This window comes from Anastrepha ludens, chromosome 3, assembly GCF_028408465.1.
Source record: "Anastrepha ludens isolate Willacy chromosome 3, idAnaLude1.1, whole genome shotgun sequence".
Taxonomy (NCBI): Eukaryota; Metazoa; Arthropoda; class Insecta; order Diptera; family Tephritidae; genus Anastrepha; species Anastrepha ludens.
This window is the reverse complement of record NC_071499.1, coordinates 76,312,830-76,601,187: the sequence shown is the minus strand read 5'-3', so window position 1 is coordinate 76,601,187 and position 288,358 is coordinate 76,312,830. Positions and strand designations below refer to the sequence as shown.

The following is a 288,358-nucleotide window of genomic DNA, read 5'->3' as shown; positions in this document are numbered from 1 at the left end:
ATATTTATATCGGATCTAAGTGAGGTAGCGTAAAGACATGCGCGATGTGCGGACAGACATGGCTAAATCGACTCCCCTCTCATTTTGAGCACTTTGGTATATCTATTTCGATTTCTTTAAGATGTATGTATGTACATGCGTTATGTTAATAAGATTTTAATACCAAATACGGTCACGTATAATTGTTGTGAATGATATAGGGAGAGTAATAGAATAAAGGGTGGTTAAATTTCAAGGGCCGATGTTGAAAGTGAACCACACCTAAACATCAACAACACCGTTGGACTTCTTTCTGTGGGGTTATTCGAAAGAAAAGGTATATGTCGATAAGCCAGCAAGAGCTAAAGGATGAGATAATTTGGCACATTAACGGCATAGAACCTCAATTATGCCTCAGCGTCATCGAAAATTTGGACCATCGAATGGAGGTGTGCCGCCGAGATTTGTTCCTTACATAATTGAGCCATACTAGTAATATATTATCATAATGAAGAGAAATAACAATAATTTCCTAAAAAAATTGTATTTTATTGAAAATCCATACCGGCCCTTGAAACTTAACCACCCTTTACAATGAGGCCATTGAAAAACTTCGCCTTTCTGTTTGAACACCCAAATCTTTCACTGTACAAGAAGCGGCTTGGTGACGATGGAAATACCCTCACAATAAAAATTATAATAATCCACTGAATCGCCCACAATGATATTTAAGTAGGATTGCCGAACACTGCTAGTGTTTTTCAAGCAGAAGTCTTTGCGATCTTGCAGGCATGCAAAATGCTTAAGGAACGCGGGAGCGAGGGAGATATTAACATTTTCTCCGATAGTCAAGCCGCGATTAAGGCTCTGACAACGCCATGGTGCAGATCAAAATTAGTAAACTCCTGTAAAGAGGAGATCAAATCACTTTGGTGTGCAGGTAACATTTCTCTGATCTAAGTTCCATGTCATAGGAACATAGAGGGAAATGAAATTGCTGATGAGCTTGCCAGGAAGGGGACTGGACTGGCCTCAGAGATCTCCTACCCGGTCATCGGCAAACCCCTAGCAGTTATTAAAGCGGAACTGCACACATTATTTCTCAGGAAAGCGCAGAAAAGATGGAGCTCCAATACGATATACGAAGAACTCAGAAAGTTCTTTGGACTCCTCGCCATTCAATTTCCAAACTCGTAGCTGTGTGTACCGGCCACTATACGATCGACAAACACGCGGAAAAGCTAGGGTTACCATTTAACCCCCATTGCAGAAGCTGTGGGGACCTTTCAGAGAAGGAGACCGTTGAGCATTTTCTCTGTACAGGTCCGGGCTTGGCAGCTAGAAGACTAAGGTCACTGGGAGCTCCTTTCATCGACAGCCTGGGGCAGTGCGCCAACCTAAATCCAATCAATCTTCTCCATTATATCAACAGCTCTGGTTGGCTTTAGATATCTGCCTGTTGGAGGTCTCATAATGGTATTGAAACAAATATATAACTTTTTTTTTTGATAGTTTCGCAATTGTATTTAAGGGGTTATATACCTTGTGGTCCGGTGAAATTAGCGAAAGTTGGGTTTTTTTTAAAGATATGTAGCAATAATTTTATTGTATAAAAGTTTTTATTATTGGATATTACAATGTTTAAAGAAAAAAAAAAGGCTTTGTTTGTGTAAAAATATTTAAAAATGGCGGAGTTATGGCGTTTTCCCCCAAGACCCTTTTTTTGGAAGAGGCTTGCGGTGGACGCGATTCAAGTCCACCAAGTCAACTAAAATCAAAAAATCGAAAAGATTTCATTAGTATAGGGTTATATCTTCTTAGTGAACGATCAATATATTAAATATTTTGATTTTTGTGAAAATAGGAACATGTTTTTAAAAAACTCCACTTCTACAGTCCTAAAATTGGCATTAAAAAATTCATATCTGCAAAATAAAAATTTATACATAAAAAGTTGATCGTTCACTAAGAGGCGACATCAATTACGAACAATTTAAAAAAAAAATTATAAAAATCGGTTGAATACTTTTTTTGCAATCGCGTCCACCGCAAAAGCATTTTTGGAAAAACACGTTTTTGAGATAATCGCGTTTAAAGTTTCAAGCGCCGCATGAGGCCGTACGCTCAGGACGTGACGACGCACAATTTAAAACGCTGTAACTTTCGATCTATTGCTCAGATCTCTATGAAATTTTTGGAAAATGTTCTCAAGGGATTGTACTTTACGATAAAGAAATAAAATTTATTTTGATTTTTTTGAAAAACACAAGGTATATAACCCCTTAATTTGAAAAATTCATATTTATTCACAAAAATGAAAATATGCTTGCATTTCCGATCAATATAATATTTCGTATGCGGATTCCATTTTAGGGGGTATTCTAGTGTAGAATTTTGTGAAAATGGAATTTTTTTTTGGAATATTTTCAAAGTTTAGATATTTAAGAATATGTCCTTAAGAAGATTTTTTAAAATTCCTGTTATTTCGTAAGTTGTAGACTTTTTGGTGACATGTCATCGGTTCCGATCCGACCGCTTGAACTCAACAAAACGCGTTTTTCCCAAAACAACTTTTTTTAAGCTGGCGTTAAAGATATCTCGACCAATTATATGGACCGACTTACTTCAAACTTGGAGAGGATGTTCTTTATACATGCCTTCATCGGATGACCCTAGCTCGAAACTATAACTTTTCATTTAGTAGTAGTAGGCGGAATCGATATCAGGAGCTTCTTACAGAACATTGATTGAAAATTTTTTGCGGCTAATGGCGGATCAGTATCCTAATTTGTGGTTTCATGAAGATGGAGCACCTGCGCATACTGCTAGGCAAGCTATGGATCTGCTGCGTGAAATTTTTGGCGAACGTCTGATTTCCAAAAATTCAGATCTCCCTTGGCCACCTCGTTCGCCAGATTTTACTGCGCCCGACTTCTTTTTATGGGGATATTTAAAAGACAAAGTGTATCTTAATAAACCAGAGACTATTAGACAGCTGAAGCAAAATACTGAGCCTTCAACCAGAAAGATTATGTGGTGTAATGGAAAACGCGTTAAAAAGAGCCAATCTTTGTATCGAGAAAAATGGTGGACATTTGTCTGATGTAATATTTCATACATAATTTCCATAAAATATATTCAATGTATAAAAACAATTAACCAAAATAAATGATTATTACAAAAGTTCTTTGTGTTTAACATTAGTAGGTCTTATTTGGCCCACCCTGTATAATAATTAAGAATCCGTTTGGTTTTTATTTTTCAGATCACCAGGAGGGTTGGAATCATGCACGCCAAAACAGCCTCTTTTTTTGGACCCCCCACTTTGGCTGCGCATAATTTCCTTTTGGTTAGTTTTTAATGTAATAATAATAATTAATAACCGATAAGCAAATGGATAGTAAACGTTTTTTTTTTTTTTGTTTCCTTTGTACAGCACTTCAAAAACCGGGCGAAACTCATTCCTCTACACTAGAATACTCCCTTAACCCTTTCGCTACATCTTTTTATTGCGCCATCCAAAAAATCCAAATCTTTGTCTGAGTATTTATTTTAGGACCAATCACAATACAAATAAATTTTTTTTTTATTGGGAGGTTGAATTAGTTTTAAAGGTGACACACAGATGGCGCTATTTATCACTTTATCGCGTTGGCAATACTGAATATATATTCATGACAAAGCCTCATCCCTAGGCTTTGTTTATCAGTATCTGTCATTTCGCTGAAGTATAAACAACGCAGTGTTTTCGTGCTCCGAGTATGTCAACTTTCGTGCCGTCGAAACGCAATTTGCGGAAAGCTTTGCTTTTCTGCTTCAATTTGAAAAAAAAATACAGCCCAAGCCCGTGAATTGCTGCAGGAGGCCTACCCAGACCATACTCCGTCGATTTCAACATGTGAGTACTGGTTTCGACGATTCAAAAGTGGTGATTTTCACACCGAAGACAAGGAGCGTCTTGGCCAGCCCAAAAAGTTCGAGGACGCGGAATTGGGGAAATTGGTATACGAGGACTCGTGCCAAACCCAAGAAGAGCTTGCTGAATCATTGGGCGTTGATAAATCAACCGTTTGCAAGCGTCTAAAAGCGATGGGAATGATCCAAAAGCAGGGACATTGGGTCCCGTACGAGTTGAAGCTGCGCGACGTCGAACGGCGACTTTTTACGTGCGAATTGCTGATCGAGCGACAAAATCGGAAGGGTTTTTTGCATCGGGTGGTGACTGGCGACGAAAAATGGATCCACTACGATAACCCAAAACGCAAAAAATCATGGGGTTTGCCCGGCCACGCATCAACGTCGACGGCCAAGCAGAATATTCACGGCAAGAAAATCATGCTCTGCATTTGGTGGGATCAGGTCGGCGTCGTATATTTTGAGCTGCTCCAACCGGGCGAAACAATCACGGGGATCGTTACCGACTGCAATTGATGCGTTTAAGCCGGGCATTGAAAGAAAAACGGCCGGAAACGGTAAAAAGGCACGACAAGGTTATTTTGCAACATGACAACGCTCGGCCGCATGTTGCTCAACCTGTCAAAAAATACCTTGGAACGCTTGGCTGGGAAGTGTTATCCCACCCGCCGTATAGTCCAGACATAGCTCCCTCCGATTATCATTTGTTCCGGCATATGAGTCTCGATTTGGCGGACCAGCGGTTCTCCTCGTACGAGGCTACCAAAATATGGGTTGAGTCATGGATAGCCAAGCAGCGGCCAGAATTTTGGAGAAACGGCATCCGGAAATTGCCCGAAAGATGGGCGAAAGTTGTAGCTAGCGATGGCCAATACTTCGAATAAAATATTTTGTACCGTTTTTTCACAATAAAGCCCCAAATCTTCAAAAAAAACCTTTAAAACTAATTCAACCTCCCGGTATTTTTTTTGTTAAGCGTTTTTTTTTAATGTTGCCATATGGCAACAAATGTTTTGTATTGGTTTCAATCGCAAATAAACTTCTTCTGCAATCTAATGCAAGTTAACACCTTACGAGAAACTTGTTGCCATAGTTTTAAAAATTAGCACAGCCTTTAAAGCTGCGAGCGAAAAAATATTTATATGCCAAATGACAGATTGAACATTTTTCTATATACTTTATTCAAAAATTGTTGACAACATTTGCCCAAAATGCCTCAAAAATCTAAAAATGCAAAATACAAATTTCAGAATGAAGTGCTATATGCCAGAAGGCTTTCTTTAAAAATGTTGTATTACCGATATATAATGGGCGGTTATTATTTATTTTAATTCTGTTTAACCATTAAACTTCAATTTTTGAAAATATGTAACAAAAAAGTTGGTATTTTTTACAAGAGAGTGTTGACGGTCTTTTAAAGTTTACTGTTGTCATATGGCAACAATATCGCGAAAGGGTTAATTAAAACAGAAACGGAGAAAATTGTAGGTGCCAAAAGCACGCTTTGCGCGACTTCTTAATAATAGATTTCTGTTCATGAAAACTTTGTAAAATATTGTATTTGAATTTGCATCTTTTTTTTTGTAATTTACCATACAATTTACTAAACAAGTTTTTTAACATTCCAATGCCTAGCTATTAAGCTATTAATTTTATTCTTGAATCGACTGTGTTTGTGGGTTCTTGTCTATACTAAGCAAAGCTAGAAGGCAAAGCTAGAAGGCAAAGCTAAGAAGGCAGTTTAATCATAAAGGCTTACATTTCCTTTCTTATTTCTCTTACACCAGCGCGCACGCGGAACCGGGATAAATTTAGATACATAGAATATACTTTCCCTTCCTTCTCATATACACCTCGTTGCAAAATTATAAGCACACCAGTAGCTTTTAGAAAAATGTAGTTCATACTACAACAAAAAGCATGTAACGGAAAGTTTCAAACATTTAACAAAATTTTTCAAAATCTGCATTAACATACTCTGGGAATGTTTATGCTGCTACGACAACAACAACAACGGTAGAGCTAAATAGAAGGCCTTTATTGAAAAGTTGCCTATAAAAAATGGGCCGACGTACTACGATTGAACAGTGAGATCTGGTCATTAAGCATTTTTCAGAGCGGAAAGTCGCAGCGAAAAATTTTGGAAATAGCTTGTTTGAGTAGTGCTACAGTACAAAGTATCATGAAAATCGGGTGCAAAATAAAGTCCGATGTGCCCCAAATAAAATTTTTGGCGAACGTGATGAGCGTTTCATTGTTCGAAAAATAAAAAAAAAACCCAATGCTATCGGCTCCAAAATTGCTAAACGAAATTCAGCAGGAAGTTGGGTCGAAACAGTATGACGGGTACTACGTGAAAAGGACTTTAATGGTCGAGTAGCACGAAAGAAGCCATTTAGAAAGAAAAAAAAAATCAATTGAGCCGAGTTGCCTTCGCCAGAGAGCTCGAAATTAAAGATTTTGATTTCTGGAAAACGGTAATATTTTCTAACGGCTCAGATGGTATGTCCTACATCTGGCGGAAATCTAGCACAGCAAGCGACATAAAACCGGCAGTGAAACATGGTGATGGCAGTGCAATGGTATGGGCATATACATATGTCAGCAGCCGGAGTAGGAAATTTAGTTTTTATCGAAGGTATTATGGACAAAAGAATATACCTCAACATTCTAAAAGTGCTCCGAAACTTGGAATACCTCAAGATTCCCGTTCCTACCAAGAGAATGACCCTAAACATAAGGTAGTAGCCCGGTGTGCGGGTTCAAAATATCGATTTTTTTTTTTTACATTTTTCGGAAGAAAAACATCTTAAAAATCTATATATATAAATGTGAAAATCTGTCCCTATGTTCGCTTATAACTCGAGAATGGCTGAACGGATTTATCTTATCTTGGTCTTGAATTATTCGTGGAGGTCTAGGGAAGGTTTAAAAGGTGAGAAAAATTCGAATAATTGCCGGGAAAATGGTCAAAACGTGGACCCGGGTAACCTTCGGATGTGTATATACAATATGGGTATCAAATGAAAGCTGTTGGTGAATGCTTTAGTTCAGAGTATTTTTCATGCTGCTCCGTGACTAGGGTCTCGAGATAGAGACCAAAACGTGGACCCTAGAATGTGTTTGTACAATATGAATATCAAATTGAAGCTGTTGGTGAATGCTTTAGTACAGAGTATTTTTCATGCCGCCCCGAGACTGGGGTCTCGAGATATAGGTAAAAACGTGGGCCCGGGTAACCTTCGGATGTGTATATACAATATGGGTATCAAATGGAAGCTGTTGGTGAATGCTTTAGTTCAGAGTATTTTTCATGCGGCTCCGTGACTAGGGTCCCGAGATAGAGACCAACACGTGGACCCTAGAATGTGTTTGTACAATATGGATATCAATTGAAAGCTGTTGGTGAATGCTTTAGTACAGAGTATTTCTCATGCCGCTCCGTGACTGGGGTCTCGAGATATAGGTCAAAACGTGGGCCCGGGTAACTTTTGGTTGTGGATGTGCAATATGGACATCAAATGAAAGCTGTCGATAAGTGCTTTAATGTGGGGTAATTTTCATACCTATTGATGACTAGGGTCTCGAAATATATGCCAAAACGTGGACCCGCCGTGTCTTTAAACCGAATTAAACCAAACTTACACACATTGTTAAGTAGGTATTGAAGATGGTTTCCGTATAGTTTGAATACCTATTGGTAGATAGGGTCTCGAGATATAGGTCAAAACGTGGACCCGGGTAACCTTCGGACGTATATGTACAATATGGGTAGCAAATGGAAGCTGTTGATGATTTCTATACTATAGAGTATTTTGCATACCGTTCCGTGACTAGGGCCTCGAGATAGAGACCAAAACGTGGAGCCTAGAATGTGTTTGTACAATATGGATATCAAATGGAAGTTGTTAGTGAATGCTTTAGTTCACAGTATTTTTCATGCCGCTCCGTGACTAGGGCCTCGAGATAGAGACCAAAACGTGGAGCCTAGAATGTGTTTGTACAATATGGATATCAAATTGAAGCTGTTGGTGAATGCTTTAGTTCAGAGTATTTTCCATGCCGCTCCGTGACTAGGGCCTCGAGATAGAGACCAACACGTGGACCTTAGAATGTGTTTGTACAATATGGATATCAATTGGAAGCTGTTGGTGAATGCTTTAGTGCAGTGTATTTTTCATGCCGCTCCGTGACTAGGGTCTCGAGATATAGGTCAAAACGTGGACCCGGGTATCCTTCGGATGTGTATGTACAATATGGGTATCAAATGGAAGCTGTTAGTGAATGCTTTAGTTCAGAGTATTTTTCATGCCGCTCCGTGACTAGGGTCTCGAGATAGAGACCAAAACATGGAGCCTAGAATGTGTTTGTACAATATGGATATCAAATGGAAGCTGTTGGTGAATACTTTAGTTCAGAGTATTTTTCATGCCGCTCCGTGGCTAGGGTCTCGAGATAGAGACCAAAACGTGGTATTGAATAAATAAATAAATAGTATGAGAATAAAGAAATAAATAATATGAAAACCATATCTTTTCTGTTCTAAACCATATCTATTCTATTTTAGTGTGCCCAGCGAAGCGGGCCGGGTTTGCTAGTATACTATAAAAATTTCAGACAGAAATTTTAATTATTTTTAAAATTATAGCTAAAATAGGAGAGCGCGCCGTAGTGTGTATGAAAGCGTGTGACACGCCAGCAGCAGCTGCTCTGAAACTTTAAACGCGTTTTTCTCAAAACCATGTTTTCGAAATTTCGGGGAATCACTGACTCAAAACTATTCAACCGATTTTGCTAAAAATTTAACCCGTTATTCTAGACAGACATATCTAGATCCCGGACCTTTAAAACATTTAATTTTTTAATAATAAACTATTTAATTTAAACAACTTATAAAGAAAAAAAATTAGACTTTGAGAACTTTTTTCACAAGTCCACCATTTTGTTTTTGTTTTTTTATTTTTACGTATATTTTAGGTTCGGGACCTAAAATACAGTCTAAAGAATAATAATCTCTTTGAATTTTTTATATCAGATGACTTTGGAAGGCTGTGTGTTTCCCCGAACCAACTCATCTTTTTTTAAGGCCTCCACTTTGACGTCAAAAGTTTTAAACAAATTAATATAAAATTAACTTTAAAACTTTTTTTTTATACTTCAAAACACCAATAAAAATATGTAAAAACTTTAAAACGATCGCGTTTTATTTTCTTTTTAAAAAACATTCATGAAAAAACGTCGAAATTTCGGTCATTACACCGGACTACTACCATAAGGCAATCGTGCAGACATGGCGCATATGGAACTGTCCACATTTAATGCAACCACCGGCTCAATCACCCGCCATGAATTGGAAACAAAAGACCGCAAACATACAAACACATAAGCAATAGAGATCAGATAAAAACCGAACTTTTGGAGGAGTGGAACAAAATCAGACCGAAAGTAACGAAAAAGTTAGTGCAGTCAATGCCAGAAAGGTTTAAAGCTGTTAATAAAGCCAAAGGATACCACACAAAGTACTGAATTATTTTTAAATCATTAGTTTAACTTAAATTTAAGAAAAAATGAATACTGCATGAAATTAGCTGTGACATAAAATTTTGAACTGTTCTGTGTTTTTGTTTTTTATATTTTTTATTTAAAGCTTACAAAAATATATGAAGTACCTTTTTTATACTGCAATTGCGTATAAATTATTTGATATTTAAATTTTTTCAAAAAAAGTTTTAGCTTTCAAAATACAGCATTCGAAGTAGTAGTAGTTCGCCTGCATGAAATAAGCTAAGAGCCACTGTATATCTATAAAATATTGTAAAGTCTACCAGAGAATATAAAACTCAGTCGGATATGGTGTGATGGACCAACATCACAGGTCAAGAAAGTATCAAACTGCTTGAGGAAATAAATGAGAATCATTTAATATGAAACTATTTGCGATAGGCGGAGCTTTAAAACGATTTGTTCGGAATTGGGTATTAGAAAGAGAAGCAATGCTGTTCAACTCTGAACAATTCGCTGAGACAGTAAAGGTTCGTTCCTGTTGTTGTTGTTGTTGTTGTAGCAGCATAATCCTTGGCGGATATAAATCCGGGTTGTTCCGGTAACGTAGAACCGACTGTCGTGGGAACGGAAAAGGCTCATCTATTAAAGTAGTCAATGCTCACCGGATGCAATTAATTACGTAGAATCAGCTGCCATGGGAATGACAATAATTTACTAGAGTCTAAGCCCCCTCCCAGGTGAATCAGGGGACACTCCCTTAACTACACCGGCGAGATCGAGCACAAAATATAGCTGCAACTACTGGACTGCAAAGTATATAGATAGACGCTAAATGCCATTCATCGGAGGACTCTCGCCACCTTCCTAAGCTCCTGACCCTCGAATGCCTCATAGAAGATTATCGACCACCTATTGCAGACGAAGAGCTTCGAAGGCCCGCATAACTTTGACTCAATTACGATCTGGATATTGTAGTTGGTTACACTGCTGCTTATCCAGAATCGACCCCGACATACTCAATATATGTCACGGGCATCACACCCCTTTCCCCCTGGACCCAACCTGTCGAAACAGCACGCTCCTTGGGCCTACCGTTAAATGGGTAAGACGATGACGATCGGTGACTACTCTGCACTGGCAGGGCCTAGTAAACTGCTACAACAACAACAACAATGACATTCCTCTAACCGCAATGATGAAATAATTCTCCCCTTTCTTTGCTCTTCAAACATACTAAAATATCAAATACGGATTTATGTGTTTAATTTCGCGGGTTCTATGATGGAAAGTCCCCGAAGATCTTTATCCGAAATATGCAATGCGAATCACCATTATTTTTTACTACGTTTTGGATACTTATTTTATTTTGATAAACAATTTTAAATGAATTTAATCAAAAACCAATGTAAGCCCTTTTTGCATCTTTAAGGGGGAAGCCTGGTTTATAAGGTCAAAAAAATCTTTTTTTTTTTTCGTTTTAAGCAATTCCTAATATATTTCAGAATATTCACACAAAGTTACAAAGGTAGGCGAGGGTTAGGTAGTTACGCTGTGACCGGACTGCTATAGTACAAACTTTATCATTTTTTCTCGACTTTTCATTTTTATGATTTCTTTGAATTGGCGTACATGAATGAAAAAACTAATGAACCTTTTGAAATGAATCATAGCTTGTTGCCTTCAGTATTAAATTCTCTTCTAATTGAACTACCAAAATAGATAAAAAAAAAATTCAAGATTTTTATACCAAGTTGAAGTGAATTTTTTTTATAGAAAGGCATTTTTTTCTTTAAAACCTGCAAAAAGTTGAAATTTTGGAATTTCTCTGTTTTCTTAATTCATCTAGAATAAAAAATCATGATAATTAGAAATCCATTTGAATTTTTTGCTTTAGATAATAATTACGAGTTGTATCTTGTACGCCAGTTGGAAACTCCAGCGTTGCAGCGCTCTATTAATTTCTATGTTAAACATTTTTTTCAACTTATTTTAACCAGTACAAAAATTGTTTATACTTTTTAAATGTTCATTAAAAGATAGAAAAAACTTTGCAGTGCTAAATTAATTTTTTCCTTAAAAAAAAATCGCAAAGAGATGGAATTTTTAAACCTCATAAACCAGGCTCCCCCCTTAAGAGTAGAATTCGTAAAAATAAAATTAGTTGAACCCTAAACAATTTTTCTCATTGCAACGCGAGTTACCATGGAATCGCCCATATGTACGAGCATATATATGTAAGAGTAAAATAGCAAATATGACAGTAAAAGTAATTGTTGTTAGTTACGTTAACGCTTAAGTATATATGTACAAGCACACACCGAAGCTTTCAATAAAATGCATTAATTACAAGATTTCCTATCCCAATGCATACTAGAACATATTTAAATGGGTATAGCTGTTTTAAATTTTCATCTCTTATGCAAGTCGGAATAATTTTTCATGATTTCATCATGTGCGCCTTTAAGTGGCACTTAAGTAAAATGATAAACTTTACGAAGAGATCTTCTGTAGATCTGTAGAGTTGACAAAAAAAGTCCAAAATAAAAGTCATATTTACGGTGTATGAAAAAAATATTTTTTTAATTAAATTAACTTTTTTAATTATTTTTTTAATTAATAATAATAATTTAGAGATGTACGTATGAGTAATTAATATCGGAATAGTGGAAATAATGGAGATTTACTAAGTATTTTTTAAGACTCTATACTTGTATGTGTAATTTTATTACATATGATTTGAATATTAAATAGAGACGAGTATAATATATTTATAAACTTAACACAATAGGCAATCTATTGCAAACTAACATATTTAGTCTTTGTCTTGGAAAGGATCCTTTTGTATATACTTTGTAAGACTTTGGTCATCCTTCTCTTGTACTTGTGATAGTTCGGAGAAGCCTTCCTCATCCACAAAGCATATTTCATGACCATCCGGATCAGCTAAGATGATAACACGTACTGTCGCCTTGCCCGGCGTGTCCAGTGTAATCAATGGCGTCAGTATAGTACCTTTGGCTTCCTGGATAATCGCATCAATAGCTGGTTGAACATTTAATGGCACTGCGAACGCAATACGTCCATACGCTTTAGCGCGATTAATAGGTTCAGTAAGTTGCTTTAAACGTAAAGATGCTTGATTTTCACCATATGATAGCGTGATTGTGTTCGAGGTTTCCTCAACTACGTTCATTTTCAATAATTCATGCCAGTAGTGTTTTGATGCTGCCAAATTGCTTGAGTGCAATGTGGCACTTAGCACAGGATCAGCATTCTGTGGTTGTGGCTCTTCAATTATAAAGAATTTAAAGCCATCTGGTGATGTGAGCACATGTAGATCCTCTTCCTCTGTAATTGGATAGTTTTGGGAGCGCGCACGTTCAAGCGCTTCCTTCGATTTAATAGTAATGCCGCCGAAGTCATTACCTGATTAATAAAAACAAAAATTGTGTAAATACGATTCTAAATTCATTTTAATTATATCGACAGCTATACGCAAAATGTGCGTCAGCTAAAAATGTAAGTTTTTTTGATGATTAAAAATAATAAAATGGCATTACTCATGTATTTTTTGCTTGTTATAATTGCAATTAATGGCGTTACTATTTTAAATATTTCAACAGAAATAAAGACTTTGTCACGTTTACTAGCGGTTGCTTGTGAAACTCAGTTTGCACATGCAGTGCTTTCTAAAATACATAGATTTAAAATCCTTACCCAACTCATAGCTTTTTACACCATAGTTATAGGTGAGTTCAATTACGAAATGTGATGACTCCGGACCATACCCAATCATAGTTTTGCTCCATCGGTTATCGTAAGGTCTAAATGTGTCATTTTTTGTGTTAATTAGTTTTCGAGTAAAAGCTAAGTAATCTAATAGAATAAATTACCCATTGCATTGCGCTTCACAGCCTTCTTTAAATTCTTCATGACGCAGCACCTTCAATGGAAAAATACAATAAAAATTATTTTAGGATTTTAGGGTGCTGACGAATGAAGTTTATAAAATTCAAGTGGCACTCCTTATTGAACGAGGGCGTATCACTATTTTATTATGTATATTTTAATGAGGCACGAACCAAACACGCCGTCGATCACTTTCAGTTATGAGTGTATACAGGAATGTGGTGAAAAACCCTTTTATTTTAAATACCTTCATGCCAAGTATATCCCGGAAGAAGAAAGCATTTTTACCACGATTTCCTATTTTCAGCACATAATGTAGTGCGCGACCTGGAATTTCAACGTTCGTCATAATGTTTTGAACAAAATATTCACGATTCGGAACAATACGCGCTTTGCACACTTGTGTAATAACGTGACGCTTAAGATGAAAAGCCGACAGTAAACTGCGCCTTAGTAGCACTTGGGATAAAATATATATGGGTATATCGTTCGTGGCGAATTAAAAACAATTAAAACAAAACAGAGAAAATTACAAACTTGTTAATTTACTTGCTGATATATATTGTAATTTATCAAGAACCGGTTTTGCTTAACGAAGTGAAACGAGCAAAAGAACGATACAATTAGTTCTATAAAAAATTATGTACTGTCACTTCATTTTAAACTTTTCCGCTTTCTGTTGACATAAGAAGCGAAACAGCTGATGAGCGATTAAACAATGTTGCCACTATGCTACCATCGCTAGTTTATTCCACATTCAGTTATGCTATACACACATAGGGCGCGGCACGGCCACAACGACAACGACTTCACTTTTCGCCGCCAACGTCTTAAATATTTATCAAGGGTAGCGACTTTAGATGTTATTCGTACGGTATTTGTTATTGAAGAATAAAAATTAATTGTATGGAATTCTGTGTAGCAGGTAACTGTCTGATATTTAAAAGACATAAGGCGGCAAATCATAAATATTTATAGATCCTCTTAATGTTATTATGGTAACTGAGTGAGTATAAATAAAATATTCGTCGTCTCTTTCCCTCTTGCACTGTTTTATAAGTGAAAATGTTCAAATGATGATACACATAAATTTGGGTAGAAAAGCGTTTCCTCAATAAGTTTCAAATAAGTTTTCATGAATTGGTGTCCATCTCAAAATTCCTAAATATGATGGACTTTCTGTTAGGCACATCTTACAGGGTAGATTATATCAACTTTACATACATATACAGTGCCTCACAGCTTATTTGATGCAGGTAATATTTCTTTTGGAAAGAATAAAATGATTCGATGTTTATTAAATTTAATAAAAGAATGTATAGGAATTGTAATGAAATATCTATGTGCCTATGTACCACTGCAGAAAGAACAATAACAAAAACAAAGCTTGCTGGAAAAAGTAGAGAAACAAATAGTTTTCTCAGCAAAATATGCTCACAGCTTAAATGATGCAGTGTATTTTATATTTTCTCTGAAAACGTAATAACGATGAAATGTATTTTTTTCTGTTTAGCTTAGTGTCTTAAATCATTCTCAAAAATGTTTCTAAAGAAAATTTGAAAAAGGGAAGACGTTATTCGTATTAAAAATAGGGCAAAATCTAACGAAAAATTGCAGAAATTGTTGCTATTAGTTCCTCAACTGTCCAGCACATTATAGAAAGGTTTCACCACGAAAGAGAGATAGAAGATAAGAGCACATCTGCGCCAAATAAAAAATTTAATGATGCAGATAAGAGGTGGATTGCTCGCAAAGTTAAAGAAAAACCCGATTTAAGCGCTCAAAATTAACGAACGAAGTCGAAAAATACTTAGGAAAGATCTGTAACCCTGAAACTGTTCGTAGAGTTCTGCGCGAAGAAAATTTTCATGGAAGGACTGAACGAAAAAAGCCGTTGATAAATGCTCGTAATAGAAAACAAAGAATAGAGTTTTGCAGATAACTTTTGAACAAAGACATTTCGTTCTGGAAGCCCGTTGCTTTTGCGGATGAAAGCAAATTTAACCTTTTCAGGTTTGATGAGAAATCCTGTGTTCAGAGAAAACCAAACACCGCGCTTCAACCATGTAATTTGCGCTCTACAGTTAAACACGGTGGGGGCAGTGTGTTGGTATGGGGTTGCATGTCCTATTCAGACGTCGGAAATTTAACATTTATCGAAGGAAACATGAATAAAGAGATGTAGCTGGATCTACTAAAAGATAATTTAGTACAAAGTGCGCATAAAATGAGCATTGGGGACTCGTTTAGGTTCTACCAAGACAACGATCCCAAGCATGCGTTTGGTATTGTAAAAACTTGGCTTATCTGGAACTGCCCGCGTGTAGTACAGACACCTGCACAGAGTCCAAATCTCAACGTTATTGAGAATTTGTGGTCAGTGCTGGAAAATAAAGTCAGAAACCACAATATTTCTAATGCTTCTGATCTGAAACGGGCACTACAGGAAGAATGGGATGAAATTAGTTCCGATTGTACAGCAAAACTTATAGAATATACAGGGTTTTTCAGTAGAGCGCTTCAACTTTTGAACAAATTTTTTTTTATTATCGAGTTTGAACATATACATTTAAGTATGAAATTCGATTTCTTTTGCGTGACCACCGCGTGCACGTTTTACGAAGTCCAATCGTTGAACCCAATTTTCGACCACTCTTTTGCATAAATCGGCCGAAATTCCAGCAATTTCGCGTTCAATATTGGCTCTGAGCTCACAAATCGTCGCCGGCTTGTTACTGTAGACCAATGACTTCACATAACCCCAAAACGGGACGGCTTGTTAAATGGACCGTAAAATGGCCGTAATGCTCTTAAAGTAGCAGCAACAGAACGATTATTTTCATAAAAAATTTGCACGATTTGCAATCGTTGCTCAAGTGTGTAGCGTTCCATGCTGAAATGTATACTAATGGAGTTTACAAATGACAAGCGAAAAATAAAAAATATTGCGTCGTTCGCCCTCCCTATCGGAAAAAATTTGAAGCGCACCTATTGAACAACCCTGTATGAATTCTCGATTAAAAGCTGTTCTAAATCAATAGGGATACCCCACTAAGTATTAGTAGTAATCATGAAATCGAAATATTAATGTGTTTATGTTTTTTGAATACTTTTAATTTAGTGCATCATTTAAGCTGTGATCTCAAAACTGTATCTGAATTATTTTAATTGACCATATCTTTCTAATGAAGAAACATTTTTTTGTTATTAAATAAAACATGTTATTATTAAAAATAAAAAAAAAATTAAGATTTTTTCCAGTAATGGAAATACGATAGAATATATTTTATATTTTAATAATTTTTTTGGTTGCATCAAATAAGCCGTGAGTCACTGTATCTAATTCAACAAAAATTGGGACGATATAAAAAAGAGTTTGAAACTGATTTGACTTGGCCTGCTAATAAAGGAGATTAGAAAATAAAGAGAACTAAAGTAGAAGAAAGTTGATGCTAGAGTAAAGGTGTTAAGCTATTTTAACTTTTAATGAAAAGTCAATTGTCTTTTTATTTGCTTTTAGTTTTGGTATTTATCTGTATAAGTACAGTTAAAGAACCTGGCAATAATTGAACTAGTAAGTTAGATATTTAAAACTATTTTAAAGACGATTTTTTCGTAAGCTTCTTTGTAATAAAATATATGGTTATTATTCACTTCTCAGTACATCACTAGCCTAAGACCCTCTACGGACGCTTCTCAGTAATGTAATGTGCAAGGTATTCGTCACCTCGCTCAGCGGTACAAAAATTTACCAAAGATTTCGCTTTGAAGCCTTTGAGAAAGGAAGTGATTGATAACTTCCTTTTCGATTCCAGTTTCACTTCTGAGGTAAGTGAGTTTTCTGCTGGGCAAATGGATTGAACTCAACCCTTTACATATTACCGAAATGCACACATACTAATGCGGTTTAAAGGGGCAGCCTGAAAGTATGCAACTGATATAAATGTTTGTTTCTTCTGATGCTACGCAAATTCAACTTGTAAATTCCTCGATCAAAATACATGGCTGTGTTCGTGCAATTTGTATGAGCGAGCCACATGCATGAATTTGATAGCTGTTTGACGAAATACCAAAGAAATTTTGCTATTCGTCAAATTTTATGATCGTTTGGAGTATCGTATAAGGAGATGTTTGCACAAATTACGCGCTTACCGATATTTGAAAAGTGCTTATTGTAACTATTATTAAACTTTTAAAATCGAGACTTATTGATACATTCTATGAATCTAGCAAAATTATTTTCTACTTTTTTTAGTCCATTTTTCTTTTTATTTTAGTCCATTTATAGAAACCGCGAGGAACGAGAAGAAGAGGCAGACCATTGATGACTTGGGAAAGGACTATGCGCAATGAAATTGGAAAATCGTTCAATGAACTGAGATTCATGTCTAGAAATATAAATGTTCAGAAAACTTTTGTTGAATCCCTAAGCTCCTAAGGGAGAATGGAATAATAATAATAATAATAATAGAAACGGGACTCATATATTCAAGTTTTTTATGCTGGCCTACCTGGAAAGTGCTCCTAGATACTTACATTATTATTTAAGTCATTCGGTTGTATGTCATGATGTCGAAAACTTAACCGTTTTCGAGATATTAGATTTTTAAGATTATTTAAAACAACTATGTTTTTTTTTGCTTGCCCGTCCACCCGAATTTTTCTGCTTTTATTAAAAGTATATTTAATTAACCCTTCGCCGACACACTATTTTTTCCGGCACGTTCGTCACACTGGGTATTTAAAGTCCGACTCATGTTTTTTATTAATATTTGGTTACTCAAAATTTTGGAAAAATTATATTACACTTATTGATGTCTCAAAAGTTAAGTACAACCGCGGTTAAGGGGTTATATACCTTGAGTTGGACTAAAAAAAACGAAAAATTTTTTATGGTATATTCTAAAAGTACATCATCTTAAAAATATAAATTCAAAAAAATCATAAAGATCGGAGCACTAGAACGAAAGTTACAGACCGTGAAAGCGCGCGACCTTATCCATAAATGAAGTGCACGCAAAACTTTAGACACGATTATCTCGAAGTCGTGTTTTTTGAAAATTACCGTCGCGGTGATCATTATTTATCAAAAACTATTTGCCCGATTTGCATAAACTTTTTTGTAATTATTCGAAGTTACAACCTCATGAATCTGAACGGTTTACTTTTTATAAATATTTGCATAGTTCGTTGGAATTAAGCTTTTTTGAAGTGAAAACTTCTTTAGAATCGTTGGGAGTGATTTGAGGCTCGATGAAACGAAAAAGTGACACTACGAAGCGTTATATGATGATATACGTATGTATATGTGTGTGGCTGCGTATTGCTGAGCCCCGCTAGTATAGTGAGTATTGTAGTACAGTAGGTTCTGTTTTTATGCGGTAGATACGTTCCGCAAGAAACAGCATAAAAAAAGCTACTAGTCCTATAGTAAAACTATAGATACGTTTCAAAAGTGCTAAAACCGCATAAATCTGAAATAATGTTATAAAATCGCATAAAAAAGGGCACTAGTCTCATATTATAACTATAGATACGTTCCATAGACCGCATGAATCTGAAATAATTAAATAAAATCGCGTAAACAAAATATTGTATTTTTGAAAATTATATCTTTATTTAAGAAACGTCAGAATCGAAAAATAAATTTAAGTCAGAAATAGAATCAGACAATACCCACATGTTGCGCGTTCGTTTAGGATTTGGCGTAAAATCACTTTCGTCACTTGAGGAAATGTACACGTCTGATCTAGATAGTTATGCAGGCGGTTCCATACTTGTAGGGTTAGCATTTCTGATGTAATCTGTGATGAGTTTTTGCTTAGCTGGTTTAGAATCTTGTTTATACATATGTACAATTCCCGATAGGTCGACATGCGCTTTGTAATGTAAAAAAAAAACCGCACTATTTCAAAACCGCATAAAAAAACGCCGCATAAAAACAGAACCTACTGTATATATACCTACTACCCTGCCTATTACTTGCTTTGGTGTTTAGTTCAAGCGTCATACGTATGTACATATGTATGTTTGTATGTATGCTAGTACGTATGTGTGCGCGCCTGCGTATTACGAAGCCACGGTGAGCGAGAAGGCATTATGTAGATATACCTATACTACACTACCTAATATAATACTTGCTTAGACCAAGCGTCCTACGAATGTTTGTGTGTATGTAAGTACGTCTGTGTAATATACGCGTTACGACGCTCATAATAGCAACCGCGTGTGCTTTATTGCGTCCGTATTTTTATATTTCACCGAATCAATCAATAAATAGCATCACGGAATTCATTCACGAAAATTTACTAAAGTATACACCAGAAGTATCGCGGATACTTAGAAAAGATTACGATAAAGTTCCAATGATTTTAAGTGGCGATTTTAACGTAAATTTTGCATTGGACACAGCGGTTCCTTTAATTGACTTTCTCAATACAACATTCAATTTAAAAATGTGTAACAATCGCACTGAATCGACAACACGATCAAAAACAACAATTGACGCGGTATTTCAAAGATACGTTGACAACATCGAAACCAAAGCATTTGACTGGTATTTATTTAAATTTTTCAACCCCTCAAAAATCGTTCTTTTTGTACAAAGAAAAAAAATTTTTTTTTGGGTAAATAAACCATTAAGATTCATTAAAAAAACATTTTTCTACAATAATCATTAAATTTTTTGATTTCAGTTGAGCTGCTCATGCGCTACCGTGATCATCGCAAGCCTCTTCTTAAAAACGGCGTTTCGGGGGAGGGGCGATATCAACAATAAAAAATAACATTTTTTAAAATAAAAACACCAAAATGTATTCTTCGAGAGTTACCCTTCAATGTGATATATGCCTCATTTGAATAAAAGTTCTAAAACATAGTTAAAAAATACTATGACAATGGTCCATTTTTTCGGGCTCACAAGGTATGTAACCCCTTAAGCTCTTTGTTTAAATAATATTCGGATATAAATAAAAATTAAGAGTCATTTCGTGAAAAGGTTCAAATTTCTTTATAAGTGTGACCTTTTATCATAAATTGATACAAAAATTAATTCTTGTGAATTATGCGCTTTAAGGAAACTGGCAAAGAAATTTTGCATTCATCAAAAAAATATAATTTTTTCGATACCTTAAATGCGGTAAAATTCGAGATAATAACATAAGAGAAAAGGCATGAATAATTGAATTTTCATTATGAACACATGCGAGTTCGTCGGCTGTTCGTTCCGCCATTTTTCACAAGGCCACACTAAAATAATATTTATTTATCATAAGCGAAAAAAAAACAAATTTATTAACACTAAACCTACCATGGACGGGTCAAATGACCCATTTTAAACTTTTTGTCAGAAGTTCTTAGAAATAACATTATTAAATGGTCGTTTGCCTTCACGACTTTTATTAAAAAATACATCGAATGTATTTTTCAAGATTTATTCTTCTCTTGCTAATTGTTTTACCGAGAAATATGTATATGTGATCTTAATAATATATATAATATTTTTAAGACGGGTCATTTGACCCACTTTGGTAGGAATAGGAATACATAAAATATCGGTAGGTTTAGTGTTAAATATAAACAACTTTTCTTTACGTACCAAAACACTGGAGTCAACTGCATACTGGGTACTAAAAGTCCGGGAGCGCACTTTATTCGTGTCACACACAATACTGAAATAACGGAAAAATAACAAACTTGGAGACACATACCCTCGCTATTGTAAGTTTTTTTAGGTGGTTCCCCCCAGGTCATTTGCCCCCTCCAATTCGAAAATATGCTTCATTGAAATTTTCGGCCAGCCCTAAAAGATCCAGTGTGCCGGTGGAGGGTTAATAAAAATCATCAATGAAATTTTAACCAAGCCCTTGGTAGTTAAACATCGCTGTTCGATAAAGTTTCAAATTTACGTTTTTACTAAATGTTTTCTATTTTACTGCATCAACAAAAAATTTTCCACGAAAACTATTCTGCAAATTATTTAAAAAACTAGTACGACGTTTTAGCTATCCAAAAAGGTAAAATACTTAAATTAAAGAACTAACCCCTAGGCGAAAAAAAAGAAAAACAATTTTTTTTAAATACATGACAAAAACAGAAATCTTTACTTTTTGAACCTTTCTTATTCATTATAACTCGTTATCGATATGGACCACCCCTATTTGTGAAAAAATTCTCATTTAAATTTTAACCGATTATTTAAATTATGCCGGTGATATCTTCAATCCAAAATATATCCAATCTTTGCCGAAAATGATGATCTTCAGAATATCCCTTCACTTTCTTTCCTCTTTCATAAATTGTCAAAATGACAGCAGTATTGGGAAAACATTGCTAATTTTAGTATTTATTTTATATTAAAAAATTTATATTCAAATTAAAGAAATTAAAAAAAGTATACGTTTTCTTTAAGCTGATTAAAATGTTCTAATAAGACTTAATTAGAGCTAGTATAAATTCCCAGCTATGTGGATAAGGTTGATAGTGTATGTGAGGGTTGAGTTTACCACACAAGTGAAAAACAAGAATGATAGATTTGTTCATGATGATTTATCAGGTTTGCTGTTGTTGTTGTTGTTGCAGCATAAACATTTCCCATACTTACATACGGGGAATGCTGCTGGAGTGACAGTCCTTGGCTGGATATAAATCCGGGTCGTTTCGGTAACGTAGAACCGACTGTCGTGGATATCAGGTTTGCTCTTTAACTATGGTGAAAAAGAAAATTGTGAGGAGAACTTCGACTGCCACGTCACTTGAGAGTTTCAGCCGAATTCTGCATGATCATTTCACATGCATTCGCACACTCGTCCAATCAGTCGTTGTTCAGATGGCAACGAAGTGTCATTGGTTAATTTATTTGTATATAACCCAAGTATGTCCCAGGCGACGTCAGCCCATCAGCTGATTTTGTCAAATCCGTTCAGAGATGAATAACAGTCTGCTAAAGAGCACACCTCTAAAAATCGTTACGCCATGATAAAGAACTCAACTAAGGCCAGGCGAAGATGGAATGAAAGCCTACGCAAGCAGGAAAGTTGAAAAGAGGAACTTTATAGCATTTATATGCATGTATGTAGGTCGGTACCAAGAATAATAGAAATAAGATTGCGCCCATCAGAGAGAGTGTGACGTCACATTTGCTGAGTTGTGCAGTGTTGCCAATGATTTGCTTTTCGCAAGAAATGTAGTGCTTTTTTATAAGCAAAATGCGAAAATTTGTTTGTTTGGTTCTTGTTTCTTGCTTTAATTTAAAGCTACGAAAACTGTAAGTTTAAAAAAGCTGTATTATTAAATAAAAGAAGGTTAGAAAAGATCACTCTAAGAAGATTTTAAATTTACTATATTAAAAGTGTACTAAAAAAATCCTCAATATCGGGTAATATCGTAAAAATGATGTCAAAGTTGAAAAAATGGAGAAAAAAAAATTCCAAAAACTTATAACTACAGTCTCGTCAGTTTTCAATTTAAAAAATTTATGAACACACTGTCAAAACGGCTTGTTTTTGTTCTTTCGAACTAAAAAAAAATTATAAATCGGATGGAAATTGGCAAGGTTAGGATTGATTGTTCACATCAACCTACTGAAAAACGGAGTTTTGGCCATAAAATGAGATTTTGGGGGTGTATTGGAAATTTGTCCTATACCAATTTTTTTTGGTTTTTATATACCTACAAGTTGTGCTAGATCTCCATAAAAGTATATTTAGTGTTTTTTTTTTTGTTACACAGTGTATTCAATGAAAGTGAAGTTAAAATTTGCAAATTAATTTCCAGTTAGAACAGGTATGTGTTGATAAATTTTTATAAATATACAATGTCAAATTTAACATCAATACGAAGAAATTAAATATAAGTATATTGGTAATATGAAAGATATAGATATCTTACACAGTTCACAGGTACTGTTGAGGAAAAACTGCTGTGCCTTACTAAACCCGATTTCACATCACTAATTTGAGTATTTGTAAGTATAATTTTATAATAGTTATTGTATTGGGTGACCATAAAAAATATTGTTGATTTCCAATTTGGTATTACTATTTGTTATACAGGGTGGGCCATATAGCGTTTGCTTTTTGAACCACCTATTTTTTGGAGAATGGTAGCACAAATGACATGTCAAATGTGTTCATAATTTACTTAAAGGTTTGACATTTACGAAATGGGACGCTATACGCTTGAACAAAATTGGGAAATATTGAAAACCTATTTCCAAAGTGGTGAGTCTTCTTCTTCTCTTCTGATTTTCACATCGGTGGCTACGCCAATAAGTAAAATTGTCGGATTTGGGGATCAGAAATTCCACACGTTACTGTAGAGAAGCAAATGCATCCACAACGAGTCTCTGTTTGGTGCGGTTTTTGGTCTGGCGGCATCATCGGGCAATTTTTTTCGAAAATGAGCGAGGAGCCGCGGTTACAGTAAATGGCGAGCGTTACCGTAACATGCTCAACGAGTTGTTTCCAAAAATTGAAGAGGATGACATGGACGACATTTGGTTTCAACAGGACGGTGCAACTTGTCACACTGCCAAAGTTACACTCGAACTTTTGGCTATCGTTTCTGAAAACCGAATAATCAGCCGATATTCCGATAACAATTGGCCGCCTCGGAGCTGCGATTTAAGCCCGTTGGACTATTTTTTGTGGGGAGCTGTTAAGGACAAATCCTATGCGAACCATCCAGAGACGATTGATGCTTTAAAACACGAAATCAAAGTTGCCATTCATGAAATTGGAGCCCAAACAATCGAAAATATGCTTAAAAATTGGGTTGATCGAATGGCCTACTGTAAAGCCAGTCGTGGCAGTCATTTGAACGATATTATTTTTCATTCATAAATGGCAATCTTCAATCTTCAAAATAAAAAAAAAAAAATACCAGTCTAACGGTTAGAAGCGATAGAAGTGAAACCTTCCGTAAAACAAACTGAGAGAGAATGAGACGAAAGCAGCGTTAGGAGCGGGATATATATAGGTTCATTATAATATTGCTATAAAGTTCATATTTTATTTTCTTCATTTTATTATTATTCATCCTCAATGTTTTCAATTTCAACAAATGATACGAGTGGCTTATGATAGCTAAAATATGATACAAATGCTTTGGTTTCGATGTTGTCAACATATCTTTGAAATACCGCTCCAATTGTTGTTTTTGATCGTGTTGTCGATTCAGTGCGATTGTTACACATTTTTAAATTGAATGTTGTATTGAGAAAGTCAATTAAAGGAACCGCTGTGTCCAATGCAAAATTTACGTTAAAATCGCCACTTAAAATCATTGGAACTTTATCGTAATCTTTTCTAAGTATCGGCGATACTTCTGGTGTATACTTTATTAAATTTGAATTTGAATTTGAATGAATTCCGTGATGCTATTTATTGATTGATTCGGTGAAATATAAATTGCCACAATTAGAACTGTTTTTCCATTGCTCAATCTGGTTTCGCATGCACATATTTCTCCCACTTTAGATTGCTGAACAGACAGTGATTCTAATTGCTGTGCATTCAGATCTATCTGTGGAGTTACAATACGAGCACCGTCATTTTGATTGTGGTATATTGCAACACTGCCTGCAATTGAGGTAAATATTTAAAAATGAAAATATTTACGAATATAAAAATACGGACGCAATACAGCACACGCGGTTGCTATTATGAGCGTCGTAACGCGTATATTACACAGACGTATATTACTAACAAACACACAAACATTCGTAGGACGCTTGGTCTAAGCAAGTATTAGGTAGTGTAGTATACATACTACAATACTCACTATACTAGCGTGGCTCAGCAGTACGCAGCCACACACATATACGTATATCAACATATAACGCTTCGTAGTGTCGCTTTTTCGTTTTATCGAGTCTCAAATCACTCCCAACGGTTCTAAAGAAGTTTTCACTTCAAAAACGTTTGAAAAAGTATTTATTAGTTTTTTCTTTATAGCCGATTCAAAAGCAAATTTTACATGGCCCACCCTATAGACTTCAATATGCCAAAACGCCTGCTGAACGTGCACGAGAATTAACAGAGCTCGGAAAAAATTGTCGAATCAAGCAGCGCCAGGACAAACAGCAGCACAACGCAATCCAGAAATTAAGAAGTTTCACTTCAAATATGCGCACATAGTGCGGCTGACCACGTTTTTTGTTGTTGTGCAAAAGTCCAGCAGGTCTGGTACTTTACTAACACAAGTTGACCAGTAAGTGGGCTCCCCTGTGCTTATAAAGTCTCAGTTCAATTATCTGATTGCGTCAAGTAGACCTTTCCCTTTGGTATTGTGGTCAGTCTTGAGCTCCATGTTATCTTCTTTGTACTATAAATTTGTTGCCAAGTAACTTTAGGAATCGACGTAATGTTTTATTTTATTATTCAATTTTCGTGAACAATATGCAGCTGAAATAGTCAATAAGCCATGAACGTCATTAATTTGAATTGTTGTTGCTTTTAGATGGTCCATTTTGAATTGCTCCATTTCGTTATATATGTATTATTGTATAATATAATATTTTGCCTTAATAATAATAACTGTGCCTCCGTGTGCTTTATTGTCAAGATGATTGGTACAAAAAATTTTATATCCTGGAATTCTTATAAAGGATTTATCGCTAAAATGTGTTTGCATTCGTCATTAGTATGTCAGTGCTGTTTTGTCTGATGAAGTTTTGAGTTTCCAGTATATGTTGGCTTAGTCCGTTTGCATTCCTTAAGGCTATTGTCAAGTTATTTTCTTTGATCATCCATTTTGGTGACGAGAAGTGTTATGATGTTCATCATGTTGGACATTTGATTGATTAGCTGGGTTATCATTGTTTTCAATTCCTGTATATCATCGTTTGGAGGCATAGTATTTGTTTTATTTATTCAATATTGAAATAAAATATGGAAACTATGGTATGAATAAAAACACCAGAACAAAAGCGCAGCGTGCACGAAAATAAAGTCAAATAAATATGCGAGCGAATTATACTTCATGGTTTTGTTAGAGCAGTTTTGTTGGATCAGCTGTTTTATATGGTTATGGTTATGTCACCTTTAATTCAACCTTTACTTAGGAAGCCACGTTTCTCATTTTGCTCTGATTGCGATGAGCTATCGCATATGAACTGTGAATTTCATTGCATACGCAACAATTTTCGCAGATGCGTTAGATGCGATCAGCGCCCACATTTCGAGGCAGTGTATAATACCGCCTTGCCCAAGAAGTTCCCGGCACAACCGCCAGGTGACGCTCTAAGTCAACTGATTTGATTTCTGTTACTGTTGCAGCATCGGTGATTAATATTTCTACCACAACTGTATCGCCTTCGCTTGACATTTATAAAAGTTACGTCATCTTGAGTAAATCTATGTACCTCAGCACGTGCTTTCGATTTTTTATAAATTTAAAATTGGATTTGAATTTGTAACAATGAATCTGTATTAAATTTTGCGTTAAAAATGGCTTGAATGGTGCGACAACTGTTGGAGCGAAAAAATGTTGAGGAACTGTTTGGGTAATGAGACTCTATAAAACAGCCGTTTACAAGTGGCAGGAACTCTTCAGAAGAGATCGTGAGTTCATCTAGGACGACGGACGCAGTGATAGGTCGCCGATATCGAAAACCGATGAAAGCATCATTGAAGTGAAAAAAATTGATCAATAACCGAAATTTAGCTATCCGAGAGCTGAAAGAGGACTTGAACATTGAATATAGATCCGTTCAGGATTGTAGTGGGTTTAGGGCTTTGATTAGGGTTTATGCCATGTTGCTGCAAAGTTGGTCCCAAAGCCCTGAATTTCATGATATTATTTCGAAGGCTGAATCTGAACATTCATTAAACGCGTCATTGCTGGAGACGAAACGTACAAGTGCGACACGCAATCTAGATATCATCAGACAACAGGCGGGTGAGCGGAAAGCTCCGAATGAACAAAGACCGAAAAATTAGGTAGTTCTTAGTCAAAAAAGCAAGCGATGCTCGCAGTTTTTCGGTATTACAACGGTTTTGTACACTGCGAATTTTTGCCAGAAGGCCAGACAGTTAATAAGGACTATTGTTTGGGCGTTTTAAGACGTTTGCGTAAAGCAATTCGCTAAAAAAGAAATAATTTGTGGAAAAAAACTCGTGGATTTTGCACCATTATAACGCCTTCCGTGAATTTTTGGCCAAGAACGAAACGAATACCATGCAGCAGCCATCGAATTCACCTGATTTGGTTTGATCGAAACAAAAAAAAAAGCACTACGGGGGACGCATCGCATTTTAACAGCCGAAAGGAAGTAATGGAGAAATCGAAGACGGTTCAGATGGCTATATCGAAAATCGAATTCCAGAAATGTTGCGAAAGTTGGATCCAAGTGTGGTGCATTGAAGCGGAGTACTTTGAGAAATAAACTTGTATTTTGAATTTTCTGAAAATATTCCGGGAACTTTCTGATCAATGTGATATGCATTATTCTATCTAAATCTATCACTTTGACGAATTCTACTCTGGTTTACTTGTACTCTGACAATATCATATACTATCCTTGCTGGACGTCAACTGAATGAATTTGCTCTTAGTACTCTGTTCCTCATACAATTTTTAATATTATCCAAATTTTAGTGGTTTTTTACTCGACTAGTCGAGCATCTTTATCATAACCTTCTTTTAAAAATGTATAGGAGAAAAACAATTTTTTTTTCATAAAATATTAATTTTATTTTATTTTTAAGAATATGTCAAAAAAACGTAGAACGTAAATTTAAGTATTTCTTATAAAGGGTGGTTAAATTTCAAGGGCCGATGTTGAATGTGAACCACACTTAAACGTCAAGTTTTTTCTGCATTTCATATGACATTTTTCAATTTCAGACTAATTCAATTTGAACCATGGAAAGATACACAATAAAGCAACGCGTTAAAGTTATTCAGGCTTATTGTGAACCCGGGGGTTCAAATCAAAATGCATATCGTGAAGAAAATCATCTTCAGTGATGAGGCACAATTTCACCTCAGTGGATTCGTCAATAAGGCGAATTGCCGCATTTGGGCGAATGATAATCCAAGAGTGATTGCCGAAAAACCAATGCACCCACAAAGAGTGACTGTTTGGTGCGGTTTATGGGCCGGCCCCATCATTGGGCCTTTTTTTCCAAAATGAGACCGGTCAGGTAGTTACTTTGAATAGCGTTCGGTATCGTGAGATGATAACGAACTTTTTATGGCCCAAATTGGAAGATATGGATGTGGACGATATATGGTTTCAACAGGACGGTGCCACTTGTCACACAGCTAACGAAACAATGGCTCTTCTGCGCGAAAAATTTGATGGCCGGATAATCTCACGTCGCGGCGATGTCAATCGGCCGCCAAGATCATGTGATTTGATACCGTTGCACTTCTTTCATTGGGGTTATTTGAAAGAAAAGACGTACGTTGATAAGCCAGCAACAATTGAAGAGCTAAAGGATGAGATAATTCGGCACATTAACGGCATAGAACCTCAATTATGCCTCAGCGTCATCGAAAATTTGGACCATCGGCAATCATTTGGCCGATATTTTGTTCCATACGTATTATTATAATAAAGAGAAATGAGAATAATTTCCTAAAAAAATTGTATTTTATTAAAAATCAACACCGGCCCTTGGAACGTAACCACCCTTTATTATAGATCGTCAACCGTGAGAAGAGAGTCTTTGCGTTCGAGCGCTCGGGGAGGTATAGTTACGTTGTATTCAAACTTGAGACGCGTTTTTCTCAAAACTATATTTTTCGAATTGGCGTACACGATAACTCGAAAAGTTATTGACCGAGCTCCCTGAAATTTTGACATATCTTTTTTATGATATTACTTTCTATGTGAATTTACAATTTCGAAAATTTTTCGAAAGAATAATTTTTTGGAAGCAAAAATAGTAGGAAAATTCGCCCTAAAATTCATTTTTTTTTTGAAGCATTTTATTCCGCGAATTTTTTTCCCATCTGTTTATAATTCATATAGAAATTATGACATTAATAAACAAAAAAATTTTTGGTTTTTTTGTATTCAGGTCACTGACGCTGATGTTACAATGCCCGTCGATTGAGAAGCCCCGCTGCGACCTTCCTGAAAGAATTGAGTGTACATCTGCCCTTTTAAATGATTAAAATAAAAAAAAAAATTATATTATTTTAAATTAAAATAAAAAAAAAAAAATTGTATTATTTTAATATATAAATAAACTGTATGCCAATTTTGAAAAAAATATATTGATTTCTTCAATTTAAATAATTTTAATGAAAATCAGGGAAAATATGGCCGTTGACAGGTATCTGTCCCCTTAAGTAATTCCGCACAGTCATGACGGCGTAATAAAAATAATACAATAAGAAAATTTCCGGGAGTTTGTTCACCATTCACCAATACTGTTGCGGTACAGACATAGTGCGAATTTGATGTTCGCAAAAAGGTATGTTTCAGAAGCCCATGCAAAGTAAATATTCATTAGAAATTGTTTACTTTTAAGGTGTTTATATACAAAATTTGTAATTGTTTCAAAAGCGTTTAGAACAGTTGGGTACACAAAGAACGTCAATACGATTTGAATTTAGTTTAATTGATGGGGAGCAAATAATGCGAAATTCATGGACGCTTTAAAAATACCATTTTGCTAAAACTTTGTTGTTATATTATGTACGAAATTTTTGCAAAAATGGCAAAAATTCTTATGAAATGTTAAATTTTTGTAAAGTTCTCGAAAGTTGGTTTTATATTTTTTATATCTTTAACTTAACAATTTTTTCGGATAGACTGCCCTCGACTCTAAATATTGGCCATTAGTCGGTAGCAAACTTCTGTGGAAGCAAATTTATCGCAAAAAACGCTTTGAATAACGCAAAAAAACATGGCGATGCTTTTTTGTGGGATATCCTGATATCGATTCTCTGCTAGGTTGACGATGTTGATGAGGCTGATGTTATGCCAAAGAAATCTAGAATCTAAAATCAAGTAAAGACCATAAGGCGATTATCGTTCGAGCTAGTTGGTAGTTGGGGATAAAAACTACTTCTTTTCCAAATAAAAAAAAACTTTTGGTGACTTAGACGGGTCAGTTGCCACTGGGGGATTCTTTTTTATCTCATATCTATTTTGAACAATAATCCAGAATAAGCAACATATTTATAGTAGTACCACCCCTTATTCTTGGAAAAGTGCATATGTACATACATATATAGGAGAGTGCATCAATACGAAACTGAAAGATGAACACCCTACTTGGAAGAAAGCGTTTAACATAGCCTGAAAAAGCTCAAAACTCGCGTTGATTTTTGACAATTTTTTTGCTGGCGTTTTTGTGCTTTTTCTTCATATGAAACCAATATCGCGTACTTGTTATAGAACGCAAATGAATAACACCATCAATAAAAGAAATTATCAAATATCAACGGGAATTTTCAGCCTTTTAAACTGAGCTTTATAAAAGATAATCAATTGTTTTACGGGCTGTATGGCAACTAGCGTTGTCTTGTTGGAACCAAATATTGTGCAGATTACGGGTTTCAATTTGAGGTATCAAAAAGTCGTTTATTATGGCGCAATAGCGTTCACCATTCACCGTTACATTGGTGCCAGCTTCGTCTTTGAAGGCATATAAGCCGATGATACCTCCAGCCCATAGACCGCAGCAAACGTTTTTAAGCCAAAAATGGACCTCATCGCTCATTTTCACAGAGCGTCGATTTTCGTAATACAAATGTACGATTTGTAAACGCTGTTGAGGCGTAAGTCCTTCCGTGATGAGATGTGAATGAATATTCAAAAAAAAATATGCATTTAATTTGATAGTAGTCACGCTTGATCTGTCAAAAAACCCCTATTGGAAAAAGTACCACCAATCTGATCACCCTTTACATACTAATAGGCTTGCAAAACAGCGTACTAAAAATTCTTACAAAAAGTGAAATTTCAATAACAATTTTTTAAATATTTTTAGAATCCATTTTGTAAAAAGTTAGAAACATTGAGTTATATGGTTTTTGTTATGGTATGAATTATATTTTAAATTGTATAAAAATTGTTTACTTAATAAAAATATTTATTTAATTGTTTTAGTGCTGAAAACTTTGCAATATGTAGCGGTGATATTAATTAATGTATTAATGCAAACACAGGTGCATGTAAAACAAAAATACTTTTTCGTATTAAAATTAAAAAATATAGATAAAACAAAAAGATGTATTTAAAGTTAATATGTATGCATTAAAAAAATTACAAATAGCAAAAAAAAAATGTAATGTATCATCGACGAAAAATTCCAAAACAAATTTATTTTTGCAAAATTGCTGGGGAGAAATTCACATTCCATGCTTCATGAGATGCCATCGTGGTGTCATTTAAATTTTCTGGCCTCAATGGATACCTGAGATTGGTGCTATTCTACGTCTGTTGGCTGCGAATGGTGTACATATGTACAAACAACAGGTGATTCGCGTCTTCGTTTTCCTGACATCCTGATCGTAGTGGAGAGTCGCACATCCGAAAGTGGTGTAGGTACTATACTTACTGAAGCAACCGTGAGATTAGGGTGTATGACCATTATTAAAATTGAAGTTGTTGTTCAATATATGTCCACATTTTTTAACCAGCTCTGGAGACTCAGCTTATACATCTACATGTGTACATATAATTTCACTTTCAAATACAAAATATTGTACAGAATTTTTGTACCACTGCCTACTAGCAACTCCGGCACGAACGAGTGAAATGGAGTTTTATTTTAAGTGAGAAAAATTGCACGTGATTGTGAATGTTTTTATTTTCTTTTATACATATGTAGTCACTTTATTCTTGCAAATGAAAAATAATTTTTTTCGGAACTACTACTTAAAGTGTCAGAATTATAATCAATATTGTTTGTCGCACGGCGGCCGCCGTAGCCAAATGGGTTGGTGCGAGATTACCATTCGGAATTCCCAGAGAGAACGTTGGTTCGGAGTCGGCTTGAAACTGTAGGTCCCTCCAATTGTGGAACAACATCAAGACGCACAACATAAATAGGAGGAGAAGCTCGGCCAAACACCCAAAAAGGGTCTACGCGCGAATTATATATATATATATATATATAATATATACCGTTTTTCGCAACATCTTCTAACACTTGGAAATCAATCACGTCTTTACTATGGTTTAAACGTAACAGTACAGATACCGAAGGAATTTTAACTTCAGATAGCAACTGCCAACGCCAAGGCCATAATCATGTTAGAAATATTTGGATCCGTAGCGCAGCTTACGAACTTGTGAGACAAATGGATGGACAAAGCGAATGGCTTTGTAACGGAGTCCACGACCCTTCAAGACCCAAAACAAACATTATTTTGAAAGTCCTACAGATAGTGAAAAAATTTAAAAACGTTAATTTAATTCAATTTGTTTTGCCTGTGTCTTGAATTTTTTGCTTTTTTCCCATGTTATTCTTTGCCTGCCCAAATGTTCTAACTGTATAAAACAATAATTTAATAACAGTAAAAAATTGTTCAAATACGAAATGTCGATCAAATATTCACTATAATTACGTACCACCATCTCACACCATTGTTGACCTTAAATCCCATTTCCACAGCACCAATCGGAGGGGGAATCTCAACCAAAAAACCTAACACGCGCGCTTCTCTAACACACACACAAAATAAGAGAATTGTATTAAAGCGTTTGGATCAATTTCAGTATAAAAACCTTAGCAAATCGCACTGAGAGTACAGTCGAAATTTGTCTAGATTTCATACACATTCGACGAGCAGCATGAAAACTCTACGTTTAATTTTGTTGACTGTTTTCGTTGTGACGGTCGTATCGTTGCTCACAGCGGAGGCCCAGACCACAAATTCAACATCCAACTCAACAGACACTACCTCGAACTCAACATCAACGTCAACGTCTAACAGTACCATCACTGTATTAAGGCAGCGTTTGGCAAGATTACGCGCAGTATTGAGGAAGAGAAAGCTGGCTGCTGAAGCAGCTGCAAAAAAACGACGTGCAAATAGGAAGAAGCGAAGGCGCCAAGAAACATTAAGTAAAATAGCTGCAAATAGACGCCGAAGGCGGGAGAATCAAGCGAGACGACGAAGACGTAGCGGTTGAATATATTCCCAATTGGTTTCAACTAAATATTCGGCATCTGGCTACACATTAATACATTCCTGATTTGACAACAACAATAATAATGAGAAAGATCATTTTTCTTCGAAAAGAATATTCATATTAAAAGCTTTTAAATATGATTGAAATTGTCTTATATTTTCTTCTAGTCCATAACAAATTTTGAGTTTTTGAAGTGAAACTTCTTAGGCGTGGATGGACGAGCGAGAATGGAGAGTAAAATTTCAAAGCCATGCAACGTTTTTAACATTTTCGTTCAGCGAGAGAGAAAAAAGATATAACGTAGAGGAAAAGGAGAGAGAGAGCTATACCTTACAGATATCTTAGATACACTTTAGGCTATTTTTCCTGAGTTTTTCCTTGTGGTTGCTAATTTCTAGTGAGAAATAACACTGCCTACTTTTTGGCGCTTGTTTGTTGGTGCAAACTTGTAGGAAATATATTTTTGGTGCCTACTGTTTGGGGCGTTTTTTGGTCCTAATTTTTTTGCCTTTTTTTTGGTGCCTTCTTTTTGGCGCTTATTTCCGTTTCCTGGCTAGTGCTTGTGCGTACTATAAAGTGCTATCCATTCCGGCGTCGGATTTATAGGTATTGGCTTGCGGTAATTTGTGCCGTTGCTGCGGTCCTAGAATAGCTGCGTTTGTGCGGGTGATAAACGCGCGGAGTAGTGCGCGTTGTTGCCACGGTTTGTGTCCGGCGTTTACCTACACCGGTCGACCCTTCTCAATTTTTTGTAAATTTAGCCTATTTGTATTCTCTGCAAATGTTGTGAATTTATTTAGATATATATTCTTTCTCTCTCTCTCTCTCTCTCTCTCATTCTCTCTCGGGTCCCAGCCTTCTAGAAAATGACCTGTTAATACAACTATCAAAATTCTTGAATCCTCTCTGTTGAGTTTTAGCACTTTTACGGAGTGGGGATGTCATCTTAGCGGCTTTCTCTGCTGCGTGCTGTATTTGGGTCCAGAAGGTTAGTCTTGAGTCCAGTCTTATGCCTAGGTACTTTAGAAGTTTTTTTGTGGTTAGCCTATTTGAGCAAGTTTGAATGCTAACTTCTAGCGGGAAGTACTTCTTGGCTACAAGTATTAGTTCCGTTTTCTTTGTGGCTAATTTGAGTCGCCTGAATCTAGTCACGTTTGTGTCCGTATCATAATTTGGTTAAGTTTTCGTGCTGTGATGACAGCTGCGATATCGTCTGCGTATCCGATTAGAAAGGTACTATCGGGCATTTCTATATTGAATATCTCGTGACCGAGAATTGATCCTTGAGCTGGTTCAGGTGCGACGTCTATACAACAAGCACCCCATGCTGACTTAGTTTTTCGCGGGCCTAAATAAATGGCACTAGTTTTATTGCATTCACCTCTTTTCTTTTTCAATACTAACCTTAAAAATACAGCTCCTAAAATGTCATGATATTCCATTGAGTAGTTTGTGAGTGCTAAGAGTGACGCTACTTACGTAATTTTCGAAACAACGGATCAAAAAGAATTTTGTGTTTCAATTTTACACTGTTTCTTGATGGGGGAAAGGATGGCATGAAAAGTTTTATGGGAACTCCGCTCCACCGGAAACAATAATAAAACGATGGTTTGCTGACTTCACCGATGATGCACAACCCAGTGGACGTCCAAATGAGGCAGTAGCACTAGAATAATATGAATAATAGAAAGGTTAGATAGTGAAGTTGCGTGAGTTAGCTGACATCTTAAAGATATCAAAAGAACTTCTTTGCTTTATAATGCATAAGTATTTGTCTATGAGAAAGCTCTCTTAAAAGTGGGTGCCACGTTTGATCACTGTTTTGTTTCATCAAAACAACGCACTGGGTCACAAGTCAATCGAAACTATTTAGGTATACATGAATTGAACTTCGAATTGCTCCCACATCCATCGTATTCACCAGATTTGGAAAATGTTCGCCCTTAAGAAAATTCGCTCGAATGAAGATTATCGCTGAAAGTAATTTGAGGCAAAATATAAATTGTTCCACAAGAGTGATGTGGAAATGTTAGTGCGGCGCTGGAATGATTGCGTTGTTCTTGATAAAAATTACGTTGATGAATAAAGCTAATCTTCGACCAAAAAACGTCTTTTCTTTGGCCCAGGACCTTTCAACCCATGTGTTATACATATCCTTGCATAAATACTAGAAGTGCCTGTTAGTTGTAAAAATTGTGATTTACTTAAACATCAAAATAAAAGAAGCATTGAAGCGATGAAAAATTGACAGCATAAAAACAGATACATAAGAAGCTCTCTTTATTTCCATTTATTTACTATTATTGCTGATTTATGAGTGTTCGTTACGGGTCCTGCCCTGTATGATGTATGGGAAAATTAAATAACGTATGCTTGAAGTAGATTTGCCAAGCCGCTTGTGGGGTGCATCTCATCCTTAATTTCACTCTTTTGAAATAGTAAACTGGTAACATACACTGCAAGTGAAGAGGAGCAAAACGAATGTTTTCAGATTTTACAAATATTATGAATAAATTGGAGTTAAAAACTTTGCAAGACGTCATGTTTTCAAAGGAACTGTACAAAGTAATTTAGGGTGCAAACACAAATAAATATAATAAAACATGAGATAACCTAGAGCGACGATACGACTCATCCATAGCCAAGACACAATCCACCCTAGCGGCGAATAGTTTAGCGACGTTATTTACCATACTACACTCATGAGCAATAATATGCAATGGCGGGGAATAGCACCGGCGGCAGCGCAAACTAGGATAGCTGTCTCCATTGTGGGGTGCCTCACGTGATTTAACTTTCACTTATATTAAACAGTCGCTTGTGTCAATTAGCTAACAACATCGTCTAATTATATGGGAAAAATGTGAAGCACAGTGACTTCTTTTGTATTTTATTCTTATTTTTCAAAGTACGAGGTGTGTTCAAAAATAAAGGCGAATTTTCATTTTTCTCAAAAAAAATGTATTTATTCATTAATTTCTGTTTTATCTCCTTCAAAGTAGTCCCTCTCAGATATAATACACTTGTGCCAGCGTTTGTTCCAATCCTCGAAGCAGTTTTGACATGCACTTTTTTTTTCTCTTCTCAATCGTCGCACAATCCCGTCCTTTCATGCGATTCTACAATCTTGGGAACAGGAAAAAGTCGCAAGGGGCTAAAACTGGTGAATACGGTGGCTGAGGCATGAAACGGTCTTGTTTTTGGCCAAATAATCTCTCACAAGACGAGTAACCAGGTGCATTTTCATGATGCAAAAGCCATGAATTTGTTTTCCACAATTCCGGCCGTTTTTTTCGCATTGCTTCACGCAAACGGCGCAAGGTAATACTCCTTATTTACTGTACGACCTTGTGGTAGGAACTCCTAATGCACTACACCATGGTAATTGAAGAAAACAGTGAACAAAACCTTGACGTTTGCTCGAACTTGGCGAGCTTTTTTGGTCTTGGCTCTCCTGGACTCTTCCATTCGGACGATTAGGCGTGGATTTCGATATCATAACCACATAACTAAGCAAATCTGGATCATCGTGGACGTCATTCAACAATTCCTGAGCGATGCACATGCGACGTTGTGTTTGGTCAAAATTCAGTAATCTTGGAACAAACTTCGCTGCCACACGCTTCATGCCCAAAATTTCCGAAAAGAGCCAAGCGATATGTCGACATCTTCAGCAACTTCTCGAATTGTGATTCGACCATTTCCCATAACAATTTTCTTCACTTTTTCAACATTTTCATCGGTTGTTGATTTGCTGGGGCGTCCGGAGCGAGTGTCGTCATTCACATCTTCTTGTCCTTCTGTGAAAGGCTTGTACCACTTGTAAACATTTTTTTGACTCAGAGTACTCCCACCGTATGCCACTGACAAACTTTTCAAGTGTTTTTTAGCACTTAACTCCATTTTTTACACAAAATTTGATGCAACTTCTTTGATCTACTTTTTTTCGATAGCAGAAAATCGCCGAACACGCAAAACACTTGTCTTATTTATGTCTCTCACAAGCAATCTAAACAGGCTATATTGCTAAAATCGTGAACATATCACCGAGACGTAGCACGCGAAATTCGAAAGTCCACCTTATTTTTTGAACACACCTCGTATTCTGATTTCTCTCACTTCTTATAGCTTAAAATTTAAGTTTTGATCTTGAGTCACCAGTGCCAGTGACAAGGTTGTATCTAAATTCATTTTACTCTCCAGCCAAGAGTTAACTATCAAATTAATAACTACAGCCCAATCGTGATAGTCCGACACATTCGGGGCCGACTCGTTGTCGGATTATCAAATATTCCGGACTACCGAAGGTTCCATTTAATGACACGAAAAGACAGAAAAAAATTACATCAACACCGTCAGAAATCGCGAGAGAACTGGCGTCGTTCAAATTTAATGACAAATACGTTGTGACCGGGAAACAAAACACAATCCCCCTCTGCTGCTCTGCTACGACAGATCAAAATAAAATAATGCCAATTGCATCCATAGACGTTATGAGGTTGTCGGATTACCGAACGTGTCGGATTAAGAAATGTCGGACTATCACGATTGTACTGTACTAAATTGCAGAAAAATGACACTTAACTAAATAACAAAAGGGTCTTAGAGGTGTTAGGCAGTTATTGCGCCAACAACCTTGCCGCACGAATTGGGCAAATTCATCCGAAACGAGGACAGAAGGACCCACTTCATTCCAAACCCTTCAGGCCAATTTGTTCCACCAATTTACATTAAAAATAATGGGAAAGAAAGTAGACAACTACATCAGGCCCGAGATCCTAGCAAAAAATCAAAAATTATATATATTAGCAGAAATGGCGAGGAAGCCCATTATAGTACGAGTATAAATGTCAGGTAAATATGTTGCAATATTATGATCAGACCTATGATTTTCTACGGGTCGGTAGTCTGCAAGAATTGCACGGCGATGCAATCCGTAATAAATACACTAACAAGGTTACGCGCCATCAACCCTCTTCAATTTCATATCCAATCTCAAGCGAGGCGGCTATCCTAAGGACAACCAAAGCTCAGGCGTTCATCAAAGTCGTAGGAAGTTTGATATTCTTGCTGAGCCTCTGAGATCTCAATGCCTTGGAATATGATGCAACCAATATTTAGCTTTGCCAAACGCTTCAAGAATCGAGAATTTTTCTAAAAATGCGAAAACATAAGAATAAAACACAAAATCATCTGCTCATACAATTTATGCAGAAGCATCCGGATCCGGATCCAAAAAGTGATAAGGACACTAAATATAGCCTTTGGCATCAATTAGCAGAATCGCTCAATAAGATCAAGGAGGGGCGCTAATTGTGACTCATCGCCGTGGAAAAACTGCAACTTATTAGCACCAACGAAAGTGACATTGATGCAATGTGATCCACAATTAAAGCTTATGTTAAAGAAAGTGCTGCTGCTACCGTGGACACAAAACATAGCCCCAGAAATGGAGAATGGTTCGATGAGGAATGTAGAGAAGCGATCGCACAAAAAACATTGCTAGGGAACGGATGATGTCACGTAACACAAGACGAAACCTAATGGAATACCACCAAAAAAGAAAAATAGCAAAAAAGCGTATGGAAAAGAAGAAAAGAGAGTCACTTAAAAAACAAATACAGCAAATAAAGACAAGTGGTCCCGCGAGAATATTCTACTCTAAAATAAAACACCGAAGATCAGACGCCTAGACTAAACACATGTAAAGATGCATAGGGTAACCTTATTTCAGAAGAAGGAAAAGTTCTCACAAGATGGAAAAACTACTTTCAAGAACTTCTAAATAATAAAAACGATGACATTAATAGCAACAGCACTCAATCTAACGCAATTCAATTTGCAGAAATTTTGGTCGAACCACCCACAATTGATGAAATTAGCCTTGCGATAAAAAAGCTAAAAAATGGCAAAGCAAGTGGAGAAGATGGCATAACTGCCGAGCTCATCAAAAATAGATCAACCACCACAGATAGAATGTTTACGCGGAACAAATATTAGGCGAGTACCAATGGGGTTTTAGGAATGGAAGGTCGACGACCGACTAAAGCTTTGTATTTTGCCAAATATTTGAAAAGTTTCATAAGTATAAAATCAACCTACATGTCCTCTTTATAGATTTTCTGAAAGTGTTCGATAGTATTGAAATAGGCAAAATTGAATACGTGCTACGCATACAAGGTATACCGAAAAAATAAGCTTTGCTAGTAAGTCTAACCCTCGCTGAGACCTATTCGAAAGTGCTTATACAAAGCAAAGCATCTGTTCAGTGTTGAATCAGGAGTAAAGCAGGGAGATGCGCTGTCTACGCTTGTCTTCAATCTGATGCTAGACCATATATAATAATTAAAGAGGTTCATCCATCAGGCACTATATTCAACAAAGCTTCGCAAATATGTGGCTTTGCTTGACTTGGTCAACTTCGCGAGAAATATAAATGTTCTCAGAGAAGTATTTCAAGCACTCCGATCAAAAGAAAAATATTTCGGTTCAAAAATCAACGAAAACAAAACGAAGTATCTCGCTAGCCTTAACACGTTGAGAAAAGCACCAGATCTTACAATTGGCGATCACAAACTTGAAAACGGGGATGTGATTAAATACCTCGGACTGCTTCTCAGTAGAACAGATGATACAACGATTGCTATTCAAGACCGTGTACAGGCTGCAAACAGAACATATTTTGCCCACGTTAAACTATTAAAAAGAAAGCTCTTGAGTAGGAAAACGAAAATCAAAATATACATATAAACCACTCATTCGACCAGTGACAACGTACGGATGCGAAGCGTGTATATTGAAAGCGAATACAATTAAACAATCTGGAAAGAAGAATACTGGGTCCAGTACGAGAAGAACATGGAGTATATCGCATCAGATACAACAGCAAGATAGAGGAATTCCTACAAATGTTGTACGGTTTGCCAAATCGCAACGCATCCGATGGCTAGGGTACGTTTGCAGAATGCAAGATGAAAGAATACCTCGCAAAGTTCTAGATGCGCGCATGCTTGGCGAAAAGCGAAGAGGATGGCCGCGGAAACGGGGGTTAGACGACCTCAGAAGCATAGGAGTGACCAACTATCGTAGTCTGGCTATGGATCGAGATGCATGGAGAAGAATTGTGGAGGAAGCTAAGGCTCACAACGAGCTGTGATGGTGTGAATGATGATGAAAAGCTTCAAGATTGAACTGAGCTATAAAAAAAAACTTTTATAGGGTTATCTAAAACCAACCCAGAACATAATAGCAAGTGTCTGCGGACTGGGAAAAAGATGCCCCGAATCGCTAGAATATGAGTACATACATACCTTCTGCTCAATTATGAACGAGACGTTATCAATAAAACGGTCCGCGGATGACATATGGCAAAAATAAATTTTTTGTTTTTTGGTAGGACTGTTATAAGCTTACATGGCAAATTTCAGCGTGATATGTCACATAGTTTGTTTTCTGTGCTAATGTAAACAAGTCAAGCTCGAGTGTGTTCTTCGAATTTAACGATGGAAATTCAAGTTGAACAAAGAATTTGTTTGAAATTTTGTTATTCCAACAAAATTTCGGCTTCAGACGCCTTAAAAATATTGCAGACAACCTATGGGGAATCTGCTCTATCGCGTGCACGTGTTTTCCAGTGGTACAAATCGTTCAAAGAGGGCCGTACATCGGTTGAAAACTTGCCTCATGAACGTCGTCCAGCAACATCAGTAAACGACGAAAACATCGGAAAAGCAAAGGAAATTGTGCTTGAAAATTGCACAAATCGCAAAATCGGTTAACGCTGAATATTATTTAGACGTTTTAAAGCGTTTGCGCGAGAACATTCGTCTTAAAAGGAAGGAATTGTGGGACAACAAGTCATGGTTCTTGCATCACGATAATGCACCAGCTCACACATCACGTCTTGTTCGCGATTATTTGAACAAAAATAATGTTAATATCGATTCGCAAGCACCGTATTCGCCTGATATGGCTCCATGTGACTTTTTCCTGTTTCCCAAGCTCAAGTTGCCGCTCCGTGGAAGACATTTTGAGACAATTGAAGTCATAAAAGAGAATTCGAAGAACACACTCGAGCTTGACTTGTTTACAGTAGCACAGAAAACAAACTATGTGACATATCACGCTGAAATTTGCCATGTAAGCTTATAACAGTCCTACCAAAAAACAAAAAATTTATTTTTGCCATATGTCATCCGCGGACCGTCTTATTGATAACTTCTCGTTCATATTTGAGCAGAAGGTACATATGTATATGTATTTCAAGCCGGAAGTCTACGCTCACTTGAACCTTGCATGCAACTAAAACAACAGAAGCGTACCCAGACAGCAATCAAGACTATCAATTATTTCTAGGCTATATCGAAACTGGTGCTGGAATGTTTGGATAAGCTGAATATAAAGGGTGGTTAAGTTTCAAGGGCTGATATTGAATATGAACCACACCTAAACGTCAATGACATCGTTGGACTTCTTTCTTTGGGGTTATTTGAAAGAAAAGGTGTACGTCAATAAGCCAGCAACAATTCAAGAGCTAAAGGATAATACAGCACATTAACGGCATAGAAATTTGGACCATCGGATGGAGGTGTGCCGTCGAGGCCGCGGCGGCGATTTAGCCGATATTTTGTTCCATACGTAATTCAGTTATACCAATATTATCATAATAAAAAGAAATGGTAATAATTTCGTAAAAAAATGTATTTTATTCAAAATCAACACCGACCCTTGAAACTTAACTACCCTTGAGATAAGGAACTATTTGCATTTGGTGGTCTTTGGAGGTGTCCCACCGAGGCCGCGGCGGCCATTTGGTCGGTATAAAAATTACTGGAAACAAAATGACAGATAAATTAAACAAGAAAGGACAACATCTCTTCTCTTATTCAGAAATATAGAGAATATCATATCGGAACAACCTACCGGGCTTATCGCAGTTAAAATCACTCATAGAGAGCTTTTACGTAAACTGATGTAAAGTTTTGTGGAATTAAGTAAGAATAGGTTTAGAATCATTACAGAAATTCTAACAGTGCATTTTAGACCGTATCATTATCTTGTCAACCTGGTAATACATACAGGTTCTGTAGAGTGGAAGATGAAACTTTATCTGCTTAAAGAAACAAAGTTCTATATTGCGTTTTAAATTTGCACTCAAAAATAAATTTTAGAGACTATGTTTTAACCTGTCTGCGTGCCGTCAAAACAAATGGCATAGTTTTTCTTGCTTATCAGCATTTTCCAAAAAAGAAAAAATAAATGATGAGTTTCCCATTCACGATTTGTGCCTCAACGGCTTTTTATACGCAGTGAATTTATATATTTATAAAAGAATTAGAAGTGCACTGAACCTGATCCGTGTTGTGTTCTGCTAATTATTCTTCTTTTCCACGAAAATACCGACCGAGTCGACACCTCCTGGCTCAGAAGCGTCAGGGCATTTAACTTTCATATGTTAGTAAAAAATGATTACAACTCTGTAGAGCGTTAGGTGCATGCTACATGAAGCATTAATCCTGACTCTATTGTCGCTTTTTGCAAGAGGGCTGGAAGTTTTGAAATTTTTTTTTGGAAAAAATTTTAATATTTTTCTTTGGCAAAGCGTAAGTATTCATTCGATAGAACTCTTTCTGCTCTCCAAAACTATGTTATTTGTATTTTTGAAATATTTAATTTCTTATTAGTTTTGAGGCTTAGAAATGATATACCCAGGAGGGTTAAAAGCAGCCGAAGAAGCCCTGGGCATTTGTGACGTGTATGGAGAAGGTGTCATAGGCTAGCCTACAGCACATATAGTAAATGGTTTGCAAAGTTCAAAAATGGCACTTTGACGTCAATGACACGTCCCGCAGCGGAAGGTCTTCTGAATTCGATGTAGAACGTCTCAAATCACTTTTGAAGGAGAACGATAGCCATACCAGTTGGGAATTGACGGAAAAAGTTAACTGCGATCGTAAAACGATTCTCACTCACCTTTATTTAATGAGATTTCCCGAAAAATTGGGAGCCTGGCAGCCTGCGCACCTCACGAGCTTAACGAAAAACAAAGAAACAAGAAGGAGAGTCAAGCCGGATCTTCATTCAAAGAAGATCATGCTATGTATTTGTGTGGGACTGGGAGGGCATGGTGCACTGGAAAATGCTCGAAAAGAATACCACGGTCAACAAAGAGCTCTTCATTGCCCAGCTAGACCTCGTGAATGAGGCTATTCGACTGAATATACCTGATCGACTTGGGAAAACTATACTCCTTCACGACAATGCCAGGCCCCATGTTGCACAAGTCGTCAAAGCCGCACTTCAAGCATCCACCGTATTCTCCGGACCTTGCACGGGACCAATTACCATCTCTTCTGCTCCCTATCAAACCATATGAAGGGCGTTACCTTCGATAACAAAGAAGTGCTTAAAAACTAGCTCAAACACTTCTTTTACACCAGACCAGACGATTTTCCCAAAATCATGGGTTAAAATACGTCCGTTCATATTGGAATTCCTAATGTATGTAAGTGTGTATGTATCTGCACTATTGTTTAAGCAAGGCTAATAGATCATTGCTAGCTAAATTTTAAATACTTTCTTTCCAATTACTCAAAATATAGTGCATTGGTGCGTCTGCGAGATCCACAGCAACGTTTCCATCGCCGACATTGAACAAATAGAAGAAAAGGAAAGAAATTTAATATATTTTTTTTTTGTCGGGACAGGCTAACAAGTACAGCACTCAGACACAATTAAATCCACTGTACTGCACTCGGATACACTTTTTAATTTTCTTTAAATCTACTCGAACTCCGAACAAATCTGAGTAGATCTCGTGCTGCCAAGGAGCCAAGGTGATCGCTTCTTAACACATCAGTACCAAAGACCTCAAGCCTGATTCGAGCGAAGGCGAAGTCAGTGCTGCCAGTTTAGCAATTTAGTTGCTAGATCTGGCAACTTTTAAAAAAATTTGCAACTTTTCTTTATAAAATGCTATTAGCCACAAATCTAGCAACTTTTTCTTTTTTCTTAGCAATTTTAGCAATTTTGTTATAAAAAACGCAAATTTTATATTTTTCTTCAGAGTTTTTTCATTTTTTATACCTTTTTGTCATCAATTGCACAAATTACGATGAAAGCGGTTCGCAAAGATATCGGAACATGTATTTATTTCAGTGGTTCGTTTATATGAACAACTTTATTGTGTATGGTAACTCTTTGAATATGTTTGGTGATAGCAAAGCGATCAAAATGCCAAAAGTCTACAAGCAAAATTTTCGTGATGCCTGGCTTCAAGACGAGGAGTTTAAGCAATGGATTCGCAAGGATTGCACTGATCCAACGCGAGCATATTGTGCCTACTGCAAATCCTCAATAGGTGCAAAGCTTTTTGACATTCGCCACCACGCTGCCTCAAAAAAACATGTAGCTGTGATGGGCGCATGTACCCAGAAAAATAAGTTGCATTTCGTTCCAAAGTCGACCAAAACGCAGGAGCAGGAAGCAGCACTATGTCTGCATATTGCCAAACACTCAGCGATTGCGACAAGTGATCATTTGTCGAAGTTGTGTGTTGAGCAGTTTTCAGCTTGCAAAGCTGCTGCAAATATAAAACTAGGCAGAACGAAGTGCACCTACATCATTAAAAATGTACTGGCAATGCATTTTATTAGCGATTTAAGAAGCGACATCGGAGACTCAGGCTTTAGTCTTCTATTGGACGAGTCTACTGACATCAGCGTCGAAAAAATTCTTGGTAAGCTTTTTGTCTAAGTAAATATTAGCTTGTATATACATGTATTTATGTTAATTAATATGTAATTGTAAATATTGTTAAATCTTAAGGAGTTGCTATTTGTTACTTCAGTAAGAGTAAATGGGATGTAGTATCAACGTTTCTAGGACTCGAGCAAATCGATGCTGGAGACGCCATTTCCATAGCAGATGCTGTAAAAGGCTTGCTTTTATCAAATAATTTAAAAATATCCAATTTAATTGGCATAGGCACTGACAGCGCTAATGTAATGACTGGCTCCAAAAAGAGTGTATACACAGAGTTGAGGAAATCAGTTCCCTCTCTGAAACTTTTAAAATGTGTATGTCATTCAGTTCAACTAGCTGTTACAAAGTCGTGCACAAAAGTTTTACCGGACAACCTGGAATTTCTTGTGCATGAGACTTACTCCTGGTTTTCGAAAAGTTGTAGTCGCCAATTAAATTATAAAAAGGTGTATCAATGCATAAATAATAACAAGGTACACATACAAATATATGTATTAACCAAAAATAATCCGAATTGTGATTGTCTATAACTAATGTATTAAAAATGGATAGATACAGTAAAACTTTGTTGTTTTGTGTGTGTAATTGTTAAATGTCTGTTTTCTTTGATTTTCCTATTTTAAGCTTATCGCTTTTTTTTATTTAATACAATAGAATCCCTTAAAAATACCGAGAGTATGTGACACAAGATGGTTGTCGATAGAGAGTGCGGTTTCTCGTATCGTGGATCAGTGGACGGAGCTGAAGCTGCATTTCGAGTTAGCAGCTACTACTGAAAAGTGTCACAAAGCTCACATTCTAAACGAATTGTATAAAGACGATACAAATTATCTGTATTTGGTGTTTTTAAAGCCAATTCTAAAAGAGATGCAAAGTCTTAATAAAAACTTCCAAGCACGGAATGGAAACCCAACCCAATTACTTTCCGATGTAATTGTGGCCATAAATTCGCTTAAATCTAAAATAATACCACCAGATCATGAAATTAACATTTTAGAAGATGATTTGGAAAATGCAGCAGTGCATAATATGTATTTGGGCTATGCTTTTGAGCAAAAAATTAAAGAGGCTCAATTTCTATCACAGGAGCTGGAAATTAGAAAAATTTGCATGGAATTTGTTAAAGAATTAATAATCCAACTACGTGAAAGGTAATATGGGAATTTTGGTTTAAGTTCATATCTTACAATAATTTTTTTACAATTTCTAGGTTGCCAGATAATATAGAAATAATGCAACTGGTAAATTTATTTTCTGTACAAAACATGCTAAAAGTTTCAAAAAGTAAAGAAATTTTCAAAGTATTAGAATATTTTGAATGGACGGAAGTTATTAAGTACAAAGACGCTGGAAATAATAATCCGTTTAGCGACTTAGCGGAATTCGCCTTAAAAATTCTTTCTCTGCCGTGGTCGAATGCAGAAGTTGAGCGGATATTCTAACAAATGAACATCGTTAAGAGCAAATTACGCAACGCCATGAGCCTTAAAACATTAAATGCAATAATGTATATAAGGTAAGACTTAATTTTGAATAATTTTCACCAAAATACAAATGGAACATATTTAACTTCGAATATTATTACAGATATGGACTAGAAAGACATGGCAAATGTTGCCATAATTATGTCCTGCCAAATGAATATTTGAGTCAAATAACAAGCAGTGAAAAATATTCTGATGTATGTGAAGCTGACGAGCTAGACAATATTTTAAGTATCCTTTAGTTTAAGACTGATTTAGTTTATAAATTGATTAAGTAATGAATTTTAAATGTAAATTGTTTGGTTTTTTTTTTATTTTTAAGTGTTTTCAGTAATAATTTCTACGTTTCATTAAATAAATATGTACATTTGTTGAAAATTAAGATTTTAATGGCTTAGCAATTTTTCTAGCAATTTTCAGAAAATTTTTAGCAACTTTTAGCAATTTTTCTTCAAAAATCTAGCAATTTTAGCTTGGAAGATTCTGGCAGCACTGGGCGAAGTAGACGCACAGAAAGTGGTCCGCCGTCTCATCTTCCTCTCTACATGCTGGGCAGAGTGTACCATGCGCTTTGCCAATAGAAAGTGGCCTGTCATCAGTCCAACCAGCCTCCTACAGTCCCCTCTGCTTAGTCATAGCAGCCGATCGGACAAGACGGGTAACATTAGTTTTGTTCATCTGCAGCCCCCCTCTGCCTGCCAAGCCCGCTTGTGGGTAAGAGTAACCCGTGGCTAATCGTGGCTTTGATGGCTGCAGAAGGGAGTGGCAGAACGAGCTCCGGCCAAGAAAGTCGGTCTCAAAGCCCATTCTGGGTAAAGAGTCAGAGATCTCGTTACCCGTGATACGTATGTGTTCCGGGATCTATGCTAGCCTCAGGATATTATGTCTGCCGGCATAGTTCAACCTATTCAATCACCCTCGAAGTGGTTGAAGGGTTGTCTAAGGCCGTGAGCGCAACTTGGCTGTCGCTGCAGACACATATAGATATGCCTCTCCATCTGTTTTGCACAACAAAGTTCATCGCATCTTGAACAGCATACACAGCATTTAATACCTTACTAACAGCTAACTATTTCGAACTATTATCTACAAAATTAAATCTTGAATGAAATACAACAGGTATTTTACCGGGTTGAGTCTGACAGACCCTACTAGCCGTGCCGCGGGTTTATATGCAAAACGGTTAATCATCAAATTCATGTGAAGTCGAAGGTCAATCAAATGGAAAAAAGCCCAACAATATTAAACAATTTATTTAAATTTATTACGCTTATTTTATAAATTTTTTTGCAAGGGCACTCATTGCACCTTTTATTTACTCAAATGCTTCTAACTGTTCACTGTTAAACTAATACGTAAAAAGTTGTACAAATAACGCATTTATGTTGCGTTTTAGGTTACTAACTTTAATTAGGTCGCTTTAATCGGGTGGGTTTGTGGATGACTACAATTCATTTGGTCCCGGGTACGACGCCCATTTCGGGCATGAGACAAGAAATCATAAAAACAATAATCTCATAACGGTGGCCTCTCGGCATAGACTGTATCCTGCCATGAGAATTGGCTGTTCTATCCAGCTCAGGCCTTCCAGTATATTGAGAAGAAGTGGCTACTTTACTCTTCTAACGACTCCTGTACAAATTAATGACCCGTCAATTCTACCATCGATCAGAAATTCGCTAAACGTGTCGCCATCCATATCATCACATTGTCGACCTTAAATCAGCGACCTTTCTACAGCACCAATCACAGAGGAAACTCGGCCAAAAAAATCGACACCTAAATTAAGCGCGATAAGGTAGTATTGTGGGAAGAATATTGTAGTCTGCAATTTTCGTATAAAAACCTTAGCGGGCCGCACTGAGAGTACAGTCGAAATTTGTCTACATTACACACTATACTACTTACATTCTACTAGAAGCATGAAAACTCTACGTTTAATTTTGTTGACTGTTTTCGTTGTGACGGTCGTATCGTTGCTCACAGCAGAGGCCCAGACCACAAATTCAACATCCAACTCAACAGACACTACCTCGAACTCAACATCAACGTCAACGTCTAACAGTACCATCACTGCATTAAGGCAGCGTTTGGCAAGAATACGCGCAGTATTGAGGAAGAGAAAGCTGGCTGCTGAAGCAGCTGCAAAAAAACGACGTGCAAATAGGAAGAAGCGAAGGCGCCAAGAAACATTAAGTAAAATAGCTGCAAATAAACGCCGAAGGGAACAGCAAGGCTAAATATATTCCCAATTGGATCAAACGTAATATCCTGCATCCTGTTACTTAAACCTATACTCGTATACCAACCAACTAAGACACATTTGATTTGACAATATTAATAACGACCACAATTCTAGTGTTGGAGACAACACGCATGGAGACAATGTTCTTATCGTCTATCATTTAATTCTCTAGCCCATCTCTACAACTCTCAGTTCAAGTAGTTTTATAAAACCGTTGTTGTAATAATAATAACATGATGATAGTAACATAACTAACTTTTTTTGCCTCACCTTAATACGAAGGGAATTAAAGAAAAATGCGGCTAATCTTTGCAATTTCGCTAAATAAATTAGTTAATGGAGGAAAAAACATGAACTGTGGAGAAAATTGAGTTTCCTACCGTGACTAAGTTGTTCACTAAGAAAATTACCGCAAATCGTTAAAGCACGTACATATAACTTCTATTTATGGAGAAATTAATCACGCCAAACAATGATGTATGAGTGTTATAGTTTATTCAAGCTGGACAGGTAGTCAATTAAAGACGATCAGCACTTAGATGGGCCAATTTAAGCGACGGTCTCATGGTGCTCACACTCACCGACATAAACGTACATTCTGTGTCAGCTGACACGATCAAACTTATGAGAGTGCCATGTAAATGAAAAATCACCACCATTCCGTTACGTAGTATCGTGGATCGTGTACGTGTGTAAATGAAAAATTGTTAATATTCCGTAAAAACGTGTCAGCTGATTGTTCTCTCACCACACAGTGTTGCCAAACAGTACATTTTGAAATAATTAACAAAACAAACTTAGACAAATTTAAATTTTTATGAAAATAATTTAAAATTTGAATTTGTTGGTTTTCGGCTTTGGTTTATTATACAATGAAATATTGTAACTGAAAACGCTGAGGTGTGTAAAAGTATGCATGTAAAAATATGAATGGCAACATGGTGCTGATACAACCAAGCACAAACCGATATTGTGTAAATATGTAACAAAACGAAATAAGCTGTTGTCTACGGGCTCAAGTCTTGCTCAATTTTGTGTATCTCACGGGCAACAGACAGGGACTACACTAACGTCAGTGAGTGTGGGCACCATAAGGGTTGAAGTTTTGCTCAATTTTATGTATCTCGCGGACCAGAGACAGGTATTACGGTAACGTCGGTGAGTGTGGGTACCATCAGACATTCCTCAAAATAAGGGTTCTGGCTTGTCTTCCGAATCACTGTAGCGTATGTCAGGCTCAAATTCTTACCATCAATGAGGTTAGGAAAATGTATGGACAATGATATTGCCATCATCGGCCTTAACGACCGCGCTGTTAGTTCTGCCTTCTCTAAACTGGATAAAGCGAATGTGTCTGGTGGTGAACGAGAACAAAACGAAGTACCTTCGGTCTTCAAACAAACAGTCGGCGCATCCGCGTATCGGCACCCATGTCACTGTTGACAGTTATAATTTCGCGAGAGAGGGTAGGTATACCCCTCCTAACTTTGTTTTTTTTTTGTTGTCGGGGCAACTAGCAAGTGCAGCACTCAGACATTAATTAAGTCCATTGTACTCCACTTGGATTCCCTTTTAATTCTCTTTAAATCTAACCGATCTCCGAAGAAATCTAAGTCTCCTCCAGGATGTGCTCTCGCTCATAGAGCTGAGAGACTTGGGTAATGGTTGGGGCCTCCAGAATCCATGTCCCTGCCGTCGAAGCGGGTGGATTGCCACTTGTGTGGGCTCCACCTGGAGTAATTAATCCATCGTTTTCCATTACCTTTTCGGTTTTTGTTCGGGACTCTTCCCTAGCCAGTTTGGTTCGCGGATGGCACCCTGATTCTATGCCAAATTTGAGTCATCACCCGAGTGTTGGAACCTAACCCAGCTGGGAAGGCCACTATTATGATGCCAAGGCTTCCCTATCTACCATCTGGGACGCGCTTAATGGGAGATCAGGCAACTCCCCACGGGCCCTCCTAACTTACAAGCTGCTTGGTGAAAGTAGCATTACCACTTCAGCCAATATGAGTTGCGTTGATAGTCTGACATTTACCGCTATAAAAAACATTTGGCCATTTTACCAATGTGACTATACAGTGCACTCGCGGTAACTCGAATAGCCGCTAAGTCGAACGACGTGCTAACTCGAACACATTTTTCCCCCTATTGACTTCTTTGTAACTCGAACAATAAAAAAGCGCTATAACTCGAACAAAAAAACAAATTTATTTGTACACACATTCTTTTCAAACATGTACATTTTGTACATACATACATATGTAATAGTATATGTATATAAATTATATGTATACTAGTGTATTGTCCATATGAATATTTCGACGTTAATATCCCGTTAGTTTTCTGGGAACAACATCTTGCATTGACCAAATTGCTTTAAATTTGTCATTTGTAGTGTATCAGTGCACGTGAGTAATGGATCGTAAAAGGATGAAGTGTTTAACATTAAAAGAGAGGGCTGAAGTCCTTAACAAAATTAAACGTGGACGTAGTGTTACTTCTCTAGCGAAGGAATATGGGGTAGCCAAGCCCACCATAAGTCTTATAAAAAAGAAAGATAAGGCAATTTATGGCTTGCACTAACGCTACCGGCAACCATAAGCTTAAACTTCTCGTTATTGACAAAGCAAGAAATCCTCGTGTTTTCAAAAATTTTAACTGTCCGGTGGAGTACAAAAATTCCAAATCAGCCTGGATGACTTCGGCGATTTTCAAAGACTGCTTTCATAATTCGTTCGTGCCGCAGGTAAAATCCAGATTCATTAAAACAATTTTTTTAACCAAGTTAAATGACTTTAATATTTAGGTAAGAAAATATTTGAAAGATGGGGGACTACCTGAGAAGGCTCTTCTTCTAATTGATAATGCGCCATCACATCCCAACGGAATCGAATTAAAGTCCGAGGATGGTTTAATTTTAACTATGTTTATGCCGCCGAATGTGACACCATTGATCCAGCCAATGGACCAAAATGTAATTCGTATAACGAAACTATACTACAGAAATTTTCTACTGGCTTCCATTTTCAACAATCGATCGAAAAATCGATATCAATGACTGTTTTTTTAACATAGCACACTCAATTGATAAGTCGAACAAATTCGATAAATCGAACAGCGCCTGTTTTAATTAGTTCGAGTTATCGCGAGTGCACTGTAGGCACTCAAAGGGCTACTCAATAGCTCAAGGAAAAATTTCTCTACATTAGTTGCTTTGACCACAGGCCACAGTCTCCCAGGTCGCCATGCTCAAAGATTGAACGGGGCTCAATTCGACTATTACAGAAGCTGCAAAATTGAGGAGGAGGAATAATGTGCCGGAAATCTTCTTTGCCACTGCCCTTTTGTCATGCCAGTAGGTTTAGATACTGTGGCCCACCTTAGTACAAATGTGAGCCAGAGAATTGGATTTGTACTTAAAACAAAATGGTTTAACAAGGAGTAGCAGGTAAACTGCTACAGAGGTAAAACAATTTTTGTTTTACTTATTTAATTTTTTTATTTTTTGCACGCGTTAAAGGTATTTTTTAAATTTGCTTTACAATCCAAGGCGAATTCATTGAAGGTGATTTCGCTAGAGCAACAACTACATTTACGTGTATTTTGTATTTCAATTCCAAAAAGTTCAATTGTCAATTATAATATAAACAAATAAATAAGGCAATAAAAAAGCAGTACACTTCGTCATTAATACCAGCAAATCGCAAGAAAGACCAATCAGCTGTTATAGTAAACTCACCTTGTGACGTTTCTCGCCTTGTTACCGCGGCGAATTGAGTATCTATAGTGGCGCCATTAAAAAACAGTTACTTTATTTTTCGCGATTTTGAAAAGTCTGACGTTAGGCGCCTTACGAATACAAAATAAACAAAAGGAGGAGAAGTTACATTTTTGTTAAAATTCAGTGAATGGCATGGTAATATTGTGATTTGTGTATTGCATCATCTTTGTGTCGTAGTTATGTATTATAAGAAAAGTATTAACATCCATTGCTAATTAGCACAATTTATGTATTATAAGTTTAATTTTAGAAGTCATTATAAGTATAGCACCTTACCTATTTACCTGAGGCACTCTTACCATAGCTGTGCGCTTATATTTAAATCTGAAAGAGCTGAGTGGTACAGTGAAAGTCAAATAATAAAAACTAAACAGCAACACACCGTCATGATTATTTATAAATATCACTATGGCAGCTCAATTCTAAAGCATTTTCGGTTGAAAGAATCTTTAAACATCTTTCTTTTGATAACCAAATTCAAAATTTTTAATTGCTTTCCCATGCATATGTGTTTAAACTTTAAGTTGTGGTTAAAAACATAGATATGCTATAAACAATTTGTTTTCTCCCTATTCCTGTGGTATAATTGTAATCTTAGATGCATAATCTTATTAGAATTTTGCTTTAACTCCTTAACTAAATAATTCTTTAAAAATTTTATTTGATATTTTTATGTTAAATATTCTTTAAACCTTTCCGTAGATCATCAGCAATTTTAAGTTTAAAATATTCAGTTTGTGGATAAGTCACCAAAATTACTTCCCCAATAATTCTGTTTTATAATTATAACTTAGATTATATTTGCGAATTTCTTGTATATTTTGTAAATTTTATTTGCTGTGGTTATTTTTCAGAAACAAGTGATCAGAGCAGTTATTCTTCTTCATTTATAGTAAGAGAACCCAATTGCCAAGGTTGCAATAGATAAAAAAAATCTATACGAATTTGGGGAGAAAAATAAAAGACTACTGAAATAGTAAATCTAATAAATAAATTAATGTTTTAAACATTAAATTAAGGTATTAAAGTATTAAAGAACATTGCCGCAGTCCGTGAAAGTGTACAGCAGAACCCGAGGCAGTCTATTCCTCGCCGTCCACAAGAACTTGGCCTTTCGCAGACTTCAACTTGGCGAATTTTGCGTCGGGACTTGGGCCTACACCCGTACAAGATCCAACTGACCCAGGAGCTCAAAGTTGATGACCATAGACAACGCCGTTTGTTTGCTGACTGGGCTTCGAATCGTTTGGAAGAGAACCCCAGTTTTGGGCGAAAAATCATCTTTAGTGACGAGGCGCATTGGCGACGCCATAAAATTGGGACGACGCCAATCCACACGAGGTTCACCAGGTGATAATGCATCCTCAAAAAGTTACCGTTTGATGTGGATTTTGGGCCGGCGGCGTCATTGGTCAGTACTTTTTTGACAACGACGTTGGTGAGGCGGTCACCGTCAACAGCGAGCGCTACACAACGATGATATTGAACCATATGGACCTAGACGACATGCCGTTCCAGCAGGATGGCGCTACGTGCAACACAGCAAACGCCACGATCGACATTCTGCATCTCTACCCGCCCTTATTGAAAACCCCTTTATATCACCAACTCAATCTCAGTGTTTTTGTAAAAAAACTTCTGTCATGACCTTTGTGACGTCAGCCCGTAAACTGATTATTTCAAATTTGCTGAGAGCCGGTTAACAGTCTGATCCTGGTCACAACTCTAATAATCTTTTCAGCGTGGTTCACTGCAAGAATGATAGAAACATGATTACGCCCATCAGAGAGTGCGTGACGTCACGTTTGCCGAGTTGGGCAGTGTTGCCAAAAAATTTGCTCTTCGCAATAAATATAGTGCTGTTTTATATCCAATATGCGAAAGTTTTTAAGTCTGTTGTTTTTTTTTTTTTAATTCAAAGCTACCGAAAAACAAAAATTGTATTATTAAACAAAAGAAGGTTAAAAAAGGGCAGTCTGAGAAGATTTTAGTGTTAATGAAAATTTGTTGATTCTTATAAAATTTGATATTTTTGAAGTGCAAATTTAATTTTTTGTTCCTTTTAAGGTTATGCAAGAACATTAAATCTTCTTCTCTCAACTCTTCTTAAGATTGAAAACTGTTTTACACATTTTAAAAAGCGTTTGAATTTACTGAATGCGAATTAAAAGCATAGAGTCGTAATCGTTTCTTCTGGCCATCAATCCTTAGTGGGATATAGGGCATCAAGAGGTGTATTCATTGTAAAAATAAGCAACAAAATACCAGATAATACTGAAGAAACCATAATCACATTTTTACAAATAGAGTACCTTGTCTAGTTACATAACCTCAAATATAGCAAAAAATACGTACCCTAAACAAAAGAGTTTCTCTTACCGAAAAAAAACTCATAAATTAAATAGTAAATAACTATAACACATTTATTTAAAAATACGCACATTTCAAAGACAATTTGTCGCGCATACAAAGCTCTTTAAGTAATTAAATAAAAATTTGGTGTTTTATTTTCTTTAAATGGGCATTTTGGTGCGTTTTTATATCCAAAGCTAGGCAACACTGCAGGAGCGAGAGAGAAATTTGACTGCTGAAAGCAGAAGAACTCCAACAACAACTACAATGGCGGGCAATGCTACCAGATGTTAAAAAAAGCAAAGCTAAATAAAACTAAGTGAATTATTAAACTAATTTTTATAAAATTTATATACAAAATTATGAACATTACTTTTAATTGGAACAGAATAAAAAAATGTCATGAAGAAGGAACTAAAACCCTGAGACTAAATAACAAAAAAAATCCTAAACGACGTAACTCATTGTCGAATTCGCTGAGCGCAAAGTAACGGTACCTCGATAGGCGCCATCTCATAATTCTTTCCATCATGGGTTCACTGTACGTATATGAATAGAAGTTATGGGGATTCCATTATCAAAACTACTGAGCGTGTGCAATCTTAGCTATTTATGAAAAAAAAACAGAAAAAAAAATTAGAACGAAATATGAATGGGTTGATTTTCCCAAATAACGTAAGTAAATTTTAGTTCCAAAAGTTTTGAAGGAAAAAATTGAATATTTTTTAAACAAAACTTGTTTTAAGTATATTTTATGCCAAAAAATTAAAAAAGAAATAAGTATTTAAGGGGGTGGTAGGGTTTAGCGCTAAAAAAAAACACTTTTTTTTTGAATTTTTTACAGAAATATGGCTTAAGATACTTTAATAAAATCAGTTGCATGTTATTGTACATCTTTTCAATAAGTTTTTAAAAAATATTAATAATAAAATATTGACAAATAAGCCCATGACAGAGTTTTTTTGGAGATATGTTTTTCGAGAGGTGCTCTGCGGTGCCAATCGGCATTCGTCGTAGAATCATCTGAAACTAAAAAAGTCGAATTTTTCAGTTAAAGTATGACGTAATGCTCCCCCCCACATTAATAAATTTTTTTTTTTTTCATTTTTATAGTTTTGGTGGCAAAAAAAACGTAAAACGAGCATTTTTGGCGAAAAATTTCGCCATATTTGTAAGTGAAAAACAACCTTAAAAAAAATAAAATAAAAAAAAAACAGTGTGGGGGGGGAGGTATTTTTGATTTAGAAAACGTGTGCCAAATTTGAAAAGAATCGGTTGAATATTTTCGGAGCAGTGATTGGCACCGACTTTTAAGAAGTCGTTTCGGGAAAAACGCGTTTGAAAAAATGACTCTGAAAAATTATCGATGCTCCGCATTCGAGGTAGAGTGCCTACAAAGGCTATAACTTTGAGAGTTCTGCTCCGATCCACCTAAAATTTTGACACAACATTCTTGAAATGATTTACTATAAGATGAGTGAAGAAAAAAAATTTCGATTTTGTCCCTTAAATGTTAAAAATAACCGAAATATATATCACTCTAACAAACTCTGAATGCAAGCAATAAAATATTATGTCCCATGTCAACACAATCTGGTATCACTGTAATCCCCACGATCAACAACACACAAAGTTGACTGAATATATTTATGCGGAACAGCGCGTGTTTGTGCCTGTCTCTTTTTGTCGTGTTCGCAGTGAACGGATCGAGCGCATACCAATACGTTCCACAAATGTATCTACGATTCGTCAGCTGCACAAGTCAGAAATCTGGTTTCAGTTTGAACGCGACGAGTAATAAAACAACTTATTTTGCGGATATTGTGGTGTTTTATAGCGGGTTTGTAGTTTTGTTTCTTTATAAAATACAAATTTGTGCCAATTAGTGAATTACTAATTTGAAATTTAATTTAGAAATACGAACGCACACGAATTTAATATTGAAAATATTTTAGAAGATAATCGTGAAGTGAAAATGTTAATTGATATTTGCAGTGCGAGAAGCAGCAAAATAATTCAAGTGCAACAAAATTAAAATACACTTGCTTTGTATTTAGCAGATTGAGAAAGTTGTTATACATATGTACGTTGTGTGTTGCATTGGTAGCAGAAACCGGTGAAAATTCAAAGGTGCAAAAAAAATTTCAGTGAATGCGAAAATAATGTGAAAATTTATGTGAAAAGAGATAGTTCTAAAAACACGAGAGGAAGAAATAAGTTATAACCCATAAATAAGAAAATATAATAAAGTTTATCTGCAACTAATTCTTGAGTGGATTTGGATAATTAATTGATTGATCAAAGGTAAGTTTTTTTTTGTACTATGTTAAATTATAATTTTTAATCTATTTTATTTTATTTTTGTTATTATCGCAACCAAAATTAAATCGAATTGTAAAAAATATATTTTTTTTGTCGTACATTGGTACTGTAGTTTGTGTGGTCTTAACCCTGGACCGGTTATCCTTCTTGAAAACCAGGACATGAATTCTTATTTTCAAGCTTTCTCATATTTTCATGGTTGGTTTTATGTTTAAATAATATGTATTCCATTGTTTTTGTTTTGACTAAAAATTAACTGAACATAAAAATAAAATCCAGTATTTATTTAGCGGCAGGCTAATCAGCTACCCTGTCAGATATCAAAATAGATTAACAAAACCAACGCAAGACTGAGTCTTGTCGAGTTCCTATGCTCTCGAGAGGAGTGCACAGAAAAAAAATATATGTACAACATCCTTAGAATTTGAATTATGAAGGAGGTCAGCGTTGAGATGATGCAAGATGACGCTAATGTACAAAAAATAAAATGATGTTCCAGTGGTGAAATAGAAATAATTGCAGCATAAATAATTTAACCTCCGTTGCGCACCTTTTTTAAAACGTTTGGTTGGGCACCAGGGTCTGGTCTTTTTTCGTCCTATTCGACAAAATGTTATATCCATAAATCGATAGAAAATAAAATTTTAGCAATCTACTTGGAAGCTCAAATCGTTAGCTATAATACAAATATGTCAAATTCACTTCCAAAGTCGAAAAAGTCTGGCCAGACACGGTGCTGTACAATTTGGACCAAATCCTTTTTATTGAATATTTGAATTGCCATTAGATTAAGTTTCGATCGATTTTTTTATGGAATTATTCGGCTTAGTTTGGAAATGTTACAAACCTACCTACATACATATGTTTACTGTTATATTTGCATTGTCATCAATATCATAAAAATGTCAAGTAAGTTTCAGTATAAACACAAATCAAAACTACCTCTAGATGTATTGCATCCTCTATAGGCGCTGCACCTTAATTTCTCTTCTTACCCAGTAGCAAAAAACCAAACTACTCAAAAAATATTTCTACTCTCTGAATTGGAAATTGTTGGAAAATGTCATATGGACCAGTTGCAAAACTACTATCCATTCGGGCGACATGACCCTTTTAGCTTAGGCAGAAGGAGTCCATCAAGTTTCCTCCTTCTGGTAAAGAGGACAATACCGGTTTTGGTGGGGTTTGCCAATAGCCCATTCGCACAGCACCAAGTGTCAATCATATCCAGTATTTTCTGTACTTTTCTACAGATGTTCATAAGCGAAGGGCACGTTATCAAACAGGCAACGTCGTCCGATATGCTTGTGTGTAGACTCCAGCACCATTTAAGGTGGTGAGTAGAGGATCGATCACTATGCCACAGAGCAATGGAGACAGCACACCATCTTGGGGGTAGCCTCTATTAATCCCGGACGACACCAGCAGATCCTACTCCGCCCGCACCGTGACGATTCTTTGGGCTAGCATTGAACGAATCCAATTCACCAGCACCCGGTCTACACCATGTCGGCTGGCAGAGCTGCACATACTGTCGAAAGTGGCATCATTGCGTTGTATTGCTGTAATCTTACACGACTTCTCTCCTTTGGACCTTTCGCTGCCATACACTCTGCGCAATATCGAAACCATTCGGTTACTGATTCTCTGCAACGTGCCCAGTAAAACCGCTGCTTAATCCTCTGCAGCGTTGTTCCCCTTTTCGATTCGTACGACTTCGAGCGGATCCATGGAGAAATTTGTAATTCGTGGTCTCTTTTTAACTTAACTTAACTTATCGTTGGCCGTACAAATATTTGTGGATATGTTTTACGCGTCTGGTCACGTATCAATTCATCTTGCCTTCCTAGGACTCTGCTATAGTATGCGATCACTTTTTCTTTCGCACTTCGCGCACATTTCTTTGTCGTGCCAATCTTTTATTGCTTTTATTTTCTCCTCGTCCGTCTTGTCGCCTTATATCCCTCGATTGTCACCTTATGTTCAAGATATGTGGCTTATGTCTTGAACACACTTTTTCAGATTCAATCGTAATCCAGCGGAGGCGATGCGTTGAAGGTCCTAAAATCTCTCGCAGTATGCACAAATTATATGTACTAAGTCGTACAATAAAATGAGCATTTTTTTAACTCGCTAAAAACTTGATATATGCATGACCAATTCGTGAGCTTACTAGTCATTAACTGGTTCGATGATGATGACAGACTGACTATTGACAATTGACATTTCATATGACATCGCAATGTGAAAAATCCTAGTGGCTAGGATGTATCGCAGGATATGGCACGCGGTTTCCCACAATAAAAATTCCATCACTCAAACTAATTTTTTTATTAAGTAAATAAGTTATTCAAAACAAAATTAGAACTTTAATTTTGCGCCATCATATTCATGCTTTATACAAGCATGATCCCTTATCTTCTCTAACCCACGAAACGGCAGGATCTCGTTGACAATTGTTCATTTTACAGAAAACTAAAATAGTTGAGAATTGATTGCACTGTGGGACCAATTTTTCTGATCCTCAACGGCTTTACTTTTCGTTTGTTTTATTTTTGTGTGTTGCATTTTCAGACTTTTCAGCGCTGTTGTCGTTTTATCAATGTATTATACCTACGTATTTGTTTTGTCGCCATCGGTTCCAGGTGATGCGCAGCTATACACACATAAGGGCAAGTTTTTACATAAATGCTACGGTTTTCTTTGTGTATATGCGCTATGTGTGTGCACATGTTGATTAAGACCCAAAGAAAAGACTTCGCCGCTTTCTTATCGTAAAAATAAAGTATGTACCCACACGTAGCTCTAAACTCATGAGCATGAACATTTTGAATTAGAATATTACACAAAATTTTTTCTTTCCTTCAAATTTTTCGTAGGACGTAATATGATTTCATTTTCAAAAATTAAATATTTCTCAAGCTATTAAATATTGTTATTTATTTATTTTATTTCATCAATTAGTTTTTACACGTTATGGTTATATGCTACTAGACTAAGTCATTTTAAGTAAAAAAAAATTATAGCAGCAATTAAGAATCTTACAACTTTCTTTTACTTTCGGAGAATAGGTCTAACAGACCATCTAACTCTTTAGCGTGCCCAAAACATCTGTTGAGTGGCTCATTTCAAGAGTAGTTGGTTCTACAATGAGGAAAGCGAAATGTTTGACATGCCCTTAGATTTTGTGCCCTCTTCAACGCAGAACTATTATACTATGATTTTCTAATGAAATTTAAGTGCAAATGGGTATGCAAGTATTCTTATTGCTTCTATTAGACTGAAATAAAAAAAACAAAGAAACATAAATGGAAATAATTTTTCAGAATAGCACTGAACCTATAGTAATTTTAGAATTGAGGAGAAGCTCAGCCAGACACCCAATACAGGGTTTAAGCTCCAATTCTATATGCAGGGTGAAAATAAGTGTATACAATATTTTTTAATGAAAAAAATTTATCATTGATAGTAGTTCAAAACAAATTATCAAATTTTAATAGACAATGTTATACTCAGCCAGTTTCGAAGTGGCCACCTTTAGCACGAATACACAAGGTCAAACGTTTCAAAAAATTTTGGGCTATAGGCCGTAGTTCATGTACCGTTATGCGATCCCACTCTCAACGCAACGCTTGCTTCAGGGACTCCAAAGTTTTGTGGCCTTTTGCACAGGCCCTTGCTTCCAAAATCGACCATACGATGTAATCTAGTGGATTCAGATCCGACGAGTAGGGTGTCCATTCTTGGGAAGTAACGAAAGAGGGGAAATTGGCTTTGCACCACTCGTGGGTTGTTTTTGCTCTGTGGGCTGGACTTTGACGATGTTCAACAATGGACAAAGGTCCAGGGACTTCTGTAGATCAATTTCTGTCGTTTTGATGCTTGTGAGCTTGTTCAACGGTAAACAGCTTCTCATCCGTAAAGACGACTTTTTCCCAGCCCGTACCTGCGGCCCGACGTTGCAGCGAGCGACATCTTTCGAGTCTTACTTTCTTGTTTTCATCCGAGAGCAGCTGGCAATTTTGCAGTTTATAAGGCTTAAGTCCAAGTTCCTTTTTTGCTATAAGGCGAACTGATTCACGATTGATGCCTGTCTCACGAGCAATTTTCCTCATCGAGACCATAGAATTTCGTTGAACTCTTGTTTTGAGGATTTTTTGGTTGTTGGAAGTGTTAACAATTCGTTTTCTTCCTCTTCCAGGACGGTCAGCCTCATTACCAAGCTCCTTAAATCGTTTGATTGCACGAGAAACCAATGAACGTGCAATTCCAAACTTCCGTGCTATCTAGAAGTTGCGTGCTCCTAGCTGATGCAGGGCTATAATAGCTGAGCGACTACTTGACATTGTTATACAAAGTATTTAAAAAGGGCTGGAACAGAAACGAATACTTTTTTTGTACTTCAGAACACACGCAACAATCACAAAATAAGACCATTCGCAAAAAAAAATTTTACATTCATCTAATTGCGCCTCCTTAACTAAAAGTAAAGATTATTTTCATCTAATGAATTACTGTTAATAGATATCGTTATGAATTTTTAAACGAAGAATCTTGTGATCATTTCTACATACTTATCTGAATTTTTTGTTTTTAATTATGGCACTATTGAAGTAAATGGACGATATTCCCCTATGCCCTCTACAAATTATTGTTGAATTGTGTCTACATATATGTAACATATATTTACATACATATGTATGTGGTAACCATATGGCTCAAGGTATTTTTGTAAATAAAATATGCTTACATAGAAATACGGGCATATGAATATAGGAATTTATCTTTATTTATATGCTTGCTTCATTATATGTATATTAGGTAATATGGCATATATGTATGTATGTGTGTATATATTATGTATAGGTGTGCAAGTCTACACATGGATTTGCGGAAGAGATACTCAACGTATTGTGGTACCTTTAGGGGTTGGTGAGCCATAAATTTAGTTTCCACCTCTCATTCTCTTTAGATAAAATTCTTTAAAGGGATGCTATTAGACGTTATAAATATATGTATATGCGTATATGTAGTATATGTATATACATACATATGTGCGTATGAACTGTCGTATTTAATGTTTAGGTACCTATTTTCTTATTAAAGGTAACAAAAATGTCTTGCGTGTCTGTTTCTTGCAAATGTATGCGCAAGTGCGAATTGTCAATGGTAATCATGACGATAAATATCAGCATCTGAAACTAAAAGTGTGATCTTGTTATCCATATCGGACATATGACGCTAAATAGAAAGAAATATTTTGTGAAATAATATATGTAGTTCAGAATATTCAGAATGTAGACTCAAACAAAAATATTTACCAATGTTTTTCAGAATTACTCACTTAATATTGTTTGCTTTCACAAATTTCACAAATTTACCATTTTTTTCACACATGACATTAGTGCAAAATGTAAGCGATTTTGAGGTCAGATTCAGAAGAATGCAACTATGATATTTTAGCAGCGTTTAGTTGTTTCAGCACTGCCAAAATTAAGGCGAATACATTTATGTAAAAGAAAGAATTGAAGCCCTTAAAAAATTCAAAAAATTTATTCAATGGCGGAGCAAAGCCATCCATGCATTATTTCGCTCCCCTTAGCAAGTTAAAATACGAATCGGTTCTTTGCACCCGCAGTAAAAAGGCATACTGCTTCTTAAGAGTATTTTTGATAACATTTTTTCGACTTTACTTTAATTTATTTTCTAATGCAGTAATATAGGCAAACTCTATAATTTTTTAACTTGAATTAATCAAATTAAAAAAAAAAAAAACGAAAAAATTTAGTAAATTGGGACGAAGTCAAATTAGAATTCCATTTTTAAAGCTGAAATTTCAAATAAGATATAATACGAATATGTGTTTGAATGAAACCAAAATACAGAAGTGTAAAGCTGAAATTTTCCTAGCAATTTATCGACTAAAAAAGTATGAGTCCAATGAGAATAAGCATTCTTATTATATACCATATTTTTGCCCAAATTTTGTTGCCCATTTGGTTGTCCCAATATTATGTAAGTTATCGATACATCATTGTCGCATTCGCTTTCACTAGAACTAATATCGAAATAGTTGTTTGTAACCAGTGCTTGCAATCATGTAAGGTATGTAGGTAGGTAAGATGGCAAGAGTACCCCAGGTACACTTCAAGTAGCACTTACGTGAGTGCTCAACAGTCTCTTTCTGTGCAGGATCCCCACAGCTTCTGCAATGGGGGTTGTACGGAGCTTCCAAACTTCTCCGCATGAGTACCGATCAGCCAGTAACCAGTGAACACCGCAATGAGTTTGGAAATTGAATGGCGGGGGATTCCCATCACCTTAAGCGTTCTGTTTCTATGGTATTGAGGCCATAGTGTTTTCGAAATATCGCACGATGAGACAGACCTCCATCTGTCTTGCGCTTTTTTTCGAAAGAAATTGTGTAGTTTCCCTTTAACGACGGCCAAGGGGATACCGATGTCTGAGGAGGGGACATCTCGAACCGGTTCTGCCAACCCCTTCCTGGCAAGCTTATCGGCAATTTCATTTCCCTCTATATTCCTGTGTCCAGGAACCCAGATAAGGGAAATGTTTTCTGCACGTTCGAGACGTTTGAGATCCGCCTTACAAGAGTTCACCAGAAGAGAGCTGCAATACGGCGACGGCAGGGCCTTGATCGCAGCTTGGCTATCGGAAAAAATATTAATGTCTCCCTCCCAACAGCGATCCCGAAACATTTTGCATGCCTGCAGGATCGCGAAGACCTCTGCTTGAAAAACGCTGCTTGTTTCCGACAGTTTAAAGGAGACCGAAATGCTGGCTGATTTAGAGTAAACCCCCGCTCCCACTCCAGACTCCATTTTATATTCGTCTGTGAAGACAGAGGTACCTATATCCATACCGACTCTCCCCTCTTTCCAATCTTGCTTGCTCGGAAAGATAGAAGAAATAAAAATTTTGGCTACCCTCAGCCGTTCTGGTCATTTCAGTCTTCTCTTGTGCAGGTGTTAAATTTACCTTTTGAGGCATGTGGGAAAGACCTGAAAGTATTAATATAAAGTTATAACTTTATAAACTCATCATTGTTCGATTTGTTGGTCCAGCTCTCACAAGTAGACTCATACGGCGATCATAGTGACTTTGCACTGGTTTATCTCAATTTGGCCAAACAAAGAGAATTATCTAATCTAATTAGATTAAATTTAGTGCTAAGTTGTATTTTGTTTTTTAATTTAATAAATTTATTAAAAAAAAAAATGAAGTTTTAAACAAAACCAAAAATCCTACGACTAGATTTTTATGCTTTCAAATATTTGAATATGCGAATTTCTTTCTCATCAATCACATTTTTCTTAAGTTATATTAGTCGCTGAATTTGCAAACACATTTTCGAAAAAAAAAAACATTAAAATTTTAGTCTCAGCCATCAGGAGTGCGAAAGCCGCTCACTAATTTTTGGATACTTCGGGAACTATTCATTCGATTGACTTAAATTATTCAGGAAATATTTTAAAAACATTTTATATTACAAAAAAAAATCTTAGAAGGAAATGCAAAACATATCAAGTTTTTGACTTGACAATTTTTTCAGGGTTTGTTCAACTCAAAGACATAATACGACGCATTGCTGATGAAATTGTGTTAGGAAACGAAGCTACTGCCATCTGCCATGAGATTAACATTTATTGGATGTTGCATTTCTTATACAACCTTCATGACTGCACATTTTATTATAAAGTATTAAAAATTAGGGCATGTACTCGTACATTGTATGGAAGAAAAGGCGTAACAGCTCAACGAAAATTTTTTAAAAATCAATTATTTAGTAGTAACTTGAAACTTGCACTCTGTTGTATTAAAATTCAATATTCTATAAAACTATTTACCCAAAAAAATTTTGAAAATTCTGATTAAGAAGTTGAAAGTTTAAATGGAATTTTAGAAAATTTTGTGCAATCTTTGAAACCCTCTCCGTTATATGGTTGTAGTATAAACTATATTTTTATGAGAAATAGTGGGGCGTTTATAATTTTGCAACGCGTAATTTTGTACGAGTGTAGTGGTTAGGTCAAGTGCTCTTCTTAGGTATTTCATAAAATGTATTTAAGCCATGAACAATTTGCTTCACTTGCCGCTACTGATGTGTCCACTGCACTTCAGTTGCTTTGATAAATAAATAACCGTCTAACAGATAGTATTTAAAATTATTAAATAAAAGTACCAATAAAATACTATCACAGATTTTTTTTTATCAGTGACGGAAGCTCATTAAAAGGCGACATACTTGTACATTTTTTCCCACTGCTGTTCAATAATATTTTATATTAATCACCTATGCTTTTATCTGAAAATGCAAGAAAGGGTTAAATTTTTATGCATACCTATGAATATCGCTATGGTAATACGTGAGATTGGCCTTTTTAATACGAGTATCATACCTTCGAAGCATGACGAAAAAATGCAATTTCACGCTCAGTCAATTCATACTCGCGATCATCTCTCACATGCATCTAACATACATACCGCATCGCTTATTTATGATAAGCCGGATCGTTGGATTTTGCATATTCTGTAACTTATCATTTTGTGATTCGTTTGCTATGAAAATGTTCGTGGAATGATGCATGATCCACAATTGATTTAAAGGCCAGACCTATATTAAATATCTCCTTCTCAGATACTTGAGTATATCTTTATAAAGCCTTTTTTATTGCAATTCTTTTCATGGGATACTCTATGTACTCATAACATTTTAGTTTATTATTCGACGTATATATATACTCGTCGAAAAAAATCCACACACACCTTGGGATTATAATGGGCCATAAAACGGCAGGCTAATCATCTACTTTGTTAGAATACTTATTTTGATTACAGTAGTAAATACAAGTAGCCTTGGGCGAATGATTGTAAAGACGTTAGCATCTAATCGCATACGTTGAAGAGGCCTTGTAGAGGCTCTCTGCTCCTCCTAAAAGAACAAAAACAAAACAAAAAGCTGTATATTCAAAAATTTTCGAAAAATTCTGATTCGAAAGTTAGAAATTTTGTTGAAATTTGGCTACTTTTTCCGAATTTCGTACAATGTTTGAAACTTTGACCCAAATAGCTTTTGTTACAAATTGAACTATGTTTTTATTAAAAATTAATTAAAATTAAATTAAAAATCGAATGTCAAAATTTATAATCCCAAAGCGTCCCTCATTTTTTTTTTTCGACGGGTAATTACAAATTTTCATTTTCTCCATTACATGATTTTTAATTTGGAGCTTAGAACGTAGCTACATATCTCTCTAGATAAAATTTAAATTGTTTTTCTTTTTCATTGTTATTCATTTTAAGTTTTTTTCAAACATTGTATCGGTTTTTTTTGCTTCATGACAAATATCGATATTGATAACTATGATTTGAGAGCAGACAATGGTAAACTCTGTTTACATTTCTGTGCAGTAGTATTTTGTAAGTCATCACGAAGTATGTAACACCAGAACAATGCTTCGAAATTGTGGAAATTTACTTTGAAAAAAAAAAAAATAATAATAAATATCTGTTCGCGAAGTTCATAGAGCACTGGTGGCATCATCGGTCCTTATTTCTTTCGAAATGATAAGAGAGATGCCATTATAGGGAACGGTGAATGGCGAGCCAATTCCTGTTTCCAAAAATTCATCACCTGAACATCGATGACATTTGTTTCGAATAAGGGCACCCAACTTGTCATACAGTTCGTTTAATAATCTATTTATTGTCTTTATGTGATTCGTAGCCGCGACAGACTTATGCCGGATATCATATTCAAAAAATAAAAACTATGAAATCATCTACAAGTTATATTAATAAAAACCTCATTCCAACAATATTTCTATTTTGTATATATTATCATTTTAAGTTCTCAAGATTGTAAACAATACCTCAAACATTCAAATATCCGGCGTATGTTGCTCTGCTGTTAAGGGGTTAGGGGTAGTCAGAGGTCCGAAAATATGATGATTTTCAATAATTATTTTTTGCTAGTCAATTGCTTTATTTTACAAAAATAAAAACGTAACATTAACAAATTAAAAATTTCAAAGAAAACAAAAATAGTACTTGTGAAAGTTATCGCTGTTTGTGTTGAGCCCGTTTCTCTGGAAGTCCCTTGAGGTGATCATCACAAGCCATTGGAGATTCATTTAAAATCAATCGGACACGAGAAATTAGTTTTATTAATAAATAATCTTGTGCTTTTTTTCAAAAGTAACAATATGGTGGTTTCAGGAAATATTTTTCAGATTTTCTAGAAAAAAAATCGACAATTTATTAAAAAAAAAAATCCAAATTTTTTGAAAAACAAAATTCCTTCGATCAGGTCTGAGTTTTTATGTTTTTCAAAAACAAACGGGTTTTAAGTTACAGTGATCACCAGATCAAAAACACAATTCTGAGAAAAACGCATTTAAAGTTTTGTTACCGATTGCCGATTAGCCCGAGCGCCCTTTGTTAATTGTTGAATAACTCAAAAAGTATTTGTCGGATTCACTTCAAATTTTCACACAATATTTTTAAGAAAATGCAAAAAAATCAAATTTTTTGAAAATTCTGTCCACCCCTAACCTCTTGAAGAAAAGCATTTTATTCGAACTAAGTCGGAACCTTTGCCAGTAGATATACCTTACTCGTATGTAAAGAAATCAGATACCATTAATTTTCCATCTTTGCTTCCCCACACAAACAGCAATTTGTTTTTAAGAATGTTCTATTTTTTTTTTTTATTTTAATAGCAATAGGAAATAATCGATTTTTTTGAGAATGCAGAGTGATAGCAGACATTTCAAAGTTTTATAGCAAAATGTACTCCAATCGGATGAGTCATCTTTGATTTGTTTGAATAATTTTAGGATTCTTAACGCATTTTATCTCATAGACAGCCTATTCACAAAATGTACGGAATTTATGCAAAAAGAACTTTCTTGCAGCGGTGGACTTCAAAATACAGTAAACTTTGTGCAAATCGGAGAATTCTGTGCTTAGTTATTAGCGTACAGGTGTACAAACTTTAGGACTTCCTTTTTGTGAGTGGTAGCAGGCGAGTGTCTTACCTCGCACCGTCTGTATATCAGTAATGTATGTATGATATAGGTGCTACGATCGATAATTGTAATAAGTTTCGATCGGTAACTCAATATCGATAATCACAATTATTAACAATCTTAAAACGATCCCAGTTTGCTGCGATATGAGAGGAAACTTCGAAACCAGTGAAGCTCGTTATTTTGTATAGGTATAGGTGGATATTTCTTTACACTGCAACTCTGGCCTTACTAATGTCTCCATGACTCTTAAGCTTTAGCAATGCTTATATGCATTTTAAAATTAACGTTTTCCTTCTACAGCGATAATAGGCATTTGCCTAAAGTGATTGGTTCTGACGGCAAACTGCACTTTTCTAAGCAGATTCAATTGTATGCCTTAATTGGTTCTTTGCCATGGCTTACAATTTTTTCACTTCTGAGAGAGTGTTAATTCGTCTAAGTTCTTCAAATTTCATAGTATTGTTTAATTTTTTTCCATTCCTTCGGCACTATTTCCATTCATTCAATACTGCCCCTTTAGAAGCTTATTTTCTACAGAAACTTGCAAATTCGTAATATTTATACACACAGATGTACATAGGCAGGTATGAGCAACAAAAAACAAAACTGTGTACATACATACGAAAAGTAGGTAAATATAATTAATTAACTTACAATAATCCGGAATTATGTCATTGACACCCACACTCAACTACCGGCCTGCTTACCGGCGTAGCCACTGCTTGCCTCTCTGTATATGAAAAATGCAGATGTCCGACCAGCTGCGTGTGTACGACAGTGTGATTATCGGAATAATTTTTTTTTTTTTTATTTAACTACCTACTACTATAATGACTGTGCGCATACCTATGTATGTGCGTACGAGTGCAGCACAAGTTGAAATAATCACGTTTTGGCGTATGATCTACTAAAAAAGAAAGCAAAAAAAGCGAAAGCCGTTTTAAAATCATTCATATGCCGTTAACACACAATCGCTTGCATATACATAGTTATCATTGTATTATATCTTATAGAGTTAATGGGATATTCAAGAGTGTTTAGTAAACCCACATGCAGGGCGCCATTTCGTGGAAATTGGTGGAAACTGCAGCTTAATGCACAGAGGTGTAAATGTTGATCAGTTTCTAGCCTATCCTTTGACAAAGCCGATTAGCAGTTGATAAGAAATGTTGTGTACGAAATAAGAACAAGAGAGTGATGGAGCTATAGAAGCTATAGAGTTGTTTTGCGCCAGCAAATAAAACTGTCAAATATTAGCGCGATTTGAGCCACTTGTAATTTGTTTATTAAACCAAAACTCGATGGTCTATAGAACTGTGTATTCGAAAATGTTCGAAGAAAATCTAGAGAAATTCTTTTTGCGGGAGGATGAGCCAAATTTTCATAAAAAAATTATTAAAACTAAATTAGAAACAAATAAAGTGTTGCCAAAAAGTCTTAGTGCTACAATTATTTAAGGTAGTATATAAAAAGAAGAAGGTTCAGTTCCAGAACGGTTCTCGGCTTAAAAAATCAACACTCAAAAACAGATTCGATTACATGGATGATAGATTTACAAGGATTGGTCTTTAACTGTGGTGAAAAAGAAAATTGTGAGGCGAACTTTAGCTGCCACGTCATTTGGGATATTCGGCAGCCGAATTCTGCACAATCATTTCTCATGTATTCACACACTCCTCCAATCAGTTGTTTTTCAGATTGCAATGAAATGTCACAAGTTGATTTTTTTCGTATATCACCTACACAATCTCAGTTTTTTGTAAATACATCCCTAGTGACATCAGCCCATTAGCTGATTCTGTCATATTCGCTCAGAGCAAAGAATCGGTCTGTTAAAGGGCACACCTCTAGAAATATTTTCACCATGATTGGATTAGATTCCAATCGGCTTTTTCGGTTGTGAATTTCCTAGCCGATTTTTGCTTGCGGAACGCTACAGAAACTGCATTTCTTGATTTTATCTCACTCATTTATATAAGGAGTGTCATAATGAAAAAAAAAAAAATTGTTTTAGATGAATATGCAGGAGTGATCAGGCTGCGATATCTATTAACAGTATCTGATTAGATGAAATTAATGTCTTTACTTTTGCTTAGACAGGCATAAGTAAATCTAAAAGTTTGAAGCTGTTTTTCTTGACATTTTTGTTTTTGGCTTTGAAGAATAGTTCTAAAGTGTCTAAAAGCTTGTGTGAACAATTTATAGGTGCTGCGAGTAATTTCACCACAATTATTTTCCCTGCCATCTCTCTAGGACTAGCACGAGAGAGAAAACTGATGAGTTTCAGATGACTATTGTACAGGAAAAGATCATTAAAGAATGAAAATTGTGTTTGAATATATATAAAGGTAAGCTGTCTAAAGTTTGCGGGTTCGGACTATCATCGAACCGTGTGAAATTTTTAGAAGTACACTTCTGCTGTAAAAACCAAGTTGTTATAGAATCCAGTGGTATATCAAAGAGCTGAAAAACCTTAGAAGTCTGAGGGACAAGCTCTTCAAAAAATTTAATATGCAAACTTATTAATTCACAAACAAAGTGTCTTTATATGGAAATTATGCCACTAAATATGATTTTGAAATTAAATTCACTCCAAAGCTTTTTTGCAATATATTAAGACAAAGAACTCCAGCTCAAGTAATTCGCCAGATGTCTTTCTGCATATGTTCCCGATTTTCTCGCGAATGTTTTTAGTTCCAACTTTGAGCCCGAATTATGTGTGCACTCTCTCTAACACTCACTTATGGTGAATATGATGTTTCGAGAATGAAATCCTCTATGCTAATGAATACCCATGCAGTCGGTATTTTTTCCATTGATAGATAGATTGCTACAAAAATTAAACGAACCACCAATAATTAGCTTACATATTTAGAAAGTTATGAAAAAATAAAAATTAACGAATGACTTGAAAAGCAAATAAAGCAGCTAACGGCCAATAAAATGTTCAGTTCGGCTAAAATGCGTCAGTAATTAGACATTCGCTATTCTTTAAGATGTGTTCAACAACTTTTAGGTCAGGAAAAGATGTTCATTTATCAAAGAGGATTTTTTTTTCTAGTAGTTTTCTACAGTAAATGGCATTCCGTCCTTTTCGGCGACGAGAATAAATTCAGTGTTGGTGCTTAACCCTTTCGCGATATTATTGCCATATGGCAATAGTAAACTTTAAAAGACCGTCAACACTCTCTTGTAAAAAATATCAACCTTTTTGTTACATATTTTCAAAAATTGAAGTTTAATGGTTAAACAGAAATAAAATAAATAATAACCGCCCATTATATATCGGTAATACAACATTTTTAAAGAAAGCCTTCTGGCATATAGGGCAAATGTTTTCAACAATTTTTGAATAAAGTATATAGAAAAATGTTCAACCTGTCATTTGGCATATAAATATTTTTTTGCTAGCAGCTTTAAAAGCTGTACTAATTTTTAAAACTAAGCTTGTTGCCATATGGCAACAAATTTTTCGTAAGGTGTTAACTTGCATTAGATTGCAGAAGAAGATTATTTGCGATTGAAACGAATACACAACATTTGTTGCCATATGGCAACATTAAAAAAAAATCACTTAACAAAAAAAAAAAAAAAATTATTTGTATTGTTATTGGTCCTAAAATAAATACTCAGACAAAAATTTGGATTTTTTGGATGGCGCAATAAAAAGATGTACTGAAAGGGTTAAGGGATCCTATTTAATGGCATGGACAGTGTTTGGCTTTTGTGGAAAGTTTCCAATATGTACTGCAAACCTCAAAATATATTCAAAATACTATTGCAATGTTTTGCGCATTGTGCTAATAGATTTTGGGGACGGTCTTTAGGGTTCAGAATGAATATTTCATGCTTCCAAAGAGAGGAAATAATTTTTTTACATCAAAAGAGCATTTCGGCTCTTAACAGGCTTGCAGTAAAACCTCATATGAAGTCCGCAAAAAACAAGTGGGATATACATACATATTTTCTAAGGGAGTATGTAGCAATGCCAGCCAATTTGGAAAAATGGAATTGTTTGAAAAATTTTCATACATATTTTTATTTTTATTAAAGTCATGCTGCATAGCTTTTTTTTGAAAATATTTGGTTTTAAATGGATTTGATTATCCAGTAAAACAAAGAAATAACTCTCAATTATACAAGGTGGCGCAATTTTGTTTTGGAATAATTTTATTGCGACCAATAATTTTTTGCACCAATAAAAAAAATTGTTGAGTAATGGAAATCTTTATTTTGACCTTTACGCACTCCATTGCTTGCTTGAATGTGTATTGCAGCTAGCTAGTTCTTCTTCTTCTTAATTGGCGCGATAACAGCTTACGCGATTTTGGCCGAGTTTAACAAAGCGCGCCAGTCGTTTCTTTCTCGTGCTAACCGGCGCCAATTGGACACACCAAGTGAAGCCAAGTCCTTCTCCACCTGATCTTTCCAACGCAGAGGAGGCCTTCCTCTTCCTCTGCTACCACCAGCTGGTACCGTATCGAATACTTTCAAAGCCGGAGCGTTTGTATCCATTCGGACGACATGACCCAGCCAACGTAGCCGCTGGATCTTTATTCGCTGCGCTATGTCTATGCCGACATAAAACTCATACAGCTCATCGTTCCATGGCAACGTGCAAAGGTCCAAAAATCTTGCGCAGAATCTTTCTCTCAAACACTCCAAGCGTCGCTTCATCGGATGTTGTCATCGTCCACGCTTCTGCGCCATACGTTAGAACGGGCTTGATGAGAGTCTTGTAGAATGCTAGTTTTGTTCGTCGAGAGAGGACTTTACTACTCAGTTGCCTACTTAGTCCAAAGTAGCACTTGTTGGCAAGAGAGATTATACGTTGGATTTCAAGGCTGACATTGTTATCGGTGTTAATGCTGGTTCCTAAATGCACGAAGTATTTTCAACCTCGAAAATATAACTGTCAACAGTGACGTGGGTGCCGATCCGCGAGTGCGCCAACTGTTTGTTGGAAGACAGGAGGTACTTCGTTTTGTCCTCGTTCATCACCAGACCCATTCGCTTTGCCTCCTTATCCAGTTTGGAGAAGGCAGAACTAACAGCGCGGTTGTTAAGGCCGATGATGTCAACGATGTAGGACGGTATTTGCAAATATTATATGTAAATCTTCCGATAGAGTGATTAATTTTGCGCCACCTTGTACAAGATACGTGTATTTGTGTGATACATTTTCGGTTGCCAGGTATAACCACTTTGCTGGACTTATTGCTAATTTATGACTTTCGCAAAAAGATGTAGCAGTAGCTTATTTGCTTATACGGACATAAATGTCGCCCGTTTTGATGAAGAACGACAACTTAAAAAATCAAATATTCGAGAGAAACGGCTGCAAAGTATTCAATTTACTATGCCCCCTAAGTAAGAGTATAGCCACATTTTTTTTTCTTAGGTTAAGACTTTCTTCCAGAAAACGACCGAAAAGCACTTCTAGAGAGGTATAGGAAAAAGAACAGGATTCATAGCTAGGTTTTTAAGCTCACTAGAAGCGCATTGGTGCAAACTAGTGGACTTCCCTACTAGGCAGTTAGAAAGCTACATATTATTGCCAGCTCAACCTTTGACATTACCAATTAATCGATTTAATTAAATTTTAGAATTTAGAATTCATTAGTGTTTGTATGTATGTGTGTACGTCAAATAAGTTTTGTAAATTGTTACAGCAACAAATTGGTGGAACAAATACACTAACAAATGAAAAGTTCAACTACGTTAATGTTTTACTTTTTTATTTACAAAATTGAAATGGTGGGAATTATATATGTACATATGTGTATACATATTTCTGCCTCGTAATGTATGTATTCGATAATTATATTCAATTGTAATCTTCTAATTGAGTAAAAACTTAGGTTTACAAATTCATTAATTTTTTTGTCTATTAGTTTATTAAAAATAATTACATATTTAAGTTCTTCAGTAAATTTTATTGCAAAAATAATAAAAGCACAGGGTCTTTCAAGTAAGGGTTTTGTTTTTTGTGTAACTGGTTATTGAAATACATATGTAGAGAGGGCCTATAATCAATGGGTAATGAGAAGTAAACTAGAAAAAATTTTAATAAAAATAAATAATTTTGAGATTTATTCTAATTTATTCAATTCAAAATTTTGCGGTAGTTTGTTTTTAAGTGGAATATCTTTAGTTTCTTTTGACATTTTTATTTATTATTTTTTTACATTGTTTAAGATAAAATATATTTAAACTATTTTTTATAATATAATATATTAAATAATTTAATATATTTGTTAAGAATTTAATACATTTTTGGGGATTTGGTTTATTAATAGGACTATGAATAAGTTCGTGCGGTTTTTTTTCGAAATTTGAAACTTTATTGACGTAAAATGGTTACAAATTTAATATTCAAAATATTGTCCATCGCTTACTACTACTTTTTCCCATCTTTCTGGCAATTCACGGATTCCCTTTGTGAAAAATTCGGTCGGTTTTGCCGCAATCCACGAATCGATCCATTTTTTGACTTCATCGTAATTACGGAAGTGCTGGTCAGCCAGGCCATGTTGCATCGATCGGAAGAGATAGTAATCGGATGGCGCAAGGTCTGGACTATACGGCGGGTGGGGTAGGACATCCCATTTGAGCGTTTCTAAGTATGTTTTGACCACTTGTGCAACATGTGGCCGAGCATTGTCATGTTGCAAAATAACTTTGTCGTGTCTATCGGCGTATTGCGGCCGTTTTTCTCGCAGTGCTCGGCTCAAACGCATCAATTGTCGTCGGTAGACATCCCCCGTAATCGTTTCATTCGGTTTCAGTAGCTCATAATACACAACACCCAGCTGGTCCCACCAGATACACAGCATAACCTTCAGGCCATGAATATTCTGCGCCGACGTCGATGTTGAAGCATGGCCAGGGTATCCATACGTTGCCCGACGTTTTGGATTGTCGTAATGGACCCACTTTTCATCGCCAGTCACAATTCGATGCAAAAAACCCTTTCTTTTGTGCCGTTGAAGCAGTTGTTCGCATGCCATAAAACGGCGTTCAACGTCTCTTGGCTTCAATTCATACGGCACCCAATGGCCTACCTTTCGGATCATTCCCATGGCTTTTAAACGTTTGGAAATGGTTGATTGATCAACTCCCAAAGTTTTTGCAACCTCTTCTTGCGTTTGAGCCGGATCTTGATCGAGCAATTCCTCCAATTCGGTATCCATGAACTTTGGCGGCGCACCCTCGCGTTCTTCGTCTTCCAAGCCAAAATCACCACTTTTAAAGCGTGCAAACCACTTCTGGCACGTTCGCTCAGATAGAGCATGCTCACCATAAACTTCCACCAAGATACGATGACTTTCGGCTGCTTTTTTCTTCATATTAAAATAATGAAGAAGAATTCCCCGCAAAAACACATTATTTGGCACGAAATTCGACATTTTCAAGTGTGGTAAAAATATTGTTGTTTACGCTTCAAATAAAAAACTTATACTGACGTTTGTGCCTTACGACAGTAGCTCTCCAATGAATGTTTGGAAATGTGGATCGATGGAATAATAATCAAGTTACGCCATCTGTTGTAAAACCGCACGAACTTATTCATAGTCCATTATTATTTTTTTTTTTTTTTTTTCCATAATATTTGAAAAATACCCACCTCTCAAATTTGTTGCTTATTTTTTCATCAAAAGCTGACACTATGCTTAGCAATCCCTGAAAGTTTCATTGGGTCTGATATTCAAATATGTAAAGGAATGCCAAAGAAAAATCAGTGCAAAGTATAATACGCAATGGTACCATATGTACTCATATATTACGAAGCGTTGATCGAAGCGTCATTACGTACCTAATGTAAGCAGATAACCGTTATGAGAATCCCATTGTGAAGATTTCAGGGATTACTGAGGACAGCAGTGTTTTTAATAACAAAAACCAAATTCTAAAAGTTTTGAACAAAAATTAAATATTTTACCCAAACAAAATTTTTTAAAAAGTATGTTCTACTAAAAAAAACAAAATTTTTTTTAAATTTTTAAAAGAACCAAAGAGTTGACTTTAAAAAACTATATTATAATTTTTTTCAATTTACTTCTTTTTATACTCAAGCCTACAATTAGACTAATTTTCGGGGAAAATATGACAATGTCCAAAGTACTTGGATCACTTGACATGGAATTGCTCTAAGCTTCATTTGCTTTCTAACTTGGCCATTGTTAACTTTTAAATCTTCAATAATTTGCACTCCCAGCGACTATTATCTCTTTCCAAGCCGGAAGATATTCCTTTAAGGAAAAAATGTTGTCAAGTTCTGCGGTCAATCTAACCTAACTCGAAATAAGCGCCATAAACGAGCGTAATTATATTAAAGACTTTGAAATTTTCTTTTTTAATTTTGATGAATGTTTCCTGCCAGTTTATTGTTATGCTTTGAATAGAAACTAAACAGAAAAACAAAAATCAAATTTTTCAGCTCCAAGTTGCAGGGTTGTTTTACCCATTAGCCCAAATTTTTGGGAATCTGAAATCATAAAGAAAATATCCAATAAAAATCTAAATCAATAAAAGTGGTTGGTTGGCTTCGCTTCCGCACCATTTTGTTGCACATCCTCGTTACTAACTTGTTTACCAATTATTTGCAGCATGACTATATCCAGTCTGTGCGGTTCAGGAACCTTATCAGGTTGTTGACATCTAAGCCAGACAGCTATTCGAGACTCGAACAGCGGTTTGCCCAGGGTTAATATTCTGTCCTTCCATAGGGAAGGGCATTCACAGAGGAAATGGAAGATTATTTCCTTTTTTCGATTGTTTGCAACTATGACAGTATGTGTTGTGAGGGATGCCAATTTCGGCTGCTTGTTCTCCCATAGACCAAAAGCCGGTTATGACTGCCGTTAGTCTCCAGGCGTCTCATCATTTCATGCTTTTCAATGTTGACGATTGCTTAAGGTTGTAGGTGGGCCATAACGCTCTGCTAATTTTGCATATACTCTGATCTATACCGTATATACTAGGTTTGTCACAGTAATAGACTGGCGTGGCCATGAGTTTTTTCCTTCCAGCGTCCCACTTCATTTAACCTATTAATCTACTCATGGTTGCCATCTTCTTGATTTGTAGATCTACCGGAATAACGTGTGCCAGTGCGTTCAGAGCTTCCCTAAGATATGGCCTGAGTGCACAGGCTGATCTTTGTATTCTGCCAAGTAATTTGATGTTGTATTCTCTCTCTAGAGCTGGAGGGGTACAAACACAAAAATCACGCGAACCTTTCAAAATTATGGCAACCATTTTTTTATGACAAATTAGAATATACAAAGGTCTTTGTTAATTTCTTTTTAATTAAATATTTTCACTCCAGATTTTTCGAAACTCAATTTCTTATTGATTTACTAAGTACCTGAATATTCTAATTTGCTTGCAATCAGCTGTTTGTCTTACTGCAAATTTTCGCTTGTGAAATCTTTAAATGAAATGTCAATTTGTTCCCTCAATTTGAATTAGTCTAAAAATTCTTACTTAATAAAAATATAGTTTAAATGTATATCATTCCTACGGAAAAGACTAACTGACTATATTTTTTACATTTGTGAAAGAGATTTTTACCTTATTTGATAAAGAATTTCGTAACATTCCGAGCGTTTTTGAAGGGTATTATCAAAGTTTGTATTATATTTGCTATAAGCTGCACTTAAGAGCTGTTTGTGAAACTGGCGCTTAAGAAGCGATGTAGTTTCGGCATAAAATATTGAAATCGAGCATGACCAAATTTTTCCCATTTGTAGTGGTTGAGTAAAACTCGACTAACATTAGTTGGACTGACATTAATGAATAATCAAAAAATGGTTATCGAAAGTTACAATATCAGTCAAGGCAACAACTGCAATGGCCTATATTTTTATACGTATGTATGTATGCACGAGTGTATAGTATAAATTTACCTACCATATATGTATATATAGTACACACACACAATAAAAACAATTGGTATGACAATTGTGCACACGATTGGAACGCCTTTGTTCATCTATGATTTCAATTAAATACATACATACACACAGACGTGTGCATATAAATACATATAGAAATATATTTAGTGGAAGAATTATGATTACCCAACAGACTTTATAACAGAATTTTCCAATTAGTGAGGAACTCGTAATGCTCAAGTAAGTTATAAGAGTGCCTTTTTCTTTATAAATGTTCTTTAATGACTTATAAATAAATATTAGGATTTTGTGAAATGATCCAAGTATTTAGGTTATTCCGTAAAAAAGTGGAATGAAATGAAAATAGGTTTATTTGTAGGCTTGAGCTTAATAAGAAGTAAATAATTATATTAGGATATAAATATTTTCATTTGAAATTATTTTAGAGCGATTCCTTGTCAAGTCATGCAAGTATTTTGGAAAAAATTTTGAATACAAATTGTAATTTGAGATTTATTCAATAATAAAAATTTTGGTATGGAGTTCTTTAAGTGAAATGTCTTCGGTTTTTCTTGAATTTGTAAGTTTTTGTTTTAAGATAAATAATATACTAATGTAATAATGTAGGAGTTATAATATATAAATAAATACGCATTTAACATTTTTATTGTTAAACATTTTATTCGAAATTTTTTTGGGAATTTTTTTTGGCATGTTTGAATTTAATTTTGTTTTTATTAATAGATTAATCAGTAATCTCTGAAAGTCTTTGTAATCCCTGAAAAGTGCTAAGCAGCGAGGAAACGTGGGAAATCATGAGTGGTTTCGCGGAAAAAATTCTCCGGCTGAGAAAGCGAGACCTGGACGCAGGTACTCAAGCATAGACTTTGTAATGAGGAAGATGGAACACCACTCTGAAGTAATTCGAAAGCGGTTTCAGGGTGGGCGAGAGGCCCAAACGAGTGGGAGTCTTTTAGTCGACGGCAGCTTTGATGATGCACTAGCCACTTGAAACCTCCTTATTCGCAAAAAAAAAAAATAAAAAAATTCCTGGAAGTTTCAAGGTGTGAAACGTCCTGGGAATGAGTCAAAAATACCGATCGACTTGCAAATGATATTACGTCCGTAATACTATTAAGGCCGTAGCACTTACGAGAACATGTGCTAGTGCTTCTCTAGAGCAGTTTGTTGTACTGATTTTTTTCTAGTTCCATGTACTATTTGCATATATCTCGAAAAGTTATTGGAATCTTGCTATGTAATTTCATAGTCTCAGCTATTAATGAAACAATTGTGAGAGGGAATGTTTTTTTAATATACCAACAACAAAAAATTTTCCCAATAATTTTCGCAAAGACATTAAATGTTTTTACTCAAAATGTAAAAAAAAATATTTTCCAAAAATTTAATTTCTCAAAAAAAATTTTTTTAATTATTTTTATTTAAACTAAAAAATAAAAAAAAAATAAATGTATAAAAATGTTAAAAAACAGTGAAGATATGTGACTTTAAAAACTCTACACAAAATTTTGGACATTGAATACATCTTAAATCTATTAATTTTTTATTTAATTTGCTTTCATAACTTTGCTTTGGAAAACTTGACATGGAATCGCGTTTCTATAAGTTATTTGATTTCAACTGGAAAATTCATAATATTTAAATTTCTTTTGTTTGAAAATTATTAAATGTTGAGATATTAATATATTAAAAATTATAAATAACTGCATTAACCGAATTTATAGACAAGCCGATGATTTCCAATTGCCTTAGTCCTGAAAAATAAGTGCCCGTAATTATTGACATACTGCGTGTCGCTGAGAGCCAAAGCTAAGTATTTGACAAATACTCCACCTCAAACTGAACTGACTCCAAAATGCTTGTTGGGTTCGTTTTTAGGTAGGCGTGTATGCTCGCATGTCATATCAATAAGTAAACAAATAAAAGCCAAACACCATTAACGACCAGAATCACTTTCAAGTGCAGCGGGCTATGAATTTTTCCTCGAAATATCGTATCTTGTAATTAATGTTGTGCAGCGTTGATCGTTGAACCAGTCAATTTGTGTAAACTCTCTAATATGTAGTACGCGTACATATGGTATACACAAATGTTTGTGTGTAAATATATATCTAAATGAATAAATATAGCGAACTACAAATGCGTGCGTGGAGCAATTTCTCAGTGGGCCCTAGTTGCTCTGAGTATGTACTTCACATACTATTCTTTTTCAATGCATGAAATCGTTGCTAAATTATACAGCAAATAACTTATGAAGACAAGACGCCCGTTGCTTTAAAAAAGCCGAGTTGGAAACTTCACCACACAAAAAATATATTTGTTCGTAGTTGGTTCTCATTGGTACCTTCTGTGGACAGAGTATTTTACGTGACGCTATTTTATACTTTAAACCTTTTGAAGTGCTCGTTTTTTTTTTTTTTTTCTTTCTATTTCCAAATTCGGTGCACCAAAAGGCATTCTAATCGCTTCAAGAAAAAAAAATTAGTTCATCATATCAAAATTGATGCGATTTTGAAGGAAAAGAATATGTAAATTGAGCCCGCGAAAAACTATAGCACCGTTATATTTTGACTAATTTTGATTACTCTTCTTTTTTTCTAATTTTCAGTAATTGATCATAAAAATATGTTTTTTTCTGCTATCAATATCATTTAAACTGAAGTCTTAAACTGTCTAAAAGATTTATAAAAATTAATTTTTTTTTTAAATTCGGCTATGCAGTTTTGTACCTCATAAAATTATAGTATAATAAAGTACAAGTTCGAAGTGGCTAAAAATTTCCGTTCATTTTTAACAATTTTCTTCGCCTTTACTCCGCGTAAAAAATGTGCATTCGTCAAAATGTTTTGTTAGCATAATTTCCTAGCGATCTGTATAAGTATGCTGGTGGATGCTGGTATTGATTTGTATTACTAATAATTACTAAATATATTTTTGTTAATAGCGTTCGTCCCTCTGGAGGGAATGGGTGTTTACTAGTAATGAAACTTTCTGTTAAAACTATCTGAAAACTCGGAGGTATCATCAAGTTACGGGTATCATTATTTGTGTTTCAATAGGAATGGAAATGCATACCATTAACTGGCGAACCAGCTCGACTGAAATGCCTTCAATGACGGATGCGATAATATATTATTATTATTACTTGCTTCGTCACGATTAATTCGAAAGCAATAGTGGACTTCCTGAGATCCCTCTCCGTAATGGCAGAATAACTAGTCCGCTTTTCATTTGCTCTGGACATCTCTTTGACTCACTAATATTCCAAGCCACGATAAATAAAGTAAGACGAGTTTGCAAAAATGAATATTTACTTCATTTTTTCGTTCTGGTGTATAGTTAGTTATTAGACATGCCGCTAAAAATTGATAATGAAGTGGATACACGCCAAAATCGGCAAAGCAGTCAAACTCATATGCCCTGTTGAGAATATAGAAAATCACAAGTACTACTTACCTTAAGTAGGAGAGAAATATCCATAGTTGCGGCGCTACTTATATACCATATTATTATCGAGAACTCCCAAGCATGTATTTTATAAAAATTTTTATGATGCAGAAGAACCAGAAGCCATCTTTCGTAGTGATTGAGTATGAAGGAAAAAGCAATAATTTCTGAGTAGAGTATTTTTATGGCGTCAGACCACTCTTAATTAGGTTTTTTTCACAAAACTGTTAGATGCAGAACTTTTCCACAAACATTTACGTTTAGCTCATGTAATAAATTTCAAAACACGTTTATTACAAAAAAGGCAAAAATGTAAATGAGGGAGATACATGGTTCCGCATGAGGCAGCTTTCCCTTCTTAGAATATGCACTTTGAAATTAAATAACAAAATTGAGTTTGTGAAAATTTCGGTGTGTCATTACCCCTTAAGTGAAATAGCTGCAGATGCTGACTCTACCGAAAAGTACAAATGGAAGTAGAAAAGTTTCAGTATTGCAAAGCACCCAAGAGCCCGAGAGTATGTATTCCATATAAGCAGAAATAAATATATCTTTATTTGTTAGTATCAGTTACAGAAAAATGAATTATTATTATTTCCCCTGATAGAAAGAATAATAAAATGGCGCCTATCGTGCTCCCGTTACCTTGCTCCCAGCGAATTTGACAACGAGTTACGTGATTTTAGCTCCAGTAGGGACAGATTACCATTTTCGTAACTTGATTTATCATTTTTTTTTGTTATTTAGTCTCGGAGTTTTAGTTCTTTCTTCATGACATTTTTCTAGCCTGTTCTAATTAAAATGTAATGTTTATAATTTGGTAAAATATACATTTTTTAAAAACTAGTTCAGTAATTCACTCAGTTTTATTTAGCTTTACTTTTTTTAACATCTGGTGGCATTGCCCGCGATTGCAATTATTGTTGGTGTTCTCTCTCGCTACTGCAGTGTTGCCTAGCTTTGGATATAAAAACGCACTAAAATGCCCATTTAAAGAAAATAAAAGACAACATTTTCATTAAATCACTTAAAGAACTTTGTATGCGTGACAAATTGTCTTTAGAATGTGCGTTTTTTTAAATAAATGTGTTAGGCTTATGTACAATTTAATTGATGAGTTTTTTTTTTTGTTGAGAGAGACTCTTTTTTAAGGGAACGACTTATTTGCTACATTTGAGGTTGTGTAACTAAACAAGGTACTCTTTTTGTAAAAATGTCATTATGGTTTCTTTAGTATTTTCTGGTATTTTGTGGCTTATCTTTACAATGAATACATCTCTTGATGCCCTATGCCCCACTAAGGATTGATGGCCTGAAGAAACGATTACACCTCTATGGTTTTAATCCACATTCAGTAAATTCAAACGCCTTTTAAAATGAGTTAAAAGGTTTTCAATCTTAAGAAGAGTTGAGAGAGGGACATTTAATATTCTTGCATAACCTTAAAAGGAGCAAAAAATTAAATTCACACTTTCAAAATATCAAATTTTATAAGAACCAACTAATTTTCATTAGCACTTAAATCTTCTCAGAGTGGCCTTTTTTAACCTTGTTTTGTATAATAATACAGTGTTTTTTTAACTTAAATTTTTGGTAGCTTTAAATTAAAAAAAAAGAAACAAACACGAAACTTCAAAATGTTTGCATTTTCGGTATAAAAAAGCACCAAATTTATTGCGAAGAGCAAATGGTTGGCAATACTGCACAACTCGGAAAAACGTGACGTCACGCACTTTTGATGGGCGCAATCTTCTTTCTATCATTCTTGATTATTTCCTATGGTTCCATGGACGAACAAAGGGCCACACCAGAAAAAATGACTGGGAGTATTTCTAATTATTTACTAAGCTATTAATGAAAAAATAAGAGAAAAATATGTTTCTCGAAATTGAGAAAAAAAAAATTTTCAGTTTAACAACTTTGTAACAAAATTTTCAACATTGAATAAATCTCAAATTTGAACCTTGTTTTGATTTCTCCATTTTACTTCTTGTTACACTTAAACCTACCAAGAATCAAAGTTTTCAGAAAAAATTACTATTGTAATAGGACTATGAATAAGTTCGTTTCGGTTTTACAACAGATGGCGTAACTTGATTATTATTCCATCGATCCACATTTCCAAACATTCATTGGAGAGCTACTGTCGTAAGGCACAAACGTCAGTATAAGTTTTTTATTTGAAGCGTAAACAACAATATTTTTACCACACTTGAAAATGTCGAATTTCGTGCCAAATAATGTGTTTTTGCGGGGAATTCTTCTTCATTATTTTAATATGAAGAAAAAAGCAGCCGAAAGTCATCGTATCTTGGTGGAAGTTTATGGTGAGCATGCTCTATCTGAGCGAACGTGCCAGAAGTGGTTTGCACGCTTTAAAAGTGGTGATTTTGGCTTGGAAGACGAAGAACGCGAGGGTGCGCCGCCAAAGTTCATGGATACCGAATTGGAGGAATTGCTCGATCAAGATCCGGCTCAAACGCAAGAAGAGGTTGCAAAAACTTTGGGAGTTGATCAATCAACCATTTCCAAACGTTTAAAAGCCATGGGAATGATCCGAAAGGTAGGCCATTGGGTGCCGTATGAATTGAAGCCAAGAGACGTTGAACGCCGTTTTATGGCATGCGAACAACTGCTTCAACGGCACAAAAAAAAGGGTTTTTTGCATCGAATTGTGACTGGCGATGAAAAGTGGGTCCATTACGACAATCCAAAACGTCGGGCAACGTATGGATACCCTGGCCATGCTTCAACATCGACGTCGGCGCAGAATATTCATGGCCTGAAGGTTATGCTGTGTATCTGGTGGGACCAGCTGGGTGTTGTGTATTATGAGCTACTGAAACCGAATGAAACGATTACGGGGGATGTCTACCGACGACAATTGATGCGTTTGAGCCGAGCACTGCGAGAAAAACGGCCGCAATACGCCGATAGACACGACAAAGTTATTTTGCAACATGACAATGCTCGGCCACATGTTGCACAAGTGGTCAAAACATACTTAGAAACGCCCAAATGGGATGTCCTACCCCACCCGCCGTATAGTCCAGACCTTGCGCCATCCGATTACTATCTCTTCCGATCGATGCAACATGGCCTGGCTGACCAGCACTTCCGTAATTACGATGAAGTCAAAAAATGGATCGATTCGTGGATTGCGGCAAAACCGACCGAATTTTTCACAAAGGGAATCCGTGAATTGCCAGAAAGATGGGAAAAAGTAGTAGTAAGCGATGGACAATATTTTGAATATTAAATTTGTAACCATTTTACGTCAATAAAGTTTCAAATTTCGAAAAAAACCGCACGAACTTATTCATAGTCCTATTATAATGTTCAAAATACTTTCCTCACTTCATTTTCACTTTCGTCATGGAATCGCTCGTTGGAGACAGGGTACCAGTTTTATTATCGCTTGGCATAAAAAATGAGTTGCGCCATATAAAAAGGCTTTTTAAATGAAAAGGAAATATCATCAGCTATTTTCGTTTCTCTTCACTTCTCTGTCAGAAATTCTGATTATGTATGTATACGAGTACTAACGCCATTTTCGTGTGGCGCAGATATTTCGCCTTCCGATATAGTACCTAAGTATGCCTGTATGCATAAATATGTAAAATTGTATTTACTTTTTAAATGCAAACATTTCCTAGCTTATCACACGCAAATTATGCATTCTTTATAATCAGTACTTCAAAAGGTTCTCTCTTGGGAAACGCAATACGCAAGGTTTCACTGGGTTAGCTTAACGTCCAAAAGATAACACACGATTTTGTAGTAGGGCCGTTGTGGGATCCACCGTTCACAGACGTGCATACATATGTATATGCATAGATGCATGAAAATTCACAACTGTGGTAGATAACGCATGCTATCAGTGAAATATCAGTGCATTGGCGAAATGAAACGTTAAGCGCAACACACACGTGAGTATTTATGGCTTTGCCTTTTACACACTTTTCATTGGCCATGAAGTGTTTGACATATTTTAACATTTCTTGTAACTACAGAAACAACGTTTAGCATATTTCGTCTGACCTCGAAAAAGTATTCGCTTGAGATGCTACTATAAATGTTTAGGGAATTAATTGAGGAATTCAATTGTTACGAGTTATATATTGTAGCGGATATTCTGCTTAAAATGTGAATTTTCATATTAAAGGAGTTTTCTCTAAACTAAAAAGTTCTTGGCTTGTTAAAATCCAATACATGACTTTGGTGCCGATGTGTCTTCTAAATTCACCAGAATTAAGAAGATTTCGTACTGGAAAAAAAAGCAAAAACTGGACCGCTTCAGTGCTAACGGATCTAAGTATTTTGGACATTGTGGTTAGTTTTTCTAAGAACTGATTTATTTGTATCTGCTTTCTAAACTTCGAAACTTCGATCGATTTGTCCGTAACACTATTTTGACTGTAGAACCTACGAGTACTGGTGCTAGCGCTTTTGCCGATCAGTTTATTTGCATGAATTTTTCACTGGTTCACTCTACGTATTTGAATAAGACTCCAAATGTTATGGGGCTCCCATTATGAAACTCGCTGGGGTTACTGAGTATAGTCCAAGTTTTTTACCCCAAAAATGTTAAGCAAAAAAATTACATTTTTTTCCAAAATTTTTTAAAGTATAATTTATCTTAAAAAATTAAAAAAAAAAATAAAAGTTAAAAGGAATATTAAGAGGAATATATTTCTCGCTGAAAAACTCGGTACAAAATTTTCAACAGTGAATAAATTGCAAAATTATTATTGTAATATTATTGTTTTTAAACATTTTTCTGTTGAGTATAATAAAAATAGTCAATAAACACAAATAAAGAAAAAAATTTTAAGAGAATTAACGACAATGTTCAAAATACTTGGTTTGCGTGACACGGAATCGGTCATGGATAACCGGCATAACTGAGTCCGCCCAAGTTGAGTGGGCTTGAGTTTGACATATTGGCATACTGGTTCGACGGACTGCGCAGCAAACTAAATGAACAATTTTTCCAATGGCTGTCGGGAGTCAACACTTTTTAAAACTGTGGACAAAGTGGCGCAAAATTAATCATTGATATTTGATTTTCAATTGTATACTAAATAAAAAAAAAGAATGAATGAAAATCTTTATTTTGACCTTAAATGTCTCCATTGCTTGTCTGTTTGTCTACCGTAGCTGTATAGTGCGACCGCGTTTGGGAGGAGTTGGTAACGACGAAAATCAAGTAGTAGTATTTAAAGTTGAACGTGTAATTTTTGACCTATTTTCACAAAAACACCTCATTCAAAGCAATTTTGTTTTAATTTTTTAACCAATTGAAAAAAAAGAACTTATTTTTCGGCATTTTTGTGACCTTCAACTATTCGAAACCGTTAAAAAGTCAAAATCGGGTTTTTGGTCATTAATCATCTTTTCTCAGCCGCTGTCGTATAAGCGCCCTATAACAAAACAAAACATATTTATTAAAGTTTACCTCTTCTTAGGATAAGAAAGTATGCGAAATCACAAGATTCAACAATTTTATGCTGAATACTGCGAGTATAAGAATTCAATATGGGTATTTTATTTAAGTGACAAAGAGAGAGAAAGAAACTGCTGCCTGAAATTATCATCATTATTTACGTAACAATGACTTCGACCAAGCATCTCTATCCTTTGTAGACATCTTCTAGGTTTTCAATCCAGTCTTGGTGTCGTCATTAACTATGTCAATCTTGGTTTACTATTGCACATCTTTTTTACAATTTCGTGTGGGTCCATCCTACGAACATTTCCTGTCCACTTAAGTCGCTGAAGCTTGATGTAGCCGGCGATTAGGAAGTCGTTTATCTCAGCTAGGTATTCATCGTTGTAACTTAGACGATAGTTGACGTTATTTATTCCCACCGGTCCAATGATGCTGCGTGGGAATTTTCGCTGAAATATGTTAACCTTTTCTTCATCACAAATCCTAATTATTGTTTTATAGAGTTTCAGGTTCGTTCGCTGAGGAAGAAATGAGAAACCTAGCGTCTTTTATAACGAAAATAAGAAGACGTTCCCCGCTCGAAGCCTTGCACTAACTTCTTTTTTGATGTTGCGCCCACAGAAATGGCAGATTAAATATAGCTGAGAAATGGTTGCCATGAGTTTGGCTCATATTTCTGTAAAGTCATGATTTCTTCAAGGGTTAATTAAGATAAAACAAATATGATGACATAGGTACTTAATAGTTTTTTTTTTGATTTTTGGGGGATTTTTATTAATCGTATGCAGTTTTGTGAGTAAATACCTACAGTGAAATATGCTAAGAAATATATTTGTAGAGCTTTTTGGCCCTCTAACTACTTTTTCGATAGCACATTTTACTAAAAAGTGTTGAAATGTATTACGAACAAATGTTATTATATTTTTAATTTCCATTTCTAATTTTACGAAACAACTTTCCTCACAAATATTTCAAATCTTGATTTTACCACCAAACAAGTTTTAATTATTTGGGTCGAATGGAGTTTTTTTTCTTGATTGGCTTACCGCTTAAGCCGCTTAATTGCTTAAGGGTCATTCATTCTTTCTCGTGCTATCCCATGTCAAGCCCTTTTCCACTTGATCTTTCCAACGCAGAGGAGGCTTTTGATTTTCCTCAGCTTACGCCAGAATACTGCTAGCCAGAGCGTTTGTATCCATTCGGGGGACATGAACTCGCCAGCTGAGCCGCTGGATCTTTATTCGGCGCACTATGCCTATGTTGTCGTCTAGCTCATATAGGTAGATGCTTGTTCCATTGCTTGCGATAAGTGCCGTCACCAACTCAAATACACCAAGGTACGCCCAAGGCCAGGTTTTAAATAAAACTCACAATTTTATATAGTTTTATTCATTTGTTCGGTCGACAAATATTTCGACTTCTTCTGTATTGTACGCCTATGCCGGGTACACTTAAAATTTTAGAATGGATCGGATAAAAATTGCCTGAATTACGCTGCCCATTTCTATGAAAAATATAATTTCTTGATAAAGGCATTTAAAGTTTCAAAATATATGTCAAAATATCTCTATGAAAAATATAATTTCTTGATAAAGGCATTTAAAGTTTCAAAATATATGTAGTTGGTGTACATTCCTAAATGGTTTCACAAATTAAGACAAAAATAATTACTAAAAATTTTTTTTCCATCAATAATTTTCATTGGCAAAAATAATTATTAACAATTTGTTGCATCAATAATTTTCATTGGCTATAATTTTTGGTATGTTTTTCAACATTCAAGCGGAAACGAATAATTCCAAAAAAAATATGGGCTGAAATTATTCCAATATCTACTTTTCCAACACTGTTTTCTTCATCAATTGCTTTTTACTTTCTTTAGTTTCCAATTTTATTTATATCCTCTGCAGTCTTTTTGTTTTTTGTTTTGTGGAAAATCATATTTCTTCTTTGTGCCGCTATTCCTTGCCATTTGTCAGCTGCACCATCCTTGCGTGCAAACACAACTTCACTCTGCTGGTGACGCCGCGCATTCACCTTCAGGTTCAGCATCGCAATGCCGCAATAAGTGCAGTGTCAACGGGTGCAACACCATGCCAGGCGCTGACTGCTGGCCCGCCAGTGCAACGAGTACACGCAATGCAATGCAGCTGCCTTACAATTTACAACATTGTTTGCAACTTGCATGCAACCTCACGATGCGTTTATCTAGCCACAAGTGCCTACATGCAAACATAGTTGGGTGCGATAGTTTTCTTTTGTGCAAAGATTTATAGGTATAAATGTATGTACAAACGTATGGATATTTGCATGCATTTAATTTGCATTTATAGTATTTTTGAAAGATTGTTAAGGAAAACATGAAATTTTAATTAGTTGCTTATTCCGTGATTTAGTCAGATTTGAACTTTTATTTATAGTATTGAAAAAATTAAAAAAGTCAAAAAGTGAAAATACATTTAGTAAAATTATATTCATCCATTATAGATAAAAATTAATTGAAATATAAATAGTATTTCGTTTTTTTATCTATAAAGCGCTGTTGAAAGTCTTTTGGCGCCTCCAAGAGCCCCCAGCAACGCTGAAGCATACCCCGAAAGAGACTTTGTACCTTTGCATTTATTTATACTCGTATCAGTACACTATTTTTATGTTATTTGTACATGGATAACATTTTCTGCGATGACTAAGTGACAGGCAAAGTACTAAGCCCCTTCAATTGTGCATAGCAAGACTCCCTCTTACGCAAAAAATAGTTTGCATGATTTACAATATTAAGGAAAAAATAAATCTCTTCGGCGTTAAAGAAAACTTCTGTGGAAAGGAAAATGGCTACCACTTTAGTTGGTGGAAACAAACTTTGGAAACGCTTGAAAATTAGAAGCAGAAATTTCTGAAAGTACCAGAAATTATTTATTTAAATGGACCGGACGTGAGATAGCATCAAAACAATTTTTTTCTGGTCAGTGCATTTGTCAGTTGTTTACAAGAATAATGGAATGAAATCTACGTAGATTTAAGCGGAAAAATGAGCGTAAATATTTCGTGACGCTAACCCTAGATGAGGTGTGTGAGAGAATTGAGAATGAATTGTCAAAAAAGCGAAGTTTTATAAACAGATATGAAATGTTATGCCATATTAGCGTAAAACAAGGAGGTAATAGAAAAGATTATATAGAAAATAAAGTTGCTTGTGTGCAAATTTCTATTATTCCATCAACTGTTTTTGCCAAAGTCAATGATATCCAAGTAGCATAGAGAATATGGAACTTTCAATCGTGAGTTTTATATGTGTTGAAGTTTTGTATTTACTTTTATTGTTCACGAAATTGAATCGAGTAAATGCAATATAAGGCGTCTTTGATTCGTCACTTATCTGCCTGCTGCCTCTGGGATCTCCTCCTTGACGAAGAATTTGCATGAGAAAGTAACAACAAAGTTATCGAGATAGATTCGCTGCTAGTGAGTACAGTTATAGTTCATAAAACTGGTATAACTCACTGTTTTTTATGCTGCCAACTGCCTTTGAAGAGTGTTTTATTAAGCCGCGTTCATACAGAGAGACTTTTGTTGCCTCAACATTACGAATCTTCTGTTGGTGTTACCCGTTCGCACACATTGCAATTGCTAGTTTTTAGTCTAAAGCCAATAACAACATTAAGAAGAACGATAAGACAAACAGTTTTGATAGAGCATTACAAGTGACGAGTAACAATTTTTGGCAGCTCTTTGAATATAAGTTACGCGGCCCATTCGAGCAGTCATGACTACTATTTTCAATAAATCAGACGGTATTGAGTCAATGGTGGTTCGAACATTGCAAAAAATTGATTGCTTCGTTGAACCAAATATTGTCGATATTTAGCTGATTAACATGACTCGATAGCGCTCGCCATTCTCATTTCAAAAACAATAATGACCGATGATGCCGCCAGTGCCCTATGAACTTTGCGAACAGATTTATTTTTTTCAAAGTAAATTTCCACAATTTGGAAGCGATAGGATATCAATTCACAACGACTTGCTAAGCCTTACTGACAGAATTTTGAAAACAGTTTGCCATTCTCAGCTGTCAAACCATATTTATCGATTTTGATAGTTCTCATGCCGCTAAGAAACCTCCGATACTTTTTTTTTTATTTTTCGGCAGAAATCCACAAGCATAGATTTAATCCTCTTCTCGACGACTCCTATTTTTTTTTTAATAAAAGTAATCGGTAAATTGCTTGAGAGACAATGAGAATTTTAAATCGAAACATTTTGAGAAAATGGTCTCGGAAACAAAATGGAAAACGAAACAAAGGCAACAAATACGGTTATTTTTTAAATGGAAGATATGTTCTGTTGAAAAATACTCATTTAACTTCTACCTTCTTTTAGCAACTGTTTGTCTTCATATTGTTTTTGGTTTACCTAGGTTGGGTTATTTATCTCTCTCATTCACATCTTTTGCACAATCCAGTCAACCGGTTGAATTTGAGTGCGTCCTAAAATATTTGTTCCTGGTTTTACAACATAGAAATCTGAATTGCGTTACTCACAGTACTTCATATATGCGCAAGGAAAATTTAAAGATCTTTATTTACTTCTGCATCTCACAGCTCCAACAAAAGCCACCTCAAGAAGCTAAAGCAAAGTGTATGCTAATATTTCCACTGTATGAAGGGCTTAATTTAATACCCGCTCCATGACTTCGGTTTTAACTGATAATCATTAAAATATTGAAGCAAATCTTGGACAATGCGGGCATCTAAGTGCTTGTGCCGCCATTTCATTTGTTATGTTTTTTTGTAATCAATGCTGCTTTTTTTTTCAAAAAGTGAAATGTGCATTTCCGCAAAGTAAATATTTGCAAGAGGAACTAACGAATGCGCGCTTTTTAAATTTTGTGTATATGGGTGTAAGTATGTACCACCCTGCAGGAAAAATATGAAGCAAATTTTTTATTTTATGTAGTGTTTGGAATTTAATTTATTTTGTATTATTCTTCGCCGACTTCTTTTGATTGGGGGAAGTATGTTAAGCCTTGTCATGGAATATGAAATGCTTTCCAGAGCTTACTTGACAGTAGCCCATTCTGTCAACTCAATTTCTTAGTAAGTTTTCATTCCATGGTGAGTTTCGGCGACTTATTTTAAGATTGGCAACTTTGATTACTTCAACTCTTAATTGTTTTTAAATGGCAAAATTTATCCTTAACGGCGCCCCACAAAAATGGTCTTATGTAGCCAAATTACAGCTTCTATGCAGCCAACTGATATCACATTTTCGTCTGATGAATCGATTCTCGATTTGCGTTATTCAATTTTAATATTTGTCAAATGTTTTGAAGCAAAAAGCGACCCATTTATAAATATCTTATCATAAACTAAATTTTTGGCACTAAACTAACTTAACCGTTAAAGTCAAAATAAATGAAGTTTAAATTCCAAAACCTAGAAATTTCTGGGGTAGAATTATTAGAAGTTTGCTAATTTCTAACTATGCTTTGCGACATTTGCATAAGGGTACAAAAGTGTCAAAGTCGAAAGTAGATGCAAATGAATGACCGCCTCTTACATTACGAGCGTAGCTTCGTATGGAGATTGCGGATTCTGCGCCGATAAATTGTTGGAGTCTTGCAGAGAAATCAACCACCAAACTTTTGGGAGCTTTTTTATTATAGATGCGTTTCAAATACATTTCACTTTTACATATATATTTTTAGTAGATCATCCGTTTCTATCAATTTTTATCCAAGGTGCAAAAAATTTTTCTACACAGTAGCCAATTAATTTGTTGAAAATTTCAAAATTTGCATACTGGGAATATACAAGATATGTGCCTGAAATATCCAAATTTCAACAAGGATTTCTTTTTCTATGTATCGAATACACGACCTTTTTAACGCGACCTGCCCAACTCCTTCAGGGGGAAAAATATGAAAGAGGAACAATATTCTGAACTAACTTCCTAACTATACTTCCGCTTGCACTTGTTAATTTAAAATTTATTGGCCTATAAGCTTTTGAAGTGAAATTTCTTAGGCGTCGATGGACGAACGAGAATGGAGAGTAAAATTTCAAGGCCATGCAACGTTTTGGGCATTTTCGTTCCGCGAGAGAGAAAAAAGATATAACGTAGAGGAAAAGGAGAGAGAGCAGATATATCTTAGATACACTTTATTCTATTTTTCCTGAGTTTTTCCTTGTGGTTGCTAATTTCTAGTGAGAAATAACACTGATTACTTTTTGGCGCTTGTTTGTTGGTTCAAACTTGTAGCAAATATATTTTTGGTGCGTACTTTTTGACGTTACATTTTCTTGGTGCCTACTGTTTGGGGCGTTTTTGGTCGCAATTTTTTTGGCGTTTTTTTTGGTGCATACTTTTTGGCGCTTATTTCCGGATTATTATCGTCTTAATGTTATTAAAAAAAATAATTGACGCCAATAAATAAATAAGTAAAAAGTCAAAACTTGTCAATATCCGCTGCTTATGTAATAATTTTGGGAGGTTCATATATGTATAATTTTTGCTATTACAAAATTTCACGTAATTTTCAAAAAGAGAAAAAACCCGATTCAGTTGTGCTCGAAAAATCTTTAGAAGTGCACTAGTTCGATACTAATAGATTTCCCTGCAGGGTACGCATTTACATTTCACACTCGTTGCTACATTCCTACAAACCGCGCAATCGAACATTTCGTTTTCATCCACTTGAACTTGTAGTGGCGCAGTGCAATGAATGCTTTTTCACTTCTGCTACCGCTGCTGAAATACATATAGCGACACTCACAAGCACACACACATGCATATGTATGTAAATGCATAGTAAGTAGAAATCGCACCTTTTTCTTTGTGATCGGCGCTATACGCCACCGCATGTCACATGCCATTGCGTACTTTCTTCAGAGCACCGCCGCGGCGCTAAGCCAAATCCATAAATACGGGCAGCATGGAATCGCGTTTTGTGGCCGCGCATTTGCTTGTGCAGTACTTGCATTCAACGTTTGGTGTGTTGCCTGGTGGCCTGTTTATTTACATTTACTATAACGCGCCTCAATTTGCGGCTTGGTACGACCGGGTTTGGTTTGGTTTTTATTTTCATTCTGTGTGTTTTATTTTCATTTGACTTGGATTGCTGATAGATATTGTCGTTGGAAATGACAGCATTTTTTTATTGTAGTTTGCGTGACGATACAAACATATGTATGCCTGTACGTGAAGCTACATAGGCATGCAGTCGGAAGCTAGCAGTTGACAGAGTTGTTGTAGCTTCTATAGAGTGAAGAATTTTGGTTCGTAGCCAATTTCTTCTTTTTTCTAATAACAGAGTTGCACTTAAAAACTGTTTTAAATAATTTTAATGTGCAGAAATTTGGTTTCTTTAAAGTTTTACTGGTAATACTAAAATAGAATTGAATTATAAATAAACATAGAGCATATAGATTACATATATGTCAGGTCAGTCCATAAGTTCGTGCGCTTTTTTAAGGTGGTTCTAAAATTAATAAAAATGATGTTTAAAGTATAGTAATCAATAATATATTTTCCCTCATTATTTACAATGTCTTCCCATCGTTTAGGCAATTTTTTAATTCCCTGCTCAAAAAATTGTTTGTCTTTGGAGCCAAAATACGCTTCGATATCCCTTTTTATAGCTTCTTTTGAGGAGTAGTTCTTGTTACTCTTATGGGATTGAAGTCCACGGAAAAGGTGATAATCACAAGGCGCAATATCCGGAGAGTATGGTGGATGCGGTATTAGCTCCCATCCGAGCTCGTTCAGCTTGCCTAACGTTTGCCTTGCGGTATGAGGTCTTGCATTGTCGTGGTGAAACAAAACTTTGCGTCTATTCACTAAAGACGGTCGATTTTTATAAGTGCCTCATTCAGGTTTGATAGCTGATGGCAGTAATAATCAGCAGCTATCGTCTGGTTTGGTTCCAGAAGTTCATAATAAACAATACCGGCCGTATCCCACCAAGTACACTGGAGAATCTTCTTGGGGTGAAGGCCATCTCTAGGGTTCAGTTCTGGTATTTCATCTTTATCTAACCATTGGCGTTTGCGAACAAAATTATTGTAAAATACCCATTTTTCATCACCAGTAACGATACGGTTCAAAAAACTTTCATTTTCGAGCCGTTGCAGCAGCTGAGAACACACATTCACTCTCTGCTGAAGGTTGGCGACGCAAAGTCTATGCGGTACCCATTTTCCCAGCTTTGAAACCTTTCCCAACAGAACCAGGTGCCTGTGAACTGTTCCACGCGATGAACGATGAATTTAACCTCTGAGCTATCATATCGACTATCAAATTTGGCTCAGCTTCCACGAGTTCGAGCAAGGCGTCGGAGTTAATAATACGCACGAACTTATGGACTGACCTTATATGTATAGAACAAATTTCGGTATGCAGTTTTAAAGCTTATTATATTTTAGTCTAATAAAGGGCAAGTCTGAAGTTGCTAAGAAATCGCGCTGATTTTTTATAATTATTTTCTCTGATGCGGTTGTATGCAAGCATGCAAGGGCAAGGATAGCTAAAGATGTTTTTCCTACGTGAAGTGCAATAGAATGTTAGGCTAAATACGTATCGATCAGAATTTGATGAAGCTTTCCCCATTGAAGGCAATTTTGCACATTCAAAAGCTAAACGGTGTCGTTTTATATGCCACTACGAAGAATCTAAAAGTAAAACATCAACAGGAAAGCGTCCTAATGAAAAAGGTCTGTTCGTGTCGATCACAGCAAAAGACCAACGAAATGCAATAATTGCTCAGAAAATACAAGTTATAACATTTCTACGTTTACTCATATATACTCGTTATTTATTTGTTTAGGTCTTGAAAGCTAAACTCAGTCATTAGTTTTCCTAAAATATTGCAATATTTATATTTGTTAATCATTTTACTGTTGGTACTCTATAAATGATAACTATTTAAAACCCTTGTGTTTACATGTGTATATGTATGTAGTGCCAAGGTGAAGGTTATATAAATTGGCACGATTGTGAAGAAAGCTACCCTGGAACAATACAACTTAACTTAGTTAAACTGAAAAGATTTTGAAAAAAAATTTAATAGTTCTGATTTTATTAAATGCTGAGAATTTTGGTAAAGACATCTGCAATTTATTTTAAAATTTTGAAAATCTTTTTTATTATTAAGATTAGCTTATACCAAAATACAAATTCTTTTAGAAACATTTTAAGAATTATTATCTTCAAAATTTCTCGGTAACATTTTTTTTTAACATTTATGAAAAACATTCGGTGGCAGATTTTTTTCTTATTTTTTTATTAATAGCTGAGATTATGCTGAGCAATCTGTGAATGTTTCATAGCCCTTTAACTTTTCCGGTTATATTCAAATACGTACAACGAATCAGTGAAAAATGCCATGTGCCAGCGCTTCGCTAGAGCATTACTTATTAGTGAGTTTTCGCTATTTTCAAAACTTTTTAATGTAATAAAGTGGAGTTCAATAGAGGCCTGCAATATGCATTTGAGGCAGTCTTTCGCCCAACTCAGAACTCAAAAGTTTAATATTGATGGTATATTTAGTTAACCGAAAAAAAGGAAACGATCATCGATAAAAATTACCAATATTTCATGGAATTTTTATTTTTTGATTTTTTGTTATAAAATACCAGAATAACTTTCCTGCTCCCAACTATAATTTTAACATAAAATGATAAAATCGATTCTACAGCATTGTTGCAAGTCGACACAAATTTTTCACAATTTTTTAATGAACCTGTCAGCTGTTGAAACTTTTAATTGCCCTTATACGTATACGTACATGTATATGTGCATAGTCGTGTGAGTGTACTTACATTTTTTCAACAATATTTAAAGTTTCGACTGAAGTGAAAAATGTTTCGTTAAACTGACAATTAACGAGCGTACAGATATATCGATATTTTCCTCCTTTTTTACAACAACAAGCGAGTATCATGTGCAACAAATGATATATATTAAATTAAAATTTATGTATCGGAAGTTATTGACACGCAACATAGATACTCAATAATACTTCCATGAAACAAAAAAGAAATACAAACTACAAATAAAAAAGAATTTGCGCTAATTGTACAAGTAGTCACTGTGCATTGTGTGAGTATATGCGATTTTTATTATTTTGCATATTAACCCTTATTGCTTTTATGCCAAACGTGTTAATTCCACAAATGGTTCAATACGTACAGTAACTCTTAGTCAAAGTCGGGCAACGTAGTGAACACTTTTTTTCTCATAAAAAAAAAAAATTTAACTAAAATGAGAAAAATTTTTATTGCTACATTAGTAAATTTTTAATTGATTTTTTATATTTTTTACTTTTTACATTTTAAAACCAAGAATTCTAAACACGAAAGTTAAGTTAAATAAAATAGTTAGTTAAGTTATTCGAGGTGAAATGGTTGAAGTCCCGGTCTGGCACTCCTCAAATAGCACTAAAGCGCCGTTTTGATACCATTATGAGTCTTCCAACAGGCAGATACCTACAGCCAGCCAGAATTGTTGATATAATGGAGGAGATTGATTGGATTTAAGTTGGCGCACTGCCCCAGGCTGTCGAAGAAAGAAGCGCTCAGTGACCTTAGTCGTCTAGCTGCCAAACTCGGACATTTACAGAGAAAATGCTCTACAGTCTCCTTCTCTGAAAGGTCCCCACAGCTTCTGAAAAACGGGGGTTAAATGGTAACCCTAGCTTTACCGAGTGTGTGCCGATCGTCCAGTGACCGGTAAACACAGTTACGAGTTTGGAAATTGAATGGCGAGGAGTCCAAAGAACTTTCTGAGTCCTTCGTATATTGTACTGGGGCCAGAGGGTTCTCGAAAGAGCACATGCAGAAATGGAGCTCCATCTTTTCTGCACTTTCCTGAGAAATAAATTGTACAGTTCCCCTTTAACAACTGTCAAGGGGATGCCGATGACTGGGTAGGAGGTCTCTGAGGCCAATTCAGTCCCCTTCCTGGCAAGCTCATCAGCAATTCCATTTCCCTCTATGTTCCTATGTCCTGGAACCCAGATCACAGAAATGTTACCTGCACACCCAAGAGATTTGATCTCTTCTTTGCAGGAGTTTACTAATTTCGTTCTGCGCCATGGAGTCAGCAAATGTTAATATCTCCCTAAGCATTTTGCATGCCTACAAGATCGCAAAGACTTCTGCTTAAAAAATACTAATAGGTCTATTTATAAGTTCGTGCGGTTTTACAACAGATGGCGTAACTTGATTATTATTCCATCGATCCACATTTCCAAACATTCATTGGAGAGCTACTGTCGTAAGGCACAAACGTCAGTATAAGTTTTTTATTTGAAGCGTAAACAACAATATTTTTACCACACTTGAAAATGTCGAATTTCGTGCCAAATAATGTGTTTTTGCGGGGAATTCTTCTTCATTATTTTAATATGAAGAAAAAAGCAGCCGAAAGTCATCGTATCTTGGTGGAAGTTTATGGTGAGCATGCTCTATCTGAGCGAACGTGCCAGAAGTGGTTTGCACGCTTTAAAAGTGGTGATTTTGGCTTGGAAGACGAAGAACGTGAGGGTGCGCCGCCAAAGTTCATGGATACCGAATTGGAGGAATTGCTCGATCAAGATCCGGCTCAAACGCAAGAAGAGGTTGCAAAAACTTTGGGAGTTGATCAATCAACCATTTCCAAACGTTTAAAAGCCATGGGAATGATCCGAAAGGTAGGCCATTGGGTGCCGTATGAATTGAAGCCAAGAGACGTTGAACGCCGTTTTATGGCATGCGAACAACTGCTTCAACGGCACAAAAGAAAGGGTTTTTTGCATCGAATTGTGACTGGCGGTGAAAAGTGGGTCCATTACGACAATCCAAAACGTCGGGCAACGTATGGATACCCTGGCCATGCTTCAACATCGACGTCGGCGCAGAATATTCATGGCCTGAAGGTTATGCTGTGTATCTGGTGGGACCAGCTGGGTGTTGTGTATTATGAGCTACTGAAACCGAATGAAACGATTACGGGGGATGTCTACCGACGACAATTGATGCGTTTGAGCCGAGCACTGCGAGAAAAACGGCCGCAATACGCCGATAGACACGACAAAGTTATTTTGCAACATGACAATGCTCGGCCACATGTTGCACAAGTGGTCAAAACATACTTAGAAACGCTCAAATGGGATGTCCTACCCCACCCGCCGTATAGTCCAGACCTTGCGCCATCCGATTACTATCTCTTCCGATCGATGCAACATGGCCTGGCTGACCAGCACTTCCGTAATTACGATGAAGTCAAAAAATGGATCGATTCGTGGATTGCGGCAAAACCGACCGAATTTTTCACAAAGGGAATCCGTGAATTGCCAGAAAGATGGGAAAAAGTAGTAGTAAGCGATGGACAATATTTTGAATATTAAATTTGTAACCATTTTACGTCAATAAAGTTTCAAATTTCGAAAAAAACCGCACGAACTTATTCATAGTCCTATTAGCAAACGCAGTTTAAAGGAGATAGATAGTTTGCTGATTTAGAGAAAACCTCCGCTTCGACTCCCGATTCAATCTTGGAACCGTCAGTGAAGACAGAGGTGCAAGCTTCGGTGCAGATTTTCCCCTCAATCCAATCCTGCCTATTTGGAAAGACTGCTCTATCACGACCCTCAAACTCTAGTTTTCAGATAGAGAGATCTGTTTGAAGTTCGAAGAAATACGGTGCTAACTGCCCAAAAATGCTACTATGTCCCTTGAGAGATTGTCTCCAGAGGCCAATTTCCTTTAACCTGATTGCACTTTGAGCTGCAACGGAAATTACGGAAAAGCCGATGGGAAGTAAGTGCAAAAGGACATTCAGGGCAGCACTGGGGCAAGCTTTACATGCTCCGGTGATGCCAATGCATGCAGTCCTTTGTCTCCTCCCAGTTTAGTGATATTATGGCCGTTCCGAAGAGCTTCTTACCAAACCAGGCATCCGTACCTTAAAATTGGCAAAACCACTGCGTTGTACATCCACAGCACGACCTGTGGCTTGAGTCCGTATTTTTTACCGAACATAGATTTGCAGGAGTAGAAAGCTATACTGGCCTTCTTTACCCGCAATACTGGCCTTTTCAATGTGTAGGTTCCAATGGAGTGTGGAGTCAAGTATCACTCCAAGATACCTAACTTCCGATGAGACCTGGAGAACGTGGTTGTTTAATTTGGGAAGTGAAAGAGCACCAGCTCCGTTTTGTCAGAGTTTACTCGGAGGCCGCAAGAGGCAGCCCAGGGACTGAGTACTGCCAGTGACCTTTCCAAAATCTCAGCCGTGACTGAGGGAAACGGACCCGATACCATCAAGACCAAGCCATCGGCGTATGCTACTACCTTAACCCCACCCTTATTTAGCATTACCAGAACGTCGTCAATAGTAAATAGCCAAAGTAGGGGCGAAAGGACACCACCCCGCACTTTTTTAAATAATTTAAAAAAATATTGACAAAAATTTTTTAAAAATTTTAAAAAAATTTATTCGACAAATATTTATATAAAAGGGTGTTTTTAGTTCAATAATTTAAATAAATTAAACAAAAAAAATTTCTTTCAAAAAAAAATTTCTTACCAAAAAAGTTTTTTTAATGAAATTATTTAAAGAAATAAAAAAAATGTTTGTTAAGAAACAATTTTTTATTTAAAAAAACTTTCATTAAAAAACATTTTTTATTAAGAGAAATTGTTTGATTTATTTACCAAAACATTATTGAACTACAAACACTGTTTTATATATTTAAATATTTGTGAACACTTGTTTTTTTAATTTTATTACTCTAGAAAGTGTAAAAGTATCACAGCTATACATATTATAAAGTACATAGACTAAAAAATAATAAAAAATCATTTTGTTTTATTATTTCTTTGGCCCAAATATGTTTTGCTAGTAAAACCTTTTCCCATGGTGTCGGACTTCGGCTGATAGCCACTGTACGCGCCTACCATATGTATGCATGTGATGCTTCAATGCATGGAAAATTGTATAACTAGTCATAAATCTAGTTCATTAAGTTTTTATTGTTGTTTTAGCGGATATGGATTGTAAAAATGCTATACTCGACCCATTTGATTTACTTTTCCAGTTTTTCGATATTTCCGCTCATTTTAAAATTCAAATGTCGACAGCTTTAACTTAATTAGCGAATATTATAGCATTTTTGCGCAAGCAAATACAGACGTGAAAAATATTCTGCAAATAACTGCTTATGTGTTCCAAATTTTCTTGAAAAATGATATGCTGCTTGATATGCTTTTGACACCTTTAATTCAAAACCATTGCACATGATTCTGTAAACAAATTGGTGCATTGCAGACTGCTTTGATAGAAAATTGTTTTTTTAAATAAGTGCTTATATTAGAACAGTTTTCTTGGTCTAAAAGAAAACGACTGCGTAGAGTATTAATCGAGCTCTAGAATGACGTCGAATAGCTGATTAAGTAGTCTGATATATTTGACTGCTAAAACCCACATTAAATATATCAAAATAAATATAAACAACATATATAATGATATGCTTCTTTTTGTTTCAGATTCATCACTCTTCTCAAATGACTTCGGTTAGCCGTAATTGAATTTATTTTTCAAGGTAAGCTATATTTTCAATTTATTTATGCACACCTGTCAAAAACAAACCTCACTCATCTCTTATGGCCAAATTTTTAACATTTAGGTTTTAAAACAAATTTTCATCAACATTTCAAATTTAAAATTAGAAATGTTAGAAAAAATCTGTGTATGCAGTTGTGTAGTCCACTCAATTTTAATAGTCTAAAGCGGCTAAAAACTTGCCTTGATTTTGGGCAATGCTTTTTGTTGACGATATTTTCAATTTTCTTCCATATAACGAATGATCGAAATGTATAAGACAAGAAAAAATGCACCACAAACTTGCATTTCAAAATTCAAAATTGAACCTGAATTGAATTGAAGACAGTTGGAAAAAAATTAGTTAACATTTTCAGTCTAGTAGCTGCTTTTCGATGAATGTGTCATAATACAAGCAAAAGCCATATGGCTGAAAAGACTGCCCTAACCTTCGTTTTTGTATCATTTTTTAAACAATATTTCTATGAAAAATAAAAAAAGGTAAATAAAAAATAAACAAAACTTTGCAATATGTCGCACCGCAATTATTTTGCACACAAATGAATGTGCAATTTTTCAGCGCAATATAACCAAAGTTGATTAGCCCCAGATTTGAGCCATCACATTAGCGAACAGTCAGTTAGCGGCATTACCACCTAAAACGTATGTGTATGCGTATAGTCTCCTCTGTATCATACCAATCCGCACAATATACAACTTGTTATTATCTATCTTAATGGGGTGAAAATAATCTATGTTGTAGCTCTTTCGCCTTACAGTAATCAACTGCACTCAATGCATCAGTAGTGGCGATAAATTTAATGCGCCATTTGGGGATATAATGGCTTTTAATATGGTAATATCATCACTTGATTGCACAGAAAGGCCAACGATGGTATGTGGATATATGCATTAGGGCAATCCTTATTTTTAAATTTGCTTAAAGTTTAATTACCTATATTGACTCTATTTTCATTTGATCGGGAAAAAATGAGAGGGAAAATTTTAGCGCTCAACCGGACACAGCCATCTTCCAAAGAGTGAAATGAAAGCCATTCGAAAATTATTTATAGAAAGTTTTTCTACGTTCTGGTGTATCTCGAAAAGTACGGCACGAATTATTGCACATATTCAGGGTTACCAGGAAAGTCATCGGTGATACTTAAGAACATTATTATTCAGACAATTTCTGACTAATTTAGTTATATTAATAATGCAATTGAATAGACTCGGTGCGTAGTCCAACATAACGAAACAAAGTTTATAAACGCTACCTGTTTAGTACCTGGCATAATATGAACAATCGAAAAACAAAAACAAAAAATAATAATTTAGGAAATTAATGGGAATTTGTATCAGGAATAGGGATGGTACTGCTGAAACCGAATTATAATGAATATAAAATAAAAATGAATATAAAAGTTTAAATTCTTATTTTTTTGCATTAGTCACATACGAGGTTGTTCAATAAGTTTGAAATACACTTCATTATATATACAGTAAAGTCTCAATGAACACGAATACACTTGTTTCAACGGGATTCCAATTTATGCATACCATCCCTGAAGTGAGAATCTGGAAGGGCCGTAAAATACGCTTCCAAAACTGTTATCACTTCATCATTTGATGAAAAATGCTTTCTGCGCATGAAGTTTTTAAGTCTATAAACAGAATACGGTGGATGCTCCAACAATTCAAATTTTAATTCATGGGTTTTAGCCATTTTCAAAATGCTCTTGTGACACGTTGCTCTTGTGCCCTGATGAAAAGTAATTTTTTTCTTTTGCAAACTGGGTATTTTTTCAATGAATGGAAAAATCAAAGTGCATATTTTTATTCCACCCTACTACACATGTATATGCATTCACATGCATATGTACGTTTGTATAGATATTCATGCATGAGTGCCAGATTGCCTAATAATTGTGAAGAACTGCAAGTAGTTAGCAGGATCAACGCCATACCGCAATAACAAATATGGGCCGAAAGTATTGAGAGTACCACTGTGATAATATATTGTAATATACACACACATACACACATACATATGCATACATGCAAATGCACCTGCATATATACCCTGTAGGAATTTAGAAAATACTGAATTAGTACTATTCGGCGCTGAGTTAGAGTCATGGCTGATTCGTGTGTTTTCTTTTTTTCTTTCAAAAAAAGGACTACCAAATTTTTGGTGTAAATGTTCGCTTTTTCTACAGTGTGAAGCTATATAAAAAAATGGACCTATAAGATTTGGTATTTTTGCTTTTTGATAGTTCCAAATTAGTGTCCAAATAATGAATAGGAAGAAAAACTATATTCAAGCTTACTCTACTGCAGCTCTCACAATAATCGCAGGGACAGAGCATGGGTGGGACATTCAGGAGGTTCTATGTTCAATTTACGGTTACTAGACCCAAAAAATGTAAATAATTTTTAAATTACTGTATATTTTCGCTTACATTACCAACTCACAACGCCAGAAGTCCACGTCAAGGTCGTAAAGTTGTCTTTGCAATGTTTGCGTTCGTTGTACACTCAGACTCTTTGCCCCTTGTGATGCCGCGAAGGGAACTTGTCCTTATATTTCGTAAAACCAGTGTGTGCTTTTCAAAAATTTTAGAGGAACCCTTATTTTCGTAGAACTAAGATCTTCCAATTCATCAAAAAAATGTCCACCTAAAAAGTTGAATCTGGATAGTTTAGGGAAATGCACAGAATGCGCGAGGTATTCTCTTCCTCTTCTTCATCTATACATCTTCCTCTTTCCCATCCTTTGGGCGTGTCTGCCTATTAAGTAGTGCCCCGTTATAAGTAAAATAAGTGTGCTAAGACTCTGCTTATTTTCGCTTAGCAGAGACTCAGTGCGTTTAGCATTGAGAGCCGGCCACAATTACCGTGCGATTCTGCAGGTGGTTTCATTACGCCATCTTTCATTCGCTGCTCTTACAAGTTCCTCAAAGATAAGTAGCTTACATGTTTGTAAAGGTATACCCATGTCATTGACTGTGCACTCATCGCTCAATTTGCTGCCGAAACTCGCCAGTTTTTCAGCTCTGCAGTTACCCTCAATGCCGCAATGGCTAGGAACCCAATTTACCTTTAGATGAAATGACTCAACCATCTCCTTAAGAGATGTGCGGCATTTCATGGCTACCTTGGAGGTTGTCTATTGTTTTGTGCGGGACTTTATCGCCGCCTGGCTATCACCGGGTATCAGATATCATCATTATTTCCATCAGTTAAGCCTGAAATATATTGTACTACAGTATTCGGGAAGCCGGGAATTGAAGGAGATCCTCATATGTTTGGAATATACACCTCCAGTTTTGAGCCATCCGTTCTGGAAAAGTAGGAGTTTAACCTGCTACAGTATCCAGAACGTAATTTAGCCAAAATTACGTCGGTCTCACAAGGCAGCTGAAGCTCTTCGTCTGCAATTGGTGGATTCGAAGCTAGGAAGGTGGTAAGAGACTCCCGACGAATGTCGGTTAATAACCGTTAGTAAACTGTTTTAATGGACGAGTCGACAATTCTGCCAAATAAAAAATGTTCTTAAGATATGAAAACCAAAATAAACAAATCTCAGTTCATTTTATTATCTTAAAGATCCTTAATCGATTATATATATATAATTGGCGCGTACACCCTTTTTGGGTGTTTGGCAGAGCTCCTCCTCCTATTTGTGGTGTTCGTCTTGATGTTGTTCCACAAATGGAGGGACCTACAGTTTGAAGCCCACTCCGAACGGTAGATATTTTTATGAGGAGCTTTTCCATGGCAGAAATACACTCGGAGGTTTGTCATTGCCTGCCGAGGGGCGACCGCTATTAGAAAAACGTTTTTCTTTTTCTTTTAATTTTGGTGTTTCACCGAGATTCGAACCTACGTTCTCTCTGTGAATTCCGAATGGTAATCACGCACCAACCCATTCGACTACGGCGGCCGCCATTAATCGATTACATTTGTTATAAAAAGTGTCCTTGTTATAAAAAATAACAAGAAATTTTCAAACCAACTAATGCTAAAAATTTAATTATCAAAATGTTAACAATCAAATAAACAAACTCTTTCCAGAGTTATTTCGGTTCAGTTAATTTTTGTCAACTCCTGTCATTTGCATTACCACGAGTCGGTTTTGATTGCATATCTGAAATCTACCAGAAAATCAATCCGCTCAAAAGCCGCTTAGCCTGAACGAATGGCAAATGTCTGCGTATACTTTTCAGCCTTGGACACTGCCACACTCGGTAGACAAATCCCACTGCACGCAACAAGAGTAGCAAAGTGTTCTGTATTTGACGAAATCCTACTAAATAGTTCCATGTCATTGACAAGTTTTCCCTGCAGGGTAAGGACGGGCACATATACAGACAGCTGTATATTGGAATGCGTGGTTGTAAATTTGCGATTTTTTAATTATTCCATCTCACGACATTACACTCACTCTCGCTAATGTGAGAAACGCTTAATTATATTACTGCAGGGTTTTTAAATTAATTTTAATCAAATGTGCTATTCAATTAATTTAAAATTTCGTTTTGTGTACATCTGCATAAAATATTTATGAATACATAGAAAACTTACACTTTGATCGGATTATTTAACGTTTTTTTTTTATATTTCGTAGTTTTATTTATTACAAAAACGGCGAAAAAATTGAAAATAATTTGATTGTATAAAGGTGTTGAAAGTATAAATTCCCAAAGAAACATTAGTGCACATGCAAACCGTTACACACATAAAGTAGCCTGCTACGTGTAATATACTTATTTACTGACTACTATAAAAACATTTGATTAAAAGCTCGTCAGACATTTTTAATTCGGAAAAAAAAACAAGAAAAAAACCTTTTTTCAAGGTAAATTTGATTCCCGCACCGTTCCACCAACGGCGGATACACTGTGTCGAAGGTTGCGCAAACCCAGGCATTGTTGTGGTGCCCACTTCATGTGAAACCAACTGACAACATTCATTCTGTAGCGTAACCCTATGCGCATATACACATGTACAAATAAACGTATAATACATAATAAAAATTTTCGTAGTGCATTTTGTACAGAGATTATGTAAATATGTATGTATGTAAGTATGAATACTCGATGTGGCTCAAAAGGTTTTTATTTTCATGTTAAAGGGCTTACGTGTGAATGCTCAATATCCAGCGCCAGATAACACTAATTGTGCAACTAGTATATTACATTTTTGAATGGTACTAGTCCACACCCTCACTATCTACCTAGAGCCTTCAATCCTGAAGCATTTTAACAAGCCTGGTATTTCGGGATACAAACAGGGAAAGAGCTTGGGAAACAGGAAAAAGTCACATGGAGCCATATCAGGCAAATACGTGCTTGCGGAACGATATTAACATTATTTTTGTTCAAATAATCGCGAACAAGACGTGATGTGTGAGCTGGTGCATTATCGTGATGCAAGAACCATGACTTGTTGTCCCACAATTCCTTCCTTTTAAGACGAATGTTCTCGCGCAAACGCTTAAAAACGTCTAAATAATATTCAGCGTTAACCGATCGGCCTTGCGGAAGGAACTCCGGGTGCACCACGCCTTCGTAATCGAAAAAACAGTCAGCATAACCTTAATTTTTGAGCTACTTTGGCGTAGTTTTTTGGGTTGATGTACGTCCCTCTTTGAACGATTTGTACCACTGGAAAACACGTGCACGCGATAGAGCAGAGTCCCCATAGGTTGCTTGCAACATTTTTAAGGCGTCTGAAGCCGAAATTTTGTTGGAATAACAAAATTTCAAACAAATTCTTTGTTCAACTTGAAAATCCATCGTTAAATTCGAAGAACACACTCGAGCTTGACTTGAGCACAGAAAACAAACTATGTGACATATCACGCTGAAATTTGCCATGTAAGCTTATAACAGTCCTACCAAAAAACAAAAAATTTATTTTTGCCATATGCCATCCGCGGACCGTTTTATTTATAAAGTCTCGTTCATATTTGAGCAGAAGGTATATGAAAAACAACTCTGCCCCATTGCAAAAGTTTTACTTGTGGTTTCAAGTGTTGACGGATTTTTCGATTTTACACAGTTTTTGCACAAAATCTTTTAGCAAGTGCAGTTAAGTGGATGAAGTTCCCTTTAAACCCGCATTTTGGTGTTCTGTTCTTCTCGTTTTTCACGTCAACTGGACTTGTTTTCGTTTCCAATTTCACTTTCACTCGGATTTTATGCGATTACATAAATTAATTAATCAAAATCTTTGGATCTCGCAGTTGTATTCCAGCGATTTCGGGACATGGTAAAGTGTCTGGGATACCGGCATTCAAAGATAGAAAGTTCTACATCCAGCTCAAAATTTATTGGCTAAGGTAAGATGACTAGGAATACCCCATTTATATGATTAAACACATGAAAGGTCGGGACAAAGGAAGTCATTATTTTAACGCCGATTGTTTTAAATTGTGAATCGCTGCATGCTAAAAAGAAAGTTGTGATTATACGGAAACTGTGGTCCAAGATATTTGAATCTTAGCTTCGCGAAAGACGAACAACTGTATGTAGTTCAGAGGCAATCGTAGAAGATACTTGAAGTTATGTACATAGATTTTTACCAAATGGATTTTCAGCGAACGGTGTCAGGTTTGACCGGCCCTACTAAAAAGAGTTGTGACTTTTGGAATTTAGGGGCTTCCTCAAATCCCTCCAACCACGGCTAGAAGGACTTTGCAAATTTTATTGCCTAGAGCTCGCTGAGTTGAGCAAGGCATTGGTAGATAAAGGAACTCTTAAACTTTCCTCACAATCATTTTTGCAAAAATAAATTTTTTTTAATGTTGCTCTGAGCATGTACCTACCATATGTAATTATATAAACTTGATGAAGAAGTATTCAGATACCAATGAAAGGTAAGCCAGACATTTATCGACTAGTTTCTATCAACCCATCATTCAGCGTTGCACACCGACTGCCATGCAACTGCTTCTTGTTTAGCTACTAAGTTTGCTAGGAAAACATTTTATTAAACTGTTAGCCTAAATTTAAACTTATGGTATGTATTTTTGCGGATACTGATCTACGAACCATTCCGTTCAACTTCAAATTATTCATGCACCGGTGCACTGAGCGTTTTTTTCTAAAGTTCCAGTGTGGAACATAGGGCCATTATAATCATCCCGAAAAGAATTCAGAAGGTGTGGCCAACATCAGACCGTTAACTGATTCTCAGAGAATTTGAAGCCATCAGATAATTTGCTGACGTAAGAGTGGATATATATGAAATCTACAATAAAAATCTCGGTTAGGTGGGGAAATCATATAACATAATGAGCTCTAGGGCAACACAACGGACCCAACTTGCGGTCTATGTGGCACTCCGATGCGGGGTCACCCTTAAATCAACCAACCAACCAAGAGTGGATATAACCGCGGTTTGCTTACAACAAAGCTTAGATTGTGTTAGTGATATGAGAAAAAATCAACTCAGCTACTGCACATTTTGTGTCGTTGAATTTGAATTGGGCGAGCGTAAGAATATGTTTGAGATGAACGGGCAGAGTTCTGCTGTCAAATCCCCTATGACGTGGCAGCTGAAGTTACTCTGACAATGTTTCTTCGGATGGCCAAACCTTGTAATCTATCACCAATAGTAACAACTCACGTCATCCTCTCTCCGTTTGAACCTAATAAAGGTATACATACTTAAGTCCCCGTATGAATCGAGAATTACTAAGATTTTTGTAATGGCGTTGGCATCGCATCAACATATTATAGTGGATTCTTTCCACCTGCGCTTTTTCTAAACCAATTTTGGAGAGGCAGTTATTTCTGAAAAACACAGGCAAGCATTATTTTCTCTCTACGTTTTAAGCCAATTTAATTCATTGTCAACTGGCCGGGTGCAATGGACTCGAGAGAGATTTTATTGCACTCCCATATGAATGTCTGATGCTTTTAAGCTCTACAACTTTTTCACTTTGTTTACTCTTATGTCTCTTGGATTATTCTAACTACGGTATTTTTTTTTGAAATATTCTTATAGCTAATCGCAATTTTCGAGCGGAAACTACCTAATACTAAACTAGATTGTTTTGGGGGTAGACAGAGGGTCAATAACCGTTTTTTCATCACGGCAGTGAAATGAGCTTTACCAATCACGAATCACGCAAAAAACTATTTATTGAAGTGTCTTTTAACTTCTCAAGCGATTAAACACCCACTATTTTTTTACACAATTTTAATAAATTTTATTTCACTTCAAATCTAAAAAATTATTTTTCGAGGCCTATCCACAAATCCTTAGATGTACCAACAGGGATGTTTAACAAGCTTCTTTTTAGGGATTAAGTGATAAATCAATTCTGTACCTTCTATTTGGCCTTAGACGTCCTCTGTACATTCGCTTTGTAGTCAAAAATATCGTAGTAAACTCATCTCATTTAATGAGACCGCCAAAATTTTTTAGGCTAGCCGTACAAATACTATAATCATACAAATACAAAATTAATCACCCAATTTTATTTTTGAACCATTTTTTTACTAAATATGAAAAGATGGAAATTTTTATTTTGACCTTTACGCGCTTCATTTCTTGTCTACTTGTACTTATATTATATATGTATATTGAAGCTGTCTAGTTCACGAGTGTTCGCAAGCAAAAATTGTAATCTTCTGAAGGGGTGATTGATTTTGCGCCACCGTATATATTGGGAAATTTATTCAAATGTCCAGCCTCAGATTCAGTAAAAGAAATATGAAAGCCAACTGAATAAAAATAGTTAAAAATATTTTCCTAACACTAAATAAGGTCACGAGCATTCCGTTATTACACACGCTTTGATCAACAAAAGGTACATTTTTATAATTATCAGATACGTCGTATCTGATCCGTAATGCATGAATTTTTTCCTGTTTTGATTAAAGCCGTGACTGTAGTGAAATAGAAATCGTGAACATCATGGCGACTGAAGTTAGGGTGGCAAGTTTAAATTGCTGTGGAGCTCAAATTAAATTAGCATTTTCATTTTTAATAAAGGTTTTAAGAATTGAAGAATTAATTAAGTTGTGAAGAAAACTTATCTGAATTAAATGATGCAATTTCTAAATTAATCGAATTACTACGAATCACCTTCAATTTGTAACTCTATACAAGTATTTTACCTAAATAACGAAAGCCAAATGCACTATCAAAACATAGGAAAGGGGCGTGCAAGAATGCACATACACCCACAAGTGAATATTCGGACACAGTGAGTGACAAAACCAATGCCACCGGCATGCTGAGTTGATGGAGACGGTTAACCTGTCAGTTTGGGGAAACAACAGGAAAAAGTGATAGAATGCAATGCTAATAACTGAGAACAGAATGCTCCGATTTGCGCAGTGTATTTTGTATTGTGATATTTATCGCTCTAGGGAGGTCGTTTTTTGGGATAAATTATATAAACTTATAAACGAGATGTGTCTATAAGCTAAAAAGTGATAAAAGCATACAATTAATTTTCGAACTACAACACATCAAAAATGATTCTAACAATAAGGGTAAAATATTTTGCTTAATTTTTAAGTAATTTTATAATATTAATTAAATTTATTAATTAAGTCACAGCTATGATCAAAAATTAGTTTGTAATTCTACACAGTGGTTTTTGGTCATCATATTAGCCATCTGACTTTAGCGGTCATCAGGACATCTCCATCATAAACAAGCTACCAATCACGTCAAAAAGGTTATACACCTCTTGTGCTGTCCTCAAACAGCCAGGTACACATTTAACCTATGTGCTGACTGGGCTATGCATGCGTTATGCTTAATAGGATAGAGATACGATTACCTGTATACTAGGCCGGGTCGATTTGTGGGGAGGCAAAAAAATCGCCCATTGGGGACATCAGAATTCGTATGGTATGGTTCCTTCGGCAAAGTTTCTTATTTTGATCCCTAGAATTCGATTTTCACAGAGCAATGAGCGATTTTTAAGTCGACCCGCCCTACTGTGTACTAAAACTGGCATGGTTTAAAATCAATGCCTTCAAAAAAAGCTCCTACTTGGTCTTAGAGCAAAGCATGGGGAATGTCGATCACTGGTTTTAGTGCTGGATTTTCTCGTTCTCTGCCTTAAATGTTCTCTGCGGAATCTACTAGCAAAGTAATAAAGTAACTAATACGAACAAAATAAACATAAATATCTATTGTACATATATCTAGCGTCTTAGTCGGGGTATGTTCTAACCACAGACTGCTTCTATGTATTTCCTATTTTTTGTGATTTTCAAACCTGGTACAGACACTTCAAACTACTATAGCTTCGCCTCATGTAACTCCACTTCTGCGTGTTTGCTGCTCGATTACAGGGTAAATTTTACCACTAAAAACGCCTCGGTTAGCAATTGTAAAAGAAGTTGTATATGTACATATTTACTAGGTAGCATAGTGATTATTATTCTCCGATCCCTAAACTTATCCAATAATGTTGAGTATTTGCCCTATTTTATTGAGTTTTATTTCCTACTCTGATAAAATATGTTTACCCAGAGGCTTGTGTCAGGTTCGATACCACAAAATTTTTGGTTGTAACAGCACCTGCAAGTTCCATTGGAATATATTTCCAGGTTCGTAAGATGATAACTCAATCTATAATGAACTGTTAGAATTCCCGTAAAAATTCTAAAATTATTCTTATTTAATTGCAAAATAGAAAGGAGAAATTACCTTTTCCTGAAACACAAAAGGTTGGGGTTCTATAAACAGAAAGGTTGCCTCTTTCCTGGCTATTTTATCTACCATTTCGTTCAAAGAAATTCCTTTGAGTCTCGTAGCCCGTAGGATACGTACTCGATTATTTTGGTTAAAGGTATTCAGCTTATTAAGCCCTTTTTGCACCAGTTTTGATATAAGCTGGAAAGTATTGAGAGCCATGAGGTTGTAAGGATAGCTATGGTTTTGTTGTTATAGTTGCGTTTAAGGTTTAATTGAGTGCATCTTTCTTTTTCGTGTACTTGCCTAACGCTTCCGGGTATCTTTTCTGCGGTCCGTAGACACGTGATTCTGTAATTGCCTTGGTGACTAATCTATTCTTGAACCATGTTATAATACCATGTCTGTTTTACCTTTTAGGTTTTAGATAATCCTTGCAAATTTTTTTTATTGCCCAGTTCAGACTTGAAGCATTCGACAAAACTGAACATAAGAAGTATTGTGTCTTACGGCATTGAGATCTCAGGGGTTAGTTTAGCAAAAATATTAAACTTTTTGGCATTTTGATAAAAGTCTGAGCTTATTTTGAGCTTTGGTTGATCTTAAGACAGCCCTCCTCATTTGCCATTGGTTAAGAATGTGAATGGGTGTGAGTTCTAGAAGAACGTCAATTGATGCCGAGGGCTTCTGTTATGCATACACACGCAGATGTATTGAAAATCTATGTCTTATTCTCTATTCTTTTGGAAAAATTTTCAGGTTCCTGTAGGTGTCACAGGCGTTTGGAGAAGAGGTTAACTGAGTAATAGTTCTCCTCTCGTCCTTATTTAACTTGAAGTCTTTCCGAACTATGGGAAACTATGGCTGACCGTTTGGGCCTTCTTTAATGCTCGCGGGACCCATTCAATTATTAGTTTCTTAAAATAGCTGCTGAAAGAACTAAAGCATGCATATAAGAATTAGGGGCTTTAATCCCGGTAATTTTTAAGTCTAAAAAATTCTGGGACTATTTGCAAACAGTCCTGGAATTTTCGGAATTTGAAATTTCTTACGAAGCATGTGAAATGGAGTTTCCCGTTTTAAAGCAAAAAACAAAAACAATATTGAAGTAGAAATGATATAAATGTCACTTTAAATGAGAAAGCATATTTAAAACTTTGTTATCTATTATTTATTATATGGTAGCGGAGCTTCCCAAGCTATACTGATGGAATTTTGATTTTGAGTTAAGTTATTGAAAAATAATGAGTATCTAAATCCTGGGACTAATCCCGGGATTGTAGTAACGATATCCCGAAAATTTCTGGGTTCATAAAAATTGGAAAACTGTACATCTCTAATATGTATGTACTACCATCGTTTTGGTGTATGTATTATAAGTAGTGTGTGTATGTGTGCTGTATGTACATTTTTATACAACAGCCCAAGACAAAATGAATCAGTTTTGTTCTAATTGCTTCTACTTAATCTCACTTAAAGTTGTTCGCAAATATTTCAACGGTTTTATAGCAATTTAATCCGTAAAGTCGACAGTATGTATTCAAGATAACTAAACAAATAAACAGTTCGAGGCGTTAATCGTATTTTTCGTGGTACAGATTTTTCGTTGTGACTGTCTTGCAATCAAAACAAAGCTGTGAGTAATAAAGACTAGAATGCAGACAATTTATATTTATCTGGGTTGGTGATTTGGACTGCGAGAAGACTTATCTTTATACTGCGACCATGACTTACAATTTACTGCGTGAAAAAGAAGTTCATAAAATGAAATAACTTAGTGATGTAAGAAAAAAATAAATTAACTGGGTTAAAATTCTTATCGCCGCCATTAAGGTGTACTAGTGCTTTAATATTCCGTTTATCACTCTGCTTATAAAATGATGCTCTAAATGGCGTTTATGTATCTCTTGCAATGCGCAGTAAATATTTAGAATTTTCTGTTTATTTTCTGCTCCGCTACACTTTGCATTTTATTGACATTTTGCCATTTTACTGTTTTTGATGGCATTTTAAATTGCACCATATCTGGTTTGCTTTCAGAGGACACATAAATCAGTAGCTAAGTACTTATATAAAACTGTTGGTCATTGCAGAAGATCGCTAGAAAAAAAATAGAAATTTATTACAAAATTTGGGCGTGAAGTTCGCGTGCATAAAAGGGATAAGGGAAATTAATTACCATAGGCAAGGCAAGTACATCTACAGTAGCGAGTATAACTGAGTGCTTAATGATTTGTTCTTGATATTTAAAATGTTTTTCGAGAATTGTTTTGTTTTGTAATATTGTCTATTCTTTAACCAAAACCATAAAAATAAATCTTCAAAACTATACAAAATTCTGAAAAATTCAACAAATTTTCATCTAAATATTTTATTGCTTTTTGTTCTGAATGTTTAGAAAAATTTCGAGTATGCAGTTTTATTGCTTATTAAATCTTGGTTTAACAAAGTGTAAATTTTAAGCGGCTAAAGGTCTTATTGTTTAATTTTTTTTTTTGGGGGAAAGCTCTTGCGTCTTTTTTTATAATATATAATAAGTGCAATTTATAATAAACTGGAAAAAAACTTTTTACTTTTTTTTTCAAACAGTCGTGCACATTTTTTTTCACAAAGAACTATCTTTTGTATGAAACTAAGCGCTAAAAGATGTCAGAAAAAAATTATTAAAAATACCAGCCACTTTTGCACTTTAGCTTGATTATAAAAAAATTTAAGGGGATTGAAAATTTTTAAAAACAACACATAAACAAACTTTCATATATATTTCGTATTTTATATTTTTCCAAAAATATATTTCAGAGGAACATTTTTGTGTTTTATTTTATGTCATTGTGGACATTTACGTGCTTTGTATATTAAATTCTACGTTCTTTGTTTGAGAACTCTCCTGGAGAAATTTTCCGGAGAATAATTTGTTAGAACATTTTAATCCTCTAGCGAACTCACAAATTAAATAGGCGTTTAGACTTTCCAAAATACGTGTCTAAATGACCCTCTAAGGAAAATGCTAATATGTTAAAATATTCTACAAAATTAATCCTCGCGAAAGTTTCCTAATATTCCTGTTTTCTGTAATTGCCCAAATTGCATATTTCGCTCCGATATGAATTTTAACCCTTTCTTGAACTATTCTAAGCTCTAAACATTCAGGCAAAAATGTCCACACTTAATATAACTATAAAAAAAATGTTACATTAGAATACAAAGATTTGGAGTTTTTATTACAAGGATTTTAATCTTAAGTTGGATTCATTCCGTCCCCAAAAATGCGCTGTGTACTGACGCACTGTGTAATCAATGCAATATTAAAAATTCCCTCACAAATACTGGGATTTTTTTATTATGAATTAAATTTGCATAATTTTAATAACAATACCAATCCAATTCCCCTTGGCAGCCAATGTCGCCCCTTGGCGGCCAATGATAAACCTACGAGTGTATTTCTGCCATGAAGAAACTCCTCATAAAAACCATTCGTTGCTAGGAGGCGTCATAAAACTGTTTGCTGAACAAAATTAAGATGCTGACCGCAAACTGAGGGAGAAGCTCGGCCAAATAACCAACAAAGGATGTATTCACTTTCTGTTGGGCTCAACTGGGAATTTCCATGGAATTTCCATGGAGATCAAAATGAAATTCGTAATTTTTTATTTTGTGGTGTTATGTTTCTGGTAATAAAAATAAATAATTAGCGCGTACACTTCTGTTAGGTGTTTGGCCGAGCTCCTCCTCCTATTTGTGGTGTGCGTCTTGATGTTGTTCCACAAATGGAGAGACCTACAGTTTCAAGCCGACTCCGAACGGCAGATATTTTTATGAGGAGCTTTTTCATGGCAGAAATGCACTCGGAGGCTTGCCATTGCCTGCCGAGGGGCGACCGCTATTAGAAAAATGAAAAAGCAGGTCAATGTAAGAGGATTTTGAAGAGTTTTTCTATGTAAGGGCTAATTACGTGAAAGATATCTTTAAAGTTCTTCGGCTCTACTGACAGGCTTAGTATCTTGATTAAATCTCCATATAATAATGCTATGATACATTTGAGTAATATTTTTCTAAATTTTCGTCGAGTAAAATTTTGAAAACTTTATTAATTTTGCTTTCATCGAGATTCGAACCAACGACCTCTCTGTGAATTCCGAATGGTAAGTCATCTTATGGCGCTATTACGCCTAGGTATCACGCGCCATTATGCAGCCATCCCGAGATATATCCTTAACCCTTATCTTCTCATATCATATATATTATGTATCTCAAAGTGTTGTGGTTTGAATGCCTAGGGAATATAAAAAATTCCCTGGAATTCGGTAAATAGGGCCATTAATTCGATTTCTATAAATATCTTAACTCTAGCACCACACAGTGAACCCGATGAAACTTGGATAACTTAAGATAAAATTCAATTTTTAACACATTTCCCTTTTTTATATACATTGCGAATATTGAGGAGACCCATAAAATACCAGCTTTCCCATAAAAGACCAGCCTTTAATAATGCCATCGATATTCTCTTTTCTAATAGCTTTCAGATTTGCTTCATCGCTGGTGGAAGCAAATAACGAATTATTATTCTACAGATACTTCACCTCCTCAGGGTATTCAAGCACTGTTTCCTCGCAGCCTAATCGAACTAAGGCTCATTTTGTGTCTCACAAAACAGTCAAATAGTAGTATACAATTTTAAATTCGAAATATGATGTCGGTTAGATACGAAAATGTAGACTCGCTATGTCTCACACTTAACGAGACCCAACAACTTTTTCAACTGGCTATAAGTATAAAATGCAGGTTAAACTCAGCAAAAAAATATTAATTTTGAGGAATTGGGCGGTTGGAGTGGGACCACTATCATCTACGATATATAATATATTTCATTATATATAACAAAATATTTTATGTATAGTTTCTCTACTTATACATGTTTTTGTAGTGAAAAACAATACCTCTGTTGTTGTCTTAATTTGCCCTTCAATTCCAGATAAATAAAAATTACCTCTCCACTTTTCGTCAAGTTTATCGTGTGAACAGTTTGACCTCCTCACAGAGCGGTTTGTTGCTTTTACCATTTAAGCACGAGCATCGCAATCATTCAGCTTTGCAATCAAAAGCAGATAAACAATGAAACTCAATCGGATTTTAGTTGTGACTTTTAGCCTTTTAGGGAAACTTGTCAAATTTAAGGACTAAATAACTTCTACAGCGTTTATGTAATTGAAATATTTTTGTGCTGTTGCTTTTGTACATTTTTTTATAAATACATTTGTTCACTTGTATTTATGCAACAGCAATTGTATAACTTCATTTTGTCATTCAATATATGAAAGCTGATTGCATCATAGTGAATAATATTCGAACAAAAGTTATGATTAAATAAAAGCAGGTCAATGTAAGAGGATTTTGAAGAGTTTTTCTATGTAAGGGCTAATTACGTGAAAGATATCTTTAAAGTTCTTCGGCTCTACTGACAGGTTTAGTATCTTGATTAAATCTCCATATAATAATGCTATGATACATTTGAGTAATATTTTTCTAAATTTTCGTCGAGTAAAATTTTGAAAATTGAGTGAGTAACAGTGAATAGCCCGAGGCGCTTCGGAAACAAAAAATAGTTTTGTAGTATATATCACAAGTCGGAACTTGATAATCTGAAACAAAAAATTCAACATGTATTTGGGATAAGAGATATTCCTGTAAGATTTTTTTTTTCGCTTAAAAAATCAACAAATTTGTTATTGTAAGATTAATAACTATTAAAAGAATATACGTGTTGAATTATGTGAAGAATTACTGTGTAAAATTTCAAGTCTGTTGATTGAGTAGATTTTGAGTAATGGCATACACGGACTTCCAGAAATACAAAGTTTTATCATACAAAAACGAGCAGGTACAGAAACTGCGGCGGGAGCAACAGACACTCAAATACTCATAAATACATCAATTTGTTCCGATCGACTTGAAATTCTGACACATTATTCTTGAGATATGAGGGTGTGGACACATACAAACGATGATTATGAAGTGGAATCCACAAGAGTACAGATGCGAGGGTTGAACAAGAGGATCCTGGCGATGCAGTCTGCATGACGAAATAACCCGCACTGATTTTACCTGGACTCAATTGAGGCAAAACACAAACGATACAAATAAGTGGAAATCATTAACTTTGACGCTATGCGCCACATAATCGGTACGGAAGCAAACTATACATAATAATAATTCATCTAAAATTTAAAAAAATGTAAGAGTATTTCGATTCACAATAAACTATTTTTTCAACACATTCACAACTGCTTACAGTTCATTAATTGGTAAAATGCTGATAAGGGGCTGATAACTGACATTTCGGAGAAAATTGTTATGTTAAAAATACCAGCAATGAGAAAAAATAAAATACGGATTTGCTATGCGTATTCGAGCATAACTCAAATCCACCATGAAATTTTCAGGGATTACTGATCATAGCCTCAGCTATTAATGAAAAAATAAGACAAACAACTTAGAGGGTTGACAAAGACAATTTTGTTAAGCATATTTTTTCTTAAAATTCCTTTATTAAATATTTTGAAGGTAATATCAAGTAATTTAATTTTAATATGAGATCCTTGCATTGTAGTGTTAACTGCCGTACATAGTTGTCTGGTAATTTTATAGGCAGGCTTATCTATTACATTGCCGTTTTCAAACAAGATATTATTTCCATTCCCCTACTCTACGGTGGAATATTTCAAGGAAGGAAAATCATACCAGCCTAGCTTTAACAGAAAACGTGTGAATCATTTTCAAGTAAAGCATCACACTTTACTGGCGCCGCGGCGGTATGGGCCACCACCACTTAAGTCTCAAAGAAGTTGTACCAGTCAGAAGCAGGAAAGCAGAAAGGGGTCTCAGGAGATTTGGAATATATGCTGAAATTGTGCATAGATGGATAGGCGAATCTCTACTTAGAGCGTAGCTTTTTCGCTCTTCCCATGAGAGTAGTAGATGGGTTAAGGTTGAACAAGGTTCGAAACTTCGATCAGGTCTTTTCTTTGACTCCAGTTAGCACGTTGATTAGTATGAACGCAATCCTATAGATCTTATCTCCTTTTAAAGACTGAACCCCTTTCTAGCGCATGATATGAAAGAAAAAGTTTTTCCACGAGTGGCTTTAATTTATTGGCGTACACTGTGACAGACTGGGTTTCACAGTACTGCTGAGATTATCTCTGTTCAGATTTACCTCTTATCAGAAATCGTTGTTAATAATAAGCAATATTATTAATAATCAATCTTAACAATTGTTCCATAAACTTAGTGAATTTGCCTATTCCCAAATTGAAAGCTAATAAAGTTATCGCTTCACGAAATGTGTTGTTTTAATGAAAGCGTCCTTGATGCCGAGAAAAGCGGCATGTTGATTTCTCAATTATGGAGTATCCGTTCCACTAATCGAACCTTATTCACAGCCTGCTAAGCCAACTTTTCCTATATTATACACATCCAAGGTATTTATTTCATATTTCAAACAAAAAAATATATAATACAAGTCATATACCATGTTTTTACAATAAACATAAAAAAGAAAACGGAAAAAAAAAAAATTTATTTGAGAGAATAAAAAAAAAATTGCCGAACTGCCGGCGCAACGTAATTTCAAACTTGTTTTCAGCACATTGCAGCTGCGCAAATCTGCAGACTCTCAACTTTTACCTGTACACATAAGGGATGACTGTGATTTATTTCTTGTGCGTATCTTCTCACATCTGCCGCACCTGAAAGAAAAAAAGGCATACAATCTTTAGACAAATATTTGTGCGCACGTATGTGTGGATGTATATAGGTTTTCTTACTCAACCTTGAACTGGAGATAGCATTGATTTTTGTCCTAAAAAGTTTTAAACGAGTAAGAATGCAGTCACATGCACACATACGTATGTCAATTCCATATATGTATGTATATATATCGGAATATGTACAATATTTATATGCCTCCATTGGCACCCACACTTTCATATGTTTGCCATCCCTGTAGGAAATCAATTTTTTGAGAATTTGTGCCTTGAAAGACAGGTCGTGAAATTGGTCATATGATACTAGGATGCAAATTTGAATTGTGCACTAACTGTATCGTGTTTTTAACCCTTTCCTTTCCTTTTCCCTTAGTTTTCATGCACCTGAGGTAGTAATTTGGCTTTTGGCTGTCTCTTGGATGACACCGGTTCATTGTCATAGACTAGCGACTTCGTGTCACCTTATATGTATGTATAACTGTAAAGAATATAGTATAATTTATAAAATTGAGATAATTCGATCATTTCGGACAAATGTGTAGACCAGTGTTTAGATTCTTCTTCTTCTTAGCATCACAGTCCTTGGCGAACCCTTGCTTCATTCACAACCTTTCGCTACTCGTCTCTATCTAAGGTTACTTCCTTCACCGCCACACGCTCAGCTTTGCAAGGTAATTTCAATGTCTTCGAGCCATCTTTTTCTGGGGCGCCCTCTTCTTCGGCCTCCAACAGTGCGTAATTTAACTGCCATCTTATTCTCTGAGATTTTATAAATCTTTTCACAGTTTCGTGTTTTGATAAAAGTTCCAGCTCATGATTATATCTTATTCGATAAGTACAGTCCTGCAGTTTTATTGGTCCATAAATTTTTCGTAAAACTTCAAGGACCATCAGCTGATTACTGTCATTGGTTTTTAGCATCCATTGTTCGCAACCATAGGTAAGGAGAAAGTTTTGTATATCCTTAACTTTTGGCCGCGAGATAGTAATTTGGACTTAAGCTGTGTCAAATTTGAGTAATACGATTTATTTGCTGTTAAAACTCTGTCATTAATTGTCAACGACATATCCTTATTCGTTGATATTTTTATACCCAAATAGGTAAATTCTTGCACATTCTCGACTGCATAGTCTCTGCTAACCAACAGGTCATCATGTCTTAAATCGGAGCTGGACCGGGCCATAAACTTCGTTTTTTCTGAATTAATTCTTAGCCTGGTAGTTCGCACTTTTTTTCTATTTTTTTAAACACTGTGCGACAGTGATTTTATACTTTGGAGACCTAGTACAACTTGTAGGTATAGTAAAATTAAGAAAAATGATATAGGAGAAATTTTCAATACACCCCCAAAATCTCATTTTATGGCCATAAAACCGTTTTTCAGTAGGTTGATGTGAAGAATCACTCCTAACTTCGCCAATTTCCATCCGATTTCGAATTTGCTTTTTTAGTTCGAAAGACCAAAAACAAGCCTTTTTGACAGTGTGTTGACAATTAAAAAAAAAAAAAAATCTTAAAACCCACACAACTCTATTAATTTTAATTCAATTACAGTCAAATATAGCTCATTCGATGCAAAATTAAATTTACTATAACAGTAGTGTACTAAAAAAAATCCTCAATATCGGATAATATCGCAAAAATTATGTCAAAGTTGAAAAAATAGAGAAAAAATAAAAAAATTCCAAATACTTCCGTCTACAGTCTCGTCAGTTGTCATTTCAGAAAAATTGTATGAAATGAAAATTGCATGCATTTTTCTGAATTGTACGTGTGTTTTTTTAAAAACGTTCCTATAGCTCTTAAAAAATTACCCTTTATGTGAAAAATTATAATTTTGAGACTTATTCAATGTTGAAAATTTCCGCAAAAAGTTTTCTAAAATTGTTATTTTTTTAAGAAAAAATCTGTGGGATGGTGTTTTTTTAAATATCGAAAAAAATGTGGACTTGTTGAGAGGCGCGTACACCCTTTTTGGGTGTTTGGCCGAGCTCCTCCTCCTATTTGTGGCGTGCGTCTTGATATTGTTCCACAAATGAAGGGGCCTACAGTTTCAAGCCGACTCCAAACGGTAGACATTTTTAAGAGGAGCTTTTTTTTCATGGCATTAATACGCTCGGATGCTTGCCATTGCCTGCCGGGGGGCGAGCGCTATTAGAAAAATTTTGTTTTCTTAATTTTGGTGTTTCACCGAGATTCGAACCAACGTTCGCTCTGTGAACTCCGAATGATAGTCACGCAACATACCATTCGGCTACGGCGGCCGCCGCAACTATTATGGTTACGAAATATAAGGCATATTTCAATGTTGCAGAATTATGGGATACAGCTTAAAAGAGAGACATTTATAAAGAAGTTGTAAATAATACAAATTAATATGTTTTGAGTAATGTAGTTATAAAATATTGTATGATCGCTATCCATTCGTACACGAATAAGCAATACAGAAGAAGAACACAATAGTCCAACCGGTTGAGTCGTTTTCGATTTGTTGCAGTTTGAAATTTTTTAACTCATTTTAGCTTACAGACTCGTCTCTCTATTAAGATTGTGCAATTTATGCCATAAGAAATCTTCCAAAAAGGTTAGGCTTCAAAATATAAAAAAAAGAAATCTGCAAATCTGAGTATTCTGAGCATAGTTTTTAGCGCACATTCATGATATCTTCGTTCTTTATTTTATTAAGATGTCGATATATAGGTATTTGCGTAATGATTGCAATAAAAGCTGCTTGCAATCAATTTATTTATACCATCAAAATGTCACTTCAGTTTATTTAATTTCTTAAGGAAAATACACAACTTTAATTGTTAATGCCACCAGTTTACACTCCAGCTTATCGTATTTGCAACATATTTTCTTTTTACTGAATTGCTGCTAGATTCAGTTCTTTTGATTTATTTTTTCTCCTTATCTGCCATTTCCCTCCATACTCTTATTCACCATAGCGCGTTGCATTCTCCAGATTTGGCTTACCTACTTTGCTCAGCCAGCAGCTGACAATGTTCTTCTATTGTCAGTGTACGTATGCACACATACACACGTATATAAATATTTGATGCGCTTCTAAGAAACCTGTTGGCTGTTACGGATAATCTGTATTTAAGTAATTCAAAAAACAGCTGCGATTTTTTTTCCTTTTTATATTTTTCTCCGTTCACCTCTGAGGCTGCTGCAGCTACAGCTGCTGATCACCTGAAAATCTTATTTTCAGGCTTCACTTGCTATAATCAGCAACTTGTTGGCATATCCTATTCGATGGAGTGGATTCGGTTCAGTTGCGCAGGTATGTGTATATGGTACCTGTATGTGTGTATGTGTTTATTGTATAAAATCATTCGATTAATTAATTTCAATTCATTGATTTCTTTTATTGCCTTTCCTGCAATGTGTTCATCATGGCTGGCATGTGCAGTAGGATAAATAAGAGAGGTGGTGTGCCGGAAAAAGGTGGTTGCTCTATTATTTTGTACCTACTGCGGTAAAAATCCACTTGCTAATGTGAAAAGATCTGCACTAACCTATTCCGCTAGAATATGTAACATCTGTTCATAGGTAAATACAGTCCTAGACGAACTCTGTAGGTGTCTGCAACGACAGCAAAGCTGCGGTCTTTACCTTAGACAGCGCTTCAACCACTTCAAGGGTAATTGAGTACTGTAAATCCAGATTAAACTATGTCGACAGACATAATATCTGGATGCTAACATGGGTCCCGGGACACGTGGGTATCGCGGGTAACGAGATCTCTGACTCTTTAGCTAGAATGGGCTCCGAGGCCAGCTTCCTTGGCCCGGAGCTCGTTCTGCCACTCCCTTATGCAACCATCAAAGCCACGAATGGCAAAGAGGTTGAAATTGAAATTGAAATTTGAAAAAGGTTGAGCCAAGGAGCACCAGGAGATTTGGTGGCTCCTAAAACACTCAGGCTAAAGAGCCCATTGTATTTATAGCTCTGGAAAGAGTGGTAGATAGTCAAGGAGGGAAGGAGAAAAGTATCAGAGAAAGTTAGAGGTTACTCTTTCCCACAAGTGAGCTTGGCAGGCTGAGAGGAGTTGTAGATGGAGAAAAGTGATGTTGACTGTCATGTCCGAACGACTGCCGCAGTTCCTCCTGTCACCAAACAGAAGGGACTATAGGTAGCTGGTTGGACTGATGACGCTCCACTTTCTATGGGCGAAGCATATGGAAAAGGTGGACATTTTAGGCAGTGCACTCTGCCCAGCTTGCAGAGAATGAGACTACGGATCACTTTCTGTGAGGTCTTCGGCACCGATTTGTTAAGAAGCGACCACCTTGACTCCTTGACACCATAAGATCTACCCCGATTTCTTCGGAGGTCGAGTAGATTTCAAGGAAATTAAAAAGTGAACCCGAGTGCACTACAATCGACTTAATTGTGCCTGAGTGCTGTACTTGATAGGCAAACTTTATCTCTAACGAGACAACTGTCTACAGTGTTAAAGGCCCGCTTCATAAAATATGAAACTTTCCAGTCCAATTGTAAGCTGGGCTCAGTCCACGCTACCTAAGGAAGCCATTGGGATTCAAAGTCTCTAATGAGATCTCCACTTTTTGATATAATGGATATTGTAGTTTCTCATGAATTAAACAAAAACTATTTCTAAAAATTTTGCGGCTTTATATAAAAAAGGAAATCTACGGTCATAATGAATTACGTGTACAATCTTTGCCCAAAACAAAACAAAAAAAAAACAAATTCGAAACAAAAAAGAAAAATCAATTCTCAAAACACCTGTTAAGCTCGATTTTTGAAACGGCCTTCAGTTTACGTAGCGATTTACATTGAGTCTCTTCTATGAACCCGAAATGTACCTGGAATGATATTTTTAATTTATTGAATACATACACGTGGAGATAAGTTAGTCGAAAACGATGATTGTGGAAGTATAGAGGCCGAGTTTTTCTTTCTTTATTCCATGGTCACAAACAATCTAGCAGTGTGAGGCCTCACACGATCGTGGTGTGAAAATCAAGAGCTGTCTCACTATAAATCATCCCTTTATATTCCGAATAGTTTTACGCAAATCACTCTCACTGTGCGGATTGTACTTATTATATGTATATTGACAGCAAACTGAACTGCGGCTGACTTGACGCGAGAGTTAATGGACAGCCAACAAGGCTATTCAAATATGGCTGTGGAAAATACCTATATTATATTAAGTGCTGTATCTACCACAATGCAGAATATGCACACTTTTGAAGAAAATATGTACTCCATATACAGTAATGCCAATTAATAATTCTATAAACTCTAGTCAATCTATGGTTAATTGCATTAGCATTGATTGATTGTGTTTTTTTGAAATGGGGGAAAACACAATACAACTTGTAACCAAAAATTACCACCAACGAACTGCATTAATTAGTCTGCTGTTACATGCAACGATTTCAGTATGGGAAAATTAGCTACATGTGGATAACTTCGGTTCTTTAATTTAGTGCGCTACAGTACTCTTAATTACATACAAATGCATGTGAATGTTATAGAGTACGAGGAGGAACTGGAATCTCATGCACTCATGCATGTGTAAAAACCTTGCAGGAAATATTGGAACGGTTATATAAAAGGACTAGCGATGTACTGTACTACATTCATATAACATATTTAAACTGGTGTAAAGAGGTAGAATAGTTTACTCATTGGGTGAGTAAAAAAGGGTGGATTAACGTAATATCCGAGAATAAAAGGTGATTAAAAGGTTGCAAATTGAAGGTAGTGATAATTAAAATTTTAATTTAAAAGCATTGGGCTCTAATTTTCTACTTCTTTTACAAAGTTTTTGATAGTTGGTCTTACATAATTAGGGTTTTATAAATTCAATGGGGGTCTCGTTTTGCCAGAGTGCCTCCAGGTTGAAAATATTTCTCGGTGAAGCTGAGAGTTTAATTGGAAATAACTTTAATCCATTTTGAAATGCGAAATCGTTTAAATCTCAATGCATATTTATGTACATACATATGTATAATTTTATTTCGTTCCAGTATGAAATCGAGGCTGTCGAAGAAAACAGTTTTAAACATTTCTGATTTATTGTAAAGCATTTCTCTTTGGTATTGATTTCAGCCAATTTGATATTTTATATTTTTCCGATATATTTTGGCGGAGGTCTTAAAGTAAAGGCTCTTTTATAACCATCCAGATACTAGGTTACTGTATTCTCCAAAGTTTTTGGAAAGTTTATATTTGTATTTATTTTTATTTTTTATGTTTATTTTATATTTTATATTTTTTATTTTTATATTTACTTTATATTTATATTTTTATTTATTTATATTCTACGATACGATATAGGGTTTAGAAAATATTTTGTAGTACATTTAAATGAAGTACAATTGCTTTGTTATGTTTTTAAACATTTTAGTAAGTTTTTTTAAACTGACCTAATTTTTAAATATCCCTTTAGTTTTAAAGCTATACTGCTAAAAACCTCAGTTACTTTGGAAAAGTATAGATAACGAATCACTTTAACATGAGATACATGCAGCAGCAGATTTTAGAAAATTTAAAATACCATTATCTCGAAAACTGGAACCAATCTGACAAAAGGTGGACTGCCATTCATTTAAGAGAGCCCTATTTATGTAAGACCAACTATTAAAAGCTTTGCCCAAATTTTGAACTTCAACAGTGAAATTATAGTGCCTCGAATAGAAATATGAGCATTAAAATGAAATTTTATATATCCTCCTTAACAACTATTCCTAAAAGTCCATCATTCCAAATTTAAGGGTGTTTCATTTATTATTAAATATTCGAATTATAAAGGATCTTGTAAAAAAACAAGCCTAGATGTTGTTTTAAAATAAAACTTGTACAAATTGAGATTCTTTCAGGCTTCACTATTTTTATTCAAAATACGGCTATTAACAATTGTATGTAAAACACGCCAAATACTCAATTCATGAATGGCTAATTCTAGAGAGTTTCGGGCTATCGATTTTGTACGTTATTCAGCAATACTTTGCGCTATAGCAGCAATATTCTTAACAGAATGTCCAGTTTTTGGTCTGCCAGTTCTTTTTCAATCCTCAATAGAACAAGTTTTTTGAAATTTTTTCCCTTGATTTCCACCAAAAAATCACGAATTATTTTGTTCTTAAAGATCGACCATTTTTGTAAAAAGTTTCAATAATTTGAATACGGTGTTCTATCGTGTAATATTGTATATATGTCTATTTGACAAATGTCAAAGATGATATAAAAAATTGGCAACGTCTAGGAATATTTCTCCATTGACATCTAAGCGTTCCTGTTGCAAGATCATTTACATGGCGTAAAATAACTATGGAACTAGAACTTGCTGAACAGTTTTGGCAATTTATTTATTTTGTTGAAGTTATTCTGGTCACACTTTGCTCATCAGCTGTTACTACTATTATTACATTTTTAATTATCATCATTTTTATTTTTGTGACTCATCGAGTTAAGATCGTTTTTGTAAAATCTTTTATTATCAATAATTCGTGCATCGCATTATATTTGATATGCTATTTTAAGGGGTTATATACCTTGTGGTCCGGTGAAATTAGCGAAAGTTGGGTTTTTTTTAAAGATATGTAGCAATAATTTTATTGTATAAAAGTTTTTATTATTGGATATTACAATGTTTAAAAAAAAAAAAAAGGCTTTGTTTGTGTAAAAATATTTAAAAATGGCGGAATTATGGCGTTTTCCCCCAAGACCCTTTTTTTGGAAGAGGCTTGCGGTGGACGCGATTCAAGTCCACCAAGTCAACTGAAATCAAAAAATCGAAGAGATTTCATTAGTATAGGGTTATATCTTCTTAGTGAACGATCAATATATTAAATATTTTGATTTTTGTGAAAATAGGAACATGTTTTTAAAAAACTCCACTTCTACAGTCCTAAAATTGGCATTAAAAAATTCATATCTGCAAAATAAAAATTTATACATAAAAAGTTGATCATTCACTAAGAGGCGACATCAATTACGAACAATTTAAAAAAAAAATTATAAAAATCGGTTGAATACTTTTTTTGCAATCGCGTCCACCGCAAAAGCATTTTTGGAAAAACACGTTTTTGAGATAATCGCGTTTAAAGTTTCAAGCGCCGCATGAGGCCGTACGCTCAGGACATGACGACGCACAATTTAAAACGCTGTAACTTTCGATCTATTGCTCAGATCTCTATGAAATTTTTGGAAAATGTTCTCAAGGGATTGTACTTTACGATAAAGAAATAAAATTTATTTTGATTTTTTTGAAAAACACAAGGTATATAACCCCTTAATACTTTTTTTGAAGTGTACCTTCTTAGGCGTCGATGGACGAGCGAGAATGTTGGGTAAAATTTCAAGGCCATGCAACGTTTTGGGAATTTTCGTTCCGCGAGAGAGAAAAAAAATATAACATAGAGGAAAATGAGAGAGAGAGCTATACCTTATATATATCTTAGATACACTTTAGGCTATTTTTCCTGAGTTTTTCCTTGTAGTTGCTAATTTCCAGTGAGAAATAACACTGCCTCCTTTTTGGCGCTTGTTTGTTGGTGCAAACTTGTAGGAAATATGTTTTTGGTGCCTACTTTTTGGCGTTATATTTCTTTGGTGCCTACTGTTTGGGGCGTTTTTTGGTCCCAATTTTGTTGGCGTTTTTTTTGGTGCCTACATTTTGGCGCTTATTTCCGTTTCCTGGCTAGTGCTTGTGCGTACTTACTATAAAGTGCTATCCATTCCGGCGTCGGATTTGTTGGTATTGCTTTGCGGTAATTTGTGCCGTTGCTGCGGTCCTGAAATCGCTGCGTTTGTGCGGGTTATAAACGCTCGGAGTAGTGCGCGTTGTTGCCAGGGTTTGTGTCCGGTACACCGTACCTTACCTACACCGGTAGACCCTTCTCCGTTTTTTGTAAATTTTCTCCACGTTCAATTTACAGTTGCATACCGAGAATTTTCCTAAAAATTCTGGGGAACAAATTCGAAATTTTATGTTTTTTTTTATGAAATTATAGCTCATTCTACTACAAAAAATCCTACATATAAAAAATCAACATATTTTCACATAAATTTTATAATTCTTAACCAAAATTTCAATTTCAAATTTTAAATTTTGATGAAAATTGTTGGATTGATTTGGACTGTTTTGGTGACATACAAAACACATAAAAAGTCGGAGATTCGCTTCATTTCTTTTATTAGGAAAGATGCGAAATATAAGTAGCTGCTCAATTTTAGTTGTGTTAAATGGAAAGGTAATGATTTTCACTATTAAACTTGTTTTTTGTGTCAAATGCTAGGTTGCAGATCCCAATCGTTATCGTACCAGTACCGAAGATACTGACTGCAGTCGATTTCCATCTGGGGTAACCACTTAAGAATTATGTATATGCAAATTCAAACAAAGAGATTTTTTTGCAAGAGTTAACCGCGCAATTGATGACAACTTCCTGGATGAAATTACTCCCAAATTGAAAATCTGCCATCCGAAATCATTCACCATCCTCTGTATTCTTCAGAATTGGTTCCCAGTGACAAGTATTTGTTTCCAAACATGTTTCCATTTGTAAAAGACTATATATATATAATTGGCACGTACACCCTTTTTTAACTCCAAGTAGTAATATGAGCTCTTGAACAGCTTTTGAGTTTAACGAAAAGCCCGGGAATAAAATATAGCACCTCCATATTTTGATAAGCTTTGACTATGAATTTATTTATTTTTGAATTTAAACTATTTTTTACAAAACTATAGTTGATTCTATTGTATAACAAATACTATACCAATGCAAGTTTCAAACTTTGTGCAAAAGGTAGAATTATACGAAAATTTTTAATCACAATTTTTTTGTCCGAATTTTTAGATAAATTTGGAGTACGCAGTTTTATAGCGCATTAACAGTTTTAGTATAATAAAGTGATAATTTGAAGTTGCGAGCTTTTCCTTGAAGAATTTTTACCTATACGAATTTTTTGTTATACCGAGAAAATACGCAACACTGTTCGGTTAGGTAGGTGAAGGTTGGTGAAATGGTTGAAGTATCACTCTGGCACTCCCCAAGCAGCACTAAAGCGCCGCTTTGATACCATTATGAGACCTCGAGCAAGAAGATATGTACAGCCACCCAGAGCTGTTGATATAATGCAGAAGATTGATGGTTAAAAAATCACCAAAAATTAAGGAGAATATTCAGGTACTTTAAATTTGCATTTTCTTATAACAAAATTGGATTTTCCTAAAAAACAAAACCACATTTTTAAATGCTAAGCAGATATTTCTTTTTAAACACTTTATTGCAAAATTTTCAGCATGGAATCTTAAAATATGTTCAATTCACTTTTTATTAAACTCAAACTTAGAAATAACCCTGTTTTTAGAAATATTGGCGACAATGTCCAAAATACTTAGATCGGTTCACATGGAATCGCGTTTTTCTTAGTTTTCCTTTTTATATGTTTATGAGTATTTAGTTAACACCGACTCAGAATTATTCCCAAATGAACACCAAATAAACATTCGGTATTGCTAAAGAACTGCTTCATTCCTTACATGAGATAGTGCCTTCTAGTCTCAGTACGATTTACTGCTGGGTATAGCTAACTATAATTATATGTGCATGCATGTGTCTGCAAATGATTGATGCAACATCGCCATGCATTAATTCGTTTTATATTGCCTTCAGTTCCTTTTCAAAGTAGTTTTTCAGACTTTATTATTTTTTCTTTCGATTAACTGGATTTCGATTAGTAGTGGCACATAAAAAAGCCATCAAGTGGGGCAGCAAAAAGTAACAAAGATAGAAAAAATAGCAGTTGGAAAAATTCTGGAGAATGACAAACAAGGTTACATATGTATGACTCAACGACTGGTCAACACAGACATTTTTATAGAAAACGTTTGAGACTGATAGTCGAACCAAATGACCAATCGGGTAAAATAAATGAACTTTCATTCATCGCAAATTTCAAAATTACGCCAGGGTTATGTGCTTTAGTATGAAAGGTATTAATGAAAGTCAAGTGAAAATGTCTTTATAAACAGCTATGGCCAAAAAATGTGGTTAAAAAAAACATATGATATTTATACACTTGCGCTCACATAATTGAGTCACTTATCTTTTTATAATATTCGCAATATTTTTCATGTTAAATTTTTTAATTTAATTTTTTATAAAAATACTTTTAATTTTATAACAAAATCCTTATAAATTAAAGGTTCAAACCGTGCAAAAAATTCACAAATTTCAAAAATTTATCATGAAAATTTTTAATTTTTTAATCTGAATTTCCAGAAAGCTTTGGGGTATTTAGCTTTATAGCTGAGCTGAAAAAGATATCGGCCTTTTTTCCTATATAAAAGACTTCTATAAATTCTGATTGAAAAGGTGAAAGTTTCGATGATAATTTTTGGAATTTATTAAATTTTTATGAATTTTGAACAAAGCTTGGAACTTTGATTTATAAATAATTAGCGAGAAAAATTTATCATGAAATATTATGTGAGCACAAGTATATATCATCAAGCCTTCTAATGGAATCTAAGAAAACCAAATATTTTTCATATCACATCTATAATTTTTTTTATAGAGGGTTTTTTAAGTTCGAGTTGGCTTTCTAGAATGAAGATTAAATGCTTATTCTGAAAACAGATAAGGAATCTGCTTATTAACATGCGTATCCATGTGCAGGAAAGGGTGCATAATAGGCCGGGTCGACTTGTGGGGAGGCAAAAAAATCGCCCATTGCTCTGTGAAAATCATATTCTAGGGATCAAAATAAGAAACTTTGCCGAAGGAACCATACCTCTAAAACGAAGTCTGATGTCCCCCAATTTGGGTCGAACTTTTTAGTTTCTTTTCTCATGTAAAGGCCAAAAATGGTGATATTTTGAAATGATTGTATGGGGAACCCCCCAGGGGAGTTCCAGGGGGTGTGCCACTGGCATGGGTGGATCGGCCGTCCAAAGTTAGTGGGGGTCGGTCATACATTTGGACTCGATTGGAGCACTCTAAATGGGTGAAAGTGGGATTTTTCGTTCGACCCAAATTTGGGGACATCAGAATTCGTTTTAGAGGTATGGTTCCTTCGGCAAAGTTTCTTATTTTGATCCCTAGAATACGATTTTTACAGAGCAATGAGCGATTTTTAAATTGGCCCGCCCTAGTGCACAATGAACTGTAAGGCACAGATAAAACATTGTGTGAGGGTCCGAGAAAATTGTATGAAAAGTTGGGAGAGATTAGTACACTAAGAGAAAAGTATGTCGAAAGGAAAAAATTATTTCATATTTATTTAAATTAACACTCCACATTGTGACCTTACCTTCCTTCTTCCACATCAGTCAAGTACTGATGCTCGAAAGCTCGTACAATAAAACACGAGTAAGTGTAGAAATAGAAAGGAAAAAAATTAAATACTATTTTGGAAATTGTAGTAATTTTTTCTAAAAAATTATAAGAAGAATATAATAATCGGAGTGTAATAAGAAGAAAACTGAAATAGTTTAGAAACAAATTTTATAATTTTGAGATTTATGCAATGCTGAAAATTTTCATATAGAGTTTTTTAAGTAAAATATTTTTAAGAATTTTTTTTTTTGAAAATTTAATTAAAAAATTTTTTTAATAAATAAAAAAACAAAAAATTAATTTTTGTGAAATTTTAATTTGTTATTAAAAAAAACATTTTATTGATTGACAATTGATATTAAACAAACATTTAATGTACATGTTTTTTTTTTATATAAAATAAATTTTTTTTTTGGAAAATTGTTTTTGCAAAATTTTTCGTGATTTTGATTTTTCTGTTTTCTTTAAAATGGTGTAAACAATTTTTCTTTTATTATTTTTTTAATACAAAATTAAAGTTGTTTTTGGAAAATTTTTTGTTTTTTTGGAAAATGGTTTTTGTAAAATTTTTTTTAAATTTTTGTTTTCTTTCAAATTGTGTAAAAACAATTTATTTTCTTATTTTTTAAAAACTTTCCGCCGAAACTGCTGCAGCTTGCTTCTCATTTTATATGAGTACGTATCCCCCTTTTTTGCTTAAAAACAGACATGGTCCAAGAATATATAATATTTTTTCGGATGAGTATCAAAAATTCCTGTAAAACTGCAAAAATCCTTATCCGGTATCCAGATGATTTTTGTTTTACTAAATAAGCAAGCAATAGTCAATTTAAAACTTTAAAACCAGATTTCTCAATATTTAGGATTAATGAAATATGACCGTCTTCCAGCAAACGCGCGTTATATATCCGTATATAAGGGTATCTTTGTTTCTGTACCCATGTAAGCCGACATACACATACTCGTACATATCTGTTAGTCAACAGCGCAACTGTGTACAATAACATATTTATTTCCTGGAATTTAATCAAGGTGCAACGCTTGGCAGTAAGAAATAAAAAGAGAAAACGCTTTGTGTAGTCTGCGCTGCCTGTTCGTTGGACCGATGAGGCGGTGCAACCAATGATGATAAAATCAACTGCTTTATTATATTATGTACATACATACGTACATATATAGATATAAACTTTCCGTATGTTTTTTGTTTGCTTTTGTTGTTACCTTTCTTGCACAATTTGTTATTATTATTATCATCGTCAGTTTGGTGTTTTATTTTCTTTCATATCTCCGTTTTGTGATGCGCGTGAGAGATAACTTCCACGGCTAAGAAACATCATTAACTATAGCTGGGTGTATTATGTTCTTGTTTCTGAGGTTTTTGTTTTTGGTTTAGTGGCGTAAGTAGTTGATAGTTTTTCAATTCCAGTTATAAAGTGTTGCTGAGGCTGTGAAGGGCTCTTCAATGAGTCGGTAAGAGGTGGGTATGTATGTATTTAGGTGTTTGTGTGGCGTGCAGGTCGTCGGCTTTTGTGTTATACGTTTTTGTTGTTGTTTTACTGTACGTTGTAGATAGTTAAATGCCAAGAGGTGTTAAATAATTTCCCGCCAGAGAGTTTTTGGATATGAAATGTTTAACCGGTATCAAATATGGAGAAGTAGGTACAATTGTTCTTCTTTCTGATGCTTGTTACTAAAAGTTAAAGTTGAAAAAAATAAAATAAAAATTTATCAGCACATTAACCGTTTCGTCACAGAGTAAAAATTTGATCACTGAAGCACATCCATTTTTATGTATAAATTCACACTTAAATAAGAGTTCCGATAAATGAATTGAGGATTGAGAATACTGTACATTGAGATTTTTATCTAGCGCAGAAAAGCTTGCTCAAAGACTAAACCCTATTTGTAAATAAATTATTATGTTTATTATTATTTTTATTTTTTTTTGAAACCCAATATATCCTGTAGCACTACCTTTTGCTTTTCGGAGCGCATTTATTCTGGCTGGCATACTTATTGATTAAGTCTTGACAAGCGTCTGGTGTAATTTGATACCTTTTGGTTTTCACTTGTTGCCATAGTGCATCGAGCGTTGTTACATACACAAAAGCACATTACATTTTCTGAAATGTTTTTTGTTCTTGAGTGAACTTCCGCTTGCGCGTAATGAGTAAATCGTATTCTTATGGTGTATTCTAAGGGGAAACACATACATACATACATACATACATATACATATGTGATGGTGAACTAAACTGGTTTATTTGTTTCCAAAGTGATCCAATTTTGTTTCAAGTGATCCAATTTTTTTGGACATTAGGACAAATTAAACAAATAAAAAAAAAATTTAATTTTATAAATTCTGCCATTTTTCAAAAACTGGTATTATCACAATATTATTATTTATTTTAACGAACGAAATAAAAAGAAGCCGCAACTCTTATGGCTATAATGCCAAAAAGGAGTTTGTTCGCAAATCAAACAAAAAAGATAAGAACACGAAAAAATATATAAAAAATTTAAAATTTTTTAAATGCTTCGACATTTTGAAATGATCAGTTTCTGAGAAATGCACAGTGTGGCGCAAAATTAATCACCCTATCGCAAGATTTATGCTTATTGCCAATGCAGCCACAGCTGCATTATACAAACAGGCAAGCAATGGAGCACGTAAAGATGAAAATAAGGATTTCTATCACAAAAAAAAGAATTTTTTTATTTAGCAAAAAAATATCCAGAAAGAAATTTGAGTGATTAATTTTTGTTGACGACATTTTTACACATTTCTAATCTTAACCTCTTCCATCATGTCGGGTGACATTTTGGAGATAATGTTTTTAGAAACTTACTTTATATAAAAACCGATCTTTGGAGATATATTCGAAACGGTTCTACTCACATACATTTTTATAAAAGATTTTATGGTTCCCTTGGAGAACCGCAACTTTTTGGAGAGCCTTCAATATATATAGCACCTCAACATTTTTTGACCAGTTTTGACTATTCAAAATTTTTGTTTGAATATTCATTATATTTGTTTTATAAAAATTTAGCTAAAAAAATTTGTTTTAAAGAGAAAAATTATAAAAAATCAACGGGATTTTGTAGCAACTTCAAATTTGTACTTTCTTACGAAGGGTGCTTTTTATATTTCGGGATTTGGCAACCCTGGTGTTGCAATCTGGCAACTGACAGCTGTATCGCAAAGTTTGACACTTTTTGGCTTTTACGAACTCAGAACGTTTTGAAATACCTGCGCTATTTGTGTTGTTGACAGTAACTTAAAAGATTCATCTCGGTCCAAAAATGGAATTAAATCGTGAACATTTTCGTGCGATTATTTTTTACAACTTTCGACGTGGATTAACTCAGCAACATTGCATGGATGGACTTAATTCATTTTTTGGCGATGAAGCTCCATCAAGGACCAGTGTTTATCGATGGTATGGTGAATTCAATCGTGGTCGTAGTTCACTCCAAGACGAATTTCCTGTGGTCGTCCAAAATCAGTTGTTGTTCCGAAAACCATTGATGCTGTGCGCGAACTGATATTGCGAGATCGTCATGTGACCTATCGTGAGATTGAGGCAATCTTAGGCATTAGTGTGACCAGCATACATTCAATATTGCATAAACATTTGACTGTCAGAAAAATTTGTTCGCGTTGGCTCCCACACAATGTGTCAATCGCTCAAAAAAAGGCTCGTGTCGATTCGTCGAAAGAAATGCTCAAAAAATACGATCGCCGGGGCTTCGAAACACGTCTATGACATCGTGACAGGTGATGAATCATGGATTTACGCGTATGAGCCCGAAAGTAAACAGCAGTCGACTGTATGGGTGTTTCAAGATGAGCCAAATCCAACAAAAGTTGTTCGCGCACGAAGCACTTCCAAGCAAATGGTCGCCTGTTTTTTCGGAAAAACTGGTCATGTCGCAACCGTACCGCTAGAACAACGCAGAACAGTAAATTCTGAGTGGTACACCACCATTTGTTTGCCAGTTGTCTTCCAAGAAATTAGGAAAACCAATCGCCAAAGACGGATCACTCTTCACCAGGACAATGGGAGCTCTCACACATCGGCTCAAACAACTGCATTTTTGAGCACCCAAAACATCGAATTAATGGGTCACCGCCGTATAGTCCTGACTTGGCACCGAATGACTTCTTTTTATTCCCGTACGTAAAAAACAAACTGAGAGGTCAACGTTTTTCGACACCTAAAGAAGCGGTTGCGGCATTCAGAATGCATGTTTTGGAGGTACCTCATTCAGAGCGACAAAAGTGCTTCGACAATCGGTTCAAACGCATGCAAAAGTGTATAGATCTTCATGAAGAATATTTTGAAAAACAATAAAGTGATTTTCGATGGTCAAAATTTGTTTTTGTTCTCTAATCCCGACATATAAAAGACACCCCTCGTATACTAAAAAGCTATAAAACTGCAAATTCAGAAATTTTTTTAAAATTCCAATTAAAATCGTGGAGCGATGAAAATTTTGAGGAATTTTTCTAATTTTGAATGAAAGTTTGAAACTTGGATTTATTGGGTTTTTGTTAGACAATAGCAGTATGATAGTACCTTGTAAATGCCAGGATTGCAGAGTTTTTAATAAAGCAATTCGGAATTCCCGTGATTTTTTGAGACCTTTTGGGATAGTGGTGACATTTATTTTAAAGTCAGTTTTACCCGTACCAAAATGAGTGTTTTCAAAAACCTACGCCCAGACGTTCGGGACCTGAATGAAATAAATTCGGATTTGTGGCATTTCGGAATAACGATTTTATTGGTTTTAAAATTAGTTATGCTCATATAAGAATGAGGGATTTCCAGAAACCTAAGGCCTGGACTTCAAATACCATCGAGATGGAGGAGATATCTTAGCTGTTAAGTTGGGCACACAAATTTCTTTACTTCTCTCTAATTATTAATTTTTCATATTTTTTTATATAAATAGTTACGATATACTACATAAAAAATTCTATGAAATAATATTGTTCGTGCTGCAGGCTTACTTGGATGATGAGTAGATGACTCTAAACGATCCTGCTGTATTGGTAATCCAAGCACATTGTTTTTGGTCTATCACTTTTTTTTTGTATTCGCTTATGAACCTTTTATTCATATAATGTTGTTGTTGTTGTGTGAGTTTACTAAACTCACCCAGTCTCAGTTAATCCATCAGTTTTCGGCGTACATGTCATCTAAGTTCTAGAACCGCGCTAAGTGAAAGGAGCGATGGGTAGATTCGTTTGACGGGACTTGTGATCATATGATATGATCATTTGTTTAGAATATCGGACTTGATTTCAGAGAAACTAATTGAAATGCCTTGGTTTGCCTCGTTTGTGATCGCAGGTCTCCCACTACTGCATTCTGAGGTATCAAGTTGGTGCAGGTGCTGATGGTACCTCAATCTATATCGTTCAAGATCCGCGCAGATGGCAGAATATCGCCATGTTCAGAGGTTGACGGAATTGCATCTTATTTGTCGCCTTAAGGTTTGAGTTTCTTTTAAGGACAGCCGCATGTTTTTATTGTGAAGAACCGTTTAGAACAAAATACAACTAAAAAGAGGTGTGCCCTTCGACCTAAACGTCTTTTGTGTCCACTACTCATCACAATACCTCATCCAAATCCAGTTACCTTGATAAACCTAAGATGGGGTTAGATTGGGTTGAGCGTATGTGCCAATCTGTTGTACTCTATGCGAGTGCCAGAGAGCGCATTCGTATTCGGTCCATACGCAGGAAGAAGCACTTATCAAAATTTTCCGTTTTTAAAGCTTTTACTTTGAAATGAGATGTAAAGGAACTTTCTATTCAAATTTTGCTGCAGTAGCCTAAGATAATGGCTTCCCTTTAGTGAATTTGTCTTCTTACTTGAACGATTCTTGCTTCTCACAAATAGTATTAAATAGTAAAGGTAAAATGCTAAAACCATCTTTAGCTGAACTATCCTGCTTTATATACTCTACTCCTATAACAGAACATGTTTTTAAATTAAAATTTGTTTAATCATTTTGAGCTTGACTCATTCCATAACTTCTTACATTTAAAAACTTCAAGCAGCGCATTATGTTTTATTTATTTCCTAATATTCCTGAGCAGCCAAAATTAAGTAATGAGAAACTCTTTGAGCACTCATCGCTATGGTTTTGGTCTTCCTATTGGTATTTCCACCATGATTTCATTACTTTCTACAAAAAATCAAAAATTCACTTTACCTTATTCCTACCGCACTTCCCGTTTCCTTTGGAGTAATTATCGATCACTAAATATCAACTATTTCCCGGACATAACAAGAGACGATGAGTCATGCAGGTGCACTTGTCGCTTTAGATGTGCCAATCACAACAAAGACATAAACGTAGTTTAGAAAAAAATACATAAAAAAAGTTCTTCAAAACACCTAAAAGCAAATGTTAATCCAACTACTAATAAAACACAAAATAACCGGAAATTTACGACATTGTTGTGGTTAAAGCTCTGCCGCCGGACGCATGCGCTTGTCACTTACTATACATGTGAATAAATATTTTATGCCTATACATACATATACCTATAATACAACTGAATGAACAAAAGAAAACAATGCACGAATAATAAAATGCATGCCGTTGTTGGTGTAATTCCATGTGAAATACAAATTTCAATGGTGAAAATGAAAAATCGGTAGTCCCAGCAAGCATTTGCGTTCGAGTTAATAAGAGTTAAAATATTTCTGATATTCTTATTATTATTTATGCAAGCAGTTTTGGGATGCAGTTATCTCCGTATATTCTGATCGGGTAGAGGGACTTGAAAAAAGATATATTGTATATATGAAATTTGTTCTTCGCCGAATGTTTTTTGATGATTGGAAAGCAACATTTATTATATTTTTTTGTAAACATTTTTTTTTAGAAAAATGTACTTGTTTTTAATTCTTAGGAAACAATTTCTTTGCCATTCTTGAGAAATACCCATCCTCTTCAGATTTTTTTTATTTTTTAACAATTAAGACTATGCTCAGTAATCTCTTCATAATAGGATTCCAATAACTGGTTGACTTATTTTCAAATACCTATAGCGAACCAGTGAAAAATCGTTCTCCTTCAAAAAATCCATGCTTCAAACTAAAAAAAAAACAATCATCAAAGTTTCATAAAAACTGCACACGTTTTAGTTTGAATTTTTAGAAAAATATCGAGTACGAAGTTGTATACTCCATTGAATTCAGTTGTGTGCAAGTTTTAAGTGGCTCAAAAATCGTATTAATTTTTCCCAATTTTTTTCCTTTCAATTATTTTGAAGAAAAAACTTAAACAAATATCTCAAATTTTAGAAAAATAATAGGACTATGAATAAGTTCGTGCGGTTTTTTCGAAATTTGAAACTTTATTGACGTAAAATGGTTACAAATTTAATATTCAAAATATTGTCCATCGCTTACTACTACTTTTTCCCATCTTTCTGGCAATTCACGGATTCCCTTTGTGAAAAATTCGGTCGGTTTTGCCGCAATCCACGAATCGATCCATTTTTTGACTTCATCGTAATTACGGAAGTGCTGGTCAGCCAGGCCATGTTGCATCGATCGGAAGAGATAGTAATCGGATGGCGCAAGGTCTGGACTATACGGCGGGTGGGGTAGGACATCCCATTTGAGCGTTTCTAAGTATGTTTTGACCACTTGTGCAACATGTGGCCGAGCATTGTCATGTTGCAAAATAACTTTGTCGTGTCTATCGGCGTATTGCGGCCGTTTTTCTCGCAGTGCTCGGCTCAAACGCATCAATTGTCGTCGGTAGACATCCCCCGTAATCGTTTCATTCGGTTTCAGTAGCTCATAATACACAACACCCAGCTGGTCCCACCAGATACACAGCATAACCTTCAGGCCATGAATATTCTGCGCCGACGTCGATGTTGAAGCATGGCCAGGGTATCCATACGTTGCCCGACGTTTTGGATTGTCGTAATGGACCCACTTTTCATCGCCAGTCACAATTCGATGCAAAAAACCCTTTCTTTTGTGCCGTTGAAGCAGTTGTTCGCATGCCATAAAACGGCGTTCAACGTCTCTTGGCTTCAATTCATACGGCACCCAATGGCCTACCTTTCGGATCATTCCCATGGCTTTTAAACGTTTGGAAATGGTTGATTGATCAACTCCCAAAGTTTTTGCAACCTCTTCTTGCGTTTGAGCCGGATCTTGATCGAGCAATTCCTCCAATTCGGTATCCATGAACTTTGGCGGCGCACCCTCGCGATCTTCGTCTTCCAAACCAAAATCACCACTTTTAAAGCGTGCAAACCACTTCTGGCACGTTCGCTCAGATAGAGCATGCTCACCATAAACTTCCACCAAGATACGATGACTTTCGGCTGCTTTTTTCTTCATATTAAAATAATGAAGAAGAATTCCCCGCAAAAACACATTATTTGGCACGAAATTCGACATTTTCAAGTGTGGTAAAAATATTGTTGTTTACGCTTCAAATAAAAAACTTATACTGACGTTTGTGTCTTACGACAGTAGCTCTCCAATGAATGTTTGGAAATGTGGATCGATGGAATAATAATCAAGTTACGCCATCTGTTGTAAAACCGCACGAACTTATTCATAGTCCTATTAATTTTATAGTAGGTGCGTTCGATTCGCCACTTCTCTGCTCGCTATCTCTAGACTCTGCTTACTTGACGAAAAATTTGCATATGTTAGAAACAACAGAGTTATCGAGTGCGGTTTGCCGCTAGCGAGTATATATATAGGTCATAAAAGTGGTATAATTTACTATTTCCTATTCTGCTAAATATCTTTTCTGATATTAGGCAAGTTTCATTAGATCACGTTCATATGGAACAAACTTTATTGCTTTGTGTTAACCACCGACTTCACACCCCGCAACTCCGTTGCTTGTAATATTTTAGTTTTTGGTTCACAGTCGACAACAACATCAGGAAGAACCAGAACACGAATAGTTTTGACAGAGGACTAGAATCACAATTAACGAGCAAATGCATTTTTTGGCAACTCCTTTGCAGCACTACCATGGTATGTTTATTTATACCAGTTGTTTCATCTATTCGCCACTTGCTAACGCTTGCTGAATCGAATAGGCCTAGTGTTTGTTGGGTATATTCTTGCTAATTAAGCGCTAGGTGTGAGTGTATCTGTTCTTATACTTGCTACTGAACCTCCATTTGTACGAGTATGTGTGTGTATGTGCCTGTTTGAAACCCGTTTTTTGAAACACAAGCGCCGATATGACTACTTTTTTGCTGTTTATTTTTTTTGTTAAAAATGTACAGAGCGAAGGGAAACGTGCACTGCAAATAAATGGAAGCCTGCCAGTGCACTAGGCACTCAAAGCAAACAGGTCAATTTTTTCGATGATTAAAGGGGTTAAGGTTGTTGATTGTGTGTTGGTAGATACACAATTATTGTTATTTTTTTGGGAACATTTTCTCCATTATACATAATTAAGTATAATATAATTTAACGGGATATGATAATGAGGACGGACGTACGCTCAGAGCACACGGTGCATATTGATTAGCGAGCTGAGTAGACTTTAGGCAGACAAAGCCGTAGGCTTAGTGCGTTACATGCATTAAATTTGAAATATAAAACGAAATGCATACACATACAAATACCCGTATGCATGTGTGCATATTTATTCATAGGTAAAAGTGGCGTTGTTTATTTTCTTTTATATCTTATTTATTTTTGTATGTAATTATCATTATATCGTAATCCTTTTTTCCAGCTAATAGCGGAATTTTGTCTTAACATCTGTAATTTTTAAATATTTTACTTTTAAAGAAACATTTGGCTATCGCTATAAAATACATTAAGAGGCCCCTTAGGCAAACTAACTCCACACTGGCAAGTCAGCACTTGCTGATGCAACAGCGTTGGCTCTTAGGGCTATTTTTTATTATACCTGTATATGTACGTATGTATATAAATGCATGTGCATATGTTTTCCTGTGTCTTCCCGTCACGTTCATGTCATTAAAATGCATTTAAAAACCTAAACGAAAGAAATATTTTTCTCCAGAGACAAATTTTCTTGTCTGTTAAAATTTATTATGCCCTACACTTTGTCCAACCTATATCCGCATGTAATTCCAACAAAAAAAAAATAATAAATTTTGCTATAAACGGAACCGCACTGTGAAAAAATGCTACTTAGGCAGAAAAAAATTCACGCAGACAAAATATTAACGGAAAAAACCTGTACCACCGCGCAACGTTTGATCTCCACCGAAATTTGTACATCAGGTGAACTTGCGATGAGTTCTATCCGACCGCACACATATACGTATGCACAAATTTGCACACATACATATGTATGTATGTTTATATACGCCGCTTAGTTACAAAATATTCAAAATTCCTGCCATTGACCAACTATCTGCTGACTTACGTCCATGAATTATCAGTAAAGGGGAGATTTTCTTTCCCAAGCAAGAATTTTGGGATTTTTCAGAAGCGAGGTTAAACCCTTTTGCGCTTTTCGTTCATTATTAGATGTAAACCCAGCAGAAAATCAAATTAGTTTACAACTAGTACATAATAGAGCTTAAGTTACATGGCTGCTCATGCGAGATCCCAATTGGACGAAAACTTAAATTTCATTATTTGTGATACCATTGTGAGGCTAAAAGGGAGAAAAACAAGAAAGAAAGTATAGTTGAGAGAGGGTTATGTTTGAGAGTTAAGAAAAAGATGGAGCGATGACTACTTACCGCCTCTTACGAGTACTGTTGATGAAGTTCTGTATCTGCGGGTGTAGCAAAAAATTATGAGCCAAGATGTCTAAATCTCTGCCCAGGAGCAGGACAGCTGAGGAGAAGTTGCTAAAATGATTCCACCTTATCCGTTATTTAAACGCTGCACAGGAAACTCGCAGCAATGTCAATGCTCACAGCATGGATACATAACAGACAATGTCAGGTAGGGATGCCCAAAAAATATGAGAGTTGCTTTTAACCTTTCAAGTTCCTTCTGATCTACTCGTGGACAGAAGGATCTTACAAGAAGGGCTTTACAAGTTTGTGCACTAACCCAGCGCGTGTTGACGGGAAGGCCATCTTTCCAGGAGCAGATCCCTGGTCTCCCTTGAGGGTCCCCTGTCTTGGCAACTCACCCATTTAGCAGTTTTCCGCTATGCCTATGCGATCGGGAGCCCGAATGAGCCCAATATCGAAGTATTCGGATGCATTCGAGAGAGAAGTCAGACATCGCTTGACTAATTTCAAGCACACCAAAATTGAGCTGCCTGAGTAAATGTTTGCCGCAAGAGATTTGCAAAACATCAATACTAAAACGCACTGCGAGTCAGAAATCAGAGGAATTTTTAGTGCTCAATGTTCAACACTTCACATGACTGAAATAGTAATATAATATTTGTGTAATATCAAATAATATGAAAATAACATAATATTAATGATATCATGAGTAAAATTAATATTAAAATAATAATATTAATAAAATAATAATAGTATTAATGTAATATGAAATTAAGTTCTGCCTAAATATTGTATTCACCGTTGCTGTTTAAGAACTTCTTCCCACCTCTCGACCATTTTGTTGATGCCGTTCCACCAAAAATCGCATGGTCTACTGTGTCAAAGAAGTTTTTGAGCCAAAGCCGGTGCAAGGTCCGGAGAATACGGCGGATGCTGAAGGACCTCCCATTCGAGCTCTTGGAGTGTGAACAGCCTCATTCACGCGGTCTTGAAATGTAGGTGTAGCAATGTAGAGCTCCTTGTTGACCGTGGCATTCTTTTCGAGCATTTCTCAGTGCACCATGCTCTCCCAGTCCCACCAAACACATATCACGGTCTTCTTTGGATGAAGATCCGGCTTGATTCTTGGCTTTGGCGTATCTCCTGGAGCCATCCACTCCTTTCTTTGCTTCATAGTGATGCTCGATGTCGTGTGAGATGCTGAGAAGCATTTTGAAGTTTTTGCGCCGTCAGAAGATTTTTTCGTTGAGCTGGTGAGATACCCAGGTTTCCAGTTTTCGGTAAATCCTATTGAATGAAAGTGAGTGAGAATCATTTTATGATCGCAGCTAATTTTTTCCGAGAAATTCACAACTGGTTTGAAGACTCTTCTCCTTCAAAACTGATTTGAGACATTCTCCATCGAAATCAGAAGGCCTTTCGCTGCGAGACGTGCCATCGACGGCAAAGTCACTACTTTTGAACTATGCAAACCATTTATGTGCTGTAGACTCACCTATAACACCGTCTCTATACACGTCGCAAATGTCCTGGGCTGCTTCGGCAACATTTTGACCTCGATGAAAGTGTCGAAAATGTTGATTTTATCCTCCTGGGTATTCCATTTCTAAGTCTCGAAACTAAAAATTAAATAACTCAAAACAAATTGTTGTAAAATAAATGAAAATATAAAAGCGCTATGAACTTATTCCCCAACCGAACAATTTCTTGCTTGAATCATATATAACAGATTTGGTCCCATCAGAAAACTCCTTCGGTTTTGAGTTTGTTTATATCGAGCTTCTGTCGATATGCCTTAATTTGCTTTATCCGAATATACACGATTTAGTAGTATTGAATACGTTGAAACTTACTAATTGCCTTTTGTTTTGCTATAGGTGAAATAATTTTCACCTCAAATGGAAAATAATATTAAAAATCCATTTATTTATTATTTGATATATGGTAGGGAATTTTCTCAAGCAATATTGGTACAATGTTTTCGAATTAAGTTGTTGCAAAATAATGAATATCGAAATACCGGGAAAAATCGCAAAAGTTCAGGATTGTAATGAGGAGATGCTGAAAATGCCGGGTTCGCAAAAATCGAAAAAAAAAAATTACATCCTTAGTTAGAACTCGCTTCATTTGTGAATTTCGTGAACTAAACCTTCCTTGCAATAGTCTATCCTTGCTGTTGGAGATCTTTTTTTAAAGCTTTATTTTGTTTCTCTATCGAATAATGGCTAAATAGAACCTTCGGGCAAGAAATTTGTTTAGTTTTAGTTTTGCTTCCTCATCAATCTGCTTAATGATGATTTTCTGCAACACCTAAAAAACAGAAGTTCACTGAGCAGCAACTGCTGGCCACAGTACGAAGTTTTGCGTTCGTCAGTTTTCTTGGAAAAGTCTCCAACAGTCGGTGAGATGCACATTGCATGTAGTAGGCTAAAGCGTTCCATTCCAACGAGCATTCGAAACTATGTGAAGAAATAAAACAATGCAAATAAAAAACTAAAAGATACAAGAAAAAATATTTACAAAGCAAAAGGCGAGTAAAAACATAACCAAAAAGAAGAGAAATAATTGCAGTGAGGGAAATTGCAACATCAAGAGTTGCAGAAATAATTGCATTGTAATAGAGTTGGTTGCATACAAATATTCGCACCGCGCAAACCAACAGTGGCGTAGCTTCACTTATGTACAATATATAGTATACATATATGTATGTATGTATGTATGTATGCGTGAATAAAAAAAGAACAACACAACTTTTGTGTTTTTTTACTGCTCCGTTAAGTAATAAAAATGAAATATGCTGAGGGAGACTAGTAAAGTCGAAAATTAAACAGAAATCCTAAGTCAAATTTCAAACTATGCAACAGTCAAGCCACAACTAAGATACCATATGTATGTGTATGTGCACATGTATACATTAAGTAGGCTCGCACTCCATATAAAAACAAAATAGAATTAAAAAAAAAAAAATTAAAATGAAAAATAAAAAAACAAATTTGTTTTTAATTCGAGGTATTGACTTTCCAGGCGATTTATAAAATTTGCTAAATTGGAATCACGACAACTCACAAGCTCGATATGTTCGGTGCTTTCGGCAACTCGTATTTTTCTTCCCCAATCGAACGTCTTTGTTAATTCTTTTATAGACAAGAATGCTCTTTAATTCGTACTCATTATTCATATTGGTCTAAGAATCGCAATTGACGAAATTGTTATTAAAAAATCGGAAATCGCTTTTTTTGCTCTCGGTTTTGCAAAAATGCTCCCTCCTAACCTAAGTTAATAGTGTCTTTAAACTCGTAATTCTGCTAACTTGAAAATCACCCTAACTCGCAAATTTTGATGGTTGCTTGGATGAACTATGAGTTATCGCAATTCCACTGTATATTTTTAAACTTCAACCGCATTATTTTTTGCATAACCGCGCCATTCTGAGAGTACTTTTGGGTGTAATCACAGGGTACAACGTCTGTGGTCAGCATATGGCTACCATGGGGGTCGTACACAGCCCGATATGCCTATCCTGTTTTGAGAATAACGACACTGCAGAGCATTTTCTCTGTAGCTGTCCTGCATTTTCCAGAATCAGACTTAGGATATTGGGTTGCGATATACTGAGTATGGAAAAAGTTCATACTCTTCCTCTTCCGGATCTCTTAAAATTCGTCAATGAATCCAAGAGATTTGTGGAAGAGTGACCTCAAACTAATTTATCCGTCTTACCACCGACTTTTTATCTTTCCTATCTCTATTCTTTCTACGGAAATCTAACACCTCACAAATCTATTCTAATCTTATCTATTATTCGTGACTTGCAGTGTTGAAATATCTCTCCATTTCCACTTTGCTTTCTTTCAGTAAATGAAAAAACGTAAGCTTAAGAGTTTTTAAATCAACATTTTTTAGGAAATCTGCTGCCACCTACAAAGTATCGAGATTTTTTTTCTGCAAATTTGTATCAAAATTTTAATAACTCGATAATTCGGATAGCCGGAATATGTGTTTAACTTGGATTTAACCGTCCGTTATAAGCAAAAAGAGTTACGACTTCTTATTTTTTTAATGGCTGGATTTGAAAAAAAATGAGGAAATTTCGAAATTCTTAGTTCGGTTATTGCATGTCTAATACGATGTTCAGAATTTTGGGTAAAATGAGCTCGTAAAATTTACGAAGTTACTCTAGAAAGTTGGGACACCCTAGGTAAGCTTAAATTATTTTCTGTGGAAAATTAAAACCGGCTACCAAACGAAAAAATTACTCAAGTTAAATTGGAAATTAACCTATTGACGACCAAAACATAACCCCTTTATCTCTATTAATTCGAACTTGCACAAATTTACTTTATTAAAATGCCAGTTACATGCATAAATGAGTTTTGTTTGTGCCTTTGCTTTTTAATACTAGTCACACTAACAATTTTGATGTCTTATTAATAACAGGAAAATTTCCTAAAATTTTAAATTTTAAAAGTTTTAAGAAGGAAGAAACTCTAACGAAAAAGGAAATTAATCCACTAAGGGTCAAGAACAAAAAAATTCAAAAATATACAATATAAATAAAAAAAAGAATTAAAGAAAAGTTAGAAAAAAAATTAAAAAAAAAACGAAAAATAAGAAAAAATTAAAGAAAAATAAGGAAAAATTAAAGCAAAATATAAAAAAAATTAAAGGAAAATATAAAAAAATAAAAAAAACTTAAAATGAAGGAAAATATAATAAAATAAAATAAAAAATTACCCCGTTCACGACCATTGAAGCAAACCCTCAAAAATCTACTTTATTAAAAGCTGATTTAAGTTTGTGTTCTTTGGTGCGTTATATCAGCCAAACTGAAAACCGGTATGATTTTTCGTCCCGTGTTAATAGGACGGATTTGCACGTAATCATCAATCAAATTAACCGAACCTTTTGAAGGCTATGCTAACTAATAAGTATTTTTTTAAGTATAGCGACACTAATACGAACATTAAAATGAATTTTTAATCAAAATTTTTAGCCATGGTATTTCCATTTACATGCCCTTACCACTATTAATTCACAATCTTACGATTTCTTCTCATATATACCCCGCTGGAAAATTATAAACTCTCCACTATGTAATATAGTACATCTATATCAAAACCCACATGGGGAAAAGTTTCAAACCTTGTAAAAATTTAACAAAATATTAAAAAATATTCTCAAAGCCTTCACATTTTTAACCAGAAAATTTAGAATTTGATTTTTTATTGTATTATTTTTGTTTTTTCATTGAGGTGTCACGCTTTTTTCCACACAATGTCCATCCCCAAACTTTTTTTATATGGAAGAAAAGGCCGTGCGTTGTCACAAAAAAACAAGAAATTGCGGCATTATATAGACACTCTGAACTTGCATACCTAGAAAAATTCTGGTTAAAAAGTTTAATGATGAAATTTTTAAAGATTTTTACAAAGCTTGAAGCTAGAAAATATAAAATTTCTTATATATAATATTTATAATAAAAACCTTCTTCAGCAATTCATATAATAAAAGTTTAAAAGTAGTTTGAAAAATAAAAATCAGTAGCAGAAGAATTTTGTCCTAATGTGCAAAGGCGTTCCCTCCCACCCTTTTGTTGATACCCTCCTCCAATTTTTGATTTCCTTCTTGAAGTTCGTCCATAAATGGAACGACCTAGAACTTTACACTGACTCCGAATGCCAGATTGTTTTTTATGAGAAGCTTTTTTCGTGGCAGAAATACATTCGGAGTATTGCCATTGCCAGCCGAGAGACGACCGCTATTACATAAATCCTTTTCTGTATTTCATTGTTTCGTGCCCGCAGTGAGTATTGAACGAAGGCCTTTGTGAATGACTGCCACTCGCAAACCCATTTAGTTACGGTGACTGCTCTTCGACTATTGGTTAAAATTAACTCATTCATATCCCGCAAGTCCCATTTGGCAGTTTTCGTATTTTAATTTAACGTGCAAAAATATTATCAAACCTTCCACAAGTAAATAATTTGCAATTAGAAGCTATTTTTGTCTAACCAAAAAAAGGTGTAGTTTTTTTATCTCGTTTTTAGACGTGTTTCTGCACAGCCCCGCTCACGAATAACCCTGTCCTGACTCATATGATTTTCTTTTAAGTTGAAAATATTTTAAATATTGTGATCCCCTTGGAAAAACTGCAAATTCTTTTGGTGAGCCACACTAATGTACATACAAGTACATATATTATATATAGTACGTGCATGGGTCACATATATTCCTTCCATTGCATACGTATCTGTTTATGCACGCGTGTGTGTGCCTGGAAGTATGCATAAGAGCGATATACAACAATACACTAAGTGCAAAAAGTTATAAAACAAAAGACAACAATGCAATAGGAAAATATACTGAACACACGCACATATGTATGTATATGTATAGTGTGTGCATATTCATGTATGTGTGTGCATGGGAAACTTTTTTCATGTACAACTTGCATTCTGATGGTAAATTTTTATTGTTGGCTATCTTTGCTGCTTCTGGTGCTTCTGCTGTCTCTGCTGTCTCAGCTGACTAAACTGACTCACAAAGCAAAGCCCTCGAGTGTAAATTGGTCAATGTTGTTGCTTCTGCGTCACTCCTGCTTGTCCTCTACTCATCTATGCTTTTTATTTGCTACACACACCGGTGTTCACAATAATAGCAGCGCGACATTTTGCAAAGCTTTGACTATTTATTTATTTATAATTTTTTTTATAATTATTATTATTATTTTTTAACCACAACAACAAAAACCATGTAATTCACAGTTTTAAAATTTATACAAAATTTAAAAAAAATATGGAAAAAGTGTTTTCTAAAAACGGGTATTCCTTGACAAGTAATGGCGAATCTCGGAGCATATTTCTTCCCTGGAAAAGCTCCTCATAAGAAACATTTGCCATTCAGTGTCGGCTTAAGACGCCGCAAATAGGAAGAAGAGCTCGGCCAAACACATAATAGAATACGCGGCGATTATTTCTTTATTTCTTATAAATTCTCTATAGGGTTAAAGTCAACGACTGAGCTAGCCAGCACATGACCTAAGCTTCCTCCCCCGAAACTCTTTGTAGTCTTGCTGAAACAACCACTTCAATAGCATATTCCGTTCCGCGTATGGCAGAATTACATTTGCTAAAACTCCCACATACCCCTGCGAATCCATTGTTCCTTTTATCAAGTGGGTTGTTCCAACCCAACTGTAGCAAAAATTTCCCCATACTATCACTTTTGCATCGCTATGTTTGACTGTCTTGAGCGTATATTGGGGATTATATTCAACATTTTGCGAACGATAGACATACTGCATAGACCCAGTTCCCCTTTGTTTTTGTCGACAAATGAGCTTTTCGTGGATTTCGTGCATATTATTTGCGCTCTAACAAGTGTCTAATAACTGTTACGTCACTAACATTAAGATATAAATGTTTTTTTTATTTGTACAAATGACGCTTTTTTAGAGACCGATCTTCTTCTCTTTTTTAGAGACTAGGAGTAAATACCGATCGTCTTCCGAAGGGATAGGAAGTTCGCTATCATTTGATCAGATAACCCGAGTATTTCCTTTATTTCTCTTTTTGTTTTACCTTTTTTCGAAGATTTAAAATGGTTTTACGCACTTCTTCACTATAGCGTTTTTATAGCACTTTTAGAAATTTTAAACAAAGCGAAATTTTTACTCATTCTTATCTAATTTGTTTTGTTTTTTATGCTTACTCTTCAGTTTTCTACACCAACTGTTAAATAATGATTTTTTTATAATACTTTGTAAGTCACTCTCGGATGCTTTTGAACAGCACGGAAGCAATTCTCGTACAGTAATGAAATACTTTCATAGCAACTACCTCAAGATAATCCTTCGTATATTACTTAGGGAATCCCGTTAGAAGAGTGCTTTATTAAAAAATTGTGATTGAATATACTTGGCATGGGCACTTCTAATATTTTGAACACGGCTGTGCATACATATTGGCATTGTTGCCTTTATGGTCTTTAATGTTGATGATATTGTTGTGCTATTGTACATTGCGCCAGGAGTGGAGGGCGTTGGTTCGTGACTTTGTTACGACACTGTAACTGTAGACATCTCGAAAGGTAAAACATATGTTTTTGTTGCTTTAAAAGTTAAGTTTTTTACTTGGATATGTTATTTTAAGGCAAGTATGTGCATTTGTTGTTGTGGATGCATTTGCTGCCTGAAGTAATAACAAATCGAGATGCTTGCATACATTTTCTAAGCTTTGACCGGATTTTGATAAGTTTATGTCAACAAAGGAGAGATTTCTGCGAGCTTCATTGATTGGGACTAAGCTAGATGGCTTTATTGATTTATAAAAGTTGGAATATTTATTTGATACTTTGAAACAACTCAAAAAAGATGTGAAGAAGTTAATGTTTCTTTGCAATTTTATTAGGGGTAACATCTTTTTCTTCATTTTGTTAGAGGAAAGTATTTTTGGTTTAAGTTTTATTAGCTGCATTGCAATAAAGATATAAAAACACCCAATATGAGGACTAGTTTTGCGAAATTAACGCACGAATTGCTTTAAATCATAGACTGGCCTTCCGGCAAGATACGTTTTCATAATTTCTTACACATTTTCAATGGGGTTGGCGTGTGGGAACTGGGCAATCCAATACTCTGACGCCATTTTCTTGTTTTGTTGTTTCTCAAAGCAGTGGGTTTGATGATGTGGGACGTTAGGATATGTTCGCCTCCTTCAGTCGACGTTCGATGGTGTTAATACTCACATCTATTCCCTTTTTAGCAAGAACTGATTGTTCTTGGCGTAGTCACAAAGAAGGGTCCCGCTTAAAAAGTTGGACGATCACTTTATCCTGTTTTTGTCGTCACTCGCTTCAAGCCGCGTTGGAAAAGTCATCAACATTTTTGTACACCTTATACCGCTGATTCCACATCACAATAAACTTTAATCACTTTTGCAGCCGCGACGTAAGATAATTTCGGCCCTTTCGAATGCGTGCATAAAAATGCCACCTCAATACGTTTCCCGTACTTCTCACTCAGTTTTGTTTGGTTGTATTTACGGGAAAGTTTCGAAAGACATTCACCTGAGTTATTACTGGTGTCGTAGCCCTTGAGTGGGACTATTACGCAGTAAAAAGCAGAACGCAATATATCTTGAAGTTTCAAGTAAAAAAAACCGGTTCTTTTCTTCTGACACATACTATATATATTTATTGTGTTCTTTGAAGTTTAAGTTGGATCTATGGTTCTCGTATTGCCGCCTCACCTGCTGTACAGAAAAGTACTGTAGACGTTACCAGTATGCACATATTTTGCACTCCCGGCAGGAGTGATTCCTCAATCCTGAAAAACTACAACCATAATACCAATGCCAAAAAGCAGTGCAAATATTGACGAGATAAAGTCATGCCGTAAATTTTCTCTCATATCCTTCTTGGTAAATGTAGTAGTTTCGCTTTTCAACTAACAGGAATTCAAGCCAGACAAAGCTTGTGCCGATGAGTTCCTATAATATAGATTATTTTGCTACTAAAGCACTTTCTATGAAGAATTGAAACAAGATTGCGCCCATCAGAGAGAGCGTGGCGTCCCATTAATCTAGTTGTGCAGTTTTGCCAATCATTGGCTCTTCGAAATAAATTTAGTGCATTTTTATACCCAAAATGCAAACATTTTTGAGTTTGGCTTTGTTTCTCTTTTTGATTTGTAGCTACAAAAAATTGTAAGATAAAAAAAAAGTAAATTAAAAAAAAGTTGAAACAGACCACTCTGAGAAGATTTTAGTGCTATTGAAAATTTGTTGTTTCTCATAAAATTGGATGTTTTGGAAGTGCATATCTCATTTGTTTCGCTTTTTGAGGTTATGCAAGATTGTTGGATATTTTTCTTTCATATAGAAAAAAGCACGCGACACCATCTGAAAAAAAATTTCTTAAAAAACAACGCGGCTTTTGAACCACTTGAAACTTTCACCTTATTAAACAAACAGTTAATGACCTATAAAATTGCATACTTTGTGGAAGACATTAAGACGGACATCACAAGTACGAGGAAGAGCTCATCCAAATACCCAAAAAGGATGTACGTGCCAATTATATATAAAATTGCATACGCAAATATTCCTAAAATTGAAAATATGTTGAATTTTTCTAAATTTGTACAAAGTCGGAAACTTCGAATTATATGGTTATGGTAGAAGAGAGGCCTATATGTAAAAAAAAAACAATGTCTAAAATTAAATGAAGAACAGATAAATTGAAAAAAGTAAAAAAGTCCTTGTGCTATAACTTTTTAACGCAGTATTTATTTATTTATTTATAAATCCATCATTGATGAAAACGAAATATCTTTTAGGATTCTATCAGACCTTCGTCGATCATTGTTGAAAGCCAAGGACATAAACTTATTTTTTATAAAGCCATATTGCTCCAAATAATCCTAGAAAATTAGAACGTTTTCCTGTGGTATAGAAATCTCTTTTTAAATTTAATGACGTCCTCCGTTTTGTCTCCAGGTTGATTCCAGTTTTCGGGATAACGGTATTTGAAAGTTCTCTTGGGAAGCTTAGAGCTGTTTCAAGAACCACCTTTCTCTTGTATTGTGTCAAGTTTTAGCAAAATACTGTACATTCGTATTCAAGTCGGTCACTACCACTATCGAATTTGCAATCTACCCTCGCTTAATAAACATTAAATACCACTGAGAATGATCTAAGTTTATTGGGGAGGAATAATAACATGTAAAGAGCTCTAGTTTTTTTACGTAAGTTTATTGGGGAGGAATAATAACATGTAAAGAGCTCTAGTTTTTTTACGAAAATAAGCGGCAATCAATGCAAATAGTCCAATATCAGCGACAGCAAAAAAATCTCATTAGAGGCAAACCAGCGAAAAGAAAACACCAAAAATTAAAATACATTAATTTCAAATTAGGTAGCAATCGTGCCACTTCATTATTCTAACAGCAGCGGCAAGTCAACTTGATTATAATTAAAACTCCACTTTCATACAAACACACATATAAAGAAAAAAAGAAGAAAACTTCAGTCATATCCGTTACGACAACTTCCGCTAATAAATTATGCGTTCGCGCTCGCTTGTCTCCCTGTCTGTCATTCACCTTAAACTTGCCACAAATCACTTGCTTCCCGGCTTCTCGTCAATGCAAGCACGCACAGGCACCCACAGGTTGTAAGCATACCAAAAAAAAAAAATGAACAAATAGACGAGATGAAGAATAGTAAAATAAAAATATGAAAGGTTTTTACCTGGCACTATCCGCCTACGAAGTGGAAGCGGTACAATTTATTGCAAGCAAAATGCAATCAACTGCAAGTAAGTGATGAAAAGGAGTCACAAGAAGAGCGCAAGGAAGAAATCCAACACAAAGGAGAGCCTGTATAATATCCGTTTTATGTATCATACATTTGCTGTTACATTTACTTTTATTAACTATAGAACGGAATTTCATATATACCATTGATGATTGAAAATGCGCTTGGAAGATTTGTGAGGCTTTTCAGATGGGTACTGAGCGTGATTTACAGGCTAGAGAGGTATATAGCTACTGTGCTGCGTAATTTGCTTATTTTCGATATATTTTCTTAATTAGTTTGGCGCGAAAAATAGTTTTCTCGAAATAATCTATGCAAAAGTAGGTAAAATGTAAAATAGTTTGGTACAATCTGGGTATATCTGTATTTATATACCAGGTATATACCTATGAAATGACACTTTTTTTTCAATTTCAAACGTTTATTAACAGAATATGGTTACAAATTTAATCTTCAAAATAATAGCCATCGCTAGCGACACATTTTTCCCATCTCTCAGGCAATTTGTGGATACCGCGCCAAAAAAATTGGCCGTCTTTGGCCGCAAACCAAACATCGAGCCATTTTTTTGGCTTCTTCGTGAGAATTGAAGCGCTGCTCGGAAAGTGTGTGGCCCATCGATGCAAACAAATGATAATCGGAAGGTCCCAAGTCTGGTGAGTAAGCCGCATGCACCAGCGGTTCCCAATCGTACGTCTCCACCAATTCCCGTGCCACTCTTGTTCAATGTGGCGGTGCATTGTCATCAAGAAAAATTACTTTGTGAGGCCGATCGGCATATTCTGGGCGTTTTCGGTGTATAGCGCTGTTCAAATCGGCCAATCGTCGTTGATACCGTGCACCGTCAACTGTTTCACCTGGTGTTAATAGTTCGTACCAAACCATACCACGTTGATCCCAGAAAACACACAGTATTGTCTTGCGGCCGTAGCCATTTGGTTTGGCCGTTGTTTTTGGCTTGTGGCCGGGCGGACCATACGATTGTTTACGCTTGGGATTGAAGAAATACACCCATTTTTCATCACCCGCAACGATTCGATGCAAAAAAGACTTCCTTTCGAACCGGGAGAGCAGCATTTTACAAGTGTGCATTAGGTTACGTTAGATTAACTCAGCTGGTTTTGAGCCACGCATAGACCGTTTGGCCCCTAGCGATACCAGATGGAGGCTGACCTTTATTAAGATTTAATAAATAATACCATATAAAAACACAGAAGATGACTTAAGGTTTGCTCTATGGTATATCCTCTCTGCACTTCCTGCATTTGTCGTTGCTAGTAATTCCTACCTCATACGCATATGCAGCCAATAGATTATGACCTGTCAGCATACCTATGATAGTTCTGCGGTCCTTTCGCGAGAGCGTAAGTTCGAATTGAGTCAGTTTTTTGTCATTAGTTCTACACATGACTTTTGTAGTTTTGCGAGTGGTCAGATTAGTCCACCTAACATCCGCCTGCTTTTTCATGCAGACGTCCATTTCCTTATAAATTATGTCTTAGTCTTGTCTACGATGCCTCTGTGACCCAATAGATGTGCAGATTCTGTGTGCTTCCCTGCTCAGTTGAACATATTTGGACTTAATGCAATATGAGTTTATTGCTTTTATTGCTGCTTGACTGTCCGCGTAAATATTAATCATGGAGTCTTTTTCAGTTTTTGTGTAGGCTAGCTCCGGAGCTCTCCCAACAGCAAAAGCTTCCGCTTGTAAAATACTGCTTTGATCCAGCAGCTTGATTGGCAGCCTAATCCCTAGTTTTCAACAGTAAATATCCGCTCCCACACCGTTTAAAGTTTTAGAGCCGTCTATGCAAATGTGAGAGGTCCTACGACCAGGCTTCATGCCTTTGTGCCGTCTTTCCTCTTCAATTTTAGTTTGAAACTGTTTCTCCCAATTAAAGCGTGTAGTCTGTGGAATCTGTACTCCTCTTTTATATTGAGCTACTTCCAAAGGTTTTGTAAGTAAATATTCCAGAAGCCACTAACCTTCCCACGTATTTTGCTGCAACATTTTCCGCAATTATACATTAGATTGTACCGAAAAAAACTTCACCACACATCCAAGTATCAAGTTCTCGTACTTAGCCACCAGATCTCAATTCCAACCATTATAACATACCATCTTAATGCAATAAGGCGCAAGTTAAACACTTAATTTTGTTACCTAACTTTTTTACTAAATAAAAAAAAGTAGTTGATGGGAATGTTTATTTTGACTTGAACGCGCTCCATTGCTTGCCTATTTGTATATTGTAGTTTCCAGTATACAAGGGTGAAATATGATTAACGTAAAACGCCATTTGCCAAAATTATAAATAATCCGATTGCGTGATTAATTTTGCGGCACCTTGTAAATTAAAACTCGTCAAAACGCATTAGACATTTGCTAAGCAAGTGCCTTGCCAATGATTCTCAGAATACCTCTATAGTTTTCTATACTTGCTGAAAGGGCTATAGCTAAGAAATGAATGTTAAGGTTAATGGATCTAATACGAACTACATAAGTATATCACAACTAACGAGGCTCTGTACTGAGGACAGTAATCGTGTCTCATGCTTCAAGCAAGCATTTCATTCTGGTAGGATGTGAAGGAAAAAACCATTCCCCACTTCCACTCTAACTGTCTTCAACTGTGCTGAAATTCGCTCGATATCTGGGGATACTACTTTAAGTAACATTAAATGAGGTGACATATATTGATATAAAGAAGTTGAGAGATGGGAAGATAAACTGCAATAATATAACTGTAATACAATAACTGTAATATTACAGCTCGCCTCCAATCATTGCCCTAAGAATGTGGTTTGCTTTAGTGACATCCATTTCAACTTAACCTGACCTTAGCTTCCCATAAAGTCATAATGTTCAGGAAGAGGGGGTTAGTACCTAAGTTCTAAATGTTTCTCAAGACTTGGGTTTTTCATATTGAAATGTATTTTGTTATTTTAGCTTTTTATACATGAACATTGGCATCAAATACTATTAAACGTTTTTTGTTTTTCAATGATAAATCTGGCCGCCGGTTGACAATATATTATATCTCAAGTTTGGAAGGTCAGAAACAAAAAACAAAAATTAAAATTAAATTGTTCAAAAAATTGGTAAAATATTATCTTATAATTATAATCGTGGGGTTTTCCCTAAAAAGTCTACAAATATTTACTATAAGAAACAAATTTAATTTTTTACATTTTTTTTTGGTTAACCCTTTACCAAAACTTTACATTTAATTTCCTTAATGGAGATCGAATCTAGGACCCACTGCCATGTTAGTCCCATATTAGATGCAAACATGAGAATAGGGCAACGGAGAGGTTCATGAAAAGGGATTAGAGAAAGGAGCTTTGTATAAATAAAAAAAAAGTAAATAAAAATTCGTTTTTTTTTTGAAATTCTACAATTTCTTCTGCAAAATTTCAAACATTTCAGTTTTGTTACTTTTTCAACTACTTGTGCCTGAATATATCAGACGATCACTCGAAAAAAAATTTTTGTAATATAGTTATTTAGGACTTCAACAAGAGAAGTAGGATATTTATAAATAAGTCATGATCGGTATCGTTAAAAATAGGTTTGACCTTATGGCTTTTAAAAGGCCACTAGTTGGCCATAGCGACTTCCAGGAAAGGTGTCTAAAGCCCTATTATTTTTCTTCTTGATAGATAACTGCTTAAATGCTTCGTTTTCTTGCTAACCTGCGCTCTTTGGAATTACATAGCGAAGTCCTTCTCCACTTCATCTCTCCTACGCAAAGTATTCCTTTCTTTCCTTTGTTACCACTTACTGGTACACTATCGAATACTTTCAGAGCTGGAGTATTTGTGTGTGCATCCAGCTCTATTCTTTGCATTATGTCTATGTCATTGTAAAGCTCATACAGGTCACCGTTCCATCGTATGCGATATTTGCTATCGTAAAATTGTCCGCAGTATCGTTCGCTCGAACAATTCAAGGGATGTCTCATCGGATGTTATCATCGTCCAACCTTCTGCATCATGCAATAGCACGGGCATAATGAAGATCTTATCTGTAAATAGTAGTTTTTGTTCGTCGAGAGAAAACTTCACTAATCTTTTCCTTACATGTTCTTAAATCATCCCATTCGAAAACTCAGACGAGCTGAATTCTGAATTTCTACCAAATTGGACCACAAATCCGACTTTATTAAATGTGGCCACTTAGCGTGCCACGTTTTTTGGGATATAATTTATTTTTAGCTCGCTAATTTATTTTTTATAATATGAGTGGAATCGGACCATAAACAGCTTTTTAAAAAATATATCGGCGCCAGCGCCACCTGAAGGAATTTCTCTGCCCTGCAGTGAAAGTGACGTAAAATTCGGTTTATTCTTTGCTCAACTTGGCGAGTACAAACAGATAAGCATACAGAATAAGTTTTTAAAAATTCAATGTGTAGACTTGACTGCCCTACAGTATTATATATGCACGAACGTATGTTGATTTGGTATGTTCGTTGACTTTTACGCAAAAACTGAAGGGCTGCATACTTCGGTTGGATACGGAAAAAATCAGTTAATTTAATTTTATGCGAAATATTTCAATTTCAGCAAAATATCCACTTTCGCCCACTGTTACCTTTTTCAAGCTCCTCTTCCGCTTTCCTCATCCACGTCATTTATACAACCAGCAGTGTTTATCTGTCTAAAGTTTACGCTTTCCGCTTATCCCTATCACTTTTCTCCCAGTTTTGCTTCATCTAATTTCTTTTATTGCGACTTCATACGCACCTTTGAACATTTCAATTGAAAAAAGAAATATATATATATATATTTATATTGTATACGTTATTCTTATACGCTTTACTTTAATCACAGTTTCTTTTTATTTTTCCTATTTCTCAACAGCTGTCAGTAGGGAGCATTACCTGCTTTGAACGTGCAACTTGACACAGCCGCATAGACATAAAGCCAACCGTTGATGTCGACTACAAAGGAAACGCTGTCAACTCGAGTTAACTCAGTAACACAATCGTACATAGAGGACGAAGGTGAGGCATCACGAAGCATCACCGACTCGGCCGCCAGCCAGTTGCAGTTGCAATTGCAATTATTATTATTCTTTTCAACTGTGCAACAGTGATTTTAATTGAAAACGTGCCTGGAACAGCCTCGTAGTGTAGCAAGTAGCCTGTAACTTTCCACCAAACGACTGTCTCCGCCTACGACGCCAACAACAGCACACATTGCTCTTCCTTGCGGCGGCAAAATGACTGTAAAGCTGACGAATTTTTTCAGTAGCGCTGCTTCCATGCCAACGACAACGACGCCGCCCTCACCGCCCATGGTACCCACCGCTATCGGTGGCAGTTACCATCATCATCAACAACAACCACACTTGCAATACCTGCAACAACAGCAACAGCAGACGCAACAACTACAACAGCAATCATCGCTACCCTATAATCCGTATATTGGTGGCGTTATGGATGACGGCGACTTGTATGACGATGACAACATGTCGCTATATTCGAATGCCACAGCCGCTAGTGGTATTATGACGCAACGCGGTCATTCATGCAACAATTCACAACGTCCGCTGTTGGGCGAAAGGAAGCCGCCAAAAATGTTGTTGAGCAACAATGCAATAAAGAAAAATAAAAAGTCGACTGGCATTAATCAACCACAACGTCACTTGCAGCAGCAGCAGCAACAACAGCAACAGCAACAAGGAAAACCACAACAGCAGAAATCGTATATCTCACCGTACGTGCAACAACAGAAACGTGATAGCGCCAAGGGATTGCACGGCTTTAACGATTTCGATATTTTGTCACAGCAATACACGGAGCATTTGCGCAGCAGCCCACATATCGGCTACCCCTACGGCAGTCCCCCCTCGCCCACTGCTAAGTCTAATGATTTTGTATTCGATACTTTGGCATTGCCACAGCAACAGCAACAACAACAGCAACACACTTTGTATGACAATCGTATTTACAGTAGTGCTGGTACAGTTAATCAGCAGCAGCAACAACAGCAAAATTCAAGTCATTATCAACAGCAACAAATGGCAAATGGCTTTAATGATACGGACTACGCGTATTATGGACACAACGCCTGCATCGGTAGTGGTAGTGGCAGTGGCAGTGGCAGTGGCAGTAGCAACATTAGTAATAACGGTGGTAGCAATGCCCTTTTGACCACTACGAATAACGCATCGCCAACTCATTACATAGGGAAATCGTCACGCTTTGAAGATGATTTTTGTTCTCGCCGCAATGCAACCTTTGCTGCGCCGCAGCCGCAGCCGCAGTCACAGTCGCTGCCGTCCTCTGAGAAAACTTGGACGACTTCAGTTGTGGCTGGCAGCGACGATGTTGGTGGCCCTTTCATATTTGGAGGTATGCCGCATGAACTATTCCAGCACCAACACCAGCAACAACAACAACAACAACCTGACAGCAGCACTCTGCGACAGGAACAACAACAGCAAGATTTTAGTAGTTTAACCACAGCGGTGACCAACTCGACGGACTCTGTGATAGATGTGGCAGACAAATACGCGCCATACAATGGCCATGTGACTATGGTGAGTGCATGTGTGAGTTCATGTAGCCGTTTAGATGCATGGTGTGTAATGCAAGTTTGAGCATCAAGTTACTGAGTCGTAGCCACAAGAGCTTCTCGGTTTCGATAAAATATTTTTCCCTCGCAAACTTTCAAACAAATCAGGGGGAATATAAAAGAAAGTGTTCTCGTACGTGCATTCAAACAGCGTGCGACAAGCAATAGCACATCAACATCTTGACCAGTTTTGATAACAGTACAGCTCATTGCCTAACAAAATCCATATAAATCCAAGTCTCAGACTTTATAAAAAAATGTAAAAAATTACATAAAATTGCATTACAATTTAGTAGTTTTTAATTAGAATTTTTAAAAATATGTTTGGCATACAGTTGTATAGCACATTCAATTTTAATATAATAGAGTGCAAGTGCTTAATTAAAAAACTGGCTAAACAATTTCAACCAATGAAGCAGTGACAAAGCGGAGTTTCTTTGCCATCAAAAATATCTAAAATTGTGTTCCCGATATTAAATTCTTCGTTGTCTTTTTTGTTCTAGCACCTTACAAAAACCTAGTCGTTGACGCCGATACCATTCAGTAAGCCCTCGAAATGAGCTATTAGATGTGGAATTAGATGAGCCATTTCCAAAGGTCGCCAACTGTGTGCATTATCCCTATTTAGTTTGGTGAAGCCTAAATCAATTTTTACGCTCTCATGGAAGTTGACCCAAAAGTAATTTGCTGGTAACCCAACATACCGGCATGAGTCTCCCATAGTAATAGTATCTATAGAATGGAATTGTTCAAGTACTCAAGTATTCCACTTAAGGTCTAGAAAGGGGATGTAAACGATGTAAGACAGGTGGGGTAGAAGTTCGTTGTTTCTGTTCGTTGTAAACTTCTCAGATTTTTTTACGAATCTTAGCCAATTGTCGGGGAAAAGAGTATCCATTTTCATCCATTCTCAACAGTTCCGATCCAAAAATGTGCCATCTAAGTCTGGCGAAGGCCGGATATTTTCAGAGAAAGTATTATCTACTATTATCTTCATGTTCCAAATAAGATATACACAGTGAGTCTTCGATGTTGCCTAGGGTGGCCACATGTCGTCCAAAAGGATTGTGCCCCGCAATTAGTCATATCAAGGCTTGTAGCTCTTCTTCTGTCTCAGAAGGAGACTAACCTGTCAGGTCCTTTCAGGAAATACTTGGTTGTTACAGGTATCGCTATTTCACCAGTGACTCTAATGAGATTTTACACTGAGGACCTGATGGTTCAGGTTGTTCCCGCTATGTTTGATTCTGAAATTAGTTCCGGATCAATTGGACGCTCTAAATACAGCTTTTCGCAAATGGACAGGCCAGTTAGATGCTTTGAATACCACATTATCCCGACATTCACACAACTTCAGGCGAGTGCCAACTTGCAACGAAGTTATGCTTCAACTTTAATTTCTGAACTATTTTTTAAGAAGAGCGAGCAGGCCTTTAGAGCTTGGCTTTCACTACAGAGCCCAGTTTTATGACCTAACAACCTCACGCCAATTATCCAGTCTGCTAGTTTAAGTGTTACAAAGACCTCGGATTTAAAAATGGTTGCCATCATATTTAAAGCAGCAAAGCAGTTTAAGTTACAGTTCACGTGCCATGCTAGTCCAGTACTACTAATATATATTTTCAGTCTCTGAGCCGTAGCTCCGTAGCTCCATAAGCAGTGCACGGTGAAAATTTCAGGCATCTTATTAACAAGAGAGAGCCAGTTTTTTTATCGATCTTATGCAGTTTTAGCCAGATGTGTCGTGTTATCTTATAAGTGAATTTTGCCGATCATATTTTGTTTCGGACCGTATTGGATCCTATTAAGAACAGAGGTGTCAAGTATTTATAATACAAATTATGCGCCTCCACAATCTAGGTATGCTTCGTGTAGTCATAATAAATCGCCGTTCTAATTCTTACAAATAGGCGCGCCCCTTTTGAAATAGCAGCTTCTGGCAGAGCTTTTGAGAGGTAGTAAGAAAAGCAGATCGAGAAAAAAACTTTATTTTGTACCTTTTAAAAGAAATCTTAAAAATTAACTCTATTTCATCTCTTAAGAGTAGTAGAACTTTAAAGTGAACTTCCATCAAATCGCTTCTCCTAAACTATTGTATCCAACAAAATATATTTTCAGTGTCTATAGTCTAATGTCTAGACACACATCAGGCTCCTCGATACTGCAGTAAATGATAGGAATGGGTAAGCACGAAAGCGTGAGATATTTTTATCTACATACATAAGTGTTTACTGGATATCAAATTGTTCTAAACAACTTCTGATGATACTTTTGCAAAGCCATCACTTGGCATACAAATTTAAACTGCGATTCAACTGAAATTTCTTTTTGATAAACTTGAAGCCAGACTTTCGTGGCCGTTATGCCATTGTGCTAAGTTGGATTCAAAGTATAAGTTACTACTACATACAAATATTCATACATATACAATACCTACTAATACAACTGACATGACGCAAAGGAAAATCCTGTGGTGGCTACCAAGAGCATTAACATCTGAAAAACTCAAACAAAGTAAAGCAAAAACAATAAAAACAACAACATCATATAGCTTTTCAATGTTAATCACCACAAAGCTGTTTGTCTATTTGTGGCTAATTGGCGTTAAACTTATTTGTAAACGCATTTAAGGAATAGCAATGAATAGAATGAGAGTGAAAGAAGCGGAAAGGAAAAGACAATGAAAGAAAAGAAAAGAAGAAAATCGGAAGACTTTCACCAATTAAGCAAGTCAAGTGTAATTTAAGTGAACAAATGAAATTAAAAAAGAAAGAAAAGCAAATTAAAAATAGGAATTAGCTACTGCGCTGTAAGAATAGGGAAGAGAAACAATTTGAAACCAGAAGGAAATTCAAAGCAAAGTGTATGTATGTGTAAGGAAGTTGATGTGAGTCGTAGAGGTGAAGAAACCTTGCCGCGCGCCATACACTTCATTAGCTTAATTTATGTTTTAACAACGAGCAATGAAATGGAAGACTGCTGGAGCTGAAGAGAGGTTGTTGTTCGGCGTCTGTGGTGCGAGCTGCTGTCATTGCTAGTAAGGGTTTTGCACTTGTAACGGGTGTGTTTCAAAGATATAGAATCAGTTTTTAGAAAGTATCCCAAAATTAATGTTTGCGATAACCATTCTATTTATCCGACTAGAATTCATGCTAAATTTTGAGTTTTAAAGTATTAAGAGACTTTAGTAAAATTTGATGATGAATATTTTTTTAGTATATAATTTACCCGTTACATCTCTCTGTTATGAGTTTTTTTGCTTTCTTCTGCAAATGAGACAAAAAATACCCATCTAGAGTTAGATGGTGGAAATGTTGGTGGCACAATATTCCCTTTTTTTTTTTTAATAAAACTGCTGAACACTTCGTATATCTAAAATGTAAGGATCTCATAGTTTCATACAGGTATGCCAATTTACCTACCATAAGAATGCGCGAAAGGGCGAAAACTGTGACCACTCCTAAAATAAAATTTAGACGCAAACTATTTTAGTTCGCTTTATCAAAACCCATTGTCAGCACCTTGTTATTTTTATGTTGCACAGTGCTATTTAGCTTTAAGCGAACAGATACCTGTAAACGGCTATATTTTCCCTGATTTTCATTAAAATTATTTAAAATGAAGGAGTCAATATATTTTTTTTAAAATTGGCATACAGTTTATTTAATCATTTCAAATGGCGGATGTCCACTCAATTCCTCCAGCAAGGTCGAAGCGGGGCTTCTCAATCGGCGGGCATTGTAGCATCGGCGTTAGTGACCTGAATACAAAAAACCAAAAATTTTTTTTGTTTATTAATGTCATAATTTTTATATGAATTAAAAAAATAAAAAAAAATCGCGGAAAAAGATGAATTTTGGGGCGAATTTTCCTACTATTTTTGCTTCGAAAAATTTTCGAAAAATTGAAAATTCACATAGAAATTAATATTATAAAAAAGGTGTGTGCAAAATTTCAAGGAGATCGGTCAATAACTTTTCGAGTTATCGTGTACGCCAATTCGAAAAATATATGTAGTTTTGAGAAAAACTCGTCTAAAGTTTGAATACAACGTAACTATAACCTCTCCCAGCGCTCTAACGCAAAGAATAGAGTCGTCACGGTTGACGATCTATAATATAAGAAATACTTAAATTTACGTTCTAAAAATTTTTTGACACATTCTTAAAAAAAAATAAAATTAACATTTTATGAAAAAAAAAAATAAAAATTTTTCGAAATTTTATAGGCATCTGTCCCCTTAATTCCTTTAAAATTTTATCACATTTTTATATACGAGTATAAATAATTTCAAACACATGGCTGGCGTCTTATGTGAGTCACTCGATTGGCCTAAAATTATAAAACTTTTGTCAGCACGACCGACCTTATGCAAGTCGTAGTTCAAAATAGTCAAGTACGAGTATAGTAGAATGACCCAGCCGACTAATTGACTGACACATTTCTTGAGATGATTCAGTCAGTTCGTATCCTTGAACATGATAGTTTTTTTTGGTTTTAAGCAGTGTTTCAGCAGTTCAATGGTGCCTCTTCATAGATGTTTAGCAGAACATCCAGAATTTATTAAAATTTGTGCGAGTTTGCTCGACCATCTCCCCATAATAAAATTCCTAGAAGACAGTTTGTGGGGTATTTTGGAAAAACATGAAAAAATTAGTATCGAAGCATACTAGGATATAAGGAATTATGGAGATTGTGCAAATGTAATTGGGATGCCATACTTCTAACAAAGCAGAATATTTTTTAATAACAGTTTGGTTGAGGTTATTTGTAAAACGTCGTATTTTTTCTTGTTTTCTGGAAAAGAAGGTATTAAAGCTCAGATTTTCATGGTTAGAACAGTTCATTGTTAAGTAGAAATCCTTATTGAGGGTTTACAAATATTTGCTCTACCTAGAAACTAATTTTTTTTTGGAAATATCTGCTTAGTATTAGGTTGGGTGTCATTTTTACCGAAGATTTTTATTTAAATTAAGAACAATAAATATATCAATAAGACGGATGCTGAAGGACCTCCCATTCGAGCTCTAGGAGTGCGGCTTTGATGACTTGTGCAATATAAACATGTCGATGAGGTATTTTCAGTAGAATAATTTCATTCACGCGGTGTAGGTGGGCAATGTAGAGCTCCTTGTTGACCGTGACATTCTTTTCGAGCTTTTCTCAGTGCAGTATGTCCTTTTAGCCCCACCAAACACATGTCATGATCTTCTTTGGATGAAGATCCGGCTTGACTTTTAGCTTTGGCGTATCTCCTGGAGCCATCCAATCCTTTCTTTACTCCATATTGATGTGTAGGTGTAGGTACCATTACTCATCTCTCGTGACTATTCGGTACAAAAAGCGCTGCTTATGACCGCGTGTTGCTCGATGGCGGGAGAGATGCTGAGAAGCAATGTGAAGGCTTTCTTTGTTATTTTCGTTGAATTCGTGAGACACCCAGGCTCCCAATTTTTCGATAAATCCCATTGAATAAAATGAGTGAGAATCGTTTTATGATCACATTTTATTTTTTCCACTATTTCAGAATTGGTTTGACGACCTTCAAAAGAGATTTGAGACGTTCTGCATCAAATTCAGAAGTCCTTCCGTTGCGGGACGTGCCAGCGACGTCAAAGTCGCCATTTTTCAACTTTGCGAACCATTTTCGTGCAATAGACCCGCCTATGACATCTTCTCCATGCACGTCGCAAATGTCCTGGGCTGCTTTGACAGCTTTTTGACCTCGATGAAGAGCAAAGAATAGCAGGTGTCGAAAATGTTGATTTTTGCCTCCTGGATATTCCATTTCTTAGCCTCAAAACTAATAAAAAATGAAATAACTGAAAGATACGAAAACTATGTTAATGTTTTGTAGAGCAGAAAGAGTTCTATCGAATGAGTACTTACCATTTGCTAAACAGCAAACAAATCGTTGTAAAATAAAAGAAAATATAAAAGCACTATGAACTTATTCCCCAATCCAATAGTTTTTCATTTCACCTTGGAATGAATGTGAAGCTTTTGTCTGACTTTTCATTGGAATAACATTTTCTGAGGTGCCAATGACACAAATAAACATTTTGTAAAAATGTATCTGTTGAAATATTTTGACAGGAGAGAATTTAAAATCATTGCAAATAGTGTTTTTAGCTCCTTCATATAGTTCCATTTCGACGAAGGTTGATTGCATTTCGCTGACGTGAAACAAGACCATATGTGTATATATCTCGAATAAGAAGTATAATTCCTATGCATAATCAGAGGAGAAAGGCGGTCAGTGAAGTAAGGAGAAGATATGGTTGTGAGGTTTTTCATTGCATTGAGAGACGACCCCATATAATTTGTTTGAATGTACTACAGACTCTGTTCGCTGAAATGGAATAAATGAACAAAATTTGAGTTATGCACTTTGGCTCCGCGGTTCTCTATTTATAGTCCGCTTTAGTTTGTAGTATGATTCAGTATATCTCTTATGAAGGAATCGAATATTAGTATTTAGAAAGGGTCATCAGATTTTACGTACTTTTCCCAATATGGTTTTCTTGACAGATCACGCGTGACTACTGTCAAACTTAATACATACTTTCTTAATTGACATTTCCTTATGAAAAGATTCTCGCCTGAAGAGGCTGAAGAGCAATCAGAAGCCATTCGCCATTCAAGAACAGCCATTACATCTATTGGAAACAACCGTATGGTGAAGGAATCATCGGTCCATACTTCTTCAAAAACGAGGCTGGCGCCAAGTAACAGTGAATTGCGAACGTTATCGTGCCATGATAAACGACTTTTTGATTCCGCAAATTGAAGCGCGTGATCTGTACAGCATTTGGTTCCAACAGGACGGCGCTACTTAACGTTCAGACCGTGAAATAATGGATTTACTGCGAGGTCTTTTCGGTGAGCAATTTATCTCTCGTCTCGGACCAGTGGATTGGCCATCAAGATCGTGTAATATCACACCTTAGGACTTTTATTCCTGTGGGTATGTAAAATATAAATGCTTTGTGGATGCTTCTATTGAGGCATCGAAAGCCAACATTACGAGATACCGACCGAATTCCTCCAGCGAGCCATTCAAAATTGGTATTCACGAATGGCCGAATTACGGCGCAGTTATGGCCAACATTTGAAAGGGGTTGCCTTTAAAAAATAAATGTCATAAATGGTTCTACACAAAAATATTAAAGATTGCCCAATTAATTTTGTTGCTTTAATGTAATTGTAAATCCGATACCTCTAAAATGATCACCCCTTATATGCCTGTAAATATTCACAATATAATACAATTTAAGATGTTCCCTTGAGGTGCATTATAAGGCTAAGAAAGAAATAGGTTTGCTTTAATCGGATAACAGCAAACTTTTGGACTCCAGCTGTTTTATGATAAATGAAAAACACTTTGCGCTCATAGACGCAGGTAACATCTAGTGAAATATGCTTCTTTGCCCACATACATACACAATCTACTATGATACAACACACTACCCTTGAACCTTATACAGTTAAGTAAAAGCTATATATTTTGCCAGTAAATCAACAAATCATTCAGGAGACTTAGTTAGCTCTTGAGCTGATTCAGCGTTTAAAGTAAGTGACATATATAAGTGTAAGGTCAACAGATATTGACTAGCCTGGACTAATTTTTTAATAAATTTTAATTAATGTTTTATAAAAATATATTTCAATCTATAACAAAAATCAAAAACCATCTCCCAACATTACGCAACATTTTCTAACATTACTCCAATTTCAAGAAAAATTCCACACTTTTCATTAGAAATTTCTGTAAAATTTTTGGATATGCAGTTTTGTAATCTATTTAATTCTAGTATTCCAAATAGTATTTAAGTTTATTAATTTTTTTTGTCCCAAAGGTACTGCTCAAATGCGTTTTTCCTGCATAAAGTAAATAGGCAAAACCGTAATGGAAAAAAATTATCAAAAATAAATGAGAATTTTCAGCCATTTCAAATTTGCCCATTATTATACGAGAAATATAAGTTGGAAGATATGTATATAAGTTTTTCAAATGTCGTCGTAAGTTAATCCAATTTCAAATTTGTGAACTAGAACATACAAGCCTCTCCTCTCCATTCATTTTTTGTATTTAGTAATACAGTTATTCAAAAACTACTTTGGATGACTAATTTTCCACCATATTTTATTGCAATTAAATGGGCTATAAAACTGTGTACTCAAATTTGTTAGTTAAAGATTGCATTAATTTAGAAATGCTGATAAAAAAGTGGGAAATTTTTCAGAATTTTTGTCGAATTTTCAAAGAGTTTCAAACTTTGTAAAGATTTATATTACAAAGTTTGAAACTCTGATTAATATAGGCTTTGTTACAGATGAACTGTATTTAAAAAAAAAAATTATCAAAGTTAAAAATAAATAAATTGTTGAAACTAATCAATATGTGGGGGTTTTCCAATTTTGCAACAGGCTATATTTTCGCCTCTTCAAGACATACAGCAAACCTAATTTTTAAACATTTTTATTATATTTTTTTAACAAACATTGCCCTATGATGATTATTTTATATTGTATTACATTTTTCTTGCACCATTTTCAGTTAGTTAAGATATTAAGCGAATTAACTGCAAACAAGGGAAATATTGCCAAGAGCAGCAGCTGCAGAAGTTGTAAAAGTTGATGGCTTCAAGCGTCGTTGTCTATTCGCAGCGAAAGTTAACAAGCTGATAAAAGCAGACGAGTGAGGTGTTATAGTGTTGCAGGTGATGCACGGCACATTCGCGCTATTCACTAGCTGAAGTATGGCGATTGCCACTTGCGTGCGTAGCTGCCACCGCCGTCATTTAGGCGTTAAAAGTAGTTGGTGTGAATACGCATGCACTCGCCAAATGATGACCGTTGGCTGTAGGTTATTGCGGGCAGATAAGCGTCAACAGGCTGTAGTTCTTTGCTCTTAGCGTTCAACATCAATCTGCTGACATGCATGTGTGAGTGGGAATGTATGCTGCTTTATGTTGAGTGAAGAGTAGCTAAACGACAGTTAGTCAGTCATTCAGCTGACAGTTACTTAAGCTGGCAGGCAAAAAGTTGATGTTGTTGTTTACATAGATGGATACATGCTGGCGTAACAATCAACTACAATGGGGAGCAAGTTTAGTTACCCTGTAGAAAAATTCACTTGTTACACGAAATGGTCACATTCTACTAATAAAGGGTGTTTACGGGTGGGCCCGAACGTGCGACGCGCTTGATGGTCGTTCGGCTTCAATTCTTGCACGAGTTGGATTTTGTAAGCCCGCAAACCAAGATCCTTCCGCAAAATCTTCCATAAAGTGGATGGGCACATCTCCAATTGCTGCGCGCGATGGCGGATGGACTCATTCGGGTCTTCTTCGATACTCTGCTCCACAGCAGCAATAGCGTCTTCGGTGCGCACTGTACGACGTCTCTGAGGATGCGTATTATCCACTAGAGCAAACGTGATGCGAAACCGATCCATGGTTAATCGAATTAGTGACTCTGATGGACGATTATGTCGACCGAATATTGGACGCAGCGCGCGATGCGTCGCGCGAACCGAACCATTATTTTCGTAATAAATTTGCACGATTTGCAAACGTTGTTTAGGTGTAAGTCTATTCATTATGAAATGGCAAACCAAACTGAGCATAAATCAAGTGACAGCTGTCAAAAAGACCATCTACGAAAAAAGTAGTGCCAACTTGAAAACCTAACCTCTAAAAAAAATACCCTTTATTACCAGTTATTGCACAGTAAATTTCTGCATCTAAAATCACGGTATTTAATCAATTCATCATTGAGTAAGAAATTGTTTTTTGCTAAATTTTTTTAAGAAATTTGTATTTTGTAATTTTTGAAAAATTCGCACCTTCAGATTTTTTTCATTAAATTAAAATTTATATTTTACATTTTTTTGGTGAAATTTTTCTTTGGTGAATTTTGAGAGGAGAATTTTTGTGACCTTCAAAAAATTCGGCCCTCAGATTTTTTTCATTAGGTAAAAATTGATAATCTAAATTGTTAGGGGAAATTTTTCTTTTGTAATTTTCGAAAAGTAATATATAACTGGGTTCTTATTGGTGCCAATATGTTAAGGATTTTCTAGTGTGAACGGTTCGACGTTGAAGTGAAATAAAAAAAGACTGTGCGTGAGTTATAATGAAATTATTTTCAATTTGAAAGCCCCATATATGAAATATGATATCAATCGCCGTGGTTTCGCATAATGGCTCGCATCCGAGAGACCTAAATTTAGCAATATCGTTTACGCAGATTTTTTTTTTATTTCTATGGTATAACTTAACAAATATTAGCACACAGCAAATTATGTTATATTCTTTGTAAGTACTTCAACGATCCATAGAATACGTGGTTTAGGACATTGCCGCAAATATTTCTCAATTTTGATTTATTTGTAGGCTTGAGTATAATAAGAAGTAAACTGAAACAATTTTGAAAAAAAAAAATTAATAATTTTGAGATTTATTCAACATTGACGACTTTTAAGGGTATCTCTAGGACATTTTAAAAGGTATCTTCGGTTCTTTTTAAATGTAAAATTTTTCTTTTTTAATTTTTTAGGTTGAAATACATATATATGAATATTTTAAAAAACAATTTGTTTTTGTAAATTTTTTTTAATTTTTTTATTCTAAATTTTTTGAAGAATTTTGTATTTTGTAATTTGTGAAAAATACGCACCCTCAGATTTTTTTCATTAAATTAAAATTTATATTCTAAATTTTTTGAAGAAATTTTTCTTTTGTTAATTTTTAAAACCAATCCCCGTTTGTTTTGTGATAGTCAAAAAATACGCCCCCTCAGATGTTTTTCATAAAATTAAAATTTATATTCCAACTTTTTTGGGGAAATTTGTCTCTTGTAATTTTCGACAACCACGCCGATAGGACTCTCATAACTTTTCAAGTTAATACCGTGTGTATGCTTATTAATATACGTAGCGACGCTTCGACCGCTTTGCAAACGGACTTATGCTAGCAAATAGTATTTCGCACTGGTTTTTCATGTAATGTTTTTCTGCAAATGTAAGATTCGTGAGCATCTTTTGGCAATGCACGGAAAGAATTACCTTTGTCCGTCGAGAGTTCGACATTTTTGAATAATTTTTCTAAAAAAATTTCCCACCGTTCCATATATTTCCTGCAGGGTATGCTTTTACACAGGCATGTGTCTGTAAGTGTACATGCACCATATGCCGCCTAAAGCAAGTTGTACGTATTTAGATTATGGCCAAAACAGCTGCCTCATAATATGGCTGTGTTTGGTAGTTTTTAGCATTTTGGTGGCAACTACTTGGGAGTTCGTGACTTTTCATATCATTCAAGGTGAAACGCTTCCTTTATGTTGCTACGAGTATGTTGCATGATCAACTTGTTACTGTCAATTGATTGTGTAAATAATGTGCATTGGAAATACAAATTTTTACATGATATTTGAGAGTTCACTGAATGCAGAACTCGATATGTGTTTTGTGTGGTATTGTTGGTCATCAATACTTTCGTTAACGAGAAATTTGTATTTATTCAATTGTTTGCGTCAGCTTTGGAAATTTACGCAGTTCTGCTTCTGTACACAAAGGAAGGAGCAAATCGTTTAAGGCTTATAGATTTAAGCTGATAAGTGGAATTAGTTTGAATATATGCATTCATCCATTTTCTACTACTTCCTACTCTGGTAATTGATTTCTATGAGAAGTGTTTTAGTGATATTTGTGCTAAAAGTCGCATATAGATAATAAATTCACTCGACCATGGGAGTTGACGTATTATACTTTATATCGTATTTTTTTCGCTAACCTATTGCAGTTTAGTTGTTCAGAGAGTGTTTGAAAATAACAAACCTCTATGTACCACTCTTTTTTCTTTCTTTCACTCTGTTGGTTGGTCATTCAACCCTGTAAAGGTTGGTACCCAGCGAAAATACACTAAAAAAGCAATTTTTGGAAAACATTTCATTTTGCTTTCCAAAGCTTAAAGTAATAAGAAATAATTGATAAATTTGATTAATGCTGAATGATAGTTCAAAGTTTTATAGCAAAAAATTGTAATCCTATCAGTAGAGTCATTTTTTATTTATTACAGTTTGAAAATTAATTTAATGATTTTTGAACACATTTTGACTTACATGACATGACCTGCATCTTTACTAGCCTAATACAATTTATCTGAACGAAAAACCTTCTAAGAGAGATTAGCTTCAAAATTCAAAAAATCCTATGCAAATCGGAGCATTCTGCGCATAGTTCTTGGCATACATGTGTGATATTTCGGGGCATTATATGATATGAAGATATATATTTATATTGAATACTTCTACAACCTGTGACAATGAGCTCTACTTTTCAGAATTAATTCTAGAGGTCCATATAGTAAACAAGAAGTTAATTTTTTATGCTTATCGCTCTTGTAGTTGGCGTGCTTCCTTTGGGAAATACACGTCTTTCATTTTCGCAAATGACTTGCTAGAGTTTCAAGCACAGCCTTCTTCATCATTTTAGCATTCAACAAATGGTCCAACTGGTAATTTGCTAATGGCACTGGATGATCGCATACGTTTATTTTCAGAAGGAATGTGATGGGTCCTACCTTGCCTTGCAAATTTATCTGTGATGCAGTGTGTCAAATGAGGTAGAGCATATTTTGTTTGGCCATATACTCCCCTTTAAGTTTAGCATAGAGAGCAATGCCGGCAAATTGTGAATCAATTGTTGCCTGACTAGGTTTAATGACGGCTTAATGCGAGCTGCTCAACAGTCTCAATAGAACAAAAAAAAAATCAAACTGAAACATTTCAACTTAGACGACGACACAGTGATAAGGCAACTGTTTTACAACAAGCTTAGATAGTGAGGAAAGCACTTCTTCGTTGCCATCAAATTTTAATTCAATTGTGTAAGTGTATGGAGGACCATATGGAAGTAAGTATATTAGTACCCACTGCTCGAATGCCATGCTTTCTGAATCTGAGATCAGAGGGAACCTCGCAAGAAATTTGAAAGTTCGAGTATGCAAGATTATTCCAGTATGAGAGATTATTCTTTTAAACAAAGATGAGGAGGGGCTTTGCTTCGGTGACCTACGTGATTTACACGAATTTAAATGCCATTTAGAGCATCAGTAGGTGTGAGCCAAATTTGCAGGAGCATAGGTGTTCCGATTCAACTGCTAATGTTGGGCCTGCCAGAATCAGATTTTAATGAGTTGAGTGCTTGAGTATCTTGGAAGTCATATATGAGATTTTTAGAAATGTATTGGGAAGGCTTCTTCTATCTTCTACTGCAGTACCAATGTCAGAGTAAGCACATCAAACTTCTCACCTTCGCATCGCACAAGAATTGAAATCAAATTTCTCGTGGACATCACTCTCTTGGTTCTGAAGTGGTGAATTGCTTTATCTGTATAATATCAGCGAACCGTCAAAAATACAAAAACAGCAAATGTGGGGAAAACAGTATATCAGTATTAAGACGACCTTTTCCGTCAGAGACACTAAAAATTATCCTGGACTTGACTTCCATTGACAGAAATGACAGGGTATTCAGCAGTTAAATTTAAAGAATAAGTGGTGTAGCTTTTGGATGTGAAGTCCTTCGTATACAGGATTAATAAAGGGTTTTCCAATAGCAGGTGTTATGAATGAATGGATTCCGCTATCGAGAGATGACTAACTATTTTTTATGACCGGAATTGGATGGTATTGATCTGAACAACGTTTATTCTCAACAAGACGGCGCTACGTGACACAGAAGCAACGAAACCATTGATCTTTTACGAAAAAAGCTTCCGGACCGTCCTATCTCTCGAAGAGGTGATCACAATTGGCCAACGAGATTTTGTGATTTAACACTTTGTGACTTTTTTCTTTGGGGTCACGTGAAAGAGAAGGTCTACACCAATAATCCAGGGTCGGTTCAAGACCTCAAAGATGGAATGTGTGAGGCTATCGAGGACATAAGGCAGCCACTTTCGAATACGGTTATGGAAAATTTCATGAAAACGATATTGTCCTGTAAGCGTGGTCGTGGTGGTCATTTGCCTGATGTTATGTTCGACTATTATGTTCCTCTTTATAATGAAATAAACATCCGATTATTTACATTAAAAAATAACATTTTTCTTTGAAAATCAAAATAACACCTCTTATTGGAAAACCCTTTATCTGGTTAATATCACAATTTTAACAAAATGAGCCCCAGACTTTATGAAAGCAAGCATAAGTTTCAGCAAAAACTTCATTTCGTATCGATCGAGAAGATAACAATAAAGCAGTCGTATAGTCGATAAAGAAACCAACTCACTTTACCCTATCGGGTTCATAAGAGAGTATGATGTGAGACAGGCGTAGCTCGGTCACTATGCCTGGGGAGCCACTGGGGAATTTAGTATGAAAATTGAGAAATAAAATTAATCAAATAACCGAAGCATCAATATATTCTGGCTTCCTCAATTACTAGAATCAAACAAATTGAGATTAAATTTAATATCTTTGAAAATGATTCACCTTCTTATCTTAGTTCTCAGCCATAGAAATATCAGCGAGAACCAACCAGATAGCAGAAAAGGTAACTAATGCGCAGGACTTTGTGGGGGAAACTGTAGCTGTAGCCCGCTGTGAAATCCAATCATATTTTGCAATCGATCTCGCTAGTAAATTGTGGTCAAATATTCAAAAATTTAATGGATTATTAGGGCTTTATACCATTTTGCTCAAAAAGTTTCTGAAATATATTCAGAAAGTTCAAAGTAAAAGTTTATTTCTCAAAAGTGATATTATATTATCGCCTTCAAAGTACTCCCCATCAACTGCAAAGGGCTTATGCCAGCGTATGATTCAGCTCTAGAAACATTTCTGGAACTCTATTTTCGCTATAGCCATTAGAGCCGTCTTCAATTTTTCCATTATTTCCCTTTGTCGTTTCCATTACTTCCTTTGCCGAAGTGGTTCCTCGTAGTGATTTTTTGACCCTATCAATCCGAAAAAAATCTATAGCTCCACGAGTTATTTTCCCACAAATCCTTTCTGCTTAGACGAATTGCTTCACGTAAACATCTCATAACGATCTAATAATAGTACCTATTAACTTTCTGATCTTTTGGCAAAAATTCGTGGCGCATAATGACGTTGTAATCCACAAAAACAGTGAGCATCGTTTCAATTTTGGACTGAAAATGGCGTGGTTTTTTGGTCTTGGTTCATTCGGAGCTCTCCAGTTACTCGCCTGATGTCTGATGACGTCCGGATTGCATGTGGTACTCGTACGTCTTGTCTCCAATAATGATACGTTTAATGAATGTTCAGATTCAGCCTTCGAAATCATGTCTTTGGCGATATCAACGCGCTCCTTTTCTTGCCTGAAATTCACGACTCTGGGACCAACTTTGCGGCAACAAGGCATAAACCCAAAACTTTAACTACAGTTTCCTAAATGGATTTCATAAGAAATATTTACGTCCTTTGCAAGCTCTCTGATGGTTAATTTGTGGTTATTGATCAACTTGTCTTGCACTTTATTGATGTTTTCATCAGTTTTCGATGTCGACGGCCTGCATTACGTTCGTCCTCCCCGTTGGACTCTTGATCTCTTATGAAGCGTTCATGCCACTCGTAAATAGCTGTTTTCGTTAGAGTATTATTACTAATATATTTTCCCAACATTTCTTAGGTTTTCGCACCGTTAACGCAAAACTTAATACAGATTCGTTGTATCAACTTTCAATCCATTTTAAAAACTTTAAAAAATCGAGCACGTGTGTAAAGCTAAACTTACTCAAGACGGCGTAACTTTCACAAATTTCAAACAATGGCCATCGAATTTTAGTGGGAATTTTAATCATAGATGTGGCAATCTAACAACGCGGTTGTTCCGGGAACTTTTTGATCAAGGTGGTATATATGAAGTAATGAAACTCTTAGCAAATTTTGCTAATTAGATCAAGAATAGAAGAAAATCTTTATAATCGAAAAAAATTTACGCCCCGATTATGTATATATAGAAAAGTTTTTAAATAAATGATATAATATTATAATAAAACTAAAAAAGAAGAGAAATGGCTTGTTTCTCCGTTTCAAAGATTTAAATTTATTATTTATTTAGTGTATTTCATTTTATACGCAAGAGAAGCCGCGAAGACCTACCAGCACTTATTTAAGAATAAAATTTCTGCAAGTGTGTATAGGGTGTCCCTTAGGCCGGGTCCATTTGTGGGGAGGCAAAAAAATCGCCCATTGCTCTGTTAAAATCATATTCTAGGGATCAAAATAAGAAACTTTGCCGAAGGAACCATACCTCTAAAACGAATTATGATGTCCCCCAATTTGGGTCGAACTTTTTAGTTTCTTTTCTCATGTAAAGGCCAAAAATGGTGATATTTTGAAATGATTGTATGGGGAACCCCCAGGGGAGTTCCAGGGGGTGTGCCACTGGCATGGGTGGATCGGCCGTCCAAAGTTAGTGGGGGTCGGTCATACATTTGGACTCGATTGGAGTACTCTAAATGGGTCAAAGTGGGATTTTTCGTTCGACCCAAATTTGGGGACATCAGAATTCGTTTTAGAGGTATGGTTCCTTCGGCAAAGTTTCTTATTTTGATCCCTAGAATACGATTTTCACAGAGCAATGAGCGATTTTTAAATCGACCTGCCCTAGTGTCCCTGTATATAAAAAAAAAAAAATCTTAACCTACCAAAGCAACATTTTTGCATAAAACTTTAAATTTGAAGCGCTCCATAAACAAAAATAAAGAAGTACTTATGTACGTATGTACAGCTGCATTAAAATGGCTAAGTCTAGACCTCCTCATTCTTTAAAGCAAAATCAACAAAACCGGCGGCATTTAAGTACAATTATGGTTAGATGAAAATCAGATTGTGGAGGCATTTTTAAACAAATTGAAACAAAAGCCTTCTAGTAAACAAAACCCATTCTAAGAATTTATTTGGAAACAACTTTATTACATACAAATACGCTCACTTTCATTTAACATAATCTTCAATGCCACTTCCTTCACATATTCTGCAATCATATTTTCTAATTAGGCAAGAAAATAAAGAGAACCTTACATTGAGTGTTGTTTGCAAATGTTGAAAGTAGCAACAGTCGTTTGGGGCAACAAATTGGGGATTTACCAACCGCATTTGCTAGCACCAACACAAATGTACCTTCTTTTGTGAGCTTCTTTGCTTGGCGTTGCGTTAAGTTAGGTTTCGACCGACCGCTTAGCAGGTTGCAACAATTGGAAAGTCAATTGGCATGCTTCTATTTGGGAGAGAAAATGTTGGAATTTAGGTGTTATTATTATGCATTGTTCTGCTGTAGTTATTGTTTTTGCAGTAAATTTTAGTTGGTGTTGTTTTGCGGTCTTAAAAATAGTTCTCAAGAGCTCCATTTGCATTAACTTTCAAGTGAAAAGGCACGTTTGAGTGCTTATTTGTATTATAATGCACACACGCATACCCAACTCGCATAGTACGTATGTGTGTGCATACCTGTCTGCTTTACAATGTGTGCATTTTTGAAAATTTTCATATACCTCTATATGCATACATATGTATATACAAACATGCCGACATATTCAAGACTTAATTTTGCGGTTGGCCTAGAAGAATGAATGAGCAGAATTGCGCTATGGCGCAGAGAACAATAGCCGTATGCTACGCACACCTACTCCCCACACCCACACGCACTTAACACTCATTTTGGTGAATACTCGAGCGCACACACTTGAAGAAGTGCTGTTGAAAGTGCGCAGCAAGCGCTTAAACTTGCGTGTTTCTATGCATTTGCACATTCACACATTTCCACATTCAATTCAACATAGGCAGCATGCACGAGCACACAAATTGGGTCAACAAGTTAGCTACTTTTATTATTTAAAATTTTCATTCAATTTTTTGGGTTAAACAACCATTCCATAGCAATGCAATTTTCTCTATTTTTATCTGATTTATTAATTTTTATTTTCATTTTATTTTAATCGTATTAGTCTTTGGGTTTCAGAATTTCAATCTCACTGTTAAATCTTTTTTCAATGAAGCTTCTGCATGCTTATGTATTTCTCCACTAATTGCATTTATAAATAAATATTGCATGCAACAATGAACTGCCGCGATTGTATTGAATGAAGTGGCAAGGTGGCTGCGCATATTTGATTTAATCTGCAGAGAAATTCTGTTGTTTCGAACTGCTTTGCTGCTAGTGGATTGAGGACCAAGCTTTTTCTTGTTCTGTTTTTTGCTATATACAAATTTATTGGCTATTATTTGGTTGTGTTTTGGCAAGTGTTGATCGGTTCACATATAAAGGGTTCCTCAAGACCGAGTTTCTGTATTATTAGAAGAGCTTTTTTTATACAACTGTGGTGCCTTTTGCTATAATTGACCTTTAAGGGGTCAAGTCACTGGATAGAGAGAGAGGCTAATAGTAGAGAAAAAAGGGCAGCATTTTTTTTTTGAAAATCGAGTTTTGCACTTGATTTAAATTCAAAATTTACAAAAATTAAAAAGTAATTCGAAAATTTAGAAAATAAAAATGCTTTATTGAAAATATTCTTACTTCTATGCCGAATGTAATTGTGAATATACACTAAAATTTCAAGTCAATGGATCCGGATTATAAGTTCGGCTTGAAAAATGTGGTTTAAAGTTACATATATCGGTGCGGTGCGAATCGGACTGAGAGGGACTACGTTGAACTGAAAATAAGTGAACATATTTATGTCTATAATTTTATCATCAAAATGGCATTAGAACCACTTTTAAAGACAAAATAATAATTTTTTGAAATTTATACAGTAACGCTGCATAACATACAAATACAGAAGAAAACTCCGACAATCAATTCTGCAGAGAAAGCAAACATAACTTCCGACTCTCTCACATTCTTATGGTAAATCGGTAGAGGAAACTATCCTTACCTCCTTACATTTTGCACTTGTGACGTGTTCAGCAGTTCTATGGAAAAAATCAAAAATAATTGTTATGAAACATTACGACCTTCTAACTCCACAACAGATGGGTATTTTTTCTCTTTTTATTCCTTTATTTAATTTATTTCCTTTATATCCTTATTCGATGGTACCAAACATTACAGTCTATATTCTCAGGATTATTTAACAATAACTTAAGGACTAAATAAAATAAATAGTTTATTTGATAATAATTATACTCAATGCGTCACTTAAACGCAGACATTGGCATCGGAAAATCAAGATCAAGACTTCTAGAAAGCCGATTACACTCTTCAAGTGTTCTTATAAGAGGCGAAATTGAGGGTAATTAGATTTGAAAATTTCAATATGAAATGGTTTATCAGAGCGAAATAATCCATTAGCAAATTGAAACTTAATTGGCCGAGTATTTCGGAATAGGTCAAAGGTCCCGGATAGAGGCATTAAGCTGTGAACGAGTCGTCTGATCTCAAGTGACACATTCTCAAGTAACACATTCATAAGTATGCACCTATCACTGCAAAGTGGCAAGGAAGGTTGAGGAGCGAAACGTATAAATTTTCAATTGTAAGAGATTGGGTGGATTGATTGAACGGACGAAGATTTAAATAAGATTTTTTTAGTGTATGCGTTTAAAAAAGCATTAGCATCTACATATGTATTTGTATAATCGGCATTTATACCCTTCATTGGGTGCTTGTCCGAGCTTCTCCTCCTATTTTTTGGTGTGCGTCTTCATGTTTCTTCACAAATAGAGGAACCTACAGTTTTATGTCGCCCCCGAACAGGAGATGGTTTTTTATGAGAAACTTTTTCATGACAGATGTACATTCGGAGGTTAGCCTTTATCTGCCGAGGGTCGACCACTATTAGAAAACCGGCCGTCTCTGAATACCAACTAAGTGGGTTGCACTGATGTTTGATCGAAAATTTTGAGTTTACTTCAATTTCGAAATTATGCTTGGTGACATAGTCGTTTACCGAATGAGAAGATGATGTTATGGCCAAAATCCGGATCCCCTTACCCACAATTTAGTCGGTTTTTCGATAATATTCTCTATCATTCGGTAAGCGTGAAATGTTGCATGATGAAAAAGCAAATGTTACTGAATATTTTACAGTAACTTGAACAGCTTTCAAAATACAACAATGAGAAATACTAACAATGCTATCTGGTCACCCTACACTTGTCCAACTCGCTATGCAGTATAATTCAAAATAATAGCAGTAGACATAAATATATTGTAGGAGTGAAATTACATACTAAAAAATAGTGTTAGTAATAGTTAATTACTGATTCCGTGACCGTGATTCAAGTATTTTGAATAGAGTCTACTGACAAGTTTTTTTCTGTTTTCTTGTGAGCCTTCAGTACAATAAGATGTAAACTGAAAACTTCTAAAAGAAAAAACAATAATTTTTGTAATTTTTATTAATCTTTGGTTTATATTTTAGAATAAAATATACTTTTCCAAAACAAAAAAAATGTTGGCAAAAAATGTGGTAAAAATGTTTACTTTTCAGTTAAAAATTTCTTGCCTTACATTTGTTTGTCATATGTGAGAATCACCCCTCTCAAATTTTTGTCTTATATTTGCACTAATAGCTGAGACTATATGCAGCAATCCCTGCCAAATCCCCAAAACTTTTCGAGAACTCGATAACTTTATATTAAAAGAGATGCAGCGTGTTTATAAAGGAGATTGAAATAGATAAAAAATCAGAACTTTAAGCAGGATTTGTGAAAAAACGATTGAATTTGGTTAAAGAAGAAATTTACAGCCACTACTCCTTTATAAGTAACTATGAAATTTCCTCAAACTTCACTTTCACATCAAAGATTTTTTCACTTGAAAATATATACAAGGTGACGTTTAAAATAAAAAAGACTAAGCTAAAATAGAAACGACATGAGCTTTGTTCTGATAACTTCGAGTTCATTTATTCAAAATAGTCCCCTCTGGCCTCGAAACAGCGTTTTGCGCGAACTAAAAGCTTTTCGAAAGAGTGTTTCATGTCATTGACCGGAATGCCTTTCAGGATGTCGGTAAAAGCCTTTTGTATGGCCTCTATGGACGCTAAACGTTTTCCTTTCATGACCAAATGCAATTCTTCTACCAGGTAGAAGCCACACGGAGTCATATCAGGCGATTGATCGTTCAAATGCGATTTCTAGTCATAAAATCAGTCACAACCGATGAGATGGTGCATTATCATGCAATTAGCGCCAGTTTCCTCCTTCGCGGTATTTAGGGCGAATTCGACGAATACGATGCAACAAAGACTTCAAAACGCCAAGATAAAATATTGCATTGGCGGTTTGGCCCGTTGACATAAACTCTCTATGCACTCCCTGAAATCGTAAAAACAAATGAGCATCGACTTTATTTTTGACTTCCCCAAACGCGATTTTTCGGGTGTGGTGGCTCGTCTGGGGCCTTCCATTCGGCACTTTGACGCTTAGTTTCAGGTTCATGTTGGAAATACCACGTTTCATCACCAGTTACAATGTTGTAAAGGAAGTTGTCGTCTTTTCTCGCCTCTTTAATGAGGTCTTTCGAATATTGAATTCTGAGCAATTTTAGGTCCTCAGTTAACTTGTGCGGAATGAGACGTGCACAAACCTTTCGTAAGCCCAATTGATCAGTTAAAATACGGCAAATTGATGTTTTGGAGATATTGAACTCCGGTTCCATGAATCTCAAAGATGATTTCGGTTCATTTTTGATAAATTTACGAACAATGTCGATGAAGTTTTCGGTGTTTACTAATATTAGACCGTCCGTATGTTCATTGTCATTTATGTACTCACAATCATTTCTGAAACTCGTGAACCACTTACGAACTCTGGCACGAGATAGAAAATCATCGCCATAAACTGTTTTTATCAATTCAACTATGTGGGTAAACGTTTTTTCGATTTTAAAACCAAATTTGATATTAGCACTTTGTTCAAAACTCATTTTTGTACCGATAACACAAACATACTGACACTTTAGACGCAATAACTTCGTTTCCACTCAACCGAATGTCACCAAGCTTTCACTGGAGATCAGCTAGGGATGAAACTTCCAACTCAATAACTCATTAAAAAGATGGCGCCATCAAAACATGTTTATGACGCCAATCTTGTTTGTGTTAGATTTCACCTTGTAACAAATTTTCTATTTCTATTTTTCAATTAGGCGCGTTCTGTGCGAAGTTCCGTCAGTTTCTTAAACCCTTGGGCAGCCTGTAAAGTAAAGATGATTGTCTAAAGCGGAGAAGTTGCCACTGGCAGCTGAACCGAGGAGGCCTGCTAGAAACCTAATGATATGAAATTAAAGCACATCTCCCTTTTTTCTTGGGAAATTGGCGTATTCTAGGATGATGTGCCTATTTGTGGTCTTTCCTCAGTGCACGGAGAACTTTTAAAATCTGTAAACAATTTCTCCATATACTCCTCTCCATATAACACCTTTTGGGGCAGAAGTTTGCCTACATTCAAGCAGTAAACTTTTTCCATCATTTAAATTTTCCATATGAGAAAAGTTTAGAATTAGAATAATCTATGACTTTAGCATCCCTTAGAGTACTCCATTTGCAACGGATGCAAAGGAGAATTTAAATTTAATTAGCATAAAGTTACTTGTAAAGTACACTGAAAATCGTATATATGAAACACACTGAAGCTTATTTGAGAAACGGATTGAAGTGTTATATTTACATAATCACACATACGTATATTATGCAAACGCAGATCTAGGCAAAAAGTTGGAGTGTTGAGTGGAAAAATGCTCCCAACGAGGGAACAAAATAGCATCAGCGAATAGAATTGATATAAATGTTAAAAAGCATATAAAAGTCTATGCAGAAGTTAATCAGCAGAATGCATGCAGACAAAAAGTTGTAGAGATAATATGTGAATCGGTATGTGGAGTTGATGGTACTCTGGAATCGAAACAGATATGAGAACGTCACGATGATGCCTGGCAACTTAATACGCAAACATATTTTTGTACTCATTTCTACGTGTTTATATATGTATGTATATTAATGCCCATATAGTAGTTCCGTGGTCTTCTTCCATACATACATATACGTTTGTGTATGCTGATGATGACTATGCATTTGATGCAACGATGGTGATGCTTGAGTTCATGTACTTATATATATTGAAAGTGTGTGTATGCCTAACCCAACAAACAAATGCTGTATACCTCAAAAAAATGCGAAGTAATATTCATAAGAATCTCTTCATTCCGACATAATAACAAAATCCACGAGAAATAATGTCAAATCTGATATAGCACTCTCCAATAGGAAGGGTAAAAGGTAAAGGGTGGGCAGCTAGTACTGGTAGTTTCAGAAATTGATTATGTGTATAATATTACTTTGAGGAAAAAGAAATCGATTATTTTCTTGGTAGATTGTTGTGATCGATATCTCGTAGGGTATCGATCAAACAACTTTAAGTTAATGATTATTGTCAAGGTTACGTTTCAGACTAAAAAAGTTCGTTTGCTGTTTTTTGTTTGATCTATTCAGTTGTGAGTTACAGGGTGTTAACAATGAGAGTAAACAAACAAAAAATCCGCTACATTTTACAGTTTTTCTTTGATAAAGGCGAAAATGCAAGTCAGGCCGCTGAAATTGGGAATGGTGTTTATGATGCCGACGCTGTAACAGCTAATTGCGTGCAATTTTAGTTTCGTCGCTTCCGTTCAGGCATTTTTGATGTTAAACAAAATGTTGACAATGTCGATAAAATCACAGAAATAATAGAAGTTCGCCGTGATGTTAGTAGTCATAGCATTGCTCAGGAGTTAAATATCGAACATAAAACAATTTTAAAGCATTTGTGCAAAAATAATGGATTTATTTTACCCCAAACTAATAATTTAGCAGATGCCTGGAAATGGACTAAAATAAGCTCTGTGTAAGGTAAGAGTGCTCAGATAGAAATGATAGTTTTCTGGTGGTTTAGTAAGCAAATAGTCCTTAAACCAGATGTCAGCGCCGTCGTCCGAAGGCTTGGATATACCTATATTTTTGCCATTGATTCAAGAATTTGGCAGCACCGCGGAAAATGGATCTGCCATTATTGTACAATTCTCTTCCTCTTCTTCTCTTTCTTGATATTTTGTATCAGTGCGGTTTGTTATTCGAGAGGAAAATCTAAAATTTTAAAGATTATTGTAAGGCATCGGAAAACCTAACCTAAAGTTTATTCAATCGGTATGGTTTAGAAGATGTCAAAGCTACCCATGACATCTAGCTGTGAAAATATTCTGTATAGCCGTTCATTTCATCATGAAAGTTCTAAGAAATTACAGTTCAGTTTTAAATACTGAGATCCTAAAAAACATCTTTTAGGGCAAGGCCATTTTTGGGCTCACCAACTCTGCCAACAAACAGAATTGTCGCTCTTGGAGCAAATACAATCCACAAGTGTACAATCAATAAGCGGATCTATGAACCTTGACTGTTGGGCGCGATTTATGGCGTGGTGGCCCTATTTATTTCGAAATAAGGAAGCAGGCACAGCTACCATCAGTGGTTCTTGGTATTCATCAATGTTAGTCAACTTTCTGTTACCAGAGCTCGCAACGCCACTCCATGTCATCCAAGCGCTGCAACGCTCGAAGTTATGATGGTGACATTTTACGACTGTGTTATCTGACAGTGAGCTTTCATCAATTGCTAGCCACGATAACGCAACTTGATATCACCCGATTATTTTGCCTATGGCTGCATCAACTTTTTAGTCTACGCTAGCAAGCCAACCACTTCAGACTAGCCCGAGGGCAATATTACTGGACAACTATTTATTATTGATTAATGACGCACATCTTAGACTGTGGAATCAAAAATCAATAGTGGTATGGAAGCAGTGTACCTAAAAATAGTTTGTATCGTTTGGATATCTCACACCGCTGTTGTTTTATTTATAAATATGTGTTCTTATCTGGTGACCCCAGATTAAGAAAATTCGTGTTTTTAATTTAGATACCATATGCGAAATTATCAATATGAATGCTAAAATGGTAGCTTGTATCCGAGAGGTCCAGGTTTGAGAGACTTTATCGTCTAGGTTTAGCCGAAGTTGACTAAGAACATATCGGTGGATTGCGACAAATCGTTGATCCATAATGCCTATCATAGTGTCCGTGGTGTGACACGTAGTACCATCCAATTAATATGCGATTGTCCAAGTTCAGATAGTTGAATTTGGGACAAAAACGAAATTGATTACCACCGATCTGCAGCGTAAACCGCTGACGCTGTTGAGCTCTCCAACGTCGTCTACAAATAAGTAGCCGCCGGCACAAATCCGACGAAAACTGAAACTTTTTAACGATGATTTTGAGCTCTTGTGTCAGCTTCTACTTCTTTTTGCTTAGGAATAAGCCGTAAGATTCGCCAAATTGATGTTTAGAAAAGCTGAGTTCTTTAAACGGCAGAAAATTGCCTACTTCGGGTTCTTCCCCACACAGCGTCAGTGCTCTCAGCCGATCTAGCGCTTCTTTGACGTATGAAACAGATTGTTCATAAAACTACAAAATGTTAGAGTGCCGACCTTAATCGGCCACGGCATCTGGCGTAAAATTGACGATTTTACTAATAATAACTCATTTTGATAATACAAATTTGCAGTTGTGGTTAAAACTCGTAATATGCCATGGTAATTTGGTAGAAGTGACCGAGTAATAAGGAAGAAATTTGGCCCCCAAGACGACGTGGTCGGCTCAGCCTACCATCTTAGAGGCATCGAACAGCTTTTATTTAAAATTTCTTTGAGAAAGAGCAAAATATACTTTTGATTTAGTCCAGAAAGGCAAGGACTTCCTTGAACTTTGCGAGTTTTTAGCATAAACTTGTTTGAAGTTCCAAACATTTCTTCTACACTTTATATTAAAATTTTATTATGCCACAAAATTTTGCTTACTGGGTATAAGCATTGCGAACGTGTGAATGTTAGTTGCAAGTTCCGCAAAGGTTGCAGTGACACAATGAATTTTTAATACGTTCGGGCGCTAGCAACGAAATTTTTTACTTTTATTTGTATTTTTGTTCTCAATAAACCCTTTGGTAGTTAATTAATTTGACTGTTTTTCGGTTGCCTTTTTTACACACACAACTTATGGCACTAAATTTTATTTCATAAAATTTTTTTCTTTACTTTGCAGTTTTTGCGAGACATGCACTCGTGCACTCGAATTGTGTTGCTGATTAACCGCAACCAGGGAGTTGAAGTTGCATTGTGAAATTTTCACTAAAAGATAGTTTTTCGCGCGCCAACGAGTTTGTCATATTAGTTAGCACTTCACGAAGTTTGTGCTTCTACGGAAATTAAGTGCACGGTGTTTCAGTTTGGAGCTAATTTTAGAGCATTTTACTCATACAGAGGTGGCCAACTACATAAATGGTTCCTTCAATGGGCTTGGGTGGATTGGTTTTCGTTTTATCTGTACTCAAAAATTAGTCAACCTATCGGAAGATTTATAATTTTCAATCATATTTTGCACTTGTGAATTAGACAGCTGCAGTATATAAACAATCAAGCAATAGAGCGCCGCGAAGAGGTCAAAAAAAAGATTTCCATTAGTCAAATAATTTTTTTCTTTTGTAAAAAATGTATTCAGAAACAAAATTGGATGATTAGTTTTGCGCTATCTTGTAGATATGTATTAGGGTGGCCCAAAAAAAATTTTTTTTGTGAGGATTGGCTAATTAGCTCTTGGTGTGGCCAATCAGAAATTTTTTTTAATTAAAATTTAGCCATGCCGTTCAAGGTATAGTAAAAATATTATTGATTGAAATAAAAACTGGTTAAACTAGTTAAAAAAGTACCTTTAAAAACTATATAATACTGCATTCTTTTGTTATACAAAATTTCATAGATCAAAAATAATAAAAAAAAAGGGTAAATATTTTTGGTTTTTAATGGGGTAAATATTTTGGTTTTCACTTCATTTTCAGAAGGCTTGAGGGTCCGTATAGAAAATGGTGTAATCAGTTTTTGTTTAATAATGTATGCGGCATAATTTTTTGGGCGTATATATTTTAAATGAGATCAAATAATATGGATCCGTAAGCATTTTTAAACTAAATTTACGAAAAAGTACATTCATGGAATTCTATGGGCGTTTGTGTCGTGAAGTAAAAAAAAACAACATTTATTTTTTGGCAACTCTAGTATTATTGTGCGTTAAAAAATTACTCACTAAAACAGAGAACAATTTTTTATTTCCGAAATTTTCATTTTTCTAATATATCTTTAGTTCTAACGTTAAGAAGATATATTAGTATGGCGAAAAAGAAATTCATTATTTTTGCATACGCTTCTTGCGTAAATGGTTTAAAAATGGAAATTTATTATTTTTGCATACACTTTTTGCGTAAATGGTTTAAAACTTTTTTGTGGTCGGAAGGAGTTAAAACCTTCGCGGTGCTACAACTAATAACTTGTCACCAAACTTCTATTATTTCTGTGATTTTATCAACATTTTCGAGATTATCGACATTTATTTTAACATCAAAAAGGCGTGAACAAAACGGGAACGGACGAAACCTGTTACAGCATCGGTATCATAAACACCATTCGCAATTTCAGTGGCCTGGCTTGCATTTTCGCCTTTACCAAAGGAAACTGTAAAATGTACCGAATTTTTCACCTTTTCGTTCGTATGGCCTCTTAGTGGGTAATGGGTCCAAATTAGCCAATAAAATTCTCGGAGAGACCAAAACTCTGTTGATATTCTGCAATAGAAAAGGAAATATAGTGTCGATCCGAAACACGGCGGGTAAGAATGAGACACAATTGCGTCCCCCTGATAATAAGTACATGAATAAGGACATCTCAATTTGGTCAATATTCTATTTATCGCTCACTTTGGAAAGAAATTTGTATTGTTTTTTCTGTTATTTAAGCGCTAAGCAGTTTATTTCCCACCGCGCAGGTTTGATATTGACAGTAACAGTAAGGACAGTTGGACACTCGGTTGTGACCCGGATTCGAAATTTGGTGCATGAAACATCAAATGATCGAAAAAGTTATTTTCTGAAACCGGTTGCCCCTAGGCATGCAATAGCAAACCTGCTGCCGTTCAGAGACAATGTAAAACTGTAGTAACCTCCATTTTTGGAAAAACATCTAGACGCGTACTACAAATATTAGAAGGAGCTGGGCTAGCAAATTTTGTATTCGTTCATTCTTAAAAAGATGTGCTCGCTGGTATGGCTCGATCAAAAAAAAGAAAGATATTATTTGAAATGCAAATAAAAAAATTAAAACAATTTCATTTTATTAGCTCAAATCGAACTTATTGTACAAAGGAAAAGAGAATGAGGAGTTCACAAAAGCAAAAAGTTACACATGGTTGCATTCAGAAATAACAAAATTAGTTTCGCTGCAGAGTTGCGTTTATTAAGAATATAATTTAAAATAAGCAAATCTAGTTGTAGTGTTCCCACAAATATACACTAATTTCTTTGAAGTATTCAAAAAATATTTGTACTTGAACCAGAAAATTAGTTTTGAAAGTCTGAGCGCCAGGCCATTTTGGTTTGGCATAGCCCACTTTAATACCACTGTGCCAAATCCACTAATGAAAAATGAATTTCCAACCATCTGCTAAGACCCGCTGACTGTGAGAATCACTTGCGACAACCGCCGCAGTACTTACAGAGGTACACAGCTGGCAGAAGCGTTGTGGCAATCGAGGTGCAACATGTCAGGCGTCGAAGATGCGGAGTGTGCGCAGCGATGCAACGTCAGCAGCGACATAAAAACAACATGACTGAGCATAGATAAGCTGCTGTGATAAATTTATTCTGTCATGTTTTCTTTTATGTTTGTTTTAATTTATTTTTCATATTTTACTTTCGGCATAGTGTTGAAAAGAGATCCCCTGAGTGGGGGGCGATGCCAAAAACTATGTTGTAATTTATGTATAATTTCATGCGGTTAAATGTTGCCGGGTAAAGAACAAAAAAAAAATTTACGTGGAAAAGGCAAACATTAAAAAAAAAAAAACGTTGCAGAAGCCAGTTTGTAAATCGGAAAAAATTCGCTTCAGTGTAGTGATTGTGCAATTTTTCACCAGCTCAATTCCAAAGCAGCTACAAGCTAAAAAAATAAAAGTGAGGTATAATAAATACCAAAAAGTTTGCGTTGCCACATAGCTACATAAATAAATAAACAAATGCCACAAAGCGACAACCTAGAAAAGGAGAAAAAAATTGCGCAAAAATGTCGGCAAACTGGCATTTTCCGCTGTAACGCAATGACAGCAACAACAAGCAACTAGTTTCGGTATGTTGTCGACAGTGCTGTTGTTGTTGCTGTTGCTGCATGCTCTAATGCGTTGAATTTGTTTTTATTTTGATTATTTTATTCACTTTTGTTGCCGTTGCTGCATATTTTTACCCCAAGGACGAAGTGTTTTTTTTTTGTTTTTGTTTTTTACTAAGCTCCAACGCTGCCAAATTTGCAGAAAAACAAATGCCGCGAACAACTGCATTTAGCTTTATAAAAAATTGCATTAATAGCTTCAGCTTCAGCATCAACAACAACGGCTGCCGTACTTATGTATGTATAATGTATGCACCCAACAACGCTTGGTCAACTGTGCAAGTAACTTTATAAGCCAAAGTTATCTCCCGATCTCATGGCCATAAAGGCAACCAACAGACACGCTGGCTAGCTATTTGGCTGTTGGGTTGTCGGACTGGTTGTAACGGCCAGTGTGTAACAAAAAATCAAATGCGTAAAAAAAAGAATTGAGGTACTCCATGCCATAATGTGGCCTCGCGTAGCTTGTAATTCTGCCACTTAAATGTACCTGCACGCAGCGCCTTAGGAGTGCTGTTATGCGACATTGCTAGCAACAAGCGGTGTAAATTTATTTTCCCTTTTTCTCGTGCATATTTACTCTAAAATTCTCATTCCTTTTATCGAATGGCGGTAATGCTTTTTTCAGCTGAATAGTTCTATGTTGTATCTAATACTTTGATTCAAAGATGAAAGTTAAAGTTGTAAAGTTAAAAATAAAATTACATGAGTAAGCTTAGCATCCCTATGTAGCTGTAGAAGAAATCTATCGAGGGTTTATATTCATTCATTTACAGTTTTCACACGAAGGTTCTTTCTAATGACATGAATCGAACTTTTTAAGTGAAATGCTGGTATACATAATTTCATAAATGTCTAATAACTTTATTTTTTACGTTTTTATTAAATTCTTCAATTTCTAATTTTTTAATTAGGTTTTTTATTTTTATCTTTTAACTTTATTTTTTCATTCTTGTTTTTATTGTTTTATTGTATTAATTTTTTATTTATTTTTGCATTTTTATTCTTGGTTTCCTTGATTTTGTTTGACTTGTATTAATTCCTTTTATTTTTATATTTTATGTTGTATTTATTTTTTAATTCAACTTTTTTAATTTTTATTTAAGTTTTTCTTGTTTTGTTTGATTTGTATTCGTAATCATTTTCGGATACGTCCTGGGCATCCCCGTATGTTCACGTACTCAGATTTTTGTTGGTTTGGAGTTGCTTTTTTTTTTTTTTTTTTGTCGGGACAACTAGCAAGTGCAGCACTCAGACATTAATTGAGTCCATTGTACTACACTTGGATTCCCTTTTAATTTTCTTTAAATCTGCCCGATCTCCAAAGAAATCTGAGTATATCTTGTGGTGCCAAGGAGCCAAAATGGTCGCTTCTTAACACATCAGTGCGCCAAAGACTTCAAACCTGATTCGAGCGAAGGCGGGGCAGACACACAGGAAGTGGTCCGCCGTCTCATCCTCCTCTTCACAAGCTGGGCAGAGTACACTGTCTGAGATCCCCAACCTTTCCATGTGCTTTGCCCACAGAAAGTGGCCCGTCATCAGTCCAACCAGCCGTCTGCACTACCCTCTGCTTAATGACAGAAGGGTTTGCGACAGTCGATCGGACATGACAGGTAACATCAGTTTTGTCCATCTGCAGGCTCTCTCAGCCTGCCAAGCTCGCTTGTGGGTGGTAGTTACCCATTTGCTAACGAGTGGCAAAACGGGCTCTGGGCCAAAGAAGTTGGCCTCAGAGCCCATCTTAGCTAAGGAGTCAGAGGTCTCGTTACCCGCGATACCCACGTGTCCCGGGACCCATGTTAGCATCAGGCTATTATGTCTGCCGACATAGTTCAGCCTGGATTTACAGGACTTGACTACCCCTGATGTGGTTGGAGGGCTGTCTAAGGCCATAAGCGCAGCTTGGCTGTCGCTGCAGACACAAATAGATCTGCCTCTCCATCGTTTTTCCACAACAAAGTTCATCGCTTCTTGAACCGCATACACCTCCGCTTGAAGCACAGATGCAAGCATTCCATGAACAAAGTGCAGTTTTGTCCCGCTGGATTCCACGTAGACCCCAGAGCCAGAGCCATGATCGGTCCTGGAGCCATCCGTAAAAATGCGAAAACAGTGTTTGCCGGGCTCATTTTCTGAGTCTTCCCACAGCTGAGCCTCTGGCAGCACTACACTGTATCTCTTTTCAAGTACGACTCTTGATGGCATGGAGTCAAGGGGCATGGAGAGAATCGTTGGATCGACGTCCATGCCTTCTCTGTGTTCCAATGCCGGACAGGGGCGTACCAGTTCCCATTGTGTTTCAGTCTGCAGATGGCCTTCAAGGCCTCTCCTGGGATGAAAGCATTAAGTGGTGGTAAACCAATCAGAGCATCTAGTGCCGGGCCTGAAGTAGTCGGAAAAGCTCCGGTGCAACAGATGGCCACAGTGCGTTGTAGTCTCGATAAGGTCCTCCTGACTCCCACTAGAGAGAGTCTACTCATCCAGACCACTGATGCATAGGTAATAATGGGTCTTATCATAGCCGTGTAGATCCATAGGACCTTGGTAGGAGAGAGACCCCACGTTTTCCCAAAGACACCTTTGCACTGTCAGAAAGCTGTCAGTGCTTTGGATGCCTTTGTTTCAACGTGGGATTTCCATAAGAGCTTACTATCGAGGATTACTCCAAGATATTTAATTTCCTTGGATAGCTGGATTGTGACTCCTTTTAGCTTTGGCAGAACGAGTCCATCAAGCTTACACCTTCTGGTAAAGAGGACAATACCAGTCTTGACGGGATTTGCCGATAGCCCATTCGCACAGCACCAATTGTCAATCCGATCCAGAGTTTTCTACACTTTCCTGCAGATGTTCATAAGCGAAGGGCCTGTTACCAAACAAGCAACATCGTCCGCATATGCGTTTAAGGTGGTGAGTAGAGGATCGATTACCATGCACCAGAGCAATGGAGATGGCACACCGCCTTGGGGGCAGCCTCTATTAACCCCAGATGACACCAGCAGATCTTCCTCTGCTCGCATCGAAACGATTCTTTGGGCCAGCATCGAACGAATCCAATTTACTAGCACCCGGTCTACGCCGTGCCTACTAGCGGAGTTACACATGCTATCAAAAGTGGCATTATCAAACGCCCCCTCTATGTCTAAAAAGATGCCCATAGCGTAGTCCCTTCTGTCGATGGCCAGCTCTACCCTAGCAACAAGGTTTTGCAGTGCCGACTCGCAGGATTTTCCACTCCGATAGGCATGCTGAAATAGAGACAGAGGGTGAGCCTTCAGCGACTTCTGACGTATGCGCAATTCCACCAGTCATTCGAGACTTTTCAGCATGAAAGAGGTCATGCTGATGGGTCAAATTTTCTGTCAAACCTAAATACTGAATGATAATTAAAACTATTTTTACGATTTTATTAGACATTTTAATTCTTATAATGTTTTGATAGAATACATTTTGACAGGGATCCTTTCACAGGCTTTCGAAAAAGCGTGAACTACAACAGTAAAGCTTTGGATGGAAATTTTGTATAAAAGAAAAATATAAAGAAAAATTATCTGTGAAAGCTTCATGGTCACATGTGTATACGTACAGTGCCGGTATCACAGAGTCGGTATCACATGTAGTTACAATTCCCTATATGTACAAACATTTCAGAAAGTATTGTAGATATGCCCAAAATAATTTTTTATCGCTTTTCAATATTCACCCGCAACTTTTTATAACATGGTCAATTTCACTTTTACGCATATTTTTACTCAGCAACGCTATTCGACTTTTTTTTTGCTCATGTTGTGTCAGGAAAACCTTTCAGGGGCGAAACATATTAAGCAGCTTCGGGGCACACGATGATACCTTGGTCGCTTTCACTTTAATGCTCTTCTGCTTCCAGCCATCGTCAGGTAATTCATTTTATAACATAATTTATGCCACACGTTATGCAAATGGAACGATTATTGCAAGCATTTTTTGCCATATCCATGTACATTAGGGTGCACCATATTTTTCAAGGATTTTATTTTAAAATGCATATGCCCTAAATTTTTTCATTTATCCCTAAAATACTCGGAAGTAGATCTTTTATTTTATTTGGAGTACTGAAATCCATGCCGACTTACGTGAATAACTGTGCCAAGTGCAAGAACTGTTCAAGTTGCGGTACAGTGACAGACCGCGCACTCTGTTATTGCCCCTTGGTCTCGGTTTGCCGGGTTTTTAGTGCGGTTTGTTTTGTATTTCGAAGCTGTCAGTGGATTAAGAAGCAAAAGAGTAGCATTTTCTTGGCTGGTGATATAAGTCGCCAAATAACAGGTGCAATATTGCCATTCGAAACGCGCAAAATTAAGTTTACTTCTTGTTCGGGAGTACATTACATTCTGGGAAAAAGCTAGGATGCCTACCAGAGCTGTTTGTAATTGTGGGATGTTTATCAAGTATGGCGGGAGCTGCAAAAAAAAAAGAAGTAGCAAGCTGCAAGATTTTCACGGACATCGCGAGAAGGATTGAGAATCTGCATAATTAATCGATATCGCACAATCTGGTGCTCTCGAAAGAATCGAAATAACAGAAGATAAAATATTTTTGCAAAAAAAGAATGCCGGAACGTCCGAGATGCTTTGTGAATATAGACAAAAAAAAGGTTAGCTAAAATGGAAGTACGGACAAGGCCTAGAAAATTAGCAGAAGAAAAAAAGAGACGACAATGCTTTCAAAACGCAATAAATATCAATGTAATATACAAGCTCTGAAAAATGCCAGGAAGAATCTTTACCTTCTGCTTCTCAATCTGCAAGTTCAATAGCTAAGACTAGAAAAGGATGCGAAGTTTTTATTGAATCTAAATATGTTGCAATTTAATCAATCCTTAGTTAACAGGATAAGAGATTCTACTTACATCATGTAGGCTTAGTGGAAGTACCAGGTCTCAGTATTTTATATATATATATATATATAATTGGCGCGTACACCCTCTTTGGGTGTTTGGCCGAGCTCCTCCTCCTATTTATGGTGTGCGTCTTGATGTTGTTCCACAAATGGAGGGACCTACAGTTTCAAACCGACTCCGAATGGCAGATATTTTTATGAGGAGCTTTTTCATGGCAGAAAGGTTTGCCATTGCCTGCCGAGGGGCGACCGCTATTAGCAAAATTGTTTTCTTAATTTTGGTGTTTCACCGAGATTTGAACCAACGTTCTCTCTGTGAATTCCGAATGGTAATCACGCACCAACCCATTCGGCTACGGCGGTCTCAGTATCTTAGCTTTCACAATTGTTCAATCAGCAAATCTTTTATTTAAGGGAGGGGTAGGGTCACAAAATCGAAATTTTTTTTCTTCACTCATCTTATAGTAAATCATTTCAAGAATGTTGTGTCAAAATTTTAAGTGGATCGGAGCAGAACTCTCAAAGTAATAGCCTTTGTAGGCACTCTACCTCGAATGCGGAGCATCGATAATTTCTCAGAGTCATTTTTTCAAACGCGTTTTTCCCCAAACGACTTCTTAAAAGTCGGTGCCAATCACAACTCCGAAACTATTCAACCGATTCTTTTCAAATTTGGCACACGTTTTCTAAATCAAAAATACCTAACCCTACACTGTTTTTTTTTATTTTTTTTTTTTTAAGGTTGTTTTTCACTTACAAATATGGCGAAATTTTTCGCCAAAAATGCTCGTTTTACATTTTTTTGCCACCAAAACTACAAAAATGAAAAAAAAAAAAAAAAATTTATTAATGTAGGGGGGAGCATTACGTCATACTTTAACTGAAAAATTCGACTTTTTTAGTTTCAGATGATTCTACGACGAATGCCGATTGGCACCGCAGAGCACCTCTCGAAAAACATATCTCCAAAAAGACTCTAAGACTAAGCCCATGATTATTTGTGAATATTTTATTATTAATATTTTTTAAAAACTTATTGAAAAGATGTACAATAACATGCAACTGATTTTATTAAAGTATCTTAAGCCATATTTCTGTAAAAAATTAAAAAAAAAAGTGTTTTTTTTTAGCGCTAAACCCTACCCCCCCCTTAACGCAATTCGGACACAAATGAGGAAAGGTAGAGTAGCAGAGGCCATAAAATCTGATTTTCAGAATGACATGCCCGAAATGGTAACCGTTCATTGCGATGCAAATTGTGTCCTATGAGAAGTTCTCGAGAAGACACCTGCCAGTAGTTATTTTATTTGGTGAGAAGGATAATTATTTGTTTTCTAAACCTTCTGATTAAAAAGTAGGAAATGTTGATACAAATTTTATGAATTTTGTACTAAGTATGAAATTTTGATTCATTTTTATTTAGTTAATGCATAACCTTTACCATTATTGAAAATTAAATTAGATAAACTAAAAGCTAAAATTTATAATCCCAAGGAGAGCGGGTTTTTTTCGACGGGTGTGTCCTTGATCTATAATTAGCCTTCCAAATTGATAGTTTTTTGTTCTTCCTGTTTATTTTGTTGAAAATTCTCGAGTGTTAACACTTTTGTTAAGGCAGTATATGGAACATGAATTTGCTTTACTGAAATTTTAGCCCTGTATAATTTATTTTAAAAATTAAAATTTTCTAAAGGTTTTCATCTAATCAATAGAGATTCACTTTTTATTTCAATTTTTCCATTAAGTTATATAAATTCTGTCAGTAGTTATATGGCTTTGCCAAAAAATAGTTCTCCTCTCTGGCTCCTGAATCGGTTTTCCCCTTCACACCTGGTCTTCTACTAATTTTCAAGAAATATTTAACAGTGAACTTGCCAAGTGCTTTCGGTTAGCCAGAGGAAAATATTAAAGAAAAAAATTACCGAAAATTATGTGCGACTTTAAACTTGCATTTTCTTATACTAAAATTCAAAGAGCTTTAAAAATGTGAACATTTTTTTTTTAATTCTCAATAAAAATTTTGAAATTTCAAACTTTAATTTAAAAACAAAAAAATTTTAAAACTAAAAAACAAATAATTAAATTAATTGTCAAAACTTGTCCATGTGGTGCCATTATACGAATAATAATTTCGGGAGTCTATTTTCTTAACTTGGGAACAAATTATCCACTTATCCATTAATTGTGCGCCGATTATGATATGCCCTGGGCAGAAGAGTACCCGTTGTCGGTGAATAGGATGAAAAAAAAATGGGCGGCGTTTCCCACTGCTGATGATTCTACCATGCTTTAAATTTAAGCTATCGTCCCTTTAGTGGCCACAACTGTATATATATAAAACGAAATAAATTATTTGTTGCTGCACGCTTTCGGCTGACTTTAGTTGAAATTCTTGTTAAAGTTTTACACGAAGTAAAAAAATAAAAGGAATGCGAAGCAGCAGCACTTCACGTTGTGCTTTAACGTTTAACCTACCGATACTTACATAGAGGTAAATATATGTGTAAATATGCACATATGCAAATAGCAAATATTCTTACTTTGTAAGAAATCGGTAAGCCACCTTGCTACTAAAAATATTAATAGTCCATAAATTGTACTTAACAGTTTGTAGCTGCTGACGATGCTGTAAAAAAATTGGTAGGTTGATTGGCACAGTTTAAAGGTTTCACATATGGCTTACAAGCGGATTTGTCGATCCATGATGCATTGCATCAATTTGCATACATTTTAAGCAGCTCGAAATGTGGGCCATATATAAATGCGTACATATGGTATGCAGACAGCTAGCAGAGATATGGGTGAAAAAAAGGGTGGATGTGTATAATAAGCGATTAAAAGTGGATTGTGTTATTTAAAAGCTTTATGTTTTTCATTTTCGTTTTGTTAATTTTTTGCCTTTGCTAGCTGACATGAATTAGAAATACTCAAATGAGCCAAGTCTTTCTCGATTTGACCTTTCCAACTCAGCAACTTTCTAACTTCGCCATCACCCGCGGCTAATAACATTGTTTAGCTTGCCATTTGCATTGTATCTCAATTCACTGTACTACGTAAAAGTACGAGTATATGTCCTTAAATTTTCCGCAGCACTTTTATCTCGCATTCAATGCGACAAAAATTTCATTGCCTCTGCTTCTAAGCAGTACAATAGGATTAGCGAAGTGATGGACTTATTTAATGTGAAATTTTGTTTTGCTATTCAATTGTCCACTTATCCAAAGTAAATATTTGTTGACAGAAGTAGCTTTGCGATGAATTTGTTTGTTATTTTTATTTCTTATTTACGTATTTTTTTTTAGCAAACTGAAGAAAATTCTTACTGACTATAGAACAAAACTACTTAATACAACTTACAAATTATCATAAAGGTTGATGACAAAAAAGATTAGCTTTTTTTTGAGAACGATGTAAAAAGAATTTATTTTATTTTTTCACTGAAAGTTTACAATAAAATTATTTGCTATTGCCGGAGAATTAAGAAAAATTCTTCTATTTTATAGTTGAAAAAAATCCCTTATCACCAGTACGTCATAGACGGCATTGTTGTCTATTTTATTGATATATACACAGATTATTTTTCTGAGTTCTTCAACATTTTTAGCTCTCCAGTTATTCTTTCACCCTCTCACAGATTCTTTCACTCCACAAGGTGCTCATCATGTCCGTTCTAACATATGGCGCAGAAGCGTGTACGATGACAACATCCGATGAAGCGACGCTTGGAGTGTTTGAGAGAAAGATTCTCCGCAAGATTTTTGGACCTTTGCACATTGGCAACGGCGAATATCGCAGCCGATGGAACGATAAGCTGTATGAGCTTTACGATGACATAGACATAGCGCAGCGAATAAAGATCCAGCGGCTACGTTGGCTGGATCATGTCGTCTGAATGGGTAAAAACGCTCGTGCTCTGAAAGTATTCGATGCGGTACCAGCTGGTGGTAGTAGAGGAAGAGGAAGGTCTCCTCTGCGTTGGAAAGAACAGGTGGAGAAAGACTTGGCTTCACTCGGTGTGTCCAACTGGCGCCGGTTAGCGAGTGAAAGAAATGACTGGCGCGCTTTGTTAAACTCGGTCAAAATCGCGTAAGCGGTTATCGCGCCAATTAAGAAGAAGATGAAGTTATTCTGGTATATCCGCAAACTTAAATTTGGAAAGAAATTCTTTCCCTCCTTTTCTGCATAAAATTAACTTTTTGCTGGGGAAGAAATGTTCTTTGGAGTTTCAAACATATACGAAATAATATTTTGGTCATATTTACCCACAGAGGATTTCGAACCCGGGCGCTGCCGAAAGGCAGTCAAGCATATTTCGACTCTGTCAATCCGAACATGATGAAAAAATTGCCAAAAATAACACTTTAATCAAACTTCAGTTTACGGATTCCGCTTGATTGTCAGTCAAGTGTCATTGTCTTACTGGAGTATCATATATCATCCGGTAAGACTGGCAATTTCATGCAAGCTTCTGCAGAGGTCTAAGATTGTTATTATGAAAATAGCGATATTTAGTTCTGGTATACGATTACTTTTCGGCAATTTGCGCCCTCAGCCGGCGCTATAGCAAATGATAATAATAACAATAATACGATCACTTATGAACCAAAAATGCTTTGCTGCATCCATGGATTGTTACTTTTAGACCGCCTCGCTAGAAAATTACTTCGACCTTTTTACTTATGAACTAACAAAAAAAATATCTGTATATAAAAAAAGAAATAATTTAAAATAAAAATAAAAAAATTTAATTAAACTTTAAGAGTTTGCTCTACGAGTATTCTACTAGTTTTCATATGCTATTAAGTTCACTTCCATCATTTACTTACCACAAACATATATTCATGCATACATACTTATACACCATAACTATGCGCCTACTACTTACAAAGTCCAACTTTTTGCCATCAAAAGCCCAAATTATAGCTGACTGAAAGTATGTAAAGTTAATTCTTTACAGACCTATTTCTTTGAAAGTTTTCGCTACCAAGTTGTGCTCATAATTTGCGCTAAATGTAAAACGAACTTTACTGTCATCCCATCTACGTACACACTTTCATGTACATACTGTAATATATGCATACACCGACTGTTGGCAGTTAGTGAGGATGAAAAAATTTGCTTGCCATTTGGTTTTCGACAACATGACTGCTGCTTAAATAAAAGGAAAACTTTTCGAAGTAGTGGTACGCGCTATGATTACAATAATAAAGCGCACTTCTCTACGAGTATGAGTAGGTAAGAGAATCTATCTACTTAATACAGTTGTTGAGGTAGTATTATGCGGTGAAGTTTTTGGAAAAGTGAATCGATTGACTTAGTTGTAGTTTATTGATAATGTGGGTAACGATAATGCATAAAAGAAATATTCTAGTGCGAAATGTGCGAATAGCAAAGGTGTGACGCGTTTTAAGCGCAAGTTCGATTTTTAAGTAATAATAGACCTCATCTAATCACAATTTCCACGTTCGCTATCTGGTTGCTCGATTAGCTTGACGAAAAAGTTGCATGCGAAAGCAACAACAAAGTTATCGAGTAAGATTCGCCGCTAGCGAGTATGACTATAGCTCATTAGATGCAATGCCTTACCAACACATGTAATTTAAGGAAGCTCTCTTCCCGCGTTGCCGACATATAATATATTCATTTGTACCAGTTACTTTATCTATTCGCCACTGGCTAAGTCTTGGCGAAAAGACTTTTTGCATATGTATATTACTTTTTACTAGGGGCGTACACTTTCTGCTCTCGAGCTATTCACTCTTGAGCATACTCTACTTGAGCAACAGCTTGAACACCAAGTTCAACTAGAAGAAAAATTTCGAAGAACTAGGTCCTTTCAAAGTTCGGTTTTATCTCTTCTACTGTTGAATTTCGTGCTGAATGAATTTCTACTTTATATTACCTCGTATGCCATTAAATTTGTTGTTCTTGTATGCACAGATGATCTAGTTATCGCGGCCACAGCAGAATTTTTCTTGATGGTCAGTCAAGTACAGCAATCTGAACTTGACAACCCGGTTATGTGGATTGGCTTCGGATTTAATTCCTCCAAAACGAAAAACTAGTCTCGTTCCTGACGCCGTTAAGTTCCATCACCTAATAGTACTAGACTTATATTGTCGAAACTGGCATAGTTTCTAGGAGTAATCCTTGACTCAAAACTTCCTTCCGTACTTCTGAAAAAGTACGATTGGTAACTATGTATTGGGACTAGGAGCGCTTATATTCCATAGTCATAATCACCATTGTTTGACGCTACAGCTTCTTGTGAGATTTGGCCTGTTTATGGGATATCAGATATATGTTAATTTAATAGAAACTCTGAGTCCCATTTTTATTTATGGTGAAGTGGGAGCCGGTTAACACCAGTTCGAATATGCTCAACAAAAGGCGTATCGATCGGCATGTCTATATATACTTGTATGTGACACGAGCGACTGTGGCCATTCTTCTATCCTCTACCCAGCACAATTGTGATAAAACGGAGATCGACTGTGAAATGGAACGAAAAACTTTCTACATCCAGGAGTGACACGGAAAAGCTCATGAGAAAAGCAAAAAGATATCCAAACTATTCCGGTGTTTTACAATTTTGATTTATGTAATTGACATAGCCGTGCAGGTGGTTAGCATGATGAATAGTGTTCTCTCTTTTTTTGATAGGCAGTTGAGATCCCGTTAAGAGCGTTAGGTCAGTAGTATGGATGAAATTTTTTTCGATTTTTTCGATCCCGTCATTTTCGGCATAACTTCATTTCATATGGTTTGTAAGAAATTACAAATCCTGAAAATCCTGAAATATATTCAGGAGTGACAAGATTTTAACAGACTCTTTGATATCGCAGCGTTAATCTGTATTGGGTTCTGGTATATCATGGTTCTGCAGGGAATGAGAAATCTGACGAATGCATGGGAAAATGGTCTTAAGAAGGGCTTGCGGAATCGAGTTCAACCATATAAGCCCATGCTGTTGCTGGATTATTGGGCAATGCCCGCCATACTTGGAGTTTCGCATAACAATTTTTGCAAAAGGTATTTCCAATTTCAATTGAAGGAACTGAAAGTCAGGGCGTCATTTCAGAATTATTGTGAAAAGGAATTGAAATATTTCCTTATTCTTCTTTCTTTTAAAACCAAAAACCAACTCACTTAACCTCACCTAACATAACCTAATCTAACATAACAAATATCATTGGTGTTTGCAACGTTGGCTTAAGAAGGTAAAGTAAGTCTTAGTTATTCAGTTATTCAAGTATCTAGTTTGAAAATGTTTCCTCCAGTGCTCACAGTAAAAGACTGCTCGACACATTGGAAAGTTTTGATTTTTATTTGTTTTATTAATACTTATTTTATTTTTTACTTTTTACTACAAATCTATATTTATACTACAATGGAATATATTTAACTTGAAGTTTGAATATTTGCGCAAAATTTAGAAATCTTCAAAAAAGTTTATAAAATTTTCAATTTTTTGGTTAGAATTAAAAAATTTTATGGAACATGCAGCTATAGCCTATTCAATTTTAGAAGAGCATTATGCATTTGCAACGAATGCTCAAAATGGAATGGGCATTAAAACCACATACTTCAAATATTTCTACAAATTCTCATTAAAATAGTTGCAGTTTTGATGAAAATTTGTTGAATTTTTATAAAACGTATACAAAGATTCCAGCTTTGGGTAACACAGTTTGTATTGTGATATGGACTTTCTTTCTATTAAAAAAAAAATTCGAAAATTAAATAAATGTTAAAAACTTGGCGCTGCTATTGTTGTGAAGACAGAAATATGAATTAAATCGGATCATTGGATTTTTGAAATATTTCGACCCAAGACTAGTTTATCTAGTTAGTCAATATTTTGCCAATATAAGGTGTGAAGTCCAAAATAAATAAGACTGAGCTAAAATTTAAACGACCGGAGTTTTGTTCTGATAACTTCGAGTTTATTGATTCTAGATACACTGTTTTGAGCGATCTAAAAGCTTTTCGATAGAGTTTTTCAGGTCATTGACCGGAATGTCCTTCAGGAAATCGGTAAAAGTCGTTTTCCTTTCATGGACAAATGCAATTTTTCGAATAGATAGAAGTCACAGGGAGCCATATCAGGCAAATACAGTGAGTGATTGATGGTTAAAATTCGATTTCTAGTCAAAAAATCAGTCACAAGAGTGGATCGATGAGATGATGCATTATCATGCAATTAGCGCCAGCATCCTCCCTCGCGGTATTCAGAGTGAGTTTGACGAATTCGATGCAGCAAACGCTTTAAAACGCCAACATAGAAAATTACACTGACGGCTTGGCCCATTGGCATGAGCTCCTTATGGACAATTCCCTTGGAATCGTAAAAGCAAATGAGCATCGACTTTGATTTTTGACTTCTCCAAACGCGATTTTTTGGGTGGAGGCTCGTCTGGGGCCTTTCATCCGGCACTTTGACGCTTAGTTTCAGGTTCATGCTGAAAACACCACGTTTCATCGCCAGTTACAATGCTGTGAAGGAAGTTTTTTCTTGCTTCTTTAATGAAGTCTTTCGAATGTTGAATTCTGGCGAATTTTAGGTCCTCAGTTAACTTTTAAGCCCAAATGATCAGTTAAAAAGCGATAAATCGATGTTTTGGAAGTATTAAACTCTGATTCCATGAATTTTAATATTTGAAAAATCTACGAACAATTTCGATGGAGTTTTCGTTGACTACTGATTTTGGACTTGTTCATTGTCATTTATGTTCTCACAACCATCTCTGAGAAGTGTAAACCACTCATGAACCCTGGCACGAGATAGACAATCATCGCCATAAACTTTTTTCAGCAATTCAAATGTTTCGGTAAACATTTTACCGATTTTAAAACAAAAATTTATATTAGTTCTTTGTTCGAAACTCATTTTTGTACCGATGGGACAAACATACTGACTCTTTAGACGTAATAACTCCGCTTCCATTGAACCGAATGTCACCAAGCATTCACTGGAAGTCAGCTAGGGATGTAACTCCCAACGCAGTAACTCCTGAAAGAGATGGGACCATCAAAAACTATTTTATGACTCCAATCTTATTTATTTTGTGCTTCACCTTGTATATGCAAGTGCACTATAAATAGTTTCAATGCAACTGCAGATCAGGCGAGTCTAAGCAAACTCACCACAGCTCACCAAAGAACGAATAAATATTAAACTCCAAACAGTCTCCCACATTTATTTTTTTGCGATATGTTATATAATACTATTATGTATTATAATTATTGTCATTACTATTGTTATAGAATAACGTGCATTAACATATCTACTTTCTTGAAATAAATTGTAATATGATGCTAAAATGGCTAACCACACGACTGGCGTCATTGTGCTGCACTCTGTACTTCGTGTGCTCTTCCAGCTGCGTCAGTACGTGAATGTGGTTCATTAAATTACTTTCATGTTTCTATGTATGTACTCGTATGTACGTTATTAATTGTGAATTATGTTAATATACCCATATATTCATTTACGTTGATGCTTATACCCACAGAGATATGTAGAGAAATGACACTCATAAAATTATAAACGTTGCTTAATTAACGTTTTCATTACGCAAAATGTGTATACTTATTTAAAGCTTGAGATCAGATAGTAAAGAAAATTAAATGTTTTTTCTTCGATAACTTTTTAATTTTTGACGGATATAGAAGGGGCATAAGCAAGTAATTCTATTACTTCTTTCTATATCAGCACTGACAAGGCTTCATTGGCACCGAACATTTTTTTATAACTGGATAATATCATATTGAGATATCTAGCTATAAGTAAGTACTCTAGCTATAGAGTTCAAAGTATCATAGCACGAGTTTCTTCATATTATTGGGTATTCGCACACTGATTTCACTGAACATACCTTAGGTTTTCCTAAAAATGGTCTAGTGTCAATACAACACTCTTTTCTAGGCGGAATGTCCTGCTTTGGTGTAAGCTAGCTGGCTCTTTAAATTCCAACTTGAGAAAAGTGTTTGCGTCTCGCTTATAGCTTTGAAATCTATTACTTTTTTCACTTTTTCAGTGTGATTGCAATATCATATGCAAGCACTCAACCAGGTATTCCAACGACTGATGATATGTTGAAGCGAAACAGTTTAGTGCCGAATTTCTAAGACTTTCTTAGTAAGAGGGCACTTTCACAAAAACCTTTTTCGGATTTTAATTTGATCTCAGCGAAATTGTTTTTCACTTTTTCAGCAGTGTTGAACCAATTATTGAAATATGAAAAAGAAAAATATTACACAAACTTGAAAAAAAATAATAAGTAATTTCTAGAAAGTTAAGCGAAACTAAGAAACAATTTGTAGAATTAGCAAAAAAACAAAACAAATACCGTAAAGCTATCCATAAAAATTAAAAATTAAAAACTATCGACTAAGTAAGTAAATAAACTAATAACTAAGTAAATAAACACTAAAAAATTATGAAAAATTACATAAAAACTACTTGTGCAAACGAACAAAGTCGCGAGATTCTCTTGGCCTTGGGTAGATAGGCTCGCTCGAGGGAACTTCTAACACTACTGGGCATTGTCCGTTAGGTATCCATGCGGGGAAATTTGGGATTACTTCAAGTCCTTTCGCAGAAGCTGTCTGGAGGATGAGGTGAAATCATCTCAGCACGTTCTCCTCAGTTGTCGTGCTCTCGTCGGGTTAAGATTCCGATATCTGGGCTCTCACTTTTTTGCTATACAGGCGGATATAGTAGGTTTCAATATCACACACCGCAGCTTGAAGCAGTTAACGGAAAAGTAAGAATAACCATTTGGTAGTCAGTCAAAGTAGTCATCCAAAGGCCCATTCTTCCTTTTTTTCCCTGTTTGGATCTTCTCCCTTTGGTTCTCCTGGCAGAACAATGACCGAATTCGATTCTTGGTCCTCACGTGGGCAGCCATTTATCCTAACCTATGTATCTTAACCTACAAATGTTTCACTTTTAAGACCTAGTGGACATTGGCGGAACTTTTAGATGATCAGAACAGCTGCAAAAAATTGATGTCATATCATCAGCCTTCACGTCCTGCTTATAAGCTACTATGTTTCCTCAAATATGAAACCCAAACCTTTTTTTTTTCAAAGTATGAAAGCTGCACATCTTTTTGCCAATTAATTTATGACTGAAAAGGTCTCATTAGTATTTTTGATGTTTTTTTGTATGTTTTTGTTGTAAAAACATAAACGTCTTAATACATTTCTAGAGAATTCTGTTGAAGCGATAGTTTATTACCGAATGTAATATAAATCCGGGTCATTACTGGCCTAAGAAGGTCGATAAGCTAATCGTATAAAGTACTTAAACCCTACGTACCATTTTTTCAGAACCATGCCTCAAAGCTAAAAAAAATTGTTTCTGAGAATTCCCCAAAAGTTTGCTATTTCCATTTCTTTGTCCGCAGCTGTATGTTTGGTTGCAACACATGCTGTTGTGCGCGCACACTATTTATGTGCATGAGTAGGCCATCAAGAGCGAATGCCCGAAGAAATATCAATAACTAGCTAAACTCATGCTGCGCTTTCATCCAACCGCAAAAACAAATATAACAAGCAACTCGCTTGCTAACAACAGAAGACTACACATATAAATTAATATAGTAAAACTAGCAAACGGAATTTGTGTGCATCGATAATGTTTTTTCGGCTTACCTCGGGGCATAAAGTATTACAAATTTTAAAATAGCGGATTTTAACAACAAAAACAACTGGTAGAAGGCAGTCGCAATATTTATGTACCTGGAGTGCGTACAGCAAAGTGACTTATTGATAAGTTTTTACAATTTATTTGTTCCTTAATTAATTTTAATAACTTTTTGTGTGAACATATCGTTCATTCTACTACAAAAAACAAGAAATCCAAGTTTTAAATGTTGTGTACGTAAAAAAAAAACCAAAAATTGTTCATCAAATTTGTTCCACAATATGCAAAAAATTTCGAAAATGCAGAATTAAAGCCATTTAAATTTTTGTAGATTCAGTTACCGTTTGAAGTGATTCACATTTGCGTTGATATTTAATCTTTTTGCTTCTGCTTTTGTTGTATGGAAAATATGCACAAGACCGCAAACAACTTGTTGTTGGTTATTTAAAATGCATTACAGTAAAATATTTCAACTTATTTATTGAATAATAAAAGCCTATAAAATAGTGCAAAGCATTTAATTAACTGATGAGCAGAGTTCGGTATACTACCAGAACTTATCTCTAGTGCAGCCAAAAGACTTTCTGTATGCTTTAGATTCTATCTTTGCTTAGCAAGGCCTCTTAATGAGAAGAAGCATACACAGAGGGTATCTTTAGAGCTATTCTCGTTCAAATATATATGTTTCACTTTACACTAGGATACCCTTATTCTGGTAAAGTGTAATGCGATATCTAGAGATAATGTCCGAGGGGTCGATGAGCTTGCGAGAATCGGCTCGAAACTTCCTTCTAAACAAGAACAGAGATGATGGCAGAGATTGAGTGTATCCGAAAGTAGGCAATCCCTATAATATCTTTGAAAATGTGGTAAGTCCACTTTCCCCAAAGGCATACTACTATTGAGTTCAAATTTGTACTATATTACATAATTTCTTTAGTGCATTTTTATATGTGTTGCAATATTGTAAATGACATAAACACTTTTATAGTTTCCCGGAATTTCGGTGATTCCCCGTTTATTATAGAACCTAAAGTCATCCAGGATGCCCAAGAAATTACTTCTAGTTACTTGAAGCATGTAATATACTCAAATTGGCTTGAATGTGGCTTAAAGTTATTCAGTCCCCCAAGAACGTCGCATAAATTATCGGCAACCCGTACGCCCATATTCGACGGACCCGACGGATTTCGATGACTCTTTGGGCCCATTCCAATCGACGAGGCTTGTCCGCAGGCAACAATCTGTGCGTCAATTGAATCTTATACGGGCATAAATGCAAACCAATGCGAATAATTCGTTGTAAAGTGGTCCGAGCAATGCCCAACTGCTGAGAACGGCGATTTTGGGATGTCCTTGGCGACGCCTTGGTCGGTTTTTATTTGGCTTATTTGGATTAGAAAGAGCATCACCAGTCGAAAACCTTTCATACAAACTTTTAATGGTATTCTTAGAAGGCGCACTTTTCACATTATTTAATTTTTTATAGCACGTTGAGTTTTCACAATTGACTTCTTTTGTTGAATGTAAATTTCAACAATTTGGGAACGCTCGCAAGGCGTGTACTCTTCCATGGTAAAAATCTCCTTGGACTGACGCTTCCAATGCGGTATGTCATTAAGCGATCTGACGTCTCTGTCAAAAGCTACAGGACTGCCAGATGGGTCCGTCGAATTCAAAAAGGCAGAATATGCAATTCTAAAAAATTAAAAATATTAGGTTGAGGAATAACTTCGTTGCGTTTTTAACCAATACTTTTATATCAATAAGTTAATCAACTACATATTCGCATCGCTGTTTACAGCCTCTTCCCACCTCTCGACCAATATGCTGATGCCGTTCCTCCAAATATCGCCTGGGCTGGTGTCAAAGAAGTTGTTAAGGACCTCTTTGTTATCGAAGGCAATGCCCTTCATATGGTTTCACAGGGAGTTGAAAAGACGGTAGTTGATCCGCAAAATGTCCGGAGAATACGGCAGATGCTGAAGGACCTCCCATTTAAGCTCTTGGAGTGCAGATGCGGCGGCTTGTGCAACATGTGGCATTGTTGTGAATGGGTATGATTTGAGCATGTTGATTAGATTTTTTCAATCCAATAGCCTCATTCACGCGGTGCATCTGGGCAATGAAGAGCTTCTTGTTGACCGTGGGATAGTTTTCGAGTATTGCCCAGTGCAGCATGCCCTCCCAGCCCCACCAAACACTTATCTTTGTCTTCTTTGGATGAAGATCCGGCTTGACTCTCGGCTTTGGCGTATCTCCTGGAGCTACGCACTCCTCTCTTTACTTCGTATTGATATACACGTACCATTCTTCATCTCTCTGATTCGGTACAATAAGCGCTGTTTATGACTGCGTGTTGGTCGCTCTCACGACAGTCGGTTCTACGTAACCGGAAAGACCCGGATTTATATTCGGCCAAGGACTCTCACTTCTGCAGCATTCCTCGTATATGCACGGGGAATGTTTATGCTGCTACAACAAAAACAACCGCGTGTTGGTCGATGGCGGGCGAGATGCTGAGAAGCAATGTAAAGGCGGCTTTCTTTGTTTTTGCTTTGTTTTTTGTTCAGCTCGTGAGGCATCCAGGCTGTCAGGCTCCCAATTTTTGGATATATTCGATTGAATGAAGGTGATTTGAGAAACGTTTTCTGATCGTAATTAATTTTTTCCGCCAATTGACTACTGGTTTGGCGACCATTCTCCTGCAAAAGTGATTTGCGCTGTTCTTCATCGAATTCAGAAAGTCCTCCGCTGCGGGATGTGCCATCGACTTTGACGCCATTTTTGAACTTTGCAAACCATTTCTGTGCAGTAGATTCACCTATAACACCGTCCCCATATACGTCGCAAATGTTCCGGGCTGCTTCGGTAGCTTTTTGACCTCGATGCAAAGGAAAGAAAAGCAGGTGCCGAATATGTTGATTTTTGCCTGCTGAGTATTCCATTTGTAAGCTTCAAAACTAATAAAAAATGGAATAACTCAAAATTACAATTAACATTGTTTTGTAGAGAAGAAAGAGTTCTATCGAACGAATACCTACCCTTTTCCAAAGAGTGAACAAATCGTTGTAGAACAAATGAAAATATAAAAACGCTATGAACTTATCCCCAACCCAATATCATAATTGTAAGATTGTAAATAATTTGGTGGCATGGTAACTGTTGAAATAAAAATAATGAGTGATAATAAAAATAATAAAAAAAAATGAAGAATTTAAAAAAATTGTATTATAAAATTTGCTTTGTTTCAATTGAGCTCCCGTAGTTAATATTTTGTAAATTCTTACTTTTTGCTGGCTTTAAAAGTGGAAGGCATTAAAAATATAAATTTTTGTTAATAACTTTAAAAAAATATTACATTATAAATTTAAGTCAATTTAATGTTTCGTTCATATTTTTCAAATTACTCGAATGCAAAACCTTAAATAACTCCGTCTAAAATAAAATACACTCACGCCACTTTCATAGAAAACGACTTATATATTTTGAGGTTTGTATTTGTGTTTGTAATTTTTAATTGATTTTTTCATTCTACATTAATCTTATTGAAACTAGATTTTCTCACTTTACATTACTCTAATTTGAAATTCGTTTGATTTTCTTCCTTTAAGCCTGCAAATACTTTTGAAGGATATGTAAACTCAGAAATATAATTTTTCAGCAAAAGGAAGTAATATTTTATACGAGATTTAGCAAAGCCATCTTGTGGTGAAACAAAAAAAAAATGAATTTTTTATTTGAAAATTTTTACAAAATGCAATTTGTGCACTAATCCATCAACTTTGTACCAGCTAAAAAACTAATCACATTGTGTAACAGAATTATACCATTTAATTAAGGAATTAGGAAACCCGTGCATCGATTTTCAGATGTTTTGGATAAGTTCGGAGTGTATGGTGTAGAGCTGTGTAGCATTTTAGAGGACTGCCTTAATATTTTACTATAATTTACTATATATATATGTGTGTAGATGTGAAATAACAACACATCTTTGATACAAACATATTTACGTTCGACTGCGCATAGTAACTTAGTTGGTTTGTCTAGTGCGGTAACATACATTGTACACACATGAGTCGATATTTCTGTGGCTTGTGGTGAATATTTGCGTATAGTTTTTTGTATTTCACAATATAGCTTTTACGTTATCACAATGTGAAGAGGCACATGTGGGACTGTATACAAAAATACTGTTATACGGACAACATACTGGTATTAGACCGCAGTTCCTGCACCCACTGGTTATTTGGAATATTTGATATTTCTCTAATAAATTTATTTAAATATTTGATGTGTATGCAGAGCAGTGGAACAATAATATTTTTGATAGTTTTATTTTTCGACATCAATACAATTTTTAATAAACAGTTATTCAATATTGTTTTAGCTTAACTTTGCCAAATTTTAATATAATTGGAATTTGTTTTATACAAGATCTTCGGGCTAGTAGTGCTGTGTGATGACTATTACTATGTTTGCTTCATTTCTATTCATTCATATTCAACCTGGGCAGAGCATTATGGTAATTGTTTATTCAACTGGAGTTGAAAACTGGATAGAGTTAAGATGAGAGCCACATATTTCTTTAATTTTACCCTATTTTGTATTATAGGAAATTCCATTTAAGGCCGGCGGGCCAATTAGATGTCCTAAATTCAGTAGTTTTCGCGAAGCGTTGTAGGATGAGAAAAAAAAACAATTAGCCAAATGAAGTTTTGGGGATAGTTTAATATATATTTGAACTAAAAAAAAATTTGTACAATCTCCAACAATATATTGTAAGCCGAGTTATCAATAAATTCCCAGAGCACCTGTATCCAACTTCTGTACAAGATACAACTTGCAATTTTCATCTGAAAACAAAAAAAAAAAAGATTATTAATTTTGATGTAACTATCTTCGATGTGAACAAAGAAACACGTAAAATTCGAATTTTTGGGGAAGGTATTGTAGAAAAAAAAAGTGGGTTTTCAAGGAAAAAAAAAACTCTTCAACTGGGTAAAAACGTCGCTTAAAAAAGTTTTTGGACGAAAAATAAATCATCTTATAAGTTGCATTCATTTTTCCGTAGCTCACATGTTTCAATCAAAGGTAAACAAAAATTAAAATTTCAATTTAAGTAAAATTACAAATTAGTTCCATATAAAAATATGAGTAATTTTTACAATACGGGATTATTTTTAACTGTTATAAAACAAAAAAAACACTATTATTTCGTTCAGTATCCTCGCTTTTTCAGCACTGCTTCACTCCTTCATGGTATAGAGTCTATAAGATTCTGACAACGGAATGTCTTTCAAAGCGTCTTTCACTACCTTTCATAAATCTTTAAAATTTGTTGGTTTCTTGTTTTCCGTTCGGGAACACTTTTTTCTGCTTCTTATGTCGGTTCAAAAGTTTTCTATGTAGTAGAGGTTGGAAGCCTGAACAGGCCAACGTATAACCTCAACCCCGTTGGTGCTCAATCATTATTCTGTGTCATCTGTTTGTTATCGCTATCCTGCTGATATACCCTAGTGGCACATTCTACGTGGGATATGGTGACCTTACCTACTCTAATTTTTTCACATAAGCCCTTTGATCAATCAAATGAAGTGGGCCTACTCCCCATACCAAGGCCTTATCGGCGTCAAGTTTGCGCGTGAGTCGGGGATTACGTTCCGTGTTGTGTGGGCACTGAACACTACTTTCTGGAGCGTGTACCACCAAACAATTCCAGTTAGCTTTCGTCTGACCACAATTACTCGTAGGCACTAACTGGTAAACTAAGGTGGTGGCGCAAACGGATTACTTTTCTAGTAACGTATTATCTTTAGCGATTCTATGAGAAGCGGTGTAATTATTTTTGACACTGTCGCCAATTTTTCTAAAAATTGGGCTACGTTTTGTCAGGCTTGAGTAAAATAAGAGGTAAGCTTATAATATTTTGTAAAAATAAAAAAAATGGTTTTGAGAAATTTTGTAGTTAAAACTTTTGCTATTGATTTTGTACAGTTTTTACAGTGCAATATTTTCCATTCGATATTTTGTAAACATTTTTTTTTTCAGTTTTTTTGAGGTAAAATACACTTTACAAAAGTTTAATTATGTTGTTAAAAATTTTTCGAAAACACATTTTTTTTCTCATAAACTTTGAATCGAATTTTGAGCGAAAAACTGAAATTTTTTTGCCATAAAATATTAATAAAAAACTTAAAAAATATTATATGTGAGAAAAAAATTTAATTTTCGAAATTTTGTTTTCAAACCATTTGCTGTTTTCGAACTTAATTGTCTCCAAAAACTACAATACAAAAAAAAAATTATAAAAATATTAAAAAAAACATCAAAAAATACTAAAGAATAAAATACGTCATTCCAAAAATTTCGGTATTGAATTTTGTGATTTTTTTTAACTATTCGTGGCCATTGTTTAAAGCGTGGTATAACTGAACCTAATATATTCGATGTACTATATAAATTAATGCTAGTTTAATTTGATAGTTTAACTTGTTTTAAGCTGCATTTCTCAATATAATCGCTACTCGCTCTTCATAAGGTCTGGTAGCGTGTGCATTTTTATCGTGTTCGAGAAGAATTCACCTGAGGCAAGCTGTGTGCTGCATCGTTGACATGATTGCTTAGTCGATGTTTGTGAGCCTTGCGAAATTGCCCCAGTCACAATAGGTATGCCAAGATCGCGATCCACGGCACTGAATAAATCTCAAAACTATGAATTTTTTTGAAAATTTTTCCGGTGTATTTCTAAATATTTTTAGACCTACATATAAATACTATAAGTAAATTTTTAGAGGGATTAACTAGGGTCGCTTGACAGAATCGCTCACATGGGTTGATTTTAACACGTGTTGAAAATATGTGAGTAGAAATTAAGCACAAAAATAGTAGGTGTTCATCTAAGAAAACTTTTTTGTGTAATAGTGAGGCTAGTGCACATCTGCATGTTGCTTTTGCCAAGTCGCTACAGTATGCTGCTATCAAGTATCGGCAGTCCTGTACCCGCCTGCGAACTGTATTTAAATCAACCCACTCTCTCATTATAAACTTTAATGTCCGCAGCGGGCATCGCACCTCACACGGTTGCCACGTAAACACATTTCACAATAAATTGTTCAACAATCAGCGCTTATCGCATGCTGCTTATTTGTGCGAGTACTTATATTGAGCCCTTTTGCATCATTTATTGTATTCTATTTTTGTGATGCTAGATTGCACAAATGCTTATAATACTGCCAATTTAATAGCCTCAAATTTTTCAATGGAAACCTCGCATTTCTAATGAGCATTATAAAGAAATATAAATATTGCAAACTGGTAGGGAAAAGAAAGTAAAAAAGGAATGAAAATATATTTTGCTTTCGCGATAACCGCTACAAATTTACGCTTGCCTGCATAGCATAAGCATAAGTCAATCCTTTGAAATCCTTTTAATGCGCGGGAAATGAAAACGTGCGTTTACATATTTAAGTACCGCGGTTTTCCACATGTGGATATGTTTATGTACATTGATATTATATAAGGATATATGGATCGTTCGCAGGAAAAGTATCATGAGCTAAAAAGAAAAACAATTTTTTTTTAATAAGTATGCATAAATGACTACAAGCTCCTGCGCGTAAAAACCATGGCAGTATTTCATTATAGGCAAAGGTTTTTTTTATTTTTACTTGACAAGGCATGTCAAGTATGGTATGTAGATTGAAAATTTTAAAGCTAAATTTTTCGTTTTATTTTGGTTTTTGGTATTATGCTACTGTTCCAGGAAATTAGCGATTTATGCTTCTTGTTCTATTTTCTTGTGTAAGTTGGAAGCCACGTCGTATGAGCAACATGAATTAATGTCAATAATTTAGCGAAATACCTTTGCACTTGTACAAAATCCAAAATACTTTAAGTTTATTATTTATCATAATTTTCTTTAGTAAAATGAGTCAGCTGTGTTACTGGCTTTTTTGACATATGCAAATCTTTGTTAAACTACCAGAATAACAAATAGATTTATTTCAATAGAAAAGCATGAAACACCAAATGATAAAAAAGAAAAGCGGTAGACTTTCGCAGGCACTGACAAACTTTCCAGCGTATTTTTGCTCTAAAAAATGTGCTTATAAAAAACCATCTGCCATTTGGTGGCGGCACAAAACTGCAGGTCTCTGGAACGAAATCGAAAATCACACCACAAATTAGAGGGAAGAGCTCGGCCAAACATTAACAAATGGATATACTTGTCAACTATATACAAATATTTAATAAAAATCACTTAACAAACGAGATCAATACTGGTTTTTTACTTTGTAACATTTTTGTGTTTTTAATTTTGGGGTGTTTTCAGGCTAAGAATAAAACAGGCTAAGAATAAAATTAAATTGATAAGGAAAAGTTCTATTTTTCTGATTAGGATTTAATGGCAATTTTCAAAGCGTCAATAAATAAAAAAAACAAGGAAATAAATAAAAAAGTGTTTCAGGTTTTTGAACATCAATAAAAAGAATTTTATTTTGCTACCCAAAAAAAAAAGAAAACAATTCTCTAACAGACAGTGGCGAGCATAAATGAGCATTCCCATGACCGTATAATGACTCGGATTTTTGCTGACCATGGGTTGTCCCCTCAGTAAATTATACCTGTCCAGTGCACCGTACCCAGCAAAACTGAGTTCATGATAATTTTTTTTATATTTTATTTTATTTATTGGGTAAAGTATTATTGGCTAAGTAATCGCGGATTTTTTTTAGCAAATCAAATACAATTTTTTCATGGAACTAAATAACTTTATTCTGTACCCAATACGGGCATTTTGTTCAATGACTTTTTGCCATCTTTCTGGTTTTTATTAATAGGTCTATTTATAAGTTCGTGCGGTTTTACAACAGATGGCGTAACTTGATTATTATTCCATCGATCCACATTTCCAAACATTCATTGGAGAGCTACTGTCGTAAGGCACAAACGTCAGTATAAGTTTTTTATTTGAAGCGTAAACAACAATATTTTTACCACACTTGAAAATGTCGAATTTCGTGCCAAATAATGTGTTTTTGCGGGGAATTCTTCTTCATTATTTTAATATGAAGAAAAAAGCAGCCGAAAGTCATCGTATCTTGGTGGAAGTTTATGGTGAGCATGCTCTATCTGAGCGAACGTGCCAGAAGTGGTTTGCACGCTTTAAAAGTGGTGATTTTGGCTTGGAAGACGAAGAACGCGAGGGTGCGCCGCCAAAGTTCATGGATACCGAATTGGAGGAATTGCTCGATCAAGATCCGGCTCAAACGCAAGAAGAGGTTGCAAAAACTTTGGGAGTTGATCAATCAACCATTTCCAAACGTTTAAAAGCCATGGGAATGATCCGAAAGGTAGGCCATTGGGTGCCGTATGAATTGAAGCCAAGAGACGTTGAACGCCGTTTTATGGCATGCGAACAACTGCTTCAACGGCACAAAAGAAAGGGTTTTTTGCATCGAATTGTGACTGGCGATGAAAAGTGGGTCCATTACGACAATCCAAAACGTCGGGCAACGTATGGATACCCTGGCCATGCTTCAACATCGACGTCGGCGCAGAATATTCATGGCCTGAAGGTTATGCTGTGTATCTGGTGGGACCAGCTGGGTGTTGTGTATTATGAGCTACTGAAACCGAATGAAACGATTACGGGGGATGTCTACCGACGACAATTGATGCGTTTGAGCCGAGCACTGCGAGAAAAACGGCCGCAATACGCCGATAGACACGACAAAGTTATTTTGCAACATGACAATGCTCGGCCACATGTTGCACAAGTGGTCAAAACATACTTAGAAACGCTCAAATGGGATGTCCTACCCCACCCGCTGTATAGTCCAGACCTTGCGCCATCCGATTACTATCTCTTCCGATCGATGCAACATGGCCTGGCTGACCAGCACTTCCGTAATTACGATGAAGTCAAAAAATGGATCGATTCGTGGATTGCGGCAAAACCGACCGAATTTTTCACAAAGGGAATCCGTGAATTGCCAGAAAGATGGGAAAAAGTAGTAGTAAGCGATGGACAATATTTTGAATATTAAATTTGTAACCATTTTACGTCAATAAAGTTTCAAATTTCGAAAAAAAACCGCACGAACTTATTCATAGTCCTATTAGCAAAAACTGAATCAGGTACGATTTGACATCATCATCATTATTGAAATTTTTATCATTCAAGGAGTTTGGTAAAGATCGTAAAAAAGTAATGAGATGGTGCAAGGCACGATTATATGGTGGATGTGGCAAAACATCCCAACCAAGCTCCAACAATTTTTATAGATAGGCTAAAATTCGTTCTAACGCAGTTTTTACTCTTTGCCTTAAGAGAATATCGATGTGAGTCGATAAATGACATTCTCTTCTTACTTAGTTGTTTAAATCAGTCTTACCGCTCTTCTTAGACATGCAAAATATTAGGAATAAGAATTGTCGTTAATCTGCTTACAGAGTCAATTTCTAACTCATTATCATTTATGCCTCTTCTTTTAAAACCATGTGAAACAAATTACCACCTTAATGAATCATTTCGATCGTTCTGCAAATACTTTACCTCTCTTTTCTGCAGTTCTGATACATCGAGCTCGGTTTTTACCACCAAGAAAACCATACCGTCCAAATTATCCATACCTTGTTCGTACTACGACTTTTCATGTTGCTGGGGCGGGATGAGAATTTATTGCTAATATGAAAGAGCTAATACTATTAAATATTAAAGCTTTAAAGTTTCAGAAAAAATACGGAAATACCAAATGTCTTTAGATATTTCGTTTCACGTATTCATTGAATTCAAGCACGTGCTCTCACTCACTGCTATTGCCGCCATATGTCGCATTTGTTACATACAATAAACTTGTTAAATATTTGTATGGTTGTGTAAAATGACAAGTTTAAAGCGGCAAATTAGTTGAATCAAACGATGCGCCTAAAAACACACTTCTTTTTGCGCCTTCTGCAAACCTTTTCACTTTTTCTCATCACATGCTTTGCCTCTTATTTGCGTCTTTAGTAGCGCTAGTCTGCTCAGATCTGTATTCTACATTCATAACACATACTACATACATTTATACAAGCTTATATGCGTGTATGTATGAACGCGTGAGTTTAATTCTCCTGTATAATAACATTACGTTTGGGTTGAGTTTAGCGGAAATTGTTGAAAATTAACAGCTGTTGAATTTGATTTGTGGTAATGTTGAAAACTTTTTAACCAACAACAAAGTACATGTGACGATCACAATATTTCCCTTGTCTTTCCCTTTCAACTTATATATTTGCACAAACTGTCATACGGCACAAAATTTACAAGTAAAAGTTTTAATGGTGAAAATTCTTTTATATATAAAAGCTCAAGCGAATGCGCATAAACACAGTTACATGCATAAATATCAGAAAACACCTTTTTTAAATCTATTTGTTGTATTTATATAGGGTCCTTAGTAAGCTTTTTTCCATTCTGACCAAGTCAAAATAATATAACCAAATAGTATCCTACTCGTTCTTGGCGAGGTGACCAAATAAAGAGAATATCTATACACATGTGTTAGGTGTTTAATCGAAATACAAGCGAAGAAGAAACTTTGTGCCTCCTGGGAAGGTCGTTTTTTTGAGGAGCTTTTGCATAGAAGAAATACATATGGAAATTACAGCAATTTAGAGCTGTGACTGAGGGGCGACCGTCATTGCAAATAACTTTTTTCGCCATTCGATGTTTCATGTTCCCAATGGGCCTTAAACCTGGACCTTCACACACAAAATTACTCGATCATAACCAAGAAAAAGTAACAACCACAAAATTAGGCTAGTCAGGTGATCCAACTATTTTGAACACTGTCCTTAGTTTTTCAGAAAATTGGAAGTTTTTCAGAAAATTTGGAGTTTTTCAGAAAATATGAAGTGAATTGAAAAACTTAAAAAAGTTTTGGTAAATTTTATATTTATTAAATATTGACAATTTTGGTAAAAAGTGAAATAGGAATCTCCGGTTATTTGTAATTTTTTTTTATAAATATTTTGGTCATTTTCGATAAAATATAATTGTTAGAAAAATTTCCCCCAAAAACAATGTTATATTTTTGCTTACAAGAAGATTTTATATTTTTGCTTTGAAAAAAAAAAAAAATTACATTTTTTTATATTTTTTTGCTTAAAATTTGTCTGAATTGAAATAATTGCACATCGTAATAAGAGGGCTATGCCATTATTTTATTGGCCCAAACAATGCTAATTTATGGTAAAGAAAATACCTGCAAAGAGGTAGGCCCTCAATGGTAGCCTAGTGTGTTCTAACTCCTCTGATCGTCACTTCAAAATTTGATGGTATTTCTCTGCCTTGAGAGCTGGGAACATGGTCTTCGTATAATGCTTGTGGATGCATGATAAATGTAATGATATTCCAAGATCTGGTGAAAAACGTTGCTACATCAAGATATTTCTTATTATAGAACTCCTTTGTGTCCTATTAAGCATACACATTGATATGTCATATCGCAGATGACGAGATTTAGATTTAAATTGCAATTAATGTTTCATGTAAGTCAGTATCTTCCATAAAAAATATATGTCTGGCGATAAAATCGAAAAATCTGCCAAACGGTGAATTAGTTTAATCACTTATGAGTATTAAACTGAATTTTGAAATACAAGTGCCTGACGTTTTAGGGAGCTGAATGCCTAAGCTTGAGATACTTCCCCACTTATTTTATGTGTACGTAAATGTATCAACTTAGCAATTTTTGGGTGCAATTTATGTATATCCCAAGACGCAGGAGCTCGTGTAGATGTGCAGTCTTTAGTTCTTAGGTGAAGCTGGAATCCAGATTTGGTTCGTATTCAGAATGTATACCAAATAGTTACAAGAAAGAAAAAACTTGAGTAGAAATTGGACCAGCTGAGTGACGCTGGGAACGTCATGTGATGAGAAATTGTATTTCGTTAAGCCGTTAGAAAGATTTCAGGTATGCAATTTTATAGACCATTGATGTTTGGTATAAAAAATATACAAGTAAAGGAGCTCAAAAGTCTCGTTTTTGGATATGATTTTGATTGTTGAAGTTTTTTTTTTCTGTTGGTGGTTTTGTGTGTTATCCCTATTTAACGAATGCTCAACATATCCGACCTGTTAACAAACGATAAATTTCTAGGTCATGGGTTACTTATTCATAAGTTTTCATTTAAACTTAAAAAAGTGTATGGCAAAATGTATTGGCAGTCGAAATCGCACCATTGCGGTGATACTCTTACTAGCACGCATTAAAGGTTTTAACGAGTAAGGCGAATAACTAAGCTCAGTATATCACTTTAGAGATTGCGGTGTAGCATGATTTAGTAATAACAGTAGTAATGGGAGGTCAATGTTACACAGTGATCTAGCAATGTGATCTATCAGAACCTTGCTAATTACCATACACATCACCAATAAAAAGAGGAGCTCGGCTATAAATATATATCTAATTGTAGTTTATGTATATATATGTAGTTTATGCATATATATATATATATATATATTGACTGAAGCTTTGACTTATGTATGTATATACATTGTGTAAAATAAGTACCCGGAATTTAAAAAAAAAACACATTTTTTCATATTATTCATCATTATTTGTTGGATCGCCTTCAAAATAGGCTCCTTTTGAGCCGATACAAATATTCCAACGAACAACCCAGTCATCCATGGCCCGCTGGTAGGCCGGCGCCGGGATGGCCTTCAGCTCCTTTAGCGAATTTTTTTTAATGTCTTCAATCGACTCAAAACGCCTTCCCCGAAGTGGCAATTTTGGTTTTGGGAAGAGAAAAAAGTCACAGGGTGCGAGATCTGGCGAATACGGTGGCTGTTCGATAGTATTTATTAAGTTTTTGGTCTTGTATTTGCGTACAATCAAGGCTCGGTGCGATGGCGCGTTGTCGTCGTGCAGAATCCTCGAATTGTCCTTCCACAATTCGGGCCGTTTACGGCGAATGGCTTCACGTAAACGCCTTAAAACGGATAAATAATATTCCTTATTAACCGTTTGGCCCTCTGGAAGGAACTCAGAGTGCACCATGCCTTGGTAATCAAAGAAAACCGTGAGCATAACCTTCACTTTTGACCGGCTTGGGCGTGGTTTTTTTGGATACGGCTCGTTCTCGAAGCGCCATTCAGACGATTGCTGACTGGTTTGCATATCGTACTCGTAGACCCATGTCTCATCACCAGTTATTATGCGTTTCATGAACGTAGGGTCCGTATTAGCTCGGGAAACCATGTCTTCAGAGACGTCCTTCCGATGCTCTTTTTGCAAAAAATTGAGTAAAATTCGCCAAGTAAACAAAAGATCAACTCACTTTGACTGCAGAATAAAACACACTAAGTAATAGATCCCGTTCTAATAAGGTTTGTGCATTCAAGGACATGTGTACCAACATGAAAAAACCAAATTTGAAGTGTCAGGTATTCCCGGGAGAGTTTAAATTATAAATTCCGGGTACTTATTTTACACAATGTATATAAGCTTCAAATTAGTCGACTGCACCTAATACGTCTTCACCCACTCTTTTTCTTTCCGGTGCCCATTGCGTATACGTAACCAAACGCTTGCTGTAATTGCCTGCGAATATCGCATGGCATTTTTTTCGATTTTTAGAGCAACGATTGCCCTTCAATGTCTGATAGTCAAATGACCAAGTACACTATTCATTCAAATACGTAAAATTATCAATTGCGTTTGATATCGCATTCGAATTCAACTGTCAAATTATTAGCATTTTGAAGAATTACCCCAAATATATAACGAAATTGATAAAAGTCACATGACCTGGAGCTCCATATCGAGTATGCCGTGAGAAAAATTATATTCATTGGAGAATTTTACGTTCCATCTTACCTATTCCCAAAACCCACACAGGGTTTTGTAATTATTTCAAATCAAGGACGCCACCTTTACTTTATAAAACGAAAAGACAAAACAATGCTTCATTAACAAAATACCCTGTATATTTTATGTGCATACTCGCTTCAAAAATATATTATTATAAAAGTAAATAAATATCTGCTAACCCAGGTAGGTGCACTACCAACTTTCCTGGCTGCTGATTGTCCGCATTTAGTGTTTTACCACCTTTGACAAACTTTAGCTTTGAGTTTGACTGACTGACTGTGAGGTCATAAGTCACACTGCTGCTCTTAATAAAAAATGTATTAGATATAAGTATAAGAGCTGTTGAAAAACTTTTGCCATTTATTTCGTTGTATATATTTTTAATATTTGCCAGCTGAAAGCTTTCTGTATTTACTGCAATAACAATTTGTACCGTTAATAGCACACATAAAAAGTTTCAAATGCTCGCATGTAACGTACTTTTCCACACATATATATTATACACATACATACGCACGTATATTTATAAGCCGTAAGCATTAATCAGTCAAATTGTATGCCTTTACGCCACTTTTATCTAACTGAAGTGGTAGTGGTAATGGTAAAGGTAAAGGTAAAGAAGTTATGTTGAGCCTTCCCATACACTTACGCATATGCATTTTATTCAGCGCCTTAATGACATATTTCATACATGCGTACATATACATTTTACCTTATTTAAAATATGAGAAGATTACTTTAAACTTTGTTCTAGATTTTTTGAAAATATTTTCCCCACTCAGTGTGATTAATATTTAACTGAAAATGCAAAATAAAAATGTAAAGATTTTTTGTCATTTTTAAATAAGTTAAAATTTATAATACTATATTAAAAATAAGTTTCTCTCCATATTTATACGTAATGCATTGTCAGTCAAGTGGAAAAACACTACATATTTAAAATTAGAAACTGACCTACAAAATATGCGCTTCGAACTCAAAAACCATTTTTTTTTAGGTCGAATCATATACTGATTAGCAATTGTATAATTATTTACTCGGAGAAATTTTTCTACAATTTTGTACGGTAAAAAAGTAAAAAATATGTAAAAAAAGTATTTTTAATAGTTCTAATATAATTTGTGTATTCCACATAGTCTGTAATGTTTTACCCCACATACTTATATGAATAAATAAAAATAAAATAAAATCATCGGGTCACATTGGCTTATTCCATTGCACAGCAACTGAAGTTTATGTTGTTGTTGTTGAAGTGATGGAGTATTTCCACTGAAATAATCATAATTAGTGACCAGCATCGTTTTACTACTACCGTCCTCGTATAATGATGTTTTTTTTTTTTGTTTTTTAGTTTTTTTTTGTTCTAAGGCAGATCCATTTAGTAAGGTCCAAGTATAGCAGCAAATTCTGTATCTCAATGTCATGTCCGAGATCTCATTTATCTCGATGTCTGAGATCTCATTAATTTGCTGCAAGAAAGGCTTACCAAAGAAGCGGAGTCGTGCCCCAGCTAGCCCTGGACATTCACATAAGTAATGGAAAAGACTTTCCTTCGCTCCTTCCGCTTGACAGCTTCTGCAGGTAGGATTGAAGGGTAGATTAAGTCCAGCTGCTACTTTCCAATGGCCTGTAAGGGTTGCAGTGGTGCGTGTGATGTTTGGCCGAGAGCAGTTTATAGTCAGACAATTATTTGGAACAGTCCGCATTAATTTCTGTATCAAAATAAAGGGAAAACACTTTGAGCGCTTTTGACTTCATCTAATATATTTATAATTTGTTTAGCAACTCCAATGAGCTTGAATTTAAATATCAAATACATATATTTTATATTACAATAACTGAAGTTTCCAGCTCATCAGAAATTGAATAAAGGTATTAAATATTTCTATGATATATACTTGTAAAACCATGGTTTATTACACCAAAAGCAAAATCTGCTAATAAAGCAGATATGAGGCTTTACCAGCACATTTTATTTGTATTTTATTTTCTATTTTTGAGCAGCTTCATGATTATAATGAAATTAGTTTCTTTACCCCTACGCTAAATGTATAAAAGCCCAGTATTCATGGCTTTTGTTTTGGCTTGTTACAAAAAAAAAAAAAGAAAAATAATAGCTTATATTTCTTTGTGCAAATATGAAATATTTATTTGCTTAAACGAATTGAAAAGGAAAGCGCATGAAAAAGTGTAATGTATATTATTTATGAACAAACTAATTTGTTTGTATGTGTCGCAAACCGATCTATAAATCAGAGTAGCGCATAAAAAGTAATGGATGCAAATGAGGACGCATACAAAAACACATGCGTTTGTGTGTATGTATATAGTATGTGCATGAACTTATTCAAATGGTATGTATGTATGTATGTATGCATGTATGTATATGATACCAAAAGCAAGGCAATGCTATTAAAAAATTGTAAATGCTGTAAAACCACAAAGGGCTTTCGTAAAAACGATTCGTGCATGAATATACAGACAAACATATGTACATTCATATGTATATATACATATATACATATAAGTGCTATGATATAAAATTGTGCAACTGTGCAATTTCCTTAAGCACTAGTTACGAACTATACGAATTTCAGAATATTTTTTCTTTCGCTACTCAGCCTTCACCAGACTTTGATTGCACTTTTTTTACTCCGGTATTTCGAGAATGGAGACATATTTTCTTTTTCTTGCCAAACTGCTAAGATTCATAAAGAAGTCCGGCAAGTTTTCGGAGAATTAATGAGCTTCCACCTCACCTGTCTCTCCCAATCCTTTAAATCTAGATTTTAAATACAGTGGACAATATTCCGTGAGTGGTTGGAAAGTTCATTCTAATTCCACTCTATAACGTTAACGTGACGATTTACGAAATAGTGCGAAATGGATGCAATGTGGAACATTTCGTGGGTCACCGCCACAGTTTGTAATATTTGGTGTTTTTTGGGAGCTTGAGAACTTGGAATGATATGATATGATATGATATGCCGCGGCTACGAGCTACATCGTCCAATAGATTAGTCCAATATTTGATCACTTTTTCCAGAAAATTCGGTCATATGGCGTCAATGGTGGCTTGAATATTGCAATAAATCGATTGTTAAGCGCGCTGTCTGGCAAGTTGCGCCATCTTGTTGATACAAAATGTCGTCGATGTTTAATTAATTAATTTTAGGAAACAAAAATTCAGTCAGAATGGCTCCTTTCTCATTTCAAAAGAAATAAGGACCGATGATGCTGTCAGTGCTCTATGAACTTTGCGAGCAGATTTTGCAAAGTAGATTTCGTCAATTTGGTTGATTTTGATTTCAAGAAGGCTGAACAGAACATTGTTCATTACTGAACAGAAATATTAAGACAGTTTGCCATTCTCAGCTGTCAAACCATAATTATCGAGCAGCTAAAAAAACAGCCGATATTTTAAAAACATGTATAGCCAAACTTATTTTCAATGCAAGGCTATGCCAAGAAGCAACACTGCCACATCTGGAGATTGCAAAACTCGCACGTGTTCGTTAAGAAACCAATGCATCCTCAGAGGGTGACAGTTTATTTTCCCGTTTTTTTTGAAACTGCTGCTGAAAATGCCATCTTGGTCAACGGCGGGCTAGTTTTTATGGCCGAAAATTGAAAAAATAGACTATGGTCCAAGTTTGGTTTCCGCCACAATCGATCTTTTGTGCGCCAAGTTCGGTACTCGTGTTATCAGCCATCTCGGCGATGTCAATTTGCCACCTCGGAGCTGCGCTATTATGTCGTTAGACTTTCTAGGGGAACCGTGAAGTACCAAAAAAATTGAGTTTTGTTAGCGTTTTGAAGTTTCAGAAGACATTGCAGTTTTATCAAAAAAAAAAAAACAACGAGAAGAACTTGTTTTTGATTAATAGCAAACAAAACCATTTTGAAAAAATCCTGTCTATCTGGTTGAGCCCGGTATTCTTCGAAACAGAGGATTTGCCGGCTTTTTCTCTGATAGGTATATAGGAAGTTTCTTAAGCAGGTTATAGACTAATTTTTATGCTGAAAATATTCCATTCAGTCATAATTTTTGACTAAAAAAAAAAAAAGGAAGAACCCACCGGCCGTAAATTCGCGGGATATCGAATTGAAAAAGAAGAATAAAAAAAGATATTGAATTTGGCAAAATTTTCTGATATTTAGTATATACCTGTTTCATTCGTCCAATAAACTCACTCGTGCTCCACTAAACTATCATTGACTAATTCAATGAGCTATACAAAAAATCGTATCCCTCCATCCTCGTAGGCCTCGTCGTCACACTTTTCAGCGTTGACCTATTTTTTGGTAAAATATTTGGACCTTTCAGCAATTTGGTGGAGTAGCTCTGAACTTGTTTTCAAAACGTCGTACAATTCCACACACGAATATTTCTAATTTTACCGCGAGAATTGCTTTCGGCGTATCGACTATATGGAGCGCCATCTTCATGCCATTGCCTTTGAACTAATATGCGTTAGAAAAAATGAAGAGGATTTAGAAAAGAAAAATTATTTAAATAATAAAAAACCATGATTTATATCATTTTCGGGGTATAAGTGTTTGAAAGTTAGTAGAAAGGAGTATCCTGCGAAAAAAGGATAGATGGAGTTATTGGGGTATGCCGGACGCTGTATTGTAAAAGTGGTAAGTTGAATTGTTTTCCTCCAAAACGGCCGCCGCCGTAGCCGAATGGGTTGGTGCGTGACTACCATTCGGGATTCACAGAGAGAACGTAGGTTCGAATCTCGGTGAAACACCAAAAGTAGGAAAAATATTTTTCTAATAGCGGTCGCCCCTCGGTAGGCAATGGCAAACCTCCGAGTGTATTTCTGCCATGAAAAAGCTTGAGTTGGCTTGAAACTGTAGGTCTCTCCATTTGTGGAACAACATCAAGACGCACGCCGCAAATAGGTGACACCCAAAAAGGGTCTATTATATATATAAAATATCGAAAGAGCCTTCGGAATTTTCTATCAGCATTCTAGCCAATAATTTATTATGATTTCTTTACACAATTAAGGCCATCAATTATCCAAAACGAAAATAGTTCAAAGTGCATTTTAAAGTTTTTCGGAGAATAGTGAGCGCTGCTTAGTGGAATATCGTGCTTTAAAAATTTATCAATGAAAACAATACTTAGAACCACTGTTATTTCCTGCTGGTTATAAACTTCTTCGTTTTACTACCGGGTATGAGCATCCATGCCGTCACATGTGTGAGGTGCGTAAGCAGTCTTTTGAAATTGATTTTTATGAGCAGAATAATTGCGAGGATAATTGAAATTTATAACAATTAAAATAAATTATATGAATTTACGATATGCCAACTGACTCAACAAAAACAAGGTGTCAAGTAAATGGGATATACCTACATATGTAGTTATGTATAATGTGCTGCACATACTACGCGTGTAGAGGGTTCTCCAATAGGAATGAGTTGCTGATTGACAAGCCTGGATGGTCATGTTGTTTTAGCGGCATATTTCAAATCTTCTCATTATTGTTCAGTTATTATTGTTGCTCATAAATCAGTCACGCTACTATCAGAATGAGAGTTTGTAAGTGAAAAAGTTTTTCTTTCGGCGTGCTCTATAGCGATGTGGTGTTTATTTGCATGGATATGTGTTACGTTAACAAGCTAAATTAGTTGTGTTCGATAACAAAATTATTCATCATCAGCAATCAATCCAAATATACAGCATAAGCGAACATTCCCTCCCGAAGAGAAGAAAAAGTGAAGAAGTAAATGAACGGAAAATTATCCATCAAACCGGTAGAAGAATATATAACAGTTGGGTTTGCTTAAACATTTTTATGTTGGCCGGACAAAATAACCATACATATACTTTATACTTTCCATTTTTTGTCTGATTAAAAACTCTGCTTTCCGCCCTATGCACTAATTAAGAGAAGATGCATAGCTCTTAAACTTGTGCATTAATTTTTTATTCTAAAAAAAATTCTCGCCGATAAGAAATTGCGATCGAGTGGAGAGATTATACCTGAAACTTAGGTCTATTTTGGAACTGAGGCCTATAAATCGTTCAACAAAAGTGATATAGAAATGTTGAAGCGGCGGTGGAATGATTACTTTCGTTTTGATGGAAGCTACGTCGAAAAATAAGGAAAATTTTTAAAAAAAAAAACGTGTTTTCTTTGATAGGTCAGGTACTTTTTAGCCCATGTATTATGTACTGAAATCGATCTTTGTTTTGTTTACTTTTAAAATGCTTCACGCAATGCAAGCTATTTTGTACACAAACTGCAAATTTCTAACAGTCGCATGGGTACAAGTGCGCGAACTAGCAGATTCCGTAAAAAAAAGCTTGTTTGTTTCCAAAAAGTTCAATCACACGCTTTCTGGCCATATGTTATCGAGATGAAAAATGTTTGCTGGTTAAGATCTCTTCGGCATAAAATGAGCATCTCTCTTGCATGGAACTTTGTTTTCTCAAATTTTAAGTGATGGATAATTTGTTGGCGTTAAGTTTTAAAAAAAGTTATTATTTGCCGCTGCGGCGATCAATTTCGTGTGATTTTATCCCGCTAGACTTCTTTTGTGTAGCTTTTTAAAGTCGTAGGTAAGTAAGCCACAGTCATTTGTACATTGTCATATTCCAAATCTAATAGGCCTTTCAAATAAAAATGTATACTATTGCGACACACCTTATTGGACACCCCTTTATGTGGCCACCGCAAAGTGACAGTTTGCGGTATTTATGTATGGGCGTAACAATATTTCCTACTGTTGTCTGGGTTAGGCTTTTGTGTGACAACAAACGAAATGCTAAGGAAGACATAAAATTATTTCTGGTGGCAGCTGAGATAAACCATAAGGCTTTGTGATTGGGGAGAAATATTGCTCACGCCATTGACTGTGACGTGACTGTAATTAAGGAATAATTGGATATATGAAGTTGTAAAGTTTTAACGGTTTTTCAGTTGGCAAATTTTAAATAAGTGTTTAAAAATGTCGGTAATAATAAATATGAATACGTAAATTTTTTTTTATTATTTGTTTTAAAGCAATGATGGGGACGTGTGTGTTTAACACACTGATAATTTCATTTTAAATTTTCATTTTTAAACAAATAACGCAGCTACATTTTAGTGGGGCATACAGACTTTTTCATTCGTTAAGGGCTATGGGGATATATATGACACACCTGCAGTGTATGTTTTAATTATTATAATTTTTTCTAAAAAAATAACGTACTGGCATCCATTAGTTCCAAAAATTTTTTCGGTGCAAAGTATAGATTTTAATCTTTTAACTGTCCTGAGTGCATGTACGACTTCTCTGCAATTTATATATTATTTTTTATAATTTTTTCCAAGTATAGATTTTAACTTTCTAACGGCCCTGGGGCATATATGACCCTCGTACATCCGTTAGTTTATTAATTTGTTTTTTTTTAACAAATGACTTGCCTACATTTTAGTGCGGAATTTAAGTTTTAACCCTTCAACGCTCTGGGGGCATATGTGACCCTCCTACATTACATCCGCTAGTTTTTAAATTTTTTTCGAACAAATTAATATACTTACCTAAATTTTAATGTGGAACATTAGCTTTAACCCTCTAACGGCTCTGAGGGCATATATGACTCTCCTACTTCTACTGGCATCTGTTAGTTTATAAATATTTTTCGCTATATGAGCTATCTACAAACATTATCATAACTTGATGGAATCGGGACTTTATATTTTCCATCTTGGTTTATATATTTCAAGAAAGTCCTAGATACTAGAACAATTAAAAAACAAATTTACAAAATAGAAGAAATAAGTTGGTTCTTTTCAAGTTTCGACGAAGAAAATTATGTTAAAAATTTAAAAATTCAACTCACTTGGAAACTCAAGTTCTGAGTTTAGAAACCTCAAAGACCTCAAAGTGTACATTTGCGAAAAGAAGTAATGAATTAAAAAAAATTTTCCGTATTGGATCAATCATTCTGAGCTTGTCAACTTTGACCTCTGATTGGAATTCAAGCATCCACAAGTGTTAATAAATATATTTATATAATATATTTCTTATATAATATTTTTTTTATATAATATATTTTTTAAAATTTACTAATCCATTATATAGGTAAAGTGAACGAGTCCAAGAGTATTGAAAATGTTTCCTGGATCTCCTCATATGAATAAGTAACAAACAACTTATAAGGAATTTTTTAATTTTTCTGTGCTACCTAAGAAACTAAAATGTTTCTTTCAAATTCAGAATATTTGGTTTTTTGATACTTGTAAGGTATTGGTAGTTCACATTTCGGAAGTTTACCGCCATTTGTTATTTGCTTGTGTACTAGCGCTGGTCGGATATAAAAAAAATTTAAAAAGCAGGCCTATGTTTTTTATATTTCTTAATTGAAGTAAACTTTGATAAGTTTCTGCATTCGATTTCTATATAGTTTATTATTTGATGTCACAAATCGCTCAGATTAGATTTGCCGAGATTACAAAAAAGTATATGTAGAGATCACAAATTGAGCCGTGTTTTCTTGGGAGAAGAAAAAAAATTATTTATATAGGATATGTTATAGGGCACAAAAATTTTACATGGTTAAGGTATATGTATATATATATTTGACACTTACACCCTTTTTAGGTGCTTGGCCGTGCTCCTCCTCCTATTTGAGGTGTGCGTCTTGATGTTGTTCCACAAATGGAGGAACCTACAGTTTTAAGCCGACTCTGCACGAAATATTTTTATGGGGAGGTTTTTAAGGCTTTTTTCAATCCTATTTTCTGAATTAACAATTTCAGGTTTATTGTGCCGTGTAGAGTTGTCAGTTCTTTTCCAGATTGAATAACCCTATTGGCGTGTCGTCTAGAGTGTGTCGTGTCGCAGTGCTGTAGGCGGCATACATTTTCCTTAATTTGGTGGTGATTTGCGCATATTAAGGATGTAAGTCCTGGAGTGCAGGAATTGCGAAGTTCCAGATTATTGATAACTTTAAATCTCGAAAATACCGGAATTATTGCCTATAATCTTGAGATTTTCGGGATTTGTTATTCCTTACGAAGCATTTGAAATGGAGGCATACAAATTCTTTTCCATAGCAACACAAGCAATACTCTCATTCACTTTTTGCAAATTTCGATATGTTCGAACCTTTTTGTTTTCTGTTTTGTTCTGTTTTCCTCTGTTTAATACAATAATAGATAGGCCTCTGTTGTAAAAAGTTGCACTAACTTTCTTGATATTTTACGCTTAAGTATTATTAAATGCATATAAATTTGTGTTTCATTTTGGTGCTTTTGAAATAATTTCCACTTTAAATAAAAATTTATTTTTCGGTATTTCAATAACGAGATCCCGAAAACCGCGGACTTGTAAAAATCGAAAAAACTTGCATCTTTAGTGCATAGATAGCCCATTTATCGCGAGTGTCGCCGAATTCTCAGGGAATTTAGAAGTGTAAGATCAACTTTTTTTCCAAATATTTTCCTTTACACTTTTGATGTTAACCTCCAAGTGGATGGGTTAGCAGTAGTGGCAGATTAAACCATGGGGTCGTGATCATCATCATCTTTTGGCTCTACAGCTCTTTGTGGGCTTTGGCCTGCTGCACGTGGGACCGTGATACCTGCCGTGAAAATAAAAAACCATACGTTAGTGATTTCCTCTAGATATATTTTTTAGAAACTCACACTAGTACGAAATTATAGAGTGGTGAACAATTTACCTCTCGCATGTATAGATCTTTTTTTATTTACTGACTTAATAATCTAAAAATGCAGTATTGCTTACAGACTATGAAAAATAAATTAATACTAAACAATTCACTACAAACTGTATCAAATTGTTTGCTAAACAATTTTTGTTTAAACTTTATTTTATCCTAAGAAAAAATAAATGATGAGAATGTCTAGAAAAGCTCTACTTATATATCAGAATTTTGAACAATGAATTAATCCCGAAATTATTAATTTTTTTCACTTCCTTTCATATCATACCCAAGCCACAAATAACTCAATTTTCTGAAAAATTTAAGACCATGTCAAAAATGCTTGCCTCACTTGACGTAGCATTGCTCTTTTATGAAAAAGCGGGAAATATGAAGTAGTCAGTACTCATAGTAGTTCAAAATTCACTAGAAGTACCAGTTCGCCACTTATGCATTTCTCTGCAGACATTTAACTGACCCAAGAAACCAGTTATTCTTAAGCACACACATATATGTATATATATATGTATACATATATAGAATTATATATATAAGTAAGTCCTAGAGTTTGCGTGCATGCACTTCTTGATTGCCCCAGTTGCCGCATTGCCAGCGTACTTCAATTCTCTTCGATTCGTCTTGCGGATGCGTGCGTGTAATAATAACAATAACAACAAACACGTTAGTTACCTAATAAAACTGTACTCGCGCTAAAAAACACACAAGTATGACAGCCAAGAAGAAGTAAACTACATAGCCGAGGCAGCTGCTGTACTTCCCACCTTCCGCCGCCACAATCGCCAACACACAATGCTTAGCACTTTTGCCTTAGCACGGTAAAGTTTTTTGCCAGAGTATATATTTTATGCGTGAATATGTGTGTTCGAGTGTTGGTGAATTGCTGTAACTGGCGCAAATTTTGCACCTTCAGCAATTTTTCTATGCAGTAGCTGAAATTTATTGCCAAAAGCGACTGGAACAATGCGGCGGAAAAAACGACAGCAGCAAAAATTCTCACGGCAACACATAGTTTGCGAGCAAGTGTATGTATACATATACATAGTATATGCATGTATGTATGATTGTGTGTGACTGCTTTGTGCAACAGCGTGTGGCATGCAACTCTAGCTCATCTTTTTACTAATTTATATGCGCATATTAAATTGGGCATAATTCTGTGGCACGCATACTCACCAATATACACATCTACATATACATATGTCATACGAATACATTGAAGCATTTCACTGCTGTAGGCAACACAACTTTAATTTAGTCGGCGTCAAGCAACGCCTTAATTCCACGAGTGTGGCTGCATAAATTTCTTCACCTGTATGTAATTAGAATGCATCCTCATGTATGCGCATACATAAGCGTGTGCCAGAGTGTTAGTGCAAAAGTGGGCGCGCCCACAAATTCGACGTCTTACAAGGGATTCGTCACTACTGTGTGGTAGCTTGTCATCATTATCAAATTGGCGGCTACAGCTAAAGCGCAGCAGGCACATTCGTGTTTATCCCTGCAGCATGGCAATGATTGTGTAGACTATACGCTAACATATATGTACATGTTACGTGTATGCAAGTGGCGCATTCTTTTGCAAATCGACGTATTTTTTCATTTTTTTTCGTTCAGCTAAATGACTGTTTTTACTTTTTGTACTTTTCTAAAGAAAAATTCATTATTGCAAAAGCACCACCACAAAAGCCCCAAATGAGCAGTTTAGGTTTTGTTAATTAGTTTTTAATTTTTTTTTATTTTTTTTACAAAAATATAGTTTCATTCTACAATAAAGACCATATCAATACAAGTTTCTACAAGATTTACAAAAATTCATAAAATTTCCATCACAATTTTACACTTTTAGTTATACCGCTCATTAAATTTCATAATCTGAGGCAAAAATTATAAAAAAACAATTTTGAGATACTTCAAGCTTGCACTTTATTATACTAAAATTTAGTGGGCTATAAAATTGCGTACACAATTTTTGTATTAAATTCCTAAAGAAGTGTGAAATTTAGAATGGAAATTTGAAGACTTCTTAAAAACGTTGCACAAAGTCTTAAAATTTGATTTATGTGATGTTTGTTATAGAATGAATTAGTTGAATTAGTTTGAGAAAACAATCTACATTCTTTGCCCTAACGACTATTAATTTGTACCCCTACGATTTCTTTTCATATGCATCTCGTTGCCTAATAATAAACACACCTAGCTAATTTTAAATTATGAAAATGTCTGAAGTTTCCATCAGAACTTTTAACTCTTTAACCAGAGCCCTTTGACATTTTCTAGGTATGCAGTTTTATAACCCATTGAATTTAGTACAACAGAGTGTAAGTTGCAAGTGACTGGAAAATACCGTTGATTTTTGACAATTTTTATTGCTGAGGTATCACGTATTTTTCTTCATACAAAGTATAATAAAGGTACGTATGTTTATAGAAAAAAATCCAAGCTCTGTTAATTTTAATCTTAGCACGTCAGGTAAAATCCGCCAAACAGTCAATTCATGAATGCCTAATTGTTGAGAACGTCGAGATATCGATGTTGAAGGTTGTTCAGCAACTCGTGGTGCTACAGGAGCAATATTCTCAACAACACGTCCAGCTTTTGGTCCACCAGTTCATTTTCTATCCTCGACAGAACCAATTTCTTGAAAGTTTTCACCAAGTTTTGAAGTGTCAACTCATTCAGATGATTATTTCCACCAAATAAACCACGAATTTTAGGATATGTTGTTCTTAAAAATCGGGCACTTTCATAGTAAGTCTCAATACTTTTAACGAGTTGTTTTCTCGACTAAAATTGCACATCTGTCAACTTGACACAGAGATGTCATAAAAAAAGATAACGTCTGGGAATTATTTACTACTGATATCTAGGCGTCACATTTGAAAGACCCTTTAGTTAAGACCTTATCATTATGTCGCTTACTTTATATGGAAAAAGTGTACGTTTTTGCAGTTTTTTTTAGTTTAAAATTAAAAATTTTGGGGCTTTCGTAATTTCGTAATTTTTGGTTTGGAGACGCATTTTAAACTGAAAAAGTTTTAATTTCGGTTCTAAAAACTTCTTTTTTATTTCGTTTTGAAGCTAAAAAAATAAGTTTCTGAAAAAAAGAAAAATTAAAGATTATTAACGAATTACTATTTTTCTACATAAAATATATGTTCGAAGTCTAAAATTTATTCCCATTTCGTAGTAGCTGTTTTATGTATAATCAACGTATCGCTCGTCCAAGTTTCTATCAAAAACTAATTTCTTAATTTAGGAAAAAATTATCATATTGTTTATCGTGCGCTGAGGTCTCTCGGATATGAGTTTCTGAAATTGAGTATCTAAACTTGAAATCATAAAATTATCAAACCGTGTTTCAAAAACAAAACAAAAAAAGCAAAGCAAAACAAAAAGAAAAAAAAAGAAATAAAATGAATAAAATAAAAAAAAGGAAAAAACTAAAAAAAAAAAAAAACAAAAATGAAATAAAAATAAAATTAAAAAGAATTGTAAATTAAAAAAAAAAAAATCAAATAAAGAAATAATAAAAAAAATAAAAAAAAAACCAAAAACTATAAAAAATATAATTAAAAAATAAGAAATTAAAAAAAAATTAAAAAAAAAATTCAAATAAAAATAAAAATACTCGAATAAAAATATTTTTTTATTGTTTTAGAAACTTACAAACAAATTTGATCCACTTTAAAAATATTCATATAATATGCAAAATATATTTTATATAAATAAAAAGAACCTCAAATATATCTACTTTCGATATAAAATCCATAAAACAATTTCAGTTAAATCAAAAATAGCTCGCTACATTTTTATATAAAAATGTGCGATTTCTAAAAGAATACCCCATGAACGATGTAATTGCCCCCTAAATATGCTTGTAATTCAAATTAATGCGAGCATGTAAATGTAGTACGAGTTGTGTTGGGAAAAATCGCTACACTCTGCCAATTTGAATTTCATATGAGTCTTGATTTTTCGGTTTGTTGTTTTTTGCTTTCATTCCAATAACACCAAGTGAGCAGTTCCTGCCATCACCCCAGCACTTGCGTGTTCATAAACGCTTGTCCTTTTTCATTTTATTACCACACTTAAACCACTGCCGTCTATCGCCATTTTTATTTAAGTTGTCGGCTATAATCTCGTCTGCATGTCATTTGTTTTATTACCCTCTGCATAGGCAGCAGCATCTGTGATGATGTGTGGATCCTATCTGCTGTGGCTTCATCAAACGCTTGTTGCCGTATTTCACCCAATTTCCCTTATTTTACTCACTCGTTCACTATCTACTATAATTTATGCTTTCGCTCACATACATTTTCATGATTGATTGCGGATGTCATAAAATACGGATAAGTGTAGCACTCGGTAGTATTTTTCTATTTTCACTACAAGCATTCACACTTGGAAGCATACTAAAGTGCTTGCCCACCTACATATATGTACCATATAGGGTCTTTATAGAAGTTTACTTGTCGTTTGTCGTGATTCTATTTTGGCTGCTGTTACAGTTCGTTGTCAATACAGACGGACAGGTTTTAAGTAGACGATCCACAATCAGGAAAAAAATCGCATACGGACAGGTTTCAAGTAGACGATTCACAATTAGGGAAGATGTGTTTCATTTCGCTCGAGAATTGTATAAAAATAATTAAAATTCCATTCGAAAATATTGGATCTGTAAAAACTACATTTCGAAAAATTTTGGACATCTTAGGTGCTTTTAACCATGAGTCCGAAATAAGTTGGTTATGTTGGTTGGTTGTTACTAAAGTAAGAGGGCTCACTTCAAGGAACATTTTACAGGAAATGAAGAGATAGAGGGCTATATCCAAAAAATGATAAGTTATGGCTTTGGTAAACACTTTGTGCAGCAGATTGAATTATTCAAACCTTCTATAACAGCAGGTGTAATTAAACAGCGAATGCTAAAATGCTTGAATCTTAATATGCAAAGCTAAGCAGCTGAGGAATAAGTGATGAGATTATTCCAGTTCAACCTCCAGAAAGCTGTCGCAAAATTGAATCGATATAATATTAAGCCACATCATGTCATGTATACCTAGCGTACTATGCCCGGGTAGGACATGTACAACAATTGCGTGCTGATGCTTTATTAGCCTTAAGATACTCCCTGTATACACTGAGTTGACATGTAGTCCACCTCCTCAAGAGCAGGCTGCAAATAGCTCAGGGATAGCCAATCTTCTCTTTGAGCAGGAAAACTACTACGGATAGTTAGCTTATTGACAAAGTAGTTTCGTGCATCCATCTTCTGTCCTAATTAAAACAAAAAGCTGAAAATAAAAACGGTGAATCATTTGAGTCGACTGGCTCGGTACAAGAGCCACCAATTTACATGGTCTGGTGGTCAGGAAATTTAACTGCTAAGATCAATTTAAGGTCTGTGATCCATTTCCTCAGAGGTCATCTCAAAGGTAGAACTTATGTGAATAAATTAGAAACAATTGAAGTCTTGAAAGACAACACTTGATGCAAATGCCTGCAATATAGCCGTAATTGTGACTAAATGTGATCGAGAATGTCACCGAAGAAATCGATTTCTGTAAGCTTGCACTTAACATATATTTGGAAAATACCATTTGTCAGTCATAATTTGAGTTTGAATTCTAAATTCCCACTCAAAAAATCACTTTAATTTAGATTAGGAAATAGTCTTGAATTTGAAGGACCCTATACTTAGAAAGTGTGAAAATGCGTTTGTCATACATACTCGTATAAGAATATTGTCACGTTTTTATGTGCTTCTTATTAGTGGTACAATGTTGTTGCTGTGGCTTTTGCACTATGTGTGCCAGTTTTGATATTTGTCATAAAGTTGAAAAGTGATTTTCGGGTCGAGGTGGCTGAGCGAGAAGCTATTTCTACCTGTCGAATTCACACCAAATTACTTTTTGTTATTCCAACTGAGTCTGTGCCTGAATTGAAAGTGAGTTGTTTTATTGCATCTCTTTGTTGCTTATATGTTTTTGTGGCTAATAAATTTTTTTTAGTTAAGTAAATAAGTAGATTTTTGTGATGGATTGATAAAACGCAGCATTAGTTTTATGACTACGTTTTAGGAAATGTGGGGGTAAAAAGGAATTTAGAAATAAAAATTCGGGGCTCAAAATGCTATTACACAATATAGCGACACATAAAGGAACTTAAAATCTGGCCAATTTTTTTTAATATGTTATGCCACTGTAGTGTCACTCTGTGGCGATTTATTTTGAGAGTACTAAGGAAAAATATATACTCGTACACACAAAGTTTATATATGCAAAGTGAAGTGTATAGAAAAAATTGTTTGCTTATCTTGGGTAAGTTATAGATCTCATGTAAAATGGCAAAGCCTGGAAATCATGTTTTTTAATGTAGTGCTTATTGTGTAAAAAAAAACCTCCAAAATGTTTCTTCGCAACTCTATTATTATATATGAGGATCACAGAAGAGAAACCAAATTTTCAATTTTTAAGCTGCTGTATGAAATACGATGTATTTAATAAGGTTTTAAAAAAATTAAATTAGAAAAAATGTTCACTGTTTTTTTTAATTTTAGCATGAGATGTTGTTTAAGCAATCATAATTCGAGAGTATATATAAATTATATTTTTTTTAATTTTAATTTTTTTAAATTTAATTAACTTAATAGTGCTCGCATCGCCTCCTCGTATGCCAAATGTTTAATCTAGGTTGGGAAGTCTGAAACCCAAAATTCGAAGAGCACCTGAAAGAGGAAGATTTCTCGATGGGACACCACTATTTGTAGGAAAAAAATTAATAAAAAATGGAGAATGCTTGACAAAAAAACTGAAAACATTTTCTTGCAAAATTTATTTCTTACTATTTTTGCTAAGTGGTAAATTCCACTCAAGAAAATAGAAACAAGTTTGAGCTACAAAAATGGCGTAGTTTAAAGCAGGCTGGCAAAATAAATCTGGCCCTTATATAAGTCATCGTAAATTACTTGGTTTACAGTAATTATATGATAGGCCAATATATTTCTCAATAATCTTTGCCTATAATATCATTAATGGTAATATCGATTGCTAGGAGTTATTAAGCCATACTTCTCTTTACAGTTTAAGGAATATTTGTTTATTTAATCTTTCCAATAAAATGATTTAACATGCATTAAATGAATCTACTCTACTATCGGCGCGATTGTGTAACAATTATTTGTAACCACATTAAGTTCAATGAAAACATTGTACAATTTAAGCTTGGTCTGTTAACCATTATTTTTGATAGACTGAAGTATATATGTAAATAAATAAAAAATGTGTTAAAAGGTTTTTTAAGTGTAATTTTCTTATTTAGAATCTTTTAATGAGCTCTGAATATTTATTTTTCGTATTTTAATTTTGTGAGCTCACAGCAAGTTTAGCAATAAAACAATAAATTCTATGATTGCTTTTATTTCTTCTTCTTCTTAATTGGCGCGGTAACCGCTTACGCGATTTTGGCCGAGTTTAACAAAGCGCGCTAGTCGTTTCTTTCTCGTGCTAACCGGCGCCAATTGGACACTCCAAGTGAAGTCAAGTCCTTCTCCACCTGATCTTTCCAACGCAGAGGAGGCCTTCCTCTTCTTCTGCTACCACCAGCTGGTACCGCATCGAATACTTTCAAAGCCGGAGCGTTTGTATCCATTCAGATGACATGACCCAGCCAACGTAGTCGCTGGATCTTGATTCGCTGCGCTATGTCTATGTCGCCTCATACAACTTATCGTTCCATCGTCTGCGATATTCGCCATTGCCAACGTGTAAAGGTCCAAAAATCTTGCGCAGAATCTTTCTCTCAAACAATCCAAGCGTTGCTTCATCGGATGTTGTCATCGTCGAGAGAGGACTTTACTGCTCAGTTGGCTACTTGGTCCAAAGTAGCACTTGTTGGCAAGATTGGATTTCAAGGCTGACATTGTTATCCGTGTTAATGCAGGTTCCTAAATAAACCTCGAAATTATAACTGTCTACAGTGACGTGGGTGCCGATACGCGAGTTTGTTTGTTTGTTTGATGACAGGAGGTACTTCGTTTTGTCCTCGTTCACCACCAGACCCATTCGCTTTGCCTCTTTATCCAGTTTGGATATGGCAATTGCTTTTATTTATTTGTCGATATTACGACCCCAATTGGAAGTCGCCTTCAGAAACTTTTGGCTGCGATTTGACGACATTGAACATTTAAGAAAAAAAAAAACATAAATTATCTAACTGCAGGTAATTTAGGCACCCTTCTGATCTAGAATTTCGAGAAAGTAGATTTTTTTGTTTGTTCATGTTATGATAGTTTATACTTTTAAAAATATACTTGCACATTTTTGTATTGAAATTCGTTGTAGTTTAGACGTTACAGCCCTTTAAAACGAGACCGGTTTGGAATACGACGCCCAGGTATAGGTGCGTTATCCGTGTTTTTCTCGAAACTAGGTATTTTTTCCGAGTTGGCGTTGGTAATTTGTCAAAAAGCACTGAACCGATTGATTTGAATTTTTAATATGTTATTGAGTAGACTTGCGGCTCTCGCGTGTTATTTTATAATCAATTTTTCTATTTTTTTTTAAGAGTGAGAACGTGAACAAATCCCTTTTTTTTGTTTTTCCAATAAACAGATAAAATATCTAGAAAATTGTTTTTTTTTTTGTAATTCTGCTACCCACCATAGCGACATATCTCCTGATGAATAATCGACCGAATTTTTTTTTCGTCGTACCTGAGCAGTCCAATCAGATACGTCAGTGGCATGTGTTACGATTAACAATTTTTTTTATTATTGTCATTGAAAAAAATATTTTTTTTTTGTAATTAAAGCATTTATAAAAACGATTTTCAATTGATACCGATTGTTTTTCTTCAATTTTAAACGCCTTCAATTTTCACGTCGCTAAAGCAGAAAGGTGCATTAACCTCTTATTCCTGAACTATATATTATATAAGTAATCATCGTGATTGGAAGTTACCTCTTCTATACAAAAGGTTTTTTTAATTCAAAAGTCTAAATTATAACTCTTTCATGGCGGATGACGTAACCTATCCATTCAGTTTTAAAAACTATGATTTTAATGAAAACACCTTAAAAGTTTTACGTGCACTTACCAGTAGCTCCAAGAAGCTGTTGCAATAGCGATTATTTCGCCTTTTAATATAATTGTTCCACTACAACACTAACTAAATTTTGTGTTTGTAACCCTAAATTATTTTTTAAGTTAACAAAAAATCGATTTTTTTCAAAATCGCACAGTTATTTTACTCCGCAACGAAAGCATTTGTAATACAAAAAAGCTGCATTCCTACTTTCTTCTAACAAAACTTGTGTAGTAAATTGAACCATCAAAAATTAATTAATGCTAAATTAATTCTAGTCAGTTCTACTCACTTCTTTATTCGCAGAAATTTCCTAACCGATTTCCGTTAGAGCAAAATACATTCTCTGCATTTTTATTATTTTTTTTAATTATCTGTCATCGGATGACTGATATTGTATTGTGGGGAAAAAAATGCAGGCAGGCTGATTCTGTTTACTTTTAAGCTAGAGTGTGCTTAGCTTAACATTTTCATTATAACCAAAATTTGAAATTTAATCTTGATGCTGCTGCACTTTTACTTGAAGTTTTTATCGGATATCTTGTTTACAAAATCTGTCTCAAAAAACCTCGATCTTCCTTCAGCGTAACATATTGCAAAGGTGTGAGTATTGGATTATTTTGCTACTAAAATATAAGTTATACTACAACAAAAAGCTTACTACTTTAAATTTTAAACTTTAAAGAAATTTAAAAAAAAAAATTATCTAATTTTCATCGATAAAAGTTTCGAGGGCGCAGTTTTATAGCCGAATGAATTTTAAATAAATCCACATTTGAAATGGCTCAAAGATTGAGTTGACTTTTAAAATATTTTTGCCTGTGGTTTTTTGGTTTTTTTTTAATTTGCACAAAATTTTAGATTCGGGTTTTGCAAGAGGATCGTCTATATTTTCATAAAAAAATATTAAATATTACACAAGAAACAAACAAATGGCAAGAATTAGACAATAAGTCTTATTGCGATGGTTGACGCTCCAAATAGGAGTTGAAGTCACCAAAACAACTATGAAAAGGTTTACGCATTCTAATAAAAAAAAAAGTCATAGAAAAATATTCATGCTTCTTTTTTTTACAACGGATTGATATTGAATTCCAAACGTTAAACGGTCACCTCGAATTTTATGTGTTACTACCCTAAAGTGGCTGCCCTAGCCGAATGATTTGCTGCGTGACTACAAAATAGTTTTTTTTTTCTAATAGCGGTCGCCCCTCGGCAGGCAATGGCAAACCTCCGAGTGTATTTCTGCCATGAAAAAGCTGTTCATAAAATCATATGCCGTGAGGAGTCGGCTTAAAATTGTAGGTCCCTCTATTTGTGGAACAACATCAAGAACGCACACCACAAATAAGAGAAAGAGTTCGGCGAAACATGCAAAAGGGGTGTTCGCGCCAATTTTATATTTATACTCTACATAGTTTTTAATTTAAGTTCTGTGTAAGTTGGGAATAATTGACATAAAAACTACAACTAATATTTGAAGTTTAATTAAACTAAAATAATTGTATTACTCATGCAATGCTAATTGTATTCTTATTTCCATCGACGAGTATCTTATTCTGTGAGAAAAGCTGTTTTACTTCAAATCAAAATATATTTATACCTCTTTTAAGACAAGTCGGAACGTAATTGACTCAGTTATATCAATAATTCAATAAGACGCGAATTGCTTCTTCGGAATAACGTATAGGTGAGTAGTTACAGCACACTCAAGCAAAAAACTACTCAATTTGTTTTGTTCAATGGTTTTCTTTATTTTTTCTTCTTATAAATAATGAAATTCTATACCACCATGGAACAGGTAGAATTTACTGTCATTAAAATTTCTGCATTGCACAAGCGAAACAGCAACGCTCAATTGCGCTGCTTTACACACACACACATACATATGCACAAACATGCTTACAAGTAAACATTACAGTTATATAAGTAGTTTTATTACACTGACTATTTCTACTTAAAATCCTACCTGAAAAGTAATTTACCGTTTTATTATGTTTCACATCCTTTTTCTTTCGCTTTTCTTTTGCAACTACAACAGTCGAGCAGCGATACCAGTTCCAGTTCACGTGATAGTAGCAGTAATAAAGGCGCGAAGTTGCTGCTGCGAAAGGGCAAATCAAAGCGAAACAGCAAAGGTGAGTGCAATGCAAGTACACTGAAGTACATATTTAAATACTACAATTACTTACACATACATTCATTTACATACATATAAAAATCAAGAGAGTTCAAAAAGAAAAGCTTTGCATCAAAAGGTAATTGCAGCAATTTAAAAAGTTTTGAGGCGTAGCAGAAAAAATCGTGCGAAAAATGCAAAGCGATTTAAAAGAAGAAAAAAAAAATCATATTAAGAAGTGTGTGTATAGTACAGAAAATAAGGAAAAAAACAGAAGGCTGAAACATTTTATATCAGCGTTGTAGTTTATAATTTGTACTTAAAGTTGCCTTAATTAGTTGCAATATTCTTCTATTACCTACTTACCAGCCCACTTACCTTAAATGCATGCATACTACAAAATTTACTTATTTTTGCTCATTCTACCATTCACACATTTCTCTTGCTCGTTTATAGATAAAAAGTCCGATACGTCTGTCGTGCAGGCGAAAGTGCAACAAAAACAACACGAAACACCTTCCATTAAATGCGTTCTAGTTGGCGATGGTGCTGTGGGAAAGACTAATTTGATTTTATCCTATCTTAAAAATCGTTTTAATACGGAGCACGTACCGACAGCATCGGATATATATAATGGTAAGTGTATGGTTGATTTTAAATGCATGCAGACAATTGCCGATTTGGGTTCGTTTTGGTGATAGGTTTATAGGTAGGTGTGCCTTTAAGTTACGTATACGCCAAGGCGTACTCGCGCAACTACGATTTCGCATGTACATAAATAGTGCAGGCGGTTACTATTTCGTTGACTTCAATTGCTATAAGCGACTTCTTATTGTGTGCGAAGGAGCTTTTTATAGTCATTTTAGAGTGCAATGCCAAACTCCAAAATAAAAAAAGGTCTGACAACGGCTTATGGCAAAAGGGCCTCTGTAATACTCCGCTTAAACATTTGCGTCTCAATTTATTTTAAGGGGAAAAGAGCTTACCACTCCGTAGGATAACATAGTGCGAGGATTATTGATTGAGAGATTAATAACTTTCTATTTCCTTCACACATGAAACTTGTTTGCCCCTTTCAGTCAGAAAAAATAAAAAAAATAGTGAAATACACAAAATAACAAATAGAGTGTTGGCCTAAAATTTCGGCACACATCTTTATACTTAGAAGTAGAAAATTTAAATATGGCGCACAAATTTAAAAAGTTTTGTGAAAGTGATTATTTCCATGAAGTGCCATATTTTTTTCAATTACTTCTAAGATCCACAATTTTATTACATACCCTTTGTATGAGTATTTAAAATTTATTATACATATTAACTGTTTTAATTGCTATAATAATGAATGCTATAACATCAATGCCGATGCATATCAACTTTTAATGTTATACCTTACTAAAAAGTCTAGGATTGGTCCCTTAAGAGGTATACCTGGACTAGTCTCCTTGGGACCTATGTATAACAAGCGCGCAAATGGGCATTATTTATCCTCGAATAATCCCCTCCGGGCACAAATAGAGATTTATTAGGCTTTGAAAACACGTCTGCACGCCTCGTTATCTCTGTAAACAACGATTTTTTTTTTTGTTGTCATGGCAACTAGCAAGTCCAGCACTCAGACATTAATTAAGTCCATTGTACTACACTTGGATTCCCTTTTAATTTTCTTTAAATCTAACCGATCTCCGAAGAAATCTGAGTAGATCTGGTGGTGCCAAGGAGCCAAGATGGTCGCTTCTTAACACATCAGTGCCAAAGACCTCAAATCTGATTCGAGCGAAGGCGGGGCAGACACATAGGAAGTGGTTCGCCGTCTTATCCTCCTCTTCACAAGCTGGGCAGAGTACACTGTCGAGATGCCCAACCTTTCCATGTGCTTTGCCCACAGAAAGTGGCCCATCATCAACGAATATAATCATGCGGATGCCCGGTAAAGTGCAATCGATAGATTTGTTTTATTTCATACTCATTCAGGTATCCAGGATACAATTAATTTCTTCATAAAACATACTCGAATAAAACAGAATAGTTTATTTCTTATAGAAGGACAAAAGTGGTATTGCAACTCATTACGGCCCTAACCTTGACTCATCAAAAATTCCTAGCGATTTCAACCGAGCCCTTCTCGAACTTACATATTATTTGTTTACTATTTTTTTTGGATATAATATTCGATTATAAAATAGATGACAAAGAGAAAATAATATACAAGTATAGTATTATTTAAGTATACAGGATGGACTTATCATTGTTATAGGCATTGTTTTTTCACTCATAGGATTCGAAAGTCCTTTAAAATCAAGCATACGTGCCCTCATAACAGCGCTGCTCATTTGCAAATCACATATGCGACCGCTTTACTGCTGTTAATAAATGTGGATTACAGCCTAATGTAGGAGCTATGTATGCATACATGCAAGGGCTAATGTTAATATTAGTGTTGATTTTAACACTCGTATGTATAAATCATGGAATTACGCTGAGTCGTTTCTGTTACCACAAATGAATATTTACATACAACAACGAGCATTGCTATTAGCACTTGCATTGGTATATAAACCTGTATAAAACCACTGCTGATTTGTTTATATATTTTTATTTAAAATAAAATTTTTTAAATTTTTTATATATTTTCTTTATGTTTTTTATTTATTATTTTTTTATTTATTAATTTTTTTATTTATTTTTTATTTTTATATAATACAGATGTATTAAGTTTACGAAGGTGGGCATCACGCAAATTATGATTAAGGACATTTTAATTAAAAAGTGGTTTTTCGAATGGAATGGACCCTTATTTTTTTAATTGAAAAAGTTTTGGAATTGGCTGTAGGCTATAAAGGTTGCTATCGATCTAATATATCTATACAATAGCGCTTAAAAATTAGCACTCAGCTCAGTCGCGGAGATTAAGTGTCGCATTGACAGATGCAGTTCAGTCGAATTCGTAAATATCCTCAAATAATAAAAAAAAAAAATTTAAAAGCGGAATTTGTTTGTCTTTCCCTTTCAGAATTTTATTGCTGTTACGTATTTTATAAGCAAGCAAGGCCGCGGGCTTTGTATTAAATTCGTATTGTACGAGGCTCGTTTGAAAAGTCCGTGCAAAGTCAGAGAGATGGCACTACTAGCGCGTATCGAGGTCATGTGTAGTTAATAGCATCTTTTGGAAGAACACATACCAAGTTTCAGCCAGATCAATCCGTTTCTTTGTGTTTGACATTCGTGAGAATCAAGGAAGTCGAGTGACTTTCTTATTCCATCACGACAACGCAGTTAGTAGGTAATATAAATATGATTCAATCCGTTTCACATCGCCCTAATTTTCCACATATGGCTCCCTCAGAATCCTCGAACTACTATTTGTTACCAAATTAGAATAAATGGCTGGCGGGAAAAAGATTTTGTTGAAACGAGGGGGTGATTGCAGAAACGAACGGCAATTTTTCACAGTTGAACAAAACCTATTATTCGGAAAGTAACAACAAACTAGCCGGCGGCCGCCGCAGCCGAATGGGTTGATGCGTGATTATCATTCGGTATTAAGAGGTAACGTAGGTTCGAATCTCGGTGAAACACCAAAATGAAGTTAAAGTATTTCGCAATAAAGGTCGCCCCTCGGCAGGCAATGGCAAACCTCCGAGTGTATTTCTGCCATGAAAGGTCTCCTCATAAAAATATCTGCCGTTCGGAGTCGGCTTGAAACTGTAGGTCCCAAACAATTAAGTAGTTTTAATTTTTGCACCAACTTTTCAAACGACTCTCGTGTATAATTCTTCAAATACTCAATAGTGCCACACTACATCCTCATTTGTCCCAATTGTAAAGAACAAACTTAAAATAAATCCATAATTTTAAAGATCTACACAAACAACTGAAAATACCTATTTAGGTCATGCAATGTGCCAGTTTAAATATATAAATTCAAATAAAATGAAACTTAAAAAAATACAAAAAATACTAGTGAATTTGTTAGCCATTTCTATGAATGAATACAATTACAAAAGCTTGTGGTTATAAAAAGTTAAGTAAGTTGCAAATGGCTTTAAAAGTTATTTGTTTTTATTTCAATCCATCTTTCTCCAATTACCTTAATAATAATATTTTCGCAAATGTGCATCTAAATTGCATTTGATAAAGCGAAGCTAATTTTTTGTAAAGAGCTTTTATTCTCTCTAACTTTTTTTGCGCCAGTAGCTCTCTGGTTTAAATTTTTGCGGCATGCAAACACACACAACCATATGAAGAATGACTTCGTTTGCGTGCCAATTTTTCTTACTTCCTCTTTCTACTTTTGTGTCATTTTGCTTGTGTCCTACTTTGGCACTACTTCCTGCCTGGGTATGGTATAACTATTCTATGCTATTTCAACATTTTTGTGAATGAATATTTCGAAAAGCACGTCATTCAAATGTACGCACTTTTTTCAAGCTAAAAGCTGCACTGACTCCTTGATACACTGACTCGCTGATTTACAGAATAAGCAACCGACTGGCTTGTTATGTGACTGACTGACGGTTGGGCTCGTGCCCCGTTAAACTGCCTTACTTACTACGTACTAGCTTAGCCATAGTCAACAAAGTAGGGTTGCTTTGTTGTGGTGCAGCACAGCCATGTCTCAAACATCACACATACCAAAATTTTTTGCACATCTACTACATACATAGATGTTCATATGTGTATCCAGTCGACACCAGCTAGTAGCTATTGCAAGTGATTGAATTATGATGTGCTCACATATCACAGTGCTGCAAGGCAGACGACAGGCAAGCTCTCCGATGTCTATCCTGAAGCTCTATCCTCATATCCTCATATGCACACATTCACGACCACAATTGCATTGCGCATATAGCCAGTTTGGCAGTATTATCGCTGCTGCTTTTGTGGAAATTTATAGCGTGCCTGTGTGTTTGTTAATGTCTTTTGTTTAGAACAGCCGCTTGAAATGTGTGTCATGCACACATAATCGCCCCATTGGCTTTCATTTGCTTACTCATACACTCACACACACACGCACATATGGGCATACTTTTTATAATCTATTTCCCCGTTGGGAAAACCTGAGCTAGTGAATTCAATTTTTTATTCAATATTAGTATTAGTTTGTTAAAAGCGAAGTGGTTTGTTAGTGACTTGATCCTCACTTGATCAAAACCAGTCCTATATTTTGTACTGTTAACAGTTTTACGTTATTTTGCGACTCGAAGTGATTTCAAGCTTAATATCTGTAGTTTTTATAAATTTTGTTTCTTCCTGCCAAGTACATTAATTTTAAATTTAATTTGAGAGATCCATATAAAAAATATGTATAATAGTTCCGTAATTTGGTGATCCCTTTCACCTCATTTAGCGATAATTTTTTTACCACATTTGGGTTTCGAGTTAATCAAATTATAATCTAATATAATAATAATTAATAATCAATCCTGAAATTATTATCGCCTCAACCACTTTTTCTGGTAATGAAATACTAAACACGAAAAAAATATAGGTTCTCTTGTGCTCGCATGAGAAATGTTTTTCATGCTAAATTTGTTTCGCACAGTCACTGCAGGTGTGTCCTTGAATAGAAAAAATTTCGGTTCCCTACACATTTATTTTTTGTGTTTATCAACGAATCTTAATAATTTTTAAAAGCGTTGTACAATTGCATCTGGACAGCAAAGACTCAAATTTTTACTGCGTTCTGGAAAATAGCACTTTTTCGGAAATTGCTAAGGATAATAAGTGCGCGAGTAAATCTTCTGAGATAGGTCTTGGAAAATCGAGTCTAAGTTGCAATTATTTTTCATGATGAAGAAAAGGCTTGAACTGTTAATAACTACAGGTTGATTCATCTGATTGTGCATAGTGCATCGCATTCGCTTTGACCGAAAGTTCATGAAGTATGGGGACTTTAAAAAACAAAAAGGACCTATCGGACTCTCATCAGACTACACGCAATATGCGCTATAGTGATTAAGAAAAGGTAGAGTCTAGTCAGCGCTTTCTGGGTGAATATCGAGCACTTCGAAGAATACGCTTAAATCTCTAGGAAATAATTTCTTTGAGGAACTGGACATTTTACTACATACAGATGCGCTGGAACAACTGCTTGGAATTACGGCAATAAAAAAAATCTAAAATCTAACCAATACCAGGTTAGATTGTAGCGGCAGTCCACTATGCCTTTTTATAGTCTAGTATGACACCGTATGAAGAACTTGCCTCGATATTATATATGTATATATAATTGACACGTACACCCTTTTTGGGTGTTTGGCCGAGCTCCTCCTCGTATTGGTGGTCTTGTGCGTCTTGATGTTGTTCCACAAATAGAGAGACCTACAGCTTCAATCCGACTCCGAACGGCAGATAAGAATGCAGTAGCCATTGCTTGTTGTTGACTTCTTGGCAAACGTTTTGAAAACTCCAAAGCAGATCAAAGAAAAAATAAAGCGATGGGCTGCAAAACAGGCAATGAGTGTCTGTTTGAAAAATTGTAAACTAAAAAAAGCAAAACATGCTTTTTAATTTATTATCATTACTTTTCCAATTTTCAAATAAAAAACAAAAAAAAAAAAAGCAAAGGGAATTTTTATAAATATATTTTTTATGAGGAGCGTTTTCATCGCAAATATACACTCGGAGATTTGCCATTGCCTACCGGGGCAGCGACCGCTATTAAAAAAACTGTTTCTAATTTTTTCGTGTTTCCTCGAGATTCGAAGCTACGTTCTCCCTGAATTCCGAATGGTAGTTATGCTCCAACTCATTCGGCTACGGCGGCTTCGATATTACCCACAAACAATGTGAGGTGATGGTTGAAAAACCTGTAGAGAGATAAAACAAATTAAATCTCTTCCGAGTACCATACTTGGCCTTGTAGTCAAAGTGTGAAATCTCTCGTTTGTAAAAATATTTGTAGTCTATTTTAAAAAACTTATTATTCTAAGAAAAAATTTTGCCAACTAATCGGGTTTATCGAAACAAAATGAATTAAATCCTGTAGTCGAGGGCAGTAGCCCCTCAAATGAGTTATAATGCTTTACCGAAAAATATATTGGTTTATTGTCAAACGAAATCTAAAGTACAATGGGCTGTAACATCATTCTTCAAAAATCTACTTTATTAATATATTATTGTGAAAGAAAAAGCATATGAGTGTAAAGCTATATATTTTTTTATGGTAACGGTGCATCAGTTGCGCTCCGTTTTCTATTTTTTCATCAATTTAGTTTTTTAAAGGAATTAAATATTTAATTCGCATTTAAAATACTCTAAATATTAATTTAAATGCTTAAATAGACTTTATGATATTAACAAGGAATGAAAGTGGCTACTAGAAAAAATGCTTGTTTACTTCTTACCAGGAGGAATACAGATTTTGTAGGGTATCCTTTGTGGATACTTTAGTTCTTATATGTTTTTTATGTCATTAAAAAAAGCTAGAAAAACAAAGTTTAAAAGTAAACAAAAACTTGTTTAATAGCTGGTTACTTCCTCTTTTTGTTGATATCCATATTAATAGCATACAGTTTAGAAATGTATTATTTATTCAAAATTTAGTCCTTGGAAACTTTAAAGTTAAATTGATAAGAAAATGAAAAACTGAATATATAGTATTATTATATCAAATCTATGCTTTCACATGCATATTAAATGTTGCCCGGATAACTTTTACTGTCGCAGGAAGTCATAGTTGAAAAGAGCTGTATGGCCTCAGGGCAAATCGAAAAATGGTCAAAAAACAAGCACAAGGCGAAAAACTTGGCAAAAATTTAGAAATAATATTTTTAACGAATTTTAATCAAAATTAAATGAAATGCAAGAAATAATTTTTCGTTTTAAAGGAGAGTAATTGTGGAATAAAAGAAAAATGGTCTAATGTTAACAGCCAAGTAAGGTGAGTCGTTTTTTTTTTAGTTTTTCAAAACAGTTCTTACTAGTTCAGAATTACGGAAGAAATGATGTTTTGAGAGGCATTTTCATGCTGCTTGGTGTGACGTCGTACAAAATTTAGCATTTACCTGTAAGGAAAGGAGCAAAAGCACACATTTTCATCACTTCAAATTCACTGCTTTCCTACCTTGCTGCAAATAGAGCAAGTTCCTACAGGGCAACCCATCACATGCGGCTTACTTGTGTATGTGTGTGTGTGCATAGCAACTGACGCTTATGCAGATATGAAGGCAATTAGATGCCTTCAAAGCTAATATCTCTGTCAGAGCAATAGGATACGTATCTTCATATGAATTAAATTTAATGCGCGTTAGCTTGGGTAACAAAAATTTAATTATTATTGCATAATCAAGACTGTTTGCAATACAAAACGTTAGACAGTTTATGAATACTTACTGTCAGCTGCAATAGATTTATGTTTACATGATCGATTATGGTTAAATAAAATGAATATTAAATTGATATATTTTCTTAATCTATATAAGCATATTTTATGTTTTTATTATTCGACTGAAAAGGGAACAAAAATCTTCAGCTCATTTTCCTTAAACCTCTGAAAACAGTTTTTGATTGGAGAATTGACAAATGCGGAGTTCAACATACAATTGAATATCTAACTAAGCGAGTAGAGTCCAAGCATAGCGAGCTGAGTAGTAGCGAATGGAAGGCACCTTAAATTGTAGACTTAAAAGCATGTAACGGAGTGAGAAACTGGTGGTTTTACCCTATATCAAGGTTTTGGGGATGCAAGGCAAATTCATATTTCGACTCATGTTTTACTTGACGATGCCTGCAAGAAAAATAACATCACCTACCAAATACATTTGAATGCTGCACCGTGTAATTGGTGTCCTGTAAGCTTTTACTCCTTTCCTAACAGGTCAGTACTAAATTGTATACGACGCAGACCTCCGAAGCTGCAAATGCCTCTCAACACATCGTTTTTTCTGTAATTCTGAAATAGTAAGAACTGTAAAGTAAATTACTCACATTGCTTTGCTTTGCTGTTAGCACTAGACGCTTTTTCTTTTATTTCGCACTTACTCTTCTTTCAAAAATGCCTTTCGTTTAATTTTGCTAGATGTTTGGCTCTTCTTCCAAATTGTGGTGTGCGTCGCAATGTTGTTTCTTGACGTTGTTGCGATAGATGGATTCTTAAAAGGAGCTCTTTTTGTCAAAAAATTTATTTCAATGAATTTATCTACCAATAGAAAACATTTTCTATTGAAGCTGTTGCACCAAAGTTAATAAATATTGAATTAAACTTAAAATAAGTGGACTGGGAAAAAAATTTAACAGTCTTACATGCAATTTTGTGACACCTCTTTTACCCATTTTTCCTACTTTCCAAAGTTTAGCTGTGGCGTTAATAAAATATTTGGCCTGTATTAGAATTGAAACTATCCAAGTTTTATAGAAAAAAGTTTCATCAAAATACTTGGTGGCTAACGGAAAAAGCCAATATGGAATCGGTCTGTAAGGTAGCTTATAAATATTTACACATTGATTGCTTAAGCTTCTGAGAAATTCTGTAATCAGACAAAAGACGGAACAAAACAATTCATCTAATTTGATATACACTTACAGAGGCTTAGCTACAGCTGCACTATAAGCCTATTAAGATGTATGCGTATATATATTTGTAAATGTGCACTGGCGTAAAACACTAAACTAGTCAGAACAAATACTTGGTATTTACGGAATGAAAATGAACTAGTCCGAAAAAGACTATATAAGTACTAATACAAAACGATTTATTCATGCCTATTTTATTTGTCTTCAACCTTTTAATTTACTTTTATTTGGGTATGTTGCAAGCTATTAACATATAAAGCACATTAAATTAAGGGTATTTCAAAAGTGACGCCTAGATATTAGTAGTGAATAATTCCTAGACAATACCTTTTATAAAGTCATCTTTGATATTTATTAAGTAGACAGATGTACAATTTTAACCATGGATGCGTACACGATTGAACAGCGCGTTAAAATTATTGAAACTTTTTAGGAAAATGGCCGATATTTAAGAAGAACATAACGCAAAATTCGTGATTGTTTTGGTAGAATTAATCATCTGAATGAGTCAAAAATTCTAAAAGGACTGGACGATCAAAAACCGGACGTTCGTTGAGAATATTGCTGTTGTAGCGCAAAGTAATGCTGAACAACTTTCAACATCGATATCTCGACGCTCTCAACAATTAGGCATTCATGCATCGACTGTTTGGCGGGTTTCACTTGTAGATGCGCTTTCGGTGGATATTTAAATGATGTAATTTCTCACATATAATTGCTAGGACATCACTGTTGGCAGTTATGATTTCGAGTTATCTAGGCTGGATCCTAACATTAACGCCGATAATAAAGTCGGCCTTGAAATCCAACGTAGAATATCTCTTGCCATTAAGTGCTACTTTAGACTAAGTAGTAGACTACTTACAATGTAAAATCCTCTCTTGACGAACAAAACTAACACAAGGCTCGCATCATGCCCGTTCTAACGTATGGCGCAGAAGCTTGGACGATGATAATATCCGACGAGGCGTATCTTGGAGTGTTTGAGCGGAAGATTTTTTTACCTTTGCACATTGGCGACGGCGAATATCGTAGGAACAATGAGTTGCATAAGCTCTACGATGACAGAGACATAGCGCAGCGAATAAAGATCTAGCAGTTTCGTTGGAGTACAAACCGAAGGATACAAATGTTCGGGCTCTGAATTTCTGATTTCGCAGAATTATGAACGTTAACGTACGTTTGGTACACCTGAATAGTTGTTTGCCACAGTGAACTCTTCGCAGCACTTTTTCAATAATGGTCGATCCATTTTAAGTAATCAATCCCAATAATCCGAAATAAAATGTGATGAAATATACCCAATAGCATATTGTTTTGAATGTCATTTCCTCCTATTAGTTATGCAATCCTGCGTATAATCTAACATAACATGTACGCAATGTCAACTCATGAGTTTGAATAAAACAGTTGCAGTTCAGCCAGCCAATGCTTTGGACTTATTTTTACAAGTACATTTGACTATAGGGTAGTGGCACGCATTTAAGTTTGTGTGTGTGTGTATTTGTGTTTATACAAGGTTGGTAATATTAAATTTGCTATTTTAATTTCCTGTAATTAGTAAAAGTTGTGCGTTTATTAGACCCGAGACTACGTACGCAATTGTATACACACAAAATTTTATCTACAATACCTACTTTTACCTACTTATTTACTTATACATATGCACAGAGAAGTTGTATCATGCGACTACGGGGCATGCGGGTGTTGCTGCCTGCAGTCTTACATTAACTTTCTCACATTTGTATTGAGGAAATTAACCTGGATTAAATGTACACATATCTAACTAACCCTTTGATCGTAAATTTTGATTGCACGAAGGTTGCCCTTAATATTTTGCAATTAGTTATAGAAATTAATACAATAACACTGCTTGATGAAAAATGGTTTAGCGTGTTTAGGAGTACTAGTCGTGCAAAAATGTTTGGTATATTAGGCTAAGCTGCTCTTGAATTTAGGGTATACAGGTTCTCTAATAAATACCTAGCAAATGCCGTAGGTTGCAAAATTCAGAGAGCTTTGCCAATTTTCAATCAATAAAAATGAATTCAATAACAAAATTTAATTAAATTTACTTTTAAAATATTACTTTGAAAGAAATATTCGTTATCGAAAACTATTAAAAAAGATTATGAAAAAAATTGGAAGCACTTTTACCTGATGTCTTTGCTTTGAAAAGAGTCTTTCAGATCGAATAACATCGTGCAGTTAACAAATTTCACAAAATATTAATTTCGTTCAAAAAATGAGGACAAATAGGAAACTCGCAAACACTTTCAACTTATTTTGAACAAAATGAGCCACAAACAACTCAGACCTTCTACTCTTTCAAAACGAAAAAATTACTTAAATGTAATCGTAAATGTCTAAAAATTAGCGAAATTGCGGGTTGTTGTTGATTGTACTACCTATCAAACTTATATACTGAAACTTGCCAACAATACTCCCATGCTAAGGACTAATTAGAGCCAATTGGAGTTCTATTTAGACCAATTGATATTGTATGTGGCTTACAAATTGCAGCAGCTGTCTCGTATATGAGGCTACAACTCGCACTTATGCACTTCTTTTGTTGGGTGTTTGGCCTGGCCCCTCCTCCTATTTTTTGGTGTGGGTTTTGATGTTCTTCCACAAATTGAGGGATATATAGTTTTATGCGATTTTCATAACAGAAATACACTCAGCCCACCGAGGGTCGACCGCTGTTAGAAATAAAATTTGCTCATCCTTTGGTGTTTCATGCTCGAGGTTTCGAAAACGAACACAACTAAATGGTACTCACGTACTAATGCATTCGGTTACGGCCGCCGTTGGATTTAATCGTCTGCTTTTCATGTCAGCATGCAGCGTTTCTCACATCGGGAACTAGCCATCACACTTTGGACACGAAACTCCTCAAAAGTGGCGAAAATTATATCAAACTATTGGTCGATTTTAATGTAACCTCGCTTGGAGGGGATTTCGAAGTTGCTGGTTATGAATCTGAAAATAGTTTTTTTGTTTATTTCAAAATAACAAACGACTTGTAATAATCACTCGATTTTAATTAAACTTTGCATTGAGCGTGTGTCTGTGGTCAGATGTTGATATAATGGAGAAGATTGATTGGATTTAAGTTGGCGAACTGCCCCAGGCTGTCGAAGAAAGGAGCGCCCAGTGACCTTAGCCGTCTAGCTGCCAATCCCGGACATTTACAGAGAAAATTCTCTACAGTCTCCTTCGCTGAAAGGCCCCTACAGTTTCTGCAATGCGGGTTAAATGGTAACCCTAGCTTTTCCGCGTGTGTGCCGATCATTCAGTGACCGTTAAACACAGCTACGAGTTTGCCAATTGAATGGCGAGGAGTCCAAAGGACTTTCTGAGTCCTTCATATATCGTATTAGGGCCAAAGGGTTTTTGAAACACCACATGAAAGAATGGAGCTCCATCTTTTCTGCACTTTCCTGAAATTTTACGTAAGTATAGGGAAAAGTTCAAGGTTCACATCACTTGAGTTTTAAAAATTGGGGTATTTTTCCAGCAAAAACATTAAAAAAGAAATTAAGCCAATTTTTGAACCACTTGAAACTTATTCTTTGTGATTTAATGGGCTATGCATTTAATCCCTTGGGTACAGATTTATTTGAGACAATATTTTTTGGTTGCTTGGAGTAGTATGCAAAAGCAGCACATTTTACGTAAAAATTCATTTATTTCTAAAATATTAGTAATTTATATAGTATTAAGAGGACTTCAGGCAATTAGAATTGCAAAACAAAAGTAAATTAAAATACGTCAGCCGATCCTTGGGTAAGCAAATGAATGACGTATCAAAGGCTTCAAATATACCCGAGGGGTCAAAATTTTAATGAGCTATAAATATGCGTACTTGAAATTTTTCTAAAAATTATGTGTAAAAGGTGCGAAAATTTCATTGAAATTTTGAGAAACTCTTTTTTATTTGCACAAAGTTTGAAACAATTTGCATGAAAAAATTATTAAATTTAAATAAAAAACCACTAAATTTACAAAACTTGTCAATAAGTCCTAGTGCTATAGTTATTTAACACAGTTTATACTGAGATGGTCTCGTTCAATTAAAAAGTGTTTGAACTTCAATCGATAAGTTCTCCTCAGACTTGTGCAAGAATTAATAAATCCATTCAAGTGAGCAACCAATTCAGTAAACTCTGTCTAAACTTTTCGTGGTACTTCATCGCCAAAAGTCAAATTTACTTTAACGATAGATGAAACGTTTTAACATGAAAATACGAGCTTAGAGTAGTACGAACTAAAATTATGAATAGTCCGCCTCGTATTAGTGCTGCTTATTCAACGATTGCTCTAATTTCAATTGGCCATAGTTAATCCTCTTAGGCTGTTCAATGTGCTACCAACTTCATTTAACTGATTCAATAGAATTGCTGAGCAGACACTTTCAAGTGTAAGCATGTATACATGTTTTTTTGTATTCTTAAGCATTGTGTGAGTACAAATCGTTATAACTATTCCTCGCCTCCGCACACACACACACATATATATACTTGCCACTAAACAACTCTAACCGATTGTGGCTAATTTGGTGTATCATTGAGCTATAAAAGGAAGTGGAACTAAGCGCAATGACGCAAACACCCCCACACACACACATTTACAAAGCATTATGCACACAATTGAATAGTTACTCATACATATAGTATGTTCAAGTGTGCAAGAATGGAAAGCGCCTAATTGAACATGACTGCAACAGTTTTTAACCAACTGTTTAGCTTCTTTTCAATTTAGCTTGTCGCATATGGTGCTCGAAGAGTGAATAGAAAGGGAGTAATTTTCAAAATTTCTATTGAAAAATGCTGTGCTAGCGCAGCTTTAGAGATTTTCAATTGTTACTACAAGTAACGAACTCAACGGATTTTACTTAAATGCAGAAGCACAACTCAACAATGCCAACCAAATAATTGGCTTTCACTAAAGGATAAGCATCTAACGGAATAATGGAAACGACTTGATAAGAAAAATTACAAAAAAAAAAAAAAAGTTTAAATCACATACCCACGATTGTGCAGCTAATAGAGAGAGTAAAGTCGCAGCGCGCTTTTGTGTATCTTTGCATTTGTAGTAGTATACAATGGCAGAACGTGATAATAAGTTTTATTAGCTATAAATAGTAACGATGCACAGTTGGCATTTGATGCAAATGATTGTGAAGCTTTTGTCCGTAAAGTCAAAATCCATTCATTGCAACTTCCACCAAAGACATGTGAAACAAGCGAACCACCATGGCCCTTCTCAGCTTTTTTTCAGAAATGCCATAAAAAACAGTATTTTTAAACATAATTTCTGCTTTATTAGTAAAAATAAATTTGAAGAATATTTGAGAAATGGCTAACTCATTCGTTCAACACTATTTTCCAGGACCATGTTTGCGCTTTCTAGGTTACGGGTCTTGCGAATATCACTTCTCTGACTTTCACCTAAGATTGTTTTTTTTGAATATGGATATTTGGGATTATGCATACATTATTGATCGTAGCTTGGAAGCTGTCAAATGGTACCGTCAGTAGTGCTGATTGATATAATCAGTAAGCCTGTTGCCCGAAAGATTGTATGTTTTGATGAGCGGTGTGCCGTTCTACTGATATTTAAAATCCATCCAAGTCATATCGTCAATTTTAGAGAAAAAGCTAATGATGGAACCGCTTCAAAGCTTATTGATATGCTTGTTTTATAATTCAATTCGATTTCATATTTTAGCAAAGAACAAAAAAAAAACAAAAACCCGCTGTAGCCGAATGGGTTGGTGCGTGATTACCATTCGGAATTCACAGAGAGAACGTTGGCTCGAATCTCGGTGAAAGCAAAATTAATAAAAACATTTTTCTAATAGCGGTCGCCCCTCGGCAGGCAATGGCAAACCTCCGAGTGTGTTTCTGCCATGAAAAAGCTCCTCATAAAAATATCTGCCGTTCGGAGTCGGCTTGAAACTGTAGGTCCCTCCATTTGTAGAACAACATCAAGACGCCCACCACAAATAGGAGGAGGAGCTCGGCCAAACACCCAGAAAGGGTGTACGCGCCAAATTCTCACTTTTTAAATATGAATTTCAATAATTTTAACAAAAAAATTGTACCTGAATGAATCATAGCAATTTTAATTATCTATAACTTGATCAATTAAGGGGCTCAACCAGTGTGAAACTTTGAAAAATTCAAAAAAATTTTTTTCATATTTTTCGATTGTCTATACCTTCAAGAAAAACATACTAAAATTTTAGATGCGTAACTAAAACAGTTTCGCAGTATTTCTAAAACGCTTGAGCCGAGTCAGGTAAACAAGTTTCTTCTTGAGTCATTGTTTGGGTAGTGCTGGGCTCGTCTGTATTAAAATAGACTTATGGATCCTTCCAACGGCTTTAGAATAGAAATATTTATTTTTGTATATGTATACCTGTTAGATTTTTCGTACATTTTTGCCGATCCCACTTTTTTAGGGCAGCTCAACGTATACAGTTTAACGATTTATTCAGTTCCTTCGTAAACTTGGTACAGAGCACCTCGAACATTTTTTATTCGAAATTAGTGAAAATGAGTGAGAAATCAAGTGATACTTTCCATAAAGGTAGTCTTATAAAACCTACGCATAGATCGAGATCGAAGAAAAGGAAATTCACTGGAAATCAACATACGTCTGAGCAATCCACTGCAAATACAAGCACGGCTTCTGAAAAACTTTTACCTTCTGGTGATGAAGAAATAATCATTGATCCTGCTCACGGCTATTGTTTTATTCAGTTTTTGTCTGTTTTTACTGCTATTAGTAGTCTAGTAAAGTGTAAAACTTGTGAGAAAAATGTTACTTTTAATCAAACAAATCCGAGAGGTTTAGGCTTCAAGATTGCTGTTATGTGTGAGTGCGACGTAACGTACATAAACTCTGGACCTATGATTGAAAATGCATTTGAAGTAAATAGACGTATAGTAGGTGTGATGCGACTTCTAGGTATCGGAATAAATGGTTTGAATTTATTCTGTGGTTTGATGGATCTACTGAGCAAATTCAATAATGTTACTTACGCTGGTTGTTTCGAAAATTTTTTGAAGGCAGCTAAATCTGTGTATACTTTATCAGTTAAAAAAGCCGTGAAAGAAGAGCAAAAGCTGACATTAGAAGCTGAGAATTCAGAAACAAATTTGACAGTTTCTGGAGATGGTACGTGGAAAAAACGTGGTCATACTTCACGTTTTGGCGTAATAACTCTTGTAGGGAAGTATTGTAAAAAGATCATAGATACAATTGTAAAATCTACGTTCTGTCAAAGTTGTATATACTGGGAGAGAAGGAAAGAAGCAGAACCTGAAGAGTACGAAGAATGGCTTTCCCAGCACGATGATTGCGATATAAATCACTTAGGTTCGGCCTCAAAAATGGAAGTCGATAGTGTAAAGGAAATGTTCGGAAGGTCGATTCAAAATTATGGAGTAAAATATACGCGGTATATTGGCGATGGTTATAGTGCTACATATAAAGGATTGTTAAATTTAGATCCATATGATGTCCCCGTACAAAAACTTGAGTGTTATTTACACGTAAAAAAAAGGATGGGAACACGATGCCGTAACGCGAAAAAAACGAATAAAGGTTTGGGAGGAAGGAGTAAAAGTACAGTTAAATTAACTGACCAACTGATCAATAAACTCCAAAAATACTATGGCCTAGCGATCACAAGACACCAAGATAATGTTGATGAGATGGAAAAAGAAATCTGGGCTACATTTTATCATTTGAGTTCCAGTGATAAAAGTCCAAACCATGGAAACTGTCCAGAAGGTGTTGACAGCTGGTGTACTTATCGTGTTGCTGAGGCTCAGGGGCAGAACATGCAAAAATTCAAGCATAATTATTTACCACTTGATTCAAAAGTTCAAGAAATTCTAAAACCAATATACCAGGACTTGAGTAGACGTGAGTTGCTTGATAGATGCAAAGGGAATAACACTCAAAACAGCAACGAAAGTTACAATGGCTTGCTGTGGCACTTTGCTCCGAAACACCTCCATAGCGGTTTAAAAACACTTGAAATTGCTAATTACCTTGCTACTGTAATATTCAATGATGGATTTTCATCCATCCTAAGGATATTCAGTGTCACAGGAGTAAAAATCGGATATGCAGCAAGTAATTATGCCGATCAACGAGACGCAACGAGGCTTCGCATAGCAGAATACCGGCACGAGGCAGCAACACGAGAGGCTCGAACAGCTCGAAGGAGAGCTTCAGCAAGCAAGCAGCAACTTTTTGAAGAAGAAGAAGGTGAATTATATGGGCCTGGAATAGCAGATTAGGATTAGGTATGATATTTATCGTTTTATAAATGTGAGATCAGTATTTTTTTCTTTAAAAACGTTTTTCTCAAAATAGCGTTTTCTTAATTTGCTGCCACTGTAACTTAAAAACTAATTTTAAGATCGACTTGAATCTTGTTTCCTCATTTTAAGTATTCATTTTTACATTGAATGACCCTCCGATATTTCAATCTAATAAAAATTGTAAATTTGCGATGTGAAATACTATCACATTTTCAAGCTAAATTTTTATACTTTTTTCAAAACTGCGGGATTTTTTTGGATTTCGTTTTTTCACCACAATCCTGCGTCAATGTAAAACTTTTTTAAAAATAAATTTTCAAAAACCACCTGTTTTTTTGTCAGTCACACTGGTTGAGCCCCTTAACACGTTTTGTAGATATTAGGTATTTGTATGATCGACCGCTTTTTCATTAATCCCAAGCCGTTATTTAACGATATCTCGAAAACTACATAACAGAAAATATTTGTTGTGGATTGTGTATAATTACCAAAATTCAATAGGCCATAAATCTGTGCACCAAATATATATATTTGCTGTGGTTGCTAGGAGACACAAGGGGCCTCAACAAGCGGGACCAACTAAACACCATCTTATGTAGGCTAATGGGGTTGGTGACACGAATATGAAGCCTATGCCTCCAAACTGTCAAGCCCACCTTTCCATGGTACCCCCTGTTCAATACGTATGAGACTATAACGACCAAGCATAGGCGGTATAACCTAACGAACTGCGAGGAGGAAATCTTCTCACCCACCATGCCAGTATGAAGGCAAAGCTGGCGCCCAGAAATCTTGCTCGGATGGGGAAGGCCAATCCCCTCCCCATCTTAAAATTCACAGATCAACGAAATCAATACAAACAAATGAAATTGAGTTTTTAATTCTGATTAATTTAGTTAATTAGTTGGAAATTTGTCGAACTTTTCTAAGTCTTGTGCAAGATTTTAAACTTTGTTTTGTAGGATATATGTTGTGGAAGAAGCTAAATTTTTTAAACAGCTTATGAAAATTAAAAAAAGAAGGAAACATAGTCAAAATGTTGTTATACTATATTTATTTTGGGGGGCTGCATTTTCTAGCACTTCACAGGTGACTTGTTTTACTCCAATATTCATAAACTATGCACACTTCGAAGGAATTATCAGGCTGTTTATGGTGCGCCAGGACAAAGCCAATACTTAATTGAAAGATGGTCAGAGGCATGTAAATAATGAGAAAATATATATTGTTTCCTACATAACTAATATGCATTTCGAAAGAATAGTTATAACATTATATTCTGAGCCAAATCAGATTATGATTTTCGAAACACATCAGCCTCTGCGCCTCTTAGTGTGTGAAAAAATACATTCTGTAACTTCTCTTGTCTTTCATTTATGTAACTCCGTTAAGAAACGTATACACTTTTGGTCAGTATGGATAGTAAACAAATGACACTACCTACCTTCTGGGTGATATAAGGCGGTTATATGACCAATTCTATCATACGCCTCGGTAATTTGGTGGAAAGCTCTTGGGAGCAATACCAAATAACTCGGCAGAACACAAAGATCAGCCTGTGCAATAATGGTCGGTGCAATCAGATCATGTCCCAGGGAGGCTCTTTATGTACTGATACTCGTCATTCCGACAGATCTACATATCAAAAAAATGGAAACCATGAGTGCATTTAGGTTAAATGAAGCGTGCCGCTGGAAAGAAAAAAACGTATAGTCATGCTAGTCTATTATTGCGACAAACTCAGTTAACCTCGGTGAGGACTGACTACATCGTTCCGACGGTAACATTCAATAAGAATTTTGCCACTCTCTTTCCATCTCATAAGGAATGGAATAAGGGATTCTCACTAAAAAACTTGGACACTACAGTCTATACAGATGACTCTAAATTATATTGTGGTGCTCGAGCAGGCATATATTCCCATATACCTAAAATTGAAAACTCTGTACGTCTTCCTAATGCTTGCAGTGTCTTCCAGGTGGAAGTACTGGCCATTGGGGGAGCTTGAATGTTGTTAATCGCAGATTTCGTTTCCAAGGGCAACGTCGGGATTCGTCTACAACAACCTTTAAGCTGGTGGAACAAAAGTAGGAATAGCCTTAGCACCTTGAGTGAAAACCATAAAGTTACCTTAATCTGAGAACCGGGACATCTGAACATTGAAGGTAACGAAAAAGTAGACGCACTGGCAACAACCCATGAATAACGTTCTTGCAGAATCGGTATTCACATTACTGGGTTTAATCAAGAATACAATACAAAATGCCTCCGATTTGCGGATTGTAGATAGGGAGACCAGACGAAATACAAAATTAACAAAATGTTATGGCCCACCTACAACCTCAAGCAATAGTCGACATTGATAAACATGAAACGACGGGACGCCTGGAGACTCACGGCAGTCATAACTGGCTTTTGGTCTGTCGGGGAACAAGCAACGAAATTGACACAGTTCTAAACAGCCAGAGAAAATGGAGGCGATTTTCCATTTTCTGTGTGAATGCCCTGCCTTATGGAAGGAAGGAATGTCAACCCTGGGCAAAGCATTGTCCGAGAGTCTCAAACAACTGCCTAGTTTAGACCTGAACAAGTTTTCTTAAACCGCACAGACTGGATATAGTCATACTGTAAATAACCGTTACACAAGTTGGTAGCGAGGATGCGGCAAAAAATGACGCAGAAGCGCTAGTTGGACTCTGGATGAATCACCACTCTACCTAACCAACCAACCAACCTACGTTCTTTTCGATGTATCTATTTATAAGAAGTTCTCTTTACTTTGGAATGCACCTATTTCATAGGCTATACATTGCGCTGAATAGCTATAGATCATGGACCTAGTGACTAGTTTTGACAATTTATTTGTTTTTTATTTAATTTTAATAATTTTGTATCAATGTATAATTCATCCTCTTACAAAACCGTATAAATCCAAATTTCAAACTCGCAATTAGAATAAAAAAAAATCGGGTGTGCCCATTGAATTGGGATATAATAGTGCAGGTTTCAAGTGCCCCAGAAGTAGCGTTAATGGCGGTCTTGTGCAGTTTCTCCATATAACGAAAGCGCAAATATTCTTACAGAGTAAAGAACGCACAACAGAGTGAGCAAAAATATAAAATAATTGTCGAAATTCCACGCGACTTTGGGCCAGTTGAAACTCAAAGGAAATTATATCTAAACTTAATGCCCTATAAAACTGTATATTCGAAATTTTTCTAAGAGTTCTGATTAGAAGGTGTGCATTTATTCAAAAAATCTTTTATTCGAATTTTTTTTTTTTATACCTGGATTTATATGCTTTTTGTAGGAGAATAAACTACAATATATTTGCATACACACATTATTAAAATAAAAATAAAAAAAAATTTAGTTGCCCAAACTTCTCAGTTAGTCCTAGTGCAATAGTTATTGAAAGCGGTGCGTATACGATAAAGTTTCCAATGTCAGTTAATTTTGTAACTATGTGCGAATCCAGCTTTCTGCAAACCTTTATTCAATGATATAATTAGGAAACTTGTTGACTTATAAATTTCACTTGAAGTGCCTCAATAGCAAAATTCTGCTTTAAGGCAAGCACAAATGTGCAAAGCCTCACTTACTCGTACTTACATTGCTTATGTATCCACGCGTATAAGTAGATTTACTTACCTACGCACTAAATTGCACAATTCTTTACTCGGCTTAAGTCAGTTGTGTTTGCTAAGCTGACAAAAGTGACGACGTATTACTAAATAGGTGCTATCATAGAGTACACAAATACTTCTGCATATATGTACTTATATATTATACATAATATACATACTTTCATATAAGTTTATGTGTATGTATATGTGGTTGAATGAATCAGTGTGTGGTATTTATTTGTTGCTTACCATCTCCAACAGTCAATCACATTGATAGTACTTGGCTCTTGATGCCACTTATGTTTAGTATACAGGAGATTTCTCGTGCATAAACTTCAACTTATATAGGGTGACCAGATAAGTGCGAAAGAAAAATAAATTTAAATAAAACAACAACGGTGTGAGATGACAAACTGATACTGGCATTACTTTACAACCGCAGGCTATTATGTAGGGAATAGCACATCATTTAAATGATCGGCCGAGTTTAGTTGGCAATGCTTCCAGCTGTCGGCGCACTTTTTGATGACTTGCCTCCTTATGTGCGGAATTATTCTGGCAATAGTAACTCGCAAATTGTCCTCCAACTTGCCTAAAGTAAGAGTAAGCTAAGACTTTGACTTAGAACTTGAGCTCGTATGGTCAGACGACCCACTCACAACAAAGTCTGTTGACAGTGCTCAAACTATATAAGGTCAAATAGTGCTGATATGCCGCAAATCACAATAAAATATATTAGTAAATCTTTATAGATGCACAGATGCTTGGTAAAACAGTTGTGAATTCTATTCATAACGGCAACTTTGCATATCACTAGCGCTGAGCTAAAAATTGGCCTCATCCGAAACAACTATAAGGAATTTTCGAATGGTGAAATGGTGCGTGATTATATGGGAAACCCATTTGAATATCACCAAAGTTGATTGTCTTTGGAACTTTTACATGGCAATTGCAAAAACTATCATTACTAAGTGGCCACCCTTTACACACAGCTTATTTATTTCTAGACAACTGCTAAAACAGTATACTATCACTATGTTGTAAAAACCTTCTAGTAAATTTCAGAAATTTAGAACCCATGAATCTCTTGCTTCGTAGGAGCCAGTAACGGTTTTTACTATATTTCTTCGCAATACGTTTTATTGTATATTTTATTCATCAAAAATTACTGAGTGGCTGGAATTTCCATATATGGCTTTTATAGTTTAAGATTAAAACTTTGATATAAGTATAAATTGAAATCTATAGCACGTCAGCTTTTATGGTTTTTATCCTCTTAAAATCATAGCACCATATGCCCTTTTGCGCCCCAGAAATATGTTCAGCGTACAAAAGTACATCACAACCAGGCATAAATTAAAATATATACATAAGTATCCGTCAGATCAATGGGTTTGCACTTAAAACAAAATGGGTTAATGAGGAGTAGCAGGTAAATTGCTAATATGATATCACAAGCGATTGGCAATGGCCTATGTGAGTTGCTTTATAAACTGCCAATTCTAGCTACATATACCTACCTACCTACAATCTTTCTTCTATAAAAATTACATGCTTGAATTTTTATATGGAAGAAAAAGCCTAGCCTATGATTTTACTGAGTTATTCTGGATGAAAGCTTCTTGGAAGTCAAAAGATAAGGAGCTTGCTGAAAGCCATATCAAATAAGAGTCACGTAACTCATAGCCACTGCGGACACCTACCGGTTATCATATTCAAATAATAAATCCCATAAAATTATCTACTTGAAAAAATGCATTCCAACAATATATATGATTTTGAATTCTGAAGTACTTAAAAAACACCCTATACTAAGCTATATGCGATACATCGTTCGTGTTAGCAGTTAATTTGTCCTCAAAGTTTATGAAGAAAGGATCGCCTTGTTAAAGGTGGTTATAGCGAAATACTTAAATTACGATAGTTAGTTTTTCTCTTTTCGGTGCATAAGAGGGTTATGTTGCTACCTAGGATTATGTAAATAAGTTTTTATGTTTTTAAAAGTGTTGCCAATGTCAGATCGTTAACCGGCTCTCACTAAATATGACAGAATCAGCTGATAGGCTGACGTAATAGGGGATGTGTTTACAAAAAATGAGATTGGGTTAGTTATATACGAAAAAAATCAACACAGTCTCTACTTACGTTGCTTCGTTGCCCTCTGAACAACGACAGATTGGACGAATGTGTGAGCCGGCAGAGTACTACTGCTGAGTATCCAGTGACGTGGCAGCCGAAGTTTACTCGTTCAATTTCGATTTTCACCATAGCTAAGGGCAAAACCTCAAAAATGATATTAAAAGTTGATTAAACAGGTTTGCTCTTTAACTATGGTGAAAAAGAAAATTGTGATTGGGAAATTCAGCTGAATTATTCACGATCATTACACATGCATTTACACACTCGTCCAATCAGTCGTTGTTCAGATGGCAACGAAGTGTCATTAGTATATTTTTTTTATATACCACCAACACAATCTCACTTTTCTGTAAAAAAATTCCAAGAGAGGTCACTACATCAGCTGATTGTGTTAAATTCGCTCAGAGCCGAATATCGGTCTGCTAAAGAGCAAACCTCTAAAAATCATTTTACCATGGGGACGAGGATGATAGATTACCAAGTTTGCTATTTAGCTATGGTGAAAATTGTGAGGAAAAGTTCGGCTGCCACATCACTTGTGCATTCGGCAGCCGAATTCTGCAGATATATTCACACACTCGTCCAATCAGTCGTTGTTCAGAGGGCAACGAAGTGTCATTGGTTGATTTTTTTCGTGTATCACCAACACAATCTCAGGTAAACACATCCCCTGCTACGTCAGCCTCATAAAGTTAAGTAAATTCTACTACGAAAATGGGTGATCTGTGAAGATTGGATTAACAGAGCGCGGAGTGAACAATTGTTCAAAATTTTGAGTTGATTTACTGGCAAACCTCCGAGTGTATTTCTGCCATGAAAAATATCTGCCATTCGGAGTCGACTTAAACTATAGGACCCTCCATTTGGGGATCAACATCAAGGCGCACACCACAAATAGGAGCTCGACCAAACACCCAAAAAGTGTGTAAGTGCTAATTATATACATAGATAACACATATATGTATATGGGAGAAAGAAGAGGTGGCTGATTGAAGTAAATTTTATCGATTGTCAAAGTTCAATAGCATAACCACGCATGAAGAACATGTCCCAGTGTCAATGCTAAATATCTTACAAGGCGGAATATGTCACACTCTGTAGATTAAGTTTGAACTGGTTCCATTGTGAACAGCTCATTGCATTAGGTTAGGGAAGAAGATTAAAAACTCCAACCTATCTCGTGTTGTATACAGCTCACAGCCTGGGTCCAGTCGGACATCGAAAGCAAATGTCCGCTTCAGTCCGTGCTCAACAGAGTGGCTGCCTTGGACTGCATTCGTTCCCGGGTCATGAGATGGACGGGAATCTCCCCACTGATCACAATGACTGCAGCGCCAGAGACATTTTGGTAGGCTAAGACAACTCTGAGTACCGCTGTTAGTTGCTCAGCCTCCAGTGCTTTTGGCTTGGCTTTGCAGTTTACTGCATTTCCCAATACTTCGCTGCCATAAAGGAGAATTGAGTTTGTGGCCGCCTGGATTAGCCTACTAATTTGGAGATAGTCCAGAAGTGAATAATACGAAACTAGTTCCTTAGGAGTTTATTTGAATATTTCACTGCAGTTAATCAATCCGTTCATGAATAGGCATGTCTGAGCAGAAAAAAAAAACCATAAACGAAAGCAAATTCACACCTTGCGACGCTTGTAGAGAGAAGAGTGGTGAGATGACAAGAAAATTACGAAGGAGCCAAATTCATATGGCGGCCACAAAAATTCAATAAGCCTGCGTGTGTTTTCTAGGTATGCCGAGAGTTATTCACTTTCCTTGCCAACATCAATACTTATACACGCATATAAGCAAACTCACACGTCAACATGCCTACCAGCCGCAAACGATTACTTGAAGCAAAAAATCCTCCCTAGTAGACGTGTTAAATGAGCTTAAAATTAAATATTTTCCCTTGTAATGTTTTGTGTACGTTATCTCAAATTGAATTCCCGATTCACTTTGTTCTTTTGACATTTTGATGTTGGCATTTATTTTTTCTTTAATTTCAGCAAACTGTCAATTATCAAGGGAAATCAGTAGAATTTAATATTATATTAAGATTATATTTAATTGTGTTGTTGTTTTTGACATCAGATATTCAAGTTTTATTTTTTCCACATACATATGTATGTTGTTATATTGACGAGGTAATAATTTTACTGTCTGCCTAAATAAAAGGCATGCAATCCATATGCCGAAATTAATTTGGAGCTCTGGTAAATGCATGGAAAAAGTTCGAAGAAGGAGATGGAAAAACTCGGTCTGCTGCTTTCTGGCTGAACATAAAAAAAATATATATAAAATTTAAATAATAATAAGAGGCTGTCTTTGATTTTTCAACCTTAGAGATTTTGCAGTAGAAAGTTGTGGCACAGAGTGCTTTTAAAGGGACATTTCTGATAGGTTTATCTAGTCAGAGCGCCATATAAACTTAGCGATAAATTACGACGCAGTTGAGGCCAACATTTGAAATGGATTATCTTTAATCTTAATATTTAAAAAATAAATGCCATTAGGGGTTTCACACAATCAATTTAAAATCTGATACCTCTACATTGATCAAAATTTACAATATATGCGGAAAATTAAATTAGTATTTTTTTTTTCTTCCATAAAATAATATAGCCGTGGTTAGACAATAAATACTTTAATTTATAAAAACAATAAGTAATTAACTTTTAAATAAATATCTTGAATGAGAGTGGTATTGAAGGGCCAATGCCTTCAAATCCATTTAGAAGATAATTTAAAATAAGTGATTAAAAAAAAATGACAAATGCGATTAGTTGACAATTAACTACATAGAGTTTGCAAGATCTGTTGGTATTTGATGATTAAGTTGGCTTCAGGTAGATTCCTCTTTATGTGGAAACCTTGTCATAACAGGAGTTGTGTGTCGTCAAATTTATTTAATTCTCTAATTAATCCAAGCGGCCTCGATAATCTAGCGTAAGTCCTGCTATTCCAGAGGTTGTGGGTTCGAATCCCACGTAAAGCACGGTTCTCGCACTTTTTCAAATTCACCTACTTTCCCTGTTTCTACAACACATAAAAAAAACAACAACAAACTCAGTCCATAAACCCAAAACCTTATGCATTCTATCCTTACTCCCGCACAATAGTCCTAAGCAACGACAGGTGGGCATTTCCACCACTTAAGAGTGGCTAATTACCTACCCTGTCAGAAATCAAATAGATTAACGAAACCAACGCAAGACAAGTCTTGTCGAGGCTTTATGCTCCCGAGAGGAGTGAATTAGGGGAAAACAAAAAATAAATTAATCCACTAGACGAATATATAAATAAACTGACAAAATCCGGAGTATTCCTTAACCAATATTGGGGTTTTTAGAGCCTTGTGGAAAGACATATTAAAGATAGTTGTTGTCACATTCTTCATCACGTCCTTCAGGGCATTTCCTTGGTACACTTTTGCTCCAGTTACTATGCCCTCTTCGTAAATTGCAAAAAATGTATGCCTTTAGAAGCTACTCTTTACAAACCATCTCTATTCTGATGGGATATTATTTTTCGCTCTAGGCGATTTTTTTGAAACGCTTGCATCATGACAGTTGCTGGGGTGCGCTGGCATTAAAAATGCGGATGGCTTTCATGTGAAGGTTACTATAGATTAGTCGTGGTAAGGATCTAGAATACACATCCAACAAAAAGTATATGCTTCTTTAAAGCAGTTAAGTAACACATTATTTTCACACTTTTTCAATGCAATCTGAGCGCGATGTTAACCCGCTCGAAGTTAATCACGTGAAATTTTGAGCCAAACTGAATTCATTTTATTTGACACCACTTTGCTCCATGGACAAACTTCAGTTAAATGAATATGCAGAAGAAATAATTTAAAAATGTATATAAGTGATCCTATATTTGCTTTCCTTAGTTGAATTTTTTGGAGCTTTCAGGCCTATTTTCCCGAGAAAACTGTTAGTTTAATAACACAGTCCAATAGTAGTTATTCTACAATACTATTTTTAATTTTAATAATTTTTTTGTAAAAATATAGCTCATTCCTAAGCAAATATCAATAAATCAAAGTTTCCAACTCTGTACAAAATTTATATAAATTCGAAAAAATTTCATAAACATTTTATAGTTCTTAATCAGAGCTTGATAAAATAAATAAGCAGTTTCATAGTCCATGTAATTATAGTCCATTAAATTATATTCCATTGAGTTATAATAAAAAGCAATCTAAAATGATTTTGGTATTGCTTTAATGTCTATATATGAGCTGTGTGTTAAAAAAATAAGGTGAATTCATCAACTTCTCTTTTATCTCCTTCAAAGTAGTACCCCTCTGATATAATACACTTGTGCCGCCGTAGCTTTTTCTAATAGCGGTCGCGCCTCGGCAGGCAATGGCAAACCTCCGAGAGTATTTCTGCCATGAAAAATCTTCTCATAAAAATATCTGCCGTTCAGAAAAGTCTTGAAACTGTAGGTACCTCCATTTGTGGAACAACATCAAGACGCACGCCATAAATAGGAGGAGGAGCTCGGCCAAACACCCTAAAAAGGGTGTACGCGCCAATTGTGTATGTGTGTAATCTCTCACAAGATGACTGAGCAGGTGCATTATCATGATGCGAAAGCCATGCTTTTTTTCTACAATTCCAGGAGATTTTTTCGCATTGCTTCTCGCAAACGGCGCATAACTTCAAGGTCTTCCTCCTTATTTACCGTACGACCTTGTGGTAAGAACTCCTGATATACTGCGCCACGATAATAGAAGAAAACAGTGAGCAAAACCTTGACATTTGATCGAATTTAGCTTGCTTTTTTTGGTCTTAGCTCTCTTGGACTCCTCCATAGGAACGATTGGGATTTAGCTTCAATGTCTTAACCACATACCCTTGATTCGTCCCCAGTTATGTATGACCCTTTTAAGTAAATCTGAATCATCGTTGCCGTCATTCAACAATTTCTGAACGATGCTCTAGCGACGTTGTTTTTGGTAAAAATTCAGCAAAAACGAACTTTGCTGCCACACGCTTCATGCGCAAAATTTCCGAAAATATTGCATGGCATGAGCCGACATCCTCAGCAACTTCTCTAATTGTAATTCGACGATTCTCCATAACAATTTTCTTCACTTTCTCAACATTTTCATCGGTTGTTGATGTGCTGGGGCGTCAAGATCGAGTGACGTTATTCACATCTTCTTGGCCTTCTGTGAAAAGCGTGTACCACTTGTAAACATTTTTTTGACTCAGAGACTGTCACCGTATGCCGCTGTCAACATTTCAAGTGTTTTTGAGCACCTAATTCCATTTTTAACACAAAATTTGATGCAAATTGTTTCGATAGCAGATAATCGCGGAACACACAAAACACTTGTCTTATTTATGTCTCTCACAAACAAACTAAATAGGCTATATTGCTGAAACCGTGAACATGTTTGCTAGACGAGTGTACCAACACAAAAAAAAAAAATAATTGGAAGTTGAATGTACGTAGCCCGCGAAATTTGAAGATTCACATTATTTTTTGAACAAACTTCGTATAACGAATGCACTTTTGCATTGTGTAGTAGAAGTTTTAAGTAGAGAAATGCGCAAAATGTAAAAAACAAAAAAATTGTAGAAAAAAAAAATGTAAGAACAAAAAATTGTTTTTAAAAATAAAGGAAAACTGCGTATCAAATTTCCTTTCAAATTGTTGGTGAAAATTAAAAAAAAAATGTTTCGCGTTTCTATGCATTTTGTGTAAAAGTTGAAATTTTGGTTTATTATTTATTTATTTTTTTTAATATTAATTTTTTACGAAAAAAATATATTATAAAATCTGAAAAAAAGAAGAAAATTAGTCAAAGCTGGTGCTTTAGTTTTTTCGCAAGCAGTATATGTATTGTATTTTCTCTCACCCCTTAGTTGCTAAGAAACACACCTTCCTTCGCGTAGTTTTCATTTTTACACTCATTTCATAGATATTTGCATAGCTTTCGTTAGCTCTGTATTGGCATATTCATTTGCATCGTTCTCAAATTTATCGTTTCAGCGGATGTATTGGTTAACGACAGTCCTGTACACCTAACCATCTGTGACACTGCCGGTCAGGATACATTGGACAAATTGCGCCAACTGTGTTATCCTGACAGCGATGTGTTTCTCTTGTGCTTCTCTGTGGTAAAGCCAGATACGTTTCATGCTGTGAAGACGAAGTGGGCGCCGAAATTCTCAAAGACAAAAGCCGCATTGATACTCGTCGGAACACAGGCGGACTTACGCAACGATGCGCAAGTGTTGAATAAATTGCAGGTAAGTGGCCGTTGTACATGTGCATAGGTATTTATGTGGGTGTGTATGCGCTTCATACGTCAGTAAGAGATATAGTCGAAAAAAAAAAATAACACACGTGTCGTAGCTTTGTGACACTACATGGCGTATACGCACTCGATGCTGGTTCAACTTTGTCACAAATGTTGCGGATGAAATCGCTAGCGGCTCCCACATATTTACTATTTTATCACTATGGAAATATATGTAGCATGAATTTATTCTATTTTATTTTGTTTCATTGGCTTATGCTGGATGAAAACGTTGAACAACACCAATCAACACACAACTGATGTGATTCTGCTGCTTACTCTGCTCAAATTTACCGTGTTGTGTATATGTATGTGTTCTCATCACTACCTACGCCATGCGCTTGTGCATTTTGTTCCTGCATTTAATCAGCTTAATGGCGAAAAACCAATTTCATATGCTGATGCCTGGGATTTGGCAGCGACTGTTGGCGCAAAATACATCGAGACTTCCTCAGCAACACAGGTAAACAGAAACAAAAATATTTTATAACTATAATAGGATAGTATTTGTGCGCCGTCAAAAACAGGTCGATAAACGTATTCTCTGAGGTCTATATTTGAATGTTTACTGGGTTGCGTTTGACGCATTTTATCTGATAATTTTCAAAGCAAAAACATAGTTTTTCCCCTCTCATTTTAAAACCTGCCCATAAAACACTAATTCCGAACATTAGAATGCAAAAGCAGTTTGATTGTAAAATTATTTCAAGCGTGGTATATTTTAAATACAAATATTCTTTAAAACTAGAAACCAAGTACCCGAATAAACAATTTTTACAATCCCAATATCTAACACTAAAGTCTTACCTCACCGAAAGATCATTTTACGTTAAGGTAAATGAAGAAATAACTGATATTAGATACATAAAAGCTGGAGTACCACAGGGTAGCGTACTCGGTCCTATACTTTATACGATTTTTACATCTGACATACCCGAAACAGAAAATGTCCTAATGGCTACATACGCTGATGACACCGCTATACTAGCTTCAAGTCCGTCCCCAATTGATGCAACCAATCTAGTTCAGATAGAACTAAACGAGATACAGACGTGGCTGGACTGATGGAAATTAAAAGTTAACACAAACAAATCTGTGCATGTTTTGTTTTCATTGAGACGGAAAGAATGCCCTTCACTCTATCTAAATGGTAATATAATTCCCAAACATGATACGGTCAAATACCTTGGCATACATTTGGACAAACGGCTAACCTGGAAATGCCATATTCAAGCAAAAAAAACCCAGTTAAAGATAAAAACAAACAAACTTTACTGGCTACTAGGACCAAAATCAACACTTAATCTAAATAACAAAATATTAATATATAAGGCTATACTAAAGCCAGTATGGACCTACGCAGTACAACTGTGGGGAACTGCTTGCAATTCTAACATAGAAATTCTGCAAAGATATCAGTCAAAAACTTTAAGGCTTATCACAAGTGCACCCTGGTTCGTCACAAATAAAGCCATACATACTGATCTAAAAATTCCCTTTATAAAAGATGAAATTAAAAAAATTACCACAAAATATTTACAGAGATTAAGTTATCACGATAACCCGCTAGCAATTGCATTACTTGATGAAACTAATGAAATTAATAGACTTAAAAGACATCATGTATTAGACATTCCATTCAGAACCTAATAGATAAATCTAATATTAAAATGTATTAAAATCTAACACATAAGTCTGAATATAAGTGTACATTAATCGTAGTATACATATATATCATTATTGACCTCAGTGGAGCTCAATAATATAAGTCAAATTGTTAATAGTTAGATAATTTGCTTATTATTTTAAAAATAGATTGCAAATAAACGACAAAAAAAAAAAAATATCCAAGTGGAATAGCAAATTAATTTGCATCTATTTGCATCCGATTTCTCTAAATATGAAATATTCACGCAAACCTGGTGTTCAGAAAATTTGCAACCAAAAATATTATCTAAAATCCCTCTACTTTCGCAAAAAAATTGAAACTTTAGTACCTCTCAGCGAGTTTTGAATTTGCAACAAACACCAGAAAGAGCAAAATCCCCGGATTAGATCGGTTTTCACTTCAAATGCTAATAAATCTTCTCCTGCATCTCTATAAAGGCCTCCTACAATAAAATAGTTGAGAGTGGACTGTACCCACAAGTTTGAAAATCTTTCCGTCATCCCAAAGCCTAAAAAACCGTCAACTGGAATATCTGGGTACTTACCAAAATCACTACATTACTGCTTGGAAAAATCAAGGAAGTAATCGTTTATAAAAAGGCAAAGTGTTTCGTGACTCTCAATAGCTTCATTAGCCAGCATCAAGGGCCTCTAAAAAGAAATCAAGGGTCAATAGCATTAATGACCATTCGCACCCAGCCTAGACCTTCAAAAGGCTTTCGGCCGAATTTTTCAACACAGAGTTTTAAGCCAACTTCATGAGTGGAAAGTTGGACCAAAAAATTACAATTTTGTGAAAAGCTTTTTACCAAACCGCAAATTCTGCGCAACGGTTAAAAATGTATACTCAAGCGCACACAGCTTATACAATAACTTTCACAAAGTTATCTAACTTCTAACACACTTCTCAAGATATTGCGGGCTTTATTCGACTCCTTGCCTTAAGTAACAGTGTATGTATTGCATTGTACATGTAAGTATATAGCTAAGAGGCTTGATATTATAAGCTACTTAACCTCAACAAATTATTTGCACACGAAGAAAATTGTACGAACTTACTTAGAACACTAATCTTATCTTCAATTGAACTGGGGAGCTCCCACTAACACTCGACTTGTCTAATCACCATATTATGCTGACGCTCTCAGAAGCATTTGGGCCTTTAAAACTTCACCAGTTTAAGTAATCCTATCTGAAGACAGGCTTCCTACAAACGAATAATTCGTGCTTAGCTTCACACTTAAGCTCATGCCCAAACTGTATTTAAGTAGCCGCAAACCCAGGAGATAGATTTCGTCGTCGTTTTACTTATTAAACACTTCTTCAACAGTGAAAATTTTTTCATCTGTGAAAAAAATATTTTCATGGCTGTTGACCGTGTGCCACCGAAAAAGCTGCTTGCATCTATCGAGCTTAATTTTTTTCAAGCGCGTTGTCAAAAAATGACCATTCGATGAAGATGAATAGTGAAGTGAAATATTTCTGGTTCCTTTTTCGATTTTTATAAATTTTTATGTAGTTTGCATAATTAAGCATTCTTTTTGAAAATATTTTTTTTGCAGAATTTTGAATTTTTTCAAAAATTAAATTTTTTGGTCTACAGTGATTGAGAAAACCTTGGATTTGCCATTTTTCAACAAGCGCCTTCAGATTTCTTTCTTTTTTTTTCATACCCTCATAGCTGAGGGTATAGCCAGTAATTTCAGAAAGTGTCATATTGGGATTTCTTCAACTTTTGAGTTACATTTATTCAAATACGTACAGTGAATACAGATAGTGGTAGTTTACTCAGTAAATTTTGGTAAAGTAATGGAACATTTGAAAATTATAAATTTCGATTATAAAATATTGATAACACGAGCTTTCCGAAGCAGAATCAAAACTGTATGTAGTGCTTAAGTATAAATTTTAGAACAAATCGAATCCAGTAGAAAAAGTGCGTGTGGCAGAAGTGAAACTTTCAAGGCAGGCAAAGAAAGAGGGAGAGACCCGAGAGAGAATGAGAGAGAGAGAGAGAGAGAGAAGGAATATATATATCTAAATAAATTCACAACATTTGCAGAAAATACAAATAGACAAAATTAACAAAAATAACTATACGTTGCTCTCTCTCGCTGCGATGTATTAGCGTGGCGTTAGAGCCGTGCGCATATAAAGCGTCTAACACTATAACCTGCATAGACAAGGCACGCTCATGAGCAATAATATCTATCCTATTCTAACAATATGTTGCTCTCTTTCGCTCTACTATAGTAATATGGCGTTAGTGCTGTACGTTTGCGCGTCACTCTCTTTTTCTCTCTATTATGTTCTAAAGCCTTGTATAACTTAATAACTTGATAAAAACTCGAGTTAAACTTTCGGTTTCAATGTCAATCTTTCATCTCCATTTTAACTTAAATGCTTCGCTCAATCAAACCCCAGCTCATTGGAATTTCACCAACGTTTTCGGCTAGGCCATGCAACTCATAATTCATTAGTTCTTCCTCAAAATTGGTTTTGAGTAAAGTGTGAGAGCAATGGTAGTTACTGCGCATGCCCCATCATAAAGTCGCTCGATCTTGGTCACGTAGGCAAAAGTAGTGTTGGGAAGCGTAAGCTTAGCTTTAACAAAAATATAACATCAGCTAATTGTAGTTAGCGAATTTGTGCGGGTGGCCTTAACTTATATAATGTATACGTGGTTCTCTCTTGCTCCTACAATAGGAGTAACGTCGTACGACTTAGACTAAAGCCTTAGGAGTGGGAGAAAAGACGAAGGACCGCACAAAAGGGAGACGTGAATAGCTTAAAGTGAATCTAAGATATATATAAGGTATAGCTCTCTCTCCTCTTCCTCTACGTTATATCTTTTTTCTCTCTCGCGGAACGAAAATGCCTAAAACGTTGCATGACCTTGAAATTTCTCACTCGTCCATCGACACCTAAGAAGTTTCACTTCAAAAATCGGCGAATCTATTATAGTTAAATTAATAGTTCTTAAAAACAAAGCAAGCTCGCATAGACAGCTGGTAAATTATGTGAAGAAGTTCTTTGCAACATTTGAAAACGATTGGTCGAGTAGATTTTGACTTATGGTGCGCACAGGGATAGAAATAATACATGATCAAAATCTGTTTGAACACTAAATAGAAAAACTTTACCTCACCTGCCGTATTCACCGGACATAGCTGCTTCTGATTCTCATCTATTCCGGTTGGTGGAACCTAACTTATCGAAACAGCAGTTTACTTCATATGAATATATTAAAAATTGGTTACATTCATATATGGAACTGTGGATTGAAGAGATCTTCCGACGTGGTATCCGAATGTTACTAGAAGTAAAGAGGAAAATAGCAGCTCATAATGGATATTTTGAATAAAAAACAATATACGATTAATTCATAACAAATTTTTGTATTAGTTGAATACTATATATGAGAAAATTTCGAACTTGGTACAAAATAAAAAAAAAATGTAAAATTTTTAGGAATTTATATAAAAAATTCTAGGTGAATTTTGATGTAACATTATACCGCTTTGAAGAGGCACAAAATTTACGTTGATTTTTGATATTTGTTTTCTTGTAATGAATTTCCTTGCATATAACGAAGGTTCGACATTTTTTATGCCAACAAAAAAAATATCTAAAAAACAACCTCTTCATTTCATTTCTTCAAAAATTAGAACCTGCACTTGCAGTTATTTCCTATTGCTTTAGCCCTCTGACCCCTTTCAATAGCTATTTTCTAAAATTCGTTTCAGCCGAATGCCTTGTAGCTAGAGCTTTAAAATTTTGCATGTAGGGCAACCATTTAAAGTTGTATTTAATTTAAATAAATAAGTAAATAATATTCACCTATTTACTCATTCTGTCTTTACAGGACAAAGTCAAGGAGGTTTTCGACACTGCAATTTGGGAGGGGCTCGCGCCAACAACCTTGCCATCCACACCAAAGCCACCGCTATGGAAGAAGCTATTGTGCCTGGCGTAAGAAAGCAAGACAACAATGCCGCACCTACACAATGACAGAGATAATAACAACAAAAAATATGAACAAGTCAAGGCAAAAGAAAGCCGCACACGAACGAAGCAATGCGCATTAGGACGAGGAAATGAAAAACTAAATTTGTTGTTGGTCAAATAGTTTAACGCAATGACGGCGATGTGAAGTATAAATTCAAGCAAATGTTTTTGAGCTCATTCACTTCGTAGTTCATTGCAATGCAATTTGACCTTAAAGTTTAAACTGAACGAAGCAGAGAGAAAAGGGTAGTAGTAGTTTTTCTGTATCAAATATTTTTCTCTAAAAATTGTTAAAATCTAAAACTAAAAGTACTTTGTGTGGTATGAAAATTGACTTACACTTGTTCATTTGTTTTCTAACGATTCCCAGTAGAACTTCAGATCATCTTTCGGGTGTTCACATAATTTTCCCTTGCGAGGATGCGATTATTTCCACATCTCTGATATTTCAGTGTATACAAGTTTTGTTTGACTACTCCCTTTACTCACATTGGTTGTCCTATAAGGGCAAAAATATCATTTTAACCCTTCAACGAGCAATGAGGAGAGCTCCCAGAAGAATCATGCCAAAGCCTTCTAAACGAATAAGAAGTGACTATTCCTACAAAACTCTTTACTTAGTAATATGAGACAACAGATTACTGATCTTGTTTTTAATTTATCTATTGATTTAATGTATGATTAAAATTTTTTCTTCAAAACGAGGCTTTCGCATAACTCTTACATTTTTTCAACTTGAAGTTCAAAGTGTTATTCAAAATTACTTGACAGCTTTGGGATTGGTAGAACAAGTTGGGATACCAAAATAAAGGTAGAAAAATAGAAGATTCTATACACTCTTCGATGTCGCTCAGCCCACGGTGAAAAGTCGGAGCAGGCGGCCATAAAAAATGTTTACGGTTTATAGAACCAATGCAATGAATCGAATGCAACAGAAAGGTAGTGGCTCCAGAGATTTAGATTTTGCTATATTGACGTTGAAGATCAAACACGCACTGGTAGGAAAATCGTCGAAACGGTTGATACAGTTTTGAAAATCATGGGGATGAAGCTGCATGTGCGCACTTAAGTCAATCTGAAAATTAGGCAGAAGACCATTTTTGAAACAGATGATAATTGGCGCTGAAAATGTATCACATACAACAACATCAACAGTCGAAAAATATTGTGACCAAATGGTAATGAGTTGACCCAAATGATGGCCAAACTCGAGCTATCTCCCAAAAAGGTTTTTCTTTATATTTGGTGTGTTTAGAGTGGAATTGTTTATAATGAGACGATCTCATTTTGGCTCTCTACGCTCATCAACTGACTAAATTGAGGCAGTCGATGAACCAGAAGTGGTCAAAACTTGTGAATAAGAAGGGTTTTGTGTTCTATAAGGAAAATGCCCGGCCGCAAACATCTTCAACGAAGAGCCAACGGGAGGTGCTATCGCATCTGCTGTGTAGTTCAGAGCTGTCATCAATCGATTTATCACCTTATCAAGCATTTAAAAAAATTTCTAGAGAGAAACTCGCGAAAGTGAGCTGACAAATTGGTTGACAATTTATTCAATTTCATTTCATTTTCAATTTCAATTACGAAGCAGCCTTCAAACTGGACAAAATAATAGAAGTGAAGCTCAACAATATTTAGTACCAATATTTGCTACCAAAGAGAAATTTGTTCAGCAATTTTTTAGGGGTGCTATGCGTGGTTACATTTTAATAAATTATACCCTCAGGGAAAAGGGTAGAATTGAAAAACGCACAGCATATAACGCAGAATAAATAAAAATACGAACTCTTTCTGAAAGAGAGGAATTTGCTTATTCTACCTTTCGTCTCCTTTGCTGTTCTAGAACGAGTAAAGATGGTGTATAAAAAAGAACAAATCTCACTTATTGCTCTGAAATTTTATCAAAATGGGTGCTTTTCTATCCTTGTTTTGGGTTACCTTCCGTTTTTTTATGCTCTCTCTTTCTTTCTTTCTTTCTGTTCGCTAACAGGTGAAAGGGCGTAAAAAATCGACAAATCTCGTTTATTGCTCGGAAATTATGCCAAAAGGGGTACTTCTAAGAGAGATTTCATTTCTAGCTCTACTCTATGTCAAAACTAACTAAGGGTCCTCATATATGAAAATATTTTTATATTGATTCTTCTTCTCAATGCTTGTATACACGCATATCTGCTAAAGACTTAATTTTGTTTGAAATTTTTATAATTAAAATGCGAAAAAAATATAAATATAATAAAATTCTGCTTAGTTATTAATAAAAAATGTATTAAGTTATTATTGTAAGTAAATTTAGAGCAAAAGTCCAGCTTTATAGACTGATTAACAAGCAAAGGTATACATTTAAGCACAGAAGATGATGTTTGTAACTGTTAAATTCTTAAGAGAAATATTTCTAATTCGTACTTTTTGGGTATTTTTTTTATTTTTATTATAAGTATTACCTGTTTGTCATTGCATAATGCATATAAATCGTTTGGTTGATATTTAAATAAAATATTTAAAAATCTCTATTCATGTTAAAACTTTATTAAGGTACTGCCTGATATTGGGCTCGAAAATTCAAAACAAAAAAAAAAAAAAACAAGTTCTCATTGTTTTATTATACTTTTTTATTATAATTTTCTTTTTGTTGTAATATAAGGACAATTTCTGCCCAATGGTAGCATTTGTTTCTACATAAACTTAGGCGAAATATGTTTGTTACTCATACACATTTGGAGTTTATTGTTAAGTACAATATCATATTTTATAAATAATTTAAGACAATATCAAAATATAAAAAATTATTAAAAGAATCTACATTCCATCCATTATAAACGTATAAGAATTTGTATTTACAACTAAATTTTATTAAGTTTTCTCCATACGCTGTACATACACGCACATTTATATGAGTAATTGAGCATAACTGTCTGTGTGTAGCCAGACCCATTTGAAAATTTTGAATAAAGTAATTTTGTAAATGTATGTTTATCATATGCATATTATTAAAAAAACAAAAATAATAATAATCTGTAGTTTCCAATTATTTAAGGGACGCATTCTAATTCTTAAAATCCTAAAATCCGATTTTATTTTATTTTTTTTTTTGTTAAACAAAATTAATGGAAACAGTGTAAATCATTTCCAAAAGACTGTTCGAGAAAATAAAAATTTAAATACTTTCGGACAGCCAATCGGTCAGGTAAAAAGTCCTAACAGAGTTTAACAATGCACTCAACAAACTGGCCACTCATAATCAGGTCTCACTGATTTGGGTATCAGAACATGGGGGACACGAAGTAAACGAGAAGGCAGATTTGTATGCCAAAAAGGGGCAGAAGGGCTATTTATGGGGCCAACCCCATTTTTCGGCTGTAACAGAAATAAAATAAAACAGGAAACCAAAAAGGGATCCAAACTAAAATCAGGGAATTCTGGAACGGCAGCCTTATTCACTCCTAAAAATTTTTGAACTTCAATGCCAACAGAGCAAAATCTGTCCTAACTCTAGATAAAAAGAGGCTCATATTACTCTGTGAAGCACTTACAGGTCTATTTGCTGCAATAAACACCTTAACACAATAGGATTATCTAGTACAAGATTATGCAGGTCCTGCTGTGATGATGAGGAGTCTATGGAACACTTAATCACCAATTGTGAGGCATTGGGCCACAGAAGACACAGAATATTTGGCGCGTACCTACTAGAGGAGGAAGACCTACAATTGCTCCCTCCTAAGGAGCTGGTTCGATTCCTCGGTATACTAAATAATTATAATTAAGTAATTAGGGGCGCCCAATAGATCAATCTGATCGCAATGCGTAAAGCTCTTAGCCCGTACAACCATTACCATTACCCTTAAACAAAATTATAAAAAAGAGTTTAAAAGAAAATATAATTATCGAGATTTGAAAAAAAACGAAACTATTAAACATATCATTGACTATATTCGGCAGTTTTTTTGTAAAAGTGTTGAAAATGAAATTGACAGTTGTACGTCGTTTTTGAAATTACATCACATTTTTGTAAGTGTTAAGTGGCAAAAGCTCATGAGGAATTATACTGGCTTAATATAGGGAGACCAGGTGCGGAAGACCACACAACACGTGGAGGTGACTAGTTGAAGCAAAGCGCTATAATCAGGCCGTTTATGGAGACGAATAAAATTTCTTTCGGGTCCGGCACTCGAAGTGTAACCAATTAAAAAGGCCATAAATTTAGTTTGGAAAATTACTTTTATTCAATTCAAAGTAAAAAATGTGTGAAAATATTACATTATTGCTCGATATGACCACCTTTTGCCTTGACTATGGCCTTGAAACGGTCCAGAGACGAATCGCAAGCTGTCCTAATGTGACTTGCAGGTATTTTTGCCCACTCGCGGACAATGGTGATTTTCTGCGCCAAGAAACTGGTGAATCTTTTAGCTTGGACCTTGCTCTCCAAAAATGGCCCAACGAGAATAATCCATTGGATTCGCGTCTGGTGAATTTGAGAACCATTGTGTGGACGTTATGAAGTTCGGTACGTTGATTTTAAGCCATTCTTGGTTCACTTGAGCTTTGTGAGTCGGTGTCGAGCCCTGTTGAAACGTTCATGGTTTGCCACTAAAATGTTTGTCTGCCCACGGCTTCAAAGCAACTTCCAGAATACTTTCCGGACAATATTTCACATTTACCTTGACAACAGGTTCGATGCAAACGATTGGAGAGCGGTCATCTGCGGTCACAACGGCCCAAACCATCCCCTGTGGCGGGTGCCGCCACCTGATGGCCAATCGATGACTCAAATTCTCGTATAAACGGTCATTTCACCGGCCCTACCGTTTGGGAGTTTACGAATTGCTCAATTTGAAAAATTTTCTCATCAGAAAACACAATGTTCGAAAAGTGACCGCTTTCGGCTAAGCGAAGCAACTCCTTCGCTCTCTCAAGTCTGACTTGTTGCTGCTTTGGTGTGAGATCATGGTCCTTTTGGATCTTAGATCTTGTAAGGCTTGACTTTGAGATCATTTTTCAGTATGCGGCGGATGCTACGGTCAGATTGTTTCCTTTCTTTCGTCATTTGATTGGCATTTCGTGGGGGATTTCGCTCCAGTCGCTTCTTCACTTTTTGAACCATTTCACGGTTCTAACGGCAACTCGGTTCAGTCGACATTGTGGACATTTTGAAAAGAAATTAAATAAATCATTACTTGTGTCTAAACAGTAGTTCTTTTACCGATTCAAGTAGGGGGAAATAAAGTAAGAATGGATATCGGTGGTTGAAAATGGTTTTATTGTTCTTCACAATATTCTGCGTAATGACCGATATATTGTTGCATTCAGTTAAATCAATTTTCAAAAACCTTTGTATCGTTTCGTCTCCAGAGCGTTTTTTAAATTGTGTGGGATTGAGCGTGAAAACACTTTTTATACCACTTATTGATACTATTGTCATACTATTGCTCGAGGATACCTTAATCTCACGGTATGTGACATGGAGGTTTTACTCAATCATTTCGCGCACAGCACCGATATTTTCTGGCACAACAACTGATTTTAGATGAACTTCCCGCATTTATCTGAATTTTAATTTGTGCAATCAGCAACCATCTGAATATTTATTGCATCTGTATTAGTTTTTTGCGGTGCTAAAGGATGGGTCATACTTGCGATATAGTGATTTCATTTCATCGATGCATTCTTGTCTCATTAATTCGCGTCGAAATGAGAAAAATTATCGTACAGAAATATTCTCGATTTAGTTCCATTTCTTTGCCGAGATTAATTCTTAAAGCCATTAATGCGTTTATAGTAAAATATGTCAAATGTTGTAATTGTGGAATTTCCATAGCATCTAACACCACTTGAAGTCCAAAAATATAGAAGCAACTATTGTAGGTATAATCAATTTAAAATACTGAATAAAACAATTTTCAGTGCAACTTCATCACTTCAGAAAGCTGCGAATATTTTCCCGACCAGGTTTCGTGTCAGTAGATGCTGCTTTGGACAATCTGTAATCGACCGCTTTTTATGAGTTAACTAACTTTGAACATTTTTGCGTAATGGTATGAAGTTGTATGGTTGCTAGTGTCATTGGTTACCTGAAAATAATTGACGGAGTAATGGATCATCGGGTGTATTCTGATGTTCGAAAAAGAAATTTGAGGCCAAGCTTTCAAAAATTTGCAGCAAGATAACGCACTGTTTTTATTTTATTATTAATAATTAACGCATAAATGTGCTAAGAGTTTAGTGGAAGAAAATTAGGGTTTTTTAAGCTTTTAGCTGATAACCTGTAAAAAAATAAATAAAGTGAAATACTTTGGCTACTGTGACTAGAATTTGACGAAATTATCGTGGCTCTTAAAAAGCTTCGAAATGAAAAGGTTATCGGTTAAGACTCTATAGCGGCTGAGCTCCTGAAGGAAGGTGGTGAGGAGTTACATAAGTGCCTCCACCATTTAATAATAGACATATGGGAAAAAGAATCCATACCATCTGATTGGCTAGGCTGCATAATCTGCGCAATACACCAGAAAGGTGATAAGAGAGTATGCGATAACTATCGTGGTATCTCACTGCTTAAGGGGTTATATACCTTGTGTTTTTCAAAAAAATCAAAATAAATTTTATTTCTTTATCGTAAAGTACAATCCCTTGAGAACATTTTCCAAAAATTTCATAGAGATCTGAGCAATAGATCGAAAGTTACAGCGTTTTAAATTGTGCGTCGTCACGTCCTGAGCGTACGGCCTCATGCGGCGCTTGAAACTTTAAACGCGATTATCTCAAAAACGTGTTTTTCCAAAAATGCTTTTGCGGTGGACGCGATTGCAAAAAACGTATTCAACCGATTTTTATAATTTTTTTTTTTAAATTGTTCGTAATTGATGTCGCCTCTTAGTGAACGATCAACTTTTTATGTATAAATTTTTATTTTGCAGATATGAATTTTTTAATGCCAATTTTAGGACTGTAGAAGTGGAGTTTTTTAAAAACATGTTCCTATTTTCACAAAAATCAAAATATTTAATATATTAATCGTTCACTAAGAAGATATAACCCTATACTAATGAAATCTTTTCGATTTTTTGATTTCAGTTGACTTGGTGGACTTGAATCGCGTCCACCGCAAGCCTCTTCCAAAAAAAGGGTCTTGGGGGAAAACGCCATAACTCCGCCATTTTTAAATATTTTTACACAAACAAAGCCTTTTTTTTTTTTAAACATTGTAATATCCAATAATAAAAACTTTTATACAATAAAATTATTGCTACATATCTTTAAAAAAAACCCAACTTTCGCTAATTTCACCGGACCACAAGGTATATAACCCCTTAACATGGCGTGCTAGCTCTTCACAACGGGCTAGATGTTCACAGCCTGTTCTTTGATTTCGAACAAGTTTTCGACTGTGTTAAAAGAGATAGGATCCAGCACATACTGCTTATTCGTGGAATACCTGCCAAACTAATAAGGCTCGTTAGCGTAACACTCACTAATACACAAGCAAAAGTGGTCATTGAAGGCAAGCTCACAGAGTCGTTCTCTATTGAATCAGGTGTAAAACGAGCCTTATTAACAGTCATAACCAATTTGATGCTGCACTTGGTCGTAAGACAAGTCAACAAAGGTGGTACCTTAACACGTTGACTGCCGCGCCGGCACCCATTGCCCGGCGCATGGCTTTTCAATGGCGCCGCGCCGGGCAATGGGTGCCGGCGCATTGTTTTTGGTGTAATATTGCGTCAATTATATTTTCTGTCGTTTGATTTTAAAATTGAAAACATATAACAGGATATATATATATAATGTATGAGAATTCAAATATAAATATGTGATGCACACTTGCGGCGCTGTGTGATAACCAGCAAATTTCGCTCGGCAGTCAACGTGTTAATAACTAAAGCGACCCAAATATGTGCTTACGCAGATGACATTGCTATTCCCTCAAAAAATAGGAATGATTTAAAAGATATGTTCTTAAAACTTAACAAAATTGCGAACGGTATTGGTCTTTTTGTAAATGGGGGCAAAACCAAAAATCTGTTGAAATCGAGGCGGCCCAGATGCAAAATTTTCATGTGGGAGCCTATACTTTTGAAATAGTGCATTTTAAGTACCTAGGAGTTATGTTCGCATGTAGCGGTGATTCAACTTCCGCAGTCAGGGATCGCATCAACTCCGCCAACAAAGCATATTACGCCCACCTTAACATTTTCAAGTCCCGACTTTTGTCTAAGGCTACAAAGGTAACTATGTACAATACCCTTATTTGACCAATCCTAACGTATAGTTGTGAGGTATAGACTCTTAATCTGGTAGCGCGCAGATGGCCAGCATGGAAAGAAGAATTTTAAGAAAGATATTTGACCTAATAAGAATAGATGATGGTACCTACAGAATTCGATTGAACTCTGAACTGATCGATCTAACCGAGAACGAAACAGCTGTTAGTTTTGTTGAAGCACAGAGCTGGTTGTACCGGGAAGAAAGCCTTGACAGGAAAGCTAATGGGGTTGAAGGCCGAAGGCATACCGAGGAACCGTTGGATAGACGCAGTGGAACACGATCTTAAGAAGTTGGGAATACGTAACTACGAAGTAACAGCTCAAGATAGACCGGAGCATTGGAGGAGCATTTTGAATGATGCACCACACGTTGTGACGCTATGAAAGAAGAAGAAGACTGTTAACAATAAATACCTAATAAATAAATATTCATTTTCACTTTTAAAAAATTCCTGCTAATCAATACTTTTTTTGTTGACACAGTTTAAAAACTTTGATGGTGCACTGCATAAAGATTTTTTATGAACTAGTTTTTGCAAAAACAATGGACGAGTTCCAAATTTTCAGTAAAAAAAAATTAATTAAATATATTGTAGGAAAAAGTTAACTATCCGTTCTTCCACACGAAATATAATTGTGAATATGGAGTTAAAATTTCAAGGCTATCATTGTACTAGGAGCGGATTTGGCAAAGTTCAAAATATAGTAATTTGAACATTTTTATCACCTTAATTCTTCGCATATGTAATATCTCAGGTCATCCCTTAGCAACATTTTTTTAATTTCTTCGGCTACCGAATCCCCGGAAACAGCAAAAACCGCTGCCATGAACATTTTTACTATTACCTATCACTCACAAATGTACGTAAGTTAGCTAGTAGTCTTCCGGTAGACACTCCCAGATCACCTAGACAGTCGGTGTACAGTTTGTTGTGGCAAGCATCATTCGTCGTGAGACGCGCGTAAAGTCTTAATTTTCCATTTATTGTTAACTAATGTGTGCGGTTAGAACAACACTGTTTTTACGTAAATTTTACTTCTATGCCTCGTATTAATGTTACTGCAACATAACTATTTCCATTTCATAGTCCGAAAGCAGTTAACGCTGTAATTTCTATTGCTGTTTGCTGTTTGTTTGGGCAGCTACTGCTAGCACTGCCGTATAAGATTTCAGCTGCTCAGCTTTTCAGCGCAATAACATTTTTCTTTGAGTAATGGCGGCTTCATGCTGAGGCTTAAGTGCTTCCATACTTTTTACGAGTTGTTATTATGCGGTGGTGTTGTAATTTTCTTTTATTGTTTTTGCCCGTAGCGTAAATTGGTGCAGCCTTTGTTGTTGCTCACGACTTCAAACTTCTTTAGAAAATAGAATCATACAATTTTACTTTGTTTGCACTCTACAATTTGTTTGTTGTTGTCTGCGGAGTAGTGATGATGTTGCTATTGTTGTGGTTAGACGCATTGTTATCCTTGTGCCACGATGGTGATGTGGGTGTGGTGAATAAGAATTTTTTTTCATTGTTTTTTTTTTTTTTGTTTCTACGTAAGTTGCAAGCTTTTAAATCCTTCTTAGCATACAGTTAGAAATAGTTTATGCATATGTTTTCTTTGCAGCATACTTTTCCTTTCATTTTCATATAAATATAAATGTGCAGGGTGGCCCATTTAGTAGCGGAATTTGA

At 35.4% G+C, this 288,358-nt stretch overlaps 3 protein-coding genes across 4 annotated transcripts; 2 read left to right on the top strand and 1 right to left on the bottom strand.

Annotated features, from left to right (window-relative positions):
• Positions 1-12,087: 12,087 nt before the first annotated feature.
• LOC128856571 (glyoxalase domain-containing protein 4) lies at positions 12,088-13,965 on the bottom strand. 2 transcript variants are annotated; one of them, XM_054091877.1, is made up of 5 exons: positions 13,858-13,965; positions 13,556-13,767; positions 13,293-13,342; positions 13,117-13,223; positions 12,088-12,825 (listed from the first exon to the last, which is right to left on the bottom strand). In XM_054091877.1, coding segments are annotated over exons 1-5 (984 nt in total). In that variant the 5' UTR covers positions 13,859-13,965; the 3' UTR covers positions 12,088-12,211. The 2 variants fall into 2 exon arrangements, with proteins under 2 accessions (XP_053947852.1, XP_053947853.1); XM_054091878.1 differs by having other exon boundaries at positions 13,556-13,963.
• A 30,814-nt stretch (positions 13,966-44,779) lies between these two features.
• LOC128856569 (uncharacterized) lies at positions 44,780-45,950 on the top strand. Its single transcript, XM_054091876.1, has 2 exons — positions 44,780-45,146; positions 45,827-45,950. The coding sequence occupies exons 1-2, from the start codon at positions 44,825-44,827 to the stop codon at positions 45,853-45,855; spliced, it is 351 nt and encodes a 116-aa protein (XP_053947851.1). The 5' UTR covers positions 44,780-44,824; the 3' UTR covers positions 45,856-45,950.
• A 10,863-nt stretch (positions 45,951-56,813) lies between these two features.
• LOC128858234 (AF4/FMR2 family member lilli) lies at positions 56,814-281,406 on the top strand. The gene is made up of 9 exons (XM_054094325.1): positions 56,814-56,877; positions 56,952-57,341; positions 101,758-101,813; positions 159,502-161,185; positions 242,724-242,820; positions 243,258-243,437; positions 272,430-272,689; positions 273,110-273,202; positions 278,273-281,406. Exons 4-9 carry the CDS (start codon positions 159,863-159,865, stop codon positions 278,381-278,383), a joined length of 2,064 nt encoding a protein of 687 aa, XP_053950300.1. The 5' UTR covers positions 56,814-56,877; positions 56,952-57,341; positions 101,758-101,813; positions 159,502-159,862; the 3' UTR covers positions 278,384-281,406.
• The last annotated feature ends 6,952 nt before the right edge of the window (positions 281,407-288,358 follow it).

Coding starts and splice junctions, on each gene's coding strand:
- LOC128856571 (XM_054091877.1), bottom strand. Junction 13,343..13,555: donor GGGATATACTTGGCATGAAG/GTATTTAAAATA, acceptor TTTCCATTGAAG/GTGCTGCGTCATGAAGAATT. Junction 13,224..13,292: donor TGTGAAGCGCAATGCAATGG/GTAATTTATTCT, acceptor TGACACATTTAG/ACCTTACGATAACCGATGGA.
- LOC128856569 (XM_054091876.1), top strand. CDS start 44,825: ATGGGCGCATGTACCCAGAAAAATAAGTTGCATTTCGTTCCAAAGTCG. Junction 45,147..45,826: donor CAGCGTCGAAAAAATTCTTG/GTAAGCTTTTTG, acceptor TTAATACAATAG/AATCCCTTAAAAATACCGAG.
- LOC128858234 (XM_054094325.1), top strand. CDS start 159,863: ATGACTGTAAAGCTGACGAATTTTTTCAGTAGCGCTGCTTCCATGCCA. Junction 272,690..273,109: donor AAGTGTTGAATAAATTGCAG/GTAAGTGGCCGT, acceptor GCATTTAATCAG/CTTAATGGCGAAAAACCAAT. Junction 273,203..278,272: donor AGACTTCCTCAGCAACACAG/GTAAACAGAAAC, acceptor CTGTCTTTACAG/GACAAAGTCAAGGAGGTTTT.